Raw genomic sequence first — 288,358 nt, 5'->3', positions numbered from 1 at the left:
ATGAAGTTTCTAATATGGCGACCAGATGATGGTACAAGCAGAAACTCAAGGAAAAAATGATGAGTGTCACTTTGGACACATTAGACCTGAAGTCAGTTGAAATTCCAAGTGGTAAGATCTAGCAGACTTCTGGAAATACAGGCCCAGAATCCAGGAAACATGGCAGGGCCAGAAGTAGATGGTTGGTATTTGGAGACATTGAAGTTCATGAAATTATCTGAAGAGCTAGTAGACACTCAAAAATTAGAGATTTTTAAAATAAACTTTTTGTTTATTTATTTATTTTGAGAGAGAAGGGGGGGGGCACAAGCAAGGGAGGGGCAGAGAGAAAAGGAGAAAGAGAAAATCCCAAGCAGGTTTCATGCTGTTAGCACAGAGCCCAACACGAGGCTCAAACCCATAAACCATGAGATTGTGACCTTAGCCAAAATCAAGAGTCAGACGCTCAACTGACTGAGCCACCCAGATACCCCAGAGGTATTTTTAATTAAAGATAGAAATATACCCATAAGTATCTACTGAAGAAATTTTCTTAAGTTCGCTTACTCACTAATATAAGTTCCTTTTTTTTTTTTTTTAAGTAGCCTCTACACCCAATGTAGGGCTTAAACTCACAATCCTAAGATCAAGAGTCACATGATTTTCCAAATGAGCCAGCCAGGCATCCCATGTTTGTTCTTTTTTCTATGAGGGACACAAAATATATGGAAAAAATGTAAAAACAGAAGAAAAGCTATGTAAGGAAATTGGAAAAGAATGATGACAAAGGCATAGATGAGAAACAACAGAAGACTCAGGTATGACTTACTGGTTGGAATAGTCAGACAAGGCATTTAAAACAACTATCATTATGTTAAAGCCTCATGTAGAAAATGGACAACATGCATGCACAGTTGGAGAATTTCAATATAGAGATGGAAACTAAAAGAAAAACACAAATGGAAATGCTACAAATAAAAATCATGGAAGAAATAAAGAATGCCTCTGCTCAGCTCTTCAGATTCAACACCACTAAGCCTAGGGGAAAAAAGAGTGAATTTAAAGATGAGTCAATCAAAATTACCCAGTCTGAAACATTAAAGGAAAATAAAATGAAAAACATAGAGCAAAGAACCTAAGACCTGCAGAACAATATCAAGAAGTCTAATATACGTGTAATTGGAATCCCTACATAAGCAAGAAAGAATGAAGCATGAGAAACATTTTCATAGATAATGGCCAAGAGTTTTCCAAAAATAATGAACAACATCAAACCACAGATCCAACACGTTCAGAGAACCCTACCCATGATATACACCACCAGTAGCACTCACCAAAAAAACACCACACACCTTGAACACAGTGTATTCCAACAGCTGAAAAACAGAAATAAAGAGAAAATCTTGAAGGCAGTCAGAAAAAAAAGTGACATTACATGCAGAAGAATAAAGATAATAATTAAAACACATTTCTTGTTAGAAACTATGCAAGCCTCAAAAAATAAGTTGGAAAGTATTCCTACCTCTTGTATTTATGGAAAAGTTTGTGTAGGAGTGGTACTACCTCTTCTTTAAATGTTTGGCAGAATTCACCAGTGAAGCCATCTGGGCCAAGAGTATTCTTTGTTGAAAGGTTTTTAACTATGAACTCAACTTTTGAAATAGATTATAGGACTATTCACGTTACTCATTTATTCTTGAGTGAGTTTGGGAATTTGCGTCTGTCAAGAAATTTGTCCATTGCATTTAATTTGTCCAGTTTATGGTCATAAACTTCCTCGTAATTTCCTTTGTTATCCTTTTAATGTCTTCAAGGTCCATAGTGATGTTCTCTCTCTCATTTCTGGTACCGGTAATCTGGGTCTTTTCTCTTTTTCAATGGTCAGTCTAGTTAGAGACTTATCAATTTTATTCATCTTCTCAAAAACAAGCGTTTGGATTAATTGAACCAGGTTGTTTAGAAGGAAGGATTGGAAAAGGAAAGCTACCCTGAAGAAGTAACAATGAAATTAAAACTTGAATGAGATAGTACCAGTGTCCAAAGAGAAATAGTAGATGGGTGAGTCCTAGCAATAGTATTTTTTTTAAAAAAAGGGCCATTGTGGTTGCAGTGTGGAAAATAGAGAGGGGACTGTTGCAGTATGAGAGCTAAGAGAAAATTAGAGCCTATATAATACAAACAATACAGTCATGGTAAGGAATTAAGTGTAAATTTATACCAAAAGCAAATGGAAGGCCAGGAGGGTATTACAGAGCAGAATGACATGATCACTGTGTTTTGAAAAGCTCAGTCTGGCTATATTGTGGGGATTGAATTGGGGAGGAGGAATAGAAATGGAAAGAAAGATTAGGTGGTGACTACAGCAGTGGGTAGAGCTTAGACTGGGAGATGGTAGAGAAATGGAAGGGTTGAAATGATGATGTGTAAAGATTGGGACAGAATTGGTCAGTTGCTTGATTAAATTTTGTATTGGTGGTAACAAAATATTGATTTAGCAGTTACCATGTGCTAGCAACCAGTCTAAGCATTTAGGTGACTTAATACAAGATGGTGTGGCTAGGAAGACAAAGAGCAAGGCTTGAAGGCAGGCAGAGCCTATGCCCTAGGTCCTTGCTGTTCCTGCCTCTTGGATGATAGGATTAAAGAAAAGAGAGGATACAGGAGGAATCCTTGGGCTTTGGGTCTAACAACTGGGAGCCATTTATTAAAATAAGAAATATTAGAGGAAAGCTATGTTTTGCAGAAGAATCATGAGTTTGGCTTGAGACAAAACAAAGTAGACATATTTATTGTATAACCTTAGAAAGAAATCCAAATCTAAGGAAGTCCTTTTTATGGTGTAATGGTAAAGGGCTTACGTATATAGCTTGAAAATTATTAAAGCACATTTAGTGTGTGTGTGTGTGTGTGTGTGTGTGTGTATGTAACATAAAACTATAGGACACAAACAAAATGGTTTCTTTGGAGCTCCAGTTCTGATACCTTGTATGGGAATGACCTATACTCCTGCGAATAGCAATTATGACCTCTGGACAAGATATTAAAAATTTTTTAAGGTAATGGGGAGTGGCCAAAAGAAGGCATACACTGGAGAGGGTTTGACCCTTGAAAAAAATGGAACCACACTGAGTGAAATACATACTTATTAGGTTTATCGCCTGAAGGTACTCAGCTTATACTACATTGTCTGGAAATAAAGCGGAAAGTTACAGTCCTTTAGATAAGAAGAGTCAGAAAAAGGTGAATGATACTTTCAGAGCAGCTGTAAAAGAAGAAGGAAACGTTATAAAGAAGGAAAAACAGACGGGGAAGCTAAAAATCTGCATATCAATTCTCCTGAACTCTTGGCTGATCCCTAAGCTACACATGCACAGTTGGTAAGTCAAGGAATTCAAGGGGAAACAATTTCTGGAAGACTGAAAGGCAGGAGCAGAATTTTCAGGTGCCACCCAGGACAGGAGTGACAGAGTTTGAAATCACATCCTTCTAAGTTAGAGGGACTCGGTAAACATCTCAGCCTTTTGGTGCAGACCCCGGAGGACTGTGCTTCAAAGTACAAGTTACTTCCCAGAATTTAAGGGATTCACTCTAGGACTAGGAAAGTACTGAAAATAGACCTACCTTAAAAAAGAGAAACCAAGCCTCCAAGGTAACCTGCCAATAATTTAGCTGTTTTGTCCACCATCACTTAACACGCTTTGGAGAAAGATAGCAGAACCCCAATCTCAACTACCCATCACCCTGAATATCCAAAACAGAAATCATTACACAGGGTAATGTGATGTATAGACAGGGGGAAAGTCAGTCAAAAGAAAAGTGCCAATAAATGAACAAGGAAGTTAAAATAACTATGATTCATATGTTAAGGAATGTTAATGAATATAAGTTATTCCTCACAAAAATAGTAAAACACATCTCCTAAAGTGACTACTAAATTGAACCATTTTATCCATATGTATAGTAAGTTCTGGTAACTTTTGCTAAATTTATCAAATTTACAAAAAAAAATCTACAATTTACTGCACTGACACAGGCTTTTCCCTACAGTTTCAACAAACAGAGAAAGTTAATAGATGGTAGAATATAAACTGCAATCAAATACAAGCAGCAAGACTCAGAAACGCAATCATAAAAGAGTATCTCCAAAAAATAATTGTAGTAGAAATGACACAGTTACATTCAGGAAAAAAAGAATGAAATGGGGGCACCTGTTAAAACAATGGCATTTCTAAACAATTCATCAATTTTGTTATTGTTTGTTTATATTTCATGCTTTCGGTATTAATACTGTAGGAAAATTAAAATGAAGGGTATGACTAGATCATTTACTGTAGGAAGGTTACAACAAAAGAATATGGCTAGATCATTACATTTCTAGAATAGTTGCTGATGAACCCTAGAGGATTTGGCCAAGAGACTACTCTTCCTGTAGTTAGATCTGGCCAAACCAAAGAACCAATTACACCATATATTCTTGGGTTTGCATAAAGCTGGGTTTATTTGCAACCCTCCCCATTCCCATTCCCACTCCCTCCCCCCCCACTTCTGGGAGGTAAAGGCCAGGAAATGAAAGGTTATTTTCTGCTTGGAAGGTCTTCTAAGAGGAACTTGATAGTTTCACACAGAGGTGCCCCGTACATAATCACAACACCTAACAATGAACTAGCTGTTCTGAGCTGCTTTAAATGCAAATGGGAAGACTAAGGAACATCTCCAAAGCATTCCTAGCCCCCAATCTCTTTTAAAAATCAATTGTTTTCAAAACCCCTCCTTATGTTTCTATAGCAAACAGCTGCACAAAATAAACAGTGAAAAATCACACAGTATACAGACTCTGCAGAGCTTAGATAAAGAAAGCTACAAAAGTGAAGAATTCTTTCACAATTTCTAACATACAATACAGGACAAGAGGAGATTATACCAGGCGTTACACCACCAGGTCTCAGAGCTGCACAAATCATTGAGTCTGATTCCAAGGTCTTCCAGATCTTGTGATTTAGGCATTCTGCCATATTACTCAAACTATCCTTGTAATATATACATTTATACCATGTCCTTTTTGACTACTCGTTCAAGGTATAGCATAATAAATCAGAGAAATTTAATTGCAATTGAGCATAATTGATACACAATTTTTTAATAAACTCAAATGAAGAGATAATCCCCTGGTATATTCTTTCTTTTTAAATAAGCAGTAAGAGAAGTATATGCCTAACACATTCTAAATGAGGCATTTTATTACAGCTGAATTATTATGAAAGGCTTCTTTTCATGTCCTCATACCGGCTTCAAACAGCAAGGAATCTGTGGCTCACTAATAAATGCATGATAATCACATGTTTTCTTATTTTCTAGATGACTTCATGGATTACTTAATTTTAAATGTCCTCTACACTTAAAGGTGACTGAAAGCCAAATACTGCAATAACATGGAACAATGCATTCTATGGTTCATGTACTATGCTTACTTATAGTGAGATGCTTTGAAATATCTAAGAAACCTAGAAAATGGGAAACCTTATTGAAACTACAACTTTAGTCTTGAAACAATCAGGCCACAAGACCCAGTGCTGGTTGAGGTGGTGCTCATAAGCTTAAACTCCCCTTCCCATCTCCAGTCATATGACTCCTGTTCCTTCTCTTGTTGTTCTTATTGTTTTATCTTCTACTTATTGTATTTATTTTTTTTCTCTTTTTATGTCTATGCCTTAAGATTGCCTGCCAGGGGATTCTTAAGCATGATATTCTCCCTTGTGGCCACTTCAGCTAGAAAAGATGGTGAAGTTGAAATACTTTGATCCTCTGCCTCTTGATTCATTAATTTATCCTTTCATTCAACCTCTACAGCAAAACTGTACCCTGCCATGACACGTATGTGTAACTATTATCAAGTAAGTAAGCAGCCTCAGTGATCCTACACAACTGAATGGCCAGAAGGTCCAAAGGTCTGATGGCTTGTGGATGGCCATTGCGTCCTGTGTCTTCACACGGTCTTTTCTCTGGGCCTCTTTTAGACAGTTATGTGCATGATTCAACTTTGTGTCCCCATATACCTCACCCCATGCCTGGCACACAGTAGTGGCAAATAAATATACATTAAATAAATGAATTTACATTTGCCTAGGTGCTTTTAAGCTCACTGAAGCCTACTGATTATTCTGTCTTCCTCTTTAAACTGTTTCTTCCTTTAATGGTAAAATATTTAATTTGGCCACATTGTAATGGTTAGTTTGAGCTCCTTCTTTCATATCCTATATTGATAAATTAGTATCCATGTATTGTGAAGTCTGATGGTTTTTTAAAACTTTTCTTCTTTCTTATATATAAGTCAAGTCTTTAGGCTTTTTATTGGTGTTTTTCTATTATTCTAGTTTAGGGGAGGAGACTGTATTGTCTTGATTTTTACCAAATATACATATATTTTTGAAGACCAGACTCACGTATTTGTGTAAGTCCTTTTCAGCATATATTGTAAATATTTGGCAGACAACATCCCAATAGAAATTCTTACATGAATTCAATGGCTATTGACCATTATAAACCCAGGAAAATCATATTGTTCTATGTGGCACGTTGTTAGAAAGGACCTAAGAGAGCTTTAACTAAGGGGCCAGGGACATTACTATGCATTTGTCTATTTAACCTTGATTCAAGCAATAAGAGCATTATAAGCATTTCTATGGAAGCTCAACCACCCAACATAAAGCCTAGTAAGATAATAATAAAAATCCTCATCTATCTCTACAGGCCTCTTAACACCTGCCACCCAGCGAAGATTCCTGTGGTACCCAACTCCCAATTCCCTCCTCACATGCTTATTGTCGCTTACAACAAGGTCCATGAACCATTCTAAAGATGCTGTCCACCCTTTAATATCCTAGACAACCCTAAATTGTGCACAGCTGAGCCATCAGCAGCTAAGGAGAAGGTTCAAAGAATAGCTATTCATGGTAAAGCCACAAGATGCAACATGAGGACCAAAGGGCATCCAAAGAATGAAGCCGCAAAGAGCAGACTGTTGGAGTGAGGCAGAGAGGCTCTTGAGAGAAAAGGAAACTTTGAGAGGGCACTTTTACAAACGATTGAGACAAGTGACCCTGTTTATCCACACAGAGGATTGCTTCCTTTAATTAGATTTCTCAACAGGAAGAATTTGTGATTCTGAGGACATCACAAAGGGCAGGTAATATTCAGATACATCTCTTAAGCCTCCTGAAAACCTTGGAGTATCCGACTATAAAAGCAAATTTAAAAAAAAAAAAAAAAGAAGAGGAAGACAAAGAAGAAAGAAAACCCTGAGAATTTGTCAGAGGCGGAATTTCTGCCTGTTTGCATTCACCCAGATAGTTTCAGTGTATGTAGTTGGTATTTTACTACATCTAACTGTATATTGAATTCCATGTGATGTGTTTTTGAGGAATACAAAGTAGTTGTTCAATGATAATAGTATTCAAATTGCACCCTTCCTTCAAAAAATGTATGTGCCACAACAAAACCTGAGTATAAGTCAAGCACAGACCTAAATGCTTATGATTTTACATGCATTCCATTGAACATTAATCATTCCAGTGACAATAATAGTAATCCTTTATTTTTATTACACTTTACAGTTTAAAAAGTATTTGGAGCAGGTGAGTTTCATTTAAGAAACAATATTTAAAGGAATTTCACAAAATTTTACAATTATTATATCTGATGGTAAAAACATGTTTTTTAATAAAAAATGTTTTTTATTAAAAAAACATGGAAGAATTTAAAGAAGATAATTAAAAGCACTTTAATACCACACACACACACAGAAACCAACAATAAAATGTTGGTAAATTTCTTTTTCAAGCGTATCTCATATAATAAATTATATAAGTATATATTATAAAACACACACAATATATAATTTAATTACTTGATAATCTATTATATGAGGTATTTAAACTCCAATTATTTGCTATTATTAACTATAATCCCCATGCTGTACATCACACCCCAGGGATTATTTATTTTCTACCTCCAAGTTTGTACCTTTTGACCATCTTTACTCACTTTATCCGCCCCCACCTCCCACCTCAGGCGACCACCAATCTATTCTCTATATCCATGAGCCCAGGAGCTGAGCTCTTTTTTGGGAGGGATTCCACATATAAGTGAGAAAGTGAGATCATAGCTATTTGTCTTTCTCTGTCTGATTTATTTCACTTAGCACAATACCCTTAAGGTCTGTCCATGTTGTCACAAATGGTAAGATTCACTTTTTTTATGGCTGAAATATATTATTCATATAATATTATTATTTATATATGTTATATGAAATAAAATATATATATATTTCTATCTCACATCTTCTTTCTATCACAGATATCTATATCTCACATCTTCTTTATTCCTTCATCCATCAGCGGGCACTTAGATTACTTCCATATCTTGGCTATTGTAAATAAAGCCGCAATGAACATGAGGGTACATGTACACTTTTGGGTTAGTGTTTGTGTTTTCTTTAGATGTATACCCTGAAATGGAATTGCTGAGTCATATGATAGTTCTACTTTTAATTTTTTGAGGAAACTCCATGCTGTTTTCCATAGGGGCTGCATCAATTTATATTCCCAACAACAGTGCCTAGGGTTTCCTCTTCTCCACCCTTGTTATTTCTTGTCTCTTTTATAGTAGCCATTCTAACAGGTATGAGATGACATTAGACTACAAGTTCTATAAGGGCAAGTCTCATGCCATTTACTATTCGAGCCAACACTTGATGATAAACCCTGGACCATTTTTCTGAGAGCATATACTAACAGGGGCTTCCAATTGTAAATCCTCCCTCTGTCTCTTTGAGATGTATGGGTGGTATTTCCTGAAACTTAGGAGTGTCTTTCTCAAACACCTTCTCAAATCCATCCTTTAAAATGTAATCATCAGCACAGCAAAGGAAACAATCAGAAAAACTAAAAGGCAACCCTTGGAATGGGAGAAGATATTTGCAAACGACATATCAGATAAAGGGTTAGTGTCCAAAATCTATAGAGAACTTATCAAACTCAATACTCAAAAAACAAATAACCCAGTGAAGAAATGGGCAAAAGACATGAATAGAGACTTCTCCAAACAAGACATCCAGATGGCCAACTGACACATGAAAAAATGCTCAACATCACTGATCATCAGGGAAATACAAATCAAAACTACAATGAGATACCACCTCGCACCAGTCAGAATGGCTAACATTAACAACTCAGGCAACAACAGATGTTGGTGAGGATGTGGAGAAAGGGGAACCCTCCTGCACTGCTAGTGGGAATGCAAGCTGGTGCAGTCACTCTGGAAAACAGTATGGAGGTTCCTCAAAAAATTAAAAATAGAACTACCCTACAACCCAGCAATTGCACTACTAGGTATTTATCTAAGGGATACAGGTGTGCTGTTTTGAAGGGGCACATGTACCCCAATATTTATAGCAGCACTATCAACAATAGCCAAAGTATGGCAAGAGCCCAAATGTCCATCAATGGATGAATAGATAAAGATGATGTGGTATATATATATACAAGGGAGTATTACTTGGCAATCAAAAAGAATGAAATCTTGCCATTTGCAACTACATGCATGGAACTAGAGGGTATCATGCTAAGTATCATGCTTAATAAGAAAGACAAAAATCATATGACTTCACTCATATGAGGACTTTAAGATACAAAACAGATGAACATAAGGGAAGGGAAGCAAAAATAATATAAAAACAGTGAGGGGGACAAAAACATAAGAGACTCTTAAATATGGAGAACAAACAGAGGGTTGCTTAAGGGGTTGTGGGAGGGGGGATGGGCTAAATGGGTAAAGGGCTTAAGGAATCTACTCCTGAAAGCATTGTTGCACCATATGCTAACTAACTTGGATGTAAATTATAAAAAATAAATAAACTATTAGATTATAACAATAATAATAATAAAATACACATTATAATTTTTAAAAAATAAAATAAAAAATAAAATGTAATCATTGGGACATATAGGGCCTGTGTATCTCACCTCTGTAGGAGGATAGAATCCCAACTTTGATAATTGCCAGCTAACAGACACAACTGGCCAAATCAGCATTTACACTAACCAATTCTTTGTAATTTTTTACTTCCCCTACTCTACTGAGCCCCCACTCATCCCCTTCCTACTCCCTCATTCTCTTTAAAATGCCAGGTCAACCCTGTACAAGTGAAGTTGAGTTCAGTTCACACTGGGCCCTCTCCCCTCTTGCAATAATATATTTCTATTTAAAATCTGTCCTTATCAGGAAAACCTCCAAAAGCATGAAGGTTAAAGAACACCCTACTAAAGAATGAATGGGTCAACCAGGCAATTAGAGGAGAAATTTAAAAATATATGGAAACAAACGAAAATGAAAATACAACAATCCAAACGTTTTGGGATGCAGTGAAGGCAGTCCTGAGAGGAAAATACATTGCAATCCAGGCCTATCTCAAGAAACAAGAAAAATCCCAAATACAAAATCTAACAGCACACCTAAAGGAAATAGAAGCAGAACAGCAAAGGCAGCCTAAACCCAGCAGAAGAAGAGAAATAATAAAGATCAGAGCAGAAATAAACAATATAGAATCTAAAAAAACTGTAGAGCAGATCAACGAAACCAAGAGTTGGTTTTTTGAAAAAATAGGGGCGCCTGGGTGGCTCAGCCGGTTAAGCGTCCGACTTCGGCTCAGGTCATGATCTCGCGGTCCGTGAGTTCGAGCCCCACGTCAGGCTCTGGGCAGATGGCTCAGAGCCTGGAGCCTGTTTCCGATTCTGTGTCTCCCTCTCTCTCTGCCCCTCCCCCGTTCATGCTCTGTCTCTCTCTGTCTCAAAAATAAATAAACGTAAAAAAAAAAAAAAAAAAAAAGAAAAAATAAACAAAGTTGACAAACCTCTAGCCAGGCTTCTCAAAAAGAAAAGGGAGATGACCCAAATAGATAAAATCATGAATGAAAATGGAATTATTACAACCAATCCCTCAGAGATACAAACAATTATCAGGGAATACTATGAAAAATTATATGCCAACAAATTGGACAACCTGGAAGAAATGGACAAATTCCTAAACACCCACACTCTTCCAAAACTCAATCAGGAGGAAATAGAAAGCTTGAACAGAACCATAACCAGCGAAGAAATTGAATCGGTTATCAAAAATTTCCCAACAAATAAGAGTCCAGGACCAGATGGCTTCCCAGGGGAGTTCTACCAGACGTTTAAAGCAAAGATAATACCTATCCTTCTCAAGCTATTCCAAGAAATAGAAAGGGAAGGAAAACTTCCAGACTCATTCTATGAAGCCAGTATTACTTTGATTCCTAAACCAGACAGAGACCCAGTAAAAAAAGAGAACTACAGGCCAATATCCCTGATGAATATGGATGCAAAAATTCTCAATAAGATACTAGCAAATCGAATTCAACAGCATATAAAAAGAATTATTCACCATGATCAAGTGGGATTCATTCCTGGGATGCAGGGCTGGTTCAACATTCGCAAATCAATCAACGTGATATGTCACATTAATAAAAGAAAAGATAAGAACCTTATGATCCTGTCAATCGATGCAGAAAAGGCCTTTGACAAAATTCAGCACCTTTCTTAATAAAAACCCTTGAGAAAGTCTGGATAGAAGGAACATACTTAAAGATCATAAAAGCCATTTATTAAAAGCCCACAGCTAACATCATCCTCAACGGGGAAAAACTGAGAGCTTTTTCCCTGAGATCAGGAACACGACAGGGATGCCCACTCTCACCGATGTTGTTTAACATAGTGTTGGAAGTTCTAGCATCAGCAATCAGACAACAAAAGGAAATCAAAGGCATCAATATTGGCAAAGATGAAGTCAAGCTTTCGCTTTTTGCAGATGACATGATCCTATACATGGAAAATCCGATAGACTCCACCAGTAGTCTGCTAGAACTGATACATGAATTCAGCAAAGTTGCAGGATACAAAATCAATGTACAGAAGTCAGTTGCATTCTTATACACTAACAATGAAGCAACAGAAAGACAAATAAAGAAACTGATCCCATTCACAATTGTACCAAGAAGCATAAAATACCTAGGAATAAATCTAACCAAAGATGTAAAAGATCTGTATGCTGAAAACTATAGAAAGCTTATGAAGGTAATTGAAGAAAATATAAAGAAATGGAAAGACATTCCCTGCTCATGGATTGGAAGAATAAATATTGTCAAAATGTCAATACTACCCAAAGCTATCTACACATTCAATGCAATCCCAATCATAATCGCACCAGCATTCTTCTTGAAACTAGAACAAGCAATCCTAAAATTCATATGGAACCACAAAAGGCCCCGAATAGCCAAAGCAATTTTGAAGAAGAAGACCAAAGCAGGAGGCATCACAATCCCAGACTTTAGCCTCTACTACAAAGCTGTAATCATCAAGACAGAATGGTATTGGCACAAAAACAGACACATAGACCAATGGAATAGAATAGAAACCCCAGAACTAGACCCACAAACGTATGGCCAACTCATCTTTGACAAAGCAGGAAAGAACATCCACTGGAAAAAAGACAGTCTCTTTAACAAATGGTGCTGGGAGAACTGGACAGCAACATGCAGAAGGTTGAAACTAGACTACTTTCTCACACCATTCACAAAAATAAACTCAAAATGGATAAAGGACTTGAATGTGAGACAGGAAACCATCAAAACCCTAGAGGAGAAAGCAGGAAAAGACCTCTCTGACCTCAGCTGTAGCAATCTCTTACTCGACACATCCCCAAAGGCAAGGGAACTAAAAGCAAAAATGAATTACTGGGACCTTATGAAGATAAAAAACTTCTGCACAGCAAAGGAAACAACCAACAAAACTAAAAGGCAACCAACAGAATGGGAAAAGATATTTGCAAATGACATATCGGACAAAGGGCTAGTATCCAAAATCTATAAAGAGCTCACCAAACTCCACACCCGAAAAACAAATAACCCAGTGAAAAAATGGGCAGAAAACATGAATAGACACTTCTCTAAAGAAGACATCCGGATGGCCAACAGGCACATGAAAAGATGTTCAACATCGCTCCTTATCAGGGAAATACAAATCAAAACCACACTCAGATATCACCTCACGCCAGTCAGAGTGGCCAAAATGAACAAATCAGGAGACTATAGATGCTGGAGAGGATGTGGAGAAACAGGGACCCTCTTGCACTGTTGGTGGGAATGCAAATTGGTGCAGCCACTCTGGAAAGCAGCGTGGAGGTTCCTCAGAAAATTAAAAATAGACCTACTTATGACCCAGCAATAGCACTGCTAGGAATTTACCCAAGAGATACAGGAGTACTGATGCATAGGGGCACTTGTACCCCAATGTTTATAGCAGCACTCTCAACAATAGCCAAATTATGGAAAGAGCCTAAATGTCCATCAACTGATGAATGGATAAAGAAATTGTGGTTTATATACACAATGGAGTACTACGTGGCAATGAGAAAGAATGAAATATGGCCCTTTGTAGCAACGTGGATGGAACTGGACAGTGTGATGTTAAGTGAAATAAGCCATACAGAGAAAAACAGATACCATATGTTTTCACTCTTATGTGGATCCTGAAAAACTTAACAGAAACCCATGGGGGAGGGGAAGGAAAAAAAAAAAGAGGTTAGAGTGGGAGAGAGCCAAAGCATAAGAGACTCTTAAAAACTGAGAACAAACTGAGGGTTGATGGGGGGGTGGGAGGGAGGGAGGGGAGGGTGGGTGATGGGTATTGAGGAGGGCACCTTTTGGGATGAGCACTGGGTGTTGTATGGAAACCAATTTGACAATAAATTTCATATATTAAAAAAATAAAAATAAAAATAAATAAAATAAAATCTGTCCTTATCACTTTAGTGTCTGGCTTCATTCATCTCTGACAAAGCTTATCCTTGTCTTCTCTATCATTTCAGCTACTATTAGTGAGCCAAATATCCTAACAAAGGTAGTTATAACATGATTCTGCAGAGTTTTATAACAAGGGTATCAGTCAACTGGCATTTTGTGTGTGGTTAGATATTTTCTTGCTTATGTCCCCCCAGAAGCATTGGGCTTATATGTGGTTATAAATTGAGTAACGCGTTAGACAACTATTTCCATGCATGAAACCCCAGTGGCCATTAAAAGTTATGAAGATTTTCTAGCATGTGCCTCAAACTTTACTATCAGTCTCTTCATCTGTGCCAAAAAAGTATATTATCTGTTCCAATCGAAAAGATACCAAATCTCAAGACCATCTTTTTGAAGTTTTTCCATATTACATATTCCTTGTTTTCTACATCTGCCTTTATGTTTTAGCTGTCCACTGAAACATAGCAATAAATGGCTACCCTCAGCGGATGCCAACAGAGTATCACGATCTGTTCGATCTGTTCGAGGTGCTCCATGTGCTTCCTCTCAAAACCTACGACAACACAGTAAGACTGCTGTTCTCAAAGACAAGGAAACTGAGGCTCAAAGAGGCTCAACCAATTGCCAAAGATCACAGAGCCTGTAGATAACGGAGCTGTGATTTGAACATGGATTGTTTGACTTCAGAGTCTGTGCTTCACAACCTAAGTGGATATAGTCATACATAGATTTTTGGCTCTTTCATATTTCTCATCTTTAATAACTAGCATGCAGTCAAAACAAAAGTGAATATGAAGGAAAATTATATACAGAAGAAATATTGTAATTATAAAGAAAGAAAAGAGAAAAAGAAGAAAACAGTCAAGCTGTGGCAGAGCAAACTCCAAAGCAATCAAGAGGCTTCTACACCCCTAGTTTTCTTTAAAGGAGATGTATTACATTCCTTTGAAACTCTTGCTTTGGAATGAAGGTGGCATACTGTGGGGAGACCAAGGAAATTAAACTTTTTTAATCTTATTGATTCCTATTCCTTTCATTCCATCTGTTTCCTTGGCATGGCAAAGGGGGTGACGATCAATGCAGAGTAAGTCGGCTCTGTCAGTCAGAAGATGGGAGCTGACAAACCAGACACAGGCTTGGGAAGGCCTTCCATGAAGGAAAGAATCTGTGCCAGATGACAGGACTCACGGAGAGTCTGACAAAATGTTGCAGACAATCAGGAAGCGTCTGATCCAGATTTCATAGATAATAAGCAGACTCTTTCCCGCGTGCATGCGCATAGATTTGAATATTTCTGGTCAAGTGCCTCATTTTTGCATAGAACAGGAAGTAAATAGAACAGTAAAAAATAAAATGAAAGGGGACCTGAAGGAGGGTCAAAAATAAAGGAACGACAAACAATTAAATTGGTATCATACAGAAACCTTGAGTATTTGGGTTCATGGTTTATAATATAATGGTGTGAGGGGAAAATGCCTCATAAGTTAATATTTCTGCTATCATTACGAGAGCACAAACACACTGGATTTCAGGAGTTTTCTAATAGATTAGAATCTTCTTTAAAATCATATAGCACTCAGTTGCTGTTCTACCGTACAGAGCATATTTTGCCGTTTCCATAAAGTTGTCTCCAACATAAACTCTAAAATAGCCATTAAAAATGATGACTTTTGCACATGAAAGAATCTGTAGCAAATCCCCAGACAGCCTTGTGATTAAATTCTATTAAGAGATATAAATTCTATATGTCCTTAAGAGCTTCATGCAGAAGGGGCTTCTACTCTGGCAGAGAAAACACTAAAATGGAAAATCAGTTCATCACGGGAAGTTCATTTTGTTAGGAGCCAGAAGACCCATATATGGCAAAGCTGGAAAATGAATCAGTTTTACCATTTTGTTGCTCTCCTCTCCTCACCCTCCCTGTGAAGCTACTATCATCAACAAAAGGCATAATGTTATCTCTTTGCCTGCTTTCTCCTAGAGTTGGAGACTCTCATCAAAACAGATAAGAAATGTCAAAAACCGTAATCCTCTGAAAGCACAAGACTAATTTAGAAAATCCGCAAGTGCATAATTTGGTTATAAACCCCTTGATCAACCCTCACAATTTAACTGTTATGGGTTGAATTGTGTCCCTCAAAAGAAGATGATGGAGTCCTAACCCCCAGTACCTCAGAATAAGACCTTATTTGGAGATAGGGTTTTAACAGAATGAATGAAGTTAAGATGATGTCATTAGAGTGGGTCCTAATCCAATTTGATGGGTGCCCATATAAAAAGGAGAAATTTGGATGCAAGGAGAGGTGTCACATAGAGAAGATACCACGGGAAGAGAGAGAATATGGTTCTTCACAGAGAGAACATGATGACCTATGGCCACAGAGAAAGGCTTGGAGCAACCCCTTTCCTTACAGCCCTGAAGGAGCCAACCCTGCATTTCTCAACCTCAGAACTGTGACACAATAAATTTGTGTTGTTTAAGCCATGCTGTTTGTGGGACTTTGTTATGGCAGTCCCAACAAATGAAGATAGATTGTAGTATTGGGCAGTGGGGTGCTGCTGTAACAAACAGCTAGAAGCATGGAAGTACTTTGGAACAGGATAATAAGTAGAAGCTGAAAAAGTTTTTAGGTGCAGAAGACAAAAATGCCTTAATGGCCTTGAAAAGAATGTTGCTAGAAACATGAATGCTTGGGGCACCTGGGTGGTTCAACCGGTTAAGAGTCCAACTTCAGCTCAGGACATGATCTCACAGTTCGTGAGTTTGAGCCCTGCATCGGGCTCTGTGCTGACAACCCAGAGCCTGGAGACTGCTTTGGATTCTCTGTCTCTCTCTCTCTCTCTCTCTGCCCTTCCCTGGCTTGTGCGTTCTCGCTCTCTCTCTCTCTTTCAAACATAAATAAACATTAAAAAAAAAAGAAGAAAGAAAGAAAGATGAATGCTCACTGTGGAAACGTGGAGCATGGTATTAGAAACTAGAGGAAAGTCGGTCCTTGCTAGAAAGTGGCAGAGCACTTGGCTGGATTGTGATCCCTGGAATGGAAAGTACAACTTAAAAGTGATGAACTTGGATATTTAGTTGAAGAGATTTCTAAGCAAAGTGTTGAAGGCACAGCTTGGTGTCTCCTTGCTGCTTATAGGAAGATGCAAGAGGAGAGAGATAAATTGAAGAAGCAAAAAGGAACCAGAACTCGAAGATTTGGAAAATACTCAGCCGATCCATGTTGTAAAAACATGACAGCATGCTCTGGAGACAGCTCCAAGAGTGCCACTGGATAACCATTTGCCACAGAGATTAGGCATGTGACTTGTGGATCTAAACACCCATCTCAGTAGAAATAGTGCCAATCTGGTCTGAAGGGGACAAAGTCAGGACAAAATGAAAGAAGGCTGTCAGACTTCTGGGATTCTACTGGCAGGAAATGGGGTGACAGACCTATCCCACAATGAACATGTGTTCATGTTCAAGACAGGGAAGAATGTCCCAAAGGCAGTTCAGAGGCCCAGAGGGCAGGCTCAGGAGGTGGGGCTGTCTCCTCCTTGGTGCCAGAGGGCAGGGCCACCTCCTCCATTCCACATGGCAAAAACCAGCCTCCTGGTCATTTTCAGCTTCCCCTCTCGACTTCCCGGCTTCTGTGGTCTCACTTGCAGTAACCCAAGTTCAAAACCTGTCATCAGTGACCCCTTTCCTTTTACTCATACTCAATTAGGCATCTGGTCCCGTTGATTCTTCCACTCTTCACAATCACTGCTGTTGCTAAGGACTGTACTTTTAGTAATAACATGCATTCTTTGCTCTCTCTGCCATCTTTCCATGCCACAATAGTGGTGCACATGAATGTCCTAGCAGATGTTCTCAAGAGCATTAACAATGCTGAAAAGAGAGGTAATGTCACTTTCTTATTAGGCCATTGTCCGGTTTCTAACTATGATGATGAAGTATGGTGATTGATGATCACAAAGCTGGGAATATTGTTGTGAGCCTCACAGCCAGGTTAAACAAATGTGGAGTGATCAGTCCTAGATTGGATGAACAAGTCGAAGATCTAGAAAAATGGCAGAATAATCTGCTCCTGTCCTGCCAGTTTGGTTTCATTGTACTGACACCCTCAGCTGGCATCACAGACTGTGGAAAAGTAAGACAAAAACACACAGGAGGAAAAACATTGGGATTCTTTTTCTAGAGATATAATACATATGTGCAAATACAATGCGTTAATGGGCAAAAAAGAAAATGCATTCTTAACTAGTTTTATAACATTGTGCTAAGAACTTTATGTGACTTTTTTTCTTTAATCCTTATAACCATTTAATGTGATGGTGCACTATTCATATTCATTGTATAGGTAAGGAAACTGAGGCTTATAGAGGCACTGAATAACATATATTTGCCCAAGGTCACGCAGTGAAGAAGAAGCATCTGAGAAGCAAAACTTGAACCAGATCTTCTGGAGCCCTGAACCACACTCTTAACTGACATATTCCCTCCTTTAAACATCTCTATTTGTTTCTTCCTTTCCACTCCACAGTTGCCAACATAGTTTCATAACCCCTTTTATTCATAAACCATTACCTCACCCTTTTATTACTGCAAAAATCTCCTTGCATTTCTCCCTTACTCCAATCTATCCTCCTTCCAAATGGTCTTTTTTATCTCATATGAAAAAAAAATTGTCTTCAAGTTACTTCTTAGTTCAAACACTTACAGTGACTTCTCATTGCCTGTAGGATAAAGCTGAAATATCACAGACAGCTATTTCATAGTATCTTTACTCATAACAACACATGTTAAAATCTTGCCCACCTACGGGCGCCTACGTGGCCCAGTTTGTTAAGCATCAGACCCCTGATTTTGGCTCAGGTTGTGATCACATGATCATGAAATCGAGCCCCATGACAGGCTCCATGACGGGCTCCATGCTGGGCATGGAGCCTGCTTGAGATTCTCTCTCTCCCTCTGCCTCTGCCCCTCCCCTGTTTGCTCATGCTCTCTCTCTCTCAAAAAATAAATAAAATAAAAATCATGCCCACCCAAATGCCCAGACTCTTTGTGAAAATTTACCTATTAAACTTCTATCTGAGCATTTACTAGACAAATGCTTACAATCCTTGAAATTCTATCATTTTTAATATTCTTCTAAACCAATCTCAGGTTTAATATGCCAACCACAGAGCCTATGATCGTCATCTTCCCTCAAAAGTTCCTCTCCCAGAGTTCTCTGTCCATCTGCAACTACTCAACATTCACCTGAAACCTTATGCTGCTTTTGACTGCTTCTCTTCACCTTATCTGCTGCCAAATCCTATTTTTTGTTCTGCCATTAAAGGTCTCTTCGATCTGTCCCTTTCTCTCCATTGTCACTATCTCAGGGTCTCATTCATGCCCTTTGGACTTGAGAACATAAAAGACCTACCACTAGATTAAATTTCCACCCTAAAATGAGCAAAGATTGACAAGCCAGAGGGGCCAGAGGAAAGAGACTTGGGAGAGAGATAACAGCCTGCTTGGAAAGAGCTAGGCCTACAGAGAATGAAGGAAAGATAATAAAATCCAAACAGTTGGCATAGGGGTGAATCATAGGAAGTGCTAAAAGCTTAAAGATGAGGACTTTGAGGAGAAGGAAACCCAAGGTGGGAGAGAGGTGGCTGTGATTAAGAATCAGTTCCTTTTTATTTACTTTGGAGGACAAGCAGAGTTTGGTATTCAGTTTAAGTCACATTTTGGCTATTAATATTGTGCCTCTTTGACATAGCTGTATTCTCTGAGCCAAGGTAGAGAGTCATTCTAGCTCTATCTTCTCTATAGCTAGCTCTTGAATGTCTACTACAACTACTTCTGCAAGGCATTTCAGGCTGTGAACCAACAGCTCCAACCCACCAACTGGCTCTAGCTCCCTCGCCCTGCCTGCCCCATCACTGTGCCCCCCAACTCCTTCTGGCCCAGTCACTGTGCCCCACCCCTGTTTCCTCCTCACCATCCCATCACTGGTCCCTTCCCCCTCCCCACAACCCTCTCCAGCCCCATCACTGCATCCTGCTTCCCCTCCCTGCCAGACCATCACTGTGCTCCCCCTCCCCACGGCTGGCCCCATCACGGTGCACTACCAACAGCTTCCTTCTCCATGGGAGTCATTACCCATGCTCTTCTCCTCTGAGACTGCCTGCCTCTCAAAATCTTCTCCCTTTCCTAGAGTCTAAGGAAAATGCCACCCTCCCCAACTGCCTCATCTGGAATGCTGTTGCTTCCTGCTTTGAACACAAACAATACTTAGGTTTAAAAAAAAAATTAGCTCTGTTTCTTTTCTAGCCCTTCTTGTCTCACACTGGGATATTCACCTGTCTTAGCTTCCCACTAGTATGTACACAGCCACGAAGGTAAGGGATAGGTTTGCTTATCTTGCCACATCTAACCAAATATTGTATGTAAGTAGATCTCCCATACATATTTATCAAACTCAATGGCTTTTAGTCCCACCGGCCTTCTTTATGTTTGCCCCTATTAGGCAATGAGAGTTAGGTGAGTTTCCACTACATTTCTGCGTGAGAAAACTTCTCATGGAAAATGTTAGCCTCTTTGTTATAGATGAAGCATCAATTAAAAAGCACAAGGTGACACAGTCTGACCTTAGAATATATCCTGGGGCCCAGACCAAAGAAAGAGACAAATTTAAAGTTGTACAAACCAAGAGTGGGAGGACCGTCTATACTTAGTGACTAGTCTGTCAGAGTGAAAAACCTCAAGTGGGTTGTAAATATAGGGTTGATTCTTTGGGAGATTTTTCTTCTATTTGCTGATTCAGCTCCTACAATCAAGAGATTCTGTTGTTGTTCAATTTTACTTAAGGCAGACTAAATCAACTGATTTCATGTTTACTCCTGAGTTTTGTTTTTCTTACCTTGGCTAAACTCTGTGTTTTACAAGGCCCTCTTCAGTTTCCGTGATCAGAAATATGCTTTCATCCTTTAATTTTTTTTTAAGTCATCTACTTCTTTGCTTGTGTCTTCTATGGAACACCAACTAATTTGTTACAAAATGTATTGTTTTGTTTTGTTTTAATTTGCAGGAATCCACAGTACTCTTGCCTTCTAACATTCTGGTTGGTGATATTGATGGATTTTCTTCCCAGCATTCATTAGGGCCCACTATGAATTCATGTCTGCACAACATTTAGATGTCTCACTGGTTGGTATGAAACAGTTGTTTAACATTTTGTATTCCCAAATATATCAGTGTAACTCCTTTCATGATTCTCATTCCTTAGAAATAGAAGGTAATATTGAAGGCGTATCTTTCAAGGGACTGCTCATTTCAGAAAATCCAGTCTACCCAGTGTTTACTTACGTATGATGACCTTAAATGGGGAAATTAGCAAAACAACAATGATTAAAGTTTCCCAAGCATTGATTGGGCAGAGATTTTAAAAGGCTTTCTCCTAGAGCTACATGATATGGTCATTAGGCTTTTAGGGGAATAACTAGAAGATTAGACAAAACAGACCAGCACTCCCCTCCACCAAAGTTCCAGGCTAAAGAAAGAAAAAGAAAATAAAAGAAAAGGAAGAGCTCTTTTGGGTCCACGATGTGTTAATTACCAACAACCTATATTCTTCTTGAACAGTTTCTGGCTTCCCCACCTTTCAACCATCTCTCCAAACTACAATCTCCCATACCTATGGCTTTGTTTTTTGATGCTCTATCCCTACTGCAGGCACCCACATATGCGGACACACATACGCACACGCATGCACACATTCACATACACACAGAGTTTTTCTTTCATATTTAGCTTTGCAGAGGGGTCAGAGGAAAAGGGAGGAAAGACTTAAAAAAAAAATCCTCCAGTAAGTTTGATCTAAACAAAATGGTTATTCAAATGGGTCTCCTACTAATTTCACAAAGATGCGTGATAATACCCAACATATGGCTTTAACTATGTTTTTTAATATTAGAAATTGAATGCACATTTTAAGACACAAGTTTTGCTGATATGCTGTTGATAATATAGGAGAACTATTTTCCATTTGTTTCTAATTATCTTAAAGACAGCCTGGGGATCATTTACCCATGGTTTAAGAGCACTCAGATAAGTCCACAGATGCGACAGGCAGGCCTATGTGTCAGCTACTGCAGTGGGGCTGTGCAAGGGTGGTTTAGCAAAGACTATCTTCTTATGTCTGAAACCACTAGATACGGTTCCTAAGGTCAACCAGTACTGAAAAATAAAATCCTTCCTTTGTCAACATTCTTAGGGTGTGGGCTCTCGAGCCAGACTGCCTGGCTCCGCCATTTAACTGGCTGGGTAAACTTGATCAAGTTAGTTAACCTCTCCTTGCTTCAATTTCCTCATCTGAGAAATGGGGATGCACCTACATCATATGACCATCATGAGGATTAAATACCCAGAATGGTGCCCAAAACATAGAAAGCGCTTGATACTTGATCTGGCACCAGTTTAACTCTCTCCTTCTTCTGTCTCTGCCTCCCCGGCCCCCAACTCCTTTCCCTGAATCTTGCCACCGAGATCTCTTCCAATTCTTGCAACACACTCTCCCTCACCTCTCCTGGAACACTTTCTCCTCTTCTGGCTAACTTGTGTTCCTCCTCAGGTCTCAGGGCAGACAGCACTCCAATCTGAGTTAGGTGGTCCTCACCTGTGTGCTCACAGCTCCCCAGGTTTCTACTATCATGGGTATATAACATACCATTTTAATACTTATTGGTATAGCCCACTGGACTGTAAGCTCTGAGGCAGGAATTGAATCTGTTCTGGTCATTGTCATTATTCCCACCTTGCGAAAAAGTGCTTTACACTGGAACTAACTGGATTTTTTCTTTGCGAACAAACAAACAAAAAACCCTCCTCTATCGGTGTACTCATCTAAAGTAGATCATAATACAGAGGAAGTAGGGGGAAATTACATGCTTCCTTGAGAGCATTTTTAATATTAATTCTTCTTGAGACTTGATGACCCATTTCAATCTGAAAACTCAAGTGTTTGTTCAGCGCAAGGACTCACACACATACACGTGGGCATGCACACACGCACGGGTGTGTCCGTGCACTCACTCCCGTAACTGCTTCTTTTCCATTTCGTACTTTTTCTCCTTCAGGAAGGGTTATTAGAGCTCCTGGATTTGTCTTTCTTATTTTTTATCCCACCTTCTCACTCATGAGTTTTATTTCTTCCACTTTGTTTCTTTGCTATTTGCTCGAAATTGTTCTTCCATGTGAGCTTACAGATCACTCATTTTGTTTCAGTGGGATGGGTTCTTTCTCCCTTTCACTGGCGAACTGTTCCGATTTGAAAATTCTGGTTCTGCTGTCTGGTTCTAGAGCATTTCCCAAAGCATTGCTAAAGCAATCCTCCTTCTTTTTTGTTTGTTGTTGTTGTTTCAGCTCTCTTCTTTCTTAAAATCTTCACCCATGCATGGCAGCTCAGTATCTCATCTTCCAGTGAGACCCCTTTGCCTGCTCTGCCAGCTCATGTCATGGAGTAGGTCCGCAAGTAGCAAGCGGCTCAGGCTTCTGGAGCCAGGGTAGGGCGAGACTGGCGGACTGTGGGAAATAAGGGTGGAGTTTCTCCTCCAGGAGGCCTCTCCGTGGAAGTGCCAGCAGGCGGCAAGGGCCTCTGTGCTGACAGCAGGGGCCTCCTGCAGCAGCCACTGGGTCTGCCTTCTCCTCCCAGGGCCCGGCAGCAAGGTTCCCCGCCACCCATGGCACTGGAAACATTAGTGCCCTGCACCTGCAACCCCCTCGGCCCCAGGTCCTGACCTTCTTAAGGATCCCAAATCTAGAGCGGCTGAGTTTCTTTTCAAGCTGAGTATATCGTGTGGGGGTCCCAGGGGTAAGACTGTGGTCATGGGTAGTGTAAGGCTGCCATTTCCTCTTTTTTCTTTCAAAATTATCTCAAGGGATGAGGGTCCGTGAGGACTATGACAAAGCTTTCACTATTAAAGAAAGCTTTTTTTACACTCAAAAAAGTTGAAATGCTCAAAGCTAAAACAATCAGTGAGGAGCAATGCCCAATTTTTAAGAGAAAACTACAAAATTAAAACTCCTCTGAAGTTTAGTAAGATATCCTGCAAGACACCCAAATTCATATGGGAAAAATTAGCCTCAAAGCTTGATGTACTCTTTGAAATACAGTGTGGCTGTCCTGAAACACTGACTACAGACGCGGTGCGGTGATTAAGAACACAGACTTAGGGTGTGTTTCTTTCTCTCTTCGCCTCAGTTTTATCATCTGTAAGAGGGAGTTAATAATAGTACTCACCTCGCAAAGGTTTGTGAAGATTAAATGAGCATTGACTCACTTGGAAAGTGTTTAGCATAGTACCTGCTATAGAGTAAATGCGACAAAAGTGTTAAATAATATAAAGTAGAATAAGATAAAATAAGTATAAGATCGGTAGTTAAAGCTGTGAACACCATAGCAAATTTTGATATCCGGGATGTCATGGAATTTTTTTTAATCCTTTAAAATGATCTTTGCCATCAAAACAGGTTCACCATTGCCTATTTGAAAATGATGCTCTGATAGACGTGACACAGGCTGTGACACCGACAGTTCTGGAACGCCAAGAGTTTCCGACGAGAGGAAGGGTGAGGAAAGAAGTGGAAAGTATCAGTTTAAAATGTTTATTCGGGCATATGTTTTCATTGGAGTCCGTTTTCAACTTTATGGCAGAATCACACAGTCTTTCTATCAATTATCTAATATCAGAAATAGCCTGAAGTCTCACGTGTTTTAAAGGTTGGTATACTCTCGAGACACAGCGGAGGTATATTTTCCAGGGCACCTGTCTGTAAGCATGCCCCACACATTCACACGGTTGCTAACACTCTAACAGACATGCGGATACAAGGCGACCAGCCCGCTGCCCCTTTCCTACCTCTATAGGCACAAAGATGAGAGGAAGAGGGATTAATTATCAGCATCTGAACAATGACAGAAATGCCCCAAATCCTAGCACAATTAAAATTTTTTATTATAATGAATAACGAGCACTAACATTCACAGAGGCACCTCGATGCCCACTTTACGTGCATTATGTCATTTGATTTTCCAATAAGTAGGGTCTATTTTACTTCTCTGATTACCACTCAGCTCTCCGAGGTCTCTCAGGTTAGCTGTATCTTTCCCACTCCTACAGGCTAGGAAAGAAAACAATGAAGTCCATTACTTTAGTTTTAATAAATTCGATGAGCCAACTGACAGCAGAGTTTTGAGATAAAAATGTGTTTTTAATCTGTGCAGAAGAAGGGTGTTAAGTTGCAAGGCATAAATGGCTGACTACGAACCGCTGAATAAGCTTCAATCAGCTGTATAATTCACGCAAAACATTCAGCTTAATCCAGACAATCGAGGACAATGCGGGATTTGATCCTCCTTGATCCAGAGTGGAAGCATTGACTCCTTACATTTACTGTCAGCCTTCTATGTTACTTAATGTCATGAGGAATCCAGTTCAAGGATAATCTTTTGGTAACATTTTTTCGAGAACAGCTGAGGCTCATGCATTCGAGAGAAAACAAATGCATGTGACACGCAGAGCCAGGGAGGAGGTTGAGTCAACCGCAAATTTGGATTTTCAAAGCTACACCATTGCCCAGGTCTTGACCCTAACCTTCTGTCTCCCACTGGCAAAGAGAACCAGAGTGTTCTGCCTCACATAACACGAGAAGCCACTCTTCTGTGTGAAATTCCCCATCAATTTTGCAGAGGTTTTCTGCCATTATCATAGTCCAGGTAGGCAGTTGTCACGAAGCATTAGAGCTGAAAGAGGCTGACAGCATAACTGCGGGCGAGCTCAGGGCTTAGCCGGGTCCAGCACCTGCCGCCTGCTCAGGCAGGAGTGTCCTCTGTCAAGACACAGCCTGGCACGAGGCTTCAGGAATCACTTTGTATCAGTGCCCTTCATTGACAGCATGCTGGAGGGCAGCCTGTCTAGCAAAAGCAGGACAGAAACCTTTGCCAGCCACCTGCCTGCCCCCATATGGTGGCCATTTAAAAACCCGTCACTTTTATAAAGAAGCTCTCGAATTATTCATTCATCAAGTGCAGTTTTGACTGGCCCAACTGCCTCAATGTATGATCACCTGATTCTGTAATTTGAAGAACTTTGTTTTCACAGGACTACATGTGGGTGTCACTAAGGAAGAGATTGCTTAAATATAGCTGGGGGAACAAGGCAAGTCCATTCCACATTCAGAGCTCCCACTGCTCCAAGAAGGGCATTCCTGGGGAGCAACAGCACAGTCACACCCAAGTGGATTACAGTCACATGCCCAGGAGCCTCATTCGGGCCCATGGAGGGAGAGTCTGAGCACTCTTACAATGTCATACCTTGTTTCCTCCTTCACCTGAACCAGAGGCAGACAGCTATTAGGAGAGGAGGTGGAGGGAGTCTGTTCAGAAACCATAACAACAGCAACAACAACAACAACAACAACAGCAACAACAAATCAAAGGCACCTAAGTGTTCACCTGGAAGGTCACCAGATTCCAGAAATTTTACCAACTGAAACATACTTTAAAAGGGCCCAGAGGGGCGCCTGGGTGGCGCAGTCGGTTAAGCGTCCGGCTTCAGCCAGGTCACGATCTCGCGGTCCGTGAGTTCGAGCCCCGCGTCAGGCTCTGGGCTGATGGCTCGGAGCCTGGAGCCTGGAGCCTGTTTCCGATTCTGTGTCTCCCTCTCTCTCTCTGCCCCTCCCCCGTTCATGCTCTGTCTCTCTCTGTCCCAAAAATAAATAAAAAACGTTGGAAAAAAAAAATTTAAAAGGGCCCAGAAATCCATTACTACTTGCACACATGTCAAAATTCTACCAAGTCTTTTCCTTTTAATTAAATTCATGAGATAATGTAGGTATATGGCAATATCTCAGTGGACATGCTGAAATTTTCTTGCTTCCATATTTTTTTATTATCTCTCTCCACCACCATGCAAACTCCACAAGATTAGGGGCCTTGTCCATCATGTACCACTATACCTTGAGGGCCTGAGCAGTACTCGACGTATAAGAGGTGCTCAATGAACATTTAGGAGGAAAAGTTGACAATCAAAATGCAAAAGAGAATGCATGAATGAATGAATGACATCTGGAGTAAAGCACATGGCTTTTCAAATATTTTGCTGGGGTTGTGATAGAAGAAGTTGAGTACAGTTGAGTGATGAGAGTAATAAAGATTTTTTAAATTTTAAATTAGGTTTGATACATTTTGGTTGAACATTTAAAATTAAAAAAAAAACTGGAATAATAAAGAATGAATGAATCAGTCACCTGAGAGTTGGACATAATTCTCTGCTGTTTGAAAATAAGGTTCATTATACATATCCCACCTCACAATGGAGTGCCTTTGAGAAGAAAAGCAGGTGAGTCTTTACATCCTTTCTTCTAAAACCAGCTGCTAATGCCCTGGTTCTTTTTCCTCACTCTCTTCCTTCCAGTCTCATTCTTCTTTCTTCCACTGACACCTGTGCTCAGAGGATTTCTGCCCTGAGGTTTCCTTGTGAGATTGAGCCCCTTCCATGTATCTGCCTCCTAGGCCTCAAGCTCCACTCGGGGGTGGGGGGTGGGGGTCCCACAGACCCTCAAATGCAACAGCCCCAGACTGAGTTCCTGACTATCCTCCCACATCAAGTCCTCCTTCCCTGTCCCACATCTCAGGGAAGCTCAATATCACCCAATCTAGAACTCTGGAGACACCTAGGATCCCTCTTAGATTCCACTTCCCACACCACATCCAATCAGTCACCAAGGCCAATGGATTCTATGGCCTTAACATCTCTCTTTTCCATCCTCCCCTCCCCTTTACTTCAAATACTACCTTAGTTCAGGCTTTCACTATCCTTTCTGAGATTACTGCAATAGTCTCTCACTGGTCGCCCTGCCTCCAGTTTTGTCTGAGTGATTTTTACAAAATGAAAATGCACACATTACTCCACCTTTTCACCCAGGTTGGCTTAAAACCTCTTTATGGCTCTGCATTGCCTGATGGTGTATGGTTGAGCCTCTGTTACATATGGCCTAGAAGAGCTTTTGTGATCTAGACACTGTCTTACCTCTCACCAAGACTCTTCCTTTGCTTCCTCTGCTCCAGCCACACAAACTACCCAGTTTCTCAGTGGGTAGGGTTGTTTCATCCATCCATCCATCCATCCATCCATCTACCAGGTAAGGCTCTTGCTGAAGCATTTCCCTGTAATCCAACATGCCACTTCTGCCTTCAGCACCAAATGAGTTAGGCCTTGTAAAGGAAAGGCAGCACTCCAGAATGGAACTGTCCCCTCCCCCAAGGTTCTGGAATATGAGAGGTAGCTGAAGAGAGAAACATGGCCAATATTGGGACTGCTTGCTAAGAAACCCCACCAGGTACAACGACCCACAGAAGGCCTCCATTGTTCTTTAATTTTGGTGTGAGAAAGTATTGGTCAGACTCTCACGATTTCATGCCTGGGTCAGAAAAATGCCCTCTGAAGTGTCTCATCTTCAGTCCTCCTAATCCATCTTCATACTGCTGCCGACCATCTTCCCAACCCTTAAGTAGGTTCCCATGATGCTCCAGCTAAAACATCTTCAGTAGCTCCTCATCTTTGACTTGGTTCCTGAGAATGTCTCCCACATTCCCAGTGCACTACCAGGCATGCTCAACAACTTCCTGTTGAATGTCAGTGTTTTAGAAACTTGAAAACTGACCCAACTAAGTGTTTCACTTTTGAGTGAGAATAGACAGATTTAAAACAACAACAACAATAAATAGTGGCCAGTCAGAGTCTGTGACTCTGTGACATGTGCTTAGGGTCCATGGTTGAGTTGCAGACCTTGTCTCCTTGCTTCTCCCAAACTTAAGCAGCAGGAAGTGGGTGAAAAACTATAGGCTTTGGATGGCATGGACATGGTTCAAATCCTGGCCCCACTGCCTATGTGTGATCATGTACACATGTCTTACTGTGAGCCTTCGTTCCTCATCTGTAGGTGGAGATCATAATCCCTACATCATACGTCAAGTGGTAATCATGTCATTTTCAAAAGAAACCTAATTCCTCTTCTCTACTAACACAATATGGCCACCCATTCTGATTACTTACCTCAAATTTAGAAGGCACTATGGTTGTTTTCTAGTTAAATACTATTGTTAAAATGAAATAAGCAAAAAATATAACAACAAGAATGTTTACACTACAGCTGGAAGTAAGATGCTGAGGCTTTGAAGGATAGGCTGGTTTTTGAATTCTTTCTCTTGCACAGAGGTTGGGTTATGAGTGGCTGGCTGAAATGGGTGCTACAGAGAGATCATGTGACAGAAGGAGTGGACTCCAAGGGAGGGAAAACCTTGTTTTTAATTCTTTTAAATTCTTAAGGTCAGCTTCAAATAGGGATTTGGAATAACCTACCCAAATTCGCTGTGACTAGGAAGTGACCCAAGCCAGGGAGCAAATTACTAGCTAGAAGAACCAAGTCACCTTTCTTGCAACCTCCAGCTGAGCTCCAGCTTTGCCTGTACTGACGCAGTGGAAAGTGTGTCCTCAGAGGGACCAACTCCCACAGAGGCCAGCTCCAGTTTAGGGTTCAGATGGAAGGTATTTAGATAAACTAATAATTGCACAGGGATGTGGTTTGCTCTGGAGAAGTCAAAACTGTGTTTAAATGTCTGAAATTCCTGGTGTCGCTAATAATTGTAACCTCTGCTTCAATAAAACACACAAATGATGTTACTGAAACATTTCCAATCACAAGGTATTATTTTTGGTCTAAAACAGATGCAGCCCTTGGTGCTTAAAAGGAGGATGTCTGGATGGATTTACCTCTGCTTGAAGGGAAACAAAACTCCTGGAACTTTGGCCAAGGCCCCAAATTGAGAAGTGTCTATTGGAGTGATGGTAGCTTAGCAGTGTGACTGTGGTGCCATTTCCAGCACGGTAAGTAAGGATCACATTGGGAGATCTATTTAAGGTGCCAGAAGGAATATAAGTCAGTAGTTTGAAGGCAAATGAACTGGCATTTTTGAACATTTAGTTGGCAGACTGGGCATTAATTAATATGGATTATCTCATTTAATCCTCCCAGCAACTCCATTTTACAGAGGATGAAATTGAATCCCAGAGAGGCTAGATCATGGATTCCAAGACATCTACATATTAAGCACAAAATTGGGATTTGACCTAAGGACTCTCTATTCATAAAGCCTATGCCCTTTCCATTCTATCATGTAGCCTGCGTCGGGAATTATAAAGAGCAGACACCAAACAAATGGGTACCTAGAGTCAAACTGTCAGGGTCCACATCTTTCCCCCATCATTTGCTATCGCTGTGACCAAGGCATTTAACTTCTCTGCCCTTCATCTTCCTCATAATAAAATGGAAGAGAATACTAGGATCTACCTAATAGTACCATTAGGCAAATGGAAAGAGATAGTAAAGATACAATGCTCAGTGCTATGCTTCTAGCACTCTTGTACCAATCCGGACACTCAGACATCAAGCCATCAAGCAAGCAAACTTCAGCCCAACCTGCTAGGGATGACCCCTGTGTTAGCCCAGAGACCAAGGCCTAGTCCAACAGAGGACCTAACCTGCCACTAATTATCCTGCAGACAGCCATGGTTAAAAGCCAAATGCTTCATCTGCCACAAGGCAGTAGGTGTCTCCCAAGTTTTACATTGAGTTGCCCACCTAGGCCTATCCTGAAGAACACTCCCCAGACACTGCAAACTCTTAGCCTAGTTGCAGTCACACATATTTCTTTAGGATTTCACATCGTGCTGGAGTACACCAATAAAGATCTGCTGGGCACATGTGGAAAACATTAGTTGCTATGTGGATTCAGGCAAAAGGTAGTTAGTATCCAAATAAATCAGATTGATGCTTTATCTTACAACCATTAAAGCAAAGCCTGAATTCAACATGTTCTGGCTGTGGACAAGGCTTAATATAAAAAAACAATCACCCCAACTGGAAAGAACTAAAGTCTTTAGGTACGGTAGTGCTTTCTCTCTAGCCAAAAATGCATGTACACCAATGTTATACAAGTTAATATCTTGCATGGGATATATTAAACAAAGATAAGGTACACAGCAATTGTACGGAATTATGAAAAATTAGGCAGTGGGGTAAAAGAAATTCTTCCTTTTTCAAGTTAATCATTAACATTTCTCCAGGAAATAAACAACTGAGACTATTGTCTTATTTCCAAAGGTTGCCCAGGGGTGAGCAAAAAAGCTAATTTCATTAGATGCAATACATAATCCAAGGGTGGTCATACAATCATTGCATGCATATGTGCCTGACCATAAAAATACCTCAAGGACTAGGAAGTTTCAAAGTAAATGTAAAAGTAGGATACATAAGGACACTTTCACACAGTGCTTAAACATGTATCTGCTTCAATAAAATGCACGAATAATGTATTCATTGTTTAAATACAGCCAACTGGCCATTATTCAACATATGTCAGGTGTTAGGAAGGCAGAAACTGACTTCCTCTTCAGTCCTGTTTCTGCACTCTGAGAAGGAGAAGTACAGACTCAGTGAAAACAGTACATCATACAAGGCAATCAAGTAAAGCAGCAGAGGGGGAAAAAATCAGAATGTTAAGTTTTTAAGTAACCAAGAATTTTTAAAAAAGCAATCTTTCCATATTTATTCTCAAAGTCACACAGTCAACAAAGTTATAAGTTATAAGTTTTTCACCACTACACATAATTATTCCACTAACTTTACAACGAGTGCAGGGTTCCATAATGTAAGGAAAGCACTTAGCACAGTGCCTGACACGCATAAGAACTTGGGACCCTTATTAACTATTATGCATTCCCTTTTCCTGAAATTGATCTTAACAACGATGTGTGTGCCATATTTTTGTGTGTTTCTTTGGATGTTTCTTTATTGAAAAGCAAACATTAAAGGAAGTTAGCTGCCTCCTCCTCAGGATAAATCCTGGAAAAAGAGATTCAAATCACGTTAAGTTGTAAGGATACACTTGACTTGCGCTCACAGGCTGTGGCCACACTCATTTGTTGAGGCTCCCGATGTAATAGAAACGCTGCAACAGGATCACAAAATTGATAGTGAATTCTAGATGTTGGCCCTTTGCAAATTTACATTTTTGACATAAAAATTGCAATGGCAGTGTGCCATTCACAATATCATGACATGGTTTACTTTTAAGAAATTGAAATGTATGGCCCTGTGGTTGGAGAGACATTTAAATTTTTCCAATGCCTGTTGTCCTCTCTCAATTCCCAAAATGGTATGTAGACCCTTAGAGATCCATCCAGTCTAAATATGAGGACATATTTAGGACATATTGAGGACATTCCTGGTGTTATGGTATTAAATGTGTTCTTCTATAAAAAACATTAAAAAGATACATTGAAGCCCTGATTCCCCCCCCCCCAATAAGTCAGAAGGTGACCTTATTCAGAAATAGATTCTTTACAGAATTAATTAGGTTAAAATGAAGTATGATGGGTGGGCCCTAATCCAGTATGCCTGGTATCCTTATAAAAGGGGGGAAATTTGGACACAGAGAGAGACACACACAGAGGGAAGACAATATGAAGAGATACAAGTAGGACACCATGGGAAGGCAGAGGACAGGAGTGATGTATTTAATAAGCCGTGAAGGCCAAAGATTGCTGGCAAGTTATCAGAAGCTAAGAAGAGGCAAGGGAGGATTCCTCGGTTTCAGAGGGAGCATGGCCCCTGCCAACACCTTGATTTCATATTTCCAGCTCCAGAACAGTAAAACAACAAACTTCTGTTGTTTTCAGCCACCGTGCGTGTGGTACTTTTTTAGGCAGCCCTCAGGAACCATACACCTGGGAATTTGAGGCCTTCATGGTAGCTCTCGTGGCCTCTTGCCCTGCTTTGCTACCGACCACGGGATCCCTCCCTCAGACACATGAGGCAGCACGTGAATTCAGTCAATGCAACCTGACTCCAGCAATGACACTGGACTTTGTCTGCAGTGTTATGAGATGTGCTGTGCACGTGAACAGAACTAGTAGCTCGTAAGTTTATTTTTGTATATTACAAAACGAAATTCCAAAAATAATGGAGGTAACAATCCTCTGTTGTATGTTCACTTTAGTTATGAGGTTATAAATTGTCACGAGGCAGGTCTTTGATCTTTCTGTGATGATAAAAGTTAACATAATTTTATAAGGTTAAAACAGTTTCACATGGAGAGTGTGGTCAGAATATAGAGAGATACACATCCACATCACAACCTATGTCAAATTCATATGCTAAGCCAATCAGTTAGAGTATATTTGAGTATACACTCAGTTATTCATTTTTCTTCTTTTTGAGTAATTTTTACATTTCCTTTTCCCTTCAACTTCCTCTGCCCTGGAAAGAGTCCCTGGATCTGATAGAATAATGATTATAAGAACAGTGATAATAGCTCATACGTATCACGTGCCACCCACCGTGCCGGATCTTTTATGCACTTCCCTGCGTTTAAGCCTCATGATGGTCTTTTGAGGTAGATACTATTATTTTTGCAGATGAAGAAACAAAATCAGAAGATAGAAGTCACTTGCTCAAGGTAAGAAGGTGAAGGAACAGTAGGGGCCTAATCTGAGCCCTGGTTTGTTGACCTAAAAGTCCCATACTCTTCAACACTGTACAGCCCCTCCTCTGCTAGACATTTCCACCTCTGATGTCATTTAGATGAGGCTAAATGCTGTGACAAAGATGCTTGGATGCTTCCTGTTTAGACTAAAAGCTCTCCTGCTCAACCAGTCCACCTGGAGTTCTGAGCTCTGCGTAAATCCCAACAAAAATCGAGTCGTCACTGGGTGGTGTTCATCCTTTCTCCACTCATTTGAAGTACTTCATTTCTAAACTCTCACTGAGTCCATTGAGGTTATTTACAGCATCATCTGATAATTTATGTATACTTAAAAGCACCCAGAGAGTTGGTTTTGACTTCAGGCCAGCTATAGGTATTAATTAATAAAGTTACCACTCTCCTCTATGATAAAGAGCTCAAAATAAAATTTACAACAAATGCCCAACAAATACCTTACATGTCCAGGTCTCTGTTGATTCATGACATCAGGCCAACTCTGGATCTATTTAACTCTGTTGTACAGAAATATTACATCTATTGGCAGTATACTTTGATGGGAGATTCTTTAAATAGGAATAAACAATCCAACAAAACAACAGGGACACCATCGGTCGAGTGTCTACTCTGACATTGGTTAAGTACCTACTCAACCAGCGTGCCAGACTTAATACTGGGCATTCTGTGTACAAAACTGATCATAAGGGGGCGCCTGGGTAGCTCAGTCAGTTGAGGGTCCAACTCTTGATTTTGGCTCAGGTAATGATCCCTGGGTCATGGGACTGAGTCCCACATTGGGGCTGCTGCTGAACATGGAGTCTGCTTAAGATTCTCTCTCTCTCTCTCTCTCTCTCTCTCTCTCTGTCTCTCTCTCTCTCTCTCTCTCTCTGTCTCTGTCTCTGTCTCTCTCTCTCTCAAGCCCTTCTTCCCTCTCCCTGCTGCTCTCCCCCACCTGTCTTTCTCAAATTAAAGACAAAAACAAAAACAAAAACTGATTGTAAGTTTCTCACTTTACAGATAGAGAACCTGACGCCCAGAGGATGTCAGAACTTGCTGGTAGGTAGCCTCACAGCCAGCAAAAGTCAGCACTAGAATTTTAGCAGAGGACAGTCTAACTCTTAACCATCTTGGTTCTCTCGCCACACTGTCAGGTGTTCACCTGGGGGACAGATAAAAAAGTAGTTTAGTCACCCAGGCAGCATCTGGAGTCCTGCCTCAAACTCCATTTAAATCATTTTTTCTATCTGGAAATATTTTGGTCTAGAGACAAAATGAAGAGAAAAGTTACCATCAATCATGCCTGTAATTTTCTCATTAAATAATCCCACATCTGGAAAATCTGTGAGTTTTAAATCGAGATTATCCAAAATGACCAGAAAAATCACTCAGTTCTCCTCACTTCATCATCTTCCCCAACGACAAATTAGGAATATCACTTTGAGGGAATCAACAGTAAATACGTTTTGATGGCAATATCAAAAGTAATACTTTCATTAGTCAAAAACACATTTACTCCAAAGTGATCCTTGGGGCTGTCACCACATCAGTGCTTAGCAAGTTATTTTGTGGATGCCACTAAACTCAGATTCGGTTACCTACTACTGGCCACGTCACCCCAGAAAAGGCCCTAATTGTCTCTATGCCCAGTTTACCAATTGGTAAACGATACCTGCCTGTTTCAAGTGTTAATATCAACAACTGTACACATTTGAAGTGCTAATACCACCACCATTTCCTTTTCCTTTTATTCTCGTTAATAATAACATAGCCCCTGTAGTCCACCACTAAATACTAGGAAAGTACTATTTATTCAAATATTCTCTCATTTACTTCTAGTCGCACCTCAATTAGAAAAACTCAGCAATTTCTTTTCCTGGACCTTCACTCTGCCGTTCTTACCAGCCAGCACAGAGCCATCCATTAGTAATGTGCCTTCCCCACTCCCCACTTTGCCTCATCTACCTGGTAATAAACATACCTGAATGGAAGCCCTGTCATTCTTGCCTTGCTAAATACTGTCATAGGGTTACATGTTAATTCCTCATCTCCATTACCTGTGAATTTCTTCCATTTAGTATGACTGACATCCCTTCTTACTGAGAAGAAAAACCAGTTAGCTCACTTTCTGCTTTACATTTATTAAGTGCATTCAAGTTTGTTTATTTTTAATTGATAGAGCCAAATCTCTCTAGAACCTCCTTTAACTTTTTTTTCCTTTTTTTTTTTTAATGCTTTATTTATTTTTGAGAGAGAGAATACAAGCAGGGGAGGGGGCAGAGAGAGAGGAGAACAGAGAATCTGAAGCAGGCTCTGCGCTGACAGCAGAGAGCCTGATGTGGGGCTTGAACTCATGAACACTGAGATCATGACCTGAACCAAAGTTGGATGCTCAACCAACTGAGCCACCCAGGTGCCCCTTCATTTTCTCCTTTCGATGAAAAGGTAGGAAACTAGATCAATTACATCTATTCATTCATCCTTTTCTGACAAATAGCAATTATTTCAGTTTTGGCAAATCACTCCAAGTGTGAGGCTTACTAGCTAGTTACTCAGAGCACTAGTTCTCAAACTTGGTGGCCCACTGATATCACTTGGGGAGCTTTAAAAATGCCGATGTCCAGATGCCATCCTCAGAAATTCTGATGTAATTGGTCTGGTGTGTGGCCTGGGCATTGGGATTTTTAAAAGTTCTCCACGGGATTCTAAATGCAGTCACGTTTTGAAAGCTACTGATTTAGAGCTTTAGAAAAGCTAGTTTGAGTAGATTTAGCAAGTCAGGGGAGAAAATTCTGATAATAATAGGGATGAAGATATCTTGCTTTCTCTCCAGTAGGGCACAGACTTGGACTGGCAATTCCCGATATATTCCAGTACACAGTCGTGCAAAGTCAGAGGTTTATACTCCCTCTACAATTTCCCTAATAGCCTCCTTTCTTTCGGAGTTTACTCCTTGGCTTTCTTTGATTTTTATTTAGAGTGGAGATATTTTTTAAACATTATTGAAATCAATTCTGATCTTTCTTTTGCAATGCCACAACTTCTAATAAGGAAGATCAACTTTCAAACAACGTTGAAGCAAACAAACCCTTCTGTTTGAAGTTGCTTAATAAAAATTCTTCTAAATACCAACCCGAGCAAAGAAAACAGAGAGGACAACCTGAGGGAATGGGGATCATTTCTCTCCGAGTTGTGACTAAGTTGCTGAGTGTCAAAATGACAAGCCAAGAAAACACCAGGTGAAGAAAGAATCCTGGTCGGTAACGCTCACATCAATGTGGCTAAAAAGGCAGTGTGGTCCTGAATGTTTGGACTTAATTTGGAATTTCCTTGTTTTGGTGAATTTAAATCCTTAGCATTAATGTCATGCAGTTATTTTTGTATGGTTTATTTTCTTTTCCTTCTTTTGGTCATTCAATATTCAAAACAACATGAAATGTACATTCTTCTTCACACGGAGAATGAATTCAGCAACAACTCAAGCACATAATTCTTCTCTGCATGGAAGGAAATGCTGGACATCTGCTCACCCTAGATCTATAAAACACGGAGCATGGAGGAACTGAGGGAGGGGTCTCCTGTGAGGTTCCTCGCACCACACATTTCAGGAGAGAGGCAAAATACCAGCTATATTAGAGGTAAAAAGCCTATAATTACCTGAGTTTTTTCAAAATCTGTTTATTATTTGTCTGTCTGTCCCCTTGAGAATGAAGGTTGCAAGAGACCTGTATAGTCTGTTCAAGCTGTATCCCTGGGCTGAAATAATGCCTGGCATATAGTAGATACTCAATAAATGTTTGTTAACAGCATAAAGTGTTTCCACTTCAATATCAAATTACGAAGATGAAGAAAACTATGTATTTCCTTCTTACTCTCACTGCAAAGAAATGGGATTGAAACGAGTGTTTTCCTCCCAAATTCCATGGACAAGTTTTTGCGCATGGAAGGGCACATATTCTATTTTCTGTATACATTCTGCGGGCATCCTCCCTGGCCCGGGCAGTCTCAACCACTCTCACATCCCATCCAAGAGTGATCTCTTGGGGTGGACAAGCTTTCATTCAGAGCCCCAGTCACTCCTCCATGCTCTCAAAGAGAGCCTGCCTCCACTCTATTCCTGATTCGCCCGGACAGTGGTCCTCTAACATTACTACATGTCACAATCACCTAGAGGGCTTGTTAAGAAACAGTTCTGGAACCCCACATTCATACCACAACAGAATACACCTATTCAAGTCCTGCATTTGCACCAGATTAGGAAACCGGTTCCTGTTTTGTGCCTTGGCTCCTGAGTTCCCACCTGGGTAATATACTTTCACAGCAATTGCTCCCAGCGTGGCTTTCATTAAGCTCCTTAACTTCTCTGAGCCCTGAGTCTCAGATCTCTCAGATTTCTTTGATATGGATGCATTTCTTAAACAACAACAAAAAAAATTAATACAGAGAGGGAGACAAACCATAGGAGACTCTTAAATACAGAGAACAAACTGAGGGTTGCTGGCGGCGTGTTGCGGGGGGGGGGGGGGGGGGGATGGGCCAAATGGGCGATGGGCATCAAGGAGGACCCTTGTTGGGATATGACATTTGTGGTATATGTACGTGATGAATCACTAAATTCTATTCTTGAAATCATCATTACACTATATGTTAACTAACTTGGATTAAAATTTTTAAAAAATATAACTAAATAAAAAATAAAATAAAAAATAAATAGACTGCTTTTTAGAGCAGTTTTAGATTTACAGAAAAATTGAACAGATAGTACAGAGTGTTGCTATATACACCTCCCCATACACACCCTCCCTTATTATTAACCTCTTGCTTTAGCATGGTATATTTGTTATAATTAAGGAATTGTTTCCATGTTCATTAGGGATACTGGCCTGTGATTTTCTTTTCTTTTCTTTTCTTTTTCTTTTTCTTTTTTTTTTTTTTTTTTTTGTGGTGTCCTTGTCTGGTTTTGCCTTGTAAAATGAGTTTGAACGTGTTCCCTCCTCTTCTACTTTTTGAAAAAAATTTGAGAAAAAAACGGTATTAACTCTTTTTAAATGTTTGATAGAATTCACCAGTGAAGATATGTGGTCCTGAACTTTTGGTTGTTGGTAGTTTTTGACTTACTGTTTCAAATCCTTACTAGTAATTGATCTGTTCAGATTTTCTATTTCTTCATAATTCACTCTTGGTAAATTGTATGTTTCTAGGAATTTGTCCAGCTTAGAAGCTGTCCAATTTTCTGTCATTTAGTTGTTCATAGTCTCTTATGATTCTTTGTATTTCTGTGGCACTGGTTGTAACATCTCCTCTTTCATTTCTGATTTTATTTATTTGAGTCCTCTCGTTTTACTTGGTGAGTGGAGCTAAAGGTGTGTCTACTTTGCTTACTTTTTCAAAAAAAACAGCTTGTAGTTTCATTGATGTTCCCTATGGTCTGTCTTTTAATTCCTATATTTAGACCATTCACATTTAATGGGATTACTGATACAGTTGGATTAATATCTGCTACATTTCTAATTGTTTTCTATTTACTGTTTTTATTTCTTTTTTATCTTTTCCTCTCCTCTTTGTCTTCTGTTTTTATTTGAGCATTTTATGTGATTCCCGTTCTCTCCTCTCTTAGCAGATCAATTATATTTCTCTAAAAACAATGTTAGTGGCCACTCTAAAATTTGCGGTATACATTTACAACTCATCTAAATCCACATTAAAGTAACATTTGGCTTAATAGTTAGTACAAGCACCATATACCATGAGTGTTCCCCATCTCCCCTCCCATCTTTTGTAACATTGCTGTCATTCGTTTCCTTTCTCCAGGAGCCATAATCACCCAATGCATTGCTGTAGTTTTTATTTTGAACAATCATCTGTGCAAGTAATTTAGAATACTAATGGATTTTATTGTACCTTCATCTATTCCTTTCTTTTTGTAGATCTGAGTTGCTGATCTATACCATTTTCCTTCTCCCTAAAGAACTTCTTTTATCATTTCTTGCAAAGTGGCCGTACTAGTAACAAAATTTCTTCACTTTTGTCCCAGAAAACCTCTATTTCTTCTTTACTTCTTTTTACTAAAGTATAATTGACATACAATATTATATTAGTTTTGTGTGTCTCTCCTTCACTTTTGAAGGATAATTCCATTAAATACAGAATTCTAATTTTTTTTTCCTTTCAACACTTTAAATATTTGTCTCTATTCCTTTTCTGTTTGCATAGCAAGTCGGATATAATTATTATCCCTATTCCTCTATAGATAAGGTGTTTTTTATTCTTTGCCTTCTTTCATGATTTTCTTTCTTTCTTTCTTTCTTTCTTTCTTTCTTTCTTTTTTTTCCTTCCAATTTGAATATGATATGCCTACAGGTAGAAATTTTGGTATTTATTTTGCTTGGTGTTCTCTGATTCCTGGGTCTGTGGTTTCAAGCTCCTCAATAATTTTTGAAAATTCTCAGCCTTCAAATATTTTTTCCCCACCTTTATCTCTTTCTTGTCTTGCTGGTATTCCCATTATCAGTATGTTACACCTCTTAGAATTGTCTTCCAGTTCTTGATATTCTCTTTCATTCTTTTCCTTCTTGTTGCTCTTTGTATTTTACTTTGCAAAGTTTCTGTTGACCTGTCTTCCAGCTCAACTGATTTTCCACCCCCCTTAGGGCCTGTATTATCTAGTAAGGAACCCATGAAAGGCATTCTTCATTTCTATTACAGTTTTTTGATGTCTAGCATTTCTTTTGGTTCTCTCTCAGAGTTTCCATTTCTCTGTAACATTACCTATCTGCTTTTGAATGCTGTCTACTTTTTCCATTAAACACTAATATGCTAATCATAGGTGTTTTAAATTGCCTATCAGATAATCCCAAAACCTGTGTTATATCTGAGTCTGGTTTTGATGGATGTTCTCTTTTTTCAGACTATGTTTTTTCTTTTCTTTTCCTTTTGGCATGCCTTGTAATTTTTGTTGTTGTTGTTGTTCATGATGATGTTGTTGTTGGAGGCAGGACACAATGTATCTGATAATAAGGACCGAGGCAATCAGGCTTTTAGCGTAGGGTTTTATGTTCATCTGGCTAGTGGCTGGCTGCGAACACTTGGCTGTGGTGATAGGTGCCAGAGACCGCAGTTTCCTCTGGCTTCTTCATTGTTGTCTTCCTCTCCTTGGTTGTCCCTTAAGCTTCCCTAAGAAGCTCTTTTTCCAATAGAGTGTGTGTTTCTCAGCTCTCTCAGCTGGAATCACTGTTATTATACCACAGCCCCCTTGGTAGGGTGTCAGAGACGGGGGGCATCCTACTATTCTATAATTCAATCTCAAGTTTCTCAGGGGGTCTGAGGCCCTGAGCTGTGACATTCAGAAGAATTTCTTAGCCTTATTTTTTTTCTTCCACAACGTAAAACAAGAAAGCTATAGGAGGCTGGAGTTGTCTAATGGTCCTTTCCCTGATCAGATAAGGTCAGAGAAGGCTCCAGTCAGGTAGTTTCCCTAAAGGGGCAGGCCTTTGTTATGGAGAGTGCTCTGGGCGTATTTCAAAATGGCTATTTTCCCCTCCCTCAGCTGGAAGCAGGAGGGAATTTTTCTCCCATCTTCACCTCAAGAACCTGGTAGAGGTTTTTTGGGGGGATGTAAATCCCACAAAAGCTTTTCCTTTCTCCGCCAGGTCTGGGCCTCTGGGGGTTTTAAATCTCAGTCCACGTTCGGTCTCCAGCAACTATTCCACTGCCATTAACGTGTTCCTGTCAGTTGCTGGCCCAACTGCTTCTGTTCCCAGCAAGGTCGTCTGAGCTGTCATTTTCTGCATTCTCTTCTCTTTCTAGTTTTGTGGGGGGCAGTTTACCCTGTGACCCCAATTCTTTGAGGAATCTAATAAAAGTCATGGGTTTTTAGTTTTTCTTTTCGTGATGACTCCAAGGCCTTTACATACTGGAGACAAACACATTTCTTAATTCATAATACTGTTGAGAAAACTGATGACATAATGTGTATAAAAGGCCCAACCTGATGGCCGTCAAATAGCAAAGAATAATAATAGTAGACAACCACTTTCAAAAATACTTTACATGTCTTAACTCAATTAATTCTCAGAGCCATGTAATAGAGACAGAATTATTACCATTTTCTACCCGTGGAAACTGAGGTACAGAGAGCTTTTATACCTACTCAAGGATTCGAACCTGAAAAGTCAGGCTCCAGGACACAGGCTGGCATAATCAATCCCTCCTCTCCAGCCACACCTTCACCAGACCCTGCCTTGTCCTGACCAGTCACCCCAGGCACTGGACTCCTGCCTCTGTGTCTGTCTCATGGCTGAAGTCCTACTATTGCGGCTAGATCTCCTCAACTCTGTTCAGATCCTAAGTGGACGACTCTAGAGCCTTACTAGCCTTTCTAGATCCACCCACCAGGCACAACGGTCCCCTGATCTGTCTCACACCCCTGATTAATGGTCTGGAATTCCCATCCTGACCTCATTCAAGTTACAGACAGAAGACTTGACAAAAGGCATTTATATACATACATATATATATATATATATATATATATATATATATATATATATATTTTTTTTTTTTTTTAAGTGGGGCTTGAACTTGTAACCCCAAGATCAAGAGCCACTGGCTCTTTCAACCGAGCCAGCCAGGCACCCCTGACAAAAGACATTTAAAAGATGAGTTGTCAATTCACAAAAAATACTGAAGAGTATTGAAGAGACTGTTCAGTCACAGCTTTCCTGGGACCAGGGATGATAGAATGTGAATAAAGACAAACAAGGTAATTAATTTGACATAGCATTAAATTAAGGGTCTTAATGTTCCTGCCTAATTAGAGCCTGATCTCCTCTCCAAGGTGAAAGGGAAGACACTCTTGTTCAGGGAGAGGCTCCCGGTGATGGTGAGAAGACAAGGCCTCCCTGGGACTTGCTTTTCCAGGCCAGCCGACCTAATGGCTTCAGCAAAAATGGCGTTTACCTGCTTCTCTCATTGTGGATAGCACATACTTTCTGGGAATTGTTCTTTCCTGGGAACTATAGGGGAGAGGACCGTGTTCAGGAACTCCGCTGTGTTCACTCTTCCTTGCCGCCTCCCTGGCACATGCTCTCACCAAGGAGGGTTCTGGAAGAAACCACCTCATCTCTCCTCAGTGCCTCACCCATTGATCTAAACTGCCCTTTGTGAGCGATCAATTTACATCAGGAGATCAGTATTCTAGCATTGCTGTTCATTAGAATTCATTAACAGCTTAAATCAATTTCCCATTCTGTGACTTTTATGGCCCTGAAATCATCTGTCCAGCATAGCTTTCTAATAAATTTGATTCACTTTAATACCTACTATCCCACTTTTGCACTAACAAAAACCAGCAATGTCCAACCAGGGGTGTAGTGGTAAATGTTTAAAAACCAACTCTCAAAAAAAAAAAAGGGGGGGGGGAGCGCTGATTTGTAGTATTTGCCAATTTGTATGATATAAATACTGCCACTGTGACCAATTTCAAACTACCAACATGACATCACCAATTGTAGACTTGGGGAAGGAAACAAACAGTGCAGCATTATATAGTATTTCCACCATATATAATTCCACCAGTATATTATTTCCACCATACACACTGTGTTCCACATACACAGATGGAAATGACTCAAGAGCCTAGGTAACACTGGACAATAATTACGTGGTGATAAGTTTTGAGTATAAATTTATTTTAATTCATTTAATTGTAAGTTTATATAATTTAATTTTTAATAATGGCTATGTTTAGCCACTAGCTCACAGCATTCCAAAAAATGTAACAGCCATTAAGTTGGTTTGAGTTAGGCTCCCGCATGCCATTGAAAGGCAGCGTGGAGGAGGAAAGGAACAACCATGGTGGAAAGAAGGGCCCTAGAATTTAGCCAAGAGATCATAAGTGAACTGCTTAACTTTTTGGGCTTTAGTGGCTAGAGAAGGTAATCTCTTAAAATATATCCTATTCAAAGGGTGCCTGGGTGGCTTAGTGGGTTGAGCACCTGACTTTGGCTCAGGTCATGATCTCATGGTTCGAGCCTCACATGAAACTCTTGTACTGACAGCTCAGAGCCTGGAGCCTGCTTCGGATTCTGTGTCTCCCTCTCTCTTTGCCCCTCCCCAGCTTGTGCTCTGCCTCTGTCAAAAATAAATAAGTAAATAAACATTTATATATATATATATATATATATATATATATATATATATATATATATATATAAATGTCCTACTCAAGCTATAGAACCCTGATTAACAGTTTGCCATCACCACCTCCAAGAACTCTATTCTTTTGCCCTTTGTACTTTATACTTGTAAGTTCCTTTCTACCCAAAAACAAATGAAATTAATGAATAATAGTTTTCAATAATAGTTCTGTGTGCCAGAAATATTAACTTATTAAATCCCTACAACTCATTGAGATTGATACTATGACTACAACTATTTCAAAGATGATGAGTAAATGAATATACTGAGAGGTTCAACAAATTTCTGAACCTGACCTCTTTGGTTTTAATATTTGCACTCTAAATAAATACAGATGACATTTCCATTATGGAGAGGTCTTTTTTTAGGAATATCTGGAGTTAGGATTTCTAAAGGAAAACCTGATAAACAAGAAGGGTGTCTCTGGGAGCAGGTACACAAAAGGGTAAATTTTTTTAATGGCTCAAATTTTGAAAAATTTATTAGCATGGTGCATGGCCCCTTTGTTTTTTAATCTAATATCTATAATAGTTCCTGACAAAGAAAAGAACTCTTTATTAATTTTTAAAAATACTCCCTTACTATACAAGGAGAAAGATGGCAGCATTGAGTAACACAAATTTCCATAAACAAATTAGATATTCCTTTACCCCCCAATAAAATCTTATGAGAAACCACCAATTACTGTGAGGATTATCTTCAGTTTAACCATGTGGTTCTTCTGAAGAGAGAGACTATATGCACATGAGCCTGAGAACAAGACAGAGAACTGTTGTTATCTTGATATATTGCAACATGTGAAAATAATTGCTTTTAGTGTGGTTGATATTCCTATCACACAGAATACAACTTTAGGGCAAAATTCTTGTGTGTGTTCCATATAAATAATTTGACTCCAACATTCAAGTCTCCTTATATGTACAAAACTGACTATACATCCTAAGACTGACTTAATTCTGCATAAAATCTTCCAAACTAACTTAGTAATGAAAACTCATACACAAGACGAATAGGGAGTTAGTCTATTTCCATAATATTCACGAACATGTGATTTGAGTTTCAAAAAAAAATTGATAAAAAATGTGTACTATCTGTGCTGCTTCTTCTCTCTCTTCCCTACAGTTCTATCCCTCACACTCCACTGCCCTGCCCTGTGCCGGAAGGGTGGCCTCTACTGTTTTCATCATCCAGAGCCCTCTGGCCACTGGCTTCAAGTTGGAATGGAAACACAGAACAAGTTGGAACTGAAACACAGAACAAGCACCCCATGCTTTGGTGTGGTCTAAGGGACTTCAGCGTCTGAGGCCAAAGATCCAGCCACACAGTGCCTCTTACCCCTCCACGCCTGGCCTCTTAAGTACCTACACATGGTAACAGCTTCCCCTGATGCTCCTTGCCTGCGTGCCCAGCATCGCTTCCTGGTTCCTTTAACCGTAACCACCCCTCGATAAACAGACCCTTCATTAACTTCATTTTAGTTAAACACTTTGCATGTGGCATTGGTTCCCTGCCCAGATATTCATGGGAACACCATACTTCAAAGAAATTAGATAGGCATATCAAAAATGTTTTAAATGGTGGGCTTGATTATTTGTTATATATGATAACTTGTCATTTATACGTGGGTGTATACATATAGATATACAGATTTTCCCTTCTCAGTGTTCCTTTAAACAGAGCACAACACCTGAGTTACTCGATTCAGGTGAAACTGACTTAAAGCAACTTTTCAGGAGACACACTTGTTGCATCAATTGAAGTAGCCTGGAAATTCAGATTGTAGTTAGATGTTAAACAAAAAAATTAAAAATTAAAAAAGAATTGTTTTTTCTTTAACTACAGCTGGTCTCCAGCCATAGTTTTTGGCTACTAAATGGCTACTAAAACCTAGAGTCCAGAAGAAAATGGGATCCTTTGTATTCCACTGTATACGACTTTGATTTCACCGTTTTCCATTATCACCTCAAAGCACTTTCTTTTCCTGACTTTTGCACTTTATATCTATGGATTCCTTTCTAGTCAAACACAAATAAAATGAATTAATAATCACTTTCAAAAATGGGAATACCTAGGGGCGCCTGGGTGGCGCAGTCGGTTAAGCGTCCGACTTCAGCCAGGTCACGATCTCGCGGTCTGTGAGTTCGAGCCCCGCGTCAGGCTCTGGGCTGATGGCTCGGAGCCTGGAGCCTGTTTCCGATTCTGTGTCTCCCTCTCTCTCTGCCCCTCCCCCGTTCGTGCTCTGTCTCTCTCTGTCCCAAAAAAAAAATAAATAAAAAACGTTGAAAAAAAAAATTAAAAAAAAAAAAAATGGGAATACCTAACATTTATTGAGTCAAATATTGCATATGCATATTAAAATTTGTTTATCTGAAATTAAAATTTAGCTATGTATCCTGTTTTTTTTTTTTAATGTTTATTTTTGAGAGAGAGAGAGAGAGACTGTGAGCAGGGAAGGGACAGAGAGAGAGGGAGACACAGAATCTGAAGCAGGCTCTAGGCTCTGAGCTGTCAGCACAGAATTCACGGCTCTAACTCACAGACCGCGAGATCATGACCTGGGGTTGTTGGGGGTGGGAAAGAGGGGAAAGTGGATGATGGGCATTGAGGAGAGCACTTGTTGGGATGAGCACTGGGTGTTGTATGGAAACCAATTTGACAATAAATTAGATTTAAAAAAAAAAAGACTGAGCCACCCAGGTGCCCGACTATGTATCCTGTTTTTAAAATTTTTCTTTTTTTTTTGTTAATTCTGGCAACTCTACACATGTGTAAGGAGCTACCACTTAGACAATGCAGACATAGAACATTTCTATCACTGGGGAGTTTTGTTCTAGATTATTATGAGCTCGGTTTACATTATGTACTTGTTAATAGAAATCAACAATAACGGTATGTATCATCCTCTTGCCATCTGAAGAGCAACACATTTTGGTAAAAACAGACCTTCATGTGGTTGAAATCTTGAATAATTACATTTTCTTTATTTGCTTTGGGGTGAAATAGCAACTGTACCTTGACTACCAGCTCTCAAGTTAACATTTTAAGGAGTAGGGCAGTCATTTTTCCCTCAAATTAACCCTTTGAGATAGTTTTCCTTCCAATATCACACAAGGCATTCTTCCAAAAAAAAATGTATTGCAAAATACTATCTCCATACATTAATGTATTTAGTACATTATTTGTATAATTTCAAAAATAATAGTAAGTCTTGGCATTCCTTTATGGCATGTTAGAGGCTGGTTGCTCTTATGGGATCATTCCAGTTTCTTTCTTATAGTTTTCTAAATCTGGCCAGAAATATTTTTCTTATGCTTTAAACACCCCTTCAATCAGTACCTGGTAAATATGTTGTTAGAATCCTCAATAAACTATTCAGAAACTAAAGAAATAGGTTGTATTAGAGGAAGGTATTAAGAAAATTGACCTCTGTTTCTCTAATGAAAGTGGGAGAGACAGGATCTTTCTCACCCAATCAATGCCATTAATTGGTTATTGGAGCAAATAAATGATTCTCTTTACCTGTTCTCCCCCAAGTTTAAGAGGAACTAATCTGCTCAATTAACCTTTGCCATCATGGATTTGAAGCAATTTGGAAAAAAGGTTATTTTTCATTCCCCTGGGCTATTCTTGTGTCCCATGCACTTTAAGAGAAAACTCTACCCAAGACATTCCAACAAATCCAGAAGGAAAAATTCTGATTCCCCTGATGCTTGAGAAGTGAGAATCACAAGCAGGCCTTGGGCCTTTATTTCTGGAGGGAGACAGCTGGAGCTAGCTCTCTCTGAGGGGCTAAGAGCATCTTGCTCTTTATTCGGCTTCTCTGATCAGGCCTTCAGTTGGGCATCAGTTTACCCATTGGTAAATGGAGTTGAATAATATATACTTACCACTCCATAGTAAATGAATATTGAAGATCTTTGGCTAAAGAGGGCTATGAATATGTAAAAGCACTGTGAATACAAATCAAGAATTCATGACTTAGTAAAAGCTCAATATGTTGATAAATCTTGAATTTTTGCAAATGCTGAGATGTTTCACTTTTATTCAGAATATATAATAGTTAGGGATTGAGGTTTAGCCAGAGAGGCTTTATGCAAAGGACACATATGTAACTACATACAGTAAAAAGCTGTACATCTGGCATGTTGGGGGAAATTGGAGGCACCAATCAGTCAAAAGTTCTGACTAACAATTTTTTGTTGCTTTTGGTAGCTCTCTTGTTTCTTGGCCTCTCTACTAAAGCTTAGAGGCAGAAAAAAAAGGTGGAGGTTCTACTGAGGCAAAGCTCTGTCGTAGCACAGAGTCCACTGACGCAGAGATGTAGCTTGGCCTCACGCCCACGCAAAGCCCAAGGCAGCCTGAGAAAGCTCCCTGCTCACAAATCACAAGATCTCTAGGTGTGGGATTCCAACATCAGAGGATAAAAGTGGACCCCCACGTGTGAATGGATTTGTGCGTGAGTGTGGGCAGAAGCCTTCACGGCCCATTCTACACCTTGGTGCTAATTAGAAAGAAGGGCCTCTGTCTCTGGATGGAAGCAGACCACATAACAGAGCACACGGTTTGTGGAGCCTCCACCTGCCTCCTTACCTGGATATACAGCACGCCTGTGCTGTGAACAACCCGCATAATCATTATGAGGCAGTCCCGAATATGAACTCAGGGATTTCTTTGGTCACTCCAGAAGGATGGATCTACCTGTGTGAAGACATTTCATTGGTTTTTAAATAACTTGCTACTAAAAGCTCTGTCCTCTCTAAGTTCAGGCTGCCGGGTAATTTCAGGTGTCACCTGCTTCCTATTTAGAGGTAGAGGGTTAATTCAGTAGCTACGAGTAACGTTAGAGTTCACTCCGAGCTTCCTAGTAGCTAGGGCAAAAAAGGCAACTCAAAAAGTTCAGTTGTGCTCATTATCAGCAAAAGAATATAACGTACCCATTCCACTGGAGGGACAACAACTTTTTTCACTTGCAACTCTAAAGGAAATTTCTCAAGTGGAATTTCACTTGGTTGCCAGGGACAGACATTACAGGCAACAGCTGCATCATTAGTTTCACAGCAAAAGAAATGGCACGGTCCACGTGGCAGTGGTTTCTTGTAACAAATCTTGATACCAGCAAAGCACAGTTGAGTTCATTCTTAGTAGGCTGAGCTCAGTTTGGTTTAAGTATGGATCTTCTAGTGCCTGTCTTAATCAAAAGGGTATCTGGGGAAGTAAATACCCAGTGTATTCCTCAGACCAGCAGTTCTCAAAGGTCACCTGCAGTCAAATTCTGGGCTGTGATAGAGTTTTCGCTGTTCCCCCAGAGAAAGAAGAAAAAGAAGACCGAGACATATACATTTCAGTGCAAATTGGTTAACTTTCCTTATACTTTATTCTCAGATTATGCCTCTCCAAATTTGATAGGGGTTAAAATTCTTTCCTCTGATATAATGTTGGTACAGCAGCATTGACCAGAATGTTGGTCATTTTATATTTAATATTGTTTGTTGAATATTTCATTTGCCAATATGAACTTGACAGCTCTCTATTGGTCCCTACATCTTGGGGCATTGGGTCATTACTGGTCCACAAAGTCCTAATGTCTGGTGATGCCACCATGGACTGTCTTCCCAAAATAGCATTTTCCAAAGTAGCAGATAGTTGAGAGGCATACTTGATGAAGGCTTGACATAAGTCTTCCTGTTCTATGCTGATGTTGAAAATCGCAGAGTTTTCCCACTTCCCAATGCAATAGGCCTCCTCACTGGCACCAGAACTGGGCCTCAAGACCACCTGCAGCAACTTTGATTACATGCAAGTATTTTGACCCATAATTGGTTGAAACCCCATTGTTCCATTGTTTGAGTCTGGAGGCTTTCAAAGCAGTGTCTTTGATCTAGAGAAAGTTCTCTTATTTTTTGATGATCCTTCTGATGTTCAAGTACCCAAACTCGATGTTTGCCCACTATGGAATTATTTATAAAATGTGTTCCCAGATACTCTAATGAGCTGGCCTGCAATTGGGAAATATTTAGTAATATCCAACTGAATACAGAAAAAGGAAGAAGACTGATCGATGGATGTGATTTTACCCTTGACCAAGTTCACACTCAGTCATATTTTACAGTAATAAAATATCAGGACTGAATATAATTTGAAGCCACTCCTGGTTTCCACTAATAAAAGCAAACATCAGCACCTTGGGGGACACTGACCTTCCCATCCACAGTAGAATAAGTAAGTTGTTCCTCCTTGGGTTTTAGTATTTTGAGGTTTACATGTTACCTACCCACTGACATTTTTCTTGAAGGCAAAAACCATGACTTCCATAAACATTCCCACATTTTACAAAATTGACCACTATACCAGGCACCATCCTTGGTAATATTAATACAAAGATATTGAGAGAAACTCATCATTTACAGGAAGACACTATGCTTTAGATGCTTAACTTTGATTCTCATACACAAAAATACCGCAAAGTAAGTATTATTTTCCTCTTTTTATTGATGTGAAAACTGAGATTCAGATTAAATAATAGCCCAAAGTCATAGAAAGCTAAGAAGTGGAGTAGTCGGGATTCACAACAGATCTTTCTGATTTCAAACCAAACACCATGTTGTTTGAATAAGACACAGTATTCTTTCCTCAAAGAGCTCATAGTCTAGCAGTCCCATTTGGCATGCTTTTCAGCCTGGAGTACTTCTGACTATGTCTCCTACATTTGGCGAAGTTCCCACCTATGAATCTATAGTTCCCCAAGATAGAAGACAGACATTCACATTCCCAATCCTCCCTGCACGTGACTTAGACGCCTTCAATCAGTTACACCTGCATGACACTTTGATTTGGAAGGGAGCACAATAACAAAAAGCGTGCCATGTGGATTCCATTCTGTCAAGGGAAATGGTAGAGTCATCCAGCCTTCAGAGGCAGGAGGCACAGAGCCTCCACAGGTAGCATCCATGCTCAGGATCAGGGGACCAAGTCTTAACATCTGTGTCCCATGGGGAAGCAGTGTGGTCTCCACTAGAGAAGTCTGGAACATTGACTCTAACTTCTAACCCTGATTTTCTGACTCTCCCTGGAATTCTCTGAGCACTGTTAAGGTCTTCTAGTAAATTCCTTTTTCTGCTTAAGTAGCTTGAATTATTTCTGTTGTTGTCAACTAAAGATCCTAACTTTGTTCCCCTGACAGTGACTTCAATATAATAGACATTTCATAAATTTGGTTTGTTGGTTGATGAATAGGAAGAATAAATTAATGGAAAATAAGCTTTCAAGGCCCTTTACCATCATGGTTACCTTCTGTCTTCTGAATATACATCTATTTACCAATATTTTTTTTTCCAAAACACATTATCTAGAACTGAGATAATGTTGTAATGTGGCCTGATTAGTTTGAAGAGGGTAGGATGATCACTTCCCTTGATCTAAGCTGTATTCATATGGTTTGAATGACATCAGCTTCCTGGATAGTCACATCACATGATTAATACAAGAAACCTAAGAACTTACGGGATTTTGCTCCACCATGACCTCAAATATGTGAGGTGATTACTAGGAGAGCAAATGCAGTCTTGGATGGCACCAATGAGAGCTCAGGGACAGAAGGGCTGAGCAAAGGTGGAATGGGCTGATTCCCAAAGGCCTTAGCTCCTAACCAGGGAGGGACAATGCTGCGTGGCCTCGGGCCAACGAGGCCTCCAACGTGAGAAAGGATTTCTGTTTGAATAAGAGGATGTGCTAGACAGCAAAATCTGTGCTACAGTGATTCTATCTTCCAAGAAAGCAGAGAATCACAGACCCAAATGAAGTACCCGGATGTAGGCTTACAAATGTCAGCCTTAGAGCTTCCTGAGGTGTCAAGTACCCTGGTAATGCATTAAAGAAATATTCAGAAAGGGGCGCCTGGGTGGCTCAGTCGGTTAAGCATCCAACTTCAGCTCAGGTCACGATCTCACAGTCCGTGAGTTCGAGCCCCGCGACGGGCTCTGGGCTGATGGCTGGGAGCCTGGAGCCTGCTTCCGATTCTGTGTCTCCCTCTCTCTCTGCCCCTCCCCCGTTCATGCTCTGTCTCTGTCTCAAAAATAAATAAAACGTTAAAAAAAAATTAAAAAAAAAAAAGAAATATTCAGACGAAGTTTATCTCTATAGAGTAATTTAAATCCTTAATCCCCGCTTAAGTTCAAAATTGAAAAATCCAACTAGATAAAAACTATGAAATGTACCCCACTTAAACATTTATTGGTTAAAAAAAAAAAAAAACAGGCTCTGTGTCCTCCTGGTATTTTCATTGGAGTGAAACAACTGACAAAAACATGGAAAATAAGTAAATTATAGATTACGTTACAAGCTATGAAAAAAGTAAAGTATGATAAGATAAAAGGGACCCAGAAGCAGAGGTGGGGGCGGTTTGCAATTTTATTATTCTTTTTTTATTTCTTTAAAAAATTTTTTTAATGTTTATTTATTTTTGAGAGCACAAGAGAGAGACAGAGTGCAAATGGGGAAAGAACAGAGAGAAAGAGGGATTCACAGAATCGGAAGCAGACTCCAGGTTCTGAGCTGTCAGCACGGAGCCCGATGCGGGGCTTGAACACATGAACCGTGAGATCATGACCTGAGCCGAAGTCGGACACTTAGCCTAACTGACTGAGCCACCCAGGCACCCCATTATTTTTAAATTTTATTAAAAATTTATTTATTTATTTATTTTGAAAGAAAGTGTGTGCACAAATGGGGGAGGAGCGGAGAGAGAAACTTTAGCAGGCTCCACCCTTAGCGTGGACCCAACACAGGGCTCAGACCCACGACCCTGGGATCATGGCCTGAGCCGAAATCAAGAGTCAGACACTTAACCACCCAGGCACCCCAGAATTTGAAATAAGGGAGTCGGAGTACTCCTCACTGAACAGGTGACTCGTGAGCAGACAGCCGGGAATGGAGGAGCGAGACATGGCTATCCAGGGGAGGAGCTCTCAGCTTTAGCAGAGAAGTGGAAAAGCGAGGGAGAGAGTCAGCCTGCGTATTTCAGGCAGCGAGGAGGTTCATGTGACTGGAGCCCGAAGCAGGGGGAGAGTGGAAGGGAAGGAGGTCAGGGAGGGTCAGATCAGGTAAGAGGATGATGGCTCCAACCAAGCTTGGAGCAGTACCGAAGCTGAAAGGTTGTAAGATTGTGAATATACTTTGAAGGCAGACCCTCCCAGGAACTTTGCTGCCAGATTGAATGTCGGGTGTTAAAGAAACAGGATAAAGAAGAATTCCAAAGTTTTGATCTGAGCAACAGGCAGCTTGCAGCTGCCATCAGCTGGGTGGGGCACATTTGGGAAGAGAAGGAGGTCATTTTGAGCTGTGTGAAGTGTGCCATCCAAGTGGCAGTGATGAGTGGGCAATAGAACCTAACAATTTGGAGATCTGGAAAAGGTCTAGGCTGCAGAGACACACTGGGTATTGTCGGCATACGGGTACCCTAAGTATCAAGACGGTGAACGAGGAAAGAGTGTAGATCCAGGAAAAGGAGGACCAGAAAGGAACCCCGCAGTACCCTGGCCATTGAGGCACTGGACAGAAAAGAGAGAATCAGCCAAACACACTGAAACAAGCAGGAAAGTAGCAGGAGGAAAACCAGAGCTGGGTGCCGTCCGTACTTCGACATCTATCTAATTCTGAAGGTTTCAGAAGGCTACTGACGCATCACATTCAGTTTCTCCTTAAGAAAGAAAACCATATTCTAGCTCTTGACAGAAAGGAGAGGGGAAGGGAGGCGGAAAGGGAAGAGGCTCCAATAAATGAGAATGGAGGGAGAAATGAGAGACAAAGCTGTCGCACAGTAGCCTTTAGGCACAAAAGCTTGAGATGGGGTAACAAGGACTTTTGAAAATATCAGAGTGGATCCCACTTTCGAACTCATCTGAATTGGTTTTAACAAGCCCTTTATAGCATTTTATAGTATCCTGCTTCTCTCTTTCTCTCTTAGAAGAGTGGAGGAAAGAAAGGAAGACGTTGTTGTAGATGCTTCTACCTATTTAATAATAACAATTCTGAGATACACGAATGATCAGCTCCATTCCCCACAGAGGAAACTGTGGGTCTGAAAAATAAGCTGCAAAACCGGTGACAATAGGTACTAGGATAGTTCACTGCCCCCTCACAATCAACTGGAGACAGGATAAATTATAAAGAATTTTCCCCTTACGTCTTTCTTAAGCTGAGGGAGGGTCCCTGGGACTGCTCATTCCAAAGCTGTCACTGAGCCTCCCAGAATTCCTTTAGTCTCTGCTGTTTTATGTTAAAATAGGATTATGCCTGTTAATGGATAGTGAATAAATTATAGTTCCCTCTTTAATTAATCATTGCTCTGAACTATTTATTACAGTGTTAATGGGATATTTTTGTAATTATTTCTCGATATGTGAAGGTAACACTTTAAGCCTTTCAAAGTGTTACCGAAGAAGCTGCTTCTAGATTCTTCTGGGGCAGTTTTAGTAGCAGAGCATGGTGGGTTTTTTTTGTTGTTGTTTTGTTTTTTTAATAGAGCTTTCTTTCAGAACAAAATTCCATCAGAAATGTCATTCTCAGATAAGATTATGAAAAAGTGTGTAAAGAGAAGTGAAAAGGCCATGTCATATAAAGTATGTTGGCCAACAAATTGGTGTTCAGTTCATCCAGCCTTTCTAGGACATTCTAAGACATGCAGTGAGAGGTGGTGTGAGATGAGGGAGAAAATGCAAGCTGTGGAAGCAGGCAAACCTGGCCTTCGATCCCGGCACTGCTGTTTCCTGACAGCGCCGAATCGGCAGCATTCGAAGTCAACATCCCTTTACTGCACATTTCAGTCTTCATTTCTGTCTCTGACTCAAGAGGTCAGTCCTGGGGACATGCTCCTCCAGAGAAGACACCGTCACACCTATCGCCACAGGGCCTGTGTCACCTCCAGCTGCCCACCCCTGTCCTCTGCGTGGGCAAATGCAAAGAAAGACTTCCTACGTTCCTGCTGAGCAAGCACGGGACCGCAACCACAGTGAACCGCAAGTTCTGGGACAGTCCTGTGACGGTGAGATACCCTGGGAATTCTGTGAACACACAGAAATTATTTGTAACCACACTGGCAGAGCAGATGCGGCAGATCAAGAAGGGTTTCCTGGAAGAAATGATGCTTGCTTGGGTTCATCCTTCAACTTGGCCAGGGAAAGAGCTCAGGGTGGTGAGGAGGAAGACCTGCAAGGTACAGCGAGTAACAGCAGAGCAAATGGGCCGTTTCACTTACCTTCCTGCTATCTATCATGTCCCAACAACTTCCCTCACACCCTCTGCAGCAAGAGGCTGTTAGCTGCCTACCCCGATATCCATCTCTCCTTCCTTTTCTGTGGCATTAATAGAACAGCTAGAAAGTTTTACTAGTCTCCCTTGCATTCAGGTGTAGGGCTTGAAGAAGTCTCCACAACAGAAAGGCGGTATGCCATTCTTTACTCCTCCTTCCATCTTGGTGTCTGGAAGGTGGGTGTGATGGTGAGAGCTCTAGCAATCATTTTGGACCACGAGAAAGAAGAAACATGGCAACACCAGGAAAAGTGAAGTTGGCAGTGTGTGAGTCCCTGACAACTTCATGAAGCCAGCTTACTTCAGCAATTTCTTTCTTGTAAGAAACAGGTAAACTTTTACCTTGTCTGTATCAATATTTGTCATTTTTTTTCTGTTACATGCAGCCGTTCCTAAGTGATCCACCTTTCAGGACCATTCCAGCTCACACACAGTTATCATTTTCTTTTCCAAATTCACAGCACGGGTTTGTACTGCTCACTCAACAAATACATCTCTGAATAGTCAACCACCGTATGACTATTTTACTTATATTAAACCTTTCCAACAAGTTATAAGCTTCATGAGGGGAGAACATCAAGTCACATATGTTCTCTTGTCACCTCAGTTCCTAGAAAATTATCTGGCATAGAATACATCTTCAATAAATATTTACTCTCTGATTATGCCGTCATGGCCCTGTAGAAAAAAAAAAAACGCAGGGACTTTGAAGTCTTGGTTCAAACCTTTACAGAAAGGGGAGTAACAGTGTAAAGGAAAATACCTCCTCTAAGGAAAATTTTAAAAAGACAAAACTCAACCCATGAAGTGATGGCTCTGAGGTGCTATAATACGACGACGCATTAAGTCAAGAAACCTCTTACTCTTTCTTGGGAACAGAAGTTGCTCTCACAGAGCCCGCCTTCTAGCAGAAACCAATCCATGTGTGGGCAGAGCCTCTTTCTCTGGAGTTTGTCACCTATGATGAAGCTTGACCCCTAAAAACACAACCTCATGCACACAGAAGCTACTTGTGCCTCAAGTCACATCCTCTCACACGTGCTTTCAAGTCTGTATCCCAAATGCAGAAATCACTCCCATTTGCATAAGTAATGTGTTTTGCTTTGTATTGAGCCTCCAATTTTTCTTTACGAACCTTCAGAACTCTGTGCTTTGGGTCTGTCTGCTTTTTTGCAAATATCCAGCATCTGTCCGTAAAACCTATCTACATGACCTGTGAGCTGTTAAGTATCATGGAATAAAAAAGTATTATGGCAAATGAAACTAAGGAAGAAAGGAAAGAAAAATTACATCTGTATGTTAACCAAATGCAAAACACGCAGACACACACACACACACACACAGAAAAGACAATTTACAATATCAAAAGAAAACAAAATCACTTTTTAATTGACTTTCTCTTTGCCAGTTCTGAAGTTAAGCACTTGCTCCTTCCTTATTAACTTTAGTCTTTTGAGCAATATTTTCCATTGTAAGCACTTTCTAAAAAATCATTTTCACACATTTCTCAGATATATCAATCCTTCCGGCATTCCTCTCTGCGCACATTATGGTACCCCAGCTCTAAATATAAAAGACTTTTATTATGTCCATTAACCATGGACATATGTGCTCCAAAAGTTTCCTGACACGCAGTCATTTGTGGGTTTTTAATTATAAACAGAAAATATTCACTAGAAAAATAAAGAAGCAAGCCCATAAATATATCTCTATACACTGGAGTTTTGTTTGTATACGGCAAAACGTTTGGATACACGGCTTTCCCCCTTGGCCAGCTTCAGAATGCGAGCACACATACGTTTATAAACACACAGACATGTACGTAAATTCACATGTACAGCTAAATCCATGCATCGTACAGGACTCAAACATCTGCAGTTATGGGTACTGCTGCCTTATTTCTAAACTAAGGGAGCAGATTTTTCTTACACTCACCAGGTCTCACTCCACACGAAAGTTTAAGTGGGAAAGAAGGCAATGCCCAGTAAAATACTTGACAAACGAAGTCATATTTATTGAATGCGTTTTATTTTAACAACCAAAAAATTCTAACAGCCTAACAATGCACATAAGTTAAAAATTAATTATCACTTAGTGATAACAAAGATAGTTGATTTACATGGAAAAAAGAACATTTACAATATGTTAATCCTTATTCACATTGTTGATACCGCAATAAAACACAATTTGTTTTTTCATTTCACAAAAAAAAAAAAAAAAAAAAAAGGCGGGAAATTGTGCTTTGTCAAGAGGCACTACAAGAGAAAGTTTCTTCTTCCAAATAGATATTATATGACAGATATTGAATAAATAGACATATATGCATTGTAATTCGCAAAGATCTGGCAAGACCACAGGCTAAAATGCCCACAGATTCACTTAGAATCACTGCAAACTTGGCAGTGAAATTAAAAAATAAAAGGCAAGACTTAGCATTGAAAAATACCTAACAAATTTTTGGTTGAAGTGTAAAAGATACCAAATGCGGATGCCATCGATAGATGAACCACCTTGTAAGAGCTTGGCAACATCAGTTTCCATTACATGTACAGAGTGACCTTCAGCAACAGTGTAAGAAGACAATTTGGAAAGAGTAACTCGGAGATCAGGAAGCAGCAAGCGTGGACTTTCGGATTAAAGCTGCAGCATACTACGGCAGCAGAAGGATGGGCCCGGGGCTTAACTGCAAACAACCATCCTTTTGCAAAGGTATGTGACGCTCGTGTCAAGATAATTTTTTCAACATCGTTATTTGAAAAAGTACAGGAAAATGTCCCTTTAAAAACTCCAGAGGTTACTGAGCAGCTAGAATTAGCTTGTATTGCAACATGTCTTCTCCCTGTATATTGTAAGTTCTGAGTTAATATCTACACATAGAGGTTTTGTTTTTTTTTTAACTCCTACCTTTTATACCTTTCAAATATATAAATAGTATTAACAGTTATATTACAATGTCTGTGTAGTAAACAGAAAATAACTTTCAAAGTGATATTGCATGAGGTCTTTGACAAGGTTGCATGAGAGCAGAACTCCAAAAAAATCCAACCGTGTGGGACTGTCTGGCGGCCAAGGTGAAGCATGGGTTAGGTTTGCAAGGCCAGTCCTGCAGGTGAGGTCACCTCTTGCAATTACTCTAAGTACAAGTGGGAAGAAATGCTACTGGTGCTTCTGACAGGAAGCTACAGGAGGTTTGGAGAGCTATAGTAGGTTGCAGCTTTAATGCTCATTCCACTAAACAGCCAGTCGGCATTAGTTCTGCTTTACGTAAGGTAATTGCTATGTCGGTAACTGAGAAAATGTTTCCGTTTACGATGAGTAGGTGATTCCACCGAAATCGCTTCGCTTACTCTATTGCCTGGAGCTGCACAATGATTCAAAGAAAGGTTCTTATTAGGGCTGCCATACCAGGGAAGGGATGAGGCATGTGAGAGCAGGGACTCTAGAAGTTTGGTCAGGTGGATGGAATGTGGACGAAGAAGAGGAAGCCCAAAGTGAAACAGAAATAGGAAACATCTTTTGGGAGATGGAAGGATGGAGGTTTATTTGAGAGGGAACCCCTTTAACTGGGCGGCAACTTCTTTTCTAACTTAACATTACATTGAACTATTTTCTATTAAAAAAAAAAAAAGGAGAAAAAAGAAAAAGAGAAAACAGCAACAACAAACAACTTTTAAATGAGCAGGCTTATTCATTTTAAGATCTGAAGCCACGAACAGGTAAATAAGTTTCACAATAAAATGTGGCTCATACTATGAATTCCATACGTCCAACGTCAAAACGTCATTTTATCAAGACAAGTTTTCTCTGTACTGAATTTCAGTTTTATTCATTTGGAATTCCACAGAAATGCATCTGTTCACTACAGTAATGACAAGTTGAATAACGGAACACGTCGAGTCATTTTAAGTGTGCATTGTGTCTTAAGAGCAATTTGACTTGTATCATTTTAAGGTGCCCTGATTTTTTTTTCCACTTTCCTTTCTTCTTTCTTTTTGGCAGTGTTGATTTATTTTGTTTAAATACATACCTCAAAAATTACCCATCAAGCTGCCAGATAGGAAGCCATAGAATTAAAAAAAAAAAAAAAAAATCAGGGACAAACACAGAAAATAAATAGGAATTCAAAAATAGTCACCCCACCCTGAGAGCAGGCCGCAGTTTATCAAAAAGCCAAAGCGACTCACTGTGAAGTGGTTTTTTTTTTAATACATAAACAAGTCTCTTCTTTAAGAACTCATTTCACAGTCTATTCTTTCAGATTGTAAAGTTCTCTGTCCCATGCAATTTAATATATATATGTAAATATATAGATATATACATATACATATACACACACACTTGTAGCTTCCTTCATTTGTTTCGTAGGTCTTTTCGTCCTGGAACTTGCCTGATGTCTCTTCCGTAAGTGCAAGGATAATGAAGGCAGAGTTTCCTGTGATTATAATTACTATGATCCAGTCAATTGTAAAAGTGTAACACTTTAGTGTCTTTGCCAAGGCGATGTCTGATTCGGGAATACTGAACTTATTCAGTCTATAGGTGTATCCTGTGCAACAAAAAATGTCAAAAAAGGTAAGAAAAACAAAACAGACAAAAATAAAATAAAATAAAGCAAAAAAAAAAAAAGTTTTTAAAGAAATTAAAACAGAAAATCCTTGGACCGATGTATTGCTTTGCCTGGTAGGAGTTCACATTATCTCTGGTCGATTTCAGCAGGCGCGGCCTTGCTCTTTTCAGCATTTTCCTCCTCGGCCTCTACTTTGTACATCTCCTCAGAGCCTTCCTCACTGTCGTTCTCCTCGGACTCTGTCAGCAGCTCCTCGTCCTTATACTCAGCCACGTCCACCGCGGAGCCCAGGTGTTCCTTGAGCTTCCCATGATGCTTCACATGATACCGCTGGTTCTGGAAGAACTTGATGATGGTGTGTTTGGGGAGATCCAGCTGAGCAGAAAGCGTGTGGATAGCTTCCTGATCAGGGTACAGGCCCACATCATGAATAAAGCTTTGGAGGATCCCCAGGGCTTCCAGGGAGATCTTTGTGCGAGACCGGGGCTTTTTGGCACAACTGTCTTCAGTCGGAGGAGGTGGGGGTGGAGCTTCTTCTCTGGGAGGGGAACTCTCCTTGGCTGGCTGAGACTGCTGTCTATGAAGGACCTGATAATGAAAATTAAAAAATATATATATATTAACATTTGACGCAGGATTTTACCTTTCAAAAGCCATCATTCCTCTGAAATTGTGTTGTCTATCTACCTTTGGAGTCACATAGTCATTTGGAAATTCAGGTCTTTTGGAAACGTAAAAGAATTTCTGGTGATTTAGAGTCTCATTTACAAAACAAGAGGTTAAAAATAGTTTGCTAACGTGTATATTCTGAGGCGCAAAGGAAGTTAAGTCATTTATTGCCCAAGGTCATTTGCTTTCAAACAATCTGGCTCCAGAGCCTTCCCTGCTGTTAACCAGCATGATAGGCCACCTCTCTAAAGCCTAATGGCAAAGCAGTTGGACTCCGTGAGAAGTACTGGCTCTCCAATCAGACCTCATGGGTTCAAGTCCAGACTCTTTCGCTTAGTTGGATATCCCTGTATAAGAGAATAACCTCTTTAAGCCTCAATTTCATTACCTATAAAAGAAGGGTAGGACACTGACTTCCTAGGGATGTTGTAAGAATTAAATAACAAAACGGATGTAAAGAATAGTGCTTACCTTAAATCAGAGGTTGACAAACTTTTTCAGTAAAGGGCCAGATAGTAAATACTGTAGACTTTATAGGGCCTTACAGTCTCTGTTGCAATGACTCAACTCTATCTTTGTAGTGTGAAAGCAGCCATAAGTAATATACAAGCAAATTAGCATGGCTGTGTTCCAATAAAACTTTATTTACAAAAACAGGTGGCAGATCAGATTTGGCCATGGGCTACAGTCTGTCCACATCAAGCTCAGGGCAAACATTCAATAAATGATAGCAATTATTACCATCAGCCTCATGATTACTCAAGAGTATAACAGAGGAAGAGTTGACATTTTGGCCAGAAAAATCAATACTTCTTAAAATTAGAAAGAACTTGTGTTTATTGTCTTTGAGCCCTGATATTGACCCTTAAACATTAATTTTTTTAAAAACATTTTTTTAAAATATAAAAACGTCCAAATTAATTTAAAGATACAACATTTTTCTTAAATTAAGAATTTTAAATGACTTTTATACTCTCATAGATGGGCCTTCTTAATATCACTTTATAAACTATTAAAATTCTGTTTGCACACACTCCCTATTTTGTTTTTTTAATCCTTAACGTTAAGGTTTTCTAGTTGTAATTAATTTAAATTTCTCCTTTATCTCTACATATCTCCCACTCATTTAAAAACAAAAAACAAAGGGATGGCTGGGTGGCTCAGTCAGGTTAGCCTCTGACTTAGGCTCAGGTCATGATCTCAGGGCTCTTGAGTTAAAGGCTCCCATCAGGCTCTGTGCTGACAGCCGGCAGCCAGGAGCCTGCTTTGGATTCTGTGTCTCCCTCTCTCTTTGCCCCTCCCCCCCACTCACACTCTGTCTCTTTCTCAAAAATAAACACACACACACACACACACAAATAAAATAAAATAAAAACAAAAAACTCTAATGTTTAAATAAATTTCTAGCCCCCAGATAGAGATGCTCTTGCCTGTGATGCTGTATCAGCCGACTGAACTTCCCAGTTCCCGTAAATGCTCCACTTGACCAGAAGCACAGTACATGGTACAGTGGGCCAATCCCCAAACCCAATACTCTATATTTATTTTCTTGTTCTTTGACCTTTCTAAATAAAGTCAGATATGCAACCCCAGACAATCACGCTCTGTTTGTATTGCCACTTCTAATGATCTATATAAGCTGATCTTGCCCGAATGCCTCAGGAAGAGTGTTCCGCTGTTTGTGAGGCACCGTACTCCCCCAACCTGTGGATTGTTTTCCTTGAATAAAGGACACCAAACTCGTTATTAAATCACTTTAGTTTTGCCATTTGACACTAGTTAGGCAAGCTTATTCTTGATCTTCAACATCATCTTTCTGCATGACATAATTTCCCATTTTAATATTAACTTAATGAACTTCAATCTGACCGAAGAAAGAAAGCTATGCAGAGGAGACTGTCCCAACGACTTGCTCCTGCTGCCATCATAGGCCCATGTGAGATGGGCTCCTTGGACAGGGGAGAGGATCACTGGATCCTGGACAGGAGCCTAGCCACTGCTCGGACATTATAACATCAGCAACAACTTTCTGGGTCCTCCCAAAGCCTTTACGGATAGTGAGTTCCCATTTTAAAACACACACATTTCTCTTTTACTATTCTCTCATATTTTATGCAGTCTCTTTCATGTTAAAGCAACAAATTAAACATTTTCCAGAATTCAGGGGGAAATCAATCCAATCAGCACACAAGGACACATGTCTGGTGACATTAAAGAATCAGTGGTACCACCATCCCCAGCACCCCTCTTACGACCACCACACACTCCTCATATGACCCATTCTCTTCTTCTCGGGCTAAGAAATATCAATAGCAAAGCAAGAGTTTAAGGGAAAAAATGTCTGCCATCTATTTCAGTCTCAGAGACCACCTGATGAAAAAAATAACTTCTTACCAATGTGACAATGTCAGCCTTTTATGTGGAATTTAATAAATATCAGGACCCATGAAGTTGTTACCTAAGTAAGGTAACAACAAGCAGAAGAGGATGAAACTTTTCAAATAATAATTAGTAATCACGTAACAATCAAGATAATAATCAAAAGGATAATCAAAAGGAAATAAGAATATCCATCATAATAAGCTGACGGCTGGTGGCAGAAAGAAATCTAAAATACAGGACCATAAAACAGTGGCACTAAAGGTCCATATAATGTTGGCCAATTAAAATGAATGTTCTTGGCATTTTCTTTACTACTTTCAACTAAGAGTAAACTCATGTGGTCTGCTGTGGTAAGCTGGCATCAGCAAAAACATGAGAGCTCTGTTACTTCAACATCCTAATTATAGCCGGAAGGGAACATAGAGCCGTGCTGTGGGCCTGTTCATGGCACTTTGATGGCAGAAGATATTCGCTCTGAGGTCATAATCTGGGCCGCCCGGCCATTGTCATAAATGAACCACTATGTCAACAGGTGAGGATTTTGGGGGTTTTGGTGAGAAAGAGAAAGATAGACACTGAAATTATATATGAAATATGTACTCAAAGAACATACATATACTCAAGCACGAGTACCCTCTATTAGAGCAATTGTGTTAATTGGAAAACAAAAGAGAATTAAAATGCCCCATTTTCTAAATTATGCTTGCCTTCTGTAGTAAAAGTCAGCATAATGGTTCCATTTAGTTAAATAATTAGATTGGTTCTTTAGGGGTTTTCCATTTTGCACTGGTTAGATTTAAAGAGATTTTCCAAAACTATACTTTGAAGTTACTATAATCTTTCTGCATGATAGGGTTTGTTCTTCTCCTGGGTCCAACCCACAGGCCTGCTTCACCTCCCCTTTCCCGGACTCTAGCAGTCCTAACACACACATGTAGGGAAGCCACACATGAAATAGCGGAACAAGAATAGCTACCACTTACTGAATGTTACTATGTGCCAGGCGGTTCTAAGAACTTTACACAGATCAGTTTATTCAATGCACACAGTTCCTCCTGAGGGTGCTATTTGGATCAAGAATAACCTGGAAACATGCAGCATCTCAGGAAAACCCTTTATATTGGAAATTATACACATAGGGAGCTGTCAGCGTGATAAAGCACGTGTCCAAGGGACAGTGGCAATGCCACTTTGGATCCTGTCTCTCTTTCTCTCTACCCCTCCACTGCTCACTCTCTCTCTCTCAAAAATAAAATAAAAATACAAAATTAAATTCTTTTTTTAAAAAGAAATGATATATAAAGAGAAATGTTTTATTTCAGGTCAGACAATATTCTATAATGAATTGGGTGGCATGACAATATTTACATGAAGATTAAGTGACATTTCTAGCATCTTGAAGCACAAAAGGAGAGAGCAGTCAAAATAGAGAATGACAAAGTGAGAAGCTTTCAAGTGAAACTGTCTCACAAGTTACCAAAAGGGCCTGAGTGAAGTTTTTCAGTCACACTGCCCCTTTTCTTTGGCTGTAATTCTCTGTCAACCACAGTATGTGTAAGACCTGAGACAAAGATACTCCAGGTTGTGTCCTAACTATCTTCATTTCCCCCAAATGTTCTAATTACTCCAAGCAGAAAGTTGTTTGTCTCTAGACAATTTTTAGAAAGAAAAAAAAAAAAAAACCTGCATAGATTTCTGCACTAACCAATTGCAAGGGCTTATTATTATGACAATTAAGGAATTTTTTTTTAACACTCATTCATTTTTGAGAGAGACAGAAAGAGAGAGCATGAATGGGGGAAGGGCAGAGAGAGGGAGACAGAATCTGAAGCGGGGTCCAGGCTCTGAGCTGTCAGCACAGAGCCCGACGCAGCGCTTGAACTCACAGACTGCGAGATCATGACCTGAGCCAAAGTTGGACGATCAACCCACTGAGCCACCCATGTGCCCCAACAGTCAAGGAATTAATGTCATGCAGTGCTTCCTTCCAGTGGTGTTAAGTACTCTAGACAAAAATAGAGTAGAGCCTAATGCTTATAAGACAGTCTTTCTGAGACAAGGAGATCAATACAATCCTCTCTTAAAAACCTCCCATCTAAACAGCAGGGGTAGGAACTTTTCTTCATTTTCTTATATTTTTTCACCATTTTATTTATTTTAGAGAGAGAGAGCATGAGTGGGGGTGAGGGGCAGAGAGTGAGAATTTTAAGCAGACTTCATGCCCAGGGCAGAGCCTGGCATGGGGCTTGATCCCACAACCCTGAGATTATGACCTGAGCTAAAATCAAGAGTCAGCTGCTCAACCGACTGAGCTACCCAGGCATCCCATTCATTTTCTTACATCTAAAGTAAGTAATGTCAACACTTCTAGCTTCTTTTTCGTAGGATAGGTTTCTGAATTTCCGCTTAACTGAATTTTAGTTTTTCTGTTTGAAGCTCTCAGCGATGCTCAAAATTCCTTGTTGGTTAACTAGATGAATCAACTCTGGTTCCTGTTTCAAGCAAGTACCCTTAGTAACTTGAGTGTGAGGCCAGGCCACTGATTCCTGCTTGATGGACCTAGAAGTTCTCCTGATCCTCAGCTCATTTGACAATTCAGGCATCTATTTCTGGCTGATGATTTTTTTTTTTAAACCACAAAATTTATAATTACTTTAACCAAGATGGAGAATGCCCTGCCAATTGAATAGAGATCTATGTTCTTTTCTAACGAGTTCTTCACACAACCACATTATTGTTTCCTGGGATTTTTCTTTAAGTTAAGGTTAATGGAGTATCTTCCCAGTATTTATATATATATTAAAAAAAAACAAAAACAAAAACAAAAAACAAAAAACTGCCCAAGTCCACAAACTTTCCAGTCTTATCCTTTTTCCTCTTTTACAAAATGGGTCCAGTAGTTGATTGTTTCTATTTGTAACATCCACCATCTCTCTTCATGTGATCTTCCTAAATAACAGAATACATCCTTCTGTAGAGACAGCCGTCCACCCCTTTACTCTTGACCTTTGCAAACTGAAGCCTTACCATTCATTCTAGCTCTATTTCGGTTTAGATTTTTCTCCGTCACAACTGAACTGAAATCATTCTAGTCAAGAATTCATTTCTGATAATTTCTCCAAAGGGTTTTAGTTCACAGTTTCTCTTGTGGATTTTTCAATATGACAATTAGTGTTCATAGCACTGAAGTGTCTAAGTGGTTGCAATAATAATGGTGGTGGTAGTGGCAGGAGTAGCAGTAGTAGAACTCATATAAAGTGCACGAACCAAACACTGGCCTAAATGCTATCGATGTTAAGTTTATTTATTTTACAATAATCCTGCAGGTAGGTATTTCACCCCATTTTATAAGAAAACTGGAGTTCAGCAAGTATACCTAATTTGCGTGAGGCCACATAGCTTGTGAGTGGCAGAACTGATATTCTAAAACAGATCTGTCTGATTTTAAATCCCATGCCCTTAAACATTGTGCTCTCCTGCCTTCTACTGAACAAAGTCTCTAGACTTTGAGACGACAGAACAGAAGTAAAATATCAGGAAGTAATAAATTCTATGGGCAAAAAATTAAGTAATGCATAAAGAGGAGAACTGGGGAGAGGAAAAGCCATTTTTGATATGGTGACTCAAGGAAGCCTCCTTAAAGACGCAGCATGTGAGCAGAGGTCTGAAGGAAGTGAGGAACAAGCCATGCAGAAGAACGTTCCAGGCAAAGGCAACAGCAAGCAAAAGGCCAGTAGGGAGGAATACACTCGGTGTGTCTGAAGAATGTCAAGGAAGGCAGCATGTTAGAGCTGTACCACCTCGTACAGCAGCCAGTAGCCACATGTGCCTATTTACATTTCATTAATTAATTAAAACTAAAACCAGAACAAAATAAGACTCAGTTCCTCAGTCACATTAGCCACATTTCACGTGCTTGATTACCGCATTGTGTAATACCATATTGGACATTTCCATCATCACAGAAAGTAGTATTGAAAAGCCCTATGCTAGAGAGAAATGACAACTGTCAGGTGGCCAGGGCCAAAGCACGTAAGGCTCTGCATTCTACCCTCAAGATGATGGGATGCCCTCACAATGAAATGCAATCATAATCTGATTTAGCCAGAAATATAGTAGAACTTGAAACTGCCACTATTACTAGAGAAAAGAGAAATGTTCATATAGTCACATACTAAGTAAGGAAACCTCAGCTTGTAATATATTTCTGGACTTTCAACAGACTATCACAAATAGCAACACTATCATAAAACAACTAGAAGGATGCATTGGTACTTCTGTCTTCAAGAGAATAGTTAATTGACATTTGCCTGATGGCTGCCTTCCTCAGGCACCTTCTTCAGAGGTGCTTATCATGTCTAAAAGGAACTATGTTGAAGACAATCCACCCTGGGTTAAAAGAGTAAAAAAAAAAAAAAGAATGTTGATTTATCAAGTATTTATGGAATGTCTATCATATTATCATGTTTGCATGTATTAATTTACAAAGCTTTCTAAATACATACTCCTATCTCCAACAATTATGTGTTGATGAATAAGTTGTGGATAGGATATGAACAAACAGGAAGTTAAAAGTCTAATAAACTCTTTATTTATTTGCTGAAATCTCTTTAGGCTGAAATATGACATACATGTACATAAATGGACATAAAGATAGTGATGAAGAAATAAAAGTTGTAAATATATTCAAAGGAGACATCAATTTCAAAATAAAACCCCAAATTTCCTAGCCCCGTGACAAAGCACAACCATAATATGGGCACATGTCGTTTCTCTGCCTTCAAAACTGAAAAGTTTGAAAACACAAGGACAAAATGGTACCATGACAAAAGTCTACCAAGAAAAGATAAAGCAGCTCTTCTTAAACCTCTCAGTGTTCAAATAGGTTTTGAAGGCCTCAATGAAAACCAGCTGGGAGCCATGTGTAAAATATAATGGTTTTTGCCTGCAGGGAAGGAAGTGAGATCTTGAATGATTAAGTTCAGGAAAGTATATAATTCACTGTATCATTATGGGGTGAACTGGATTACTTATAATAAGCCAAGACTTTGTGGTCTTTTTTATATAGAGAAAATGAGAAATTATTAGGAAGGTGACTGTAGAGGGTGGCTGATCCAGGGTGGTAACAGGTTAAAACAGAAGCTTCTCAGATGCACACATCCACCTCTCTATGACAAGACTTACCCAGAGGACTGAGCCTTACCCAGAACTTCAGGTCCTAAGTGGTGATGCTCAACAACAGGAGATGAGAACACGAACAAGATGACTTTTGTCACCATTTATTTTGAGTTAATATCAGAATTATTTTTACTTGTCTAATTTGCCTCATCTATGACAACAGAATATAAAATATTTGATCCCAAAAAGGAAAACACGCTTCCACTAAAAGTCCTGAGAAAATATATTTCACAGGCAACGAGAACAATTGGTTGGAACAACTGAAAAGTCCCTGTGCCTAATTCAATTAGAATTTGTTAAGTAAATAAATGAATGAGTGGTGCTATTTAAAGAATAGATTATATATAAAGTATCATGTAATGGAGATATTTGTCTCAAGTTTCAACAACCTAGCTCTACCCCCTAATATTCCCTTTTCCCCCAAATCAGCATTTAAGACAATTAATTTTCTCAAAAATTCAGTGGGAAGAACTTAGCATTAATGACTGCTAACTAATATAAATATTAATGTAACCACTATACATCTATCTCACTTATTAGGTTGTGAGCTACATATCAGCACACCATACGTCTGGCAGACAGTAAGTGGTCAGTATGTCTTTGTTCTGCTCTTCTGGATTAACTCCATATTCTTTCTTATTTTCAGACCAGTTATTATTCTTATTTTGCATAACTTGTTATTATTTTTCTTGTTATTGTTCCATTTTAGCAAAACTACATTAAAAAGTAAATAAACTGTTATTCATTATAGACACATATCTAGTGGGTATCTGAGAGAAAATATGTATATTTTTTTTACCATTCCTTCATTAAAAAAAAAAAAATTTAAGCACCGTATAACCCAAATGATGGCATGATATGTAAATTGTGAGCAGGAGCTTGGGGGGTGGGGGGGGGGGGCGGTCACAAAGTTTTGGTTGTGAATCCAGTTCTTACCCTGAAAAAGCACATCTTCTTACTAGCCTTACAATTCTGAGCAAGTTAGTTTCTCTGAGCCTCCCAATCTGTAAAATCTTCCTTCTAGTGTCATGAGGATTCAGTGAGATGATGCATGCTAAGTACTTAGCAGAGTGCTTGTCATAAGCAGGATCCCTGTAAATAATAACTACCCTTAAACAATGAGAGGGGGATGTAAGAATCAGTAGTATAATGCCTTGTGTATTTTTCTATCAGTTATGTTTATTATAAAAATTAGCAACAAATTCAGAGATCTGTCTGTACTTTTCACTCCAAAGATTGAGAGTTACAAATGGGCATGTCTACCGGTAAGTTTTCTTACTTCTTTCACTTATATCCTACATACCTCTTCATTCTTTAACATGACACCTAACACATGAAGTTGCCTTTTAAGCATCTGTCACGTGGAATTATCTCTCATAGTCATAGATCCGTTCAAGGTGACACCTTCTATATGCACAGCCTAGGATCCTTTTAGGAAGACATGCTTTAACAGTGGCTCTCAAAATGTGATCCACGGACCGCTGGGGAAATCCTGATTCCCCACCAAGAGGTCTAGGACATCAAAAAGAAGACCGTATTTGCTTGTTTTGGTCATGCTGAAATTTGTACTCATGGTACAAAAGCAAGGGTGGGAAAACCGCTGGCCTGTTGAAATAAATGAAGTCAATGGCACCAAACTGTGCTGGTGGTTGTAGGTCTTCACTGCCATATGCACACAGTAAAAATGCCACTTTCGTTTAAGAATGCCCTTGATGATGCAGTCATATATTATTGATTATATTAAATCTCAACCCAAGTATACCCCTTTTTAAGAGTTTGTGTGAGGAAAAGGGAAGTACACATAGAGAACTATAGACAACTGCAGTGAGATGGCTGTCGCGAGAAAGAGTGCTTGTGTGAGTATGTGATACACGAGCTAATCAAGACACCTTTGTCATGGAATATCATTTTTACTTGAAAGAACAACAGACAAACTATGGTTATTCAGACTCGAGTATCTGGCACACGTTTTCTTAAAAATGAAGTGATCCTGCCACTTCAAAGAAAATAACCTGGTAGCACTTTTGCCAATGATAATATTTGACCTTTCAAGTGAAAATTAGAATTTTGGAAAACATGTAGCTGCTACTATAAGCTTAACAGCTCCCAACACTAAAGACGCTCCTGATGATATTGGTGGCAATTTAACAAAATTTTTAAAATATGTCATACTAACGTGTCAGCATTTGGAAGGTCTGCATCATCTGGCAGATCATTATCTTCCAAATGACCAACGCATGACATTACAAAATCACGAATAGGTAAAAGATCCATTCAAAGTGCAAGGCAGACCAATGAATTATAAAGTCTGAAAGTTTATCAATATGAATTTACATTCCGCTTTGCAACTAACTTTTTTTAACGTTTATTTATTTTGAGGAGAGAGAGAGCACACTCGCATGCGAGAGCAGGAGAGGGGCGGAGAGAGCAGGAGAGAGGGAATCCCAAGCAGGCTCTGTGCTGACAGTGCTGACTCTGAGCCTCGATGCGAGACTTGATCTCACAAACTGTGAGATCACGACCTGAGCTGCAATCAAGAGTCCAACGCTTAAGTGATTGAGCCACCCAGGCACCCCTGATTTTAAAAAACTTTTAAGAAACTACCACTGGCAAAGTTTTCCTGTAGTACCAAAGAAAAATATCACATTTACCTAGAGAGGCTATTAAAATATTCCTCCCTTGGGGCGCCTGGGTGGCTCAGTCGGTGAAGCGTCCGACTTTGGCTCAGGTCATGATCTCACGGTCTGTGAGTTCGAGCCCCACGTCGGGCTCTGTGCTGACAGCTCAGAGCCTGGAGCCCGTTTCGGATTCTGTGTCTCCCTCTCTCTCTGCCCCTCCCCTGTTCATGCTGTCTCAAAAATAAATAAACATTAAAAAAAAAAGATTAAAATATTCCTCCCTTTTCTAATCACTTGTCTGTGTGAGGCTTGACTTTCTTTTACTCCAACCAAAGCCACATATTGCATCAGGTTAAATGCAGAAGCAATTATGAGAATCCAGTTGTTTTCCATTAAGCCAAACATTTAAAATATTTGCAAAAAATATATATAAACAATGGTACTCTTCTCATTTTTTGTTTTGCATACACAGTTATTTTTCATTAAAATGTCTTGTTTACGCATATGTACATATATTTACAATCATTTTTAAATTAACATTTTAGACTTTCTCAGAATTAATTTCTAACATGGCAAATATTGATAGATATATATTATACTGGAGTCCTCAATAGTGACAGTGAGAGGGGATATTGAGACCAAAAAAGTTTAAAAACTCTGAACTATATGAATCACACTCAGTATAGCCCTGTCTTTTTCCTAATGAAAAGAAAGTGTTTAATATAAAATGCAAAATGTACCCTACAGTTAAAAAACATCCTTATTTGAGCCAAGACACCAAGGAAGGTCTTAGAGAATGAGTGTAAGAGAAATTACATGTGCATTATGATTTGTCTCTTGATTTTATCAAAGACATTTTCACAGGCAAAACATTCTTTTAGATACACAACTCAGCACTATTTCTAACTTCAAATGATGTGACTTGAGTTGACTCTTACGGTTGTAATTTCACATCCTAACACTATTATAAGACTTATTAAAAACCATGGTTTAGTTTTGTTGCTTTTTTTGGATTATACAGTATCCTAAGGTCAAAACTCAGGAAATCTGTTATTAAAAAAAAAAAAAAAAAAAAAAAAAAAAAAAGTATCCATGAAGTGATGACAAATTGCAGACTACAGGTGTTAGATTACATTTTGACTCCAGGCAGGTTTAATATAAGTTGGTTTCCTTTTACAATTGCTCTTAGCACATACAGCTATAGGAAAGGGATTTAAAAGAAAAAAAGAGAGGGAATAAGAAAAAAATTAAAAAAAAAAAAAAGAGTGGTGCTCAATAAAAGAAGACCACGTCAAGAGAAATCAATACAAACAAGCAAAATGGTAAGAAGTTTGACATGGAAATATGTGTTCAATTTCATCCAGCCTTAGTCTGCGTTTTCTTTAATATTGTAACCAAGATGGTATTGGAACATCGTGTATGTTTTTAATGCAGTTTAATAATTGTTTCTCAAAATAAACACTTTGGTCAAAGATAAAAGCATAAAAACGCTGTGACACAATAATCTGTTAAAATAAACTTAGGGGATGGAGGAAGCATAGTTCTTAAAACAGCCTTTGGCTTATATCATTTCCTCTTTGGTAACAAATTGAGAACAACTATACCAACAACTCTGGTATGGTTTGCGGGGAGTGGTGGGGAAGAGTGTTGCAATAATTAATATGACTATTGGGAGTGGCCAGAATCTGCAAACACTGAAGAGGTGGCTGGGTGAGCTGCTTCTTCAATATAAGGAGATGAGCTGACAGAGAGTAAATGAAGCAGGCTCCAGATGACTCTCTCATTCAAACAGACACCACACCAATATAAAACAATCATCTCTCCTGTCAGAATCCAACAAAGGTAAGATGTGGCCATATATTGAACCTAATGGTAATGATATCTTTCTCTTCATCATTATTACCTGTTGAATAAGTTTATTTGTTCATTTAGGGCCGAACGTGACCCAAAGCATTCTGGAAACGTGACAGATATAATCCATGAGAGGTTCCAGGAAGAACGAACTCTTTAGGATGGTCCAGTCCACAACTATGTGTCCTTCTGGCTGGGAGAAACCAGCTCCCAACCCATCCACCCCAATCTCATTTGACACTCATGAGCATTCATTTCCTCTCCGTTCCCATACACCTCCACTACTTTTCACAATGTATTCTCGAAACACAAAACTTAGCTTAAGAATTCACAGAGATGGTCTCTTACAGACCAGATTCAAGGTACAGGTACTAAAGTATCTTTAGAGACCTTATATTTGAGTTACAATGAGATAAGAGTAGCATTACTGGATGTGACCAGAGCTGGCAGTTACCTCTGGAGTTCTGATTTTTAAATGAATGCATGATTTGTCTCATTGGTATAATCGAGAGAGTGGCTTTTGCACCAGTACAAATGAAAGAGGAGCTTAAGTCAGGTTAAAGACACGAGGGTAACTAATTGAAATGGGTAAAAGTTAGGATGACCTGAGTACCAAGAATTCATAATGATATTAAAAGAACCAACCTGGAAATTCATAATACCTCATCAATGGCAAAAGACCAAGAGAAAAAGATGTGCAAAGGGTCCAAAATAAAAACAATCCATTAAAATTCTTTAACTAAGTCTCAGGTAAAGTAAAATGCAGCCCAAATGAAAACAACTTCATCAGATGCCAGGAATACATGACCCAGGGAGATCTGAAATTTGATTTTTTAAAAGAAATTCAAGGTAAGCTTAAAAGAAAAGGTTACAGACTCTTTCAGATAAATAAATATCAACCAATAAGTTTAACCAGAGCAGAGTTCTGATTCCTTTTAAGTGAAAACAGGTTAAGTTAAATGAAGGTAGAGAATAGACGTACTTTGCAAGAACAGACACCATGTAGCCAGCCAAGGACTATGTCAATGAAGACTTATAGAATGATTCCTAAGGTAAAGCACTAGAGTAAATTCAAGCCACTTCCAACAAACTGAAATAAAGCCTCACTCTTCCTTGACTTACATACAGATTACATAATGCAGCTTGGTAGTCATATGTCAAATTTCTATAATTCTTTAAATCCTGTAATTTTGATATTATCAAAGTGCTTACTATCTTTTGGACTTCTTATTTGTTAAAAACAACAAATTAATCTCACAATGTTGATGGCTACCATTGCAATTATTTTTCAGAGGAGGAAATGAATATATGAAATTGAGATCTGACCCCCAAATCACAACCCCTGAGACTAACATATAACAAACATGCTTCCTGCTATTTAGCTGGTAAATGGAGAAACATGCAAAACTATGTTCTGTTTAAATGAAAGTTTTAACACAAATTCGTGTTAGTGTGAATAAATGTCTAATTGAAGTATAAAAACGACACTAAAAATGGCGGAAGATACTACTGAAGTTTTCAAGTGTAGAGTTAAAAGTAAAGACAAAGAAGCTGGGAAAAATTAGAATACATTATGGAGAAGTTCCTCTCCTAAATGTTAATTTTGCATGGGTTATAAAGGGATTGTTACCTTTTTTGTGTGTACCATTTTGAAAAAGCACATACCCAATTTTGTCAAAATTTGCTGGTATAAAAAAGAGATACTCTTTCTGACAAAGTTCAGCCAGGACTTGGTTTAAAATTAAAAAAAAAAAAATCTCCTTAATTGTGATGGCATTTATGTGTTAACACAACTCGTGACACTGCAGTTATGTTGTTCTCCAGTTTCTGAAAGAAGAGGGTTTAAATTACTTATGGAGAGAGGGTGTATGGATTAGATTGTTAACAAGTAGGGGGAAGGGGGGAAGAAGAGAGAAGGTAATCCATGTGCTTGAGGCCTCACATGGGCTATTTAGAATCCTATGATAGGCCACATTTTGTGTGTAATTTTTACAGTTGGGGCACTCAGAAGTCAGAACAATCTGACAGTTATGGTTAGTGAAAATATTAGATGTTCGCCAATAAAATACTACCTCAGCATATTTTTTGCTTTCTGAATGTAACCACTTAATAACAGGACTTGAGAAAACTGTACTGTGTGAATCAAACACATAAAAGTACAAATATTCCTTTTATAGAAAGCAAATCTTAAGTAGTGCATTATAATCAACCATTCTGGTAAAAGACAAAATATCTAGCATTACCACACCACTGACATGTTATGGTTTATTATACCCTAAAGTCCAAACTGGGTAAACAAAGTCAAATGATCAAAGAGGGATTTTTTCTCCTCAGACTGTGACGTGGAGGCCATTGATCTCTACGGAAAATGCCTTGTGGTTTACCCATGAAAAGGTGTCAAATGAGAGCTTATCGGACACCTTAAGTTTTCAACTTCATTTACTTAATTTCATTGGAGATTGGCTTTCCCTGGTGTTATTTTCTTTCAAGAGAAAAAGAATATGGAAAAATTAAATGATGTGAGGTAAAACTTCCCAAAGGTCAATTCTAGAGTATTCTTTTAAGTTCTAAACCACTTATAATCCATTACGAGGACACTGGGTTTACATCCTCCACATTAATGATCTTACTAACTGAAACCAGGTATGGGGAAACTTTTGCTTCTAAACTTTGTGGTAAGTACATGGGGTGAGAGGTGGCAAACAGACAGGACCAGGCACTCTTATTTAGACAGTGGTTTCCTCAAGAAAATAAATCTGTTCCCAGAATACCAAGGATGGTCACTGGGAAGAGAAATCACAGTTCCTAATTCCCTGGGGCGAAGTAACTAGATTGGCAATTCCTTTTCCCACAAGAAAATTCCAGTCTCCAAGCTGGGGAGGAACCATTATATTTCCAGAAGCCAGTCATGCAGCATCCTTATCTACCCAGATTCACAAAGCAACTCCAGTCTTGTCTCTGTGTCACATGGCCTTAGCTTTCCTAAACACACTTGCTTACCTCGGTGTAGGTCGTCCTCAGACACAAGAACTGTCAAATCATTATACTTTCAAATGTGAATTTGCTTAGAGGAGGACTTACTTTAATAGCTGAAAACTCAGTACAAAACAAACATACTTACAAATGACATTCACAGGGAATTAATCATTAATGCTCTCAGCTGGTGCCCTAAGACCTCCTCAACCCAAGTTGCCTCAGCCAGGATCTGAGAGTTCTTGCTGACTCTTCCCCCTCATCTGAAATTCCACATCTAGTCAATCCCATGTGCTGTTGATTATTGCTTTTAAACAGTTCTTGGATTATTTTTTCTTTCTATGTACCCCATTGCTGTTATTCTGTCCTTTATAATCTCTCTTATCTGAATTACTACGACTTCCTCCCAGTAGGTCACCTGCCATGGCTAACAGAGCATCTTGCCAAAGGCCTTCAGTGACTGTAAGATGGGTCAAGGCCTCTTGCACATCCAAGAGGGCTCTGTGACCTGACTAGCTTTTGTTCCTGTTCCTGTCCTTGTTCAACCCTCGCCTTTTGGGCAGTGCTCTAAAGCTGGAGCCCCACCCTCTGGTCCCTCTGATCTCTGTGCCCTCACTTCCTCATGTCCCCTTTATCCAGAAAGCTCCTCTCATGAGGAATTCTCTAAGGGACCCTGAGTAGCACTACTCCCCGGGAGCCTTCTGGCTCCTCCTGCTCTCCAACTAAGGGCAAACATGGCCCCCTGTGCTTTTTTTCTCTGTATTCACACACTGTATTACAGTCATCTGTCCTTGTACCTGTCTCTCCATGAAGCTATGTGTTCCTTAGAGGTAGAGTCTGTGTTACGTTCATCTGCACACACTCAGCACAGGGTCAGGCACTGTGTTTTGAGTGAGCAGTTGAAACCTAAACTTTATCCTAAAATGTCCAGAATTTGTCTGTATTGGTAATAGCCAATTTGGTTATACAAACCAAAAGTCTTCTTAAAATTTGGAACACATCTAATAGCTCTAAGGGTTTGGAAAAAAAGGGGCAAGTTCACACAGGCACTCATTAAAAAATGGTTATTACTGACAAGAGTTGAATTCCAATAGTTTGTAGTAACGCATTAAATTCACAATACAGGGGCGCCTGGGTGGCGCAGTCGGTTAAGCGTCCGACTTCAGCCAGGTCACGATCTCGCAGTCCGTGAGTTCGAGCCCCGCGTCAGGCTCTGGGCTGATGGCTCGGAGCCTGGAGCCTGTTTCCGATTCTGTGTCTCCCTCTCTCTCTGCCCCTCCCCCGTTCATGCTCTGTCTCTCTCTGTCCCAAAAATAAATAAAAAAAAAAAAAAAAAAAAAAAAACGTTAAATTCACAATACACTTTATATGGCTAACAATAGCATAAAGTGGCTCATGTTAGTTCTTTAATTTCCCCCAAATCATCTGAAAATTACTAACAGTCAGAGATATACCTTTAGTGGGTTACTATTCTCAAAACTGATATATTCATCAGTTTGCTTCACTCTCCTCCTCCCCAATCTGTAGAATATTTCTACTATCAATAGAATTCAAAAGGTCCACAGCAGTTTCTATGGCAAAAAAAAAAAAAAGTTGCTAGAGGGGAAAACAGCAAATAGCAATGAGAGAATCCATACAAAAGTCAAAAGAAGGGGAACCTTTAAAAAAAAGAATAGACAAAAACTAGGTATATTTGCTTTAAAACGGATCATATGTATCACAAGAAAAGCCTGAGACAAAAATGGCTATTAACTGAGTGAAATGTGAAAGAATGTTGCCTATCTACAAAATACTACTGAAAGCACTATAGGTCTTTTTTTTTTTTTAAATCAAATACAAAAATGATGATCTTTGGAGTATAACGAATGACATTAACCCACGTGTGAAGAACCAACAAAAAAAGTAACAAAATCAATTCAAAGTCTATAATTTTGTCCCCACTTTGATTCAATCTTTGTAGCTCCAACACCACACAATCCAAAGTAAGGCAAATGGTTTAAAGTTCAAGCCAGATACTGCCTTTGCTGTTTCCTACCCGCTTTGGTAGGCTTATTTTAGATTTTGTTAAAATTTGTTTTTAAAATATTCAACTAAAACTGGGGCACCTGGGTGGCTCAGTTGGTTAAGCATCTGACTTTGGTTCAGGTCATGATCCCATGGTTCATTAGTTTGAGCCCCACATTGGGCTCTGTGTGGACAGCTCAGAGCCTGGAGCGTATTTCAGATTCTGTGTCTCCCTCTCTCTCTGCCCCCCCATGGCTCTCACTCTCTCTCTCTCTCTCAAAAATAAATAAACATTAAAATAAATAAATAAAAATAAATAAATAAATAATAAATAAAAATATTGAACTAAAATTAAATCAGGGAAGTATAGAAAATCTGAAGCTAAATATAAGGCTGATATCACACTGATACTTATGGAGACCAAAAAGCATTTGGCTCTAAAGAATGTTTTTTGTTTTAAGGGGTAGTGTTTAAGGTATTACATAATCACCCTTACTAAAAGTATAGTTTTTAGCTTTGTCAGGGTCTCTGTTGGAATTATAATTCCAGACTGAACAAAAAATTGTATCAAAATTCTCTTATCATATTAAAATACTTGATCATGTGTTCCCTCAAGATTCTCAACTTTCTATTTCTGAGAAGAGAACAGATTTAATGAGATATTTTCAAAGTAGAGCTGGTAAAGGGAATATTTGCGAAAAGCACTGCCAAAAGACAATTCATTTGGTAGACACAGAAAAGACAAAATTTACCACAGATACTGGAGGAATTAATACTGGGTATTAAATAATCATCTCTGAATAAACTCTACAAATCAATATGGGCCTTTTGGTCTAAACTAAAGACGGCATTACCTAAAGGAAATCTCTAAGGTCAACCGGCAATTAACTGAAAGGTTTTGATTGAAAATGCTATTGACTGCTTTCATATCAGACAGCTTCCTGGCTATTATACTTCATGGGCTAAGTAGGTGCCAAGACATTAAACTGTCAATAATCTATTAATACTGGATGGTTACGCTCACTCTCCCTGAATCTGCAGGCTAAGATACTCCAGCCAAGTACCTGCTTAGAACTGATGCAAATTCCCCAACCCTGAGAGGAAAATCATATCTTTATTACCTCCCAGCTTAAATGCCTACAAGTGTTGACAGAGTGTTAAAAAAAAAAAAATCCAGATAATAGATGCTTATTCAGAGGAGTTAAACTAACATTTGTTTTTCAAAAAATTGCTAAAGGGATGGTGAACATGTCCTGGAATCTGACTTTCTTTCTAAGCCATATTTAACAGTTTCTAAATTGAATGTAATAAACACTTTACAAAGAGGAATGAGAAGTTATTTAAAGTGAGGCTCATAGGTCCCTGCCACTCAGCATCTGGAAAGCAGTTATACTTGGGGGTGGGGGTGGGGGGGGGGGAGGGTGACTTTTAATGAATTTAATAGAGAAAAGCACTTTAATTAAATGCTGTCAGAGTGGATTGTATTAATGACTGCACACAGAGGAATTTAAAGCAAGCCAAGTTTATTTAGCAAATAGAAACTGGGCGCTCGAGGCCTGCAAGTATTTATGTTTCTGCAGTTGCTGTACATCTAGAAGATGATGGTGGTGTCAGATGAAACCACTGAGTTATTAGATATGATTTTATTTATTGTGTATTATTAAAGTTTTGAAGGCCTCGGGGGAATGGATTTCATTTTCAAAATGAAATACCACATTTGATCCCAAAGGGTTAAGAAAGGAGAATATTGTCCCCCAATGTTTTCTGTGCCCTGGACTTCTGATACAGCTGAGTGGTTAATGGGGATGACCTTTTCTAGGTTTATCCAGTCAGAATTCACTCCACTGCACAGTAGTGGGAAAGAAATCGATGACAGTATTTCTTCTATGACTTTTTCTAATTTTTTTTCTTTTCAGTGATTTGCCACTAAACATAATTCATTCTTTTACACATAGCAATAAGCTGAAAAATGACCAAAGCTCCTAAAAATCTCCATGAAAATTTGGCTGCCATAACTTTCTTAATGAAAAACATGAAGAGCACAAACTTCTACAAAGGAAAAGGTATCGAATGTTTGACTTGGGGCAACAGGGAAGAAGGGGTTTTCCTCAGTGTCTTCTATTCAGAGGCTGACCACAGAACAAGCCTATTATTAATGATAATATTTTAAAAATAAACAAAGAAAATACGAGCCTTAATGCATGAAAGCTGTAAAAGATTGAAAAGCTGGTCTGGCTGGAAAATACTATGTGTGTGTCAAAATGATTTTCTCTACCGTTTGTAAAAATGTAATTATCCATGATATGCTATTATCCATGATATGCTACAAGGGTAAGGGATTTCTAGTAAATCCATTGGAAGCTGAGGATTCGCCTTTGGTCTTTAGTTCCTGACACCACCATGTCTGTGAGATCACAAACCACTGCCATGATTTACCACATCCTTCTTGCAGTTATATATACACTCTTTCAGTCTGTCTTTAGATTTTAATTCAAAACATGAGGAAGGGGGAGAAGGGAAACGTGAGGATGGGAGAAAAAAAACAAAACACAAAACCCAGCACCTATTTCCTTTCAAGAACAGAGTAATGATCACAAATGAAGACTTTCAACTTTCTAAATAAATAATCTAATTTTTAATCCCCCCCCATCCAAGCTATTTATTAATATCACATGTTAGATCTGTGTCTTTGTAGTTCTGGAACTTATAAAGCAACTCTGCATTTCCCATCTGTGCCAAGATGTTTCAGACTAGTCTTTGAAATGCTGCAAATGCAGATGAATACGACATAAAATAGGAACTGATTACATACACATTCTATATGTGAATAATGGCAACACAGAACACAGATGACAGGACATGTTCACATAGTGTATTGTACAATTCTGCTTCATATACGCAAGTATGTAGGGACCATCAAAGTACAGCCTGCTGTCTCTAATACGTCTGTTCTAGGAGCTCCAAATAAATTGGTTGATTTCTTCTAAATAAAATGACAAGAAAACTTCTTCTTCCCTGGTACATCAGTAGTTCTAATATGAAGATATATTAAAGAATCATCAACTGATAGAACATACCGATGCATTTGATCCAGATGTGTTTTACAAGCCAAAGAATTCGTCAATTTGCTTCTCTCCTTTCATTACTAAGTACATGACTGTATTAACTACACACACTGCTTAACTAGTTTAGCTTTACCTCTCTGGGAGGCTTTTGTTTCACATGATGCATAAACTCAAATAAGGATTTCTCTCAAGAGTATATCCCTTGGGGCGCCTGGGTGGCGCCGTCGGTTAAGCGTCCGACTTCAGCCAGGTCACGATCTCGCGGTCCGTGAGTTCGAGCCCCGCGTCAGGCTCTGGGCTGATGGCTCGGAGCCTGGAGCCTGTTTCCGATTCTGTGTCTCCCTCTCTCTCTGCCCCTCCCCCGTTCATGCTCTGTCTCTCTCTGTCCCAAAAATAAATAAAAAACGTTGAAAAAATTAAAAAAAAAAAAAAGAGTATATCCCTTAAATCATGCCTTACAGGGAACTATTTGACATTTGTCCACCATAACTCCTTTCTACTCTTCTTTTCCCACACTTTGAGTATACTGTTGACACAAACTGTCCAAACACTGAAATGAGAAAAACTATATTTAAAAAATTATTTGCATGTAGATATTGTACTTATATACTATATGCTCACTTTAGCACATTCTGTTCATTTAGATCACAATAGAAGTAAGAAGATCTTTCCATATCCATATGTATTTCTTTAGGAACTCACATCATGGATTTCAGCTCCATAATTTTAGAGTACCTTTTAAAACATAACTAACTTCCCATTTTGAAGTAAAGCGTTCAGTTTATCACATCTAAGAAATTAACTCTGTTGAAGGGGAAAGAGTAGAAACAACGACTGTCTAAACAAACTATTTTTTATATCTGGGTGATCAAGTGAGCTGTATACTATCAATCAGCCATTCAGTTCTGGAAATACCTTTCTTTCATACAATGCTTTTTTGGTATGTCTTTATGAAAAATAAATACATGGATATCCACAGGGCTTTAAAAAAAAAAAAAAAAAAAGTTAATTGGAGTCTCTTCAGTGTTGTGCTAGCAAATGTGTAACAATGGGCTCTCCAGAGAAAAAAGCCCCGGTTGGATCATTGGCCTGTTCTCATAGTGTGAATAATCCCACCATGGCCAGCTCCATTCTACTAAAGGTGAGACAAAATTTGAAAATTCCTGAAAATTCAACAATCAGCACTGCTAGCCAATGCAAGCCTACTCCAGCACACTCTGAGTCTGCTATAGAAAGTGATACCTGTCCCTTTTCTGCCTCCCAGACTTGCTCACTGGAGCTCCTTTGCCTGGCCTTACTTACCTGTCAGTTTCCTAGCCCCAAAGTGATTAGGATGATCCTGATGTGACACACAATTCAATAAGAGACTCCATATCAAAAGGTGAAGGGTTATATGGTTTGCAGTGAATTAGATCTAGAAACAACTTGTGAGGAAATTGAACTTATGACCTCAGAACTGTCAAATCTATCCAGTTTGCTTGATCTCCCATTTCTAGGGTTAAACTGAGTAATAATAAAATAAATGAATTTCAGAACTTTGGCAGTTTTCCTTTAATTGAAAGTGTGCTTTTCTATCATTACAAGGGGAAGTTCCAGACTTCAACTTAATAAAAATCAGCAGTAGTTTTCAGCCACATTAGATTTCCACACTAAATAGAAACAGCTGAGAAGCCACGGTAGGTAGGTTTGGTTACAATAGTTTAAAACTCAGTGGCTGGCTTTCTCTTGCAATTGCTATAACTATGAATCATAAGAAAACCAACTGGATCTCTCTGAGCAGATATAAGGTGTCCATCATCTGTTATTTTGTTGCTACTTTGTTTTTCCAAAACACATTTGATCCTCCCAGGAGTGATATGGTTTTATTTTTTGTTTTCTACATTTTCATTAAAATACTGAAATGGGAATCAGAAATAAATAAACCAACTCATAGAATGAGTGTTTCAGATAGAGTCTTTGGGATCCCCTAATCCATGTTATAACAGTTTACAAAAAAGTAGAAGAAAACTAAGGGATAAAACCAATCATCCAAGGTCACATGCCCAGTCCCAGTGACTAGAGTCTATGCCACTTGCAGGGCCCTTTGCTTTACAGTATCTTTTTACCCATTTTATCAAAACAGTTCATTGAAAACAGAGATAGAAAGTAGTTTTTATTCTTTACAAGATGCTCTAGTTCCTGAGACAGTGAATAGGAAGTCTTGGCAGGTAACAAACACAAACAGAAATATTTTAAGTTTTTGAGAACTTTTTACTTTAATGCCATACTACACTCAGATTTAAGCAAATCCCAATCATCTATTTTAAATGTGTTTTAAAAAATTATAACCAGAAGGCCCTGCTTTCAAATAAAGAATTTGTTTGTTTCTACCATTATGTAATAAGCAAGACATCATGATTTTTCAAAATTAAAATCAAATGGTTGTATTTATCATCAAATTCTTAACCCTATGATTTTCGATCATGGGGCCATCACTTATGCATTTGTTGTGACCTGCACTTCAAATAATTTGGTACCATCAAGAGCAAAATTTATAAGCATTTTACTTTTTGTCTTTTGTTTTTGGTAAATTAGAGTTGATTCTATATTCCTTCTACAATGACACTAATCATATATACTTTCACCCTTGTTTACTTGCATATGTGGGAGGGAAAGAGGTAGAATTCCAGTTAGTGATGGTAGGAATTGAGTCACTTACATGAAAACCACCCATTAGTATTTTCAGTATGAAGGACCCACTAAAAAGTATGCTAAGATCTTAGAGAATTTTGCATCTCTGCTCAACATATCATTACCTAGCCTGCTCTGCAAAAGTCTATATTCATTTCCCTGCTGGTCTTTAAGCAACTCAAGATCAGATAAAATTTATTTCCCCTTGTTTGAGTCCATTGGAGGCCAGTACAGAGCTGCTGATGTGGCAGATGCTTACTTAATACTAGACCAAAGAAACTCAAACATCATCACTGCATGGCATCTTCACAACTCTGTGGATCCTAATATGTTGCAAGATAAGAAGGACAGCAGAACTCCCAGAGATTATGCAGAAGCAGAGTGGTCTTTTTGCTTTTTTAAGCTTAAAAAAAAAAAGTACCAATCTACATTTGTAATATCCAATTGCATTTAAAAAAAATTTTTTTTAACGTTTATTTATTTTTGAGACAGAGAGAGACAGAGCGTGAACAGGGGAGGGGCAGAGAGAGAGGGAGACACAGAATCTGAAACAGGCTCCAGGCTCTGAGCTGTCGGCACAGAGCCCGACGCGGGGCTCGAACCCACGAACCGTGAGATCATGACCTGAGCCGAAGTCAGATGCTTAACCGACCCAGGCGCCCCTCCAATTGCATTTTTTTTTTTCAACGTTTTTTATTTATTTTTTGGGACAGAGAGAGACAGAGCATGAACGGGGGAGGGGCAGAGAGAGAGGGAGACACAGAATCGGAAACATGCTCCAGGCTCCGAGCCATCAGCCCAGAGCCTGACGCGGGGCTCGAACTCACGGATCACGAGATCGTGACCTGGCTGAAGTCGGACGCTTAACCGACTGCGCCACCCAGGCGCCCCTCCAATTGCATTTTTTAATCCCTAAAGGGATTTTATTTAGACCTGAGGAGAAAAGGTCTCACTTACTTTCAAGTAACTTATAATGACTTTTTTAAAAGAGTTTGGAAATGTAGAAAGATCAGGTGAAACCAGACAGCTCGGAGTTTCTCAGTCTGCCCCAAAACAAGTGTACAATGTGTACACAACGGAGGCAACGCACGCTCTCGTGTCTTGCTAGTTACAGAATCATATGCTGACATCATCCTTGGTTCAACTCTGAAATCTTCTGAGCAGAATTATACCCTTATTCACTACTCTTCTGAGTAGAATTCTCTCTCTGAGTAGTATTATTCATACTAATAATGCTAAGATACCATTATTATTTCTCAGGTGCCTTCCATGCAATCCCCTTCTCATGTAAATCTCAATCCTAAAGATTTGGGATCGTTGCTGTTTGCAGAAAACTTAAGTGGTCTCTGCAAGACCAGAGTGCTCCAATTCCAGTGGTGGCCCTGGAATCCACATCCAGCTCTTCTGTCGGTCCAGGGCCCCCTCTCCTCAAGCTTCTGGCAGAGCCATGGTTTCGATCAACTCGGATAAGCTCCTTGACAATTTATATCGCTTATGTTTCAAAAGAAAGAAAAGGAGGTTAAAAGAAATCTAACTTTCATTTGGATATTTTACTTTCTACTGAAATTTTTTTGAATCAGGCAGCCCAAAATCTTACAAAAATGGCTGTATTAGTGTATCTGTGGGTCAAGTTTGTCAGTTCCATCAGCTTCCCAGCATGAAGCCTCTTAGTCTCAAAAAGGCCACTGGGACCGGGCTTTCCTGGCCACCCTCATACCCTGCTTCAGCTGCAACTGCCTTCCAGATTTATGAACTTGTTTGAGTGATTAGGCCCAAATCAGAGTATGTGAAATGAGCACGTCTGCTCTGACCAAATAAGGAGAATTTCATCCACACGGGGAAGCCCTTCTCTGCACATGTGCATACCTGTTTCCTCTGTAAAGATGATGAATACCTCTCAAACCAACAATTACGTATGAATGAGAAACACTCTGGTAGAAAATTTAAGGAGAAAATGTGAAGCAGGCTCCTAAAACTGTATGTGTTTTATGCCACATTAGCTCGTTATTAAGAGACACTTGACACTCCGCAGACCACAGCTTTATCAACACATGCCCAGTGAGCGGTTCAGTTGAAGGACTCGGTTCAAGTACTAACAATGAATTAGCCCACACCCCACTGCCAATAGGGTAGTTACTTGGAGAAGTCGCCCTAGGCAGAGACAATGAACATGACCAGGGCAAAAAAAGAAGTGTGTGTCTGTGTGGTCGAGGAGAAATTAAGGAGGAGTTGTCATCGTATTATCCATTCGTTTTCCACCAAAACCACATTGTAAAATGCCACTCAATCACTAATCTACATATATAATTCTTTCTAGAACTATGTAAATCACTTCAGACTCTAGAGAATAGATTCAGAAAATCTGCTTTGATACTTTCAAAAAGCCATTTTTTTTAAGGTAATATCATCTCTGAGAAGCTAAACATGTTTTAAAGATGTTATCCAGTACATTCTGGAAACAACTGGAAAAGTTGAAGAGATGGTACCCAAAGTCAACACCAGAGAAAGAAACAGAACCTATGGATCCCATTAAATCATAGTCTTAATTCTAAATTAAGTTAAGGTAGCCAGAGGGAAAATGAAATCTGTTTAAAAAAATGCAACTCTGAGTGAAGGAGAAAACTGCTCAATGTTGTGTGAAATTTTATATGTTTTATTCACTGTTGTACACGTGGTGCCTAGAATTAATACCTAGCATGCCGAAGGAGCTATACAAATACTTGTTAAATAAATAAGTAAAAATGTGAGAATAAAAATAGCCAGACTTTTCAATCATATCTATAACTTGAGGCCTGAAAACAGTTTTATCAAACAATTTTAATCATCTTTACCAAAAGCCAGACTTAGCTAGATATCTACAGAAGTATAAAGGAATGTATTTTCCTTCTCACAGATCAAGTGTAATGAGGCCCTTGATTAGAACAATGACATATCGATATCCACAAGTGCCTTAATGTTAGCTTAAGTTTATTGTTTTTTGCGGGTGGAGGAGAAGGGAGGATGTGTTCCAATACACTACCTTAGGCTATTTATTTTGTCTCCTTCTTTCTCAGTCTGCTCCACATTGCTCATATTTAACCAGTCTGTCCCTTCACAAAATTAGCCACTGCCCCATGTTCTTTCAGATTAAAAAAAAAAAAAAGAAAGAAAGAAAAAAAGCGTTTCAGATTATTGAAAAGAAAAGAAGGAGGGTAGGAGGGAAGAAAGGAGGGAGGAAAAAATAGTCACAATGAGTTGGCTAGTAGAATAGCAAGAATATCTCCTAACAAATGCCACAGCAATATTTTTAAAAAGACAACTAAGCTTTATGTTCAAAAGTATTATCTTTAGTCTTATTTTCCTATAAGAACATCAAGTATTGGCCAAGGTGCTAAAGGTTTTATATTATAACTCATTTCATTTAATATCAGCAGAAGAAAAAGACTATGACAATGTGTACAAAGAGAATCCTGCTGTCCCAAAACTTGAAAAAAACAGACACAGAGATCATTTACATTAGTGCTTTTAGTGGTTTCTGAGTGTGAGCACTGCAGACACTTGTATCAACAAGGAGCTATTGTACCAATGGAAATGACACGGTCGATCCTTTTTCTTCCCTTTACCTATCGAGCAGTGTTAGGCAAAGTGCCTTCTCTTCAGTTTCAGCATCTAAAAAATAAGGGCTGTATCAATAACCAAAAGCATGAGCTGAAGGGACTGTGCTGCCTCTGAAAAATGCAAAATATCAAAATTAGGCTAGTATTTAAAGAAACATAGCAATCATAGAAGAGCAAGCTACTACAGAGACCAAAGTTCTCTATGTTCCCACAGGGCAGGAAAAGACTGGAAGAAGGGGAACCCAGCTGTTTGACAATTCACTTCAAACCAGTAGCTAACCCTGGACATTTAATTTGGAAGGCGGTGTGTTATTAAGGTTCAGCCACTCATAGGGAGAGCTCTGCTTGGCAAAAACACTAGAACAACCCCACAAAGAATGAGAAGCAGTAAGCTAACTCCAATTATTAAAATCATAAGCCTAGTAAATTGTTGAACCCACTTTAAAGACATAAACAGGAAGACCCAGATTACTATAAAATTCTACGTTTAATTTCTATGAGTATCTATAGCACAGTGCCTGAACGCATGGAAGGAACCACATGATAAATGTAAGACAAACTGCAATAAAATAAAAAGGCATAATACTTTGGTATACACAGAACTTAAAATAAATCTTAGGCATTTGTTTCCTACTGCTTATATGTCTATAGCATTTCACATTTAAAAAGTCATATAAATCTCCCTTGATATCAGAATTTCATATGAGACTTGTTAATCATTACTACAACCATCTACTCTGATAAATGCAGGGTCATAGGAGCCGTGATCTACTAAAAGGCTCTAACTTCCTGGCCCAAGGGCAACCCATTCACAGGTCATGTACAGATGGTCTATAGCCAGTTAGCTTTCTACTTCCCATTCTTTTGACTTTATTCTAATATTTTCCCAAGCAGAGTTCCTCCTTGAAAACGCAGTGCCTTCTAAATTAAGCACTGGTATTACTATTTGGAAATAAAATGTCAAGACAGTTTGCTTTCATGAGGGTAAGGTGGACCCGTCAATTTCTCTTGTTATGAAATTTTAAAGTGGTAGTGAATATAGAGTGGGCAAAAAAAAAAGCTGGATTTCTAAATAGAAAAAACTCAGGAGGTAGAGCAGAGGTCATGGATGGGCAGGTCAAGTTCTGAGGAGGCAGAATGATAATTCAGAGAAACTGTGAGTAGCAAATAGAAGTTATAAAATAGATAAAAATATAAGTGATAAATCAGATAACGATGGGAAAGAAAAGCTTGACAACAGAAGGAATGTGACATGGGGAAGAGGTGTGTTATTTAAAGGATAGCAAAGGAGAGGATGAGCCCATGAATTTCCTTGAGTGCTGAATTCCCAGTTCCAGGTGTAGAGAAACCTAACTACATTCATAGCCCATACATCTGAATTTTCAGGTTCTATCACTGTCAATTTCCCTTAATATATCTCCAAAAATTAAGCCGGAATTTCTGTCTTGACACACACACACACACACACACACACACACACACACACACACACACCACACAAAACCAAAACTTTAAGAAACTTTTAAAAAGCAGGCAACGAACTTACTTAAATCTCTAGAAAAGAACAAAGCCATAGGTAATGTCTAATCTACTCGCTTAGCTACCAACTCTAATGAGCTTCTTCAACTTTCTGACATCATTGCTGAAAGAAACCTTTCCACTATATTTTGAAAGAAATGGTCTCAAGATGGAAATGTCCTTTTATCTAGAATAAAAAAATTGGTTGTAAATGACCTCCAAATCTCTTTATATTCCTGAATGGCAAATTGAAAACTTTGAACATGGTAAAAAGCTAGAATGCTCTTCAAGTTGAGGGACGCCTGGGTGGCTCAGCTGATTAAGCATCTGACTCTTGATTTCAGCTCAGGTCATGATCTCATGGTTCATGGGTTCAAGTCCCACATCAGGCTCTGTGCTGACAGTGTGGGACCTGCTTGGGATTTTCTTTCTCCCTTTCTCTCTGCTCCTCTCCTGCTTGTGCCTTCTCTCTCTCTTTGTCTCTCAAAATAAATGAATAAAAACTTTTTAAAAATGCTCTTCAAGTTGAATAAATACATGCAGGATGACATAATGTTAATATGAAAAAAGTTAGCGTGGCTCCTCATGGATGTTAAGAAACTCCAAAAGTTCTCCCAAGGGAGGACCTACTTAGAACCAACTGCTGCAATATGTCATTAAAAATGGTGGAGCGTTCATGTTCATCTGTCCTCAGACTTACAGTAGGGCTTCAGAACTCTGGGCCGCCCTTAGCACCCCTTGAATAGCAGCTTGTAAGGAACCCAAGAGGGGAGAAATTCTAGTAACCTGGCTAGAGAACTTGCAAACATCCTTAACTGGTTAATTAATTAGCCTACTTATTTTGTAGAAGTTGTTCTTTTGGAAGCAAAGATATGGCCCATACAGACGGAGTAGAAAGGCATGATTGAATTCACACAGCTTAAAGATAGATTTCAAGTACACTTACACATTAGCATTGAGAGTCATGTTCTAAATAAAGCTATCTCAAAAAAGCTGATGAAAACTGCAAATTTCAGTCACGTCAGTTCTGTGACATCACACTAGTGAGTTATAGGTTTCACTGTGTTAAATTTCCCGTAAAGAAGAAAGCTCACAAAACTAAATCTATTCAGTAGAATGCTTAGAAATTAAATGGTATACATAAACGGCTTTGCCTAATACCAGACACCTAACAATATGTGTTCAGGGGATGCTGGTTGCTGTGTGTTGGCAGTTCCTTCCAGCACACAGATACAAGTCAGACAAGTGTGGAATTAAGGTCTCACTTTGAGCACGTTACTTAACTTCTCTATGCTCCAGTTTTTTACATGTGAGAGTAGGCAAAAACCACCCTCCTCTTTGGTTTTCCATAAGGTTAAAAGAAGACATATACAAATCTCACATTTTGAGAGCCTCACACCCAAAAAGGCTAACTGCTGCCAAGGAAGAATCAGAACTATCACCGACACCATCGTCATCCTCGTTGTTATTATTCCTGGATTTAATACAGGAAACACAGAATCATCCTCATAGGTACTTATAGTTTTGCCTGTTTGTCTGTTTTATCTTATGGTGTTAGGCAATGAGTGGTCTGTCTAGTCCAGAGTGTCCCCACCCCAGCACTACTGACACTGTTCACAGATAGGTCTTTGTTTTAGGGGGCTGTTCTGTGCATCGCAGGGTAGACGGCAGCATTCCTGGCCCCCACCCAGTAGATACCAGCAGCATCTCCAAGTTATAATAACCGAAAATGTCTCCAGATGCTGCCGAATATCCCATGAAGGGCAAATTCACCGCTGGTTGAGAACCACTGGTTAATACCAATGACAAGGGATTGTTGGCTTCGAAAATGCTGAGAATTCTCTTGAGTGGGCGGCAATCCAGACAAGCAGAGGTACAATACTGGTGTCAGCTGTCACCCACCAGGTCTCACATTCTTACTCAGTGTATTGCATGGAATTTTAAAACAATTCCTTGTCAGGAAACCACACAGCAGCAAGCTCAGAATTCCTGAACTTACAAAATAAGCCATGGAAACACTGTGGTGGAAATATAATAAAGCAATAAAGCACAAACTACACAGACATGAACAATTTGGCAAATGTTCCCCAATCAAACCCACTCAGTGACCTAGTCATAGCATGAGCAATGTCCTTTCTTCTTTCTGCATTAAAGGGGGAGTGTGGTCAGAGGAAACACTGGATGCCAAAAATGCCTGTGTTTTCATTCAGCTGGCGAGCAAGGTTCAATGTCTCCGCTCTAGTCTTTCCAACTGTAAAATGGAGTTGGTAATAAAGAATACCCTGACCTAACTAGTTTTTGATTCTAAGTTGAGGATATCCATTCACTATAGGGCCTCAGGTCATAATAACCACTAGGGGGAAAATCACTATAACCATAAGAAATAATTTTGTCTCTGACCTTTTAGAATGAAAAAGTGGAATTTATTTCATCTTTTTCATGGAATGTTTTACTTTCCCATGTCATCTCAGCTATATTGGTCTTCTCACCATATCTATACAAGGACTGAAAACATTATGTATATCAGTATTTCACAACCTTTTTTTTTTTTTCATTATTAACCACTGAAGGAAACTTCTTAGGCATTCCCCCAACCCCCCAATCATCTCCCCTGCTTCATGGAATATTCAGGGATATGCTGAATATCTCTTTATTTACTGTGTCCCTTGGGAGGGCCACAAACTATTGTAAAGTGAAGATGTCTATGCTCCCCAAGAATCCATTTTCACTCCCTAAGGCAATATTACCCCTCCTGAGGGTCATGATAAAGATGGACAGATCTAGTTTACAACATGTGTTCAGGGCTTGAAAAGTCACCTTTTACACAGCAGGGACTTTTTTTTTTTTTTTTAAGTAATCTCTAGTAGTCCCAGTGTGGGACTCGAACTCACGACCCTGAGATCAAGAGTCACATACTCCACAGACTGAGCCAGCCAGGTGCCCCTACACAGCAAAGATTTAAATGAGTTTCTGAAGAGGCTTAGAATACTGGAAAGAATATGAAGAAAACAGGTAATCCCATATGACATCAAAGCTGAACCTCACCTGGAGAGGTATAGATTCCTAACCTCACTCCTCTAGGACCACAGTGCCTTAGGGCTGACAGCACCCCTAAATGGCCCCAAGCCTAACTTGATCTCAGCTATAACCTAGCTTCATCTCTGAAGGAAAATTCCATCAAACACACATCTCTTGGTAAACATGCAAAGGATTCTGTTAGGTATTAGAATTATAAAAATAAATAGCATATAATGGCTACCATGGAAGAAATCAGAACCATGGGCAAAGGCATGTGCAGCTTTGGTTTGGCACCTTTGGGTGTAGAGCTGGAGTCACAGAGGCAAGGTGGCCTTACCGGGGCAGACATGACAGGAGCAAGGTCTAAATGAATCAAGTGGACAGGATGTGTGTGCACATACACAGTGTGAGCAAGGGGGATCTTGCAGCAGGAGAGTGACTGTGTGTCTTGCGTAGAGAGTATCAGCTCCAGCCAAGTGGCCTAGTGGGTCAGATCTGAATTTTCTGCATTGTTACACAAAAGCTGGATTTTATGTCAAATCTCCTGATGTGGAAGTGTAGGCTTAAAATTTTAAAACCTTTTGTGGCTTAAAACAAAGAAACACAACTGCAGGCAATATAGGACTATCAATACGTAAACTATTTGCAAACAAATGACAAGAAAAATGTCCTCACTTCCTTGAGCAAAGAGGCTCAGATTCTAAGGTACTTCTCACATCACAGAAAGCACTGAATGCTGACATGAAGCTCCTTCCTTTATCTAGTACATCAATGAGGCCCTAAGTCAACAGACTAATCTGGTGCGTAATTATGCACAATTGGTCATATCTTTACCATTTAAGAAAAATCAAGGAATGGTATACCCTAACTACTCATAAAGAAATTTAAATGGCACCCTTCTATAACCACAAGTGGAGTAGACTTCTGCATGATTTTAGTATATCAGGAGCTCTTCATAATCACTGATTTCACCTATACTTAACGGTTTAGTGATGGTGCATTTTCTGCCTAGACAAAGTGTAACATCACCAAACTAGTATTACCCTATGTATGCATTTAAAAATTCCCCAAACATGTGAATAATTATATTTCCCTAAAATTTTAGTTGATATAAAGGCACAAATGAATCATAGCCCTGGGCCCAATGGCTTAGCTTTTTCATAAATATAAACATTTTTTAGTAGTTTGAAATCTTTTAAAATACAGTCCCTCCTAAGTCACAGCAGCTGTGCCAACTGTATTCTCCAATCTCGGGAGTTCTGCCAGTTAGTTCCATTTATTTTTCTTCATTTTTTATACCATGACTGTAATATAAAATTAATCCAAAGTTTTGTATTTTGCTGACAAACAAATGCAGGATTTCAAAGCAGTGTCACTGAGAGACTAGAACGATGTCAAAAAAAAAAAAAAAACCACACAAACAAAAAAACAAAACCAAAACAGTAATGTATTGAAGAGTTTTATAGTAGTTATGGGATCAAGATCAATGGCCAAGACAAAGTCAATGCAGAGAAAATTACCTTATTTGTAAACTCTTTAGCTAAGATCTGAATGATAGGAATAGCCTTTTATATAATAAGTGAATTCTCTTAGTGATATCAGAACTTAATGTTAATAGCTGCGAAGTGCTATTACAGGAAAATTACAAGCTGACTCTTTCCTAGTCATTAAATATTGTTAGCACACTCTAGTTTTGACATACTAACATAAAAGATAATAAAACTCATAAATCAATTGATGGTCTGCTTCTAAGATTTACTTTACTCAAATTGGTCAGTTAGAATATTATACTGAATATCCTTTTAGCTACCTAAGCATAGGGACCTCATAGAGATGAGAACTTCTGAACAAAGAATGGAGAAAAGTGTATAGGAATCATCATCCAAATGAAGGGAGATCCTTAATTATAATGGTTTTAGAATTTTTATCTAAAATTTCTCTAAATTTCCAACTGTTATGATAAAAACTGAATGCAATAAGTGTCTACGATCAATCAGTTTTTCACTTCTGCTCTGTTTCTACTTCACCTAGACTGAACTAAGACGGACCCTGAATGAAAAGTCCAAAGTTGGTAGTTCCCTGAAGCTAGTCCTTGGCCTGTGTTGCTTCAACACAGAAGTTTTGACTAGTTCACATCAAAACAAGAAAAACAAGGGTGACAGGAAGTTTTTCATATGGCTGAATTTATATAGTTTGTAAGATTTTTTTTTGTTCTGAGGCTACCCTTTTCATTAATTTGTTGACATTAAAAAGTTTACTTTATAAAATGATATGGATAATAAATTGGAGCTTCCCTTGAATTTTTCAAGTGAATGTATTTTTCAAAAGACAAGGTTGGTGAACTTTTATTGGCTTTCTCTTTAATTTTAATTTCTACTAAATCTCAAAATCTAAAAACCACTGCTTTGTGTGACTTAGGATATTTGTCTAATTATCTATAGGAAGGTACCCTGGTGCTTGGACAAGGCCTCTGCCAGGAAAGGACAGGACAGGGAAAGGGGAAGGTGGGTCCTGAAGGGTAAGCCCTGGGGCTCACCTCCAGGGAATGAGTTGCCCCCAGCCCAAGTCTAAGACCAGGACAGCGGGCTTCACCACTTAGCTGTGTATTCTTATCACCCACCTGCTCTGAGTTCACTGTGACCATGTTAAGAGGCTGCTTCCAGGTGCTTCTAGTACGAATTCATGAGTCTAATCATTTGGGCAATTCACTCTGTGACTTTGGAAAATGACCAATGACAGCATGAAAGCACTGACTGAGATGTCAGTATTGGGATGAGAAGTGATATAATGGACCCGTTGACTTCTGGCTTCTCCTCCAGGCATGTGAGACTGAATTGAGGTGAAAGGAGTCAAGGAGACCTCAGGGTAGAGCATTTTGCCAAGTCCTTGACCACCTCTCCTTTGATATCTTGATCAAGAAACACACTCCATGCTTCCTTCATTCTCCTCATTTTCTCTTCCATCCCACACACACATGCATGCATTCCTGCTTTCTTCTTGCTACACAAAAGGAGGTTCAGACAGAAACCCTGCAGGGTCCTCTTTGGTGGTGTTTGAGACTGTGATAGTGGACAATAGGACAAACCTCAAAACCTACAAAAATTTGTGGCCAAACTCAAAGGTGTCAGACCTTGGGATATTAACCTAGTTAATATTTCTTCCTAAAAGTCACTGATTCTAGACTGCAGCAAGACTCATTGGCTAAACTCAACTGCTTTCAGAAAGAAATATTATTTCTCTCAAAGAGAGTAAATACTAACCAAACAAAACATGCAACCCAAATGAACACAGATTGCTAACAGAGAGGAAACCAAAAACAGCAAAGACTCAGCATAAAATACTAAGAACCTATTATAATTTCTCAAAGGTTCAGTTGAGTTCACTGGTATTTTCTAGCTCAGGTGGATATATTTCTTTTCCTCAGCCTAATCAACCATCCCTTGAGGGATTTCAGATTAATTTATTAGCTACTTCAGATTTTTTTTCTTTAAAAAAATAAACAAGCTGATAGAAACTATGAACTCTGTTTCCTGATTGGGAGACTGAATTTGCCACATGTGCTCTGGCTTCACAATCCCACAAATAAAACACACCCAGGAAAGCAGCTGCCTCTGGATTCGACTCCTCACCCATTTTTCCCCACATGAGCATGTGCACGTGTGTATGTGCACACACATGCACGCTGTGTCCACTGCGAGAACAGGGTGCCCCATCTTCAGGGACATGGCAGGAGACACCTTCCAATGGGAGGTGGCATGGTGTGTCCCTTGACCCTTGACATTTGCTGGCATCAACAGCCTCGCTCAGGTTGGGGGAAGAAAGGGGTGCTGACCTGTACTGGCTCAGGGGGAAGCTGGACCACGTGCTGCATGCGCTCGCTGTGGTGATGCCTTGACTCTTCCTCATAGATCACATCCCTCTCATGCTGGGGAAGGTTCAGGAAGCGACGGATGGTACACAGGTTCTCCCAGAGTGTGCGGTTCTCTGGGCTGGGGTTCTCCTTCCAGCGGAGCAGTTCACACAGCCAGCCCTAGAGGGAGAGAAGGTCACTTGAGTTAATGTGTAGGGTGCAGAGCAGCAGAGGATAGCCTGACTGAGGTCACAGTCTGACAACTCTGAAGAACCAACCAATGACCACACAGGTGGTTACACCAATGTCCCAAAATCTTCATTCTTGTTAATGATCTTATCACCCTTCCTACTGAATATATTTTCAACTAATTTACAGTTCCTTTTTGTAAAAGATACTCAAGCAAGATTACAGTTATCTGATTCTCAAAAAAAAAAAAAATTCATTTCATGTTGATCAGCTACAATTTTTAAAGACTGCCCAATTGGATACTTTCCATTCTAAGAAAAATGTGAAAATGAACAAATATGTATTGACAACATAGTGAATTCTAAAGAAGGAGAAACATTTAAGTGTAAATAGCACCGAATTCTCTAGGAAGGAAATAGTCTTAGAATTATCAATAACTCCACAAAATAAAAACAACAACCTTAGCGAGAATGAAAAAGTTATATGTGTTTTCAGTCTCTGAATGCCTTGGGCCCTAGGCCCACTTAACCATCACCGTCCCGCCACAGCCACACCTGCAGGAAGGTAGGCAGTTGGTCGGGTCACACCTGCAAATGTGCTCCCAATTCTGGCATCCGGATGTTCTCTTGCTTGAAACTGCACGAGAAAGAAAATGTAATGCAAATAATGATGGATTATATGAAAATAATACAGAGGATGCTGTCAACATCGCTCACTGACTCATGTCAAAATATTTTACCCAGTAGCTTTCTAACCCATCATTTCCAAGCTACATCGCTAATTTTAAAAACAAGAATTGTCCCACATCATGCCTCTTGCAAAAGAGTAAGAATTTTTCTGAAAAGGTGCATAAAGAAACACAAATGACTTTGTAAAAATTAAATCCCGAATCCCAACAAATTCTATATCATAACTTGTAAGCCAATGAAAGTTCCTGACATGCATTATAAAAACCCCATATAATATCGTAAGCTGTTGTTTGTCTAACTCTCCACTGTGTCTTCTGCCTTTACCCAAAAAAAGGCAAGATTTGATTATCTCCGCTGCATCAGCCAAGACAGCAACACCAGCTGTTCTCATTGTGCAGCCTCTTCCTCGCGGCCTCCATGTTAATAACCTGATCATTCCATTTTCTCCTTCAACTGCCGGCTGCAGCACCGCGAAGAGACAAAAACCCAGGCCCATCTGCAGCAGCTGTAGGCACTGAACTGTGAAGCCACTGGGGATTTATAAACTAATCTGTAACACAACACTGCCTTGTTTTTACAAGTGAGAGGCCACATTTGCGCAGACCTGATCTTTTCTTGCAATAAACTGGGAGCTGGGGAGAGTTAGAGGGTTAGGAAGAATGAAAACAAGATATCGAATCATTTGCTTGGAAATGTTTTTCCAAGTATTTCCATAGATTTCTTTCAAGTCAATTGAGAGACAGGTAAATGCTGATTTTCAAGGTGCAACGTGTATGAAAACTGAAGACAATTAAATTTTTTATCCCTATCAGGAAATAAACTATATTTTTAAAAAGTCTCCTAGTCCCAAAGTGTTTCCTCAAGGGTTTCTTTGTACAAAGGAAAGAATTCTTGAAATGGAAAATAAACCATCTGTGGAAAACTGAGCTCCTATTTCTCTATCTCTAAACAGATATGAGTCTCCAACCGAACTCTTTCAAATGTTTCAAACAGGTATGTTTAACATCTCCCAGGGGAGGCTATAGCATAGAGACCAATCATTTAACAGAAAATAAAAACAAAAACCTACATCTGTTAAAAGATGAAGTTCTGAGAGACCCAGACCTTAAGGAGGACACAGCACCTGCTGTTCCGCCTGAGGAGTGAATTGCATTGTGGGAAGCTGCAGCTTGAAAGGAGACAGGTGACAGCTGAGTGGTATCTCCACTTATGATACTCGGAATGTCTCGCACAACATTCATTGCTGCATTTGATTTATATGCGCTGTTATAATCTGCACTCATTACAATCACTTAGAACAAACTACAGGCCTCGTTATGGACTGTGCGCTGTCTGCCATCAGTCTTTAAGAAGTGTGGTGCTCAATTTGCCCACTGACATGCAAGGTCCTGACCTTGAAGCTATTAGGGAGCAGATTAGACACAAGTGTGATCATGTGTGCAGGCATAAGCAAACCAAATTAATTTCTGGCACAGGGAGGTAGCCAACAAGACCCTGTTCTTAGGGAACCAGAGAACTTCCTCAAATCCCTGATGGAGCTGAGCTAATAGCATGTTTAAGGGAACCCGGTTTTGAAGATGAAGCACATTCATGGTATTTAGAGGGTTATTAATCTAGTTTCCCCACAAAGTGTTTGCTTGGCTGATCAGATTAAGGGATGGAGCCTTCCACAGTGCACCCCCACCACAGCAGGCCCCAAGAAATCTGTGATACTTCACAGCCTTGGACATATTGCACCATGTGTACCCAGCTGCTTCAATAATTAGCTTATGAATGTATCAGCTGGTTCTGTGATTTTTATAAATAATAACTAACCTACAGAGCAGAAAGACTGTCGAGAGCCTTACAGTAGCACAAAACTGCAAGGTGCTCCTAACTCTGACTTGCTGTTCCAATGAACGCCGATATCCCCTACTAGTGGGGCTCCTGTAATGCCATTTATAAATATTTATTTTGCATTTGAAATGGCCATCTATGTGTGTCAGTTTTCTTCACAGCAGCCATAATTTACTTTCCTATTGCTCTGGCTCACCACTCATTCCACATATTTGTAGCCTTACCTTCCGAAAATCTATTCTCCCTCCCCACTTCCCATCTCACCCTCCATCTTTTTATTTACTTGATCCTTCCACCGACCCATTCAGGATGCCTATCTCTGTTTTCTCAATGGGGGTCTCTTATTAGCTTGTTTAGTGGCTAATGAATGTGTGAGAAAGTGCCATGTTGCTGCATGAACACACATGTATGAAACTGTGAGTGAACCCACCACAGAAGAGATAAAGAGTCCCCACATTGGGATTTTTTTTTCATTTATATAATTTTTGTATGCCGTCCAAGAAAGTTTTGCAGTATCAGGAAAAAAAAAAGTGTAAATGTCAAATAAAACAGTGACAGATGACAGTATTCTCTATTGAATAGCACTGTTTCTGTCGTGCATGTTCAATGGGAACTCATGAATTATTAATAAACAAATCTCCTTTTTCTGTTAAAAATCTCAAGTAGGTTTTTTGTTGTTATTCCCTGCCGTGTTGTGTGGAGAATTCCAGGAGATTTATTTTCATTTCAGAAATGCTGATACAGAAGTTTATCTGATTTCCAGTCCTGGTCAGCACTGGGAGCAGGCACCATGAACTGCAGGTATATACCTATCTGTAATTTCTCTTTTAGTCTGGCTGTAAATTCTGACCAAAGGTTAGTTACATATTCATATAGTCAGGTTAGGCTTTCTAGTATGGTAAAACTGAGGCTAAAAAGTGAGTTACGGCCAGGAAGCTCAGAGAATTTTCAACTTTGAGCCCTGAGACTAACTGCTAAGTTCCTGGTCTGACATTAAATGATTGGGTTACCGTTGGGCAAGTGGTTACCCTCTTACAGCTTCTGGAATATAACCGCAAAAGGAGGGGTTTACAAAAGATGGTCTCTAAGTTCCCTTTCCAGCTCCACATTCCATGGTCTGTTACCTTGTTATTTGTCAGAAATAGCAGATAATAATTAGCCATCAGGGTTAAAGTACAAAGAAACCACCTTAAGCGGGTGATTAAGGGCAACATCACCAGTGATAACATATGGACATCATGAATCCTGTGGTATGACGCACTCCCAAGGACACAACACAGTATCTGCAGAAGTCTTGCCAAAAATGCATAACCCCAGTTGAATCATGACAAACCCAAATTGAGAGATGTTCAACAAAATAACATATCAGTATTCTTCAAAAGTGGCACTGTCATTAAAAAAAAGAAAGAAAGAAAGAAAAGAGGAGTGCCTGGGTGGCTCAGTCGGTTAAGCATCCACCTCTTGGTTTTGGCTCAGGTCATGATCTCACAGGTTTGTGAGTTTGAGCCCTGCATCAGGTTCTGAGCTAACATCGAGGAGACTGTTTGGGATTCTGTCTCCCTCTCTCTCTGCCCCCCACCTTGCTCATGCTATATCTCTCTCCTTCAAAATAAATAAAAATAAACTAAAAAAAAAAGAAAAGAAAAAGGAAAGACTGAGGAATGGCCACAGACTACAGAAAACTCAGGAGAAATAAAAACCAAATGCAGTGTGATTCCTGGATGGGATCCTGGCACAGAAAATGGATATTAGTGGGAAAACTACTGAAATTAGAATAAACTTTTTAGGTTAGTTAATGGTATTAAAACAATGTTAATTTCCTGGTTTTGATAACTGCACTGTGGTGATGTAAGATGCTAACAACAGAGGAAGTGAGGGTTATATGGAAACTGCACTATTTTACAACATTTCTGTGACTCTAAAAAATTTGTTAAAAACAAAAAATGTCAAAAAAAACTTACGTAGAAAAATATCCATGGAGTCTAAGTGTAATGATGACAAGGAATGTATGATTAAAACTCTTTTACCTTCAAACTCTGAATCCAGAGAAGAAAGAGAAGTTTAAAGTCTGCATCCTTGTAATCAATGGTTAAAGAGTTCCCAAGCATTCAATGCATAAGTATCTATAACATCTCATTTTAGCCATCTAATCAGCCTTTTAAACAAATGTTTCCTTCAGTCAAAAACACAGCTCTGACCACCCTTTCCAACTATGCAGGTGAGGAGACACTCATACCATTCAAGATATAGTTTGTTTACAATCCATATGTTCCGGAAAAGTTGCCTGCCAATCTAAATTTACAAAGCAAATCATGTTGTAAATGTATTAGGAATCTTTACTACTTGAAGGAATGTGCCATTGTTTCTTTTTAAAAGATGAATAATCCCATAGTTTATCTTTCAGTGAATGGACAGTTTTAATTAAAGATCTACTTAAATGAGACATCCCTATTTCCCAATTCAAAAAGCATTTAAAAAGGCAACAATAAGAACCGTCATTTGCTCCCGTTTTTCCTTCATGGTCTCGTCTCCTATCAATTTCTCTATTGACTTTGTGCTCCAGCCATGGTGAATTACTCCCAGACTCTGAAGATACTTGGTATTCCCACCTCCAGGCATGGGCTGTGGGGTATATACCTACCCATCTGTGATTTCTCTTTGGTTTCAACCAATGGCTGGCTGTAGTTGCTTGAGGATTTTTAGTATGGCAGAAGGGAGGCTAAGTGAATCATAAGCGTTTTGAGCACAGCTAATATTGCTCATGTTACTCCCTTGGCTGGAATGTCTCATATTCAACCTTCTGTCCCCCATGAGAAGGTACATGCCAAGGCTCAGCTGACAAGGCCTCACCTGATCTGTGAGAACTGTTTGGTCACTCCTGTATGACCCCAAACCATGTTGCTTATACTCTTCTACAATTGATGATGATGATGATGATGATGATGATGATGATGATGATGATGATAACGGTCAGCCTCTTGGGGTGCCTGGGTGCTCAGTTGGTTAAGTGTCTGACTTCAGCTCAGGTCATGATCTCACGGTTCATGAGTACAAGCCATGTGTCGGGCCCTGTGCTGCCAGCTCAGAACCTGGAGCCTGCTTCAGATTTTGTCTCCCTCTCTCTCTGCCCTGCCCCCTTCTCATGCTCTGTCTTTCTCTGTCTCTCAAAAATAAATAAATGTTGGGGGCGCCTGGGTGGCTCAGTTGGTTGAGCGTCCGACTTCAGCTCGGGTCATGATCTCACAGTCTGTGAGTTCGAGCCCCGCGTTGGGCTCTGTGCTGACAGCTCAGAGCCCAGGGCCTGCTTCAGATTCTGTGTCTCCCTCTCTCTCACCCTCCCCCATTCATGCTCTGTCTCTCTCTGTCTCAAAAATAAATAAACGTTAAAAAAAATTTTTTTTTAATAAATAAATGTTAAAAAATTAGAAAAAGAAAAAAAAAGAATTGTCAGCTTCTTGATGGGGGCGGAGGGAAAAAGTTGGTTTCTGGCTCATTTTAGCATTTTCAGAGCAGTGTGATCCTTACACAAAAAAGACACTTTATAAATGCTTATTAGATGTACTGAAATTAGCTGAGTGCATAGAAATTAGCCTACTGGCATGTTTTACAGCCTCAAATTCAAAGAGGTATCGTTGAAGAGGGGCACTATTTCTCTGAAGTTACCCTGTCAATGTTCTGAAGATTGTTCTCCCATCTCTAATGCATGAATACAATAAAAATGGGATGATCCAATTTACATTATATATTAATGTGTTATATATAATATATAAATGCAAATAATGACAGGTCTCTCAGAATATTAATTCAGTTTGTAATCTTATACTGAGCACCTATCTACTATGTGCCATACAATGTGCTGGTATGTTACATACATCATTTGTCTTGATTACTTTTATTAAAAAGGTGAATTGAGATCACCAGCAAGGAAGTGAGTATTTGGACTATGAAGCTCAGGAAAAATATCATCATAGAGAAGATGACATGAAAGGTGGATCTTGAAAGATAAAGATGGATTTCACTAGGTGGGGAGAGGAAGTAATCAGAAGAGATAACATTACCAGCAAATGCATGGATTTAGAAAATTATCACACCCCAGGAATCAGAAGCAACTTTGCAGTCTAGAAACAGAGGTGGGGTCAGATTATAAAGAATAACATGCAAAGAAATTTCATCTTAATCGTATGGGCCATGGGAGCTATAGAAAGCTTCTAAATGATATGACAAATAATTAATCTTTCTTTCTTTTTTCTTTAAAGTTTATTTATTTTCAGAGAGAGAGAGAGTGAGTGTGAGTGGGAAAGGGACAGAGAAAGACATAGGGGGAGAAAGAGAATCCCAAGCAGGCTCCACACTATCAGGGCAGAGCCCTCCACGGGACTCAAACCCACAAACCCTGAGATCATGACCTGAGCTGAAACCAAGGGTCAGACTCTCAAACAACTGAGCCATCCAGATACCCCTTTTCTTTCCCTTCCTTCCTCCCTCATTCGTATCTAACAGGAAGTCCTTAGAGAAAAAACTATGATAAATAAAGTCAACATCACTTATCCTAGCCTAGATATTTTTTTTCCCCGACAGTAAAATCAGGACTCACAATGACCTGGTAATGGTAAAGTACATAATTCATATGTTTCACCCAATAGGAGTTTTCATTCTCACACAAAAAATGACATATATCATAAATACTACACTATATCAATAATTCTAAAAAATCTGTTCTCATTATTCTAACCATTTTCCTTTCTCTCTGTGTGTGTTCTTATTGTTGTTATTCACATGAGAATTTTTTTACATCTTTCTTGGATTAAAAAACGAACCAAGAAGGGCAGTATCTATTTTACTTATAGAACATTTTAAAGTTTTAAAATTTTCAGGTAGACAGCAACAGAGTGACATTCTGCAAACTGCATACCAAAGGCTGAGAATGTCCAAATAACCAGGGAGGTCTTTCCCAAAACAATAATATGACCAGTGTTTGAGTGTGGACCCCAGTAGATATGGGTTTGAATCCCATAAGCTCCAAACCTTCCCTTGAAGTGATGGGGGAGGGGAAACAAAAGGGAAGAGCAGTGTTTCTGTCCGTGGTACTGAAATGTCACTGTGTACTGAGTGATTTTCCTACCCCAGGACACTGGTAATGACTCCAACTTCTCCCAGGCCCCATGTTTTTTCCTTTAAAAAGTCTAAGTTTTAAAAAGTTTAAGTGTTGATGACAACTTTCCTAGTTTTTAAAATATTTAAGAATAAATACAAACCAGCATTTGCTTAGCAACAAACACAAGTTTACAGCCTAGTCTGATCTACAAAGAGAGAAAGTGAGTGAGTAAGTAAGTAAGTAAGGTTGTATTTGCCTTGAAGGCAGGGCCTTGTCACAGTCATTCTGTTGTAATGTGCCCTAGGGGCCTAACACAGAGCTGATAAGTGAATTCAGCCTAGAAATAGTAAGAACCCCCCCCCCCCACTGCCACCACACCCCCCACACCCCGCCTTTGCCCCTCTAGGAACTCCAATGAATGAATAAGTCAGCAAATGAACAGTTCTTTAGGAGAATGACTCAAAGCTTCTTGCACAGAAATGTAAAAGGCCATTTACTCACCCACATCCTCAATACAGAAAATGTCAGCATATGTAACCAAAAGGAAATGTTTTCTGAGTGTCTCAAAAGAAAATTCATATTATTAACCACAGACAGTCGCTTTCTAAATGGAAGCACATAAAGTCCCCAAACAAACTTTTGTAACTGTGAAAGGATTTCTCTTCAGCTGGTTGAGACTCTTCTGAAGTGTGAAATGAGCCAGATAATATTCAGCTCTTGTTTCTTAGTCACCAAATTCTCTTTTCATGAATCCAATAAGTGTCTATTAAAATAAATAAACCCCCTAATGATTCAAGATAACCTAATCAAGAAAACTGAAATGGATAAAAGGCTAACTGCAAGGGAGACTTGTCAAGGGCTTCAGTGACTCCCTGACGAGGAGGTCATCTAAACCCGAGAAAGGTTTGTGCTTAGCATTTGGTTACAGTTCAAGGTTAATTATTTTATACCTTGAATGTGGTAAGTAAAAATGATCTGCTTCTTTTTGTATTTTTCAAAATTGTACACTAAGTTCTAAACTATTTTCATGGGGACCAATTTTCAGCTGTCTCTGGGCAAGTCTCTCACATTTCTATGGATGTGTTTGTAAAGATTGAATCTGTAATTGAGAGTAATGAAAATTTTATTTCAAAACAACTCCTTAACTTCTGTTACAGAGGACTCAAGACAAAGGGGGATTTCATAAAATCTCCCTCCTTGCGAAAGATGCATGGGAGAAACAAAGCTATATAATAATGTGGAGACATGGTATGATTTTATATAAATATGTACACACATACATACATGCCTACATGACAATATGCACCTGAAAAAGCCATCCATATCTGTCAAAAAGATGAATGAATCTGGAATTTTCTACTTCTCCACTTAAATACCAGAAAGGTATTAATAGCAAAATGTTCTAGGCTAAAACATCAAGCAGAAAAGAACCAAAATATTTCAAGTCCCTGACTTCAGGTCCAAATTCCACATACCTGTGACATAATACTATATATTTTGCAAACTGCCTCAAAAATTTGTAAGTGCAGGGGCGGGTGGAGGAGGGGAACCCAGACACAGAGGAAACTGGGAATAAGAATTTTTTTTTTTTTTTGAAAGATCAGAGCTGGGGCCAGAGTGAGGCAAGCAAACAACTAATGCACAAAATTTAAGGAGTGCGGCCCTGAAAGTGTGTGCCTCCTTCACATTAATACCTAGGACCCAGCTTGCTTCACCCTGGTCTTGGCCCTGTGAAAGGAAGATGATTACACAGTTTCTACAGCAAAGTGGTAGAGGCTCTTCATAGGCACAAACATTCTCCAGCTATAAGAACCCTGATTTAACTCAATGTGCTCTTTGTAAGAGGGCTGGAAGAGTTTGGAGAAGTAGTTTTAATAGGTCAACCTGATTTGCCTCACAAGCAAGTTTACAAAGGTGCCATGCCATGAACTGGAAAAATAACGTAACTCAAGGATTTCTGCAGTAGATAAAGATGTGCTTAAAACTTGTACAAAAACTTGAGCCATGGGTAAAGGTATCTGACTTTTAAAAACTGCCTATGAACTCTGTGATTAATCTTCATTGATATCTAAATAAAGGCTTCCTTAAAAGCTACTTTTAGAGCATGAAACATTAACATAATTAATTGTGGGTTGGTAAAAAGAACCCCATACTATAAGATTGGTACAAAAACTGAGACCTTGAGGGAATTTCTGCTGATAATCTCAACAGAATGTAATCTTTTGAGATTATGCTGAAAAAAAAAAAAAAGGCAGAGAATGAAGGGCTCAATTTGACGCTTAAACATCATTGTGTTGACTGCCTGCTTTAATCTGGCATTTGAGAATGTTGAGAAATCTAATTTCTTCACTACTTGGCATAGTAACTTTTTTCAAATGGTAATTGTAGTGTAAATACATTAATTTTTTTCTATTTGAATTTGGTGGATACGCCTGAAATTGTAGTAAGTGACAATTGACAAAAGTAGAAAGTTCTCCTTGATAGGCTGTCGATATGACTGCATTACTGAGAAAGCAGCCTGGCAGGAAGGGGCGGCTACTGAGGATGGCTACATGCCACGTTTTAGCCTGCCTTACATGCTAAATAGGAGATAGCAAAATCATTAAGAGTGAGACTGAGACCACCCACTCACATGGCTACCACTTCCTGTCACTTTTTATGCCAGAGAGATGGCGCAGCCAAACATGTACTCCTGATAGCCTGAGATATCCCAGCTCCAGTAAAGCCATTCCCATAAAGGGAATGTAGTAAGTTAAGATAAATGTCAAACATCTTTTTGAGCAAAGTGGCAAAACCTTGATCTCTGTGTGATATTTCTGAAAGACTAAGAAACTAATGATGAGATAAAAGGTAGTATTTTATACTTTGTAAATTTACTTTCCTACATGAAAAGCTGGGCTTAAAAAAAAAATTATAGTTTTAACTTGTCTTACAATTACGTGTTGTACAGCATGATCTCAATTAGGATATAACATGCATGTGCACATCCACACACACACTACACATTAGAAAGAAAGACTCTAAAATGTTAATAGTGGGGTGCCTGGGTGGCTGTCACTTAAACATCTGACTCTTGGTTTTGGCTCAGATCATGATCTCACAGTTCATAAGTTTGAGTCCTGCATCGGGCTCTGTGCTGACAGTATGGAGCCTGCTTGGGATTCTCTCTCCCTCTCTCTCTGTCCCTCCCCTGCTTGCGCTCTCTCTCAAAAAATAAATTAAAAAAAAATTACGATGTTAATAGTAACTACCCCTGCACTGTAGAATTACAGGTGATTCATGTTTTTACCTTTATACTTTTCTTCATTTTCTAAATTTTTAAAAATAAGAATGCTATTACTTAAGCAATCATAAAATAGAAGTTTTTGCTTTAAAAAAAAGAACTATGTACAACTAAATTGTGCCTGGGCATTTTTAAGAGACACAAAAGCAAAGGTTAATGTGATAGCCCATGACTAAACGAAGAAAACATCTTAGTACATATACTGAATGTGATGTTTTTCTTTATGTAGAGTTGTCTATCTTTCCTTTGCTTTTGCTTTATTTTAAAAGGATCTGTCGTAAAGAGCTGCATATTTTAATCATTCAGAGTGTTAAGCAAATTAGACCATGTATATGGGGAGATTTTATGATAGGAAAGGAAGTTCATAAAATCTGAGTTTGTAATCTACATCTAAAGCTAAGTAGCCTTCTACTCAGGAATACAATTTATTAAGTCAGTAGGAACATGGAATATAATTTTGTTGGATAGAAACATAAGTAGTAAGGAAGGAATAAAGGTCAGTACACAAAATCTACTTAATCCTAATGTACATAAAGCGTAGAACATACTGAAACCCAATCACCATGGAGCACACAGCTTCTATGCGGAACAGGATTTCAGAATTGTGTACTGGAGGCCAGAAACTCATCTTCCCCAGCTATAGTAAGATCATGATTATGGCTCCCTCTCTGACTTCTCCATGCAGTAAGAATAAGGACTTTCCTATCCCTGATCCTAGTGTTAGCTTCTGTGGCTTGTGGGAGTGGAGAAGTGTGTGTGGCAGGGAGGGGAACTCCAGGGTCTTTTAACTCTTGGTGGAGATGAGGACATCCTACGTCATCTCACCAGACAGCCCCGTGGGTCCCTGTTTGTTCCCAGATGACTCTCTTTCTGTTACCGCAGCAGCCTCTGGGGTTGGCCCTTCCATTGCCACCATCTGAGATTTCACAACCAGGTTATCTATCTCTCCTTTTTGCAGTGCCTCAGCAGCTCTCTACTTTCCTAATATAGAAAGCAAGCCCTCACCACCACCAAAAAAAGGGAAGGAAACCCAGTGCCTTGTTAAAGGTTTTGTTCATTTGTTGTCTTCTATATTTTTAAATGGGGACATGGGAGAAGAGAAATTAAAATAAGCCCCTTCCCATCTTTCTACCTACTCCATTCTTACCCAAACATAGTAGGAAAAGGCAGTCACGTACATAGAGTTGGGTCTCTGGGTATACAAATAATAAAGAAAGACTCACTCTCTTTGCCAAAAAACAACAACTTTAGATCATCCTCAGCATTCAATGAGCTGAACTACTGTAGACTATAAAAAGGAAAAGAGGTCAGTATATGAGAGAAACAGTGAATTCATTCCTGGGGAAAGGAACAGTTGACGTCAAGGGAAAGAAATGTGGCTGATGATGCTGTCACAGAGCACATGGCCAGCCCTGGAGGACTGTAGTGGGCTACTGTGCTTCATCTCTCTGGATTCCCACTTCCCAGATCATGTGTGATAGGTGCAGTTGGGGACAAAGGGAGAAAGCAACCCCACGGAGTGTAAGAGGAAAAAGGAGAGTACAAGAAGCAATGGAAGAACAAGGAATCCTGTGGCCACTCAAGTTGCACACCGGGGCATTCATTCCCTGGTGGCTCTTTGTATGTAAGGGTCATACTGAGGTGACACAGAAAATGTTCTGTATGATTTTAAATTATAGTTCCTACTGAGGACCCCTCCTACTAAGGACTCATAATTCACAGAGAACTTCAATCACTGACCAATAATAAAGACCATCAACAATCTGAATATTCTGAAGAAAGAAAAAAAACAAAAGGATAACCCTCAGGATTCTCTCTCTCACACACACACTGATCCTAAATTGAAAATGAGGTGAAATAAACATATGCATAACCATACCTTTCCCCCTGATTTTTTTCTTCTGCTTTTCCTTCTTTGACTCCTCTCCAATGAAGAGGGAAACAAGGTCAGATAGGAGACACTCAATGGAATTCGATGACAGACTGGTCATGCATGACAAAGGAGCTAGAGCTGAACTGGAGAAAGAGGCCTACAAATGTATCCTGACGTACCACACAAACATACTTCCAGTAATATATTTTTGCCAACAGGACCATAGACAAACTGTACGAGGTAGTCACCCTTTCAACTCCTTTTCTGAACCCCTCTTCCCATTGTGTCCCTAAACACTTACAGCCCTCAAGGACCACCCTAATCTCTCCAAAATTCTCCTTTCTTTGTCCCACTTCTCATTCAAAGTTTGCCTAACACAAAGCTTTAGGTATTATTCTTAATAGCTGATGACAGCAATTCAGAATAGAGAGTGGATGAGGTTTAATGGAGGGTTCACTTCTACTTTAAAAGAAATTTAAAATGGAAGGGAAGGGGTTGCTCTGCATATTTGAACTGAGCCTTCACAAGGTTCCAATCTGACTCCGGTTCATAAGAGTTCCTAATTAAAGGTCTTCTAATTTTATCTCCAAGACAATAGAGAGCCCTTGTTATTTTTCTGCTGCTTTAGTCACTCCAAGAACTTCTGATCCCTCCAAAGAAACATGGAGGGAAGAAAGGGAATGCAGAAGAGGAAATGAAAATCTCTGTATTCTCAATCTTCACAATCCAATAAAGAGGGCGTGGCCACTTCCCACTGCAGCTTGGAGTGGTTAAGTATTTTGGCCACACACACACACCCCTTATGGATGACATGCCAAATATATATATACAAGGTACCAAATACTGCAATTAGTTTCACTAAATATGCTCTTTACGAAGTAAATGATGGTACTTACAAAAGGGAGTGAGTATCTTATATCTTATGTTAAATTGCCTTAGAAACTATCAGGTAAGTTCACTTTGTTTGGGGGTACCGTTTTTATAAAATCTTAGAACCTGATTTGCCAGTCTAGTCAGCTATCTACAATAAGGTTCTCCATTCATAATTGACAATGAGGTCACTGTCCCAACGAAAACCAGAAAATCCTCAAAGCAACTTATCCCCACTGAGGCTCAATCCTCAATCTTACCCTTTAGCATATTAATTCCCAGAAGTACATTTTCCTCCAGATTCTACAAAATCAGGGCTACTGAGTTCTTCAGGAGGCATCAAAAATTTGGAGAGCCAAGCCGTGCCAACTGGCAAATACAGCTTCCAATCAGCCACCTGAATTATTTTGGGAGGCTGGAGGCATCACCATTTCCAAGAGCCATTGGTGCCAAGTGAGCAGAAAGGTTACAGGCAGTTTGAATCAAGCTCTTAGACTATGGGTTTCAGTTTTTCTTCAAAGCTGCTTATGAAAGAAGGACTGAGTGAAACGTTGATATTTACGTCAAGTCACAACTAAGGGGAAGGTTTGCAAAATCAATTGTGCAGCTTTTATACTCACTGCACACTTACCACATATGTCCTTTATTACACAGTGGAAAACCATTAAATGCACAGTAGTTTTGCCAAGTGGCATTATGCATTTAACAGCTTTATTCGTTTAACAGCCCCAACTCTCATTATATTTTGCCATGTGGTACATGGGATTTTATGCATTTAACAGTTTAAGAAGGCTCTATGGTGTTTTCCTTTCATGTATTTCATACTATGGTGGACATCGTATCTTAGCAAACTGTATTTCAATGCTTTCATTGGTGAGCGAAGAGAAAGAATAATCAGCAAAAATGACTATCCTTAAAATAAACAGGGAAATGAATATTTCAATCCTCTTCTAAATTCCTTGATATTCTACTCCGTTCCCTTTATCAAAATCTGAAAAATAAGTAAGGTTACTGCGAAACTACAGAAAAAAAAAACAACTATACAGTATTTAACTATCATTTTAAAAATGGTAACTGAATTTTCATTGAAAATCTTCCTGCTTAATAGAAATACAATATTCAGTAACTCCTTTTCTTTACAGCACACAACAGAAGATCTGTTAAGGAGATGCTGGACCATTATACCATTTACATATGTGGGATGAAAACATTTGTCATGCGAGGCCACAGAGGAAATCAAGCTCAGAATCAAAGGATCCTCAAAATTATGCTTCAGCTAACTTTTGTTTCCTCCACCCTGCACTGGATAATTATTCATCCTAGGGATAAATAAGTAACCACCTCAACCTAACCCATTCGAGGATAGGGTGGTAGTTGTCCCTTTAAACGAATTGAGACAGATAGTGAGTCCCATCAACTGTTGCTGCTTACAGAAATAAAAAACCTAAGCATCTGTCTCCCCTTCTCCCTGGAGTATTCCATTCCCCACAATCCCGACACTGAGAAACTGTACTGGATAAGCTCCTATGTTTTTCTGTTATGAATTTTAGCACTCATTCTGGACTCCCCCACCACCCCACACATGTGTTTTTTCCTGGAAAAACAACTGTATTCTACACATAAAAGAAACACCTGACATGGCAAGGTGTCTCTGGGGCTGGAGAAAAGAGGTTATTATAACAAAGTCAGCAGTTCCCCTGGTGGGAATAAGAGAAGGGATGAGACAAGATTCCAACTAACTGAGTCTCAGGAAGATGCTATTTTGTACATGCTAAGTTTTGCTCAACATAGAAAGAAAGAAAGAAAGAAAGAAAGAAAGAAAGAAAGAAAGAAAGAAAGAAAGAAAGAAAGAAAGAAAGAAAAGAAAGAAAGAAAAAAGAAAGGAAAGTGGATACACAGCAGTGCTTAGAATTATGAGAGAAATCATTCAAGGTTGATTCTATTTGAAAAAAAAAATCTTTAAAAGAAAAAAATCTGGATTTTAACTTAGTCTCTATTTTAAACTCCAGTGGGAATAAAAGCAAACCATAGAGCAAAAGGCAGACCATGACAGGTTCCCTTGGGATTATTATTGTTATTATTATTATAGGAACAGATGTATTTTTATTAGTGGGAGGAGAATGGTCTAATTCCAGCCCTCGCTTTTGCTCTTTTAAAAAACCACTCACCTGACTTTTATTTGCAGCCACTTTGGCAAACAGGGCTTGAGACACCTTGGCCCTTTTCATCTCCTGTTGGATCTCGTCATAAATGGCAGCTGTGATGTTGACGTTGGCGCCGTCCACCTTAATGGGGAGGTCTGTTGTCGGTGTCGAGGTTTTGGCCTACCAAGAGACCATGAAAATAATAATTTAAAAAGTGCTGCATTCAGCCCAGCCATCTGTGCAGAAATTATCAAAGGATTTCAGTCAGCTGATGCCAAACTGCATTAGCTACAAAGGGACACTTCCTGTCCATTATTCTAATCAGGTTAATTGTGATTGGAAATAATTGCAGTGCATTCCTATAGGACATGCAGAGTCCTGTCAACCCTGTTCTTTTCCTCACGGTATCCTAGACGGTTCACAGGTACGATGGCTACCCCAGGTACCAAACTATAAGAGATCGCCTAACTGGAAAACAAGCATGCAGAACATACACAGAGTTACCTCTTTCTTTCTAAAAATGGCACACCTAGGAGGAAGAGTCAATTCTTCCAGAAAAAAAAAAAAAAAATGAGTAAATGGGTAGAGGTCCCTAAATAATAAATTATTACTCAATTTAATGCACTCCCCCGAGTCTCGCTCATTCTTTATTAAAGCTTTACATATGTCATTTGAGTATGTATGGTTTCCCATCACTATCATCATTATGCTACCCAGACAGTCACCTAATTTCACCTAGGAAATCAGTGGAAATGAAACAAAATTTCATTTCATAAAACTAGGCTTCAGAATGCCTTTGATGTGCCGTTTTCATTTTCTTAAACTCATATTGTGGTTTTATGTATTCTGCCGTGTTCGTTTTAATTGAATGATTTCCCATCAGCTTCAGAGACAAATGAAGGACAATATAGAAGGTGTTTGTACTTCTTGGGGTTGAGATAACCCTAAAACATTTGCATCTCCACGATCCAAAAGACTGCCAGAGCATTTCCTCTGGTGTGTAATGAGGGGTGGGGAGGGGGCAGGGGGCTGGGAAGCCTTCTCAGAACCCCAGGGAGCAGGACTGTGGGCAGAGTGGGCACCAATTTTTGGCACCTGAGCACAGCTGGCTGATTTGAACTAAACTGAAATTTTTCTGTCTGCACTCACCCTAGAATCCCCAACCAAGGCAGTTGTCACCAGATCATTACTTTCCTTCTATGGAGGCCCTGAGCTACTCCCCCACTGATTTAAGCAGCACGCAGGTTTGGAGAGGGACACAGCATGCAGTCTGGATACTGTGGGATCATTCTCCGTAGCATCTTGAAGCCCGAGTTAATGTCCTAAGTTTCTATGAAGGCTTTAATTCATAAGATTGCTCACTGATTTTTGCATTCTCCTCTCTCCCTGTCTCCCTAAAACTCTAGTTACTGCAAGGTAATAATAACTATAAGGTATGTGATACTTTTTATTTGCCAGGCACTCCAGAAAGTGTTTTTGCTTTTGTTATTTCATTTAATTATTTGAAGAACCCAGTACATCAGACTTTATTATGTTCATTTGACTAAGGAAGACAAGTGAAAATAAAAGAAGACACTTAACTTCCTGGAAAGACAGCAGCAATTGAAGGAACCATGATCGGAACTCAGGAGTTTCCAGCTCCAAAGCATTGGCTGGGGACCACTGTGCTATCCCACCTCCAAAATCTCCAGTGTAGACTGGATGCTGTTTTTACAAGCATCTTCTTGCTTTCTAGTTTGGGGTCTTCCCACAATACTCCAATTTTCTGTCATTTTTTTTTTCCAAGAAACTCCTTTTTCTTCTCAAAATTTCTAGTTTAACTTGCAGTGCTTTTCCTGCTAAGTGCATATTTTAGCATATCATTTCTGCCTTTCCCAACTGAAATTTCTTCATTAGCCTCACTGACTATCTCATCTTATTAGACTGGTCAAATCTCCTCTAGAACCCTAGAGGCTAAAGAAAAACCTCTCAGGGCACTATAATATATGGTTAGGAGCCCAGGCCTTGGAATCAAAATAATCAGTGATCAAATCCTAGCTCTACCACTCAATCATGTGACCTTGCACAAATTACTTAACCCATTAAAACCTTAGTTTCCTCATCTGTAAAATGGGAATAACAACACAAAATGGTGAGGATTGAATTCATGCAAAATGCTCACAATACCTGACACACAGTTAGTGCTCAGTGTGATCGTTTTTATCCTTATGCTGTTGTTTTGTCGTCATTAAGTACATCAAGAAATACTGGCCAACTGAAAGATTATGAGATGGGGCTCTGAAGATTTGATTTTACATTTTAAATTTCCTCCATTTGTTTTAAACTGGTAATAAAATGTTGATGGGGTCTAGGAAATATTCTCCATCAACCTACATGGGGCTGCCTGGGTATTTTAGATTGCTGGCTCCAACTAAAAGCTTAATCAGTGGGTATTCCTATAATATTTGTTCTCACAAATGAAAGCTTTACTAAGGATCTTTACTATTGAGATATGTATGTAAAGAAGTTTAAGTAATCATGAAATGTTTTAAAAGACTTTAATAACTTCCCTTTCTCAATGTTTAACAGAAAAAGAAAGTTCCAGAGAATGTACAAATGCCAGTGGCATGACTATATTCTCAAAACTATTTTGAGAAGAAGATTTTATATTTATATTCAGAAATCTCAAAACTGTGAAATTAAATGATCAATTTCCCTGTTATTCTTGTCCCCAAAGGGCACTTCTACCTGGGAATTTTCTAGATGAGATTTTTCTGCTGTTCAATACAGCAAAATACTGACCCTGGTTGTTTTGCCTGATAAATTGGTCTGGCTCTGAAAGCTTTCAGGTCTTTGAAAAGGTGCCTAAGATATAATTGCATTAGAAAAATATTACAAGGAAATGGAAAAACAACCTGGACTTGACTTATTTTCTAACAAGTAGAAATGACTTTTTGAGAAGAGCTGGTTAAATGGCCATGAAGCATGGCTGGACTCTCTATAATGATTTAATGGGCTTCAAAAGTGGCAACAATATTGGTGAATTTAATAGAAGTAAATATTAGTGCAAATTAACAACTCGTCCAACTCCATAGCTCAATATATATGCCTCAAGATTTTAAAAAAATAAATAAAAAGAAAAATGCTTCATTACACTCATCCAAAGTAAGCAGTCAAGAGACTTATTTTTGGTTTAACAGTACCTAAAACTCATAATTCACCAAAGACTAAAGTGAAAGTATCACAATTTGGCACTACATGACAGAAAACGATCTTCAATTAAAAATCTATTGCAGAGTTAAAAAAAAAAAAGTTATGACGTGTGAAAAAAAATGGATGTACTTGAGAAAGCTCAAGTATTTCTACTAGAATAAAATCTCCTATGTTTAATCAGTTCCTTGGAACTTACCAGAAAACACTCATAACACCAAAACTAAGCAAAACAAAACAAAAACAAAACAAAAAAACAAAAAAAACTTTGGTTACAAAGTGCCCATTTTTCTGATTTGTACAAATGCATACTTGTTAAATATTTGTTTTGAGACATAACTTGCAGTCATCCTGGCAACAGCGAGTCAGATGGTTTTATCGTAAATCTATTGACCAGTAACAGTTTGGGAGAAGTAAAAAGTAGGCTAGAAATGAATGGGCTCAGACGTGAAGTGGAAAGGACACTTGGCTGACTTGAGATGTTGACCATTTAGTTAGGATCGCTGACGCTCACAGCATTACCAGACATGTGAATTTGCAGAAGGACCTGAGAACAGAATGCTTTTAAAGTGTGGGGAAAAAAGGAGAGAAGGAAAGCTGAGTCACTGAGTCCTGTAGGGAGATCACCCAAGGAAGGAAAATCATTAAGGCCTGCATACCTTCCCACTACCATTTTCTAAGGGATCCCTGAATGATCGCCCAAACATTCTGATCCAGCCGCTCCATACGCGTGCTTCAACCATACACAGATTTCTCCTCCATTTTGTCTTTTTCGAAGTGCATAAACAAGAGCTTGGATTACTCTCCTTGTCCCTGTCCCCAGCCCTAACCCACCCCCCTCCGCCGATCCCCGCTTCCAAGCTAATATACAGTTTAAGGAAAGCAGTGTTCTTACTACGTAAACTCAGCTTCAATTCAAATCCCCTGACTCCATCTTAGATAACTAAGTAGCTGTGTGTAAACAGTCTGGAGCCTACCTATCCACCCACTCCTGCCCTTTTCTGTGTGGAAGAATGGTACTTTCCTCAAGGGACAGAAATACCATATGACACAGTAAAGGATAACCATTCTTACATGGTCAGAGGTTCACATTCTCAGATCAACAAATCTTTGAATTATGTCTCTTAGTTTTTGAGAGAAACGCAGTATCAGTGAAGGCAAGATGTTTCCAAGGCCAAGACTGAAAAGTCAGCGGAGCAAAAATATCTCACCTGAGGGGTTCGGGAGGAGCTCGGACTGCTAGAGGCTGACGAGACCATGCTCACATTGGGATTCATGCTCCGTTCCCTCTCGTCCTGGTAAATGCGATCCCGCTCCACTTCCGGCAGATTGAGGAAATTCTGCATGGCCCTCAGGTTTACTAAAAGAGACTGAGAGGCTGTCCGAGGGTCTTCTTCCTTACGCAAAATCTCAGACAACAATCCCTGATTAAAAGGAAAAAAAAAGAAAAACAGGCCAAGTCATATCTGCAGGTACGTGTGTGGTTTCCATCATCTGCCCCCTCCCCCTTTGTTGGTATTACCAGCTGGCTGTGATGTCAAGAACCTCAGTCTAATTGCTGAGGGTTCTTCAGCAGTAAGATTTTGTGGGACTGTGCTTGCCTTCCAGGGCTGTGCCTTAATCTGGACCATTCTATTCTGACACTTTATCATCACTGTAATAATCGTCAGTGTACAGAGATGCCAGCTAGCAAGGTAGGCGCTCGGAAGGCTTGTGAAACTGCAATTACCACCAGGTGCCTCCTACAAGTATTTCAGGAACTGTTAGAACTCTCTCTGCTTGAAACTGGGAACACTTGGCAGTCCTGCTCAGCTTTACAAATCTGCCAAGTTTGGTAAATTTAGTTCCGACATTTAAACAGCATGGGAGATTTACATCGACTTAAAAAAAAAAAAAAAAAAGTTTGGCTGAATTTCTGTGTGACCGGCCACTGTTTTCAATATAGATGTTTCTCATGGCAAAAAGAAAAAAAAAAAAGAAAAAAAAAGACACAAAGCAAATGGCCATAACTTGTGTTAACCCTCTGATAGCTTCTCAATCCACATACATAACTGGTATCCTCGTATATGTACCAGAGGGCACCCAAACTTTTTTTCATGAGATGCCCTCCTTGGGGAAGCTCTAATCCCACCGTCGTTAAAACAATGGAAATACAGGCACAGCTGGTGAGGGGTCAGAGCACACATCAGAGAATGCCATGTATAGACTCAGATAATTTCTGAATATGTGACTCATCCAAAAAGCTTTAAATAGAAAATTGGTGTTTTCATGTGCTCGGATGGCAGAGAACTCACAAAGGAAAGGAAAATGTTGACAAGTCTAGAGAAAAGTAGTATACACGCAAGAAAAGGGCTAGAACCAGAGTTCTAATCACTGAAGTAATCTGGGCAAAAGCTAAACAATTTCCATTCTGAACTCTTGTTAAATTTTCACAAAGAGACATCACTTTCCACCTTCCAATTCAGGGTGTCTCTTCTCAGGGCAATATGAGACCAGAGTCTAGGATCATCCTCCAGGAAGAGCTGAAATGCTAACTTCTGTATCTTAGAACACACGGGGCAACCCAAAATTGCGAAAAGTAGGTGCCAAAGACATTTCCACTGAGGGAAATATGAATGCAAAGAAAACACTATCAGATTTGTAAAGTATGGCTTAAATATAAAAAGGTGTTAGATCCAAGAAGAATATGCCACCTCTGGTTGGAAAGAAATCTTCAGGGTAAGGTAGGCAAGTTTTAAAAATAAGTAATGCATTTGTAATGTAGTGAAGCAAATATCACAAGAGTGTGCATCACACAGCTATTAGCACTTTAAAGAGGTAATCACCACTCAAAGTATCATGCAAGACAATTTATAAGGATGTACACGTAGTACGACATATGATAGTTCTGCAATACGAGTGTCATGTTGCTTTGATTAGAGAAGTCTTTGCAAACAAGAATGAAATAAGCCACACAATGAAGCCAGAAGAAATGTTAAGTGCATGTCTGTGTGCATGCATGCCCAAGGAAAGGAAAAGGTAGGACATGAATGTGAAAATACTGTATTGGTAAAATGAGCATAAGAAAATCTAGATGTATCATGCTTTTAGAAGCAAGAGACATTTGTCTTCCAGAAAATGTTACACAATCTAGGTATGGATTCTTTTTTGAAATTCAAAGTCAGTTCTGCCTTAAGTTATCCTACTTTCCACTTGCATGAAGCAACTTGAAATATTAATAGTGAATTTGTTCTAAGATAAAAATCTCTAAATTAATATGTAGAGAGACAAGAGGGAAGTGGATTTAAAATCAATACCAATAAGACACTAAGATTGATGTTTTCTGAGCTTTCTTTAATAATGAACTCAGTGCATACGGGATGAGTCGGTCCCCTCCTCCTCCTCCTCTCCTTTCTCTCTCTAGCATAAGCAACTTTAGCACTTTAATAAATCTCAGACTGCCAAACTGGGAGGAATTTTAGGGGTTGCATGGATATAGTCTTTACACTAGTTATTACAACGATACTTATGGTACTTCAAAAGGCAGTTTGTAAACGTATTCTTCTTCTGTGAAATTATTTTTGAAAGTGGAGTACATTATAGTAAAGATCTTACATACAAAATAGTGAAATAACAAAAACTATTGTTCTAATGGACCACGTTCAAAATAGCAAGTGTGTTCATTCATAATCAATAAAAAATTATTGCAAAGCATAGAGGTCTTTTACTTGTTTCTCTTTTTGGCTTGGTTGACTGTTTTTTTTCTTCCCCCCCCCACCCCCTCCCCCACCCCTACACTGAAATCCTTCCCCTACATTTTTTACATGTTGGACAACCTTATGGGGAAATGAATCCATCTCTAAGAAAAATCAAGACAAAGCATCCTTGTAAATGATTGCTCATCAGCATCATTTCTGAAGTGAGTGGGACACGATGTTTGTGTTTTAAGGGGCTGGTGGAATATACTATTGCCTCTGTTTTATTTGCCTAATTGAAGATAAAGTCTCAAACCAACAAGGTGGCCAGTGCTGCCTCCACTATTGCCCCAGAGAATGAGAACACTGTTCTAAATTATTTACTTAAAGTCTCATCTGTGTAGCCATGGTTCCAAAGCAGATTCTTTTTACCTCAGACATTTTCAATAACAAGTGGCTAACTGGTGAGCACAAAAAGAGTTTTAGTTGTTTTGTTGAGTCTTTTTCATTTGGTTATTTATGTGCTCCTCACTGTTTAAACTTGAATTAAAAAAATATATTGTCCAAATTCTGCAAGCTCATAAATGTAGAGTGAGTTTATTTAGTTAGCTGAAAATCATCATCATGGCGAAAAAAAAAAAAATCCAAAGAAAATCTATGGCATAATTTACACTACAAACCACCTTATCTAATTATCAAGATAAGTAAATGTTTATCATATTGAAGCTGTCTTGAATAGAACATAAATTAATAATTTATCTCACATAAATATTTCTAAAGCCCTTGCCACTATGCTGTCTCGCATTTTAATTATCAACCGGCCAGGCGGGAGGTGTCACTTAAACATTCCCAATATGCAGCCTGAGATACAGAGAATGTGGCATGGCACCTGGGCACTGAGGGGGAAAAAAAAAAGTGTACTTTTATGAATAGAAAGATCATGAATATTGAGAATGTGAAAATTGAGGGAAATTAATAAATTAACCGGGATATTGCTTATTAAACTTTCATATCAGTAATCACATTAAAACATATTGCAAGTATTGAGTAAAGTGGTCATTAAGAATTTCTCTCATTGTAGGCAACAGAGCCTTCTCAAGGGAGAGATTATCACAATTCCCAGCATGGTGTTAGCTGAGGTTATGTAAGACCAGGAAACATGTTGACTGAAAAGGAGTAGCGTGAACATCTGCACAGGAAAGAAAGCCACCTTGCACAACAGCTCTTGGGTTACAAGTCACTGAAAAAAGAATCGAGGTGGGAAAAAGAACCTCAAACTGGCCTTCTTCCTGGACTTTTAATGGGGGATTTTGTATATGATGTTGGCAGAAAATTCAATAAAAACAAAATAATTGAAAGCACAAGAGATAATATGATGCCATCTAGCTCGGTTGCTACTAGAGGCTATCTCCACAAACAAAACAAAGAATTTGGGCTCATTTTTAAAATGAAAAATTGATATACTTATTATTTTGAGCACTTTAAACAATATTTCTATGTGGCAAATGAAATGACCTTATAGTTTCTGAATCTGCAATTTCTGTTGATGAGCTTTCTTGTTTACATTATTATGATTTCCATATTTCTTCAACAATTTATATAGTTTGCCCCAAATTGTTCCTGTGTAAAATACATGCTGATAACTCAGAAATGCTTGGGAAACATTACCAGGACTGGCTCCCTAAAATTTAGTTCTAAGTTCCTGCACTAGCCCTTGCGGCCTTGTCTGGGACAGGTGAGAAACTGCTTATGCTGAGCGTTAATTCTAAGAGAGCAAGAAGAGAACCAAAACCTGGGCCAGGTTTTACGAACGCTAAGTCTGAGCCCCTCAGACCTTCCCAGGCAACTCCAGAACTTACAGCAACACTGGAGGTCATTGCTGCCTAGATTTTAACAGACACTTTTTCTGGATATCTCCCAGACCTTTAGTAATTCTGTTGGATCAGGCTCTACTATCCATTGCTCTCTAGGAAACCCCCAAACTCAATGTACCCATTACCAAAAAATGACAGATCAGTCTATTAATTCATTTCTTATTTATGACTTGGTATGAAGCTCAGAAAGGAAAGAAAAGATTAAGAAGACACAGATTCTGCTGCCAAGGAGTTCACTGTATGATGGTTTATAAAAACACAATGTAAAAGATGACAAGTGTCATAAATTCCAGATAGAATGAATGCCGCCTCAGTTCAGAAGAGGGTAAAAGTATTGCCAACTCAGGGAAAACATTTTGGAAGAAGTGGGACTTAACTTGGCTGGGATTTGAAATATACATAGTACATAGATATAGAGACAACGATGAGACTAGCCAAGGGAGGGATTGGCCAGTATTAAAACCCTGGCCAGTATTAAAACCCTGGAAGGAAAAAAAAAAAAAAAACCAGCATGGCTGATCTAGAACACCGAGAGAAGTGTCCTTTTCCTTAAAAGCTTTAAAAATAGGTACAAAAACTGATAAAGTTTTGAAGTGAAACTACTATAGTCTACATTAATATAATTCTGAACTACTGGAGTATACACAAAATAACCAGCAAACATTACCCCCAAAATGAAGTGATATTAGATAATCTGTTCAGCCTTTTTGTCACCTGCAACAAATTAGGCTTTCAATATGCAAAACATCTTCCTTCCAGAAAAACAAATGATCATGATTCCATTTAATTGTAATTTAATGAGGCATAATTTATTTTTTAAAGTGATATATACCAGGTGTGTACTGAGGAAACTGGCCCAGCAAACCCCGGTGCTCCCCCTTGGAAAAAGCTTCAAGCTAGCTGGAGACTGTTTTCATTTCTGTAAATTACATTTCTGTTTGTGGCAGTTGAAGTGGGAGGTATAAAGGGTAACTTGCACTGTTCACATATTTATTGTAACATATACCTTTGAAGTAACTCAACCAAAAAATGCTCATTTATCATCTAAGCAAATAGTTTCAAAGTGTTGAGTTCCAATCTGAACAAAGATAGATTTTAGAGAAAATAAAGCCCATCCCCTAATAACGTATTTTAATTATGTATTGTTGGATGTATGAACAAAGTATATAAGCTATTTAATGATGATCTTCAGAAATCAAGCTACAACTCTAAGGATACATGAATTGAGACATATGTATTATGCAATGGTGAGTCTGAAAATATATTTAGTTCATATTTATATATTGCTTTAAACAAATGATGTCCTAACCAGTCAGCAAGGTCCAAAGACATGTATACCCCCATTTTACAGATTAAAATCATAGAGGGTCAAAGGTAGAAAGGATCTTGTCAGTCATATCGGCCAACCCTTCATCCTACTGCTGAGTATGATCTATCACATACTTCCCTTTAAAAACAAAACAAACAAAAATCCTCCAAAGGTACTCTTCACATCTCAATCTTCACGACTTCCCTCTTCATGCTTGCATGCTCATTTGTCAGCCTTACTTTTCACACAATTCTGAAATGTCTGGTTCCAGCTGACATGAGAGCCAAAAACTGGTATTCTTTTGTGAAGACCAGGTAATACAAAATTCCCAGCCTAATCATACAAAGTGAGCTTTTCTATCCCAGGGACTAACACACAGTTACAGAAGCTGGGGAGCCAGCTACATGGCTGTAGAAAGTGCTGACATCCTATAGTCAGAAAGCGGACCTAACAGAAGTGATTCTCCCCTCATCTCCAATCTCCTTTCCTTCTAGACACTCCTGAGAGGCATTTCCCCCTCTGCTCACGAATATAAACAGGTTTCCCTGGGTTCCATATTCATAATCCACAGCCCCACTATGAACCTGTATGCTGAAATTCATTTGTGTAATGCTAAAAATACTCACCCTCCTTTCACCCCCTAGAGTACTGCTCAGTCATGGAGCCAGAGTACTTAGGCTGATTTGAATAAAAGGTATACAGGGCACAACAATGACAATTTGATTTTTATTATTAAAAATGATGTGTTAAATCCTCAAAGAAAATGTCGTTATTGCATTAGTTTAATAAAACCTCCCTTTATTACAATATTTCTTTATTAGGAGAGGCAGCCTATGCATGTAGCATGGTTGTAGGATGGGGGTGGATAGAATTGAGCATCTAAAGGGAATTAATGTACTCTGCAAATATAAATGCATATACAAAAGTAACATTTGCAGACAAATGTTGTTGCTGTAGAAATGTATTCTGTAATTCACTAAAATACTATGTACATATGTGTGTATGCATATACGCTGCAGTTGGCAATAGTCTCTCCCTCCTTTGAACTGAGATGGCACTCGTTCTATCTGGCATTTATGACACTCATCATCTTTTACATTGTGCTACTAGAAAACCTCTTCTCTTCATCATACAGTAAACTCCTTGGGAGAAGAATCTGTATAATTTGTGCTTAGTGGTTAGTTGGGAATACAGAGGGATATAAAGTTCTAAGAACGCACCAAATGCATTTTTAAAAACTGGTCTGAGATGGAGGAGTCCTGTGTTTGCTGAAACGCCAGGAACAGGCCCTGTTGGACCACATATTACACTCAAGATCTTTTCATTCAACCTATTGTAAACACCGAGATAGTGGAAACTGAAATTCTTGGCCATGCAGACTCCACTTTAGACCAAATATTTCATCTACTCCCAATCTGCAATTCATTAAATAAAACACTTCCCTCAAAGACAGCTTTCTTTCTAGGGGACATAATAAAACTATACTGTGCTACCTGACACATCAGAATATAGTACATGCAACACAGAGTGGGTCCAACAAAACATTCTTGAAACCAAAATCACCTGTGCTCTCCTAACAGCAATCCCCTCGTCGGAGCCACTCCTGAGCACATACAGTGAAGGAATTTAGCCAGAAACAGATCTCTGGGAACTTTACTATTTTTACCTACCTATTCAGTGCAAAGATAGATGCAATTAGATGAACAGTTTTTTGGTTTTTTTTTTTTTTCTTTTTATCCCATCCATTTTTGTCTTTAGAAACTCTTAGGTATTGGAATGGGGGGGGGGGGGGTGCAGGGGGCGGGTTATGCACAATCCAAGCCAAAATTTTCTAAACACATGAGTACCAAAAAGCAAAATCAAATAGAGAACTGAACAGGTTCCCTTTAGAAACATTTACCAGTGGTGTTCTCAGCTCTGGGCACATACATGGTTTCTACTAACACCTCAAGTACCTGGCACATGACTATTGCATTCACAAAGTTCTGGGCCCTGGTTATTTCTAGTTTCTATGTGTATTGTGTGAAACAACTGTTGGCAAACTGCCCCCAAAATTTACTAGCTTTGGCTACTTTGTCAAAACATTGGCAAAAATAGTACTTTCCCAAAACAAAACAAAACAAACCAAAAACATACATTTATTGAATATTTATATCTCAAATGTATCAAATGCATTCAGATATAAAAAGTAAAGCAGTCTGTTAACATATGAGTTGACTTTGTCCTGAAACAGTTATAAAATATCATTTTTTTTCCTGCTGAAATATTTCTGCATTAACTTCAATCACCTCCAAGGTCAAAAACATGTGTTCTCACACAGTACATGTAACATATCACAGTACTTAATATACCACAACAGGATTACTGGTTTGAAAGCCTGTTTAACCCCTTCAACCTCCTTGAAGGAGAAACTGTATCTTTCATGTTCTGTTCTATGAGATCAGAAATAATTGAGAATAAAGTGGTCGTGAATGTGAGTTCTAATGTCAAAATTTCTGCGTTCAAAATAGGGCTTCAATTAGCCAAGGATTAATTCATCTTCCTATGGCACAGTTTCCTCACCTGTAAAACTGATAAAATAATTTTACTTCCCTCATGGGATTCCCTAGAACTTATAACTGATACATGTTAAGTGTTCAATAAATGTTAGCCTCCATTAAAAGGTCTACCATAGTTTCTGAATGCTTAATAAACATTTGTTAATTGAATATAGAATATACAGAACTATATCAAATAAATACAGAACTAATACACAATACAATTCTTATTTTAAATTTGCAACTTCAAATTTTCATGGCCCTCCACTTACATTTTGCTGTCTTCCCGCATAGAAGGCAGAAAATGTAAAGGATACATTTCAGGAAGAAGAAGAATTAAAATTATTTGGAATAGAGGAAATGTAAAGAAAAATTTAACTAATTATATAAACTGGAACGATCATATGGTAATCCAGCATGTCACTAAACCAAGATACTCTTTTTATACCTCAGAAAAGTAAAACAACTTTTCTTCCCTAAGTAACTCTGTAGTCATTTAAAATAAGCATTAATTTGCATCACTGTTTAAACATGGGTCATAACTATTAGTAGATGATAGATTTCAGTAGATCATAACTAGTTCTTTTATAATGACATGCAATTCAGTAGATTGGAAATTACCAGGGTGTTTCATACATGGTACAAGTATTATTTCCCGAAGCTTTTTTTTTTTTTCTTTCATGAAGGTTTTGCTTTAGAATATACAGATAGACAAAAACACAGGTTGAAATGAGATGGAACTCCAGACGGACATACACACGTATGTGCACATGTGTGAGTGTATGTACCAGCTCATGATGTGAAAGGCATTTCTCACTGGGTGCTGCAGTCAAAGATGTTTGAAAGTAAATGCTGTGATGTACACTGATAATTTTAGGTACAAAACTTGTAGACAGAATGTAAGCAACGTTGTAATCTCCAACTGACTTCAAATTGATTCAGTTATATTTTTCTCACAGCATTTCTGGCCTTTAAACATAATTCGTTTTATTTGAACAAACATGCACTTAACCCCAGGCCAAATGGTCATCATTTCAATCAATGGCCATGAAAGGAACACTCCTTGTGTATTTTTTTTATTACTTTAAATAAGCAATGGTGAAAAGTATATAAATAATGGGATCTAAAGCTAGTGTTCCTTGTATTTCTTCTATAAAAATTCTACTTTAATTGTAAACATCACCCAGGATTGGAGGAGACTAAATACTAAAATAAACCTTCACACTAAAAATATAGGTCTATACTGAGACACACTCACAGGAGGTAAAAGAAAGTCCTTATTGAAGGAAGAGACTCCTTATCTGTGTGAAAGGAGCTGATCACCCCTTGTCAGAAAAAAAAAAAAAGTGACAAAAGCTTGTAAAACCATCCCCCAAAGGAAGACTTTTTTAGTTAAAATGGAGAAAACTGAATTTTTTATAATTAGTTCAGTAACTAATTTCTAAGCACTTGGACACTGGTCAGGGATAGGAAAAGACAGAATAGGGCTCTGTCATCTTTGGTTCCTCTGATTCTTTGGTACCAGTTTTGTAAAGGGGGGGTGGGGTCTTTATATATTCTTTTACACAAAATTTTCTATTTCAAGTAGATATAGGAATGAGGAGACAGTTATTGGGGCACCTGGGTGACTCTGTTGCTTAAATGTCTGACTCTTGATTTTGGCTCAGGTCATGATCTCCTGGTTTGTGAGTTTGAGTCCTGCATCAACCTCCCCTGCACTGACAGTGTGTGGCCTGCTTGGGATTCTCTTCTCTTCTCTTCTCTTCTCTTCTCTTCTCTTCTCTTCTCTTCTCTTTCTCTCTCTCTCTCTCTCTCTCTCTCTCTCTCTCTCCTCTCTCTCTCTCTCTCTCCCCCCCTCCCCCCCCCACATGCATTCTTTCTCTCTCTCTCTCTCTCAAAATAAATAAACATTTAAAAGGAAATATTTACCAAAAAAAAAAGTAATGAGGAGGGGGTTATATATGTTTGACAGTTACCGAGTCAACCTTCTCTTTACCCAGAACACAAAGCCAGTATCTCCTCCCTCCTTTTCAGCTGGAATTGCCTGAAAGGTGCTAATTAATGATAGTTTGTATATGCGCAAGAGGAACTAAAGTGAGACCACTAGCAAGAGGCCATCCTTAAGACATCTAAGAACTTGGAGACACTGCTATACTGAGAGATATTAATATTATTATAATCTTTAAATCTATGAATTCAAGCCAGTGGTTCTGAAATGAAAGACTGCCTATTTTATGAAGCAAGCAGGGCCATCTTTTCCCACTTTATTAATTTAATGTTGAAATCAAAAGAGGGTGTATTATTTGCTTCAAAACCCAATAACATGTTCATGCCTGATCTGCAGCATTTCATATATACAGGCCACCTTTCAGTGGATGGACTTCCTTTTTCTCACAGGCTTCCTTGTCATTTTATAAGCAGCTCACTGGACCATGGAGTCAAGACCCCTGGGTTTGCATTGTGTTCCACCCCTGTATGACTTGTGGAGTGCCGTATCTCTATTGCATAGTAAGAAATAATGATGACTGAGACCAGAGGTTGGCCGAGAAATAATGCTGAATATCTTGGAAGTCAAGTTTTCTACAAATATAAACTGTATGTATAATTAAATCATGCCTATCTTTGGCTAACAATATGTATAAATCAAATGTAAGACTTTCTCCTTCCCCAAATGGACTGGTAACCCACTTAAGTTCAGATTTCCAAATATTTTGGATACTAAAATGTTCATGTTGTTGCTACATACCCCTTCCTAACTGTGCCACTTCGAAGTATACCGTTTAGCAAGTCCTTAGACACTTTTAACCCAAATAACACGGGTGTGTATATACTATAAACATGGTATCGATAAAGCATAAAAGCAAAACCCATGTCATTTCACACACACGTGTACATTTCTAGCCGTTGACCTTACTGCCAACTTTCCTGATGCGTTGTTCTATCTAATTTTCCAATCTGTTGAAAACATTCTCCAGTTGCTGAGTCACTTTATAAAACTGTATTTATGACCCTGGCCTTAAGTTTCTTCAAATGATGTGGCTTTGATGAGTAAACAGCAGATTCTTTGCAAAATCTCATAAAAAAAAAAAAAGTAGTCAAATAAGGACAGGTCCACCAAATGACTTCCTGAAGGATTTTTTAAATCCTCTTCTCTATCAGATAAGACCCACGATGAACAACTTTCTCAAGCAAAGCCTTTGACAAAAGGTTGCAAATTGTGTAACTCAGTGACTTTTGCATCAAACAGAAGAAGGAGCATGATACCAAATTAGAGTCCTACTGGTACAGAATAGCACATTTTGTGAAACACATCTGTGCATCTACTGAAAACATGTTTCTAAGAATTGGCTCAGGAGAGCTACCTGAAACAGAAAATGGACCTGAACTTTCTGCGTTATGATGTAATGTGCTAGAGGAAAAAGAACTCTATTATATAAATAATGAAGGTGGAAAAAGCCTCATTTCCAAACTGTAGAAACTTCTTACTGTTGATTCCTTATGTAAGGGTATTTCCTGAACTCTACCACCAAGGAAAGGGGATAGTGATGCAAAGAAGGAACATGGACCACAACTAACTTTCCCTTTCTAGCATTCTAATGCTCCCATTCACATGTGGCAGGGCAGCCATTCCAATGGATTTAGCCTAGTTTGGATCAAAGCTTCCTCTACTTCATTTAACAGATTTGCTCAGATGGAAGGTCTCAGAGGAGAAACAATGTTAGTAAATGAAGGATTTCTGAACATATGAATATGTAGGTCATTGGATTTTTAAATAAATTAGAGAATAGTTTATCTATTCAGGAACATTGTACATATTTTATGAAGCCATCCTTATTATAGGTCAGTGGGCATCCCACAACCATTCCTTCGTAATATTGTCTTTTAAAATACTGTCATAAACCTTTTCACACTGTCACAAGCCTCTGATTAATATTTTCAAGTCCATAAAGTGACAAGGGGCAAAAGAACACTTAAGGTTAGGATTCATAATCAAACTGTCAAAAAAGCACAGATGTGAGTAAACACAGTAAATAAGCGACTTATTTAATGTCCATAAGCCTAGGAAGTGAAAGTATGCCAACACTAACATAAATTTAGGATATTAGCAAGGGAAAATGAACTGCAGAAGAAAAGAAAAGAGAAAAGGGAGGGAGCAAGGGACAAAAGAAGGAAGGAAGGAAGGAAGGAAGGAAGGAAGGAAGGAAGGAAGGAAGGAAGGAAGGAAGGAAAGAAGGAAGGAAGGAAGGAAAAAAGGACAGAAAGAAAAAAAAAGGAGAAGAAAAGAAAAGAAAGGGACAGAAAGGGAGGGAGGAAGGGAGGAAGAAAGAAAAGGAAAAGAAAAAAAAGAAAAAGAAACTAGATAGAGCTCGGGTCCTCTTATTTCTTGAAATTATAAGTCCTAAAAACACCACTTGCATCACTGACAGAGCACTGGGCAGAGCGAAGGAACAAAACTACTCTGAAACTCACGTGAATTACATAATTCACCATTTAGACTTGGTAAGGGTGGTTTTCATTTAAGTCAAGTTTAGAAGATCTCATAGGGCTTCAAATCCAGTGTCCATTTCTGTTTCATTCCCTCTCTTTCTCTTTCCTGTATTTGATAACCATAAGTAAATCTTCCCAATATCAATATCAGTCCATTGAATTCAGAGGGCTTTAAACAATAATAGTGCTGATACTTTTCAAGAGAAAGTAGTACAGTAAAAACATCTATACTATTCCCATAGTGATATCTTACTTTATATTTGGAACGTAGTAAGGCATAAAATTGAAGATAAGTTTTATTCAAACTACTACCCCATAATATAACCAAAAGCCTATTTAGACGAGCAGGGGCACTGATCTATAATCTGGGATAAAAATCACATCTTGAGATAAAGATTCCTGTGCAAGTGATTTATTAAGGAAGTACAAAGGGAAACTGGTGAGGCAGTGGGAAAAGTGGGACAGGGAAGGGAAGAAACCCAAGCAGTCCCTGTCTCAGCCTCATCTGCGGAGAGCTCTGGAGTAAAAGTCACACTTCAGTGCTGTCCCTACTACTGGAGGCAGGGGAGCTGGCCTTTTACCCCCCTGCACCTATCAGACATTGGTTAAGTATTACCAGCTCTCTGACTGTGTGAGTAAAGCAAAATCCAATAGTCTGAGGAAAGTCCTTTGAATGAAAAACTGACCAGCAGTCACTAGCTTCTAGAAGTAAAAGTATAGGGGAGTACACGTGGGGGAGAAATAGAACACCAAACACAGAGCAGGCATGTTATCTGCCTCGGCTTACTCTGGTGTAATACCCACAGCACCTCACTTTGTGACCATAGGTAATAGAAACACTTAGAAATATATCACAGGAATTTCCTGAAAATTAATGACCAGGCCAGAAAACATCTGATCTCTCATTTGTCATAAAAGTCTTCAGAGAACCAAAAAGTGGGGTTAACCTTTTCTTCCAAAAGACTAGTAAAGAAGAAAGTGACAATGCTCAGAATATATTTTCTGCAAGGTCATAATGACAAAAACAGGCTTCTATCATCCTGATGGCACAGACAGGATGTGATGCTCTGCTATACCCTGCATCTAGAACTACATTAGTCTCATGCCCATGCTGATGAAATGATACCCTGGCATTGCATGATCTCACGACACACTGATTAAAATAAAAATGTATTAAATGCAAGCTCTTGAGGGGTGCCTGGGTGCCTCAGTCAGTTAAGCGTCTGACTTCAGCTCAGATCATGATCTTGCGTTTCATGAGTTTGAGCCCCGTGTCAGGCTCTGTGCTGACAGCTCAGAGCCTGGAGCCTACTTCAGATTCTGTGTCTCCTTCTTTCTCTGCTCCTCCCCCACTTGTGCTCTGTCTTTCTCTCTCTCTCAAAGATAAATAAAAACATTAAAATTTTTTTTAAAAAAGCAAGTTCTTGGAAATATAGCTCTATTCCCTCGATTGTGTTATTTTATATCACCAAATGATATAGTGGCAATAGATCAGATATACAGAGTAATTAATAGTTTCTCCTTGGAGAACTGGCATTTTCAAATGCTATTTATTATGAATTTCAGTTGTTCCTCTGGAAGTTTTAAACATGAAAAACTAGGCCGATGTGGTTGTTTTTTTTTTTCCAGCTTTAGCTTCATTTATGAATGTTATACATGTGATTTGTTCTATACACACACATACACACTGTCTCTAATTACTAGTTGTTCAGGGTCCAATCACTGAGCACAAATCCAGAAATACAAACTATAGGATGACAAACCAAAGTACTTTTTATTGAATTTGATAATAAATGAATAATAGAGATCATGAACTATTTCTAGGAAATACTCAGTGTACTGAAGGTATATTACATCTCACTAAAGCAAATGGACACAAGATTGATATTGGCCTTAGGTATTCATCTAAAATAAATGGTTCTGATCCTGTTTGCTTTGAGGAAAAAAATGGTGAGATTCCTTTCTATCCAAAAATTAATACTTCATTTATGTTGTTATCTATAAAGTTAATTTTTGTTTATTATAGCCGGCAAATCATGATATCACCCATAAATGTCTGATTCCACTCAAAAAAGCCTAACATTTGGAAAATCCATGGTTGGTTTCACGGGGCACAGTACGCCATGTTTTCCATTTAATGATGCTGCTGGTGAAACCCAGCTGTCCAACCTTGCTGTTAGCAACTACAGTATATACAGCAAAAACAATCTGCCTGCTGACCTCCAGCTTAAGTTCAAACTATGTCATTCTGTCAATACCATCTACCTTGATTAGGTTGGGCTTTATACACAACAGGTTATGATCCCAGAGGGATGAAAAGCTTTCCCAAATTAAAAGCAGAATTTTAAAAGGAAATACTCATACATTCCTATGCATTTTCCATTTGATATCCTCAAGGCTGGCCCATGAACTCAAGCTCATGTTGATTGAAAGTGAATGTTCCTTTCTGGGTGTAGCCATCTTACAAATTTAATGGCAGGAGGAAAATAATAAAATGTGTTCCATGCTTCAATTAGACCTTTTATAACTTGGCACTTGAACGATGGCAATGCCAAAGAAAAATCATTAATCCATAAAAATAGACAAAAAGGATTGTGGAGGAGAAGACAGACCTCCAGGAGTCTAGGGCCTTGGCAGAGCATTCTCTCACACCAACAAGGTCTGTCTTTTGTCTAGCCTCTCTGTGAGTCTTCTCTCAGGCTTCATGCTATTTGGATAAAATATATACTGTATTTGATTCTAAAATCCAGAGTAATACAACCATGCTTTCAATTTTATCCTTAGCCAAAGGAACTGTATATATAACCAATAAAATGTTGGCTAGCTATGAAATGCCTATTCATACACATGAATGATACATGAAAGAACACACACACATACACATGCACACACACACACACACACACACACAACTACACATATAAACACAAAATAAAGACTAAAAGATGCATCCTTCCACTTTGTATTTAGCAATAACATGTAACACACTGGCTCAAAAGCACCAGAATTTTTCATAGCCCTAGTTCAGATAACTGTGGACACACAAACGCTGCTTTAGTACTTTGAGTCAAAAAAGAAATCATAGAGTGCTATCTGGAACATGTGCAGACCTCCGTGGACCTCCAAACTCATTTTCAAATGCTGTAAATGGAGTCTGTCAATAATAGAAAGTGTAAATCAGCGAAGTCAAGGGGGCAGGAGATCTCACCCTCTTGGTCTCCTGCCACACCTAATCTTTCAGCACCAAACCTCAAACCATCCCACTGTGCTTCTTCCCTGCTCCCACTCCTCTGGTTCCAGCATTCCTGAAGACTGTTACCAAACCACAGTGCTTGGTTCCATCACTAGTTCATGCCTGTTAACTTCAGCTGAGATCCCAAACTACTTCACAATTCCTTCTATCTCAGATCGACTCCCTATCACATTCAAGCTGTCAACACACTTCTGACCTCCTTTTCAACACCAAATTTCGGAAAGAGTAATTTGCAGCCCCTGCTTCTGTATCCTCAACAGTTAGTCACTCCTCAACTCCTAAATTCTGGCTCCTGCCTTCTCAACTCTAATGAAATTACACTTAAGGTTTGCCAAAGGTCTCTCCCAACCAATTGCCAAATTTCATGGCATGGTTTCGAGCTTCTCATGCCCAGACGTCTTAGTTTTGCTCACAAGGACAAGTCTCCTTCTGCAAACTCTTTATTCATGTTCTGTATACTCTCACTACTACCTCCCTATTCTTCCATCTCCACCTGCTCCCATCTCTACTGGCATTTCTTTTACCTCTTTTCCTGGTGGGAGTAGTGGTGATGGTTTCTCCTCTTCCTTCCCTCGACTCTCTAAATCTCAGGCTCTGTCAGTAAATTTCTAATCTTTCTCTAACCCTGAAAACTCTTTTTAGCACCAAACTCATATTTTGAATGACTTCTGAATACCTTCATTTGAACAAATCTGCCAGTACAGGGTGCCTGGGTGGCTCAATCAGTTCAGCATCCAACTCTTGATTTCGATTCAGGTCATGATCTCATAGTTCGTGAGTTTGAGCCCTGCATCAGGCTCCATACTGACAGGGCAGCGCCTGCTTAGGATTTTCTCTCTCCTTCTCTCTCTGCCCCTCCCCCACTCTCTCAAAATAGATAAATCAACATTAAGGAAGGAAGGAAGGAAGGAAGGAAGGAAGGAAGGAAGGAAGGAAGGAAGGAAGGAAGGAAGGAAGAAAGAAAGAAAGAAAGAAAGAAAGAAAGAAAGAAAGAAAGAAAGAAAGAAAGAAAGAAAGAAAGAAAGAAAGAAAGAAAAATCTGCCAGCACTTCGGAGTCAAAATAGCCTGATCCAAAATAATCACTAAACTTATTCCAACTATCTCTTTCAATGTTCTTTTTGACTCTCTAAATAATTACAGATTTATTCTCAGCCACAAGGCTCTAACCTTGGCATTATCTTTATTGTCCATCCCTCTTTATCCATTCAGGTGGTTGTACTTTCTGTCAATTTTACTTCCACAATTCTTCTTGATTTTGTACTCTCTATCCCACCACCACCAGCCTAGTTCAGAACTTCTACACATCTCAGCTGGATATTTATGGCTGCCTTCTAAATGATATTCCTACCTTCTTGCTATCATGAGAGAGAAAAAGATCTTCCTAAGGTCCAATTCTGATTATTGGATTATAGCATATTCCTACATAAGACCTTCAATGGCTTCTAGTGCCTATTAAATAAGGTTCAAAGTTCCTAGCATGGCCCTAAGACCTTTTTTGATCTATTTCCCCATTTAAGTTTTATTATCTAGCTTTGCTATCAACTACCAACTATTCCCACACATGCCTGACTCAGCACTTTTCTTGTTAATTCCTTTAGCCTAAAGTACCCTTCTTCTCCATCTTTGCCTGTTAAATTCTATTTATCCTTCAAGGTCTAACTCCCCAGAAACTTAATATTCAAGTCAGGTATTTACATATGGTGCTTGCCTATGATCTTTTTCATCTTTGCATCTGCACTGAGCTTAGCTTCCTGCCTTGCATTTAGTAGGGTGATCAAATTTAAACCTACTGTCCTCTTCAAGACTCACTATATTCATCCTACTATAAGTATTCCTTACCCCCAGCTCCCCAAAGATACCCACTACAACCATCATTATTCTCCTACACCACTCACCTTACTTCACATTTTACTTTTGTTATCTGAATATATTTTGGTTTTTTTACTACTAGGTCATTAGCTCCTTGAGATTGGCACTTTTACTTTCTAGTTACTCATGTAAGGACCAAATTAAGGGTTCTCAAAATATGGCTACCAGACCAGCAGCATCAGAATCACCTGGGACCTTGCTACAAATGCAAATTTCTAGGTCCTACCCCAGACTATGGAATCAGAAACTCTGAGGTGAGGTCCTCAATAGAATAAGATCTACATAGATAAACTGTTTATCTTTTTATTGCTTGGTATTATACTGGCATGTGATTACCTCAAAATATTGAAAAATATGAGTAAATTATCCATTACCACCTTAACAATATCTTTTTTTTTTTAATGTTTATTTATTTTGTTAGAGAGAGAGAACATGAGCAAGCAGGGGAGGGGCAGAGAGAGAGAGGGAGAGAGAGAATCCCAAGCAGGCTCCACACTGTCAGCACAGAGCCTGACATGGGCTCAACCTCATGAACAATTAGATTACAAAGTGAGTTGAAATCAAGAGTCAGATGCTTAACTGAGTCACCCAGGTACCTCCCCCACCCCCACTTTATCAATCTCAACTCTAACTTGTATATTTTGAAAAACTTAAAAAATTATAGAAATTATGACATACAATGATATTCTTTTTATACAGTTCAAAAACAAAGTAAATAGACTGTGCGTACGTAAGTAGTTTTAGAACTAGTTTTTAAAAAACAAGTGAATGTTAACCACAAAATTCAAATCAGGGTTATACCTGGGGAAAAGCAGATGAGAAGATGAGGAAAGAAAGGAGCACGTAGGCCCAAAGCATTGGTAACGTTTTGGGTCCTGAGTTGGGTGATGGGTTCACAGATATTCATTATTTACTGAAATTAATTAATTATGGCTATGCACATATCAAGTATTTCCTGAGCTAAGGATTACTAGTTAATTCTGTGTGCTCTGGGATCTATAAAGTTTTTTTGAAGAGATAAAGAAGATGTCACAATTCTGTCCTTAGTATCATTTCAACCACCAACTATCATGTGCAATGCTAAGCATACCTGTGTGCGGTTGAATGCCACTCTTGCAAAGACAGCTTGGGACACACTGGCCCTCTTCAGCTCATCTCTGACTTGCTGGTAGATATCTGGAGAGACTTCTACAGAAGAGTTGGTTGGCTCTGGCTTAACTGCTCTGGGAATGGGTGGATGGTTCAGGAACTGCTGGTTGATGGCTTGAGGATGCTGGTGAGCCAGGAGCCGGCTAACGGCAATCTGTTGGTTTATCAGATGGGCCATGGCTATTTGTTGCCTAACAAGTTGTGGACTGAGCTGGGGAGAAAGAAGACCAGGGCTCATGATGGGCTGTAACGCGGGCACTTGGTTTCGGATTGGAGTACTGTGGTGGATTTGGCTATGAGGAGACTGTTCGTTGGTTTTCCCCAAGGATGCCAGCTGGTTCATATTTGGTAAATGCATTGGACGCTGGCCCAGAACACAATAGTCTGAAAGGTTTTCTCGTTCCACTCTTTCCACTGTTAAGAGATAAAAAATGAAAATCCATCATTATTTTCATTGGTGCAATTTATTGCTAATATATGCAGTACAAAATTATCATATTTTTGGTATATTAATGACATAAACTTTTTTCATACGAAGCTGGAAGCCCAAGAGTAAAAGTGAGTTTTCCTTCCTTGAAAAATGTTATAATAATTTTTTCATAGGTGATATGAAAGCAATAATATTTACTACTTCATTTTTCTTCAGTTCCTAAAAGTAGGCATTTTATTGAATAACTAAGACAGAAACCACTAAGCATGATCAATTCTAAATCCTCTCGTATTCCCAAGCTCTCTCATCTCCCTCATCACCCTCTGTTATAAAAACACCAGCTGTTCTCATCTTCTGTAGTTTGTGGTTAATGGTGTAGTTCATGGTTATCAGGAAATGACAAGGACAACATCTCCTGCCAAATTAACTGCTACCTCCTAATAAAAATCTCACACAATAAGTATTATACAACTATGGGAACATTCATAGAAAATATGTGCCATGAAGTATATCCTTGTATCTACTCACTTGCTATCTTTGGTATAGGAATATTTCTGTAAAAATTGGATATGTTAATGATTGTTCTATGCACAAGGATAAGGAAGAAACAATATTTATAACATCTTCTTGACTTTTCATTAAATAAGATGCTTCCTCCCCCCTACCCCCCAGATAGCTACCTTATTACATTTTATTGCACTTTACTAGTGAAGATTTAAGGAATAACCTGGAAAGGCAGAAGTAAAAGAAAGTGAGTATCATATATGTTCAAGCATGAGGCAGAATTTTTTCCTCTCCCAAGAATATTTCCCAGGAAGGAGTGAATTAATCACCTCATAGTTAAATCCTTATCTAAATCTCTGTATTATGTTATTATGTAAAACAAAGGTTTGTTTGGAGAAAACACATTTAAGCTGAAACAACCTCCATCATTCCTAGTTTTAAATCCTTGCAGATGTAACTTAACAGTATCTGTTTTTTAAAGTAAAAATTCCAAACAGATTTAGTAATTATTTGTTAGAGTTGCAAATGTTAAATATGATCATGCAAAAGACTATTAAGACTTTAAAGAACACTACTTTATTGTTTTTAAATTTTTTTTTTTAACGTTTATTTATTTTTGAGACAGAGACAAAGCATGAACGGGGGAGGGTCAGAGAGAGGGAGACACAGAATCTGAAACAGGCTCCAGGCTCTGAGCTGTCAGCACAGAGCCTGATGCAGGGCTCGAACTCATGGACCGTGAGATCATGACCTGAGCCGAAGTCGGCCGCTTAACCAACTGAGCCACCCAGGTGCCCCTAAAGAACACTACTTTAGATGGTTACATGCTGGAAATCAGAAGTAGTCACCCACAGGACAAGTTTTTAAAAATAATTGTCCCATTATTATGTAAATGATGCTGTAGTTTGGTATATGGTTTGGAGTGTCAGAATCATATTTTTATCAAAAAACTACTAAGTCTCGGGGCGCCTGGGTGGCGCAGTCGGTTGAGCGTCCGACTTCAGCCAGGTCACGATCTCGCGGTCCGTGAGTTCGAGCCCCGCGTCAGGCTCTGGGCTGATGGCTCGGAGCCTGGAGCCTGTTTCCGATTCTTTGTCTCCCTCTCTCTCTGCCCCTCCCCCGTTCATGCTCTGTCTCTCTCTGTCCCAAAAATAAAAAAAAAAAAAAAAAAAAAAACGTTGAAAAAACTACTAAGTCTCAAAAAGAACTTTCACAGAAATGGTGTGTGCTAGAAAATCAGGTGACTCCAAACACGGGTTCTGTAATGGCAGAGACATGAGTGCCAAATCACAAGAACTTTAAGGGTGGAGAAAAGTAGTATTTTTAATTAATATTCTATGTAATATGTGATTTTAATATACATAGGTGGAAGTTAATACATTAAAATATAAGTAAATATTTGACCATTATCCATATGCCTAATGGTTATTTTATATATTCAAAACTTCTCATTTGGGGAAATAAACATTAGTGTCTTGGGATCACCTTATATTGAGACATATACAGTATTTATTACTGCTTTGCTTAAAAAAGCAAAGTGATTGCTTAACTTTCCTATGAACCCCCAAGTAAGTAAAGTTTACCTCAGACTTCTTTAAAGTCTCAATTGCTAACTTAATCTTTTCAATGTAATTCGTATCATTGTATTCACCTTTCCTTCACATCGTTCAAGGTGAACAAATTATGTTAATCTTATCCTTTAAATGTAAGCATTTTTCAGTCATTGTATTAATTAAACTTTAAGGTATACAATCTTAAAACCAAACCAAGCACATGGTTGAGAGCCTTCAAAAGGTAATCTAACACAGTTTGCCCAGGACAGGAATCACTCTTATGATTCCTTTACTAAAAGAAGTGCAGAAACCATGGACTGCTTCTGAGTAAAATTGTACTTTATAGACAGAAATACTTGGCCCTAGTAGACACTTGGTTCGTTTTTGTTTAATTCCTTTTTGAATTCAGCCAAAATAAAGGCAAATTAAAATACTAAATTATGTGCTCAGGTACTTAAAACTCTTGTCCATTTCTTTTTCTACTTATATATAGAACCATCCTCTTATAGCATGCATTCTTTGACCAAAAGCTAATTTTCCAAAATTTCAGTATTTTCATTTCTCAATGGCTTAATTGATTGATTTGAGTAACTCAACTTTGATTGAGTTACTTTCTTGAAATATATCTAAATCACATCATTAATAAAAAGCTCTATTGACACACAATTATAGTGTTATAATTATGCACACAATTAAGCATTAACATCAGAGCTCCAAGAAACCTGTATGAATTGGTGCAATATGAATCTGAATAATGTCATTCCATATTCCTTCAAGATTATGCATAGTATGTTCCTTTTCTTATGAGTTCTCAGATCCTTAGAAATTCATATAATTAAAAACCGGACTGTGGAAGTGTCCTTACAGACACGTAGTAACACCATGAAGTACTAAGTACTTAGAAAACCATAATGAAGGAATTGCAAAGGCAAAGGCCTACACCTCCAGGTGGAGGAAAATAGCCAGAGAAGCCAACCGCAGAGGCACAAGGGGAAGTAAGGGAAAGCCTGCCCCGTCCAGAGGAAGCAGACACTACCTTGCCTCAGCCAGTTTTTGTCTTTCTCATATTGTCATTTCTTCAGATTTTTTTTCAAGAAAATGGAAAATCTGGATTATTACATGATAGTGCCTATTATTCAAGCATTGGTAACTAAATCCATTTGCAATAAACACCAAACAAAACATTTCTGAAAACCAGACACTGCCCACAGACTACGAGTCTTAAAACGTTGCCTATAAGACAAAAGATACCCCTTAAGTTGTTAAAGAAAAAAATACTCAATGGCGCTCATTAAAGGTGGTAAGGCAGACCTCATCCAGGACCATCGCAGTAGGTAAAGGGATGCCTGCAATGGGATTTTATAGTGGGGGAGAGAGAAGGGGTTTAATCCTAAAACAGCATAAACACATGGGAATTTATAGACAAAGAGCAAGGTAGGGATGGGTGGATGGAAAATTACTAAGAGGCAACATCAGGAGTAAGGGGAGTTCTGGCTAAACTGACCTAACCTGCTTCTTTGCCAAAAACAGGCCAGGGTGTTCAAACATCACCTGAGGGGGATGACAGGAGATGAGGAACCCAATTAGATATCGAGGGGTGATCAGATATCAAGGGTGGGGGTTCAGGTTAAACTGACTTAACAGGGTTCTTGCTCAAACTGGATTTTACAAGGAAATGCACAGATGGGCCATGGAGAAGATTTAAAAGACTGAGTAAAATTTGGTCAAATGAAGAACCTTTGTCAATGTTTTTCAGTCCCTGATAGCTCTACAAATAAAAGCCAGGAGAGAAAGAACAAAGGGGAGCCTGGGTGGCTTAAGTTGGTTAAGCCTCTGACTTAAGCTCAGGTCATGATCTCACAGTTTCTGAGTTCAAGCCACGTGTTGGGTTCTGTGTGGACAGCTCAGAGCCTAGAGCCTGCTTCGGATTCTGTTTCTCCCTCCCTCTCTCTGATCCTCCCCTGGTCTCTCTGTCTCTCTCTGTCTCTCTCTGTCTCTCAAAAATAAATAAATAAATAAACATTAAAAAAAGAAACAAAGAAACAAAGAAAAAAAATCATCATCCTCACTTTTAAGAAGGCCTCACTTTTAAGAATGCCTAAAAATCAAATACTCATCAACAAGCTACATCTCCACTGACCAGAGCAGTAAATGGTTTCAGTAAAAATTTGTAGACTTTGCTAAATTTGAAAAGCTTTTTCATTTTTTTTCTACCACTCTCATAAAAATATCATAATAATATTTTAGCCTCTAAAGCCACAGCAGGTGAAAGACAAATGCTTTAAAAAAAAAAAAAAAAAAAAGGTCAGAGGAGCATCACAATGCACAAGACTCCATCTAAAAATTGAGTTTGGACATTCATTATTTCTTTTCTATTTTCCTTCCTTCCTTCCTTCCTTCCTTCCTTCCTCCTTCTCTCCTACCTTCCTTCCTTTTCTTCCCTCCCTCCTTCCCCTTCTACCTTTCTCTTCCTTCCTTTCCTTTTTTAACATTTATTTATTTATTTTGGAGAGACAGAGGGAGACAAAGCCCAAGCCAGGGAGGGACAGAGAGAGAGGGAGACACAGAATCTGAAGCAGGCTCCAGGCTCTAAGTGGTCATTACAGATCCTGACGTGGGGCTCAAACCCACGAACCGTGAGATCATGACCTGAGCTGAAGTTGGACGCTCAACTGACTGAGCCACCCAGGTGCCCCTCTCTTCCTTTCTTTTTAAATTTATTTGAAAGTAATCACAATGGCTGAGGTGTAGACCTAACAGCAGTATGTGATTTTATGTTTTTTTTCTTTACTCTAAGGAAACATAATATTAAGTCTGTCTTAAACTAAACCAAATTCAGAGACAACACCTTGGCTCTGAGGGTCCATCTCAATGTCTGCAATATTTAGCTATGGGGAAAAAAAAAAAACAAAAAAACAAAAACCTGAAAAAAAGTGAAGGACAAATGGTAGTCCTGCCTCTGATGATGAAAGCAATGTTCACATTCACAACCAAAAATCTTCTCAATAGAGCCAAACTGCTTACTTATTAAAGAGACATAAAACACACCACTTCTAGGGCTTTGAATCAGAGTTGTAACTTAATTCACAATGAATTTGATTCTACTGTTGCCAAAGTCCTGAAGGTGATCTGTGTGCCTGGGAAGGAATGATACCTCCAGCTTCAAGTTCAAGTTTCTAAGTAGGATGTGGCTTGAAGAAAGAACTGTCAAGGCAAGTGGAGCTGAAATATTTCTATACCTGGTAGCTTTAGAGGCTTTCTGTAGCTCTTCTAACCTGTGGGAAAGGGTCTCCGTCTAGGGACCTTGCAGGTGAACAGTTCAGATCTGGAGTCAGCTCAAGTTTCTGAGGAACTCAGAGTTCCAGGATATCTTACAGATTCCTCTGAGCTTTCTGTGACTGAGTTTAGGGAATGCGAAACCGTTATCTAACCACTCCCTGAGCTTCTGGGATTCCATTTAACTCTGAAGTAGGAAAGCCCTTTGTAGCCCTGCTTTAGAACTGGAGGGGTTCCTAAAGCCTCCCCAAGTCCACAGAGTTGATGTTCTAACCAAGTGCACCATATGAACAGTAGCTATTTAGTGGCCATGATTGCTGGCTGCGACTGGTTGTTCACAGACTAGAAAGTCACACTCCTCCCATGGAGTAATCTGCATTACAATTAAAAGAGATTTGGTGCAAAAATCTCATTTTTTCAATGTTTATTTATTTTTGAGAGAGAGAGAGAGAGAGAGAGAGAGTAAGGGGAAGAGAGAGAGGGAGACACAGAATCTGAAGCAGGCTGCAGGCTCTGAGCTGTCAGCACAGAGCCCAACAAGGGGGTTGAACTCACGAACCGCGAGACCATGACCTGAGCCGAAGTCTGACGCTTAACCGACTGAGCCACCCAGGCACCCCGCAAAAATCTCATTTTATTTCAAGCGATTTTACATTATATCCAGGAAGTCAAGTATTTAATTATAACAAATCCCTGATATATACTTATGTTTTATATACATTGTGTATTTCAGGTCTCTGCTGTATAGTCCTTGAACCATCAAAATCCGTATCACCTGGAAGACTGTTAGAAACACAAATTCATGGGCTCCAAATCAGAATCTCTCCAATGATTCTTACATACACGAAAGTTTAAGCACCAACATCTATATCATCTTTGTTTTTACTGATTGTCTTTTTTTTTATGTTTATTTATTTTTGAGAGGCAGCAAGACAGAGTGTGAGCAGGGGAGGGGCAGAGAGAGAGAGAGGGAGACACAGAATCCGAAGCAGGCTCCAAGCTCTGAGCTGTCAGCACAGCCCAACACAGGGCTCGAACTCACAAACTGAGATCATGACCTGAGCCGACGTCAGACGCTCAACCAACTGAGCCACCCAGGTGCCCTTGATTGTCTTTTGAGATGGGTAATTTTTATGTATGCTAAAGTTTGAGACTCACTGTTCTATGTTGTCTTTGCTTTTATACTGTTGTCTTTGAGGCTACACCAGACACTTATTAACTGTCAGTCTGTTGTCCTGTATTTTTTTCCTCTAATCTTACTTAACATTCACTATATTATAAATGTATAAGCATTTAAAAAACTTTATCTGGGGTGCCTGGGTGGCTCAGTCGGTTAAACATCTGACTTTGGCTCAGGTCATGATCTCACAGTCCGTGAGTTTGAGCCCCGCGTCGGGCTCTGTGCTGACAGCTCAGAGCCTGGAGCCTGCTTCAGATTCTGTCTCCCTCTCTCTCTCTCTGCCTCTCCCCCACTCATGCTCGCTCATGCTCTCTCTCTCTCTCTCTCAAAAATAAATAACCATTTAAAAAATTTTATTATCTGTGAAAAATCTTTAGTTTTGGTTGATGATAAATGTTATACTGATTGGACCTGGTATTAAAAAGCTGTACTCAAATCCATACCTCTTATTAGCTGTGGGGCCTCCTTGTGGGGCAAGGTGGAGATTCTCTGGACATCAGTCTTACCACAGGAAAAATATTACTATCTCAGAATTGTATCAGTAAAGTTTAGATGATCAGTATCTATGTGAAAGATCTTTGTCAAAGCACTACTGTAAGTTTCAGAAAATCTCTGTATAATTATGATTAACAGATTAGGCTTCCCATTTCAAAACTTCCTGATTAAGACACGCTGACAAACATCTGCTGTTTCTCAAAGGTCACCTAAAGAACTGCAATCTTCTCTTGTTTTCAAGTCACTATGCCATGTTACATCATATCACTTTTAAAAATAATTCCTATACTTCAAAAGAATTCATTATCAATACAGAATCACATGGCCTCACACAGTATACACAGGGATATGTTGCTGTTCAGTTTCTCCAAATGAGGCTTAATGGTTCATATTCTGGCCTTCAAATTGGGATGCAGAAGAATAGATGGGAAATAAAATGATATAATCTCACAATTCTTGAAATTAAACTTATAGAAATGCTACGCAAATACAGCTTTAAGTTTCAAAAGTTAATATAATAAAAATGAAAAAAAAAACTTAAGGAATAAAATATGCTCTAAATGTGTACATGTTACACTTACATCAACCAAAAGAAGGAAATTATATGTTCTACAGTATTTTTAAAAAGCAAATGTTTAATATCTTATTTGTATTTCCCGGGGAATAAATAGGTATCGAAAATGTCCAAACTTAAACACACACACACACACACACACACACACACACACAAGTTTTCCTCTTTAGTTTACTGCTTCTCTCAGTTGTATTTCATTGTTTTTATTATGTCTATTTGTTATAGATGTTATGTAAAGTAAACCTAGTAAAATTTCAATATTCAAAATATACTCCATGACTAACTGCCCCAAAATATACTCAGAATTTAAAAGTCAAAGGAGAAGTGTCTGATCAGCATACATCAGACACCTGTCAATCACAGCAAGATGGCATAGGATAGGTGTCAGAGTAAACTGGGGTTTTTAAGGCCTGGGTTCTAACTTTCTGAGCGATATTGAGATTATCTATAAAATAGGGAGGATTATCTGCAAATTGGTTTTAAAGCAACCTTCCAGGTTACTTACCTAACAGTGTCTTAAAGAGAATTGCTGCTAGGATTTTCAAAACAATTCCCTTTCTCAGAATACCTGCTTCTGCTTCTTGACTCTTTATGGCAAGAATCTAAGACTTTCCTAAGACATCTCTCTTTGCCAAACTCCCTATTGCAACAAGAATAATAGCAGTTTATGTAGTGACACTCACAGTAGATGTAGTATTGCTCTTGCAGGTTTATCTACCAATACTGCTTAAAAGACTGATACAATTTCCAGAACTATGAACCTCGTATTTTAATGCAAACCTTAACACAGTTGCTTTTGTGAAATAACTCTTGGGGTCTGTCCATACTTAGAAAGCATACAATGAATTGGGTAAACGGTTTTGCACTGAGAAATTTCTGGCCTATGGATTTTTTTCCTTAAACTATTAAGATGCTTATGCAAATGTAAACGGATTAGCATGAATGAGTGCTAATAGATTCCCTAATAAGATAACACTCCAGTATTCCCTAGAACCTCTCTTAAAAGCCCTGGGTAGAAGAATATAAGCCAAAGAAAGCGGGGTGGAGGGAATGGCAAAATTTCTGTGACTCCTTCAACTCAGAAAGTACTCTGGAGTTGATTCTATAAAGGTATGACACAGGTTTGCCCCTGACACTCTTGGTAGAAAAGTTGCCAATCAAGTTGATAATTTCGAATTGGTACCCAAACCTTGGAGTGTAGACAAAAGATATTCCTGAATATATCACTGCTTTGGATTTCCAAACCTCCACCCCAAGTTCCTTGCTCCCCAACCCCTTAGCCCCCCAAAACTTGGAGCCCAATTTTGAGACAATGATCCCAACTAATATCAGAGAGGTCAGGTGATCTGTTCAAGGTTGAATAGCTGTCCAAATGTAGATAAGTATTTAGAAATATTCAAAATGATTACAGCTGCTGGCTCTGAGCCTCATAAACATAACAAACAAACCACATGACCAATAAAACCTAGTTTTTTCTCTTTCTCTGCATAACTCAAAGTCAACTTCTCAGGGCCTAAATATGTCACAAATACTTTTTAATAAATTCCCTTTATAGGAAAATGTTTATGATGAGTGCAGAAATTCTCATATCTATCTTGCTCATGTACCTCTTTTACAACATACTGGCATTTCAGGCAACATGAAGCCCTACCTTTTATACAGTAGCTGAGGCACTGACCTAAGCCCTGGACATATCATTGTCATTGAACTCTCACAATAGTATGACACAGATATTATTATGACCACTTTATTGAAGAAGCTGAAGCTCAGAAAAAATCATATCACATACGTATTAAAGAAAGAATCACATTCAAACCTATGTCTTTGGGACCTTAAAGCCTTTGTTCCACGGCTTCTGCTAAAATGCCCAACTGGGGGCATGTGGTTATTATTAATTGTAGGATTTGAGTCAGGACAGATCTACTTTCCTACAGAGAAGTCCTGCTGCTCTATTTGTATGTGTACACACCCTTGCACGAGGCATGTACACCCATTGGCAACATGAGGATGGATGGGCTGTCTGAATGGTAAGGGTGCAACCTGATGCCTCTAGTATATGCCTTGTATACCCTTCTGATGTGACAGACTGAAAAAGTGGGTCAGTTCTAAAAAGTGATGAAATCACTGATTCCTCAACAATTGAAGTAGCTAATCACTAAAACAGGATTATTCACACTTGTTTATTGTTTTAATTCATAAGTACCTATTAATCAACTGTTATGTGCCAGAAATGATGCCAGCGCCTACAGATACAGTACTGAGTAATATTGGTGTTACATAGTCAACCTATAGATTTGCTTCAGAAAATTTAACTGTTTGGTACACAGATGGGCCTGTAACACCTGCCTATAATTTAAAATGCATTTCTATGTGATGATAAAACATAATTCCATTCAATCCCAATTTTATTATTAGCAATTTATTCTAGTCATATATATATGTATACACACACACAATACATACTTGTATCATAATACAAATTCACACTCATTATACTTATTTTCATGAATCTGCAATTCTTTTATTTTTCTTGAAGCCAAAAAAGTTTTGTCCCAAAATGAGTGTCATCAGTATGGACTCCCACTTGACTGATGAAAGACATGAATCACACAATTGAGAGCTTTGGCAAGTACTCTTTATAAACTCTGTAAATATGAAGTATTTCTTCGAAACATGTAAACAACAAGAAGTAAAAGGGGGTATACATAGTCACATAATACAGGTAAGAACCTGAAAACCCTGAGCAATCACAATAAATTCCTATATGATTGAACTATATGAAGTTGGCAATATCTAATTTTAATCTATAAAAATAGCAATTTCATGTGGTTCAACCTGCTATTTACTTTGACTCTTCTCTCTGAGGTGGGTTACATATTATCACTAATTAACCATACTATCCACCCAAGTCTTTCACTGACTTAAACTGTTTTTAAAAGGTGTCATGACACTAATTTCCCTGACAAACCATAACAGCACCCCTATGCCAATACTGAATATATGCCCAATCACTGAAAATATTTCTGATTTATTCTGTTCTAGGCAATAACTGAGGTACAAAGTCCATTTGTTATATAAAATCCATTTTCTGTTAACACATACAGACATGATTTCCAGAGCTAAAGCTAATATTCCATATATATCAAATGTAAATCCCACACCATTGAAACAAACAAACAAACAAACAAATCTATTACGAGAAGAGTTTACTGAATATAATTAAAGAAAAACAGTAGGAGCTTGAAAAGACTGAAGGGTAAAAGGGGGAAAAAATAAGCTAAGTCTTTTAGGACTATGAAAGTTAAAGATTTGTTTTTCTCTAAATTTGTTAAAGAGAATCTGTCTCTGGGTTGAGAACTTGCTTGCAAAGTCTCTGCCTAGAGCAAGATATTCAGAGCCAACTTGTTAACTCCTAATAAAACAAGGCTTGGAAGGAAAATGCTTCCAGCCCCATAAGCGAAGTATACCAGCCGGCATTGTGATAATACCATATGACTGGTTTTCTTAGGTGTATTTTCCCCTTATTATCAACTTCCTTTTTCCATCATATTAAGATCCACAAAAACATATATATCTACCATAAAGCACTTGAAGCCGGACACCTTGGTGTTTTGGCAAAAAAAAAGCTCATAGGACCTATTATGTTCCATGGAAAAAGTGAGTATTATCCCACCTCTACCCCTACTGTAATCTTAGCTGCCCCCTCCCCATCTGAACACTAGTGTCCCTTTTGGTTTCAAACAATGCTTTATCATAGTTTGATAACATTGGTCATTTTGAGTATTCCTGTAACTCTCTGTACAGGTTAAAGTAAGTTTTATCTATTTATTTTTGTTCTTTATTTTAATCTGAAACTATAATTTCAGAGGTGAATATACCATGATAGAAAAAAATTGCATTTCAATAACTTTATTGTTTAGGAGCATTCTCCCTTTGCCAATTGGCATTCTATGTGTATTAATTCTTAAATTCAGACTATTAAAGAAAAGTTAATCAAAGAAACAATAAACCCATAATTCATTCTTTTCCATTGGCCATTGTGTTTGCTTTTACAGGACTTAAATGTCTTAGGCCATTATTTTAAGGAAAATATTCAATAAACTAGCTGGAAAAACCTTAAAGGGATGCTTTTCGTAAGTCTCTAATTTTTACTTAACAAAGGTGTTACTGTCTCTTTCAGTGGAATTGACTATTGCTAAATCTTTACTTCAATAACTAATTAATACAGAAAAAAAAGAATGATTTTAACCCATTACTAATTTGCTAAGGACACTTGTAATACGAATTAAAGGCAAAGATTGTATTTTTTCTCAATTAAGACATCAGATAGCAAATAAAATTAGTCACAATATCATATGTGTAAAAACAAAACTGTTTTAAATGCATACGTTCAAATAAGTTCATATATTAAATTCAATTCTATTATTATTTAACAAAATAAGTATCTACAATGTTCAAAGTCCTATGTTCACAGGGCTTTTGAGGAGGGCACAAAATGGATGTGTTCCTGAGATGTTTTTTCAAAAAACTTTTGGTCTAATAGGGGCATTATTCAAAAGTAAGTCAAAATTACTATAAAACATGAAACTTAGAAAGATGACAGCTTGGAAAGTCCAATGTTAGAACTCATAGCCTGACTTATATTCTATGAGTCCAGATTTGTCTGTTCCCTTGGGAGTTCAGGATTCCTATGTTAGATAATCTCAAATTCTTGAAAAAGGTGAAATGAATGCCTATCATCAATCAGGTGAATAGCTTGTAAAACAATGTCTAGCATAGGCAATTATCACGTTAGACCTAACATCTTACATAGTACTTGTACTTAGCTTTGAGCACCTTGTGAACTTGATAAGTGCTTTTCAGCTTTTAACTTTGTATATCCTCCAAGGAAAAACAAACAGTTTTTATTTAATTGATCTAGAAACCAAGAGAATTCTGATTCTAACCCATTGATTTCCCCCCAAATAAGATGATGTCACCACAGTCATACGAGATTTTTAATCAGCTAGACACTTCCCGGTCTACATACAAAAACTCATTTCACAACTGTAGATTCTTCATTCGGCACCACCAGATCTATCTTTGTTTTTGAGTTTCTCATTTTGCTTCTGGGCAGGACAAATGGAAATCGGAAGCTTTGAGAAATCTAAAGCATACCGTAAGGAAAAGGTAAGAATTAACTGAAGAGACCTGAACCACTGTAAACCCTTAACTATGTCACCTTGTTCGGGTCCCAACGCTCCCATTGTTGCCCAAATATGGTTGGTCCAGAACCTACTTCAGGCATTCTCCTCACCAATCCCCATCCCAGCCATTCTCTCTTTTACTGATGGTTAATCACAACAGCCACCTATGGTATGATTTGCTTCATTCTTTGCCTGTCACTCCATCTCCAAAACCTGTCTTCTTGTTCATCTCCTTTCCTTTCCTGCAGATTCTAAAGAAGATATGGCTATTTCTCTTTCTTTCAAAGGCAAAGCATCATCTGTGCCTCAGATCCCATCCCTTCCTAGTTTGTGAACTCTTGCTTAGCACTCTTCTTCCTCTCCAGAGTCTTTGGCCTCCATTGGCTCCATCCTCTTTCTCCTGAATACTGGAGAGGAGGTGGGGAGTGTAGTTTACACTTATTCCTAATGCTGTCGTTAGCTGCTTTTATATCCTTTCCTAAGTCAATATCTGCTCTCATTTCCATGCCATATTCCCTTCTGAGATGCATATATGTTCCCTTTGTTATCACACTACAAAGAAATAGCTTCCTCCAATGTCATTATGGTCCCCTTTCTGCCAAAGCTAAGAACCTCCAAATATCTCTTCTCTTCCTCCTGGTACCCTTGATAACATTTCTCCACTAGTAACCCATCTTGCCTTGGCTTCCATGAAACCTCACTTTCTTCCCATCTTCTTAACCCAAGGCCATTTTCCTTTCAAAGCTTCCAATCCCCTCGTGTTCTCATTCTCTTTTTTTAGAGAATGTTTTTGGGGTTTTTTTGTGGTTTTTTTTTTTGGTGGTATTTTAACTATCATGTCGAAAACATTGGCTCCAAAATTTATCCTCTAGTCCTGTCCTTTGGTCAGCTGGTTCCACATCTTGAATGGCCCAATGGATATTTCTACCTAGTTCATCAACTCTCACTGAAGTACCCGCAACCTCAATTTATATTGGCCTATTTCTGTCAAAACCATCAAAAGTCACTTACGCTCAAAACCTTGGATTCTACTTTGATTTCTTTTTCTCTTTCCCACACACATATTGCATTGGTCACTTCTCTCTTTTTCACTGCTGCCACCAAAAGCCAAGGCCACACTTCCCTATCTTCACTTCCATATATGAATGCAATAGACTTTATTTTGCCAACTTCCTCCCAGTTGCACATACTGCCCTTAACCTTCCCACCTACCTCCTCTCCTGCTATATACACTCACCCCCACACATAGTTTTAGATTAATTCTAAAAGAATTTATTTTTTTTTAAGTTTATTTATTTATTTTGAGAGAGAGAGAGAGAAAGTATGAGCTGGGGAGGGGCAGAGAGAGAGAGGGAGAGAGAATCCCAAGCAGGATCCATGCTCGGCATGGAGCCCAATGCAGGGCTCAATTCCACAACCCTGAGATCATGACCTGAGCTGATATCAAGAGTCAGACACTTAACCAACTGAGCCATCCAGGCTCCCCTAAAGAAATTTCTTTTTTAAACCACCATTTCCATCATATCACTCCCGATGATGGAGTGTTTTCACCAATTCTCAATATACCTCAACTGAACTTTCGGAGTTCCCCAAGGTAAGGTCGCAACCTTATTTTTCATCATTATAACACAAATGTTCCCTATAACCAGATCCTAAAAAAAGCTTTGCTCGTTTCCTACTGTTTGATGCTATCATTAACCCCACACCTAGCCATGCCCTACCGTTTCTTTTTCACCAAATGTTAGCCATTCTGGACATCTCTTACATGACAGTATCATGACAAATGTACTGTCATTCTAGAGACACTGGACAACCACCCATAATTTTCTAAATATCCCTGCTCTTTTGCACCTCTGCATCTATGCCCAAAAACTTGCAGTTGCCTAAAATACTCTTCCTTCTCTTTTTCTCCTTGCAAAATCCCACTGTCCTTAAGGTATAACTCATGGACTGCTTTTCAAATTACCCTCACCCACAACCTAACACTTATCAGGTAAAACTTATGGACCATTCTCTGCACTACCACTATATTCACTAGATAGAGGGCTACCTCCCCTGCTAGGTTGACAGCAATACAACCAGAGGTAGGAAACATATCTCATGTGTTTCTAGACGTCTCTTGCTGTTTCTGGAACTGAAAATGGCCTGTCACAGAAGCACTCACTAAACATTTGTTTAATTAAAATTAGTCATTTAACAGTGACTGTAATTTTCTTACAGGGAGGGACTATGTAATGTTCCCCACTTAGAATCCTGCCAGGTACATAAAATGGATGCTCAAACTAATTTTATAGATGTAGGCCTTTGGAAACCAAGAACTGTATCTTCTACTTCTTTCAAGCAATAATTATATATGATAGATGGATGGATGGATAGATGAGGAAGGAAAGGAGGGAGCTAGAAAAAATATCATTTCACCTTTCCATCCTTTTTTAAGCATATGTTTAAAATGGCATTATAAATAATATAAGCAGAGGAATGCCTGGGTAGCTCAGTCGGTTAAGCATCCGACTTCAGCTCAGACCATGATCTCATGGTTCGTGAGTTGGAGCCCAGCCCCGAGTCAGGCTCTGTGCTGACAGCTCAGAGCCTGGAGCCTGCTTCAGATCCTGTGTCTCCCTCTCTCTCTGCCCCCCCACCCCATTCCCACGCGTGCGCGAGCTCTCTGTCTCTCTCTCTCTCAAAAGTAAATAAACATTAAAAAAAAATTTAAATAAATAATATAAGCAGATAGCAAATTTGTTTCTCTTAATCTACAAACCACATTGTTGACAAATGACTGTTTTACATTTTAACATTTATGAACATTTAAGAACAAAGCTAAAGCCAAAGAAGCAGCTACCAATACAGCTAGAATGAGCTTCTTAAGATCCAAGTAAGGAATTGGCCCACACCTGAGCTTGGGTAGGGTCCATGGCATTTCCCACCCGCCATTTTTTCACTTGTTGACACGACCAATAAACTTTTTTTTTTTTAATGTTCATTTATTTTTGGGGGAGACAGAGAGCAAGTGGAGGAGGGGCAGAGAGAGGGAGACACAGAATCTGAAACAAGGCTCCAGGCTCTGTGCTGACAACTTGACGTGGGGCTCGGACTCACGAACTGTGAGACCATGACCTGAGCCGAAGTCAGACGCTTAACCTGACTGAGCCACGCAGGAGCCCCACAGCCAATAAACTTCTAATGGGGGAGCCAAACAGGCTAAAAGTGATTGATGAATGCACATCAATGATTATCAGAGTAAAAAAGCACAAGGTTCTTCCAAATGTTGGGAAACCAGTAAGTGGTTGGTTGTGGAAGTGATGTTTCTATTTCCATGAATATTCGTATAAAATTTATATAAGTTCCAGGATTTATATAAAAGTCAAGGATTTGATGTTGGCATTACTTTACGCAAGATGCAGTACAGGCAGAGGAACAAACTTCCTTGCCGAACACCTTCATTTAGATCCAAAGCTGAAAGAAAATTTCTTTCATGACTCAGAAAAATTAGGTAGACAAAAGTAAGCTGCTTTTACCTCATCAGAGCTAAACAACAGCAGAGGCAGAAGTACCGGCAGTTGATTAAAGGCATTGTCCTGACCACCGATACCACCATGGCTAAGCTAGGGCTGCCTTACGGAACCAGGTCAGGGGACATTGATTTCTCTATTCAACTCTGAGGCACCACTTTGTAAATGACACAATCATTTCTGGGTACAAGAGGTGCTTTAAATGTGGTAACATTATATCATTTCAGCTATAATGATCATAATTACTTATTTCTTTTAATCACAACCCACTTAACCACTTTAGTACAGAGGACTAGTTCAAGGAGTTTAATTTTCATTCAACATCTAATCTTTGTGTTTACTGAAACCCTTCACGGGCTTTGTTTACTGTCTGCTTGCTGGCCTGGACGTTTGATCTTGCAAGACTAGATCAGACAGGGTCAGATAAAATACTGATTACTAGAATAAACCAGGCTTGGAAAAGTAACACTGGTTTTTAAAATCCTCATTTCTCCCAGCGTTTTAATATTTTGCAAAATAAGTTCAAATAAATAAAATTAAGACAACTAACAATCAGGGGGTTCTTGAGCAATGATTAAGAAAAGAAAAGTGATGAGGATAATTTTGCTTTCTGGCCAAAATATGGGGTTTGGTTAGATCCATTCATTCTAGTGGTATTATTTTATGACACAAATAATTTTACAATATCCACTAGTATTTGTGTGAACTTTCAACGACCCTTAATTCTTATGACACATTAAATAGTTGAGATTGACCTCAGCAAAGATGACACTTCATTTTGCTTTTGGTGTCAGACGAAAAACACTTTAGACATAACATTATTTTCTTCTAATTCATTAATTTTTAACTAGAACACATTTAAAATACATGAGTCCTTCTTTGTTAAGGCACTTTCTTATTCTTATAAGATCCCCTGAAGAGTGGATTGCTATAGGAGTGTGATTTCTTATGATACTGCATGTATAACTGCCACTTAGTTTCACAGAAATGATGAGGCAAGTTTACATCTAAATAGTTAACATAAAAGAATTAGGCTAAAAAAATGAGTGTTTCATTAAAATGTGTAAACTTGTGAAAGAAAAATCGAAGGGTTAAATTCCACATAATCCAAAGAATTCTTGAAAATAACTTTGTAAGCATGACATTTCCAGGTGCCTGTGGATTATCCTTGTGTCCAACATTAAAACTCCTACACACTAAACAACTGCTAATATTGGTCTTTTCTTTCCCCCTGCTTTTATACAATAGGTACGTTTTCTTTTCTTATACTTGCTTGTGAGCTCTTCACTGTAAAATCTAGGCCAGAAGCAATTACAGTATGAGATGAACAGCAATAAAAAATGCCATCTAAACCAACCTACTACCCTATCTACCCACTTAATTTTATTCAATTATCAAAATTCCCTGGGAAGCAGGTTCATAGTTCTAGACCTTAAAACCAGAGTATACAAACTCTCTCTCCCCATCCATCCTGAATTAACACTAATGTTAACTCAAATATGTCTGTGTCAACCATGATTGTCTTTGAAATTAAAGAAAAAAAGTAAACAGAATGTACTTTGTTGTGATCACTGGGGAAAATAAAGTTAACATGCTAAGCCAAACTAACTTAGGACTTTTTAAAGAAGAAGTGTAAATAGTTTAGCTATAATAACAACAAATTCAAAAAATGGACATTAAAATGTTTACTTCAAAATTCAGACAATTCCATTTGTATATAGTTTTTACATCTGTTTTTAATGATATCAAATTATTGATTGTTCATTTTTCTCATATTTATTTAAGCATTAACTATAGAATTTGCAATCTGATCCTTTTTTTTTAATCCTTCCAGTGGACTTTTATTTTTGCCAGGTTTTAGTCATATTTACTTTGATCTTCCAGAGTATATAATTATTTTACTGTTTATTTATTTCTATGAGGAGGGAAAAAAAATTTGACTTAGGAGATCTATATGTGGCAATTTGTAACAGAATCACATAGCTTATGTCAGGAAATCATGGTTTTGATTAAGAAGCAACCATTTAGTTCCCACTGTTTTATTAAAACAGACATTAGCAGATAATAGGAAACATATTTAACAATGTAGCTGCATTTAGTTTGGGACATTAGTAAGTTAGCATGAGATTCTCTTCTACACATTGTATCAGCCGGGATACATGTAAATTGGTAAGGTGGGGGTGGAAATGGGATGGGTAGGGGGGCAAGGAAGGCCATGGAACTCTTGACTTCCTGGGTTCTCAGGCAGAACCCTAAGGTAGAGTTCTGATGTTGCTACCACTAATTTCCAGATTTGAAACTCATTACTTCTTTTTCTCATTTTGAAAATGGATGGACACAAACAGAAATTTTACAAACAAAATCACTCCTTTCCCATGAGAAGTGGATTCTACTAGATAGGAACTCCCACAGCAACATCTATTCATAGCACAAAGCTTCTATCAGATGAAATGTGCCTGTATAGGTCCAACACTTCCTTTTCACTGAGGGTCGAAAGTTAATAAAATGTACTTCTCTGGGTGTTTATTTTCTGTACACCATTATACCTGCCATGAATTCTTTGTTTTTCCTCCCACTCCCTTGGTTGATGAATCAACACCACTTGAACTGTTTTACGGCAGCTTGTGTTTACTTCACACATACCTTAACCTTCCCTTTTCTCCTCCTACTGACACACACACATGCACACACACACTTTTCAACAGCAATGACTGGCTCCATCTCCGAATAGCATGTGTGCACAGTGTCTGGCAGCCTCTTCAGGTGTGGATCCTTGACCTCCTGATTGAAATCAAGGTCTCAGGCTGCTTTTACGGCACTTAAGATTTAACTGTGCATTTACTATCTTGAAAAAAAAACAGAGCTTAAAGAATTGAATCTCTAAGAAAGGAAGAAAAAAAAGTAGAAGATATAAGTGTTAATGTGTATGTGTGTGAACAGAAACACATGCGTGCACGCGAGCACACACACACACACACACACACACACACACATGGATTCTGTAGTGGCAATTCTGAAAACACTAGAGTGAAGAGTTTCCAGTCTTTCTGAATCTGGAATTATACTCAAGCTTATTAAAAGAGGACGCTCTCTTCCTTTTCTCTTCTAACAGCAAGTAAATGGGATCTAACAAATGACCTTGAAGCTGCATGATTCTTTTGATGTTTAGCCAAAGAGGATATGTTCAAACACTTCAACAATCTTATTTTAAAAGAAAAACTTAGAGACAACGCTTAGAGAAAAGAAACCCTTCTGAACTACACAACCATGTCTTACAATGAGAAGGAGTTATTCATCTTATCCTGCATAAGAGTTAATATTAATAATATTCTAAAGCAAGTGCCCAAACTGGAATCTAAATGCTGCTAAGAATTTTAGAATTTGCGGAAGAGAAACGGATCTTAATTCAATTTTCAGTGTACTTAATTCCTCCTGGGTAGTTCAACATCTTGACTTTCCTGATAAAATGGATATTTAGCATAAAATGCGCTCAGTCTTTTGTAATCATAAATGTTCTGTCAATGCTTGTAAAGTTCATTTCGTCAAAAGGTAACCTTGTAAACAAGCTCCCAAATACTCAAACACCAATAAGCATTACTTCGATACTGTCTCCCAAGAGGAAACCTGCAGGTAGTAAAACAAATAAACTCATCTTTTACTTTTACCTACCCACCATAAATTGTCATTTGAACCTCATATGGGGGCAGAGAACTGTCAGCAAGGCTATGAATACCTATAATAAAGTATGATGGATGATGTCATAATCATGCAAAATATAGACTGGAAGGACCCTTGAACATCAAGCAATTATGTTACCCAAAAATTCCCCAAATCCCCTCAGGGGCTCATAGCATTTCAATTTGAATAGCATTTGAATTGGGTGAGAACACCAGAATGTTTCCAACATTGACATATTTGCAAAGGCAAAATATCACTGATACATTTCAAGGGCTGGATGGTCTAAAGAGCATGCCATTTATTATATAAGAGGCTGTATTTTCAGGACCAGACACAATTCCACATTTAATATATGACTGCTAGTACTACTACTAGTAATTATCAGTATAGCATTATAGTATTACAGCTATTATTTAAGAGGCTTCCTTATGCCAGTATTAACTTATTTAGTCCTCACAGCTAGTGAGCGATTTAAAGACTTTTATTGTTTCCAATTTTCAGATGAGGAGATGGAACCTTGGTGAAGTTAAATACGTAATTTGTGTAAACACACAAAAACATGCTAGCAAATGGAGGCTAGAGATTTGAACACAAGTCTGCTTTACTGCAGAGTCCCTTTGATTTAACCACGCTCTGGAATTGTCACCAAATAAGCATGTCAAAACTCCATTTCTAAGCAAAGATTTCCTGCTACCACAGCATCATTTCAATTTTTTAATTGGTACTGCAACTGTAAGTGCTGATTTAACCTACAATGACTGCTTTTAAATTTCCATTAATATATTAATGGAAATGATTTATTGATTGAGTTGTTTAAATAGACATGCCTATCTGAAATAAACCACTGCAAAATATTTCTAAAAATCTTGGTCTTCACAGATGTGTCTTGTAAAAACGATAAACTTCATATATTATGCTAAGAATTTTACTTTAGTTCTAATACCGTCTTTTGTTTTGTTTTGTTTTGGAGACAGAGAGACAGAGTGCAAGCAGGGGAGGGGCAGAGAGAGAGGGAGACATAGAATCTGAAGCAGGCTCCAGGCTCTGAGCGGTCAGGATAGAGCCGGATGTGAAGCTCAAACTCGCAAACCGTGAGATCACGACCCAACCAACTGAGCCACCCAGGTGTCCCATAATATCATCTTAGTTTTAAGGAAGCTAATTAGGATCTCCGGATGGGAATATTAAGAATCTTACCTTTATAAAAATCATATATAATTTTATAAACATTTATAGCTAAAATTAGCATAAACGCCAAAGAACCAACAACTCATTGACCTAAGAAATTAAAAACAGGCTCTCAAAACAAAAAAGTCAGTTTACCTTTAATCTTCTTGTACTTCTTATACCATCTCCCAAACTCCTGGCACTTGGTTGCTGACACGTTGGCATAATATGTGCTATTTACAATGGATGAAATCATACTCTGAAAAGGAAAAATATATATAAAAGTTAATTTTTTTCATAAATGAGTACTCCTTTTGGGGGATAAGAAAGGGCAGATTATAGCCCACACCAAACTCTGTTGTCTTTAAAATCTGAAGTAGTCACCCTCATGCAAACTAAACTATTAAACATCAAATACGACGACCCAAATTTACTCTTTCTTTAACTTGTACGATGACAGTGCCTTCTCCAAAAAAAACCAAACTGGTGGCAATGTCAAAGATGGAGGAGGCAGGACATACAGATAAAACACAAGGGGAAAAAACAGTTGTGTTTTAGGAACCAGAGTGAAAGGTGAGATCAGATGCTCCAGCATCGGTAATTCAGATAATGTCTTTCAGATGTTTCTGTTCTGCTTCCAACGGCAACAAGCTCACACAGCCAAGAATCTGAGAACATCCGTGCTACACACTGCAGAACAACATTTAGGGAAATAAGTTAAATTAATATAATTTATAGAAATGTGTGATTAGCACTTGTGTGAAAATTCACCAAATGAAAAAATTAACAGTGCTTATTTTAGAGCAGGAGAAACTAAACATAACACTTGCACTGTATTTCAACCAAAAATGAATCAAAGCTAAAACTTTCAGAGTGTTTAAGTACATGATTCCTTCTTGCTCTTCATCCCCTGTCCCTCCTCAGGTCTACCCTTTAGCTGATTTGTAATCGGGATGAAAAGGAAAAGGAAGAGCACATAACCTGACCTACTGCTAAAAAATTAAATTATAATTGCACACCTTGAGTGAAATTTCCTACAGATATGTTTTCAGTCAATATGGCACGTTTGGACCAACATTTATGACAGATGTTAACTTACACCTGAATTGACTGTGATAATACAGACACAGATTTATACATAGATTTTTACATCAGCAAATTCTGTCTAAAAGCAAATGGACATAAACTCAAGAGATCCAAATGACCTCTGTAAAGTTTTATATCTCGCCTTGAAATCCCATCTTTTTTCAAAAGATATGGGTGGAGCAGCTGAGCAAAATCTCAAAACTTCTAATGATATTTTTACAAAGTAATCGAGATAAAAAAGATAACGATAAATTGAGGCAATAGTAAGTTATTTACCAAGAGGTTCAAACATCAGCAGACAGTACTGCATAGACTCCCATTTAAAAGTTGTGTCGGTGAGCCCACAGAGTCCTTCTTTTTCAATCACTGTCCAGTACTGGTGGGGGAGGGGAGTCCTAATTCAATTTACAGAAACCTCTTTGGCCTTTTCTACATAGCAGATGGCTAACCTCTCCCAGTTGCTGATCTCTAAATAACAATTCTGTTCTCTAAGTGGAGATAGTTAGGAAAACCATTTTTATCTGAGGATCTGAACACAGCCCTGGAAACACAAAGAGCCAGTATCACCTGAGTGTATCACAGAACTACCAGAGCCTTACCTACCGCCTTAGAGGATCAGTGGAATCCTAATCTTCCTGAGGCAGGGTTCTGCTCTGTGTGTTATTAACAAAGAAGTAAAGACGTCTCTTGGCTAGCTGGGCTAGTTTCCTCTCTGGGCTGAGTTTTTCTCTTTGTCTGTGAAACCCTTGAGGACAGTGACTGTGTCTGTTTCATTCCCCGCCTCCCCCCCGCCATGTCTAACACAGTTCTGATGTGGGACATCTGAGTCCCTGAAATAGAACAGATGAAAAGGGACAGAGATGAAAATTTAAAATGCCAAACTGAAATGTCATAATAATGAAAATTTTAACATGAAAGCAGCCTAATAATAGATGCACTAGCCACACTGGTGTATAGGAATAATTGCAAATGTACTTGTCATCTTTGTATGTTGTTTATATGAATGTTATCTTCTAGAAAGGCATAGGATATATGGCCGTGATAGGAAACTGAGCTAAATCTTCTATTGCAAAGTGGTCTGGAAAGCAGACTAAAATGCAAAGTGTCTCAGTTACTACCTGGAGCTGTACCTCAACTTCCTAGCCCATAAGACTAGGCCACAAACCCACATCAGTGTGGCCCCAGAGAATCCACATTTCCCTCAGTCTTTAGCCTATTTTGTCCTTGCTCCAGATGCATTTCATTGACACTGCACAAGGCCAGAGTCAATCTATGTCGCAAGGAAGTTAATATCTGGGCTTTCATGGTCTCCATCACCAGATTCTATGCTAGAGTCAGGTTCACACAATTCATTTAAAAAAGGAGAAGTTGGCTACCCAGAGCCTCAATCAGATTTATTCTTTTCCCCAGATTACCATAAATGAGTTTCCATCTCTACAGACCACATGGGGGAAAAATAGATTTAAAATATGAGTTGAGCAAAGGAATCAAGTAGCAAATAAAGAAAGTTTCCTAGATAATGAGAATCTTTAGTCACTCAAAGGTCTCTCTGAGTTTGTGGCACATTTTATTCATATTAATTCCCTGCAGGTCTTTACATTTAGTTGACACTCAAGCTAGTTCCACTGATAAGAATTTTTGTAATTCATCTTCAGTGAGACTTCAAAACAGAAGAGGTACATCTGGGGGATATTTTAGACAAAAGGTCATGTTACTTCTTATTATTCCATTTTCAAACATGGATATTCTCTAACCCTAAATTAGACTACTACATTCTCACAGTCAGTTTGAACCATTGGGCCTCACTAGAATATTCTGGATACATATTAAGGTCATCTTAGTGTCAATTTGTTTGTAAAAGATCAAAATTTATTTCATTATACACAAACTGAAAGGAGCTAACACAGACCCAGCACATACTTTTACTCTACTCGGAATATGTTTTCCAGAGGTCCTAGGGCAGAGAATCTGCATTTACCACATTTCATCCATTCTACAGTCACATTTTTAAAATACTTCAGTGTCACTGAAATTGGGATGCATCTTACAATCAACAGCATCTTAGACCTGATGAGATACAGTTGCTGCAAAAATGGGATGAGTAATGATTAAAATCTCCCCTACTTTCCATTCTGCCAAAAAAATCTAATTTCCATTTACTGCTTTTTAAAAATATGTATATAGGTTTGTATTTTATATTGCTCTTTTATGTTTTCCAATAATTCTAGAGCAACCACACAATTGGACTTTTAGGATCCCCACTTTTTTTTTTTTTTTAACATACGAACAAAGATTTTTTTTTTTTATTTTTAAATTTTTTTTTCAACGTTTTTTTTTTTATTTATTTTTGGGACAGAGAGAGAGACAGAGCATGAACGGGGGAGGGGCAGAGAGAGAGGGAGACACAGAATCGGAAACAGGCTCCAGGCTCCGAGCCATCAGCCCAGAGCCTGACGCGGGGCTCGAACTCATGGACCGCGAGATCGTGACCTGGCTGAAGTCGGACGCTCAACCGACTGCGCCACCCAGGCGCCCCTACGAACAAAGATTTGAGTGGGCTTTTTCAACCAGGAATGTAACCATCTCCTGAGCACACAGGTTTTATAAAGTGATGCTGATACAAATGACCAGAAAGAGATGCGTATTATTCTTTTTAATACTTAAAGTGATTATGTTTTACTGAGGCTTACATTAAAATGACCTTGCATTTACTGAGCAAGCTTCACTTGGCAAGGTGGTGGGCTGTGGGAAGGAGACGGGAGAGCACACATACACTGGGCAATCAGGCAGCCCCTTCAGGTCCTCGGTCACAGCCATAAACACTCCATGAATGGTAATTGTAGACCAAGCCATGCTATGAAAAATATTATGTGTTAAAATAAATAGAAGGTTTAAAATGCCTTCCCAACTACAGAAACTTTTGGAAAATTTCAGGCTCCTTTGTAATTAATCATGAAATCTTAAATATGAAGATTTTAAGTGAAGAATAAAATGTAAGTTTCCTCATTTGCAGTCACTCCTACACATAGTTTGCCAGTTATATTTGAAAGTTATTTAAAAAAAAAATAAAATAAGGTATTTGAGGAATTAAAATATACCAGAATCAGTCACTTTAAAGTTTACTAGCCAACTTGAATTTCCAACACACCAAACTGCAAGAGAATGTTATACTGTTTTAAACAGATATTGTTTAAACAATAAAATATATTGCTTTAATACTTATTATAGTTAGATTGCCTTGTCTAAAAAGAAATTTTCTTTTAGCCTCCTGAGACAAACTTTAAACTCACTTCTTGGTTTTTGACTAGCTCGGAGAATAGATGTCACCTCTGATATAGTTCCATTTTCTAAACTGAGGGCCAAGAAGCTCAGAATGAAGAAGCATCTTGCTCAAAGTAAAACGGCAATGGAAAACACCATAAAAAGACACTACCACCAGGCCACATTATTCTAGGAGTCTCCGAAAAGAGAAGTTAATTAACGAAAGAAAGGAAATATTCACCACCACCTCCATCAGCTAGTACAAACTCAGTAGCAGATACTACAAACAGACTAAGAAACAAGGTGACAAAAACAAAACATAAAGCTGTGACCACAGATTCCTTAGAGGAGCTAATTACGGAGTTTAGAATCAGATAAAACTAAAGAACCTAAAACCAATTTAGGGGCACTTGGGTGGCTCAGTTAGTTAAAGGTCTGACTCCAGCTCGAGTCATGATCTCATGGTTCATGAGTTTGAGCCCCGTATCAGGCTCTGTGCTGACAGCTCAGAGGCTGGAGCCTGTTTCAGATTCTGTCTCTTGCTCTCTCTCTCTCTCCCTCTCTCTCTCAAAAATAAGTAAACATTAAAAAGAATTTTTTTAATAAAAAATAAAATAAATCTTAATAGGAGGGGAGCCTGGGTGGCTCAGTTGGTTAAGTATCTGATTCTTGGTCATGATCTCACAGTTTGTGAGTCCGTGCCCCGCATCAGTCTCTGTGCTGATAGCATGGAGGCTGCTTGGGATGCTCTCTTTCTTTCCCTCTCTCTCTGCCCCTCCCATGCACATGCGCGCGCACTCTCTCTCTAAGATGAAATTTTAAAACTTAGAAAAAAAACTTAATAGGAAAAGCAAAACATTAAACACAGGTTAAAATGATTTGTACAACACACTTGGAAAGACAGAGACCTGACCACCCCCTTTTCCTCCCCAAGAAAAGAAAGGTAAAATAATTGGATATCCTTTACCACATTCTCCTTGGCTTAGTGAGATTTATTTGTTTGAATAGCAGTGTTATACTAAGAGCAGCTAAGCTGCAGACACATAATACACTTGCTATAAAAAAGAACATCTTAAAACCAAAGTGAATGGTTACACGTCTGTCAGTAGGAGTGCCCTGTCTTAGCAAGAGGAGCGCCCGAGTCGGGGGAGCGAGGCTGCATCTCATAGCTTCCCTTTCCATGTCTACACAGCAGAGAGCATGATGCAGGCAATGAATAATATATGCGTTCTTTGCTCATTTTCAGCTTTTTTATTCTGCTTTGCGGTATGCTAAATTACATATTAAACATGAGATTATAATGATACTTCAATCAAGTACACAAAGCGAAAAAACTGATTTGGAGGAATTACTTTGTCATGAAAAATTCAGTTAATGTTATCTGGCAGCCTTTTGCTCTCCCTTTCTATCGCCGCTTCTGAGCTATACTATCAGAACTGAAAACTTTGCCATTCTAGTTGAAGGAAACACTTCCCCTGGGCTTTGGAGTAGGACAGGACTACCTCTGAGAGCTCCTCCCCTGAGGCGCGGCTGAGTGGCTTGCTTATCTGCTAGTGGCCCCCTCGACGGTGAAAGAGGGATGTTGCTACCTGCCTCAGAGGGCTGGAAGGATTCAGAGAGATGATCCGAGTAAAAGGCCTAGCACAAGAGACAGACTCAATGAGTGTCTGCTCTCTCCTCTCCATGCAATCATTTCATACATTGAAGGCAATCACCCAGTGAGGGATTCTTTTCAAGCTGTCACTTGTAAGCCTCCATCAACAAGAGTCATGAGGTTGGGCCTAGAACTAAAACAAACTCACATGAAAACAACTTAAAGGGACAGTTGGCAACTGGTTAACACAAGGCAGGATGCATCCCCACTGCATATGTGAATTGAAGATTAAATGAAAGGGACAGTTGGCAACTAGTTAAGACAATACAGGTTCACACAGGTGACCAGCCACTTGACTGTAGATGAGCACATAGTCAGTTTGTGTTTTCTACCAACCCAACCAGCTGCTTGAGTTCATTGCCCGATTATTTTAGCATATTGCAGATTTGTGTTAGTCCTTTAATGATCCCCAAAAGAGCAAGGCTTGCTCAGGATGACAGAAATAATTATCCTACAGTCTATGTCTTAAAAAGACTATAAACACCGTATCACCATCATAGTAGAAATCTAGTAACATTTTCACAGTTCAATAACTTGTGCCAGTCATTTTGTTCCTCAAATATTTAGCCATAAAACCTCAGTTAAGGGCATGGAACAGAGCTGCTTTATTTATTTTTATTTTTTAAAGGGAAGCATTTAATTATTTATTTTAATGTTTGTTTATTTTTGAGCCAGGGGAGAGAGAGACAGAAAGACACAGCATGAGCATGGGAGGGGCAGAGAGACAGGGAGACACAGAATCCTAAGCAGGCTCTAGGCTCTGAGCTGTCAGTACAGAGCCCAAGGTGGGGCTTAAACTCACGGACCGTGAGATCATGACCTGAGTCAAAGTCGGGCAACTGACTGAGCCACCCAGGTGCCCCCAAGAGCTACTTTAAAAAGATATCTATATGTTAAACAAAATAAGCCAGATAAAAAGACAAATATTCTAGGATTCCACTTTTATGAGGCATCTAGATTAATTCATACAGCCAGAAAACAGAATAGAAGTTACCTGGGGATCTGGGTGTGTAGAGGGGAATGGGGAGTTATTACATAATGGTTACAGACTTTGTGTTTGGCATGATGTAAAGTTTTGGAAAAATATAGACGTGAGGGTTGCACAACACTGTGAATGTAATTAATGCCACTGATTTATAAACTTAAACATGGTTAGAATGATAAACTTCATGTTATGTATTTTTACCACAAAAATAAGTTTAAAAAAATATATCTAGAGTCACAGAGAACATGTGGATGTTAAAGGGGTTGCAGGAAAGCACTGGAAGGTATATGCATTTGCAAATTACTTGTTCTTTCGTTGCGATTTTAAGTTAACAAGAGTCTCCTCAGTCTTTCCATTTGATCAACATAATAACCTATGAGGTGGACAAGGAAGGTCCTGTTAGCTCTACTTATTTTAATGGATCAACACCCAAAGGACCTGGGATTTTTTTCTTTTAACTCTTCCTTGAGTAAAAACAAGTAAGCTACAGAAAGATGTGTTCATGTTTCCAAACTGGAACAGCTAAAGAAGACTGTCTAATAAGAGACCTATGCCTAAGGTATGGTAAGTTAGGATGCTTGGGACAGACTATATGGCTGAAGGGAGAGGCTGCAAGTGGTAACTCAGGGGGACATCAGAGGAGAAGGATGAGGGTGTCAGCACCTAAGCACATTTGGAAAGCTGAAAGCAAAGATAAATACACAGATACACAAACACAACCTATCTGGCCAGACAGAGAACAGCTAAATCATGACTGCCCTCCCTTTAAATATATATGCCTCAGCCTGTAATTGTTGCCCTTTTATGGACTTTTCCATTTTTCTTTTCTCCTGCCTTCAAAGGCTGCTCTTTTGAACTGCAGGACACTGGATGTTCAAGAAAATGGATACTGGCCATTGAACCATCATTCCTTTATACAATCACCACATCTGAGAGAGGAAATACCTAATACAGTTTGGCCTGGGGATAATGAAAAATTATTTCAAAAAAAGTCGGTTTTTTTTTACTCATGAGCTAAGTCTGTTTCACACAGTCCACTAACCTACTTTCTGCTTTGAAGTAGGTAGTATTGGATACTCCACTCTCGTCTTCCTAGGTTGAAAGCTGTATTCCTCTCTCATCTTTCCCACTGCATCCCCAACCCATTGCAAAGTGCCCGACTCCTAACTAGGACCCCAGTAATGTTGATGGAATACATTGTTGAATTATGTTTTACCTTCTCAGAACAAAAATGCATTCTTTTTCACATTACATAGATTGAACCTTAAAAATGTAGGGGCGCCTGGGTGGCGCAGTCGGTTGGGCGTCCGACTTCAGCCAGGTCACGATCTCGCGGTCCGTGAGTTCGAGCCCCGCGTCAGGCTCTGGGCTGATGGCTCGGAGCCTGGAGCCTGCTTCCGACTCTGTGTCTCCCTCTCTCTCTGCCCCTCCCCCGTTCATGCTATGTCTCTCTCTGTCCCAAAAATAAATAAAAAACGTTGAAAAAAAAAAAAAAAATTAAAAATGTATGCACCTGTTCTATGACAACTTCAAACAAACTAGGTGAGCTTATTTCCACCCTGAAAGGCAACTGAGCTATGCAATTTAAGTGAATAATCTGGACTGTTTAAGGGTAATAACTGTAGGACTGATGCTGGGGCCCATATTATATGTCCATGCTCACTGAGGACTACTCCAATAAGATGTTCCATAACCACACAGCATACCAGAACCCTAAATCAAATCTCCCCCCAAATTTAAGTAATAGAATTGAGACCTGTTTGACTGAAAATGTACTGGCCATCAACCACCAAATTACTATATTCAGTGTTTCTAGTTCAAAACATTTTAGAGCTGCCAAGAACACCATAAAAATAATAAAACTTTGCCGTTTATAGCACTTTCTAAAACATTTTTATATTTAATTCATTAAACACATTACATCAGTGGTTCTCAACCAAGAGTGATTTACTCCCCTCATAGGACATTCAGCGATGTCTGGGGACATTCTGGTTGTCACAACTGGTGGGGGAGGGATGGTGGCATGCTACTGGCACCTAGTGGGTGGAGGCCAGGGATGATGCTAGCCATCCTACAACACACAGGACAGCCCCCCACCACAAAGAATTATTCACTCCAAGATAAACAGGGCCAAGTTGAGAACTTGTGCATCAGAATAACAACTACTTGCAAGGCATATGTTGTGCTGAATGCTGAGGAAGTGCTGGTGGACGAGAGATGGCTTCTGCTTGCGGGGCAGTCCAGCAAGTGATGAGAACCAGCAGGTAGCACTGATAACAGTCTGTGATAAGCGCTGTGACAGGGGTGTATACAAAAGTCCACCAAGAGCAGAAGCAACTGCTTCAACCAGGAGGTCAGGGTACTTCACCAGCAGTGACTTTCCAGCTTGAATTTGAGAGGTGACTTCATCAAGTACAAGAGAGCACTGCATACTAGCCAGAAGAAATCATATATGTAAAAGCAAGCAAGGATCAAACTGAAGGACCCTAACAACACCAGCATTGTGTACAGGGCTACCAAAGCCAGACATTAGCATGGCGTATCTCCCTGGAAGGCCAGTCTCACATGAACAGGAGGAGAAGTACAGGTAAAGTGATTTTTATGGCATCAAAAACAAATATCAAAAACACAGGTATATGGAGCAGAATATAAATTTTGCATGATTTTTTTAAAATATCACCAGAAGTTGCTTTGTTAGACTTGTAATGCTAAGGGTTGTTCCCACCCTCAGGAATATTTTGGGGACATTAGAGCAATGGCAAATGTTCTAAAGTAATTCATTCCATGTGTCTGGAGCACAAAGAGGATGCAGGTAAAAAGGGGAAGGTGGTGGCTCCGGTGAGAAGTCAGGCTGGATGGTGTCATGTGAACAATTCTTCTAGGCTATGTTAATGCAGTCTGTACCTCTTTTGGGCAGGGCAGAGGCAGTCACTGGAGGCTTGCAGAGGAGGAAATGGCAAGTTCTCAGTGTTGGAAAAGCAGATGATGGGACAAAGGTTAAAAGGTGGTTAAGTCTAAACGAGGAAATGGCACAAAGGAGGAAGATTTCAGATATGAAGGCAGTAGAATCCACAGGATCAAACATTAGAGTGATAGAGAAGAAACTTTTCAGGCTGGGCAACCAGCAGGGGTGGAGGAGGGGGTGTGGCGGCAAGTAATGAGAATAGAAAATGGGGGGGAAAAGAGGTTTTCATGGTGGGGATAAAGGTGGTCTCAATCAAACCTCAAGACAACCCTGCAAATTATGTGAAATATGCATAGATAACAATCATGCCCAGTTTACAAATGAATTCAGCGAGGTCCTCAAGGTAGGTGGGCTTGCCTGGGATCACACACCCAGCAAAAATAAATGAATGGGGGAGATGGCAGCTAGGGCTCTCAGCTCCCAGTCTAGGTTCTTTCCACTCATGCTGTCTCTCTAGCCACATATTACAGTGATAACTAAACTTGATAATCATGATAGATCAGTGATGGCCAAATTTCCATTGGCTCTAACAGCCCTGGATAAAATTCTGAATTGGTGATATTAAGTTAGGAGCTTGTCTACTTCCAAGTAAAGCCCATTTTGACTTCCATATAAATCCAAGAAACAATTAACTGTGACTGTAAAAGTCAGGACAAATGAATTATTTTTCCTAACTCTTCTTTATCCAATACCTGTATATGATCAGAATAACTTCAAATTTTTATTTTTATAACTACATAAGCAATCACACTGGAATAAATGAAAATCCTAGCAATAAGTGTTAGCACCTGGATACATACCTACAGGTAGGTACTGAAGTGGCCTGTGTGAAAGCTGTAAGCACAAGATTAAGTACATAACTGATGGTCAAGAAATACCAGTGTTCCTTTCTACCTAGCTACCTACTACTCAGATACATACCTTCTTGAATATTTGGGGGAAAAAAAGATTAATAGCATCTCAGAGGATTTAAATTCTAAAACATGCTCCACAACACACATGAAAAATATTCAGTTCACACCAACAATATCATGTCTCAATAATAATGGCTGATACTGGGGGTGCCTGGGTGGCTCAGTCGGCTAAGCATCTAACTCTTGATTTCAGCTCAGGTCATGATCTCACAGTTCATGGGATCGAGCCCCATGTCAGACTCCCCACTGACAGCACAGAGCCTGCTTGGGATCTTTTCTCTCCTTCTCTCCTTGCTCTTCCCCCACTCACTCTCTCTCACTCAAAATAAATAAACTTAAAAAAAATTTTTTTAAATAATAGCTGATACTGTTTATGCAAAATCATTGTATGCCAGACACCAGGCCAGGAATTTATGTGATTTATCTCATTTACTCCTCATTATATGACTTAGAGCTATTACTATCCTGGTTTTACTTACAAAGAAACAGGCTTGTAAAAGTGAGGTCATAGAGGCCTGTAAACCAGGACATGAATCCAGATCTAACTGATTCCAGAATGCATGCTCTTAACCAGCAGGCTTCCTGCTTCCCCCCAAAGACTCTATTATCCTAGAACACAGATCAGGGCACATCAAGTTTCTACATTCTTGTCACCTTCCCTTGAACTTGACAGACATGCAATTAGTCCATTGTCTTAAATCAAGTGTAGCAACTCACACAGGAAATGGATTTCCATTCATAGCTTTAAACAATGTCAACCCGAGTTCATTTCACAGCAGTCCTAAGCCGCTGACCATAGCCACCAAAATATTACCGCATCATTAGAAAAAGTGGGTCCCTTGCCCATATACACAAATGGAAAAGGCAGCCCTTTCCCACTCTGTTCCTTCCTTTGATCTTGTCTACCTCTTATTTTTGTGGCTTTAGCTTCTCATCGCTTCACTAAAAATGGAGTACCTCTTTTTCTCATGATATATTTTCATGTGGCAGAATCACAGCAGAAACTATACAAGTGTATGTGATGTAAAGATCATCTTTCTTTGCTAGCCAGGGGAAATGCTCAAAAACTAAACAAAAAAAATTAAGATGGGTCTGACATAGTAGACTCACTCCATTGACTAAGTAAAAAAATGAATGGTCTGGAGCCTGAACCTTGGGAGGGGAGGTCTGGATTAGGATCTCAACTTGCCACTTAGCCTACTGAGGAAGCCTGGGAAGGCAAAGTGCTTCTCTGAGTCTTGGTTTCCTGATCGATAAAGTGGAGACACTGATACCTACCCTCCTGTGATACACGTGAGAAGTTAAAGACTGTGAATGTGAAATGTTTTCATGTATGCCCATTACATCAAAGCTCTCGGGAAGTGAAAACTTCTACGCTAAAACAAAACAACAAAAACAAAAACAAACACCACAACCTCCATGTTTTTTCCACCTAGAGTGCAGAGTAACTATAATAAAAGATAGAGGACAGCTGTCTGAGCAGGCGTGCCCCTCTTGCGAGAAAGTCCACCAGTGGCTTTCTTCGTTTCCCAGAACCCCACCTGGATATACTGACCTGGGAGAGAGGGCATTCTTTGGCTAATGTGCTCTGGTTCATCTCTTTGAGCAGTTCCTTTAAGGCATTGCGGACTGTGGCATGATTCCACTGCTCCGCAGGCAAGTCTTCCAACTTCGAACAACTGGGAAACAGAGCAAGAATGAACACCATGCAGACCTCAACAAAGGGCCCTGGCTGCAGGGGGTTCTGAGTGTGGCAGTTGCTCCTGGGTCCTGTGCCAGCAGTAGGAAAAGTGCTAAAGATCAGGGTCCCGTGTGGGCCCTACATGAGGGAAGGAGAGCAAAACTGCTTCTCTAGGACTAGGACAAAGCCCCACTCGGTCTCTCTAAGAAAAATAGTCACTTCAGATATGAAGAACTGTTAACGATTTAAAATATGGCTTTTCCAATCTGTTGATGGGAATGGCATGGCAATGTGATTACAAACTTCCACAATACAAGTTCAGTTATTGGACATCCCTAACGTTAAATGTAAACAAATGTTCCTTTCAATTCAAAGCGTGAAGGCTCACTCTTCACTCTCATTGAACGATTCAGAGATGTTGCTTTCCTAACCAAAAAATAACTTTTAAGATAGGACACTAAAGCATTCCTAGGCAAGGATGGGGATGTTGGGTCCCCATTAAAGTACAGATTCTCCAAAATGAGCAAATTCAAAACCCTTACACTAAAGGACAACATCTCTTAAACCATATGACTTATACGCACTTTACAATACAAGACTCTGCAGAGAACCTCTAGATTCTTTAGAGGCATAACTTGCTCTGGATGCTGTACCTGAAAAAATAAAATCACTTCCAGAACCTCTGCAGGCCGCAGAGTGTGCTTCTTCGAGGCAGCCACCAGAAAGGGAAGAAAAAGATGCCCAGTGCCAGCACCTTCCTGGGAAGCCTGCTACACTTGCACAGAAGTCAGCCCTCAAAACACAAACCCAAAAACAGCAGAAGTGTTTATTCTTCAAATTGTATGTGCTAAGTGTTTAAACAGAGAACCCATTAAATTAGGGGCTGTGGAAAGTTCCCCTTTAAGGGCCACAGATTTTTAATGATTTATCAAGCTTCCCCTAGGTTACCACTTCACTGCTTCTGAAAACAAAACATAAAACAGTTGGAATGTGGACTATAAAGATGCCTGGTGAAGGGTCCCTCCTCTCTCTCCTTTTTTTCTCATTTCATCCAGTGTCTAGAAATCAACAAAGACAGGACGTGCTAATCTCTGCAGTGACTCTCTGAGTGACAGAGCAGCTCCACGAGTGCAGAAGGGCAGATGTTCAGAGACACCCACCTTTGTAATTGGATTTTCAACGTCACAACATGATAGACATCTTGCAGCATGTCGGCCACTGTTGCGTCGGGGGCATCTGTCACATAGCTGAGGGGGAGAGGGTTCCACCTCCCCAGCTTGATTATTCCTGCAAAGAGAAGAAAAACATAATAAACACATTTCTGCTATTTATTAAACCTTCTCATTGTTTGTTCAATGTTAAGAAGGTCATTCGATAGTCAACATTCAAGGCCCATTCAGAGATATTTTACAACCCAGTGCAATAACCTATTTCTTTCTGGCCGACAACTGAGTTAACTATACAGGAAGATGAGAATGAAAGGATTGAGGTTTAATCATGGACAATCAGTTCTTTTATGTTTTCCTGTTTCTTAAATTACTTAGAAAACCATACGGATACTTGCTTCCCCCAAAGTCTTGTTTCACATTCTAACTTAAGACTGATGCTAAATATACCGGACTGCTGATTTCATAGACAAAAAAAAAAAAAAAAAAAAAAAGCAAGCCTTAAGTAAATATAAGATTTGGTTTTGAATTGTACAAGAAAATTCCTGTGTGTGGGCTCAGCACACACACAGTCACATCCTGACTGTGGTGTGATCCCCAGTGCAAACAGCATTTGGAGCTGATGAACCAGTTAGAGTTCACTTCCAGATTCGTGTTTCACCAGGCAGAGGGGTTATTTTCCAATAGCACAATGACTGACCACAGATCAGAAATAGCAGAGATGCCTTCAGCTTCCTTTTTTTTTTTTTTTTTTTTTTCAATTTTATTCCTCTGCTCTTTTTAGAGTGACAATGGTTACCATTTCCCTGTGGGTTTCCTGCTGCATATGGTAAACATGCATGACAATGGAGAGAGAATAAAAATCCTGGTCAAACTTACACTATACAGAGCAGTGATTTTAGGAATACCCTTGTGACAAGAAGATTCTTCCGATAGCTTCAGCAACACGTGGTGAAAATGCTAACTTAGTCATAAGATGGACGCATCTTATCTGGTCCATATATCTGTGTCCATAGGGCACATATAACATTGATGAAGAAAAATAAAGAAAAGATCAAGAAAAACCCATTTCACAAACACAGAGGGACAAAAATTTTATTTGTATGCTGTGAAAAGCCCAATGGTCCCCAAGGTGTCAGAAATTGTCATACATACATTCCACTAAAACAGTTGTTTTGGTGAAAGAAAAGAAATAGAAATTTTTGACAATACAGGTGGGTCCAACTACAGTGTTCTTTCAAAATATTTTTTATCATCAAAGACAGAGAACACCTGTATACCCAAGTGAACTTTTAAAAGCTTCGCGAAATGATGCTTTATAGCTCTGGGGTAAAATTCCAATAATAGGAAATGAACTTTCTGGTCAGGGCGTGTCCTGTCCAAGATGAAATCAATGAATGCGCAATGCTTGACATAATGCTTGAAAACAGGGAATAAACAGAACAAAAATATTAAAATGATGCACTGTTTCAGTATTAAGATTTAACAATCTGGTGCTGAATATGCTGCAGTATAAATAGTGCCTGGACTCAGATCCAATAAAGTAACACAGCTCTCATTCATAGTACCGTATGTCTCCAGTTCTGGCTCCTTAAGTCACATTTCACTTGCCAAGAAAAGCTGTTTTCTTGTAGGGATAGTTTTCCTAACATTCTCTCTCATGACAATGAAAAGTGCACAGCAACGCAGCATAAAGCAGTCTCGTGAAATGAACATCCAGGGCTCACTGGACAAGCACCCATCAGAGCCTGGGTCTGCTTCCTGGCTTCCTTTACTCTTTCTGACATTTGAAAATACTAAAAAAGATAACATGCAACATGGCTAACATATTTCCTTTTTAAAAAATCACTACATTATTTTAAATCCCTTTCAAAAAATCATTATCAAGATAGCCCATGAGTTGAGTATAAATTGACCATGGTCTAAAGACACAGTATTTTGTCATAAGCAACTGGAGGGGAGAAAAATGAAGTCAGCAATTGTGCCCTATGATAGACATGACAAGTGGAGGAAGCTGATTTCGTGGGTATTTTGGTGACTAAGAAGACAAAGGTAACATGAAGCAAATGACTCTGGAAGTTGTCATTGTGCAGTGCACAACTCTAGGGGAGGTTCACCCATTCTGCAGTGTGTATGTCACTGCTCACTCCTTTTTCTTGTTGAGTAGTATTCCACAGGAAAAATATGCCATAATCAAGTCAGACACAACAGAATATCTCTGTAAGATTTAATTTATATAAAAATACAAGAACAGGCAAGACTACAGGACTAACCTATGGGATTGAAGTCAGAAAGCGGTTACCTCTGGACGGCAGGGGCAACTGACTGGAAAGAAACATAAGGGGATTTTCTTGGTTTGGCTGGTGGTTGCATGGGTATAAAAATTGTCAAATTCATCAAATGCAACGCTTAATATGCATACATTTTACTGTATGTAAATTGTACTTCAATACAAAAAAGGGTATTGGGGGAGGGATCTCTGCAGGATATGATAAACAAATCACTCTCATGGAAATTAGGTAATCTAATCTCCATTTAGGTAAATTCTACCTCCCCCCCCCCCCCGCCCCCCCCGCCCCCCACCTTGATGAGCCAGAAGAAGACTTGTCTGGGCTGGAATGAGGCACACACAGGTGTCTTTGCAACACTTAATACCTCCACAGAGAGCAGCTGCTACAGGTTGGTTTCTGCATCTTGAAAGAGAGCTGTTGAGGCATGCTACATTCAGGCAATGGGAAGTGGCACGTGCTCCTTTCTCAACCATATTAACTCACCTGCATGGTCCCAGAAGTCACGTTCTTTGCTCTACTATCTACCAGGGTCGGTGCATGCAAGGTCTGCTGGGACAGCCATGTCCAGAAGGCTGGTCTCCTTGGAGTACCTCTTTTTCATAAGCCTTCCCCCCAAACAGGCACTTTGTCTGATGCATTAACCCTCTTTGGAAATACATTCCTTAGATACAGTCTTCCTTCCCCAATATAAAATAGATAAAAATATTACTTGGGCTAGAAGTCAAATGTTAATTGAGGAAATCAAACTGGGAAGCAGTATAACAGTGACTAAGAATGCAGGCTTCCAAGTGAAATTGCCTCGGTTCACACCCTGGCTCTTCCACGTGCGATGTAACCTCAGAAAGTTACTTAAATTTCTCCATACCTCAAGCCTCTCTATATAAAACGGAACAACAGAAGTAGTGGCCACTTTGGAATACTGTGAAGATTGAATGAAAAGCCCTGACTTAGTACAGAGCCTGGATATAATTAATCTCAACAATTGGATGTTTACAGTAATTATTTAGACATTTTTAACGCTTCTTTGAAAAAAAGACATTGTCAAGTTATTTTTACAAATGTTGACTCAAAGTTCTTTTTTTTAATGATTTCATTATTATCTTTTAATCTTTAATTGGGTCATAGGCCTGTAAAAGATGCTCATTATTTTTTAATGTTATTTATTTATTTTTAGAGAGACAGAGTGTGAGCAGGGGAAGGGCAGAGAAAGGGAGAGAGAGAGAGAATCCCAAGCAGGCTCTGCACTGCCAGCACTGAGCCTGACTCAGGGCTCCAACTCACAAACCATGAGATCATGACCTGAGCCAAAATCAAGAGCCAGACGCTTAATCAGCTGAGCCACCCAGGCACTCCAAAGGCCCTCATTATTTTAAATCAAAAAGGGAGACTGCATATGAATTATATCTCTCCCCTCCTGTCCTATCTTATTCCACCCCTCCTCCCCTCCCTACTCATTTCTTCCATCCTTGCTCTTCAGTGCCTCCTTTCCTTCCACCCATAAGTAGGTTCAGATCTCCCCTACTTTAAAAGTAACAAAAACATTACAACAATCTCTTTCCCTTCAGTCTCTCATTTTTTGCACCACCAGATACATCGGAAGTGCATCTCCAATTCTCCATCGGACCTTCACCCCTAGATATCTATTTTCAAAACTCCAAGGGAAATGAAGTTCAGAAGGGTTGCATTACCATGGATGGTATCACCAGGCAATAACTAAAACCAGATTCACTTCAAATACCATGCTCTCACTCTTCTTAGAATCCTGTAAATCACAATGGTTCAGGTATGAGGCACAGAAAAGACTGGAAAACAGCCTGGTTCCAACTTTGGAAGGCCTCGAATGCCTGACTCAGTAACACATCGTGTAGGTCAGAGGTCAGGAGCAAGTCCTAGAGTTGGTGCAGGCTCCTTTGCCTGGTAGCTATGAGACTTTGAGGAAGTTGTGTAGTCTCTCCAAGTCTCTGTTTGCATTATCTGTAAAATGGGGATAAAACACTGTCTGCCCTTGAGGGGTGCCACAAGGCTTTAAATGAGAATGAGAATTTAGCACTGGGGATTGACCCACAGTGAATGATTAGTAAATATTCGGGGAAAATAGATCCTCGGGAGTTTTTTAGTGTAGATGTAACATGACCAAAGCAAAGTGATAGGAAGATTAACCTATAGTGAGTGCAGGTGGATTAAAAGAAGGCACCATTCTAAGAAGGGAAAAGAGCTGAAAAGTCCAGACAAGTGTGTCTAAATATAACCACTAGCAGCCTCTTCCTAGCTCCCCCCCACTGGGATACAGACCCCACTGACTGTTACAGTGCAGCAAAGGAGCATGAGGAAGAAACAACAAGCCATGTACCTGCTGGGGAGATCTGACTTGCAGTGTTGGAGAAAAACTGCATAACTGTAAGTATACGAATAGAATTGTCAAACCTCATGCTTTATGATTAGGTTTTACAATCCCTATCTGAAAAGTGAGAAAAACTTATGATTCAATTAGATAGTGGTATATGCATGCGGGGCACATGTGTGCGTACACACACACCCCTCAAGCCCAGCCAGGCATATAGTAAATGCTCAACAAATGACAGTTCCCATTTTTTCCCCCGAATACATTTCACACTCAGTCTGAGTACGGATCCCCAACATTCACTTCAGGAAATCATACACATTCTTCAAATTCTCCTTGAAAATAATTCCAACCCTGATCAACCAAGCCTTTTCTCTACATAGCATTGCAGGAAATATTCTTGGTCAATCTGTGTATCTTATAAAGAATTTACTTTATCATAATACCCTTTTATGTTACTTTACAGTTTGTGAAGTATTTTTTTTTTTCAAAGCATTAGTTCATTTTCATGAGGACAACAAGGGGTTAGTGTTATACCTGGATGTGAGCTGAAGAGTGACTTTTCAAGCACATCAGTGGATGACAGCCAGGACTAGGTCTGGGCTTCATCTGACAAGTTTTCTAGCTACTGGACCAAAAACCTTTCTTCTCAGCTCTGCTTATGTGCCAATGTTCACACATATGATGGGCCTCTGAAGAGTCTGGTCAATGGTTCATCCACAGTCACACATCAGGCAGGGACTTGATATTTAATGTTAAACAACAGAATATGTAAGACCAACGAGCGAACAGGTGACAAGCACAGAAGACTGAAAAGCCAGCTACACTTGAGACTTCTCTAGAAGAAAACGATCTCCCACGACAGTGCCATTTCAGAGACACCATTTCCCAAGTCTGTCTTTCCTATTTCCAAGGAATTTATCATCTGCAAACATTTGCAAAATACCTGGTGCTGAGGACTATTACAGATGCAGTTTCAAGGTCTTTGAGTAACAAATTATGGGACTTTATTTGGGGTTTTCAATTCATAAAAATGTTAATGTGACTGAATCAAGCACAATATAATAGATAAAATTGTTTCTATCCAGACAAGTCTGCTCGCTAAAATACAAAGGATCTACACACTCTTTGTACAATGCCTTTAGACCAAATGACAAAATTCAATTGTAGGTAAATTCCCATTACTGACATAAAATTAGGTTGGAAATGGAGGCAATTTTTGTCTAAAATTAAAAAGATGCAGTAATGGAAACCAGTTTTTTTTTACTCTCCCGATGGAGTATTCTGCCAGAGTCAAAGAGTTGACCTATCTCAAAAAGAAATCTCAAGAATGCTCTTTGTGTTCACATTTGTTATTTTTATCAGTTTGTAACCTATCTCACAGAATCCACATATTCTTCTCAGTGGAAGCATGCTCCATATCATTGGTATTATTTACCTCTAACTCTATGAAAAGAAGAATGGTGATTAATACACGGTATAGTTCATCAATATTTGATTCAAGTTTTCAGAAAGTCAGTCACTTCTGGGGATAAAATAAAATGTAGTGATAATACAATATAACCAATCAAATAGAAAATTTGTACTAACAACAAATCATCCATTCATTCAACAAATTTTTCTTTTGTTTCCCCAGCACAATTCACTATGATGCAAAGACAGCCCTTATACACACTATCCCTGTAATTACGGAGCTCACAATTGAGTAGAAAAGCTTATTACCACTATATATATAGCTAAGTGAAACCACTCTTAAATTAAACCAAAGAGATAGCTTTTACTCCCCGTGCCTCAAAAATGAGAAATATTTACTTCATGAGGGCCTGCGACAGATTGCCCGGAAAGAACATGAGGATAATTCTCGTGGTTTGCCATGGCACATAGATGGTGCTGATAGAACAGTTATACATTGGGGGTACTCTAGAATAAAGCCCACAAGTCAATCTATGAGACAGATACACGAAGCCAGCACGATATCAGCAGTATTCTTATAAAACAGCCCAATAAATAATTTTCTTGTATTCTAGGTGCATTTTAACATTAAAGCAAAGTGAAAATTCAGCATGGGAAAAAACAAGACATTAGCTTTAATATCTAAAAGCTGGGGCTTACATACCTCATAACTCCCTGCAAGAGATCTCAGCAAAGGAGCATCAATAAAAACCCCAACCTCAGAGCTAAGCCTTGGGGCTTCTGATTCACAGTATTATTTCCACAATACACTAACTGCTGATGGAGCCCCTTGTAAAAACGGGAGAACTCATGACGTTGATTGCATCAGTTTATCCTCCTCGGTGGCCGTGTCCCTGTGGTACAGCATATAATTTTCTGTTGTTCAGCTATGCTTTGTTAAAGAAATTAAAAACTGTCTGTGCCATATAAGAACATAGAATTATTTATCCATAAATCAGTTCACACGAAATCACTACCCAGCAGTATGTAATAACTCAGCCTGGGTTTCTAACCTGGGCCTGACGGTGGTATATCATCAAATTGTAACAGCATAAAGGCATAAATTGTAGCTATTATTGTTAAACCTGTGGTGGGAATGACTTCTCAATGAGGAAAGAAAAAAAAAGGCAAAACAAAGATGGTTTCTGAAGTGTCCATGTCTTCTTTTGTAATGCATGGCTTAGCTACACCCCAATAAAATTTACTGGAACTTTTCTACACCTTCTGCTTAGCTTTTAAAGACTATCTGTATTCCCAATGTTTTGCGTTGGGGTAAAAGTAAATGGAAAATGAAATAGCATTCCTCTGGCATTCGACATTATTTCAGGTACCATTATAACTTACACGAATCAATGAAACCTCAAAACATACTTGTCTGGGAACCTACAATACACTTAATCCCGTGTTTGTAATAATACAAAAGGAATCAACAGACAAAAATAAATAATTCAACAATTCAGAATAAATGTTGAAGCCATATTGTTATATAAATTTATCTAAAAATCAATAGATACACACATGCACATGCACATACACATGCTGAAAGCTCTACCTGGAGCAATTCAGGCATTATTGACAAACACAAACAAGGTGGGGTTTTTATTCTTTAAGAACATTAATTTTTATTCTTTTATTCTTTTTTTTTTTTAAGTTTTTTTATCTATTCTGAGATAGAGAGAGAGCATGTGATCAGGGGAGGGGTTGAGAGAGGGGAAGAGAGAGAGAATCCTAAGCAGGCTCAGCACTGTCAGTGGAGCCCTTTATGGGGCCCAAACCCATGAACCTGTGAGATCATGACCTGAGACAAAAATCAAGAGTCGGACCCTTAACCAACTGAGCCACCCAGATGCCCCTAACTTTTATTCTTAAATCATACCTGTATCTTTCAGGAGACATTATTATCAGGAACATTATTAGCACTAAACTCTGAAATATGGGGTGCCTGGCTGGCTCAGTGGGTAGAGCATGAGACTTCTGATCTCAGGGTCATGAGTTCAAGCACCATGTTGGGGGTAAAATTTACTTTAAAAAACAAACAAACAAACAAACAAACCCTGAAATATGAATTCAGAGCATTTTCTCAATAGACTATAGTGATATATAGCTGTCTACCAATCTTTTCCGGAGCTGATCACCTCCTTCTGCTACAGAAACATTCTACTTAAAAAATATATACAGTACCATTTGGTGCCTTGTAATTCTATACATGGTTTTTACATTTTGCAGCATAAAGATTTTGTCTCCTGTAATAGATGCTGCTTCACATTTGGGAAATGTTATGTTATAACCCTGACTTTTATTAGATTATTTAATATAAGCACTAAGTAACTAGACTAAATTAATAAAGACCCTATTTAAAAAAAAAAAAAACAGAAAGAGAGAGAACAAGATTATTCCACAAATTAAATAAAACTTTCTGAAGTTGGTATTTTAAAAACCTTTATTTAATTTTCAAAATTCCAATTCTTCTGAAAAACAGCCAAAATATTGGTCAGGATATGAAAAAAATATGGTTGGCATTTAGTTATTTGTTTCATAAGAGTGCCATTCAAAACTATTACATGGGGAAAGAGGACAAATAAGAAAGAAAAGTGTTAGGAGAAATTATTTGGGATCAGTTCTAAGCTTCTGACACTGGTTAAAAATTACTTCATCTGGCATATATTTTCTTATTATTGTTCTCAGTTTAATCACTATCTAAAAGAGTTTCAAATTAAAGGATTAATTTTGGCAGGTAACACAACCTTCTCTTTTTTTTCTCCCTTCTATTCAGGAATACATTTGCATAAAGAAATTTCCCTCTAGCACTTGTCCCCCTAAAATATCTTCAATAATCGAAGGCACAAGGGAAAACATATACTCTGTTAAACATACTTTGCTACATTCTAGCAGATGCTATTCATAACATGTTTAGCCAGTGTTTCTGCATCCTCTGGGGTAAGAAGTATCCACTGAAGATCTAAAAATACAGTTGCTGCACATATTTCCCGTCCTAATTAATTACATGTACTCTTTTCAGATGGGAGCTCCAATGTTGCAGTAAGTTTTCCCGATGACCTAGCTTCCCATCACTGGACTCAAGACCTTTGGAAACCCTATCAACTGCATGCTCCCAATTATATATTCCAGAATTGCTCCTCAGGCATATTCTGTTTCCTATAATTTAAGGTTACATAATATCTGATCTTAAGGGCAATATTATGATGGCATGTTGATTATCAAAGAAAATGCTGCCATATAATATGCAGAAAAACATATACTCATTTATGTTGTACATTTTTATTCATGTGCCAACTAACCTGATTTCACAGTAATTTGTTAAGGAACTTTAAGACATGGAAGCAAATATGACTGTAACTATTACGAAATGGCAACTGCTTTTGGTTTGAAGGCTTTTTGTTTTGTTTTGGATCCTTTAAGAACATTTTAATAATTTTTACTTTCAATACATCTTCATATAGACTCTACCATTACATCTTTTTTCTTTTTTAATTTGTTAATGTTTTATTTATTTTTAAGAGAGACAGACAGTGCAAGTGGCAGAGGGGCAGAGAGAGAGGGAGACACAGAATCCAAAGCAGGCTCCAGGCTCTGAGCTGTCAGCCCAGAGACCGATGCGGGGCTCAAACCCACAACCGGCGAGATCATGACCTGAGCCAAAGTTAGATGCTTAACCAACTGAGCCATCCAGGTGCCGCTACCATTACATCTTATAATGTACATGGTTTACAGGTTTCAGAGAGCTCACCTTCAAAGAAGTTCTGAAAATTCCCTGATTTCCACACTTGTGGGAAATAAACTATTTAAAGACAGCAAACCACACTTTTAAATATGGCACTACCATTTTAATGGCTCCGATACAGAAGCCAAGGATCCAATACAAAGGTGCTTGCTCATTAGGCAAATTTTTGTAATGTTTATTTATTATTTATTTTGAGAGAGAGAGAGCATTAGCAGGGAAAGGGCACAGAATGGGGGGAGGGAGAGAATCTCAAGCAGGCTCTCCATTGTTGGCACAGAGCCCAACACAGAGCTTGATCTCACAAACTGTGAGATGAGCTGAGCTGAAATCAAGAGTCAGATGCTTAACCAACCGAGCCACCCAGGTGCCCCTAGGCAAATGTTTTTTGAATCAAATCCAAAGTAGATCAGCAGTCACAACATACATGGTGATGAATAATGACAATGGTCTATCTGAGCCCCCTAAAATATTTAGCCATGTTAGAAAAATGCCATATGAATCAATGGGCAACTGAACCGTGGTAGAGACCTAGCAATCATTCCTGACAAGATGCCTAGTTATCCCATGATAGCTAGGCCGACAGCTGGAGATGACGACCTGGAGGATAGGTGAAGGTCAGAAATTGATTATTTTTTCCCCCAGGACTTTGCAGTTTAGGGAGCACTGTGCTATTGAGAGTAGTCAGATTAAGTGAATGGGTTCTAAATTCATCCCTAGAGCAGTTGTGGGCCCCACCCTGACTTCTAGAACATAAAGCTCCAGGGGTAGATCCCGGGAGATGCTGAGGATGAACCAAGTTTGAGAAGCACTGCCCAAGATGTCCAGTAAAAAGCATGAAACAAATCAATCCACTGATTTTCAAGAGAAGGGCAAACAGATCACAAGATTCCCAGGTTCCTTTTTTCCAATTTATCAGCAAATATTCTCATACTTGTCAAGTATAGTAAGTGAAGAGAAAGGAGAAAGCTATGGCATATGAGAAGAAAAAAATGGGGTCAGGACTACATTGTAACTGTTTCTTTTTAAAATTTGCAGGATTTGGCATAGGCCGAAAGGTAAAAGCAGAAGAAAATGGTTCCCCATCTATGCATAAACTCCGGAACGTCTTTATCTTATTTGAACTATATACCACCAGAAAGCAAGGGCCATGTCATTAACTGTTTTATACAACTCTAGCTACAGCCCCATACGGTACAGCAGTCAAGTATCAAGAAAGCCACTTTGTTGGAAGAGCAGCAGACTGAGATCAGGAAATGTAGGGCTGGTCTTAGATCTGCCCCTGTCAGTGCAGTGCTGCAGCTCTGCACCTGTGGGCAGCCCATCTAACTTCTCTGGGCCCCTATTTTCTCTTCCATAAAATGGGAATTTAAAAGCAAAAACAAACAAACAAACAAACAAACAAAAACCCACCACCACCAGTAATAAAAAATTCCTCTTGCCTGAATCACAAAATGGTAATTATAATAAAACATAAGCTAAACGCTGAAAATTATAAAGCATTGTATAAACATATGCTGGCATTCATGAACTGCAAGTTGACATAAGAGAAGAAACAACTGCATTTTTTTTTAGAATGCTTTTAAGGGAAAACTTCCTTTACTTAAGCAAAAACGTGAACCCTCTAAAATGTCACTGGCTAAGGTGGCAAGTCATCTGATACAATCAAAAGAATCTGGAGCAAGTCACTTAATCTCTCTGAAGCCTCCATTTACTGTCTTCAGGAGATGCTGCCGTCTGGGAAGTGTCAGCAGTTCCATGTTACCACCCACATTCTACTGCACAGCATCCCAGAGATGGATGGATGGAAGGGTGGGTAGGTAGGTAGAAAGGAAGGAAGCAAGGAGGCAAGGAAGAAAGACAGAGGGGGTTGGGAGGGAAGGAGGGAAGGAGGCTGGGCCACTCTGCCATGATCCATGGGCAGCACTAGCTTACTCTGCAGGTTCACCCAATGTTCCCTACCAGGACTTTGTCCCCACCATCCTGCTAACCCTCACCAAGCAGAAAATTGAGCTCGTACACTCCTAGCACCTTGGATATCCAGGAAAACCAGCACAAGAGACATTCTAGACAGCGGCTGAAGACACAAAGAAAGGTCTGAGGGGCTAAAAAATCCTCAAATCAAACTTTCTCATGGAATCCATGCCACCCCCAGAATCTTACTGATGATGTCCCCCTTGTAGCTCTGACATTCTAAATCAAAACACCGCTTGAATACTTTGGGGCCCAGTAATGGTGGCTTTGATTACTGTCATTTTAAACACGCATTAAGCCTTCAAAACTGTGAAAATAAACTCAACATTGAATTGGTGGGTTGATTTTTCTTTGATTAAAATTCTACTTTTCTATTAAAAAAAATGGCAAGCACCCAGCTTTTTGTTTCTCAGGGAGGGCTCGTTTTTAAACTTTCAAAGTATAGTAAACAACTTCTAAATTCAGGATAATTGAAGGTCTGCCAGTTGGTGAACAAAACAACAATGGCTTTCATATCAACCAAAAAAGGGAACATGGCTCAATCAGGATTTTTTTCTAACTGAATATCATTTTGCCAACTGTACTTCTTACTAAAATAACAAAAGCTGCTGCCTACAGACTACTAATGGACTACTACTTGAATAAATACAATTATGTTCATTAGTTCTTTACATTCAAATTATTAGCTAAGAGTGACTTTCCCAGAGATTCTTTTTTAATGAAAGACAATAACATAATTGTTAGCACAAGATGCTTTCGGATCAATTTTGTCCTTCCATAGCGCCAAAGAGAAGAAACAAATTGGTCACATGCTTCCACAAATAAGTAATTTCCTCATTAAAGATATATTTGTACAGATTTTTCTCGATTTGCAGTGGAGTTATGTCCCAACAAACGTATCATAAGTTGGAAATATCCTAAGTTGAAAATGCATTTACTACCAAACATTAGAGCTTAGCCTAGCCTACAGTAAATGTGCTCAGAACGCTTACACTGGCCTACAGTTGGGCAAAATCCCCTAACATAAAGCTTATTTTATAGTAATGTTAAATATCTCATGTAATCTATTGAATAGTGTACCGAGAGTGAAAAACAGAATGGCTGTACAGGTATACAATAGTGGTAAATGTGTCAGTTACTTGCCCTCGGGACCTCGGGGCTGACTGGGAGCTGCAGCTTGCTGTCATTTTTAGTTGCTCAATAGTGTATTATTATATTGATGTTATAATGATCCATTAAAAAAACTGGCTATTTATTTTATGCTTATCATGGTATTGCTATGTTACTACACTAGAAGAAAATAATTACCCAAATTATCCAATTAAATTATCAACCAAGTTATCACATTAAATTTAATTTATACCAGAATCAAATAATAAGTTATTAGCTTTTAAGTTCTGATACAACACTTTTCAGTATGATTCACAGTAAGTTAAACTTAAGTTAAATGCTCACAGACATTTATTTACCAATTTGTGGTTCTTATACGCTTGGAAACATCTCAAAACCAGCCATAATCAATCAGGGACTATCTCATTCATCTGAATGCCCTAGCCTTGTGACTGACACTTAGTAGAGAAAGAACAGAACAGAAAAAGGAAAGGAAAGGAAAGGAAAGGAAAGGAAAGGAAAGGAAAGGAAAGGAAAGGAAAGGAAAGGAAAGGAAAGGAAAGGAAAGGAAAAAAGAAAGAAAGAAAGAAAGAAAGAAAGAAAGAAAGAAAGAAAGAAAGAAAGAAAGAAAGAAAGAAAGAAAGAAAGAAAGAAATTCTTGCATAATATTATTGAAACCTGATTATGTTCAAAGAACTATGAATCCAATAATGATTGCAAACTTCTTCCCAGCCACATCTATGTGACATATAGTTTAAGCATTTGATCTGTATTTGTCAAGTAAAATAAAGAAATTAGAAGGAAGAGCTTTGTAATTCTCATCCCTGCTACTGAATTACTTGATGACACAAAATATTGGACTAGGGTGGTGCATGTAATAATGCTTATAATAAACCAGAATAAGACTCCTAAAAACAAATCTTTTCCTCATCCATAAAGCACTCCATGTGAAGCAGACTCATGTAAACAACTTATTCTGGTACTGTATTTGGGGCACAGCTACTTTCTCTGTCCTATGCATGATGATGTAGGCTATGAAAACTGTTTAATAGGTTTCTTGCCCCTCTATTGGCAAACAATAATTTGAGTTACAAAATGACATCACGTGAGATATCAGCCATGTTAAATACCCAGCAATTTTCAACATGGGCTTGATTTAGACAAGCATGACCCTGTTTTCTATAACGGTTTTTTATGCACCCAAACCTGGAGATAAAGCCCTAATTCTTTCTCCTTGAATTTCCAGTTCCTGCTTTGTTCATACAAACCTCTTATTCTTTTCCCACAAAATGCAGTCATTAGTATCAAAATATTTTTTCAAGATCTGCTCTAATAGAGTCATAAGAGATGCTTGAGATTTGCATATTTGCTGTCTCTATTATCTTTTTGGAAGACAATTACGGTTTCACCCCAGGGCATTCAAAATAACTGTTGCAATAATACAAAAATTCAATTGCCCAGAGTGGGTATCCTTATACAAATACTCATTCTGGACAATTTAAGGTACTTGCTTTTGCAAATGTAAGGCCTACAGATGTGTTTTACAAAAAGCAACAATAACATTTTGCATCTGGAAGGCAGAGGAAAATGACCTTTCAAAGTCACCACAGCACAAAGGAAAAGTCACAGTCCCACCCATCTCAGGAAAGCCCAAAGTACTCCAGGAGAAGAAGCCAAGTGACAGTGCAGAAATCAAATGCGCAGGCTAGTCTTCCTCATCGACACTGAGACACTTGCCCACGTGTAACCTGACCCTTAGTTGTTAGTAAAAATATCAGCTCTATTGTTAACTTACTCCCAGCAAATACATTTCTGCTTTAATGGAAAAGAAGATCTGGGTTCACACTAATCAGACCCAACGGAAGGCCATATTAGCAATTTGGCAGGTGCCTGAGGGCCATACCTAATCTGCATAAAATGAAGCAGATTGCAACCGCCCTCATCTTTTTTATTTTTAAACTGGTTTTTGAAGCCGAGCATACATAAAATCTCAGAGGGAGAGACAAGGAGATGGTAGTCATACATTTTCCCTCATGCCTTGATTTTCATTCTTTTTGTACAAACCATCTTCCTGAATGGCTGTTTACTGAAATCAAGATAACAGAATAAAAGGTGCTAGGAAAAGGAGTAGGCAGAGATCACAAATGCTTTAAAAAAAAAAAAAAAAAAAAAAAAGGTCTTATATCTTGTAATAGATCTTCACAATTCTCCCTAGTATAATTTAAATCAGTTCGAAGCTGAATTCAATGTTCTTATATTGTATAAAGACATGCTAAATGGAACTATGCTCTGAATTTTGGAAACAGGCTGCAGCTAACAGAAATTATAAGACTAATAATTATTTGTAAACCTATGATCTGTCTAATGGAGAAAAACATTATATTAAGTATTACCATTATCATCTCAACACTGGTTTCTGCTGCTCATAGAATAATTTAAAGTGACAGTGCTCTTTACATCCTAGGAATTTATAACCAAAGTCATTACGTTCAAGACTGGGTGAATCTGAAAAACAACTCAGCAATAATGAATGGTAACGCAAGCCACCAAAATCTGGAAAAAGAAGAATAAATTCACAAAGGTAAGTGTATCAGACAATTTTTAAAAATGAAGTTAATGCAGACATGGAAGTCCCCAAAGAAAGCCATGATGGAAGAATTTGGTTTCTATTGCTTTAGAAAGACATGTATAAGGTGTTTAGCAGGATGCTAGGGAGCACAAGGATGTTACAAGAAAATGGTTCTACCTCGGAGAAGCCACATCATAAGTATTAAGGTCAGTAAGGTCAAAAATAGGAATGCCAGGTGGTTCTGAGGAAGAAGATAAGAGGATTTTGAAGTTGCTTCATAGGGAAATAAGAAGCCATTGTAGAACATTAAGAAATGATTGAGTAATACCAATCTATCCGTATCAACCAAAGGCAGGCACAAGCTTCTCTCAAGCTACAGAATCTAGGTCAGAGGAGACTGCTGCATAACCTGGACCATACAGGAACTAAACAAACACTGTTGCACTAGAGCGAAGAGAGGGTGTCCGCTGACCACCGTGGAAGGAACAACGCCATTTGAAGACAGGCAAAACAGAAAGGCAGGTATGCCCTAAAGTGAAAATGACTGGATTAGAATCCGAAGAGTGAGTCACATACCTCTCAGTCCCTCTCAGGCTCCGCCCAGTAAATAAGCTCACAAAGGTCTCCATCCTAAGGACTGTTGAAGGCATTAAGTGAGGTAATAGGAATTTGGGTTCTCTGTAAATCCTAAACTGCTGGCCAAAAGTATGTTGCATTGTTGTTGACATTATAAAGAGTAAATACAATGACAAAGAGTTTCAAAAGACTGATTTTTTTGTTTAGAATCTTAGAGTCAGGAGGACTTTATTTTCTCTCTGACAGTGAGTAAGAGTGAAATTTCCTAAAGAGCCAAGGAAATGTTCTAACACAGCTTGAGTGGTGATGAACAGCCAATCTTTGAACCTTTAAAGACAAAGATATAGATAAGATTTAACCAAGTAAAAAAATTTCACGTTTGACCAGGAAAAGACATACAATTACGTACTCTTAGGAATGGAGGTTATTTTGTAATTCCCTATATAGAAAAAAGGAAGACAAAATTCCAGTGGCTGTAAAGAACTCACATTGTTAAGTTCTTACTATGAGCTGAACACTTTATATTAATTTTCACAAAAATCCCATGACATAAATATGAGTGCTTCTGTTTTAGATTAGGCTAGATAACTTGCCTAAGGTCACAAAAATGTTAAATGGCAGATACCAGAAGGCAGGGTTGCCTGACTCCAAAGACCAGATTTCCCCACACACATATCATGGCACCTCTTATCTTCTGGAGAACTCCTTTTTAGCCTCTGAGATCCACATCAAATAATACCTCCAGCAGGAATAGAACTTTTCCTACCCAATCTCACTGCAAATATATTTATTTGGAAAGTAAGTAACTGCACAGTTCATGTGAAATCTCCTTTCTCCTTAAACTGAAGGTTTCCTTTCAGTCATCCTTATAGCTCTAGCACTAAACTGAGCACCTGGCATAAAACAGGCATCCAATAAATATGCAGTGAATGAATCAACAGAATTTAAAGGGTCCAAGTTGCTACTGAGTAACTTGATACCAACTCTTTCACACTATGATTTTTATTAATCACCCCTACTCATTTATTGAGGGTCAACTATGAGTCAGGTAGAGCTGCCCTAGCTGTCTTACATCAAAACACTTATTTAATCCTCAAATTATTTCTATAAAGTAAGAATTATCCCCATTTCAAAGATTAAGAAATAGCAGCAAAAAAAGATTAACCAACTTGCTATAGATGCACAGCTTATAATAATACCAGGAATTAAGTGCCAATTTTGTTTCAAGCACAGCACTAGGATTTAACATATATTATCTCCTTTGATCTTCACAACAAACTAATGAGGTAGATGCTATCAACACATTTTGCAGATGAGAATACCAGGGGACAAAAAGGTTAAGTAGTTTCCCAAGATTACACAGCTAACAAACGGCATAACTACTATTTGAACTCGGGTTTTTATGACTCCAAAGCCCACATTCTTTCCACTATATCAAGATCCTTTCTACCATGTTGTGTTGCCTAAATCTATTTTAAATACCTGAGATAAGCACTTGAGATAAACTAAATCTCTAATGGACTATTTAAATCTAAGTTGGTCACATTTATTACATGAGTCGGTCAGAATTAAAAATAACATATCCCGGCCAAAAGAGGTCCAGGGATGTAGGCCTGATTTAATGAACTAATCAGTTGTATTTTGTTGGACCCCAAATACCATATATCGCTTTTGAACATAAAGAGCTGTGTAATACTAATATCCTTCAAAGGTATCATTACGTTTCACTCATTCATTTGTTTTAACATTTATGGGATGTTTCCCCAGATACTACCAGTACAGGGTGGTGAACCAGATTGGCTCAGTGCCTATGCTCAAGAAACTTAGAGTCTACCAGGTCTAAGCAACAAGCAAAGATACAATTAAAAATTTAACAAGTGCCAGACATGAAAATAATAGGATGTTATGAGAAAGAATAATCAGGTTGTCAGGGAAAATGGCCCAAGGGATGAAAAGGAACATGCTTTGCCATGAGTGATGAAAAGAGGGTGTTGAGCCAAAGTGGGAAAAAGGATTCAGGATGCTTGTGGGAAGGGGAAGTGTGGCCAGTCTTAAAGAAGGCCAGCATGGCTGCGCACAAGAATGGGGGGCGGGGGCGTGGTGAAGGATGGAGGACAGATTAGAAATAACCTGTGCAGGTCACAGCAAGAGTGTTTAGATTTTACTCTGAATTACACAGAAAACCGGGGAAGGGTTTTAAAAAGGTGACTGGCATCTTTTGGTTTGTACTGAAACCACTACTCAGGCTACCGAGGGGCCACATGGGTGAGTTTGAAAGGACTTGGATCAGGAGTAAAAGGCAGAGAAGCCAGTTTAGAGGCTGTTGTGGTGGGGTAGGTGTGAAAGGATGCTAGACTGGACCCAGGGGAAGCAGTGGAAATGGAACAACTTAGACATTTCCAAATCTTCCCAATCCAGTATCACAGAGCTCCTCTCATTTAAAAAAAAAAATTATACTGAGAAAACTATGATGAGGTTTCAAAGGTCCCGGGGGTGTTCTTCTATTTCCTAAGCAAGGTAGTGAGTACAGGGTGTTTATTTTATGGTTTATTCTTCAATGTTAAACATATACATTATTCATGTAAACATGGCATATTTAATAATGAAATAATTAGAGATTATGAATGCTATGAGTTTTAAATGACTACTGTATCTTAGAATACTCAGATGCAGCAGTCTTATAATTTCAGGCATCCTTTATAAATTCTTTGGTTGACCCGTAAATCGGACAATAAAGCTCTCTACCAGCCCAAATTCTCATGAAACAGGTATTTTCTAACCCCAGGTTAGCTGTAATAACAAGAAAACCGTAAGTTAAATTTAAAATCTAAAGTTCGGAAAATTTAACACCTTAAATATCAGTGAAAATCATGGATTTATCAACTGGGAATATAATCTAGAATTTTAAAAAATATATTGTCCACTATCAATGAGCCATAGAAGGACATCCAGATGCAAAGATATTTATGAAAGACTTATCAGTGGGGTGCCTGGCTGGCTCAGTTGGTAGACCAGGTGACTCTTGATCTCAGGGTTGTGGGTTCAAGCTCCACATTGGATGTACAGATCATTTAAAAATAAAACCTTCAAAAAAAAAAAAAAAAACACCCTGATATTGTCAATTTCTTTAAAAACAAAAGTCATCAGTAAAAATAAAAAAAAAAAACTTAAAAAAACCTAAATGTCTAAAACAAATAGGATGGTTAAACAAATTATGGCATACCCACACCATCAAACATTAGGAAGTCATTAAAAATTAATGCCATGGGAAATATTTGTTATATTAAGTTAAAAAATGTTATATATAGATATAGTTCTGTGGCTATGAGGAGGAAGAAAAAAGAGACTACAGGGATGGCAAAAAGACTATTAGCTAAGAGAAGAAATATCTTGGACCATACATGACATCAAACAGGAATCTTACTTCATCATTCATACTGTTTTGTATTGTTCAAATTTTCTACAATAGGGGCATTTATTACTGTTAAATCACTGTGCTTTCCTTGCAAATTATTAAGCAAAGCAACCTACACACAAAAAAGAAGCTATTTGCATTCAGAAATCTCTGTTCTTTTATAAATTCCTGACTATTTTCAGATAAGAAACCCTCCAATTTAGAAACCTTTAGATAGAAATATGAACCGTTCTGATGTTGTTAAAAGGACACTAAACAAGAAAGCCCTGATTTTCAAAGTGGCTAGATAGGAACACCAACAAATTAAATCAACCTGGTCAGTGAGCAGAAATTAGGTCCTCTCCTACTCTTTCTCATTTATTCAGCTAACGTGTACGCAGTGCCTTCTTAGAAGGCAGGATACCACACCACAGGGGTATACAGAGAACCAGAAGGCAATCCCTACCAACAAGGGGTTTCTTACCACCTGGCTGGAAAAAGAGCAGGCAATTCAAGACACTAGTGACAAATCAGCAAGTAAATGATCCCCATGCAGGCTCCCAGGGAAGGCACAAAGCAAGGATTCTGAATGCCACAGAGAGTTGTGCTGGATGAGTAACACTTCCTCTTCCGAAACACTAAAGAAGATCGCCAAAAGGGACAAGCAATGAAAGCAATGTCAATACCAAGACAGGGAAGGAGATTAAAGCACCCATGTGAGAGTCTAGCACTCCAGACTCCGGATATGGACCCGCTTGCTCTGATTTTGCTCACCTTCCCCTTTGTGGGCTGTCTAAGGAATAATTATTATGTTAACAGATAGAAGACAAAATATAACTGGCAGCTCTAATTGACATAACCAATAACTCTCAGTTAATGGTTCCTTACCTTACTTAAAATAGTGCACATTATTTAGAAGAAAGTTTTAACATACCATGATAAAAAGCAATTCAGGATATAAAATAGCTCAGTATAATTTGGGGTGCAACCACAAAAGAAAAATATATGTCATTTAGGCCAGAGATTATTTTAAATTTTTTTTTTTTTAACGTTTTTTATTTTTTATTTTTGGGACAGAGAGAGACAGAGCATGAACGGGGGAGGGGCAGAGAGAGGGAGACACAGAATCGGAAACAGGCTCCAGGCTCTGAGCCATCAGCCCAGAGCCCGACGCGGGGCTCGAACTCACGGACCGCGAGATCGTGACCTGGCTGAAGTCGGACGCTTAACCGACTGCGCCACCCAGGCGCCCCTAGGCCAGAGATTATTAATTTACCATGTATACTGAGCATAAGGAAAGCATATGCATTTAAAAAATAAGAACACTGTATTTCTTCAATGCCATGTGAGTCTTTTCAGGCCCCCCAAATAAATAACATTTATAAAAACACTGCCTTAAATTAAATGACATTTTAAATAAAATCACACAAATCTCAAACAAGTAATTTTTTTTTAGTATTTTGGCATTCTTTATTTTTGCTTCCAGTGTATTCTATTACATCAATTAGAATGCTGGACTACCCATTCTTTTTCCTTTTTGGTTATGCCTTTAAAATAACTGTGATGCTACCATAGCTAAGAGCTTTACACTTGTAAATAGCCCCTCCCAGAAACCCAAATCTCCATATCTTAATATCATGAAAGCTGGAACTGTAAAATAAAATCTGTTAGCAGCTGAAATCTTAATGAGGTTCTACAAAGAAGCGGCTTTTCTGCAATGACTCAATGCATGGAAACAGTTGAGTAATTATAAATGCATGGGCTGAATGTGAATTGGCAAATATAATACCACAGAATGTACCCAGAACCAGGGTTGTCCCAGTTCAAATGAGACTGTATTCCTTTACCAGTGCAAGCACACAACTAACCTGAAATGTCTTTGGCTGAGAGATAGGTGTGAGCCTATAAAATTATGTCCCTTGACTCCCCATTTACATGGTGACAATCTGTTCTGGCCCACCAGCAGCCTGTTCTTAAACAACAAAGCACTTCAGAAGGAACACTGTATAACGTTGGTTTCATCTTAATAGAAGAATAGACTTAATAGGAGCCAGTTAACAATTGGACTAGAGAGGTGGTTGTCTCAACTTGGGGACATGAGACCCTCCCCCCATAAAGAACTTACGAAAATGAAGATTCTGGGATCTGCCACCAAGGGACCAGATGCACGAGGCCAGAATGGGCCCAGGCAAATTGCACTTACATAAGCACCCCACAGCCAAGTAGGCCTCTCAGGGAAATACTAGAATAGGGTGCATCCCCCTAAAGTGGCCAGGGGGATAATACAAGTGATGGGTGCAGAGAGAGAGCCACTTTATTATTTTTTTTTGAGGAGGGTGGAGTACTCCACCACTATCAATTTTTCAGGAAAAAGGAAAAAAGTTTCCTTAAAAGTATTCTCTGAACCTTCACACATGTAACTGCAAACTTAGAAAACGTCCTAGAAATATTTTAGTTCACTTTGTCATGGTAAAGAAATCAAACTCCACATGCTTATTTCTAGTTTTATACACATATATATGTATATGTATACACACACACATACACACACACACACATATATGTATATAGAGAGATATATAGATATATATATATAGAGAGAGAGAGAGAGATACTTAAAAAGGAAAAAAAAGAAAAAAAAAATCTCAGGACCAAACTCTTTCAAATCCATTCTCACTTAAGAATTCCAAAAATTTAGGAATGTTTAATTATATAACTATTGCATAGTCCACGGCAACTACTATTATTTATTTATGGCATACTGCAGATAAAAAACACACAAAATCTTTACAATGAACACACCTAATAAGGTAGGAGGTTAAAATGTAAACACAGTGAAACCCTGTTATTTTCATGATTATGTCTCCACAATTCTCACTTTTTCCCTAAGCCCACTAAATTCCAAGCCCTATATGCTAATGATATATTTGGTAATCACAACATTCAGTCCTTTGTGAAAAAAACCTAGGAAAATAGCAAAATCTTCAACTGACAATCTACCCCCCTGAAGAAGAGACCTTTCCACAGAACTTGTAATATCTGGAGTGCTGTAGGCTGCTCACACAAGTCATCTGGATGATGGTATGTGCCACGACAAACACAAGAACATCTCTATGAAGGTGAATTCTGCTGGGCTTAAATCACAGTAGACTTGAGAAATATGAAGCAGTCATAGCAGTCTCAGGGATACAAAAGCCGACTTCTGATGTTGACAATATAGTTTAAAGACTTTATTTTTAACTAATCTCTACTCTCAACGTGGGGCCTGAACTCACAACCCCAAGATCAAGCTCCACTGACAGAGCCAGGCAGGCACCCCAACAATATAGTTTAAGAAATGGTGTTCTTAGAAAGACATATGTATTCTATACATTAGAAAAGCAGACATCCAAAAGATGAAAAGAAGGGGTAAATGGGTTGGTTAAGCGTCTGACTCTTGGTTTCGGCTCAGGTCGTGATCTCACAGTTTGTGGACTCAAGCCCCACATCGGGCTCTGCGCTGGCAATGGCACACAGCCTGCTCTCTCTTCTTCTCTCTGCCCCTCCCCACAACCTCTCAAAATAAATAAATAAACACTAAAAAAAGGATGAAAAGAAAAGAATGGGTGTGTTTCTACGGATAGAGTTGTTTTAGAGGAGATGGTTTAAAAGAGTTGTGAGGTTGAGGTGCCTGGCTGGCTCAGCCGGTAGAGCATGTGATACTTGATATTGGGGTCATGAGTTCAAGCCCTACATTGGATGTAGAGATTACTTAAAATGCAATTTAGAAAAGACTTGTGAGGCTGTGAAAACACTTGTATAGTCACAAAAGTGTGAAAGAATATGAGTAAGCATCTTCATGAGAAATAAAAGAAATAATAGTAACACACTATCACTTTTTGGTCTAATGACCAAAAATGGGCCCATTTTACAGATGAAGCATAGAGAAATTAAGTAACTCCCAAGGTCAGATGCCCTGGTAAGGAATGAGGCCAGAATCTCAACATTATCCTAAAAATCCTTCTGTGTGACTGCTTAGGAAGGTTTCCCATGAGCTTAATTTTTTTTTTTTTTTTTATGTTTATTTATTTTTGAGACAGAGACAGAGCATGAATGGGGGCGGGTCAGAGAGAGAGGGAGACACAGAATCTGAAGCAGGCTCCAGGCTCCGAGCTGTCAGCACAGAGCCCGACGCGGGGCTTGAACTCACAGACCGTGAGATCATGACCTGAGCTGAAGTTGAACGCTTAACCGACTGAGCCACCCAGGCGCCCCCATGAGCTTAAATTTTTAAGGCTCCAAAAAACTGTGGAAAGTGAAGCAAGAGAAATAAACAGGAATCTCTAAAAATTTTATCAGAGGTCATAGCTCAAAAGACCTAGAGGACAGGAAACCTAACTTTAACAAGGCTTTTAAGTTAATTCAGGGACCAAATGATGATCTAAGAAAAGACAGGATAACTGTTTAAGGGACATAATAGCATGTTAAAAAGATGAAAAGACTGGAGGCAAAACTAACCAATTACCACCCTATCTCCATTTTATTTGCTAAAGCAAAAGACACTTCAAACCAGAAATGCTAGAACAATGGCTAAGAAAGCCCTGAAAGCTAATATAGGAAATAAAGCCATAAAAGAACATCAGGCTGCTATAAATAAGTGTGAAGTCTACTGGCCCAAAGAATTCGTGTCCCAGGGTATTAGAATTTGTAGAAGTGATATCTGATGGTAAAAATAAATAAGTAAATAAGTAAAATCAGGAAGAAATAGAAGAATTCCAAAACAAGTCAATTTTTAACCCGAAGTTCAAAATTTTAAAAGTAAGTAAGTTCAGTCCACAAAGAAAGTGTAACATCAAAACTAAAATCGTATCTTTTTTTTTTTTTTAATGTTTATTTACTATTGAGAGACAGAGAGACAGAACTTGAGCATGGGAGGGGCAGAGAGGGGGGAGACACAGAATCTGAAGCAGGCTCCAGGCTCCGAGCTGTCAGCACAGAGCCCAACGCAGGGCTTGAACTCACAAGCTGTGAGATCATGACCTGAGCTGAAAACGGTTGTTCAACCAACTGAGCCACCCAGGTGCCCCAAAACTAAAATCATGTCTTAAAATAAACACAGAAAGAAAAGAAAAGAAAATCATGTCTTTTGGCCAAATGTACAAGAATGGCATAAATGAGAAAAATCTTTCATGATACCGTAAAGACATGACAGATGGTGCAGTTATGTAGTTTGGGTCTCGTTGAATAACTAGTATCAAGGTAAACAGTCATCCTCAATGGTGCCCCTCAAGGTTATGACCCAGTTCTGTCTGGCCCTGCACATTCAATATTGTGCCAATGATTTGGATGAAGACGCTCATAAAATGTGTAGAGTACATGAAGCCAACAGAGTTAGACTCAAAATTATCTCAATGGGCTACTAACACATGACTAGATAAAACAAAATGAAATTTAACAGGAATGAATAGAATACATATATAATTGTTTATATTACCTAAATTCAGGTGAAAAACAAAAACCAACTTGCTTATATCAAGGTGACTAATATGAGCCACTGTTGTGAATATCTGCTAAACATAATGCATTTATAGAATCAAGATCGCATGTGAGATAATGAGATGAGTTAGCTTCAGAGGGTCATGGATAACTAGAGAGCAATCAGATACAAGGGGAATACAGAGAATGAATGGATGGAAACAGGACCAAATGGACACACAGATGTTTGTGGTTGTGTAGCCTACAAAAATGGAAGTCTTCGAGAGGGCATTTTATTGTTAATTTCCAAATATCTGAGTTGTCCTATAAGCAAAGAGAGTAGTGTTAGTACACTTTGTCTGGAGACTATTTCCTTCACAATGTTCAGGAATGATGAAACTAAGGCACATCTATAGCCTCACAAAGAAGTGAAGTCCCTGTCCCTGGAAGTAACCAAGTACAGGCTAAATAATACTCTACTCGAGAAGTCATGGAGGAGATTCCTCAACATGGTGGGGACAGGAAGGGATGATGTTGTATGACTCAACTATCATCCCAACAGTCCATTCCCATTTTTCTCTTTCCACAGCCCGTCCTATACACTACTCAGCTGTGTTATTTTAATGGTGATCTACAGTCTACTGGAGGGTAGGGAATTTATAGACTTATTGATGTACAAAAGGCAATGAAAAAATAATAGAAAGCTGAATTTATTTTTTTTGAAAGTTGGATTTAGATAATGTGTAAACCTCCAACATTTTACAAAGAGATACATACATTGCAAAAGAAAAGCTTTTTCCACAGATAGGATGGTGAATTAACACATTTATCATGGCTAACTTAATCTGTGCCCTACAACTGTGCCGCTTTTATATTTTCAATACCTTACTTTAAAAATCAAGATGAGGGTTTTCTGTGTCATGGTGTCATAACACCACCTGCAACAAATGTCAAGTTTTCACGAAGGAGGAATCTTTGCCTGGAATATGCATGCTGTTTAGCATTGTTTTGTTTTTAAAGATTCGTCACAGTGCAGATGCCCTTTCTACTGCAGGGGGTAATGTTAAGAAATTCAACTTCAAAGAATCACTAGCTCATCCTTACAATGCAATGATACTGCTTGGTTAGTCTGGATTCAATTACAAGTGTGCTAAGGATGAGGGAGAAACGAAGTTTGTCAGCACGGCTCCATCCCTCCATCCCTCCATCCCCACCAACCCCCTCTCTTTACTGACTTTTTTTTTGGTTTGTACACACTCTGTAGCCCAGAATCATTCATAAGACTATTACAGAGATTATGAACTGCCCTTTCTTTGTGTGTGTGTTAGTTTAGCATTTAAGGCTATTTGAGGGATTTTAAAAGCACTATAAGAACAAAAACCTTTGTTAAAAAAAAAAAAAAAATCCAGAGTAGGTTGACTTGCTTGCTCCCTGAAACTTAACTAGCACTCCTTGAACTCTGCCCTGAGAGGACACTTGGTCAGCCAAACCTAATCGCAGGATCTGAGATTAGTTTAATGATATTTGAGGCAGCTGGGATAGACCCTGCTGAATTTTGTGGTCCTGTTGTAAACTGAGTCATTGTTCCTTGGGCAGAGTATGCTCACCTCAATCAGTATTTGAGTTAACCGGCTATTACTCATTCTTAGTGCAGACAACTGGACAATCAGAATAAAACTGTATTAGTGTCTCATTTATCAGAACTTCGGTATTTACCAGTATCACTTGTAAACTTTGCTTCTTTCCAAAGAATTGGACAAAGAATGCTGGGAATTATCGTCTTTACCAATCTCCAATCTTGAAGTGAGATTACAACTGAAAAATTGACCTCCCTGCGCATGTTGCTGTAACTTTAACTGTGGAATATTTTAGGCTGCAGTTCAAGAAAAATGAATGCTCCATTATTTTAACCAACTGCTCAGGGTGGTCACTCTACTTTTTAATGCAATGTGCTACACAGGAATGACATCATAAGGCTATCATAAAAGCAAGTGTTAAAACCTATGATGAATTTTCCTACTATAACTAAGCAGTTAATTAGTGTAAAAGTAGATCAAAACATACACTTATGGCCTGGTAAAACATTTACATTCACCTTTGTAAATACAAAAATAAAAAGTTTTTTGAAAAGCCATAAAAGCCCCTTTTGCCTCTTACTTCTAAAGCTCCATTAGTGATCTTAGACGCCTGGAGACTGTTGTTCTAATTAAAGAAGCCCAAATAGTAATTTCTAATAAGTGGCATTTCTTAATCTTGGGTAGTTTCTTTCTTCTCATGATAGAGATCTCATTTGGGCCACATTACTATGTATCAAATTCAAATCACATTGAATTACCTACTGTACGCTGCTACATACATTCCCTTTTCATTCTCTAACAAAGCTTCCTTTGCCATGTCTGACAAGGCTTCCTTCCAAGTAGCTCTTTATGTCTAGAGAACAATTTTTTTTTCTTCTCATCTATGTCATTACACTCTTCCTTAAAACTTAACTGCATCCTTACTGAGTGCAACTTGTCACCCAGAAGCTTCCCAAGTCTATAATTGCATGACGACCCCCTTTATTTTTCCTTGCTTATATTTACATCAAACAATATGTGAAAGAAGAGGGAGACGGTGTTACCACCAAATGAATATTGTTCTACTTATTAATATATTTTAAAAATATTCTTTTAACATGAATATTACCACATTTTAGACCATTTTATCTTCACAACACTATGAGGATAGGTACTATTTTTATTTATAGACATATAAACTGAAACTTACACACTTACCCAATGGCACAAAGCAAGCAAGTGGTCCAGTCAATATATGAACTCCTGCAGTGTGACTCCAAAACCAGTACTTTAGCCTTGAGAGTGGTTAAAGTGTAGCATGGACAATATGGCAAGCAGTAGTTATGAACAGAACATGGTCCCTAGACTAGAGTAACTCACAGATGAGAGGACAAAAGACAAGTATAATCAATCGTGCTAATTCCTGTTGCAAAGATAAATGCTATAGGAACACAGAGAAGGAAGCAACAACCGTGATTCCGTGAACAGGTGTGGGATGACAGGAGCATGCTTCCCCTAGCATACTTGTAATCGGATCTTCCGTGTTTCAGGTGGGCCGGAGAGGGAGCAAGCATTTCAGAAAGTGCACAAGGACAGAGATTCGTGAAAGAATACACTGCATCTGAAGAACAATGGGAAGCTCAGCTCTGAATGAGGTGGGAGGTGCAAGCAGCAACATGGTTGGAAGAGGATGAAAAGGAAGACAAGACGGATTGTGCGGCCTCTGAATTTGGTGAATAAGAAAGCACTGTTGATCTGAGGTTGAAAAAGCAATTTGAGATGGATGAGAGCTACACTGTAAGGATGGTGTGTGGTGCAAACTTTGAAAATACTTAACAAGGAAAAAATAAAATAAGGTGGTGGCCTGAGTCAGGGAGTAAATACTGAGAATTTGTTTCAGTTTGGGGCAGTCTTTAGACCAAACAGAAAGAGCCAATGGAAAGGCAGAAATCAAAGACACGAGAACTCTGGAAACAAATGATAAAGTGAGGGCCTGAAGAGGCGAGGGGCCATGGTTGAGTGAGCAAGGAGAGAACACAGCACAAGGTATAGAGAGGACACCTCATTGAGCTGTACTCTCCCACTAACCTGTGCAGCATGCAAAGAGAGCGCCTGCTTCAGACTTCATTATTTCGGCTTTGGTGCCCTTCTCTATTTGGCTCTATGGGTCTTTGTATTCTCTTACCAGAGCTAGAGTAAGTTCCTCCAGAGTAGGGGCCAAATTTTATATTTTTTGTATCTCCCTCCATACTTAAAACAATGTGGACACATCTGAGCTAGTCATATGTGCCTTATCATGGTGGGTTGAGGAAGAAATCAGGGACAGAGCAAGAGACAACACTTCTAACGGGGACAAGTCACAGATGAAAAATAGAAACCATATCTTTGCTTTATATGGTAAGAGCTGCCCCAGATGGAACGTAAAATACATGGAGAATGTAATTGAGCTATTTATCAGGAAAAGACTGTGTAATAAATTGTCACATTATAAATAATCCTGTTAGAGCTGGGGCTTGAGAGAAAATCTGCTATCTCGTACTTTCCTTATAGTAACTAAATACAAGTATCGTTGATAACAGAAAATGCCAAAGCCATGGAGTGTTGTTGTAAAAAATGTTTTGAAAATTCGATACATAGAATACTTTTGCTAGTTCTTTGGTTGGTTCCTCAAATTAAGAGAAAACATTTTTTAAAAAATGTTTATCTTTTTATAATCTGTGTGTTTATCTTTATAACTTACTCAGTGTTTAATGTGAAAACACTAGTCTAAAGCACATATGCAATCATTTCTTAGCTTCATAGATCTGGCCTCACAGGTTTTGAAGTCAATTTTACAGATAAGAAAACTCAGGTTCAGAGAAATGACTTCTTCAAACACATGCATGCTTAACAATGATGCCAGATTTAAGGCCTAGTTTCCCTAACTCATTGTGCCATAGTCTTTCATTAAACAAGCCCAAAATTGAAACCAAACTCTGAAGTTATTCTCTCTGAATCTAATCAAAAGTCCTTGCTGGCACGGTTAGCTTTCTGTCCCTCTGCACGCAGTCTTCCCTGATTTCCCATGATAGATTCACAAATAAGCTGTGGCCAACATTGCTACTTATCTACCCAATACCCACTCAATACCCACTCTCCCCTTCTTAGTTCCTAAAGAATCCTTCCCCACCCCCCCCACCCCCGCCCCCGACCTGCACTGTGTCAAATAAAAAACTTGATTTCCCAAGCTCCTCTACACCTGAAACTGAGCTAAATGACATAGTGCCTGGGGGGAAGATGTTTCTTCTGGAATTATAAAGACAGAGCTTCCTGAGGAGAGGCATTTCATCTTTTGCTCTTCTTCCCCACCCTCTTCCTGCCTGGAATCTCAACTGGATGCCTGGAGATACAGCAACCATTTTGCAACTACAGGAAAAGAGCCAGAGTCCATGTCCCTAGCAGCACTGGGAAATACTGTATTAGCCTGGATTGGGTCACCCATGTGAGACCAACAAAACACCTATTTGGTTAAGCTACTGCGGTAGAGTTTCTGCTACACGTAGTTACTTGCAATATTAACAGATTAATACCTAAACGAACATCTTCCTGTGCACTGACATATCTCTAACCTGACATAAAGGAAGTCTGAAGCAGGAGACCACTAACTAAAATATGAACTCTTCAACCTGGCATGCAAGGCTCTTTTCGATAGACCCTTGAGTACTGATACCTCCTAAACATATCCTGCATACACCATCCAAACAGAACGCCTTGCCAGCTGTCTGTCTCACCTCATCTCTGCCCATCAAAATCCTACAGCCTTGTCAAGGCCCCTCTCACACATCGTTTCCCTCATCAGCCTAAATAGATCCCTCCAACCTGGTGGCAATTTCTCCCTCTTTTGAACTCTCAAAGCAATTGTGTTTGCCCCTCTCCTATGTCACTCTCCCCGATGGCCACGCCACGGTGCTTGCATTCTCTCCTAGGCAAGAGGTAACCTAGTGGGCAGGACCTTGTCGTTCTAGGATGGAAAGCCTCACCCCACGCCCGGCACAGTGCCTGACACATAGCAGATGATTAATAATCCCTTCTTAAACTGAATTAATAAACACTTCCCCCTCTCCTAATACATCTCTGACTGATCCCGGAAAGAGTCCACGCCAACACTCTAATGACTTAGGAGGGAGCATTTGTGACAGCAGGAGTAGGCTGAGCCGCAGTGGAAACTGCTGTATTGTTTTGACACCAGCGCAAGTGATAATGGGCTGTTACTCGGTGTGTCAAAGCGTTCACTCAAGACTCCCGCGCCAGTTTCTCCTGCCTGTCACAAGCCCCCTTCTGCAAAAGCCTCTCCTTGCGAAACACCATGTGGCTTCTGCTTAAGAAAAGCCTCTAGCTGGTCACTCCTCTCCCCAGGGGTCACAAATAAAATAGAATAATTCCAGCAGGTGCAGGGCCCCAATGGCATCCGTCAACACACACCTGTCCCTCCAGAAATGATCCCTGCCAAGTGTGTGAGAGAGGGGTAAAGGAGCCGGATGCTGGCAAGGCAACCGGACACAAGGACAGAAGAGCAATCTTCTTGCTAAGCAAAGGCTATCCCATAGCAAGACTGAGGAAGCATTCAGTTGGGATTGCAGAAAGCTGGAAATAAGAAAAGGAGTAAAATCTAAAGGGTGAGAGGCTGTGCAATTTGAATACAATCTAAAAAACAAAATAACTCAAATAAGAATGAGAGCCATAAAATTTACATATTCAAATACAGGACCTGATGTGAGAAACAAGCTGTTCTTCACAGCAGAGTGATAAGTGAAGGGGCTCCAGACCTGAAACTCCCAAAAGAAAATGTTACCTTCAGGAACAGAATAGTTCTAAGTTTGTCGTCTGCCCCCTGGCCGAGGTCTCAAATAAACAGTTGTTCAAAAGAAGCTAAAACAAAGTAACGGCTACATACACAATTAATTGGAATGGAGGCTGAGTCATTAATATTATAAGTCTCCGAGAGAAGTTGCTAATAACTGCCCATATGAATCACTGAAAGTGCTACAACTTATTACGTGTACTATGTGTACTATGATTTAAAATGATACTGCTTTAACAAGCATTTAATACTGATGACACACTCTGGTTAGAAAGTAACTGAGTGAGCATTAATAAGAGCATGCGAACGGAAACCGAAGTTGCATTAAAATGCTATAAATAAATTATTTAATTTGAAGTGAAGGTGAATACTTCATTCATGAGAAATTAGATTAAATGAGTTAATCCCTCGCTCTCCCGCCGAGATTGTGCTTGCTGGGTGCCCAGAGGCCCACTGCCTCTCTCACACCTTCCCACAAGGGTCGGCTGTGGTTACATAAACCTTTATAATTAGCAGCTAGCCCTGTGGTGCCTGCACTGTGCCCTTCCTGGTCCGGTCCTTCTCCTTCCTGACATGATGCTCCACCCTAGCCTCTAAGGCCTCTGAGGGCGGCCTCCTGGCCCAGCACCGCTCTCTGCAAACTGTCTGCGGGGCTGCCCCAGCCCCAACAAGCCCCTCTGCCAACCTAGAGCACTCCCACCGCCCCCACCACCACTGCAAAAGGCCACAGGGTGAAGAAGTAACTGTCATATGCACAGGCTCGGCAGGGTTGAGTACTGGGGAAAGTTAAAAATAGAACAACTGGATCCAGAAAGGAGTGGGCACCAGGACTTGGCAACAGTTACATTGTAATATTTGGCAGAAGGAACGTTATATTTCTATTTTAGAGTGTTTCAGTTATTTCCATATAGGTGTGGTTCTATTATACCAAAGTGGGTTATTTTGCCTAAGATCTAGTGGATTATACTGTGTGGGAAATAGAATGAATTTTAAAAATGCACAATTTTAAAAACACTACTTTATATACAAACCCTATGAATGGCTAATTATCAAATAGGAGACTATCCACTAATAATTATATTTGACTTTGAGGTACACCATGCAATTTTTGATACAGATTTACCTTCGTAATTATACTTTTCTTAGAGTATTATTAGCTTTCACTTGGTAATTCTAATATTAAAATAAACACACACCAAAACACAGTGGGACCACACATCTACTGGCTGGCAGCACAGAGGTCTTTAAATGCTGTTTTCCCGCAGGTAATTCATACTATTTTTTTTTCTTTTTAAGAATAGAATATTGCTCAAAAAAAAAAAAAAAAAAGGCAGGGAAGTGGGGGGAGGCAGGAATATTTTAAAAACTAAGAAAAAGGAGAGAAACAGTGAGAATGGACTGCAGAGGTTAGAGGAAGGAAGTCAACACATGGGAATAAGTGAAATCCACTAGCCTGGAGCTCGCCCTTTCAGTTCTCATTGCCCCCTTTACTAGCTAGTAGCATTATGCTGGCACATAACTGAATGGACACAACAGGACCTAATGGCTTGATATCTAGTTGGGCTTTTCAGTCACAAAAATATTACTTTTTTTTTTTTTTTTTTGCCATGGTTATTTAGTCCAGGTGAAAGAGCACTAGGGTAACGGGATTCAGCCGCCTCGAAGCTATCTCTGGGAGAGGCTCTGGGAAGGGGAATGAAAAGAAGGAGCCCTGATGCAAAGGTGACATTACATTCAAATTTCCCAGAAAACAAATACCTAATGACAACGAGTCCTCAGGGGAAAACATTTACATTCCTTCCGCTCCACACAGTCCCAGATTTGCTTCGAGGCAGCTCCACTAGTGGAACCACGTCAGAAGAGCACAGATATGAGCAACTGTTTCGGAGGAGGAATGGAAGGGAAAATAGTCTGGTTTTCAACACAACTGTGGAAAAAGTGGTGCTAAACAAAATGGCCTCACTGTAGTTAAGTTACATCTGTACTTAGGTTTACTCAATATTTAGAACTCCATAGAAGGAGAAGAAATTGAAGAAATGCAAAATATTTGTCACCTGACTAAAAAAACTAGCTCATTAGGGACACCTGGGTGGCTCAGTCGGTTAAGCATCTGATTTCAGCTCGTGATCTTGCAGTTCGTTGAGTTCAAGCCCTGCATCGGGCTCTGTGCTGACAGCTCAGACCTGGAGCCTGCTTTGGATTATGTCTTCCTCTCTCTCTGCCCCTACTCTGCTCACATTCTCTCTCAAAAAAATATAAAAGTAATAAAAGCATTGAAAACATTATTAAATAAATAAATAGCTCACTGGATTACAAAGCCAACAGTGAAAATTTAAATTTCCATTTGTCATTAATCATAGCTATTTCATTTTTAAAAATACACAATTTCAACCAGATGACCTGGGGGAAGTTCTGTTCATTGTCAGCATATATAAAATATATATTAAATGCTTTGAAAAAAACTGGAAAGAGGCAACGTAATACAGAAGGCTCTGTCCATAATAAAGAAATCAATTCTTTCCCAAGTTAGTGAAGAGCCATGCAATAGGATTTTGTTGATCCAAACACATGAATATCAAAGTATCTATTCTTTCTATACTCTACAAAAATCAAAAGGATAAAGAAAAAAAATCAGTAATTCACATCCAGTAGCTTTGAATGAAAGGCTTTATGAATGGAAGCTACAGAAAACAAAAGAAATTAACATATCATATCTAGCTTCTGCATTGTAAAGTAATATTGACAATAATAATTATAATAGCAACTAATGTGCAACCAGCCCTCACCCTGTGTTAAGCACTTTGTATGCATTAATTTAATCTTCCTAACAACCCTCCATGGGAAGTATCATTACCCCTATTTTACAGATGAGGAAACTGAGGCAGACAGTCATAGAAATGGAAGTGGTATTAAAAGCCCAGCAGTCAGATTCCATAACACCCAACTGCCACTGTTACAACATGTTACACAGCTCTCAGCTGATCTGACAGAGGAGTTAAGCCACCAGGATCGACTGCCCACCATGACCAATTCCTAACTAACTTGAAGAAAAGAAACTAGCAAGTCAAAATGCTTTTAAACATTTATGTTCATTAGGTTGGAAATTAAATATATTTTTTTTAAAAACTAACGTACAATTGTGAAATTTTATCAGTGACTTTTACTTTCAAATCTTAGTCTGCTTTTACTTCTCTATTCTCACCATGTTGTACAACGCTATTGGTTGTTTTATATGCTTTGTTTAATAAATTCTAACACTTAACCTGAATAACCGTTTTCAGCCAACTTTTCGTTACACATGATAGAAAATACATCTAGGGGAAAAAAACATGACATAAAGATTCTAACACAAGCCCCACCAACACAGAGTAACATCTCCTATGGTCTGAACTCATTGGGCTGTAATCTCATACAAAATTGACTAAGATGTGCCTTATGGGGTTCTGTTTTTATCTTTGACCCAGTGATCCGCTCCCCACTACTGCTCCTGCCCACCCATCATCGCAAATTAGCTCTCATGGATCACAAAGGGGACCAGGTGAGTGATTCTGGCAGACTCAGTGAAAAATCCATCACTGCCCAACAAAATCCGGTACCACCAGCAATCAACACGTATCAATCTCTCCCACACAGAAGATGACACTCTTATTTTTCCAGAATCCCTGGTACTACAAACAGAACTATTTTGGTTCCACATATTTCAAAGCCTTTTTTTAAATTTAGGACAAACAAATGACTGTGGCAGCTTGGGGACACAGGTTCTTTGAGAAAAGCTTGAACTCACAACATTCAAATTTTGAGTTTTAGCCTTAATACCACCACAGAGACCTCCGACAACATACTCTGTTTTTAGTCCAGTGGAAGAAAAAAAAAATTCTTACTCAATCTTGCTATGAATAAATTACCCTCCAGAAGAAGTCAACACATACCTTCCAGGAAACTATTACATGCACTTAAGAAAGAATTTTCTAAATGCCACCCCCAGTGACCTAAAAATGGCCCATTCTCTCTACAGGATGAAACAACTTGTTTCTGGAGAGTAAGTTCATGGCAAAGAAGGCCAATTAAAAAGATATACCTGCATTCCACGACTTTAGAAGTTCAACCTGGGCTGTGCTTGACATCACGTTTTAAAAAAAAATTTAGTGTGTGTTGTAAATCAGCTCGGGATGCCCACGTGAAGGCAGTGCTGCCTGGGAACAGTTTGTGTCATATTGTGGCACACTCAGCTGCTCCGTCCCCACAAATGGCACTTGTAATGAAAACACTGCCATATATCTTGATTTGTCAGAGAACAAATCAGTTTTATCTGTTCATTTTGTGGTTTAGTGTCATAGGTATTTTAGAAAACATAATTTATAATTCTTCATGCAATTATATATGAAATTAAATCATCTCACTTTTCCAGAAGCATCAAAATATTTCAGATTAAGTAGAATGCACTTGTAATGTCTTTAAAGTCTTCATCTCCCAACCTACTATGAGAAGAAAACAAAATAAGTAAAGGCAAAAAGGGGGGGAAATATGTAGCATTTTAATGAGTTAGTCTAGTCATATAAGTCAGGCCTACAGAAGCTTTTACTTCTATTCACTATCACAAGGATGCCTAATCATGCCACAGAAAGGCAGGGGTGTGGTGGCTAAGCCACTGCTTCAAGCAGCAGAGTGCCTGGGTTTGAACATTTGAATGCTGGCTCCCTCACTTAACTTGCTGTGTGCCCCAGGGAAACTCAGCTAACCTCTCTGTGCATCAGTCTCCTTAGCTGTGAAATGTAGGTAACTGTACCTATGTCACACATGGTTTGTGAGCATTAAATGAGTTTACATGTGTAACATACTTAGAACAATGCCTGGCACACAGTAAACTCTGTGTTTGCTAGCATTATAATTAGCCGAAATGGACACTTCGTTTTTTTTTTTTTTTTTTAAGAACTAAACATCCATGAAAACACAAGACTATGTCTTATTGACTAATACTGAGGCATTTCCATAAGAGACAAAAGAAATAAGTCCTACTGGTAGGTCCTCGTATGGGTGATAAATTAGTTATTTTAGTAAACTTCAAGACAACGTGGCCAAGATCCCCTCTTCAGCACTGACACCTCAGTCTCCCAGAACAGCACACCAGCCCCACAAGTGTCTTAATTCCACTGATTTACAACAGAGTTGGGCCCATTCTTTTTTAAGTAATCTCTACACCCAACATAGGGCTCAAACTCATGACCCCAAGATCAGGAGTCGCATGCCCTACCAACTGAGCCAGTTAGGTGCCCTCCCCACCATTCTTTTCAATTTACCGGCTGACAGACCCAGACAAATTCATAATCTTATCATGAGTCACAACAGGACTCTCCTCTTAATACTAAGACAGAAAAGCAATTGTTGATCTCCATTGCATTAGTTTAAACTGCAAATGGGTACACTGTAATATCCATCAGGGTTTACAAGTACAAAAGAAATACAGCAGCAAATTATAACTTAATCTGTTACATAAGCCATCTTAGATTTATGCATTTATTTTTATCATAATGAGACACTGGTTTCATAATTAAAACTCTTTCATATAACTTGGTATTTTGGTCACATGAGTACATTTCAATAGCTAATCTGAGTTACAGAAATCCTCACCAATCTTTGCTATGTCTATTATAAAGCCCACCTGAATATTTATTGAAAGCAAATAACTTCTCACTATCCAAAGGCCACCAACAAAAATCACATGGGAAGGGAATGATCCCTACCTCTGAGGACAGGAATCAGTGTGGGCTGAATGAGTCCAGAAAAGCAGAGAGGAAGATGCCGATCCGCATGGTGCCAATGATACTATTGGGAAGGCGTGCAGGGTAGGTGGCCAAATACATGTGAATTCTAACTAGACTATCTCACACCTGCTAAGCTACAGGGAAGACTATGGAAAGAAGTTGGGTCAATCTTACAACCTTAAAATACAGAAGGGAGAGAGACAGCTGCTCATCTCTTTTCCACACCCAGCGGGATCTGAGGCCCACTAGAAACAAACAACCAAGAGGGATCACAACCCACTGCTCCTGAAGGTATGGGAGCATTCATGATTTGTTTGACAAATCCCCTACCTCCAATAGAGGGCTATACTAAATCAATTCAAGCACAGGAAAAATCTTCCCTAAGAGTTTCCCCCAATGACTCTTTCATAAAATCTCCATCCTACTGCACATAGCAAAATCCAGAAGCTAAAAAATAGACAAACTGTCATCAGTTATTAATTCCTGGACCAAGGGACATCTTTAACACAGGACTGTCATTGTAAAACTAGTAAGCACTCAGTAACCAGCCCACACAATGCTGTGTATGTGTTTTTTTAAAGAGGAGAAAAGACCAAAACGTGGGTAAGAACAAGACTATTATAAAAACAAAACATGAAATTAATTAACTGAAGTTTTCTGAATGACACAATGTCTTTTTACTCTTGTACCACATTAAAAAACTTTACCACAAGGCAAAGGTAAAAAGAAAGCAGGTCAATGTCAATTTCTTTTTTAATAACTGGCCTTTCACCTCCAATGAGCCAAGTAAGACAAAAATGATATTCTCACATAAATGTGGGAATAAATTATTCTGATTGTCCAGCCACTGAACCAGGCATTGTCTATACCTAACACCTCCTAATTTACTGATGGCTTCTAAATCCTTCTAGATAATCAAAAGAAAGCTAATGTTTTACATTTGATTTGAAAACCAAAAGCTTTACTATTTTGCAGTACTAAAAGCAATAAGAAATATGTAAATCATACATTATAATATTCAGGGAAAATATTGCACATATACAACCCAACTATGCAAAAGAATGCCTTAAGCCATAACTAAAGGGGGATGCCTGCAAATGTTACCTACATTTATCTCCAGGTTGGTCTGCCAGCATTTTTTTCTTTTTTCTACTTTTCTGCATTTTTTAGTTTTCTATAACCAACAAGCATTGGTTTACTATTAGAAAAAAGTTTTTATTTTAATTTGTAAGTTTACAAGGCGCTTAGATATACACAAATGGGGTCTCATAAAATAAGTTCTCATAAAATGCCATCCCAAGACAGCAAGTTCAATTCTGTTATTTAAACTCAAAACAAGCTCCCCACTCAATTTAAAAACATGTATGTTCAGTTACCAGTTCCAAAATGTCAATCTTTGGTTCATGCCTGTAAACTATAGTTAGTATCAGTTTGAACTGTAGACTAAATTCACAGACTAGAAATATAATGCTGCTGAACAGGATGCTGGTTAAGTACACATTCCCTGGAGCCAGTTTTTGGTGTCAGCCAAGCTTTTTACCTCTCTGAGGTAAATGGACCTCGGAGTGTCTCCGTTTCCTCATTGGTAAAATGCGGACAATGATATTATGTACTTCATGGGGTTATTATAAGGATTGAATGAGTGAATACATATGGAGCACCTAGAACAGCGGCTAGTACAGAAAAAGTACATAATATTGGTGCTTAGTACCTATTAATAATATCAATTTTATTAAATACATTTGTAACATTCTATCACGTCAAAATGTCAGTTGCTCTCAAAAAAAAAAAATTTACACCATGGCTTAATAATAAGCTAATTCTGATGATATTACATTTATCCTATACCAAAAATGGAACAGTCCACACAGGTAAATTTTTCAGAAAACCGAGATTTCACCTTTTAAGTGCCCACATCATTTTATTTTTAATCCTCAAACCCCATCAAGATCTTCAAGTTTGTTCTGGCTCAGGAGAAGCCTAAATTTGCCAAACTCCCTTACAGACAAGATGGGGAGAATAAGGTCAACATAGCATAATATAATGTCAGGTCCTACCTAACATGTTATTATATATTTATGGTTTATTTTTTATGTCCCCTACTGGAATGTACCTTGAAGACAGGGGCATTATGTTTGGCTCTTTGCTGTATCCCCAACACTTAGAACAATGTCTGACACAAAACATTTGTTAAATGAATGAATGACAAAAAGCGGAGAATTAAGATGTGATTTTTAAAACTTTCTTTGTAGCTTTCCTCTCCATAAAACGGAACAGTTAACTCAATCACATTTCTTCCAATGGCACCCAAGAAACTAAAGATCTTAATAAAGAGCTTTTTTTATTTTTCCAAATAATTCTGATATATATTCTACTGCAGAGTATCTAAAGCAGGCCCCCTTTCAAAGAAGTCTTTTCTCCACCCCACAAGGAATCACTGTATTCTTAACAATAAAACAAGACATTTCAAATTGTTATTTATTGCTGTGGCTGTGCAGCATATTCTCAAGAAGAACCACCATCTGAAGTTGGTAAAACTGCTCAGAGCTTTTGATCAAGAACAGACTGCCCTCTTAATCTGCTCCCACGATGGTAGGCCCAGCTTTTATCTGGGAGGTTATTAGACTTTGTAGAGCCAAATTATTGAGGACAGAGGTTTGCCTGGGCTATGAACTTTCCAGAGTCTCATTCTCTGATTTACAAAACTGACAGAAGGAATATGTCGGATTTATCTCTCTGCCCAAAGCGAGGGAGAAACTGAGAGGAACCTCGGGCACGATTTGCATATAGCCTGCAGCAATCTTTTCAAACCCCAGTAACGAGCTTGTAAAACAGTAGCACAGATTTGCTGTTCTGTCCTGGGTGATATTTCCTCAAACCAAAACTAGAAAGGCAGAGGTGTCTGTGTCTTCTCTCATTGATACACAAAAAAATTTGCCAATTACTGCTTTTGAGCAACCAAATGGCACTCGCTCTGGAGCTCACAAAGCTACCATAAAAAAAAAAAAAAAAAAAATGAGTTGCAAAGTGATGGGTTTTAAATGCTTATCACAATCATGTGAAATCTATCTAGCACCTTGGAAACAAAACCAGGGTGGCCAGAGTGACCAAAAGACCAGCAGGATGCTTTTCATCCCTGCCTCCCACCACCACCGCTGAACCTGTCCTCTATCACACTGCAGATAAAAGAGGTCCCTGACATCTCAGGGTACCACTTCGTGTGCCAAGTACCTCAATAAATAATGAATAAACTGCCTGCTAACGGATGCTACGCAGATGAATGAATATTGAGTTGAACTCTCACCATAATCTTAAAATACAATAATAGTGTATCTGAGAAAATTTGGCTATCCAAAGTACAAATGTAAAATGTACACTAATATAAGTAAAAGATCTACCATTCTGAAATTTCACAATTTTGCAAAGAATTAACTAAAATTATAAGATGTAGATGACAGAGCTCTTATCCGTTCAAAAAAGAAAAAAGGGAAGTAGGGAATTTTAAAAAAGCATTTTAATATTACAAAATGCTGTATGGACAAGAATTTTTTATTGTCTATCATGAATGTCAAAATAGGCTTTACTTAGAGTTGAAATGTGATGTTATAGCACCAAGACTGAGATTCGTATCAATAGAGAACTTTTCATATAAAAGATCTACTCAAAAAGTAATAGCACTATCTATTGAAGCATTTGTAAGTGAATTCATTTAATGAATATGCTCTTTATTAAATGAGGTTCTTGAATAGAATCTGTACTATATCTGTGCTTCTTAACGCACAGAAGGACCCGAGTCTTCAGGAAATGACTACCTTACATTTAAAATCTATATATTGGTAAAAGACAGTTATACTTTAGAAGGAACAGAATAAAAAATTAATCACAATATAAATTGTATCACACTATCACCAATTTTAGGTTGTAGCTTTCCTACTCATAACTCCTCAAAGCTATATATTTTTAATGACATATACTTTAATTATTAAATAAAAGCTGTATATCACTGTAGGTCAATCTGTTTAACCTAGATCATTTTACAGGAATGCCAGAACATGGAACTCAGATGATTAGCCCCCTTCAGCTCATGGACATTAACACCTAAAGTCTAAAAAGAGGGATTTAAAGCAATTTTAAAAATACACCAAAGCTAACGGCCACCATGGCAAACTGCCCAACAAATAGCTGACTAAAAATACTGCTAAAAACTTCTCTCATCATGGAAGAAATAATGAGCTAGTTTTCTAAATGAATTATCTTCACTGATAATGATTTTTTTTAATGGATGTTCAAGTAAAAATTGTAAGGTCAAAGGTAAAGTGAGATCAGATAATTTTTTTTTTTTTTTTTTTTTTAAATTCACTGCCCTTAACAGTTCTAATCAAGTACTTCCTACTCAACTGCTAGACGTCCTGCATATCAAGTCCAAGTCCGATAGGGTCTTCATCCTCTACAAATTTACATATAGACAGTAATTCCATCAGTTGACCTATATATTTTAAATAACACATATTTGTGCCAATATAAATACGAGGAATACAGAACTATAAACATCTATATTAGATATTCATTCTTAAATATATATTGGACAAGGAAGTAAAATGAGCATTACTCTTCCTTTGGCATTTAAAAGTAGTGTTTCAGGTTTTGCTCTTTTTGCAGGTAAATAAGCATATATGAATATTTAATTTTATGTAGTAGAGGAGGGAAGAGCGTAGGGGCGTTGTTAGAGATTTGTATCGGCACAGGCAGTGTTTTATATTTTGGCCCAGTCAGCTCTAATGAGGGTTGAGACATGGTTAACAGCAATTTTGGGTAGCTTTTTTAGCTCTCTTTTGAGAGCCACAGAATTTTTTAAAAAGCAGTTTGTTTGTTAAAAGATTGCTCCAAGGCCTAAAATTTCTAAATATGCACCTTTTTTCAACATTGCCCTTATAAAGAAAAAAACTGCTAAGAGACTCCCAAACATGAGAGTTTAATTAAAGAAGGAAAAGTGGGGAAAAAAAGAGAAAGAGCCAAAGAAAGAAACCAAGAAAGCAATACAAGGCAAGAGATCATTTTAAACATTTTCAATGGGGAGAATGTCAAACTTTCAGAGCATAAAAAAATCTTTCAGCTCCAGACAACATATGCCTTTTAAGCATCTTCCCTTACAAAAAAAAAAAAAAAAGAAAAAAAGTGTGATTTTTCTGAATTCCATTACAAGGTTATAATTGAGTTTACTAATTGTTTATTTAAAATCATAGTATTTGCAGTCATTTATAAGGTTAAGGTTTTCATTAAGTTCAGCAAAATAAAAATAATTCTGAATTAACATGACAAACATTAGTTTTAGAAAAGAATTTTTAAAAATTCAAGAGGATGAGAGAAAACACGTCAGCCAAGTGCAATATATAGATCTCTATGGCTTCTGATTTGAATAAAGAAACACTAAAAAGAAAATAATAAGATAATTGGGAAATTTTTGAACCTTGATTGGATATTTCATAACATTAAGGAGTTTTTTAAGAATCATGCTAATATTTGTGGTTATATTTTTAAGATAGTCCTTATCATTAAGAGATACTTAGTAAATATTTATGGATAAAATATGAGGTTTAGGATGTGCTTTAAAATAATCTAGTGGGAGGGGGGAAGATGTGGGTAGGGACAGAGATGAAACAAGACTGACCATGAATTCCTAAATGTTGAGGCCAGATGATAAATTCACGAGTATTTATTTACCACTTTAATCTCTCTATTTTGTATATGTTGCATGTTCCCAGAATAAACATTTTAGAGAATTAAAGAAGAAAGCATTGCAAGCACCGAACAATCTAAAATGAAAGTATATTTATTTCTAATGTTAAAATTTACCCAAAAAGTAGCTTCTTTGTAAAGTTCTTCCCAATAGTATATTGTATAAAGCTAATTCCCTGAAAAGTATATAATAATAAATGAATGAGTAATATACAAAACAATAATAAATAAGTAAAAATAAATTAAGGCATTCCTTTAAAACATATCCTTATTATTTTGGTTTTAAATCTTATTCTCTTTATTCTTATTATTGTTTCTAGTTCACAGATGTAAATTGTTCTCCCTATACAGAACGCCTTCAAAGATGAGGTCTGGATAAATACTGACAAAATACCTCTAAGTTTTGATCGAAGAATTTGGATCCCAGCAATCCCATAAGTGTCTTTTGAATAAGTAGCTCTTTGAGTCTAAACATTATTACTAGAAGTGCTTTGGCACCATGAGTATAGATAAAACATCACTGCCTTTGGAATGATGACATGGAAAAATCTAGAAATGACGATGCTGATCACTAAGGAATCAAATTATATTTTACTTCTGATAAAAATAGCTAATTCATGAATGGGAGCCAACTTCACAATGACACACAAGGAAAAAAAAATCTTCATGGATAGTTTAGTAAAAATGAACCTTAAAAATACCTGTTTTCATTGTCAACAAACATTTACTGAATTCATGTAGACTTCACACTGTGCTATGTAACGCTCGGTTTTAAGGGAACAAAACAGTTTGTAGTTCAGAGCCCAAATCTAATTATTGATGACATTAAACTGGCACTTTTTAGAACTGCATGTATTTCTCCAGGGTAATAAATAATACCTTCAATCCATTTGTTCATTCTTCCAACATTGACTAAATGCTTACCACAGGTGCCACTGTTGTGTTCTGAAAAAACGGGCCTCTAAGAACCTAAGAGTTTCATCAATAAAAAAGCCAACAACAGGGCTATCTTTTATTTTTTTTTTAATGTTTATTTATTTTTGAGAGAGAGAGAGAGTGCAAGCAGGGGAGGGGCAGAGAGAGAGGGAGAGACAGAATCTGAAGCAGACCCAGGTTGTCAGCACAGAACAACAGGCCCTATCTTAAAAAACGGAGAAAACAGGGGCGTCTGAGTGGCTCAGTCGGTTGGGCATCCAACTCTTGATTCTGGCTCATGTTATAATCTCACGTTTTGTGAGATAGAGCCCGAGTTGGGCAATGTGGTACCTACTTGGGATTCTATCTCTCCCTCTCTCTCTGCCTCTCCCCTGTGCACACTCTCTCAAAATAAATATTTAAAAGTAAAAAAATAAAAATAAAAAATGGAGACAATGGTGTACAGAAGTGGCAAAAAAAAAAAAAAAAAGTTTTCCTTTAAGGAGATAAAGCAAGGATTTTTTGGAAGTTTTAACCCATATTTTCCATTTGGCCATGTACTTCCAAAAACTGACAAGAAGAGTAATTCTTGAGTATTTTTCAAGAATAAAACTAACATTTATTTATAAATTAGCACTAAACTATAAATAAATTTTATATGCATTTCGATTCTCTGAACCTCAGTATTCAACATTTCTGAGCTCAGAGGATCAAAAATCAACTAATAATCCACATACTAAACTTCTCTTATGTTATTAAACTACCAAATGTAAGCTCCATGAAAGCAAGATTTTTTTTTCAGTTCTTTATCCCCAGAGCCTGGAATAATGACAGGAACATGGTGGGAATTTAATAGTGCTGATCAATTTGAAAATCAGAATTGCTGTGGAATATGCTTTATTTTCCTATCAGGAATCATTTAGGCTTCCTAATAAGCAGGGACAGTATATTTGAATTACTTAACCTACTATAGGCCTTGTATCTAGTTTTAGGAATTGGCTTCAATAGACAACAATTCTGTGAGATTTGGTTTTTTTGTTTGTTTTTAATGAAGGCTGTCTCATTTGCCTAAAAAAGTATCTCTATGTATAATTTATCATTATGGAATAAGTATAATCATTATGAAATAAATATAATCCTTATGTGTTCAGTAAGCACCCAATCTAAAAAGTCCCGCCTTTCAGGGCTCATATCAAAGAGTAAGGAGCAAGCATTAAATAAGAATTGATGCCTACCCCAACTCTAAACTCCACTGATCAGGTCTATCACAGGACAGCTCTGTGGTTAAGAACCCTGACTCTGGAGTTGGATCACTGGGCTTCAGGTCTCAGCTCTTCCTTCCATAGCCCTGTGTGCCCAGGAAAGTTACTTCTCTTCTTTGTTTGCCTGTTCCCTTATCTGTGAAATGGGGAACATATAATTTATTTCAAAAAGCTATTGTGATATTTAAATAAGTCAGTACATGTAAATCTCTTAGAATAGTGCCTGACATATTATAACTGCTCAGTTAATATTACTTAGCACTGTTAAAACTATAAGAAATTCCTTGGTTTGTTTATACATCATAGACACTCATTCATGACTTATTCTTTTTTTTCATTTTAAACTGAAAAACAACAGAAATACATCTGTATCATGCACAAGTTTTCACACTTACAGACACATTAGGGACAAAGGGAACTGCTTATCAAAAGTGGGTAATAAGGTAGAACTAACACATTCGCACTTATTAAGAGCATTCATGGGGCACTTGGGTGGCTTAGTCAGTTAGGTGTTCGACTTTGGCCCAGGTCATGATCCCGCACTTCGTGGGTTCAAGCCCCACATTGGGCTCTGTACTGACAGCTTGGAGCCTGGAGCCTGTTTCAGATTCTGTGTGTCCCTCTCTCTCTCTGCCCTTCCCCTGCTTGCACTCTGTCTCTCTGTCTCCCAAAAATAAATAAATATTTTTTTAAAACTTAAAAAAAAAAAAAAAAAAGCATTCATGGAGGGGAGCCTAGGTGGCCCGGTGAGTTAAGCCTCCCACTCTGCTCAGGTCTTGATCTCACAGTAGTGAGATTGATCCCTGCATCAGGCTCCATGCTAAACATAGAGCCTGCTTGGGATTCTCTCTCTCCCTCTCACTTTGCCCCTCTCTCTCTTTCAAAATAAATGCATAAACATTTTAAAAAGAGAGAGACAGAATTCATGGAGAAAGTAGAATTTCATACTTTATTTTTAAAAATTTTTTTAATGTTTATTCTTGAGAGAGACAGAGTAGAGCAAGGGGGGTGGGGTGCAGAGAGAGAGGGAGACACAGAATCCGAAGCAGGCTCCAAGCTCTGAGCTGTCAGCACAAAGCCTGATGCATGGCCTGAACCCACAAGCCGTGAGATCATGACCTGAGCCAAAGTTGGACACTTAACTGACTGAGCCACCCAGGCACCCCAGAATTTCATACTTTAATCCTACTATTCACACTATGATATTTTAATAGATTTCCTTTGTATTTTTTCTATGCATATATGAATAATTTTATATAATTGAGACTGTATTTGGCACTCTGCTTGATTCACATAACATGGTATTAAATCCATTTTTGTGTCGTTTTTTAAAAATATTTTAAATGACTGCATAAATTTAATTATTCCAACATAAGCAAGAAAAAAATGGTAATACACCTTCTCTTGAAGCCATAATTTTTATATACTAATGACCCCAAAAATAGCCAGTCAGAAAAAATTTTTGCTTATTTATTGCTCAGCCTGTTTGTTTTCATTATTAAAAAAAATTTTTTTTAATGTTTATTTACTTTTGAGAGAGAGACAGTGAGAGCCAGGGAGGAGCAGAGAGAAAGAGAGGGTGACAAAGAATCTGAAAGCAGGATCCAGGCTCTGAGCTATCAGCAAAGAGCCCAATGCGGGGATCAAACTCATGAACCATAAGATCATGACCTGAGCCAAAGTCAGACACTTAACCAACTGAGCCCCCCAGGAGCCCCATTGCCTGTTTATTTTTGAATAAAATTTTCTGGTCAAAAACAAATTTTACAATCTTAAAAAAAAACAAAAACAAAGCTGGAAATAACACACTCCTTATCTCAAACTACAGTACAAAGCTATAGCAAACAATATGGTATCAGCATTAAAACAAACATGTAGGGGTGCCTGGGCGGCTCAGCTGGCTAAGCATCCACCTCTTGATTTCAGCTCAGGTTACAATTTCACGGGTTTGTGGTTTCAAGTCCCGCATCGGGCTCTGCGCACTGACCGTGAGGAGTCTGCTTGGGATTCTCTCTCTCTGCCCCTCCCTCTCTCTTTCTCTCTCTCTCTCAAAATAAATACACTTTAAAAAAAAATTTTAAAAACAGACATATAGATCAATGGAACAGAAGAGAGAGACTAGAAATAAACCCACGCATAGATGGTTAATATACAATAGAAGAGCCAAGAATACACATTGGAAAAAGCACAGTCTCTTCAATATATATGTTGGGAAAACTGGACAGCCACATGCTAAAGTATGAAACTGGACCACTAATTTACACCATCCACAAAAATTAACTCAAAACGGATTAAAGACTTGAATGTAAAACTTAAAAGCATAAAACTCTTAGAAGAAAACACAAGCAGTAAGCTCCCTGACATAGGTCTTAGAAATGATTTTTTGGATTTGACACCAAAAGCAAAGGCAACAAAAGCAAAAATAAACAAGCGGGACTACATCAAACTAAAGAGTTTCTACACAGCAACGGAAACCATTAACAAAATGAAAAGGCAACCCAGTGAATGAGAAAACATATTTGCAAGTTATATATCTGATAAGGGGCTAATATCCAAAATATATAAAGACCTCATAAGATTTAATAGCAAAAAAACAAACAATATGATTAAAAAATGGGCAGTGGATCTGAACATTTTTCCAAGGGAGACATATAGTTGGCAAGGGGTACATGAAAAGACACTCAACACCACTACTCAGGGAAATGCAAAACCACAATGAGATATCACCTGACACCTGTTAGGATGGATATTATCTAAAAAACAAGAAATAACAAGTGTTGGCAAGGATATGGAGAAAAGGTAATACTCGTGCACTGTTGGTGAGAATGTAAATTGGTGCAGCCACTATGGAAAATACAGAGGTTTCTCAAAAAATTAAAAATAGAACTACCATGTGATCCAGCAATTGCACTCACTTCTGGGTATTCATCCAAAGAAAAGAAAACACTAACTTGTAAAGATACATGAACGGCCATGTTCACTGCAGCATTATTTATAATAGCCAAGACTTGGAAATAATCTATATGTCCATCAATGGATGAATGGCTAAAGGAAATGTGGTGTATACACACACACACACACACACACACACACACACACACACACACACAAAATCACTGAGCCATAAAAAAGAAAGAAATCTTGTCATTTGTGACAGCACGGATGGAACTTGAGGGCATCATGCTAAGAGAAAGAAGTCAAACAGAGAAAGAAAAATACCATATGATCTCATTTATAAGTACAATCTTAAAAAATTTTTTTTAGTTTCAAAAACCAAGCTTATAGATACAGAGAACAGATTGATGGTTGCCAGAGGTAGGGGTGGGCAAAATGGGTGAAGGAAGTCAAAAGGTACAAGCTTCTAGTTATAAAACAAATAAGTCACAGGGATATAATGTACAGTACGGTGACTATAGTTAATAATACTGTATTGCATATTTCAAAGTTGCCAAAAGAATAAATCTTAAAAAGTTCTCATGATAAGGAAAAAAAATTCTGTAACTACATGTGGCAATGGATGCTAACTAGACTTCCTGGGGCATTTCACAATATACACAAATATCAAATCATTACGTTATATACCCGAAACTAATATATTTATGTCAATTATGCCTCAATAAAAATATATATAAATAAAATTCTAAAAGTTACTTTAAAATTTACAGGACGCAGAAAAGAGAGAAGATGATCACTTACAAATTTAGTCAAATGTGCACAGAGAGGAATCAAGTCACCATCACTGCCACTTCCCCAAATCCGCCATTCACATTATCAACTGTGAATAGCTACTTGATCAGTATGATAAAGAACACTCAATGACATGGAGAGATCCCTAGCTATTACCAAAAGCGTTATGGGGCAGAACTGAAAGAATGAAAAGGAAAGAAGAAAGAAGAAAGGGAATGAGTATAATTTGAGGGAACAGTTTCTAAGTTAACACTCTTCTTCCAAAACTAGAAGACTTTAGATTCAGAGATATGGACTCATGATCCACCATAAACTGTGCCTGCTGTTTATTAGATCTTAGGCTACCTACTCTAGGAAAAGCAAAACACCTGCCATCTTTTGGCTTTTTGCATATGCAAAATAGCAGGTCAGATGTGTCCTGCATCTCTCATCCTTGAGAATCACAGAGAGCTAATGGTATGTGTCCTGGGAAATAAACGGTTGGGCTCAGTTAGAAACACTGTGCCCGTCATTTATAATAGTATTTTTTGCCCTTAAGTTCTCAAGTCCCAATATGTGGCTTCAAATAATGTCTGGAGGATGTGGTGGTGGTGTTGGAAATCCTTGAATTGCATTTTAGTGGAATTTCTGTCATCCTTTAGAAGCAAATATCTTTCTTAATAAAGCCTCTTCAGCTCACTTGGAGGTAATGCCTTCTCAAAAAAAAAAAAAAATTAACTATCCCATGCTCACAAGACCATGGGTTCATTACCTTGTCATTAGGATAAGGTATCACTCCAAAATAATGACATTGCTAATATATTTTCTCTTTTCAAGGCAATCTGAGTACTATCTAATTCAATTATTGAAACTCTTTTCTGGTCACGTCACAATAAAAAATCAGGTTTCAAGAACCTCAATTTTTAAAATAGACTCAAGCAACCCACTCTCCTTACAGTTTAGTTCTGCCCAACTTTTCTAACACAGGAAGAAGAGGTTCAGAAACGTTCGGTTTCTCCACTGCAGATGGATTTGCTAGGTCATCCAATGACATCCCTATCTTGGAGAAATTATCTAAACAATGAACAAACACACAAACAAGACCAAAACAAAACAGAAAACTCGATGCATAGAAAGTCAGATTTCAAATATATGGTTATATTTTGTTCTACCTCCTTTTCTAGCTTTCTGTCGCTCTGCTGTTTGCCCAGCACACAAATGACCAGTCTCATGCTGCATTCTGTTTGGTCTATAATAAACATGCAACAAACTACATACGTTTGATGATCTAAAAATGACAACAGAGATCTAATACAGTCATTTCAAAATAAACAATTGCCAAGTTCTTCCATTTACCCAAAACAGAGATCAGCAGCCTAATTTAAAACTAAACAAACAGCATTTTTTCCCCCTCTGAAATTATAGTACAAGACCTGGTGCTAAAACCTTTGTTTACCTACAAAATAAAGTATTATCTATGATCTAGAGCACCTTCAGAATGTTGAGTCAACTTTTTAAATGTATAATATTCAGTATTTTTTAGTCCTGGTTTTCAAAAACTTTGGGGAAACAAATATTTGCTTTTGACTTCTCTCCTGTTTAATCCTCCATTGTAGGCCATATCCCTTGCTAGTGATCTATCTCACCTTGGTGGGCAGAACTCTCAGTCCACATCACTGAATGGAACAGTGTGGCTCCCTAGTGCAAATTTCCTTAGAGTCCCTTCCCTGAGCATGTGCCAAGAATCAAATCTTGGCCACTTAGTGCTCTGTGCTCCACATGTGAGCTCACGGCGCGTTGAGCAGCCGTGCTAACGGAGATGGATAGCCCTGTCAAACAGGAAGCTGGCACACCAGGATGCAAGCAGTGGGATACAGTGACCTTTACATTCAGAAAAAAATATCCTTAAAATGGCATGAAAAGTTTCGGAGGGGGGTGGGGGGCGATGGGGGGATTCCTTTATTTCATTCAGGCAAACAGCATAAAATAAAAGCAGGGGTGCCCGGTATGGAATTTGCTCGGGATTAAATCTTGAATCCCTTACACAAGAAAAAAAGGAAATGAATCATCCTTTATCACACTGCTCTGAAAGCAGTGCGCTGGACAATTCAGCTGTTATCACTGCACCCGACAGGCCAATCACACAGATTCAGACCACACTTAGACTTCCAATAATCCATGGGGTACCACCTGCCCTGGGAAAACATTCTTGACCCCTGGTTTCAGATGGGCTGCTTTCCTGGTAGAATTACAATCTAATTTAAAGACTGAAACATTTTTCAAACAGTGATGATCTGCTTACAGAATCAGTCAAGAGCTTGGATACTAAATCCCATGTCCTCGGTTGCCTTACCTGTAAACTTTGTATGTACTGTTTAATCTCTCATAGTTTCCTTATCTGAATAAATGGAGGCTTTGACAAGGGGCTCATAAAAAAAAAAGTTGCAAAAATCTGTGGCACATATACACAAATGTTAAGTAAGAATAGTAATATAGAAAACGAATATGCAAAGCAAGACCTGGAGGTAACCTATTGCTTTCCTTGGGTTATAAGGATTATCATAAACTATAGGATTCAGTCATTTCAGCTGAAATACAATAATAATCATTCCACTGGGTCAAAAAGTTTTCTTCCATTTTCCCAGGTTTGGGGGATGTTTTTGTTATTTTTTTTTTTTTTTGTCAGTTCTCTGCCATGAAAGAACAATGGGCTATGCTGCAGAGTGAAGCAACAGAAACTCACAATGTGCTCCCCAGTGCTCTACGATACGTGCAGAAATGATGATGCAATTTTAATACTTAATTACATAGATATAGTGAATTGATCACAAAGACACTGAGGGGAGTTTTTTTGTTTTGTTTTTTTGTTTTTTACTGAATGGACTACACTAAAACTACAGAGCAGTTTTCAAAGATAACAAAAGTATGATAAAATGTACCCATTTTTTTCTACTTAATTAAAAGCTAATTGTAAAGTGCAGAAGCTATAGGCGCAAAGCAATAAATAAATTTAGAAAACTGAAAGCTTATAAATCACTTATTAAAGTTTGGAGAAGTTAGGACCAAACATCTCAACGCTCTGAGAACACCAGTTTCGGGACTTAGAGAAAGTAACAGAGCTTTCAATAACAAAAAAACCCCTATGATGATCACTTTAAAATGCAAGTTTATTTTGGTGGCTCTAAAGGTGCCGGTCAAATATTTCCCAAAGCAACCAGAAAACAAAACTCGGCAAGAAACATTCTGCTATTCACTGTTTGGAAAAGATGTTAAATCTGACCATTCTCCTCCAGCCCATGTTTGGAGAATTATTTCAGGAAACACATTCTTCCTCAAATCCTGACACAATGAGGCGTGGGGAAGAGAAAGGGGATGTGCGTTAATACCTTGTGCCTGAGCTGCGGAGCTGTGGGAGTACCCCAGGGCCAGGAGCGCGGTCTCCACCAGCTGGCTAAAAAGCACATCTTTTCGAACCAGGACAAACTCTGCATGTTCTTCTCTGTTGTCATATTCAAGAGAGCCATCCAACTGCTCCACCACACAAAAGACAGGAATCATCAAACCTGGAGAGACAAAATTCAAGAGCAAAACACAAATATTACAAAGCAAATCTCAGTCACCATGATGAGAAGGGAAGAGGCAGTTATAAAAGTTACTCATCTGTGATCGACAATGGTTTAGATTAAACAAGCCTCTTAGTTGGATGGGTCTAATGGGAAAGCTGGGGATGTTTTTCCCCTTCCTTATTACTCTCAGACTGCAGAATTGCCTCGGGCGATGGCAGAAGCCCTCAGATTCCAGTCATTAAAAAGTGGAGTGCACCAATGAGGTGTCCTGACTGAGACCCTAACTCCACAGCCGGCATATAGCTGAGGTCAAGGTGACCTTCTAGACCCTTACATCCTTCATGTCTATGGTTTCACCATTAACTGTCAATCAGGACTAGTATTTCCAGATCAGATTTGCTTCTGTCGGTAAATATAAAAGACCTAGTAGAGAGGCATATTTGATTTCACGGTCTAAGCTATCATGTGAATATGTACAAGAAAGTCAATGGGAACTTTTTTTTTTAAGTTTATTTATTTATTTATTTTTGAGAGATAGAGAGAGCACCAAGTGAGGGAGGGGCAGAGGCAGAGAGAATCCCAAGCAGGCTCTGCACTGTCAGCACAGACCCCACGTGGGGCTCAAACCCATTAACTGTGAGATCATAACCTGAGCCGAAATCAGGAGTCAGATGCTCAACCACTGAGCCACCCAGGTGCCCGTCAATAGGAACTTTTTAAAAGTCCCTTTTATAGCTTTTATTTTTCTACATCTTGGTAAATAGGGCATCAATTAGCCTGAAAATACCCTGCTCCTGAAAATCTTAACTGACATTTAACTTGTATCAAAATATGCATCCACATGTAAAACTCTGTCTTTCTTTAAGTTATTATTTTATATATTAACACCAGTTACCACTATAAAGGGAACTATCTCTTCCTGTGTTTTCAGGGAAAAGAAGTAAACTACCCTAAAGAATAAAGCAAATTAGTCTAGTTGAAAATCTGTTGAAATCTGTTGTCACTGAAATATTTCTCTGCTTTGTATCAAAGTGTGAAAAGCTAAAAAATGTTTAATTCGCCAAAGATTTTTTTATAAACTGTTTTTTATTTTTAAAAAAGTCATACAGGCATTTAAATCTAAACATAGCCAAGGCATAAGAAGATCAAAGTTTTACCAACATACAAGTAATAAACATGGACTCTGCCCCATGTAATTCACACAAGTTAGTACTTTATAGAAGAAGATCTGTTCTGGGTCTTCTCTCTTTGTGCAAAAAAACACAAAAGTTATGAAGAATAGGTGGGCAGGCTGAGAGATGGGGTGGTGGACAACGAGCTGGTCATTGCTGAAGGCACTTTACAATAAAAATAAGACTTCTGGGTAAATGAGGTATGGGAGTCCCGCCTGTGACACCAGGACTGCACAGTTCTTCTAGAAGCCCCTCCCGTTGCCTAGACCCTAGAAGCCTCCCGACTCACTCTGATCTGGAAAGCAGAGGGTGGGAGCAGACACTGCAAACTACCAGCTCACAGATGTAGATTTTTGTTCTAAAGATAATACAATGGTGCCACTGGTTCCCATGTGCTAATTATTATTATTAAAGATAATAAGTATAGGGTGTAATTATTAAATATAATCATTATTAACAATAATAACACTCATTAAGAACTGTTATCACTAAGGATCATGGTAATTATTATTAAGCCAGCACAACAGGCTAACAAGTCACACCAAACTATCCCCTGGACAACTACAGCCTCTGTGTTTGCTCTTAAGAACAGTAAGGTAGCATTACTGTTTGTAGCAAATACAGTATCCATGGTATAGATTTATGGAAAATAGGAAACAAGGATGGAGCGAACTGATTGTTTTAGACGAACAAGGGAATTTAGCCTGGCCACATGGTGCCTTATAAAATATTTTTTAAAGCTGTGACCAGTAATGGCATATCAAATGTTCATTTATGCCCAATTTATTCCTAAATATATGTAACACATGAAATGAATAACATAAATTAAATTTCCTTCAAATTATCTTTGTGCTCATTCATTTATCCAATTTTTATTCCCTGGACACCTATTGTGTGCCAGGCATCCCCTGTGGCTTTAGGGATACAAGTAAGAACAAGTCTGACGTGGCTCCTGCCCTAAATGCTGTTGAAGGTATTGTAAAATCTTCCTAAGCAAGCATAATGGCATTTTATAGGACCTATTCATCAGAGTCCTCACCAGCAGGGAATAGCCCCCATTTAGACCTTGTAACTCTTACAGACTGGTATATGATCTTTGTCCAAGGAAGCAGGTTGATTTCTATTTTTAATGATTTAAGCATATGCACACATAGGGCCATGTAGTCAGTGGTGCCACAAGCTATACTTCACCACTAATACCTATGTGTACAGAAGTTTCAGTGCTGAAAATCCATGTGCAGTTCCTAATGTCAACATCTGAGTGTCACACATCTGGGAGTCACAGATAAGGCCTTTAAGTGAATCCAGTTGCTCCATAACCTATCATGTATCCATTACTTAGGAACCATAAATCTTCCTCAAGTCTATGGTCAACTGCAAAAGACTCAAGACCCTATCAATTTTTCGAAATAATATTAACAGTTCAACGAGTGAGATACAAAATATGACATTAGAGCACAGGGGTCTCTACCATTTAGGAACTTATGTTTTGAAAGTGTCAGTTACCAAAATATTTCCTACACATTTTAGTTCTGTGATTAAAGAAAGCGATTGTTATCTGACATGATAGCAATAACTCCTTACAGTCAAAAGGCAAGCACCCATCCATCACAGGCATCACCTACTTTGAAAGAAAGAAAGAAAGAAAGAAAGAAAGAAAGAAAGAAAGAAAGGAAGGAAGGAAGAAAGGGGGGAAAAGTAACAATGGATAAAAAGATAGGGAGACTATTTGATAAGCAATTCAAAAAATAAATTAAGAATAGGAGGGAAGAATTAAAAGGTAAGTTTCAATAAAAGAATTAACAACATGAAACGAAAATGCATTCACAACAAAATTTAGAAATGATCAAGAAGAAAAAAGAAACTCTTACTCTGGCCCTGTATCTGGAACTTATGGCATTATTTTTCTTTTATTGTAGCACAGACCCATTTCCAGATGATCAAGTAGGGAACTTTGAACCTTTTGATTATAAGCCTCTCTAAGCCTTTTACAATTGTGGCAGGTGAAGCAGGTAGTTTCATCTAAAGGACAGGCACAGGGTCCCAGCCTTTTGCTAAAAATTAAGAGTTGTTCTGACAATTGGGATGAATGGTGAATTCTGTTGTCACGGAGGCAAAATAAGCATGGGACTCCTTCCACTAGAAAAACGCATTTCCCAATTGTCATTAGTTCCAATGCCCAATTTGTCACTTCCATCGTGACATTATTTCTGAAGAAGCGTGTGTGATTATAAAGGTAATCTAATCTTCACCACGACAGCCATGGGAATAGAGACGCACGGGAGATGGTCACATGTGCTGGTGACTAACACCGTGTCCGGAGGCAGGCAGCTCTTGGATCAAATCCTGGCACCGTTATTCTTTACCTATTGTAGTGACCTCAGGTAATTTATTTGACCTTCCTGAAGCTCAAATTCCTCCCAGTTAAGATGCAAATAATATCTCCATCACAGAGTTGTTGTCAGGATTAAACAATGTGAAATAGTTAAGTTGTCTGGCTACCCCCAAACAACGAAACCTATTTGTTTCTCTTTTTTCAAAATCAGTATTAATACCATTCACTAATATTAATACAGAGGAAAACAAGAAACCAGTAATTTTTTTCAGGGTCCATAATCAGTGCTCATGATACTTACTAAAAAGCATTTCTTCAGAATAAAAATGATACTCATAATCATTGAATTACTAAAGATGTTCAACGTGCCCCATGGTAAAAGGGTGAATGTGTTAAAAACACATACTTTATACTCCAAAACTGCTTGTCCAGTATGGAAGCTACTAGTTATATGTGGCAGCTAAACACCTGAAATTGACATATGCTTGTAAGTACAAGATACACACTCAATTTCAATGATTTAATACAAAAAACAGATAAAATACAAAGACATCATGAATCATTTTTAACAATCAATTGCACAGAGAAATTTTTTGGATGCACTAAGTTAAATAAATTATCAAAATTTATTTTGCCTATGTCTAACTTCTTTTACACAAAGCTCCTAGAAAATTTTAAATTATACATGTGGCTCATACTATATCTCTAGGAGAGCTGCTCGAAGCAATCTGTTGACACCAACATATACAATGGTTTTTCTGACACAGGATAAAGTCATCACAAACTGATAACTAAGACAATTGTGCAATTGTCTTGAGCATTTCTTGGATGCCCCTCAGTTATCTTCCCTCTGTGTTCCAGATCTTAGGAGACTTGAGGACAGATGTATTATTGGTTAAACTCCCAAATCTAATGTGGTATCTTCTCTGCATCATCGAGCAAAGTGTAAGCCATTGTTTTATTCCTAACCACATTAATCCAAATGTTTTATTAAGGGAAGGGCTTCCCCGCTTCCCTTCATTTTATTTATTTATTTTTTAATTTTTTTAATTTTTTTTTAAAAATTTATTTATTTTGGAGACAGAGCATGAGCAGGGGAGGGGCAGAGACAGAGGGAGACACCGAATCGGAAGCAGGCTCCAGGTTCTGAGCTGTCAGCACAGGGCCTGACGCGGGGCTTGAACTCAGGTACTGTGAGATCTTGACCTAAGCCGGATGCTCAACTGACTGAGCCACCCAGATGCCCCACCCTTCCCTTCATTTTAAAGAGCAATTGCAGTTTTCAGGAAATGCCACAACACTGGTGTTAAAGTGACCGGAGGCACAAGTATTCTTTGATGCCCTGGATGTCTAACCTCAACAAGGAAAGATGAAAGAAGATCCAGTGGTCGGGGTCTAGAGGATAGGATTCCATTGCTTTCCACCGAAGTCACACCAAACAAACCTCTCCCTTGCACAGCACCTCCTAACTCATCACATACACACTCTAACATACACAGATACCTTTATCTTTCTCCGGGCCTTTACCCTGAGAGGAGGTATTATTATTCTCATCCAATAAATGAAGACACAACCTATGGGAAAATAAGTAACATGCTCAAAGAAACAGCGAGGCACAAGTAGAACAGTTCAGATTAGCCAACTCTACATCTCAAGCACACTGCTTTCTTGGGGGTGGAAAAGTACATTGGAAACCCACACCCTCAGAGATCTAAACGCTTGGCCTGGCCCCTGCACCACTTGTGATGTCCCATGGGTGACATGCATTGCTTAAAAGTAAATTCACCTTTTGACATGAGGTACTGTGCTAGGCAGACAGGAGGAATCAAACGCAGTTCCTACCCTTTAGTCACTCATAGACAAAGAAAGGCTCAAATAATGAGCCATACTCTAGTGTAGGTGAGAGTGGGCTCCAGCCTCTACCCCAAGCCCTTTGTCTCTTGGGTCCACCCTCATTCTTGGACCTGCCTCCTGAATAGCAGCAGCCAGTCTGAGATGATAGGAGGCCAACTTTTCTTCTCTCCTTCCAGGGGCTCCTGAAACTGTTTCCAGAAGGAAGGCGGCCATGGGGCCCACTCCCTTCCCTGAAGCTGGCAGTGTATCTGGTTCTATCACCTGAGAAGGTCCTAGGGCTAATTGAAAATTACAAAGGCTTTAGGGCAGAGCCTCGCGTATCTGTTCTTTGTATAAAACTGAACCTGGAGTAAAGCACCACACTTAACAACCACGGCAATCAATAAATCATAGAACCCTGAAACACTGAAACAAATTCTACCAAGTAAGCCAAGCAAGGACAGGCTCTACCGGAGGATTGGGAGAGAAAGGAGTGAGGGGTGGCAACTATCCTAGGGCAAATGTATTAGAAAAACAAAACAATTTACTTTCTCTACAACCTCATTCTCCCTTCCCTTTCCTTTTGTCTCTCCCTTTCTATTTCTGTCACACACATGTACACACACACACATACACCGAGTCACACACACAAGAAGAAACCTCAATGTTAACCCCCTGTATTAACTTCTAGACACTTCCTCCCACTCTAACACAATAGAGACAACTCTGAGCACCAAGACTGTGGCAGGAAACAGAAAGGAAGAATAGGGTGCCCCTCACCTCCTTCTTGGGGTCCCAGGCAAAATTTCAAGATGGATCAAGTGTGTCTTTCTTACCGTCCTCTTCTCTGTCCCTGCTGTCCCCTCCCAGGCACCCGACCTCCTGAGCCGTGGTAACCAGAGGCTCCACATTCCACCACTCCACTCCAGCCTCCCAATCCCCCAGGGGCTGAGCTCGAAAATTCCAAAGAGATTAATAGATAAAAAGATGCTACACTTTGCTATTTGAATGGTTTAGCAGTCCTTTAATCTCCTTAGATATATTTTCATTGTAAAATGAAACACATTGTATCCCACATTAACTTCTAATGGAAAGAATTTCAGGTGATGCAATTAAAAAAACAAAACAAAACAAAACATGTTTTCACCAGTCTTGGCATTGTGGGGGTGGGAGGGGAAGAAAAAATATTTGGGGGCAAGGGAGCCATCCACAGATGGACTGGAGATCCTCTGAGCTCCCCTAAACTGCTTTACTTTCCAAAGTTCCTCTCTGACCCTTGCTTGTGAGCAAAGATTCTCGGAAGGATTAATTCATTTGCCATTGCTGTTGGTTTTCTTTCTTCAGTCTCACTAAAGAGGAAGCAAGAGCTGACAGAGGTGGGTGACCTGTGTGGTTCAAAGGTGGAGGAACACAGTTAATCCTACAATGCTGGAGAAGGCAACATTTGCCTAATAATTACTCTATGGGCAAATGAAGCCATATATGCAGAAATTTGATTTCATGTTCATCCATGACCCAGGTGTTTGTAACTCAAGGTTAAGCCTCCAAATAAAAGTTTCAACCATAGAGCTCCTTGATGCCTCTCTCCCTTTGGGGAAGTAGGGTGAGGAGGTAAGACTATCAAGAAATACTGTATTCTCAGAATCCCGTCTAGTAACACCAGACACTACCTTGCAGCCCCTGAGGCAGATCTTAACTCTGGAAGATAAGAACAAAAATAGGCCAGGGGTGGGGAAGCCTCGTGAACTCTAGTCCTCTCTTCCTTACCACCCCAAATGCTCAAGCTAAGCTTTAAGCAGTAGGGGAAAGAGCCGGGTTCTGGTCTCCCAGGCCTGTCCCCAGACTGAGAGATGGAAACTCAACCTGAAGTCAGACCTGAAGTCTGCAGGAGAAACCCCACATCTCTCAATACTCTTCATTTATAGAAATGTGGTAGCAGGATCAGGTTGGCCAGGCAGTTTGCAAAACAGGATTTCACAGGCACACAGAGGCACAGTGTGGCTACTTATCTAAACAAAAAAGCCTGAGCTACACCTGGGAACTGGGCCATAGCAAGCCTGACCCAAGGAACTAAATTCCCTGATGTCGGGAATGTCCAGTTAGAGTGAATGAGAGGCCTGCCTTTACGTTCTCCAACATGGGCTGCATTTAGATAAGTCTTCTTCACTCCCTCACTCCCCACTCCACCCCTGAGCCTGTCTTACAGCAAGTCCAAAATAAATGTTAGTTCAGTTCAACAAAAACGCTAATTCTAGCTAGAGGTTAATAACCACCATTAACAGGCAATGTCAGTTCTGGCTTTTTCCTGTGACTTCCCAGCTGAGTCTATCACATCACTGTAGCTCACTGCACCGCAGTGAGCATCGGCGTGCAAGAAAAGCTTTCTAAGAAACAATCCACACAAGTAGCCTTAGGAGCTTGCTCCATGTTCTCAAGGGGGAAGTGCACCAGACCTCAGGGCTGTGTGCAACCACTGTGGACAGACACTGTTAGTTTATCACTAGGAAGGCATCACAGTCCATTGGTGTAAGACTCAAGTGGCTAGCAGCACTGTGCTCTGTGACTGTACGTATCCTGGGACCCTGGGGGTCTTAACCTGCCATCCTACATGTTCTGCATGGAAGGACTGCAATATCTTTTCTAAATTAGAGCCACAAAATGTTCGGTGATCGTGAATCAAGAAAAAAAAATTTCTTTTTTCTTTTAAGAAAAAAGTAGAATCTGTAAGCTTGATTATCACGGAAGAGTTCAAACACTGTTTGAATGTTAAACATTGTTTAAGTATCCTGTAGTTCAAAGCTAAATTTTTAAAGTTCTTTTCACAGTGGGTTATAAATGCATGTATTAAGTCTCGGGACTCGATGCCATGTTAAAACGACTATACTATAACTCATTAAGATTTCTGTCCTTCGTTGTATAAAATTTTATTCTAGAAGTTTCTGAGAAGATAATATTTCAGATAGTATTTAAGAGGAGATGTATTTGCTATTCCCCTCTCATTATCCTTTCTGGAAAAGATATTTGCAACTCAGAGTCCCAAAGGCAGAAAAAGAATCAATAAAAATTGCCTTCATAGTAACCATTGCTTCCTCATCTCAGGTTTTGAGCTTTGCCTAAATGTTGTTCTATCTAATTTAACAATTAAAATAAAAAATCTTTGATTGATTTCTCCAGTGTAGTGTTAAGGAAAGGTTAACTGTACTGAGGTTCACTAGCAAGAAATTAATAAAGGAATCAAGCACTCAGCTCTCAATAAGACAAGACTACCCAGATTTCTAGTGGGAATATTTCATAGCACAAGCATGTTTTCTTTGGGGAGTTTAACTCACCAAAATTATTAAAAATTGAGATCAAACACTGGTGCAAAACCCCAAAGGAAATCATACTAGAGTGGAGAGATTTTTATCAAATAAAAACCTGAAAAGGTGAAGTTTTTATAGTAAAAAATAAAAGGCCTTCTCCTTACAAAAGGAAATCCTACTATGTTTAGGGATCAAACAGCAAAACATGTATGGATGTCTAATGTGTAAAAATCATCACTGTGAAGTGAATGCAGATTTCACAAAGCCAAGCTTCAAAAGACAAGCAGCCATCACCTAGACTAAAAGCCACTCTCATTCTTGTACCCAATAAATGCATCCACCGAGAGGTAACAGCAACCAAGCCCTGGAAAGGACTAACACTGGGGAAAGAAAAAGAAAAGAACACAAGGAGAGAGCAAGAAAGTCAAAAGCATAGTGTGTATTCTGCAGTTCCCTAAGGGTACACTGAGATGTCTGGATTGCAATACATAGGATATTATTATTGTGACTGAGATGAAGTTAATAAAACCCAGCATACAGACTGGGGAAACTCAGGTCCCCACTGATGGAATACTTCCCAGACAAGATATTTTAGGTATATATGTACCTCCGCAATTTACAGCAATCACTTAAACGAGAAAAAGAGAACAGAGAAAACTCACATATTATTTTTTCACTTTATGAGTCTAAGACATCCCCTTTGTAATTTATATAATTTCCAAGAGAAAATATTAAATTTAATATTTAAAAACCTAAAGAGATCACTTAAGCCACAACATAGAAATCCACGAAGATCTTATTTTCATCCTTAATGTTATCCAAATGGTATCATCCAGCCATAGGAGGAATGTTATTCTGCTTTTAACAATCTTTGAGAAGTGTCATCCAAGCCCAAAGTGATTTTCCTCCCAGGGGAAGAAAAAAAAAAAAAAAAGATAAATGATAAATCACAAAGGACAATACAACTTTCTACCTTCATTAAAGCAAAAGACCCTGGTAGAGTAGTGCACCTTTTTAAATCTGGGGTAATCCCAGGTATGAAACATCTCAGTCTCAACGATTCCACTTCTAGATCCCCTGGATTCGTAATTTCTTTAACTCTCAAATGACTTGAGCCGCAAAATCAAGCATATTTATGTAGCCTCTGCCCCACCCCGAAAAGGCCACAGTTTCAAAGCAGACCCAATCTCACAAACTCAACACGAAATAACAGAAGGACGAGTCTCAAGATTTTTTTTTCAAAACCCACATTAAAGGAGAAAGGGGCTCCTTCTGGGGTGAACTCCAGTGTGGCCATGGTGCCCTGCCTGTCATGGTAAGAGCGGCCACTTTATCTTGGTACCACCACTGCCCGCATCTACATGAAGATGAAAGAAACCATCTTGGTACCTAACAGTTCCCGTGAATATACATGCATCTCTTTATTTTGTTAACAGAAGTAAGATGGACAAATGATATGTTTTCAACGAGCAAGCCTGTGTTTATTATATATCTGAGAGGCTGGCGACAACAAAGACGACTTCGTGAGTTCTATCAAAGGGAAAAGAGAGCTGGACCCCAGAGGCTTTCCTTGGGTAAAGAGAACTGTCTCCCTCAAACTTGTTTCCCAGCTATACATCAATCTTCAATATAATTATGTTTGACAGAATATAAGCTCTTGGCAGTTAACTTGTTTACAATAAACGCTTAGTTTGGGTACATGGACTGTATTTCGGTTTTATAAATATCAAACACAAACCTACAACAGTTCCATTATGGGGCTGAGAATTATTTTGCTATAAATCTTTTTATTGGGGGGCCAAGGGAATTACTTTGCAGCTTGTTTTCCACTAACCACTTGGAATAGTGTGAAAAGAGGTACATTTATACTCTGACCCTGTGCTAATTGGAATTCTATACATTTCCATGGGAGAGCATACAGTATCAGTCCTGAACATGCAGGTTGCCCCCCAACCCCGACATTGTTGTCATGATGGTAAAAAAAAAAAAAAAATACACATGCAAGCAAAATGGTTCTTGCTATAGTTTTCGTACAGTTCTGATTCTCCTCAAAGTCTCTTGGGAATTAATGGCCATTTGTGACAGCACTGGCAGGCCTTCAGTGGTGAGCTCCAGTTTGGGGGGGGGTTTATAAGTTAGCTGTAAAAATGTGCTTAAGGCCCAAACTGACTATGTGAATGGGCCTGTAAAAAGAGTTAGTTTTGCTGAATGTTACCTGGAGATTCATTTGAGAAGGGGAAAAAAAAAAAAAATCAGGATCACCTTATTTACTCTTGTAAAGTGCCTTTACTTGGGTCTTAAATGTGTGTATAACTTACTTTCAGAGAACAATTTGCTCCTCTTATACCCCCTCGAAAATAAAGGGTGTTCAGTCTTCTAATACCACACCTGCCACATCTATAGCACAAAACCTTGTCTGAATGGAGCCTGGGAAGCTGAACACCAGACAAAGCTTCAGGGGTACCCTGGCTTAGCCCCACTCGGTGAACACTCTTCTCCAGCATGCACCTTCACTAGCATGCAGCACGCCTTCTGGGGTTCAGATGAGGACGATTCGTCCTTGCAGAGTTTCCTCACTTGTTTTTAATTTCACAATGACCTTGTAATCAGATCCCTATAATAGTTCAACTCTAATACGGTACTAATATTCAGAAAATACTCATTTTTAATTTTCCAAAATACCTACTACTGGGGAATTCAGGTACTTTATTGTTTAACAGTGAGATTCCAACTTCTTTCCTTCTAGTCAATGCTACAACTTCAGGTGACATAAAATAAAGAATTTTTTTTGTCTCTCCCCTTCTGATAAAGACCTGAAACTGATTTACAAGTTTCAAGAGTCATCAAATAGGATTTTATTAAAAATTTTACCACATAACTTTCATACATGAGAAAGAGAAAGAGGAAAAATATTTTCATTGCATTATCAGCCCCACAGGTCTTTCTTGTTAATATCAAAAGCACTAGTTTACAGTGTGAACTAATGGAAAATTGTTAAATTCACCTAAAATAATCAATCTTTTTTTTTTTATTATTTAAATAAGCCCTTTTAAGACTTTGACTATTTAACTGCTATTTACTCGGGGAAGGGGAGACATGGAGAAGGAGACTGTACAAAAAAAGAAAAAAACTTTTTTAATTGTACAACAAAAATTCCCTCCAAGGCAAAAAGACATTATGCCAAGTTCCACCCAGAATTAATGTTTAGGTTTAAATTATAAAGTCCAGAAAAAAACAGAACCACTAATAGACCCTTAAAGCTCGTGGCATTCATCGCCGCTGTTAGGTTATGTAGATGCTAAAATTGAAAAACCCTTTGCTGACAAAAGTATTTTAATGAAGGTGCTATTAAGTAGACTCTCTGAACTGAATTTAAACAAAACAAAACAACAACAAAAAAGCCTTTTGAGCTGTTTGATATAAATTCCACTCTAAAGGGGATTATGCTTGGGACAGTTCTGGGATTATGAGACCTCCACCAGTAAGGGTTTACTGCCTATCTTATTCCTTTCATTTTAACATTCTCAGAAAGATTTTTAAATATTGAACCCAAGAAAATTCTTAGCTACAGATCAAAGAAATGTTCTCCTCTAACCCTGTTAAGGTTGTCCAAACTTTGGGCTCCAAATACTCTGATGGCCAACATTGTTTGTGGTTTTAGTATCCCCCCAATGAGCAGGGGTTAACTCCACTGTCTGGCTAAGTCCACTGTCATCACCAAAGTTGCCAGGAGCTCACAGTTTCTATGAATAGAGTTAGAAATACAGCCCAGAGTGAAAGAAAACTAGCCACTGATTTTGGCTACTGCCGGCCAGCTCACTCTGAGTTGCCAGAAGCTCCACTCTGGGGAAAGAGGCAGGGAGGTTGAGCAGTGTGAAGGATCATGGACTTAATAATGGTTCCGATGATGGCCAATGGAGGCCAGAGCCTATATATCTCAAGTGACAGTCTATGCTGCCTGAGTGAATGTCAGTGATGTGTACACATGGAAACTCAGGGTCCCCCCACCGACCCCATGTGTGCTGAGAAGAAATAAGGGTGCTCATTATTCACCTTCAACTCTCTCTCCCCCTTCAGCCTGGTTATGCCTTCCAGAGGAGGAACAGCAGGTCCAGGATCACACCTAACCTTTACCAGGGAGAGCTCCGTCATCGGAGAAACAGTCATCATGTTTGTCTTTCATTTACAGAGGTTTAAAAGCAAGGTGGGGGAAGGGAGTTATACCTCAGGTAGAATATAAGAAAATGTGATTGCCCTTCTCAAACTGCATATAAAGACAAAATCAATGAGCACTTTTAATTGTCTCCTGAGCAACCACCTCCCAGGGGCTCCTTTAGGAACTTCCCAGGGAGGAGAAAGAACAAAATGGTCTCTCCCAAAACAGATTTTAGCTAATAAACACAGCAAAGTAAGTGAAAAGCGTTTCAGTTCTTCTGCATCCTCTCCAAGACTAAAAATGTGTACATTGTGTGACAGGTCCACCTCATTTTTCTTAATGATGTTTGTATTATTCTTTCACTCAATTAAAGCAGAAATGGATATTGCATCTTCTGACTGTATAATTGTTATTGTAATCTGTTTTCGATCACTGCTTGGGAAATGGGTCCAAAACAACATAAACTCTCCACTGCCTCAGAAGGCAAGTCATTTTCTTTTACTACGACACTTAAAGAGACATTTATCATGCTGCTCTGTTCACATCTTTGGATTATGATAAAAGAAAGTTCTTGTTCTGTTAACCAAAAAAATATAATGTTTTGAAAACACTGCTATGTAAACAGTTTTGACATGAATGCGTTTTCCTAATAAACTATCAATTTTGCCTTTCCTTATACATATAAAGAATTGGAACAAATGCAATAAAAATATGCAATTTTAACACAGGGACCAATCAGGAAATTTGAAAATCAATCATATTGAGTTATAAAAGAACTGATACACTCGTTTTCCAGCCAAATAGAAAAACAAGTAAAAAACAAATTTTTTTAAAGAAAGAAAAAGATATCTCTGCTTAATGTGATGAAATTAAAATTGTTTCTATGAAAAATGCAAATCACCTCTGTTAAATCTTAGTGCTTTGGAAACACTTGCTCTAAGCAGAGTCTTATTAATTTTTTTTTTTTTTCATATCTGTGCAAGTCTTCAACACATAAAGTCTCTGAGCTGCTGGGCACATTTCAGTAACTGTGTAACCATAAGTGGGCACCAAACAGTCTGGTGAGAAATGCATACTTTTTGATAAGCTTGCAGTGTTTCCTCTGAACTTTCTAATCTTTGTTGTTATGTTAAATGCTATCATTTAATAACCCACTGTGCTAAGACAGAACTCCATTCCAATGATAAGACAACTAGTGAAGGGCAGATCCAAATTTGCCTAATACCGTGAGCAACTAAAATTGAAATCTACTTCCCTTAGAGTTTTACTATCCTAATGTGTCATAACCACAAATAAAGAACATTCTTCGTACAATATGACTGCCCTAATTTGCTGATAACTTCATTGCAAGGTTCAAATTCTTGAAATTTCTATTAATGCTTTTTTTCTTCATCTTAAGCATTTGCCAAACTAGTAACTAAAATATTCACTAGTTTATTTTTTAAGTTTTAAAGGTACACACATCAGTGAAAATGGAAAAAATACATCCCATAAACCCCACTGCCATAATTATATGTCTAAGGCAATTTACTCCATATTAGGTCATTTTTACCTAGTTTTTTAAAAAAAAAAATCTGGAAGAAGTAAAACTTTGTAGGTGAGAAGAGAAAGAAGTGGTGGAAGACAATTTCTGATGCAGGCTTTCACTTAATTATACTGATTTTGCCACAATTCTTAAAATCACTTGCTATTAAACAGCAAAACAATTCTGCTAATTGAAAACAACAACAACAACAAAATTAAAGAGATACAGTTCCATGCTTTTGAAAACTCCACCATGGAACATTTTTACATAAACACTGTGTAGCATGAAGTGCTTGTGAGGCTTGTTTCATGCAAAAGAAGAAAATAAATGTTTGGCTGATCACTGACAATACGGGAACCAATGTGACTTCAGAAAATGGAAAATAACATGCTATAGGGGCTCCGTCTGTGCTTTTTTGGAAGTCTGTAAGTACTCAACTGGCTTTTGTTTTAACTCATACCTCAATTCCTCTCAGGGCCGTCTACTTGGACTTTGAAATATCTATTGCGTTACCCGTAAGTAGTAGGATGATGAATCCTTTGTATATGAAAACCCATTTTTAACACATAGACATTCTCAAACCTCTATTGCACTTTAAAATAAAAGGAATTCACAACTCTCTTTACTGGCACCCTAAATTAATGCTAGAGAGCAGTGGTGATTGGAAGTGAGAAAGCCCCACATAATCAAAGTCAGCAGAGGGAAATCACTCATTTTAAAATCACTATAAAGAAAAGAATGGAAGCAAAAAAGGCTAACTCTCTTCATTTGCTGAGCTACGCATAAAGGTCTTCTACTTAAAACCATTTTCACTTGTTTCTTTCTCTTTTTCCTTTCTCTTTCTTTCTTTCTTTCTTTCTTCCTTTCTTTCTTTCTTTCTTAAAAAATAATGAGTTAAAATGTATGGGTTAGATCCAATATTTCACTGCTGTTCTTACTCTTGGGGAGTAGGGGGTGGGGTGGGGAACGTGCTGCCAAAGCTTCTGAAAAGAGAGTTTGGGCTGCTAATTTTCCGTTCACAAAATCTAAATTCCCCTTATGCATCTCACACAACTCATGAAATAATATGAAACAGTATTATATCACTGCAAATTGAGACATTTTTATCAAAATAAAGAGTGATGATGCCAACATTTCATTTGTCATTCCCCACTTGTCACTTTTCACTGACAAACTGTTACACATACAACTTTTGTCAAATGCTCCATCTTTAAATATGTTCCAAAATGCCATTGTATCTCAGCACTCTTATAAGGAAGACAGCAAAAACCACTATGTTACCACACATTAGTTACATAGGTAAAAAAAAAAAAAACCCTACTTATTAAATAAAAGAAGATAGAGGATTTTTTATTAATTTACATGCTATGTGGGATAGATTCCTGAAAAAAAAACAAAAAAAAATTATGAACGTATTTTATTTACCTAATGTGAGATTATTAGTTACAAGAAACTTTGTTAATGGTGAAGAATAGGTTCCTTTTTAGCAACAGAAACCTAAACTCTCTAAAATGACCTAAAAAATAATAGAGTTTAGAACTCATCTAGCCCTGTTAATGTCTTTTTTACAAATGCATGTAAAGTCTCTACACTGAAGTCTCTTTTCAAAAAAAGAAAACTAAAGGTTTTAAATGATCAAAGTAGAACCACTACACTTGACTGCTTATGAGATATATTTTGCCAGATATACCAAATAATTACCCTGCCTTTCCTGGACTAAAACTGATTTCCATATTCTTAAAATAATGCAAATTCATATTCCTAGACCTCTAATAAATGATAATAAGTCTTTTTATATATACATAAATATAATATATATACAAGATATCTAAGACGTACAGACTGATTCTAGTCACAACCCCCTGGGAAAAGATTATATTGCTTATTTTCTACAGGGGTTAAAAAACAAATGTCTTAAGGGACATCTATGTAGTTCCAACACACACACACACATACACACATTTCATTGCAGATGATCTTGAATATATAATGGTCAGTGGGTTTCTGCTGATGGAACACAAGGCTTCCAAAATTACTTGAAACATCAAATTATGCTCAGGACTTTGAGGGGCGGATACCCTATGTTCTGTTTAATGTGTATGTTCCATTGCATATATTTTTTTAACCAAGTATATCTTTATTTTAATAACAGGCCAAGGACTAAAAACACTTTAGAAAAGGGCTATTTTTCTACCTCAGCAAAACTACAGAGGACATGCTAGATTGTTGGATGACCCCAAAGCCTAAGTTCATTCTATTTAAAAGATCTCAAACCCTTAAAAAAAAAAAAAAAATGTAGAATGTAAAAGGGAAATACAATCTTTTCTCTTTGGAAGTAATAACATGAGGCCTCCCTACAAGCAAAATGGTGTTCATCCTTGGCTAAAATGAATTTAATGGGTTTTCGTCATTTTAACCAGGTTGACAATATGTGTCTAAATTTCCAAGTATTTTATACATTTCAATACATCAATATCTATACTCTTTCATAGCTGTACTCCCTTCAAAGAGTAAAATGTCTGCCTACACTGCTAATATGGTGACTGCACCTGACCTGAACTGCATTTCTTTTAATCTAAAAGGAAATGTTCCACATGTAGACAATTAAACTAACTGTTGTTGTAGACAATGTTCAGCTCTAAATGAGGCCCTGCCCAACAATCGTGATCACATTTGCTTCCCTATTTGAATACATCAGTGTGTATTGCATAATGATTTTTTTCCCCTTGTAACAAGACAGTTATGTTCTTCAAAGGGCTGCCTATTAGCAAGAAGAATAGGCCTACTTTGGGTCAACTAGTTATAAGACAACTTTAACAGGCAATTCCTCAACAAGATTAAATCATGATTTTAAAAACAAATTATTTTTCAGGAAAAAAAAAAAAGGAAATTTTTTTCAAAAAACAGCAACCATCTCTAAAAGATATTCATGGTGTTCAAACATTTTCCCCCCAAAAGCCTAGAACATTTAACACCAAAAAAAAAAAATGATCAAAATTCATAGGAAAATGAAAAATATCAAAAAGATTTCTGATGTTTAATGCCTCCTATCAGCAAATACACCATCTGGTATACTCAAGCGCTGTTCATTCAGTTTAAATAAAGCTGTCTGAAAGTTTTTCTTTAAGCCAAACATTTAAAAATGAAAATGCTTGTGTTAACAATGAATGAAGCACAATAATTTATTGCTATTAAAGCACAACTGGCCAGCGCCTTTCAGCAGTCCAAGAGGAAAGCAGAGAGCTTTGCTTCCTCTGCAAACTTGATTGGCATCACTTTCATTTTATGCTGTAGGTTTCGTGGCTGAAGCATTACACACAGCAGAACCTTTTAGGTACTTATGTTAATGGTGGCAAAAAGGATCATCTGATTCTTATTTTCGTCACCCTTAATAATTTTCTCTTTTTCTAAATCTTCAAATAGATCTGTAAGTTTTAATCAACAATTTCACAAATATAAATTTCCCCACCATTAATCATCCTTTTTCAAAATCCTTATGGAGTGAATTACTAGCTGAGAGGGGACGCCAATTCTAGTAAGTGAATGTTACCCAGCAGGGATATAAAGCTGTCAACACCACGGTGCTCTTGCTTGCTCTAAACTCTCTCCCAGCCTTCCTATGTTTTTTAAAGAGATATTAGCCTTTTTTTTTTTTTTTTTTTTGCCTAGGGACTTTCTATAAAAGCTGACTGTCATACACATCTGAGCACTTATTTTATTACATACATGCTTTAAAACATAACTTAGATAAGAACAAACACATCCTAGAAGGTGTTGGAAAGACAAAGCAAAACTGATCTATGTTCTAATAGTCTTCTAAAGCTAACCACATTGTAAACAGCACACTAACTTTTAAGTCCCCTATTAAAACGCAACCTTGAGGACTGTGATAGTGTATCTACCACCTCAACTAGTCAAATCCAGACACTAAAATAATTTTTTTTAACAAACACATTCTCACCAAAAAACCTACCAAACTCTCTGTCTAAAACCGTAGAATAAGGGCAACAGAATTTACTATTACAACTAAGGCATTCAGAAACATTTATTCACCTCACTGTTTATCAAAAGCAGGAAGATAAACTGCCATATTATTGGGCAACCAATTAACTTAATGATCTCCCCATTTTTAGAGGGAAAGCTTTTAAGAAAGAGAATCACTAAAGATTAACAAATGCATCCTATCAAATTTTGAGCCCTATTTTTAAACCATCTCCATAACATTGACAAGACTGCAATATATCTGAAAATGGTAATAAATGATATAGAGCTATAAATATTTTGTAGTTGTCTATGTTTATTATATTGCTTCATAAAGAAAATTTAAACAAAAGAAGGTAGGGTGATAGAAATATAATCTATTTTATACTTAACCTGTTCAAAAAAAAAAAAAAGTCTTTCAATGACAAAGAACTTCTAACTAGAAATGTATTTTAAACATTTTTAAAAATTTTAAATTTTTTTTAAAGGCTTTGCTTTTCTCCATCTATATACATGATTAAAAGTTACAAAGAAATGAAATTGTTACCAGCTCAACATACATTAGGAAACCATATAAACTTAAACCCCTCCAAAAATATTAACATTCAATAAAAAACTTTACACTGTCAAAATTTTATGTTCTTATATTTTAAAGTTTTCTAAATTAAAATCTTTCTAAATAATCTACTATGCTATACAGAATACAATCTTTCTATAAATTTTTTTAAAACTCACCATATGTAAACTCTTTTAACCACTTCACTAGTAAGTATTAAACACAGTACTTACTGAGACAAGCTAATAGCATCTCTATTTTCACTTTGGAAAGCAACTAATAAGGCCTTTGACATGACTACATTAAAGCTCAGTAAAAGTGACGAAAGCAGCTTGTTGAAACAAACCTATTATTCCTCTTGAAGACTTAATTTCACTTTATACCAGATTTATAATAAGTGGTCAAATGTGAATTATAGTCTCAGAAAATAAGAAACGCTACCACTGTTTCACACTGAATTTAGGTATTCCTGGTCAACAAAATTAGGGAGTTTCTTTCACAGTTCAATATGATGTAGGAATAAAGAAAACACTTTTTTTTCTAAGGAATCACAATTGTTAACAATTACGTTCTAAAATGTTTAGAGACTTCTTTCAATTCAGTGAATTTTAGCAGGTCTTCAGAAAGAAACCAAAATTCTATGTCCAAGTTTTTTCTTTATGCATAAGGCCACTTTGAGAACACATCTCCTCCTCCAATGATTTCCAAGTTTTTCAATCAAATAGTATCAGCACTCGCATCATCTTACACTTGGTTTTACCATATTTGCTATATATTTTTCTTTCTCATATGCATATAATAAAATGTTACAAAAAGTCTGAAGTTATTGTTCCAGTCTCAAGATAGCACAATAAACACAAATTTTAAAAAGTGGGTCACAGAACTATCAAGTTATCTTTTGCTTCATCGAAGTGTATCTTTAAGCCCCTAAAAATAAAAGGTGCATAAGCCACAATGTATAGCCAAATCATTTTTTAAAGCTTTAAAAATTGTGAGAATGGGTGCTTCTCAAGGGAGATGATTAATATAAGGAACTAAGGCAAACCATTCTGAATGTCTACGGTGAAGAAATAATAATAGCAAACTAAGTAAAAATAGAAACGTGTTATTTTATAAAATGTCTTTTAACTCTTTAAAAGGGTATGGACGTTTAGACTTAAGTCTTTACTTTGAAATACAAACTATGGCTATTTAGAACATGGGGTTGGAGTTTATCACTAAGTTTTGCCATGGTTTTGTATCATTTCAGGTGGGCTCATATGAAGAATTATGTTAAGTAAGCTACTGCTGAAAATATTAGGGGGGAAACCTCTAGAAGCAAAAAAGATTTAAACTAGTGATTTATCTCAAACACAAAAAAACTGAATGCCATGTTGAATTGTGCATTTTGTATGCCAAAACAACTAAGCAAACAGCACATAAGCCTCAACATATTTTAATAATATTTAACTTTCGTACATACCGCTTTATAAAATTATTTTTCCTGACCACATTAAAGGAAAGTGGTTGTTTAAGTAGTAAAATCTCCAAAAAGTTTTCTTTAAATAATATTAAATTCTTGGAAAGGTAAACAGCATGTAGCCATTAGGACTACTTTGCTATTTTTTACCTGTTCTGCTGTAATTCATAACAAACCTACAAACGCGTAGGACTTTAAACTGTTTAGAAAATGGTGACCTTAAAGCTTCTAAGGGCCTGGCAGATTTCATGATGCTTCTTTATTTCCCACTTGAACTGTGGCAGGAAATATTCCCAGTTGTTACTAATTTATCTCGAAGGACTGTCCTGACTACAAGGTAACACCAACACTCCTGCTCCTGGGCATTAAAGACTAGTCCACAAAAGCGATCGCACCTCAACTTCATCTCTACAACAGATACTCTGAGGCAAAGCAAAAGAGTTAAATCACTAAAAAGCTCTCTAGGAAAATCTAGAAACAGTTAGCTGGCTGTGACATAAACCTGCCAACACCTCAGCACACAGTGGCAAAGTGCCCAAAAAATGCCACCCTCTGGGTAAACCACTTTCTTGTTTTAACTCTACATGAAGCTACCAGTTGCAGATGAGAGGCGACGGGGGCATTATTTGGCAACCTGGAATTCACTTCCTGTAATCCTACACCGCGACAGCGCCTAATCAACCTGAACCCTGACACCCGGGCCATTATCGCCGGGCCGCGGGGCTGCGCGCGCCTCCCCGCTCCGGGCTGTTACCTCCCACGGCCTTGGCCACGGCGCCGTTGGGCCTCCCGCGGGCTCCCATGGGGCTGCCGTTCTGCTCCAGCCGGGCCACCTTCACCGGGGGAGGCCCCTTGACGTCGGGGCTGCCGCTCCGCCGGTCGGGGCTGTCCCGCAGACACGGGCTCTCGCTCCGCCGCTCCATGCTGCTCCGACTCGGAGACAAAGTTCCCACCGGCAGGTCGCAATAAAACGCGCAGGGACCTAGGGAGGGGGCGGGGGGGAGGGAAGGGGGAGGGAAAAAAAAAGAGGGAAAACCGCTCACACACGTGATAGACGTTCAGGCCAGTGGCAGAGCGCTGCACCAAGCCACACAAACTTCCTCCCACGCTGCCCGAGGGGCCCGAGCCGGGAAGCGGGTCCCCACCTTACACTGGGCGGCCAAAGGAAGCTCGAGGTGCTGCGACACTGCCCAGTTGCTCTCCAGAAGTTAGCCCTCGGTGACGGTTAACCAGGCCAGCGCCCAGGGGCGCCCAGAAGTGGCCCATTCATTGGGACAGGGTTGGCATACGCCGTTCTCAGATGAGACAGCCTCGCCGTGTGGGGGTCAGTGTTGCAGAAGAAGTGAACTTCATAAAAAGGCATCTCACCCACTCGAGGAAGGGATAGGGGATGTACACAAGTCCGTAAGAAACCGAATTAACCACATGATGAATGTGCCGTGAATGGCGGGGCAGGAGCCAAAGGCCTGCCTTAAGGACTCCTTGAATCCCTGCTTTTTATCTTTACCGAGCAAGTCTTGAGACACAAACACACTTTGCACAAAACCAACCCTCATTCCACATTAATAAGCATCCCAAAACATTTGGAGGTATTCACCAGAATACTCTCCAGAATAACCTTCATCACAGTAGAGGGGGCTACAATCATTATTTTGGAATGTTCTTATCTTCTTCCGATCCTAAGTGATTTTTTAAAAAGCTCTTCAGCATAAAACACAAAAGCAAAAAGCATCTAAATTATTAGGTTAAGAAGCAACCTTCATCAACCCCAATTTAAAATTTTTTCCAAAAAGTTTTCCTCTGGGTCTCTTGGCTGGCAGCGCGCTCCTCAAGGAACCCGCAGATCTCGGCACCCCTGGATTTTTTTTTGGGGGGGGGGCGGCAGAAGAGGAGGAAACACCTGATGAAACTGCACTCACATTGTCACTGACATCCCCGAGAAGCAGGAACCCTGCACAACAAAGTGCGCTAGGAATCCTCGCGGGCGGTCTCGCCGTGGGAGAAGCCGCATGTCAAGGAGACATGGTGGGGGTGGCAGAGGGGAGGTGAGAGAAGAGACGCGAAAGATGCAGAGACAGAGCGGAAGGGCTGCCCTACTCCCTCTGCTACGCTGTCCGAGAGGGCGAGCGCTGCCGGGAGGGAACTTAGCCGGACCCGGGGCTTTCCCCGAACTCCCGAGCTTGGAGTGGGAGTCCTCGCCCGGCGTACTTACTGCTCACAGTCTGTCTGTAACTTGGCTGGCTGAGGCTCTGTCCATGGAGCAAAAGTAGAGAATCCAGGGTGGAAAGTTTCTGGTGCGTCGCCTTGCAGTGTTCTCCTAGTCTTCTTTCCTCTTTACTCCTTCCCCTTTTCCTCTTTCCCAGGTCCTAACGTTTAAGGTCCTGGGTCAGGGTGTCTTCTAGTGCAGAGATGGTTGTTATGATGATGATGATTGGGGGGGGAGGGGGGAGGGGGGTAGGGGGAGGAGGAGGAGAGGGAAAGGAGGGTTCCTCCAAAGGGGCACCCGAGCGAGCGAGGGAGGAGACGGCGGAGGAGGGGAAAAGAGGAAAGGAGGCTGAAAAAGCCTTTTCACACCTTCGGGAAGGAGACCCGTTCTGGAGAGAAAGGGCTGAGGACTGGGAGGAGGCGGAGGCGGGCCGGTGCTGCCGCTTCGCAGGTCTGCTAGTTCGCGAGGAGGCGCGGCCGGAGCCTTAGGGCCGGTGTCACCCAGAGCCAAGAAGGCGCAGGGACCCGGGACCGCACGCGGGAGGAAACGCGGCGGCTGCCCAAGCTGTCACCTCCAGCCTCTCCCCTCTCGGCCGCCGCCGCCAGCAGCCGGAGCCGGACTCACTGACAAGCCGCAGAGAGAGATACACTGAGAGGGAGATGATTATTAGTTGCGTTGAGTCATCAGGCAAAGTGAGTCCTTTTGGGTTGTCCTCGGTTTCCGATTTCTCCCCCTCCCCCTTTCCGTCCCCAAATCTAGCGCCTTCAAAATAATAATTTGGGGTGGGGGTAGGGGAAGTCTCTGGGTTATTTCGGGATGGAGGTGGGGGGGGAAAGATCTAAACCCAAGCCAGACTGGTCCACCGCAATGAAGGAGGAGAGTGGGGGGCGGGGAGGAGGGCTGGGGAGGTTGCGGGGGGAGGGGGGCCCCGCCTGGCAGGAAATTAAACATCAATCAATCAATCGCTGTGAGCCCGGCGACCCAAACAGCGGCGGGGCTGCGGAGGAGGCAGAAGGGACTGGCGAGGGGCGGGTGGGAGGCAGGGAGGAGGGTAGAGAAGGAAGGGGAGAGTCGGCGGTGGCAGAGAGGTGGGGCGAGGACCGCGCGCGTCGGGTGGCAGAGGACCGATGGCAGAGAACCGAGTGCCGCGCGAGGCGGAGGCGGTGGCCGAGGCCGGTGGGTGCGCCCGGGTGCAGGCGGGCGCTGGGGCTCGGGTCTGGTCCTCCTCCTTGTGGCGGGTCCAGGGCGCGGCCGCCTCGCCCAGCCCCGAGGCGCACTCGTCCCGGCGCGGAGGCGGCGGCGACAAGGCAGGCGCTGGTTGCCTCGTTTCCCGGCGGAGGCGCAGACCGACGCGCAGTAGGCAACCACGGCTGCCTCGGCTCCCGGTTCGGCTAACTGCGCGGAGTACTTTCGACTTTGGAGATAGGAGGGCTATCGCCTCCCCCACCCACCGCCTCCGCCCACCACCCACCGCCTCCGCCCCTCCGAGCAACTTTTCCCGATGCCTGTGAGCTCCCCCTTCGCGCAGAGCCGGCCGTCCGGGCCCGCCGCGCCGCCGCACGCGCGGGGAAGGCCGCTTCTCTCTCAGAGCCGACGCGGCTGTGGGTCCAGAACAATAGCCCGGGTGTCCTGAGTGGCAGGAGTACCAGCACTGCCCGCCGGGCTGCGGGTGGGACAGGAGAGGGGGCTGCGTGGGGGGCGCAGGGCGGGGGGCATCCCTGGATGACGTCCCTGGAGCGCTCGCAGCGCCGGCGACATCTCGAGCAGCTCAGCCCGGGCCGCCTGGAGGCCGTGACGCGGAGGCAGTGAGGGCGGTGGGGCTGCCTGTCCTCCGGCTGCGGGTCTGGGACTCCTGGGACCCCAGGCGGCTCAGGCACTAGGCTTCGCGCGCGGGCAGAGTGTGCGGTGAGGACCCGGTCTCCTCGTCCCGGGGGAGGCCGCGCGGGGGCGTCCACAGCAGGTCCCGCGAAGGTGTAACTGAGCCACAAACTTTTGCCGACTCCCGCGGCCGCAGCCGCCCGCAGCCCGACTCCAGCCGCGGTGTTCATTTAAGGTGGCGCGAGCACTAGCCGAGCAGGCCGAGCTCCGTCCGCGCTTTTGTCCCTGAGGTCCCGCTTGGGCGCGGGACCTCCTTAAAGAAAAGCACGTGGGCAGGGGCCGCGGCCCCCGCAAGCCGCCTCGGGCGCCGGCTTACACTCGCAGTCCGGACCTGTGGCGGGAAAATGAGGACGCGTCCCCGCCCGCCTTGAGGCCAGTGAAGCCCCTCTGCTGGCGGCACCGCCAATCCCTACCGCACACCTTGTGTCTCCTACCTAAACCCCCGGACCCGGAGGACTCCCAACCATCTCGCTGCCTGAGCCGCCAGTCCCCCTTAAGAAGTGTTGGCTGTACGGCGGCGCCAGAGGGCCAAACTAAATTCGTTTTTGGGAAACGCGCTCGGGTGGTAATTCTGGAAATCTTGGGCTGGTGCACAGACAGGGGGAAGCCGCGTCAGCCTAGTGTGCCCGGAGGTAGGCCGCCGTCCACTCGCCGCACCTACCCGGTGGGCGGCGTGCGCGCAGCCATTCCCTCAAAAGCAGAGGCCTGGGAGGCGGGGGAGCCTCTGGAAGAGAAAGGGTCCCAGAAACTAAACCTGCCCCGGCCTCTGTCTCAACGCCCAGATCCCGGAGAATCCCGCACCCAGGCGCCGCCCACCAAGTTCCAAAGGAGTCCTAGGCGACCCGGGAGGCTGTCGGAGCCCAGCCGAGAAAGGAAGTGAGGCTTGATAGTAAATCTTCGGGGAGCCACCCTGGGAGTTTTAGGCAGCATTTTCTTTTCCCTGCTTTTTATTCCCCAAATCCCATCTCCCCCACTTCCCTGAGCGAACGGGTTAGAGAAAATGCACAATTCGAAGTCTGTGAGAACAAAGTGGCTCGAGTAAACCAACTCGTGGTAGCTAAGGTTTTTGGCTGCAAAGAAACAAACTGTAAGTTTGATCAACAAACTTTTTTTTTTTTTAATCTGTAGTTTTACGTCGGAATGGGAAGGGGGTTTTGCAAAAAACAACTACCACTGTCAGAGTTTGAGCCCATTTTCAAAATGGGGAAAGACGCAATTCTTACAAATATCTTAACAACGATAATAATGCTGTTTCTTTCCTTACCTTGGTGTTGAACTGCAGAATCCTCCTCCGGATCAGTGTCCAGGAACTTAGAAGAAATGGTGATATTAGGACTTCAGTACTTCTGGAAAAAAAAAAATGCAAATGGTTTAGCCAGGATCTTTCCTGTCTGATTCGTCACTATTATTATATCTGATGATGCGAATGGTTGGAGCGATTCAATCTTAAGTCATTAATGAGCTATTTTATAAACACCACTGTCTGAAGATCTTCATTTACATTTTGCGAAGGATCACTTCGCTAACCTCACATGCTTATGTCAACAGCATGAGTAGGAGACTTCAGTCACACTCATAAACAACACAGCGGTATTGTTAATGGGTTAATATTTTATAAAGCGTAAATATTTTATTATGTTTTGAAAGGAACTATTGATTCTAAATTATTAAACCCCTGAGAAGGGTGATTTAAATAAAGTATACAATTAAGTACAATTAAATGTACATTGTGGCTAGTTTGTTTTCAGATTCTGCACCCTTTTTAAATTAATTGATTTTCTCATTAGTGGAGTTTCTTCTTGTCCGTTTTTGATAATGAACAAAGCTATCATTTTGGGCAAAAGAACTCAACACATAAAGGTGCATTTAACATAAAGGAAAATACCAAAAACTATGGGTTATTACTAGAAACGTATTTTGAATATTTGTAGATTTATATTTAGTAACACATTTTACAAATTTCTTTCAATTAAAAAAAAGAGAATTCTAGGAAGTTTTGTGATATATGCCCCGTGTGCGGGGGTTTTTTTCCCCTTGAGTTTTGTGCCTAATAAAGGCCTTTTCTGTTTCAAATTACATAAGCTTTTTACTGCACGACTTTTGTATTGACCTAATTTCGACTGAAGTAAGCAATTATTTTCAGCATGTTTAATTTTTACAATAAGAAATTTTAAATAACGTTTTTATCTTTTGCTAAAATTTTCCACTTTTTAAAACTAAATAAATTATGATTCAAAAGTTTTGTTTGGTTTCGTTTTATATTCCTCAAGTAGTTTACTTCCAAACATTTTTTAAACAAAATCACACTCAATAAAAGAATTGGTTTTCATTACTTTTTTTAAAAATAATTTTATCCAAAACGCATTTGTGCACAGATAGTTTGCTCCAGTGCTCAAACCATAAAGTTCATGTTGGGGGACATTTTTATCCCTCAACTTGCTTCTCACTGACGTTTTTTGTCAGGAATCTACTACGACGTCTTCCCCTCTCCTCCCCCACCCCCAATTTTTTCATATGTCATTTAGTCAAAGGTCGCCTGTCTTTCATAATCACACGGAGATTTGTTATTTTAAAAATCAACGGATCTTTATGCGCTGGGCTTAAATATGCATGTTTTTTCTAATTTCCATGTTCTCCCCTTTTCTCTCTATCTCTTGTCAGGCCTTTCTTCTCCTTTTATGGCCTGCACTTTTACTGACATTTCTTGATTTCACTCTCTCTCCACACCGAGGTTTCTCCTGCGCTAGCTCTTGACTCTGGCCAACCTTCCTTCCCCAATGACCGTTCAGGACGGCCTAGGCCCGACTGCCCGGGCAGAGGGTGCCGGCTGCCCGGCATGGGACACCGGCTCTCGGCTGGACTACCCAGACCTCTGAGGGCCCAGCATCCATCACCAGGCTTCCTGGATTTCAGGTCTGGTCACCCTGGCAAAGAGGCCCTCCCGGCGTTGCGCTGCTTCTTAGAGAACACGGGGAAGTTGTGCCGCGTTTCTCCTCCATTCTCGCACACACAGGCAAAGCTCTACGGGAATTGCCAGCGTCGAAAGCCTTCTATGGCTCCTAGGAACCCACGCAGGCCTGCCTCTCCCGCCCCCCTGCGGCCCCCCCCCCCCCCAACCCGGGCTTGCTCTGCTGGGGGCGAAAGGAGGGCGGGAGGGAATCGTTTCTCTCAAATGAAGCCCACACCAGTTCTGAAGCCAATTTCCGCCGCGGACTGTCCGGGGAGAGTTGGGCGACCAACATTTTCACGAACCGCATAACTGCCCCAGGCTTGGATTGGAAACTGGATGTGCCAAGGGGACTAGGGCCCGAGGCCAGAACGCCCCAGGGGAATGCGCCTAGAAGAGCAGATCAACTAGGGTGGGCTCGAGCCCTTTCCCAGACTGCTCCGGGGCGTCTGGGGACTGACCAGAGCGCAGGGGGCGGGGGACACTTACTTCGTTATCCGCACGCCTTCCTCTTTGGCATCAGAGCCGGGCAATCCCAACCCGCGCCAGGCAAAGATAAATTACTCCTGGCTCCCGCAGCAGCTCTGGGGCCTGGGCGGGGGCGGAGCGGTGCAGAAGCCGTCGGGCCGCCTAAGGTAGGGGTGGTGAAGGTCCTGCTCCCATCCTCAAAGGAACGAGTCCCTGCGGCCTGGCGGAGAGAAGCGTCCCAGGGAGAAGACTGGTTGGGGATGGGTGTTGGGCAACTAGTTTGTGTTAGATGGTGAGCTGAGCACCCAGGAGGTCGGAGGATCCGGAATCGGGAACCGACAATGCAGAGGCCCAGAGGGCGGGAGGGGACACGCGAAGGTCTGCCCTGGAGCTGCCTCAGGCGAGGACTGGAGCTCTGTGCACTGAGGCCCCAAATGTCGGGGGTGGGCACCGCCTGCCCCGGGTGAGGAAAGCGAAGGGACTTGTCTTGAAGGTGAGGGACACTTTGGTTTGGAGGTGTGGAAGTGCTTCCTCCGCGGCCGCGGGTTGAGAGGCCCGGGAAGGCGAAGGGCCTGCGGGCTCAGAGCACAACTCCAGCGACACAAGACAGCGCCCCCGAGCTCTTGAATCCTTTCACTCTTTTTCAGAGTCAAGAGCTTAATAGCTGGATCTCCTGCAGCATCTCAAGGAGATGAGAATGACTGCCCCGCTAATCTAGTTTTTTAAAAATAGAAATCGACTTTAAACGACCGGGAACAAGGCAAGGGGGGACAACACGAAACGCTAAAGGAGCTGCGGCTGCCGCCCCGCCCCCACCCCCGGGCGGCCTGGGTTTGAGCCCGGAATCCCGCTCCAGACTCGCTGCGTTTTCTCTCTGGAAACACCGAGCGAGGAGAAAGGGGTCTGCCCCATCTCTAATCCCGGGGCCCAAGGTAGCGGCGAAGAACCCTGCGACCTCGACTCGTCCTTACGGCCCCGTCGCCCCGGACCCCGGGTCAACGCCAGGGTCCCAGACCGGAGATAAGGCATCCTCTCCCGACAGCGCCACCGCGTGGGCTGCGGCCGAAACCTGCGGCGCCCGTTCATCCCGCTGCTTTCCCGAGCCGGCCTTTCCGCGTAGCCTCAAGTCCACAGGTTAAGGATGCGGCGGAGGGGGGGGGGGGGGGGGGGGATGGGCAGCCGGCCCAGGCAAATCCGGACCACCCTACACAAGCACCCGCCCGCCAGGCAGAACCTCGGCACCCCAACCCCTTGTAATGAAAAAGCATACCTGGAAAGTCCAGGCCACGGCGCCCCACCCGTACCCCAGCCTGCAGGCTGGGCAGCCTGTGTGCTGAAATTCTCGCCCACCCCTAGCCGGGGCCAGCCAGCCCAGGAAGCCGGGTCCGAGGCGGCCCAAGCTAGCTCGAGCAGCTCCGGCGACGTCTAGCGACATTAGGTCCGCGCTGCTCTCGAACAGCTCGGGAGAGAGCGAGAAAGCCTGCTGCGGGACCCGAGGTGCCAAGCACTTACTGGGACAGAGGACGAAGCGGACAGTCGGTCTATTTGGCGGCCCAAAGCTGTCTGGAGTGGCGGGGACCCTAGAGGGTTTCCTTGGCTGGTGACTCGCCTGTTCTCTCCATCTCACGAAGCCCCACGGAAACCCTCTTAGTCCGTCAAGCCTTGACCCCCGAATTAACGCCCGGGTGTCCGTGACATTGTTGTTCTGGAGCTCGGTTCTTCCCCGCCCCGCGGTGCCTTGCCTGGGGGCCCCGCGGCCAAGCCCAGCAGAGCCAGGCATCACCTCGAGCTGCCCCGGCGCTACGTCAGGATTTGAGAGTCCCCACGTCGGGCTCAGAGGACTTGAGTGGGTAGGCTGGGGCTTATTTTTAATAAATTCAACTGTTCACTCGCGCGCGCGCACACACGCACACACAATTTGGGGACTGCCAGCTACTGAAAGGGACAACGATCCGGAAAGGTGCAAATTCACCTGGTGCCTGTCCAATTACAAAACTCCGAGCCCCGCACAAAATAGGGGTGAGTCCTGGAGGCCCGAGCAGTCACGCCTGGCGGCCATCAGCCGCACTCTTGCAGGACTCCAGCCTCGCGGCGAAAACACCGCGCTGTCGCGGGGGCCGCAGGGGCCGGTGCCCAGCCGCATCCGCCGCGGAGCCGCGCCGCCAGCTCGCTGAGTTCCGGAGCTCCGTGTCCGCCTGGCCTGTTCACCCGCACCCTCATCACTGGCTACCTGTTCGCTTCCAAACCCTAATACCCGTAGGCCATGCGGAGCTATCTCCAAGTGTGCCAGGCCCGGCACTCGTGCCAAGTGGCTCACCTCAGCGGGCTGCGCCTGCCTTTGCCCCCGGTGCCAAGTGCCGAGCGAGAGGCGGCGGGTCAGGACTCGGACGCCGTCTGCTCACCTCCAGGAGCCGACAGTGGGTGCCTGCGGCGTCGCTCGTCCAGCCCTGGGGCTGATTTAAATAACTAATAAGCTCAGAGAAATTTTACGAGGGGAACTTTTCCTTTTAGTATCAATAAAGCCTAGTAATTGGGTTCGTTGGTTACCTAAGCTCGAGTTTCCCAGTCTGTCTCTCTCTCCTCTCCTCTTCTCTTCTCTCTCTCTCTCTCTCTCATTCAAAAGCAACGTTTAAGAAAACCCGGCAACTACGTGTGTGCGTTTGTGTGGGGTGTGCAAGTGTGAGTATGTGAAAGAAGTTGTTTGTTTCAAAAGTCCTTCTCCTGGAGAACAATCGTCATTGTCGCTCTGTGGTGAAGAGTTTTGAAAGGTGAACTGTTGTTATTTCAGAAGAGAAAAATGTTAACAACAATTCGTCTCAACACAAGTACAGCACAAGGAGGGAGGGTTCTAAAGATTTTTCCCTATGGATGTGACAAAGACATTTGCAATGCGTCCCTAATAGTTTGCATTTTAATCAACTTTTACTATATTTTGACTTCCACTCCTAGAATTCTGGTGGATTGTAGTGATATCTGTTGTTCTCTGTAAAGACTTCTATACTATCATGCATTCCAAATTTTTGGTTCAATTTTCTAACCTTTTTGAAAGCATGTTTTTAGTCGTAAAGAATTTTTCCACCTGGGAACCATGCCTCAACTTAAACATATAAAAGAACTTTCATGAATAATAACTGCAAATAGCCCATTTGTCTGTGTCCACGGAGTTGTTGGCGCCTATACAACATCTCAGAAATCTAAAAGCAATCTAAGCATGTTTCTCTCCAATCGTATAGAGATATGTGTGTTTTCATTAGCTGTATGGAAGTTTAAAAAAATCGCTTAAAAGACTTTTTCGAAAAGCATTAAGCTCAAATCTAACTGAACTTAAATTCCCTACCAGATACAACATAGCTAGTGCCTGCCAACGTCAATCTAACGAAATGAAGAGTATTTCTGAATCAGATTACTGTGGGGGTCAGAGGCTAGTCAATGAAAAGCGATGAGAATTCAAGTTTGCAAACCGTGGAGGGCAGAGGGGGCGGCTCCCCAAGTTCCCAGGAACACACCCAAACCTGTGCGCTCACATCCTCAGTGTTTACATATTATGGAGAACTCCTTTTCACTTTTATTTAGAAAATCGATGAGCTCCCCTTAGTTCGTCTTGTTTTAGGCTGCGAGACTCAAAGTCAGCTCGAGGGTTGCTTTCTGCCAGGTAACTTCCGGAGGCCCAGTTATTCGGAGATAGACCCAGCCCTTTGCACATTCCAGGCAGAGAATGGCGTCCCGCCGGCCCTTCCCAGCGCCAACGCCGCCACTGCCCCAAGCTCTCCTCCGCACCCGCGGGCTGACGGGACCGGAGCGCCTGACCCTCGTCTAGCTTCCTGAGCTCGCGCTACGGTGTCGGCACTTGGCTGAAGAGGGAGTGAACCTTGAGCTATGGGTGTTTACGCCCCGTTTCCCGCTTTTCCCAGAGGGTTACAGACAACTTCCCTTCCCATTTGCTCAGGCTGAGTTCTAGTTCCCATCCGTACTTTCTAGTCTTGCCATCACCAGGCTCCTAGTGCCCCACCGTAGTGGCTACGAGCTAAGGGCACTCACCGCGGCGACCCCGTGTCCCCCACGCTGACCAAGTTAAGGGAGGACGTGTCCTCTTGGCGCTGTCTTCCGAGTGCCGGAAGTCGAGAACAACGGCAGAGGCAGATGGAAGGATTGGGAAGGAAGGCGCAGGGCTGAGTGGGGTAGATAAGAGCCTCAGCAAGGAGCACCTCAGCCTCCCCAAACAACCTGAGGCCTCCCCTTCCCTCACTGCACTTCCATTGCAGGTCCCACCCTGGTCCGGTGGGTCCCCACTGAGCTGCTCCATCAACCAGGCTGTCCCCTGGCTTTTAAGGATCTCTCACCCCATCCCATACCTTCTGGCTGTTTGGAGTTTTGTTTTCAGTTAAGCTGTTTTCTGAGGTCGAAGAAGCTCCACTTTTTCTTTTTCCTTTGCCTCATTTACACTCCTTTCTTTAAAGAGCATCCCCCAAGCCTAGCTTCTGCCAGACCCTGTGCAATCTCCCAGAGCTCTATGTGGAAGAGGAGAAGTGATTTGTCTGTTTACAGCAGGTTTAATTAAGACAGTTATGTGCCGTGAACTCCTTGGGCCCCAATCAATGCACTTTGATTTAGAAAGTCAAATAGAATCACATCTTACACTTGTGGGTCCCCTGTTGCCCGCCCAGGCTGGAGATGGATGCTGTTGTCCGTCCACACCGGCCTCACAGGACCTGGACGAGACTCCCCCAGAGTTTGCCACCCTGCTTGTCCCCATGGCTCCCAGTAAGGTCTTCTTGCAAGACCGAGGCCTTCCCAGTAAGGGCAAGAAAGGCTGAACTCTCAGAGCTCTCCTGGTGCCCCTTAGCTGAGGAGCCAGGCGCTGGATTTCTGTGGACCCGGCTTCCGGGCTACCAAAGCATTCCCTAGCCCCAGGACCTAGTCCTCCGCTCTCCCGGGCCCCAACCCTGCAGAGAAAGCCTGGGAGGCAAGTCTCTTCTTTTACCCTAGCCCTGCATCCAGTACCCTCCCCTCCCCCCAACTCTCTGACTTAGGTGCTGGAGCATAAGCGTTTTCCTAATTTGGGGCTGCAGCATAAGCGTTTTCCTAATTTGTCATCATCGGAAACCTCAGACAATTGGACTGTAAAACTTTAAGGGCTTCAGGGAGATGCTGACTTCAGGCGCCCGATGGCAAAGGGGCGGGGAGGCTAAGGGTCGGGGACAGGGATGCGGGACAGACGCCCCAACTTGCTCTCTTGAACTTCCCTCCCTAGCAGCCTGGCTGCCCTAGCATAAGCAGTGGCCCACCCTTCCCTCCTCTCTCCTGCCTTCTACCCCCTCTATCTCCCCTCCTCGCCCCCACTTTCCAGAATATCACGCCACTTCTTCAGTCCTCGGCAAGGAAAGGGGCCAGCGTGTCAAAGGTCGCTCAGCCTCCTCACCTCCCCTTACTTTGTCCAGCTACCCGGGACTCGTGAGCCAGAGCCTTATGCTGCCTGTGGTACCCGTCAAGACTCCGTATGGGTGTGTGCGCCTCTTCTCTCAGTTCCCCACGTTCAGCCCCCAGAGATAGCACCCACGTTTCCCGCTGCCCCCCCCCCCCCCCTCCCCTCAGTCTCTGACCCCCCCCCTCCCCTCCCCACCCCCCCCCACCCCCCCCCACCCCCCCCCCGGAAAGCTGCCGACCTGCCATTAACCCTCATCATACCATCTATAGTCGATCCCCTTGGTTTTCAGTAGATTTGAAATCCAACATATATTAGATCCATATATTTAGATAGGATGGGGGGGGGGGGCTAAAACATTCTGAGCATGCCTGCGGGGTGGGGCGGGGGGGGGGGTGAGTCTCAGAGGAGTTGTCCTGAAAGCTGCCAGGAGCAGCCACCTTTGCTGTAGCCAAGGCCTTAATGGTGTCGACTTTGGTGGGCTGTATGCGCTGGGGTTCCCAGGGCAAACCCCCTCCTCGGACTCCTCCAAGCAGGGCAGGAGACTTAGGTTAGAGGGTCGAGTTTTAGGGGACTTTTAAAAATTTTGTTTTTATATCTGTAAACGACTAGTCCCCGGCACTAGACGGGTGCAGCAGTTGGCCCCAAAGTGGAATATGATTCGCCCCCCTCCCCCCCCCCCCCCCCCCCCCGTGTCAGGCAGCAGCGGGTGACAGCTGCCAGTAGCTCTGGTAACGCTGTTTGGCAGGGCTTTGGGCCTTGGCGTCCAACTGAGGCCCAGTAACCCCCATCGTGCGTGCATTTTGCCTAGGGTGCCTGTGCGTGTGTGGGGGGCGGGGGGGGGGGGGAGCTGGGCCAGGGCTGTATCCACGGTCGCAGCGCCTTCCCGCGCCGGGCTCAAGTGTGGACGCAGTGGATGAATCCGTGAATCAGCACCACAGCAGAGGGGTCGAAGGAACAGCCAATTCCGTTAAATGGGCTAGGCGGCTGCGGCTGACTGCCCCCTCCCCTCCTCTGAGCAGGCGTGAGGTGGCCCGGGAGCCTCGCCAGCAGCCCCCGCCCCTCAGGCGGAGCTCGGGTCCTGGCAATCTCTGCACTTTGTCATCACGCCCGAGTATTTGACATTCGCAATTATCTGCAAATACCCTGATCGGTTTGTATATGAAACACTTTTTTTTTTGCCTTAAGGTTGGAATCTGGTAAGTTTCAGACAAGTGGTTGCGGGGGGAGGTGACCCGAGGGACCGCGGGGGACCGGCCCGGTGAACCCGACTTGGCTAGGTGGGCGACGAGCAGGGATGGATCTGCGTGCCGCCCCCACCTTCCCCAGCTCCGCTTAGATGCAAGGCCGCGTGGAGCTATGGAAAGGCCAAGGCCGCGACCCTCGGGCCCTCTCTTAAAAGGAGCGCCCCCTAATCCCCGTGAGAGAAAAGCTGACTGGGGAGCGGAGATCCCACCAGAGGCAAGGCCCGGAGGTTAATCATCTTGATAATCGGAAAGGGCGCTGCCCGGCCTGGTTGCCGTCACCGAGAGTGTCAGTCACCAGCTTTCGACCCCGCCGCAGAATTACCTGCTCAAAGAGACATCCCACGGAGCCCTCCGCTCTGAGCTCTCCCCGCCCGCCGCCTGCGGGAAGTAAACCGCACCCTTGTTCAAAAGAAGCGGATGCCCCTTTGACCCTCCTCCTCCCCCAGATGGTTCCTAAATCCAGAAGGGCAGTGCCAGCCCCAGGATCTCTCACAACTCCTACATCGCAGCTTCCAGGCTACCTGCCTATTACACAGTCTGCGAAAAGAAAAGAAGAAGAAGAAGAAGAAGAAGAAGAAGAAGAAGAAGAAGAAGAAGAAGAAGAAGAAGAAGAAGAAAAGAAAGAAAGAAAGAAAGAAAGAAAGAAAGAAAGAAAGAAAGAAAGAAAGAAAGAAAGAAAGAAAGAAAGAAAGAAAGAAAAAGAAAAAGAAAAGTGATGGTAGGGGAGAGAGAGGGTAAAGAAGTGAGATTATGTGTCTGACTTTTGCTGCTCCCTTAGGAGCTTGATCCTGGCCCCTGGCTGATCTGAGGGCCCTCGAGCTCAGAGACTGGGAGGCCGACCTTCCTCCTGCGAGGTGCACACTGCCCGGGTGCTCCCGGCCCGGCGTCTTAATGGCCAACAAGCCCACCTACCTTGCTAAGGGTATAATATCAGCAACTTTGGAAACACCAAAACGTTCAGTGAAGCCTCCTCCTCTCGCACTCAGCTTGAAGCTCTGCTACAGACAGTGGGCTAAATTGCCTTTCACATATACTACTCACATTTTCCGGGAAAGGAGGTTAGAGAAAGCAGGTTAGAGAAAGGTGGGTGGGTGGGTGGGGGATATTGCAAAACCTTCAAGAAAAATCGGGGGTGGGGGTTAAAAAGTCCGTCTTTGTAAGAGCCCAACCGTCAAAGCATTGGTATATTCTGAAAAGGAAGACAGAAGACAGAAGCAGGTCGTAAACGAATCCCTCCACCCCCCAACTCCCTCCCTCCCAGCGTCCCCAGCCCGGGAACCCAGAGTGCCCTGAAAAGACATCAGCTCTCTCGGCTCCTGCTCAGTCCAGGTGGGCAAGGAAGCGCGGGAGGCTCGGGAAGGTCTTTAGCCTCCCGGGGTGCTCTTGACCCAGAAGAGACCCATACAGGAAAGGCAGCTGCGCTTGCAGCTGAGTTCACCTTCTCCACTCACGGGTCGCAACCCTTGCGCCCAAGGCCTCCCGGGAAGCAGGCTGAGACGCCGGAAGCGTCCACCTTTCTTTCCCCGGATTCCTAGGAACTTGGTCTGCGGTGAGGCCGGCTGCGGACACCCACCGGGGCCCTTAGGTTAGGCCCCGCCTCAGCCATGGATGCCAAGATTGGGCACAGGAGCCTCGGGCTGCACCAAGCTGGTGGGTTTCCGCCTGGGTCAGGGGGGGTGGGTCACGACCTCAGAGGGGAGAGGCGGTGGGGTGATACCCACTGCACCTTATGCTGCCTCCAAGACAGCCTAGGCCTGCGGAGAAGGCAAGAAGGGCAAGATGCTCCGCGACGGGCCAAACGTTCACCCTTTTATATTTTTTCTTTTTTTTTTTTTTCATGTCTTTATCTTTGTTAGATAAGTGTAGGGCTGCTATAGTCCAATAGCTTACTCTACATAAAATGCCCCGAGGATTGGACGAGACTTTGCAGATTTGGCTTCCCAGGTGACCGCTCTTCAGTATTCTGTTCCCTATCCACTCGCCGCTCCTGTAAGTACCCAGGGCAGCGCCCACTTTGGCAGAACTGATGACTCTTTGGACCCGGCCAAGTGCTCATCGCCCAAACCTGCGCGCCAGAACTGCAACCTCGCCGGAGCTCCTGCAGCGCGCACCCTGAACAAGCTGGCATCCCCGAGCACGTGCAAGCATCCTCCCACTTTGAAACAAATTCGGCCCGCGTCCGTCACCCCGAACGACTTTGCCTTCGGGCAAGTGCTACCGGGACCTAAGCCCCGGGCGAGAAGCCCCGAAGACGAGGGCGGGAGGCTGGAGGACTCCTCTGCTCACCTTGACTTGAGACACTCGAAGGCCCCAATTAACTATCGGTTGTATCGGGGCCGACGGGTGCAAAGTGGCTGCGACCCGCAGAGGCACTCGCTCCCGGAATCCGGGTCTCGAAGAGCATCTGGTGTCGGGGTAGACTGTACTGACCACCTGCAGCGCGCGCAGATCCCAGGCGGGAAAAAGAGCGCAGTGTAACCGGACGGTCGGTTACCTCTCCGGGGATCGGCCCTGACTTTGTTGGTAACTTAAGAAGCGCCTCTGAACTCGGGGAGCGCGTGATGGGGCACCTCCCTGCACAATCCCCCACCCCCTTCCTTCCCCGGCCTAGAATCTTACCATCCTGCCCCACCCCCCACGCAGCCCCGCCCGTTAGAAGCTCTCGGCGGGCACTCGGTTTACAGAGCCGCCGTTTCAGATGTTTATTCACAGCTAATTGCTTATGCAGGAAAATGCTCGTTACCCGGGCCGAGCGCTTCCGCCCCGCGCGGGTCGACCCCGCCGGCGGCAGCTCGCTGATCCCACCAGCGAAGCCACGAAGGAAACGGCGGCAGGGAGGCGGCTGTGCCACCCTGGGCCCGGCCACCAGCACTGCTCCGGACTCCCGGTAGGGGGAGCCTCCTCGGGAGCCAGGCCTCTTAGGTTGGCCTTGCAGCCCGCGGCAACCCGAAACGCGAAGCGCGGCGGCCTCTTCACCTGCCCTTCAGGGGCGCACTGCCAGCAGAGAGGGGAACTTAAGGGCTGAGCCTGTTCCTCATGCCCGGCTGTTGCACAGTGAAGAAGATAGACATGACTGAAGTGTATTCTTTAGATCCAAATATAGTTATGGAAATTTGTAGGTGAGATCATCTCCTTTGCCCATATCCAATGGCAAGAAAAAAAAATCTATTTTTCAGTGGTTAAGAACTGCTCTTGGTTCCACACATTTTGAGCTTTATTTTTAAAAGTTTAGGTGATCTAATTCCTTCTCATTGTGTTGCCCAGGCGTTTATTTCCAGGAGCATAAGATGGCCCTAGCACAAAACAGCAGCTCAGATGAGACCTGCTGGTTCTGCTGTAGTAATGTCACCAACGGATTCTCTCCCCTTCTGATTCCATATACTTAAGAGTTCAGAAGCTTTCATTTTAAGATACGACCAGTGTTTAGAGAACAACCCGAATCTAGGGTCAAGGGGAAAGAAGTTAGCTAGACTATGAACCCACAGACCACTCTACTGTGCTGACTGTGGCTGAACACCTGAGCTTGAGGGGCCAGAAACTTCCTGAATAATGCTCCCAACAGATAAAGCCTGCAAGCTCTCCTTATCCAAAAAGCCATTCTTCTCACAGAAATCCACAACTCAGAAGAGCTCTCCTAAGGCCAAGTCATCAAAAGCACTTCAAAGAGAATCGCATAAGCAAAGAATTTCACACTTGGAAGGAGACTTAAAGACCACCTAATCTAACGATTGTAGTTTACTGTTGAGCAACTTGAGCTGAGTAGAGGCAGATATTCCCACTGCATTGAGATTGTGATTCTCCTCTTCCGACCCTCAGTCCAATACAGTTTTGACTATAGGACACCAGAAATGCATTTCACTGTTGTCATTAGCCTTGTAAGTATTAATATGTTTCCACATATTTTAGGGTTCTTAGTAAGACATATTCCTTTAATAATATTATAATAATAGCAAAATCTGCAAGGTCTGTGTGAAAAGAATGTTACAGTTGGTTCAAAGGGAGGCTGAATTTTAGAAGTGAGTTACATATAGCATTGAAACATTTCGGGGAGAGACTAAACAAAAATAGTTGCATTGTTCTGTCCCAATTTAAGAACATGGGATATATGCAAATATACGAATGAATAGACAAAATGGTACAAAAACAAGGATCATTGATAATTCAAGGCATTCTTTTTTTTAAAAAGGCATTCTTCTAGGGGCGCCTGGGTGGCGCAGTCGGTTAAGCGTCCGACTTCAGCCAGGTCACGATCTCGCGGTCCGTGAGTTCGAGCCCCGCGTCAGGCTCTGGGCCGATGGCTCGGAGCCTGGAGCCTGTTTCCGATTCTGTGTCTCCCTCTCTCTCTGCCCCTCCCCCGTTCATGCTCTGTCTCTCTCTGTCCCAAAAATAAATAAAAAACATTTAAAAAAAAATAAATAAAATAAAAAGGCATTCTTCTAAATTGTGCAATTTTTCTCCAAAAATCAGAACTAATTTTGTGCAACTTTTTGTGTATGGGTTTTTTAACTGTTGAATTCTGATGTTGTTTTTAAGGACCAAAGGAAAATAATACGCACATTTCTAAAATCAGATTTGAAAAAATAAAAATCTAATTTCTTAAAAAGTCAAGTTAGTCACAGTAGGGGAAATTTTTTAAATAAAATATTATAGGATAAGCCTAGAAAGCACTCCCCACTGGGTTTGTGATAAACTCTCAGATATAAATGATATTTTATCATTCTCTCCACAATTACTTTCTTATTTTTTGATAAGGCCAATACAAAAATTGTTATTTACAAGGACACTCCACTATTCCTTTTTTATATCTAGTTCAAAAAGGCAAAGAGATACATTATCAAGTGGAAATGTCTCAGTCTCTTTCCGTAACTAATGTCTGATCTTTAGCAAATGGTGCTGTGATGTCATTGAAATGGGTATTGGACAAGGTACCAATTGATTTATTGATTTCCCTTCTTCAAAGTCCATTGAGAATTGGGGAGAAGAAGGCAAAACACAGGTTGGCTGAGATGTGCAATACTTATTCTATCACACACACGCAAAAATTTATTTGGCTGATAAAATCGACAATTCAGAAGCATTGCTTACAGAAATTCATAATGGAATTACATTCAGGCCACTCAACTGATCCACCTGCCCCTCCCCCATCCTGTGTTTTTATTTGCCCTTCCAATTTCAACCTTTTAGAGGTCCAAAAAGACCAAGTTTTCAGTTAGCCTATATACAACAATGAGAGCAGGTGGAAAGAAAAGGAGGTTCGAGGGGCAGGAGATAGAAGAGGCACATCTGCTTTCAAACACGACCCCATAAATCTTGCTCCAGGGCCCGGACAGCTTGGCAGTATCCCTGAAGCCTGGCACTCTCTGTGGATCTCATAAGGGATCTACGTGGGGCTGGAGTGACCTCCCATCTGGGAGAGGCCAGTACTGAGACTTTCCTATGTCCTAAACCTATGACGGTTTATAGCAGACTAATGGCAATAAAGAGAACAAAGCTGCTCTGATGGTCTTTGATTTTGTAGGAGAGGATTTCAAAGCCAGGCTCTTTTTAGCCTCAATCACTTGATCGGTTTTTGAGGAGAAAGACTTTTTTTTTTCATGTTTATTTTTTGAGAGAGAGAGAGAGAGAGAGAGAGAGAGAGAGAGAGAGACAAAATGCAAACAGGGGAGGGACAGAGAGGGAGGAAGACACAGAATCTGGAGCAGGTTCCAGCCTCTGAGCTGTCTGCATGGAACCTGACGTGGGACTTGAGCTATTGGACCCACAAGATCATGATCTGAGGTAAAGTTGGATGCTTAAACCACTGAGCCACCCAGGCATCCCTTGAGGAGAAAGATTTTTAATCCGAGTCCTGTTAAAAATGCCAGCTTAATCACCTGGAGAAACTCTACATTGTAACAGCTGCCTAGGAATTACCACACACAACAGTATCTACAGCAAAGCTGAAAATAAATGAATAAAAACAAACCTCAGACTTCCTCTCCCCTGGCACTCCCTATGGGTGAGCAGCATTGAATAACAGGGAAGATTTACTATGATGCATTCTAAACACAACTGCATATTAACTATTAACTACTTTGTTTTTCCTGTTCCCTCCCCCTACTCCAAGAAAAATGAACATCTTTGCCTTCCAGAGCTTTCTATTCATAAAGCTCAATCCTCTGCGTTTAGCATCATGATCAAGGAAATCCCTGCTGGCTAAGGTGAGTTGACTTTGCTCTGCCTTGTGTCTACAGGAGAGGATGGTAGGATATGGTGAAGAGAGTCTCTCTTTCTCACCACTTCAGGAGAGGGGTATGCTTCCAGAACTTGTGGTTCATTTTACCCAAGTCATGCCCTTTCCTCCTGAGGCTGGATTCCAGGTATTCTCCAAGAAAAACTGGATGGGGATGGCCCTGAAGAAGGATCTGGAACACTGCCTGCATCCTTCTCCTGGTGTGAAGATGCTGGGGGAGAGAGTATGATGGAGAGAAAAGTAGAACTATGCTCACTTTTAAGGAGGTTACGCCAGTGTGAGCTGGCGCAGAGAACTCTTTTTTAAAAAATTAAATTTATTTAAACAATAGCATCCATCTTCCTGCAATGGTAAGTTTAATTGATAACTGTTAAAAATTCTTAAAGTATTACAGGAAGTGTAGCCGAATGCTTCAGGACTTTACGCCTACAAGGTAAGTCAGTTCTGTCTTCGCCACCTAACAATGAAACCCGGGGGAGGTTAACTTACCTTTCTGAGCTTCATTTTCCATTTCTGTCAAATGGGCATCATACCAACAGCTATCTCATAAAACTGTGAGGATTCAATGAAATACTACGTGTAAGTGGCTTAAAATAGTTCCTGCAACAGCAACAACTAAACATGTTCACTATATTATGATGTGGGAGTTGCCGATACAGTTGGCTCAGAGACTGTGTCCCCGGGTGTTTGTTGGCTGCTACAGGGACACATGGTGTCATACCACAGGGTGAGAACACCTTAGGCTTACTCTGAGAACCATCTCTCTCACCCTTCTGCATTACATTTGCCCAGGGATCAATATTGTTTTATTTGGTGATGACAAAATATTGTCATTTCCCTCTCTGTTACAATCATGAAAGAAAATGGTTACACTTTGCTAGGTTGGGCGGTTTTCTCCGCCCAGTGTATACATTCCTATGCTGTACTCATTGTGGTCAGATTTTTCTCTGGGCTGTGTTCTTTTAGCTACACTGAGAACAAGAGCAGCCCCAGAAGGGGGCAGTGAAAAAGCAGAGCATTCAGGAACAGCAATGCCGAGCCATTCCCTTCACTTACCTGGAAGACCAAGTGCAAAACAGGGGAATTATGCTCGAAGCCTCAGAGGAAATGCCTCTCCAGCTTTAGCAAAAGCAGAACAGATGGTAGGAGTTATCACCAAAGACCCACTTGCTCCTTCTTGTGGCTTTGTGTGTCTTTTTTTGAGGGTCTCTCAAAGTCCACACACTAAGCCAAATAGCTTTATTTAGGCAGGCTCATTATACACCTGGCCTACCACTGCCTTTGACTTAAGATGTAGGTATTAAAACGCAGAGTCTTGAGGCCCAGGAAGACAACGTCAGAAGGAAAACACCCAAGATACTGTCCTGTCTGGTTCTCTCTTTGGTTCCATGTTTTGTTCTTTGTGAGCTCAGCCTAGATAGATCAGTTTGAAACAGACAATAAAATTTCAATGACCTTCCAGATCGTGTTCACTCCCACAAACCAAACATAAATTGATTGCTTTTTTACCAATCAGTTCTCTATTGCAGCTTAAGGGAAGATGCTACCAACACTCTGGTAACCCTTGTCCCAAGATGAAAACCCTTAGGCTCTTTGGAGTGGGTTGGGTTATTATAAACTAATGCTGACCTATGGAGCCTGAGGTATTAACTCTCTCTTCCCTTCCCCTTCTGCAAACCAGCCATTTGTTTTTATGTTTTTTGTAGATATATTCAGTCCTGGGGAAGGGAGAAGGAAAAAAAGGGGGAGGGATATGGATAGTAGCCACCAGACTGGATTGGCTGAAAGGCTCAGACTTCTTTTGGCAACAGGAATCTCGAAACACAGGTCTCTGAACCATTCCAACTCAACAAATACACTGAGAAGCTACTGGTTCATACATTGTATTGCTCAGCTAGCTTTTATTTCAAGAAATAATGAAAACAATCACAAAAATAATAGCAAAGAATGCTACTAGGCACTGTACATGCATTCTCTGATTTAATACAACCATTCTGTGAGATAAGGACTATTATCATCCACGTTTCACTTTCATAAGTGAGTCCAGAGGTTAAATAATTGGCACAAGGTCACATTGCTAATTAAGAGTGGTCTTTAACTAGCAGACCTGAGCTGCTCAGACTTCCTATTTGGTTCTCTCATCAGCTTAACAGACAGAAGTCAGAGATAAGTTTTTACGCATGTGGCCTTATTTAAAGATACCACTTAGCAAATATTTTGAAGTGTGTTTTCAGGCCAAGAACAGCCCCTGGCACATCAAAAATACATCATGTACACCTAAGAACTTATAACCTAAGATCAACTATTAAGAGGACCATACACTACCTGACCACACAGATGATGGACAAGGCTAAGCAAACCCATTTTATAGCCAAATACACACCGACACAAGTTCATATTTTGGAATGACAACCGCAGAGGCCTAGCCTATTTGGAAATCAAGGCTTAGAGAAGTGATCACTCTCTGACAGTATTTAGGGCCTGCTTCTTGGAGAAAGGGGTACCTGTGATGCTGATGTAATTGACACAAATGAACAGAGCTGTCCACAGTGACGGGGGGAGCAACTCAAAGTAGACAAAGAAGCTCACAATGTGCTGAGGATAGGAGATGGTCTCACCAGAGTAGTGGCCAGAACAGCCAGCAAGAGTCACACAGAGAGTAACTGGCTAGCAAGTCAGGACAAAGGCAGTGTTTTCCAAGTCTGCACAGTCAGCTTGTTACTGATACCCCATATCTGCCGCATTAGCTTTCTAGTCCTTTGTATTCATGATGACCATCCCTATGAAATCCTTCTTCAAATATTTTGTTGGAAGGGTGGCATGGTGGTCTGACACATGTTAAATCATTCAGCTAAGATGTGAATAAAGTTCTCAGAAATATATCAATGGGTTTCCAATTGTGTGTTTAGAACTATGCCAGATGGTATGAGGAAAGCAAAGAATTTATAAGATTACCCTTGTCCTCCAAGAACTTGGAATTCATTTAGGAGACAAAATTCACTCAGTTGGCAACAACCAAAAGGCATCAATTTTCCAGGGAGTGTGGTACCAACAAAATAAGACATCATAGAGGTGATAGATAAGTTTAAGAATAAAAATAGTCCAGGCAGGTGACATGTTAACTGGATCTGGAAAGATGGTAAGACTTAAATGGGCTGGGGGGACAGGGTGTGATGGGAGCAGAAGCTGGGTGCCATGAGGAAACTACAACAGCCTAGACAGAAAGATCAAAGGAAATTATGTTTGGTAGCCAACATAAGTCAGTTTATGGAGGCCTCAAATATTACCCAAAAGGAAAGAGACTTGATGAGGAAGACATGAAAGCCATGGTAGCTCCCAACTTCACCCCCTCCAACTTCTGAGCCATTTAAAACTGCCTTCATCTCTTAGTATAAAAATCATACACGTCTATTGCAAAGGCATTTAAAAGGACCTGCGAGGAAAATTGCAGCTCAACAACAACAGGAAAGAATAAAAGAAATAGAAAACCACCCTAATAACTCCACCTGGAAAATTCTGAGGTAAAAGAAGGCTCATAGTGAGAAGCATTTTGGAGAATTATCACAACGACAATATGCAGGACAGCTTTGAGGAACAAAAGACGAGTGGCCAGGAGAAAAATTAGAAGGGCAGCAGGCTAGGAAGCTGGTCACGGAAACATGAGGGCCAAGTCCAGAGCAGTGGTAGTGGGAATGGAGAAAGAAGGCTGAATCTGAGAAACTTTCTAGGGAAGGCCACCATCAGGCATTCTTCTGATGACCGAAATGGTGCGCAGAATCTCCCTAGCCTATTAGGGCTCATGCCACACCCCCCACGGACTCACTGGAATCCTTGCCTGGATTTCTCCCATCCCAATCATTTTCTTCCAGACCCTGGATTGCCTAGCATCTCCCAAAGTGGTCTGAGCCAAGTTAGGTGGCCCCACAGGCCAAGAGAGTGCCAAAGTTCTAGAAATGACTATTTTCTTGAGAAGATACTAGAAGCTGTCCTCCAGCTTTTCAAAAAACCTTTTTTATAGATTTAGACTCTTGGACTGACTTCCTGAGGCCTCCAGATTGCGCAGGTGGAGAGGGGCTCCAGGTCAGTCATGTGCTGGATGGGCATCTCCTTTGGAGAAGGAAACGTCCCCCAGATGGTCAAAGCAACATATATATTTCATAATGCAGCACACTACTTCCTTGTTTGTTTTCTCTCTCTCCACCAGCAAATCACTTTCTCAGTTGCTTCATGGTTCTCCACTCATTTTCCAGCTCTGTTTTACATTAGTAATCCCTTATCACTCTATCACCACCAGCAACCACCTTTAAATTTCTTTTTTAATCACAAACCAAAAACCAAACTGTTTTGAGAGTGGAGATAATCCTCTGTGAAAAGTGAGTGGATAAATCTTCAGAAATACTAGCCCTCATGTTAATAGCAGCTCCCTTGGATTTAACAGTAAAGAGCTTGTGACAAACCTCAGGTTTTCATCGAATATTGTCCGTTTTATTCTGTCACATGACTGCCCAGCTGAAGCCTAGGTTTCCCAGCTCCCCTTGCCGCTAGGTGTGACTATGCGACTAATTTTTGACCAACTAAAGGAGAGAAGGGATGGGTGCTACTCTTGGTCTTAATTTTGAAAGGATCAGGCATGTACCTTCTGTTCCCATTTGTCTACCTGAGAAGATACAAGAAGTGGAGAAGTCACTTTGAACCCAGATATGAGATTTGAATGTTGAGGATAGCAGACTGTCCTGTTGGCCCTGTATTGCCTACCTCTGGACTGTTGCACGAAAGAGAATCAAGCTTCTACCTTGCTTAAGCCCTCTACTTAAGAGTTATTTTGTTGTTTTAGCCAGCCTGGAGCCCAACTAGTGTTATCCTACTTTATCAGTAAGGAAACTGTGAAGTCAAAAAACTCCCTTAATATCAATCATACAATCTCCATGAAGATATCACAACAGGAGGAATAAATAGGGAATGGCATAGGCATGCAAAAGGCTTGAGAAGGATTGGGGGAGGCTACATAGTATAAAGAATGAACTCTGGCCTGAAGGTCAGAAAAGTTGAATTCTAATTATAGCATCAGTTATGATTTATTGAATATTTACAATGAGCAGGTACTATGTAATGCTCACATTTATTATCTGACTTGATACCCTTGAGGTAGATACTTTTTTTTATCTTTATTGTACAGGCGAGGAAACTAAGATCAGAAAAGTTAAATGACTTGCCTAAAGTCACAGAACAAATTGTTAGGGCCAAGATTTGTAGCCAAATCTGATGCCATTCCCTGTACTTTCAACCGTGATACTGATACGTCACTGTCTTTAGTTTTTATGCTAGGTCACTACTAGCTAGGTGACATTTGGCAAGGAATTTTCCATTTCTGGCTCTCATTTTCCTTAATTATAAAATGAAGGCATTGATCATCAGTTGTACCTACTTTAATTCCTTCACTGTGTTGAAAGATTGTGGTTCTAAGTTTGGCTGTGCAATGATTTGCTGGGATCTAGGGGATCCGAATAAGTAGCTGAAACTATTTTTCCAACATGCACCATGTCAGTGATCACAGTGATCTTTTAACACATCACAAAAGTGTGGTCAAGTCCAACAAAATAATCTGCGGCCCTGACCCAGAGGTCATTCTTATTACTCCCCCAGCCCTCTCATTCCCTAACTCTTCTCTGCCTCATACCTCCTGCTTGTCGTTGGCCACCATCTCACAACTAACAGCCTGAACACAAACATTGGTACACACTGAAGACTTGTTCCAGGTCTTCTAATATTTCCAAATGACACTATACCCACCACACTTATCTTGGCTTTTATTCATATCCTCATCATCGTATCATCATCACTCTACCAATAGGAAAGCTCTTGTTTTGTTAGGCTTCCTCCTCTTCCACTGGTCCACCTCTGCAAGGGGGAGGCTTCTTGCCTTCTTCCACCCTGAAGTAGTGGGCTTTCAGCACCCTCTGCTGGGTTCTGCCTGCAGCTCAGAACCTCTCTCTGTGGAGGAACCAGCTGGACCTTTGTTTGAGACTTGGACCAGGGAGGTCTCCAGAGGGAATTAAGCAGAGATGCGTGGACAAGTGCATTCCTGATAAGTGAAGGCGGTGCTCCAATTTTACTCCTTCCCTGGATCTTCAACTGGCAGCTTTCCAAATCTCGACATCTGGGCCAATATATTACTTTCCTGATCTTTAAGGGGGCATAACCGTTTGAATTCAGGAAGCTGTGGGCCACCTCGGTGACCTCTCTGTATACTAGTAGAAGCCACCAAAGACCTGAAGCCAAAGTTTCCATTATATTGTTCATGATCCATCCCTAATTCTGTCATTTAACAGCTTTAAAATGCGGTCAAGGCAATTTTTTTTTTTGGTTTCTTAGCTATAACATATGGATAAAAATCTATACATGCTTCGCCTGCCTCACAAGATGTTGTGACAATAAAAAGTGATAATTTGCTGAAAAGGACATTGAAAACTGTAAACTACTATGCAAAATCCAGTTATTCCTGCTTTGATATCAATGTCTATGCACTGATCTGCAAAGTCCATTTAGAAAAACAACAAAACAAATTCCCACAAATAAAATGTATTATCTGAAATTTTAAAATCAACCAAATCAATAGACTTATTAGCCTTCCCAAGCCTTAGTGGGACATTGAGCTCATATGGTAACATGTACACTCATATGTACCATGTACAGTCTGCATGTAGAACCTGGGATCGGAAGGTGCAAGGATCGCCCCAGAAGCAAATCCCAAGCCAAATCTAGTTAGAGCCAAAGAGATCTGCACCTGGTCCCTACTCCATTCCTCTGCCATGGGAGTCAACAGGAGGGGACTTCACCAACTGACTCAGAATGCCAGGGATGGGAGGAGAGTGGGAGTCCCTGTGCATCAGGCTGCCAACCAGATACACAGGGCAGTCTTTGTTACTCCTCCCTGCACTGAGGCTATACTCTTTTTTTTTTTTTTAATTTTTTTTAACGTTTATTTTTGAGACAGAGAGAGACAGAGCATGAACGGGGGAGGGTCAGAGAGAGAGGGAGACACAGAATCTGAAACAGGCTCCAGGCTCTGAGCTGTCAGCACAGAGCCCGGCTCGAACTCACGGACCGCGAGATCATGACCTGAGCCGAAGTCGGCCGCTTAACAGACCCAGGCGCCCTAAGGCTATACTCTTCTGGTGACATTGCTGCCTTTGCGGTCTCATTCCTTTGGCCCCTTTTCCCACGCACTGGACTACAGCGCCCTCTAGGGTGAGGTGTGTCCTCCTAGCTACGGAGCTGAGCTGTTTAATAGCAATATAATGACATATACATAATTGAATTTTTTCTAGTAGCCATCTTTCTAAAAAACATAAGGACACAGGTATAATTTTAATAATAGATTTTAGTTATCCCAATATATCCAAAATATTTTCATTTCTACATGTGATCAATATAAAAATTTACCTGTAAGATCTTATGTCCTTTTTTCCCCCCCATGATAAGTCTTTGAATACCAGTGTGTATTTTGTATTTACAGTCCCTCTTCAATTCAGGCTAGCCAAATTCCAAGGGCTCAAGAGCCACATGTGGCTGGTGTTATCAGATTAGACAGTATAGCACTAAAGTGTATCACCCAGTGCCATTTCATTTCCTATGTCCTCAAAGTCAAGTTTCCAAGGCTTCCAAAGTGCCAGTAAATAGCCCAATGGAGGCTGTGGCTCATTGGTTATAAGAGGAAATTAGAAGCATCCGGCGTCTCTGCTCTTCTTTTAATAATCACCACCACACCACACACACACACACACACACACACACCTATATACACACTTGAACCACTCAGGCTCCTCCCTCTCCTCCTAATAACTTAGGCTTTTGAATGAGAACAGTTGCTTAACCTAAAAGTATATTGCTGAGGTGAGGATTTCAGGTCAGTTGTGGAGAGAGAGTGGCAGATGTGCTGGGAGGCGGGGGTGGGGGGCTGGGGTGGGGGGGTATGGGAAGCCCTTGTAGGGTTCCTCAGAACAAAAGGTGTGGGTGGCTACCTAGCTTTTGAGTAGGGGCAGGCCTATCCAGTGCAGCGGCCAGGACAAGGACTAACCAAGGGTTCTGGTGATTTAATGACAGCAGAGCTCGTGAATGTAATCACCTCCAGTGTCTGTTGGCTCTCGATTTAGTTCAACAAGCATGTGTTGAGTACTTACCAAGGACCCTGCTAGACAGTGAAACACTCTGAAAATAGGACCATCTCTTCCTCATCTCCGTATGGCCAATGTCTCAACTGGTGAGTTTATACAATTTCAGCCAAAAGCAAAAGACATTTGATGTTTTCATTTTCCTGTGCAGCTTTATTTCAGACGAGTAAACATTTGGGAGGCTTTCTTAAACACTAAACTCCACTGGTGGAGTTTCATGTCTACCTAGAGCTCTCCTGGGTGTGTGCAGGAGGGAACTCCAGGGTGAAGACCACAATTCAGTCTCCATTGTCTGACAAAGGAGGGAACCAAGGCCACCAGACCTTGAATAAATCTATAAAGAGATTTTTACAATTGGGTACTTTTCATGCCGGTACTTTTCATGGGAGAAGAAAGGCGGGGAGTAGTTGGGCTATTGCTACAATTGTAACAGAATTTAGTCCACTTCATCTTTAAAGAGCCCAGACAGAACTCCAGGCTGGGCTGTGGGGAAGTGGGAGTTGGAGAAAGGAGAAAAGGAAGACCCAACAATCCCTATGCAGGGGAATCTGCTGCGTTTTATGACCCGAGTGGCCAGGAAGATATTTGTACTCTTAGAAATGTACTCTTAGAAATCCCTGAAAGCTGCCAAACTTTATGAATTATTTTGTAAACTACAAAATCATCAGCTTAAAGTATGAAATGGCCAGGCCAATCCGTAAAGCATCCTACACGGTACTTTGCATCTTGTTACACAGGAACCTGGAACAAAAAACTCCCTGGCCCAGGACACCTCCCAGGGAATTGCAATCGGAACTTTTTTTGGAAAACAGAAACATCTTGTCATCTGTGGTCCATGTGAACAGAGCTCAATCAGGAAAGGAATGTGCACAAAGGTTCATCTGTAAGTCCACTGTTAGCAACCCGAATGCATTTGCCCATAGACACATTGTTGTTGACTAGGGCCTCAGCCTATCCCGAAAGGACTGTTTAACCCACAGTGCTGCTGAAATGTGATACCTTTACAGTGAAAAACAGTGGGGTGTTATGTCATTGTCACATTAGGAATTAAGCACTAGAGGAAAATAAATACATTGAAAAAAGAACTTGATATTCAGACTAAAATGTGAGGTCAGAAGGAAACCTCATCTATCACCTGTCCCTCACCCTCACAATAGAGTCTGTGAGCCAGAGCCCCTGCCCCACTGCCCCACTGCCCCACTGTGGGCTTGGGGCTGTTCCTTCCAGGCCCCCACTGCCTTTTCTGACCTTCTCCAGATGACCAAAGAATTTTTCCCCAGCATTTGCCACCTGACAAGTGCAGTTCCTTCCCCAATACTGCCCCCTCCTGGAGAAAGGAGCTCTCTCCCCAAAAGGCTGTCCTAGTTAAACTTGAACCATTCCTGAACAGGAGCAGATAGGAATCCCCTTGGAAAGAAGCCCAAACCAGGGAAGGAAAAAAGGAAGCCCTAAAATTATTTTCTGAGTGAATCTCTTCCTTGAACATGAGGAGGAAAAACCAAGAGGGCTGGTGCTGGTCCCTCAACCTAGGAGTAGAGGAAATCAGGGATTCAGGAGAATTCCAGGTTGTTCAATAACAGAACATTTATGAACACTACATTTAATATCAAGGAAATCAACACATGCTACATTTTATAATTATGTAATAAATCTGTGTTAACTTCAATGTTCTAGTTTTCTTTTCATCTACTGAAACAAGCATTTTTGTCAGATCTCACACCTTTCAGTAGGCCCCAGAAAAGCTAGAGCCCTCAGAATTATGCCTGTTTGCCAACTGTCCCTAGCCTTCTGGGCTGAGTGTTGAGCTTGTCCTTGGACTGATGTTAGCTTTAGAATGGATCTTGTCAAGACTCAAATGACTTTACAGTTTCAGGTAAAGTTTTTTGTTTCAGTACCAACCTCTGGAAGCACATAGTACAATGGAACAGACAAACTGGAATGGCATTTTTCCATGCCAAAAAAAATGGAGTACATTTAGGACAGCCCACCAATTCAACTTCCAGATCCACTGTAGAGAAACATTCGTAAACATATACAGAAAAGAGTGTACAGAGGTATTCACTGTTTATAATCTTGGAAATTTGGAAGCAACCCAAGCATCCTTCAGAAGGGGAATGATTAAATGACAGACATACATATTGGCCGTGGAAGACGATTCAGCAGTTCAAGAAGAAAGAAGTAGATTTATATTTAATGATGTGAAAATCTTTGAAGACAGATTTTTATTTTTTTTTAGGGAGAGAGAGAGACCGAGTTGAGCAGTGGCGGGGGGGGGGGAGGGAGCGATGGAGGGAGGCAGGGAGGGAGAGAGAGAGAGAGAGAGAGAGAGAGAGAGAGAATCTTAAGCAGGCTCCATGCTCTACATGGAGCCCAATGCGGGGTTCAGTCCCAAGACCCTGGGATCATGACCTGAGCCGAAATCAAGAGCTGGAAGCTCAACCAACTGAGCCACCCAGGATCCCCTAAAGACAGATTTGTAAGGGAAAAAGGGCTTCAGAATAATCTGAGCCCAAAGATAATGCATAAAACCATGTATTGTTTCTCTGTGTGTGGATGTGTGTGTGTGTACATGCATGCACTAAAGGACTGAAGAGAGATACATCTTACTTGGAGGAGGGGGAGTGGACTTTTTTTGCTTTTCAAGGAAGGGGTATGAAAGGAGCTTCTCAAGTCTTTGTGTATTTCTGTATATATATATATATATATATATATATATATATATATATATATATACATATAATGGAAAAGTATTCATGTAAGAGTTGTGTAATTTAAAAATGACATGTAAATAATAACAAAAATCTGATAATATTATACACATAGTTAAGGTAGGCCCAGACTAGAGCTTAAGTCTCGTCCCCTTTCGGGATTTGGCATGCCTGAGCATGTCCATTGGGGCAGAATTGTTTGGAATCTATTTTCGAGAAAGACAAAGAGCCACCTGAGAGACATTTTGTCCCAAGGGAAGAGAGAGGCAGGCTCACATGTGTGGCCTAATAACTGGGGCTAAGTGGAGCAGGTGTGAGCCCAGCCATGTACAATTTACCATAGAGTATGGGCAGGTGGGCTCCCCCATTAACTGATGGCTGGAAAGCAGGAAACAGACATTCAGGGGCTTGGAGAGGAAGGACGCCAGACAGATGGAGGAGAGTCACCCCTCTTCCTTACTTCCCGAACTTGTGTTTCCTTCTGTACTCTTTACCAGGATAAATGTCATGAAGCCACATCCAAGTTTAAAAACATGCAGCCTGTTCCTCCCGTTCTATTGTCCCCACACCTAGGTCACCAAACCCTCTCAATCCTCTCTCAACATGCACCTCCTGACCATCACCTTCTCTCCATTCCTTCTGTGATGACTTTGTGCTGGCCAGGAGAACAGCAAAATCTTCCTGCCTCAAACTATCTGCCACACGGCTGCCAGTAAAATGTTTCTGAAACCCTGAAATGATTTCCCCTTCTTCAAATCCAGTGGCTCTTCCAAGTTCCTAAGAAAGTCACTTCTGTCTCTGAGCTGAGCCGCTCATTCGGCCAGTCTTTCCTCTCCTCTCCCGCTGCACCATGTTTGTGCCTTCTGTTCTCCGGGCACAGAAAAATGACTAGCTTCCCCAGTACCTGATGTTTTTACAGCCAAGCCTTCACACACACTTTCTTCTGCTTGAAATGTCCTCTGCAGACCTCTCCATTTGGCAAACTCTTACTCATCCTTCAAGAACCCAGGTGAAAAAACTCCACCCCTTCCTTCCCTGTGCAGAATCAGTGACTCCATCCTCTGTGCTCCCCTACATACCTTGTGCATGCCTCTATCACAGCATGGTCACACTGCATGGCCATGGCTGTTTCCAAGATTGCTTTCCGGTATAGATCAGAACTCTTCCAGGATAGGCTTCATTCATGCAACAAATATTTCTTATTTGCTATGTGACAGGCACTGTTTTAGGCAGGGATTGTAGCAGTTAACAAGGTGAACAAAGCTCTTAGAGTTTCATTTTAGTGAGGAAGAAAAACAAAAACAAAGATGAATACTGAAAAGGGTATGAAGATAACAAAAGTTAGGGTACGGGAAGGGTGAAACATTGGGAGCCTCTGCTACTTTTACAAGATATTTTGGGTCCGAGAGGACCACTGTGAGGCAGTGACATTTGAGCCGAGGCCCAAATCAAGTGACTGTCTGGAGCCAGGAGGCAGGGCAAGGGGAGGATGAGTCCATACAGAAGAAACAACTAGTGCAAAGGCCCCAGCTGGGCATGAACAAGGTGTATTCAGAGTATAGAGAGCAAGCTGGCATGGTTGGAGCAGAGTGAGCAAGGGGAGAGCACAGAAGGTAAGGAAGGAGGGAGGGGCAAGGGCCTTGAAGGTCCCGGTAAGGAGTTTGGATTTTATTCTGAATGTTGATAGTGTGATCTGATTTAATTTTTAAATTATTTTACTTTATTTTTTTAAGTTTATTTCTTTATTTTGAGAGAGACAGAGACAGAGTAAGCGGGGGAGAGGGCAGAGAGAGAGGGAGAGGGAGAGAGAGAGAGAGAGAGAGAGAGAGAGAGAGAGAGAGAGAATCCCAAGCAGGCTCTGCGCCGACATCACGGAACCTGATGCAGGGCTCGAACTCACAAACTGTGAGATCATGACCTGAGCCGAAACCAAGAGTCGGACACTTAACTGAATGAGCCACCCAAGCGCCCCTGATTTAAGTTTTAGAAAGGCCATCCTGGCTGCTGTGTGGAGAACAGAGGGGATGGGATGGGAGTAGGTAGAAAAGGAAGGACAATTTGGGGGCTGCTCCTGTCATCCATGGAAGAGAGTGGTGGCCAGACTAGAAAGGGAGCAAGGAGGAAGAAGCCAAAGGGTTCAGCGTTTAGGTTTTTGACTCAAGCAACTAAATGATAGGAAGTGAATTATCTTATTTCTTTCCATACATCCTCCTCATAGGGTATTGACCACACAGCAGGTTTTCAAGATATATTTGCTGAAATTTGCTCTGTGACTACAAGGTGCCATGACTTTCATCTCCACAGTGCTACTAATGTAGTCAGTCTTGGGATTTTTATGAATGATCTGAAGTCAGAAATCTGGTGCTTAGGACCCACCCTTCACCGGTGGCACTCACGTTCTGAGTGTTAAACCCTGTGTGTGTCCACACACGTGCGTGTGTGCACATGTGTGTTTATTCTCACGGAGAATGTGGCCAGAAGAAAAGTTAGTACCTTAGCTTTAGTTTGAAAAGAAAGGTATTTGGTTTCTTTATGGTGTTCCTCTGTTTTGAAAAGTACTTAACAATGGGGTGATGAGCGTCCAAAGATCAGCAGAGCCTCTGAATGACAGATCAGCTTTTCTTCCCCCTACACCACCTCTCTCTCTTACACACACACACCCCCAACTTCCTCTGGCTGAAATGCCTTTCATGTCCTCAGCTAACCTTACATGCAGTTCTCTGTCATGCCACATGTGTGACAGTGTGCTGAATTACTACAACAGAAACAACAATAATCTGAAAAAAAACCCCACTTTTCTAATTTCACCTAGAAATCAATCTCCATCTTCATCACAGATGATCAATTTTATCACTGCCTCTTTGTCGCAGCTTCTACTGGAAAGAACAAGTGTTGTTTGATGTAACGACGTGTTCTGCATTGGCACCAAGGAGTAAAATAAGACACGGGGCCTCCTTAAGAAATGCTAGGTTTAAGCGGAGGCCTGAACACTGAGTGAAGACCCTAAGATCATAAGCACATGAATTTACAGATGTTTCTGCTGTAATGGTGTATGTGCAATGAAATAGTCCTGAAAATATGGAGTTCTGTGAAATCTTGCACTCAAAACCACAAAGTTTGTGGAGAAAATACAGTCGGCCCAAACCACTCAAAATCTATTGATCTTAATAATTAGAGCCTCACTTAAATCAATAAGTAGCACAATTTAAAATGAATATACCAGCATGATTTAAAATGATATAAATTCCTGGGATACCTGGGTGACTCACTTAGTTTAGCATCTGGCTTAACATCGGCTCTGATTTTGGCCTAGGTCATGATCTCACAGTTCATGAGCTAGAGCCCATATCAGGCTCTGCACTGATAGTGTGGAGCCTGCTTGGGATTCTCTCTCTCCCCCTCTCTCTTTGCCCCTCCCATGCTCTCTCTCTCTCTCAGAAATAAATAAATCAACATTTAAAGTAAAATAAAATAAAATTAAATTAAATTAAAATAAAATGAAATAAATGTCTAAGTAAAAGTACTATAATAAATATGGAATTTAAGCATTAAAAAATAAAATTATTTTGATGAAAGGGTTTTTTGATAGATAAAAGATGGTTACACTTATTTCTGGCTATTCCTTGCATTGAGAAGTAGATTCTAGTTCCCTCTGCTTGAATCTGAGCCCTAGTGACTTGCTTGGCCAACAGAATGCAGCAGAAGTAACATGCTAGGACTTCTGAGTCAGGTTGTAAGAACACTCGAAGCTTCCATCACAGACTCTGAGAATGCTGGTGTCGGGAGAAGTCAGCTGCTGTGTGAGAAGTCCAACCACCTGAGATCAGCATGCTGTGGGAAGCCTGAGCTATTCACATGGGAAGGGAGAGAGGGAGAGAGAGAGAGAGAGAGAGAGAGACAGACTCAGCCAGTCCCAAGCTAGTACACTGTGCACTGTAGTCATTCAAAGTGAGGCCTCAGGGGCGCCTGGGTGGCGCAGTCGGTTAAGCGTCCGACTTCAGCCAGGTCACGATCTCGCGGTCCGTGAGTTCGAGCCCCGCGTCAGGCTCTGGGCTGATGGCTCGGAGCCTGGAGCCTGTTTCCGATTCTGTGTCTCCCTCTCTCTCTGCCCCTCCCCCGTTCATGCTCTGTCTCTCTCTGTCCCAAAAATTAAAAAAAAAAAAAAAAACAAAAACCAAACGTCAAAGTGAGGCCTCAGATGCTGTGAAACAGAGAGCTGTTCCTCCCAAGCCTTGCCAAAATTGCCAGTACATGAGCAAATTAAATATTTATGTTGTTTTAAACCACTAAGTTGTGGGGATGGCTTGTTATACAGCAACAGATAAATGAACAGACCCGAAAGGAAGAGTTAAGGTTGCTGAACTATGGCAAACGATGCAAAACACAGTGATTGGCAGAAACAGCCAATCACATAAATGGAGACAAGGAGAAGACTGTTGTGGGGGCTGTACTCACACAGCTTTGTGGCTTTGTGGTCTCCAGGCGTATTAGGTGTTTTACTTTCTGTTGCTCTTATTTGCTGGTGTGAAATGCTAGGAAAAATTACATTTGAGTGAACACAACTTCCGCATTATACATCCTTAACCTAATTACTAATAGCATATGAGCCAATTCTTACTCAAAAAAAATAAAGGCTGCAGAACAACAGATTGTACTTGCTTTGGAAGCCCATGCTGTCCACAGTGTAAGGAATGAAAACGTCTTGACTGTTTCCTTGGATTTTATATTTCCGGTTGAATTCACATGAGTCACTGAGAGTAAATGACAGCAGGCAGTAAAAAGGTGCTGAAAACAGGACAGAGAGAGAGAGAAGAGTTCCCATACACAGAGTTCTCTTAATTATAAGCAAATAGAGACTAGAAGAAAACTCCCTCAATCAGATAAAAGACATCTATGAAAAACCTTAACATTACATTTACTGATGAAAGACCAAAAGCTTTCTCCTGATATCAAGCACAAGGCAGGGATTTCCAATCTCACTGCCTCAATTCAATATTCTACTATAGGTTCTAGCCAGTGTAAGATAGAAAAAAAAGAAGTGAAAGGCATGCAAATGAAAAGAAAGAACAACAGTCATTCTCATTCACAGACAATAAGATCCTTTGTGTAGAAAATCCCACAGAATCTACAAAAACTATTACAGCTAATAAACAAGACTAGCAAGGTCATGACGTATAAATTAGTATAAAAACCAATTGCATTTCTACATGCTAGCAGCAAACAATATGAAAGTGAAAATAAGAAAACAGTTTCATTCACAATGGCATCAAAAAGAATAAAATATTTAGGAATACGTTTAACAAAGTGTAGGACCTGTATTCTAAAAACTAGAAAACTTTGCAGAGGGAAACGAAAGAATATTTGAATAACCAGAGGGATGTTCCCTGTTAAGATGTCAATTCTTCCCAAATCGATGTGTAGATTTAATACAATCCCTACAACAATCCCAAGAAGGTTTTTTTTCTCTTTTAGGAATTGATAAGCCGATCCCATAATTTACTTGAAATGTAAAACTTGAAATAACCAAAACAATTTGGAAAAAGAATAAAGTTGGGTGATGTACACTACCTAATTTTAAAACTTACTATAAAGCCACAATATTCAAGATAGTGCATAAGGATAAACGTATAGATCAATGGGATGAAATAAAAAGTCTAGAAATAAATGCTTACATTTATGATCAGTTTATTTTCTTTAAAAAATTTTTATTTTTTTATTTTTGAGGCAGCGTGAGTGGCAGAGGGACAGAGAGAGAGGGACAGAAGATCTGAAGCGGGCCCTGCACTAACGGCAGTGAGCCTGATGCAGGGCTTGAACTCACGAACCACGAGATCATGACTTGAGCTAAAGTCAGATGCTCAACCGACAGTCACCCAGGTGCCCCACGATCAGTTGATTTTCAACAAAGGTGCCCAAACAGTAGCATTGGACAGCCTTTTCAATACATTGTACAGAGACAATTGAATCTCCACAAGCAAAACAAACCCACACTGACATCCTTACTTCATACTGTATACAATAGAATGAAAAGATAACTCCCCGACTGAAATAAAGTATTTGCAAATCATATATCTGACAGATAATTTGTGCCCAGAATATATAAAGAACTCTTAATGCTCAATCATTTAAAAAACAAAAACACCCAGTAAAAAAATGGGCAATATTTTCAGAGACATTTCCTCAAACAAGACATAAAGATGGCAAATAAACACATGAAAAGATGCTCATCATCATTAGTCATTAGGGAACTGCAAACGGAAACCACACTGAGAAAGCAGTACCTTCTGGAATTACTAAATGAAAACACAGAACAACAAGCGATGGAGTTAATGTGGAACGACTGGAACTCTCTTACACCACGATACCACTCCGGGAAAACTGGTTGTCAGTCCCTTGTAAGCAATCCCTCACCACAGGACCCAGGCATCCCACCTGTAGGTATTTACTCAAGAGAAATGAAAACATATATTCTCACAAAAGCACATATCTAAATGAGTTTAGCAGCTGTATTCATACTTGCCAAAGGGTAAAGGAACCCACACGTCCTTCAACTGGTGAATGGATAAGCCACCTGTGCTGTGGTACATCAATGTAATGGAATACTACTCAGGCACCCAAAGGTATGAACTATTGATACATACAACAATGTGGCTGAAACTCAAGAGGCTAAAAATTGCATTACTTCATCTACAAGACACTCTGGGAAAGGCAAAACCGTAGGGATGGAGAGCATATCAGTGATTGTCAGAGGATACTGGTGAGGGAGAGTATGACTTCAATGAAGCAGCACAGGGAAATCTCTGAGGTGACAGAACTGGTATCTCATTTGTGGCAGTGGCTACGTGACTCTGCAATTGTCAACACCCACTGAACTATGCACCAAAAACAAAAACAAAAACAAAAACAAAACCCTGCGCAGGGTGTGAATTTAAAAATAAAGTCAAACAAATCTGGTAACATTCTTATTCCCTATCTATTGTATGTATGTAACTTTTTTTTTCTTTTTTGGAAACTTTTAGAATTTTCTCTTGGTCCCGAACATTCTAGAATGTTACATTGTTGTGCACTGGTATGAATATTATTTTCATTGTTCTAAGCCCTACAAGGATCTTTTAAATCTATAAATAAATAGATATCTTTCAATTCTAGGAAATTTTCTTGAAATACTTCTTTGAAAATATCTGCCCCAATGTTTTTCATGTTCTCTGTTTGTACTTCAGATAATACCACTCCTGGGTTGATTTTTTTTTTTCTTTTTGTTTTTCTTAAGCATCACACACCATAAAACTCACCTATTTAAAGTGTACAACTCAATGGTTTTTAGTATATTCACAGAATTGTGCAACCATCACCATAAACTAAGTTTAGAACATTTTCACCACACTAAAAAGAAATCACATAATAATTAATAGCCTCTCCCCATTCTCCACCCATTCTTATTTTGCATCTCTGCTATTTTCTGTAGATTTTCTCAGAGTGTACTTACTCTGCCTTCTACTGACTTTTAAAAATAAGGTTGGCTATTGTATTTTTAATTTAAAGGATGCAGCTATAAGAAAGAATACAGAGAAATGCTATATTTACTTCACCCAGTCTCCCCCAATGATAACATCTTGCATAACTAGAGAATAATATCACCAACAGGAAACTGACATTGGTGTCATCCACCAGGTTGCAGGCACTTATTTTCCTGTATCTTTAGTCCTATGTAATTTTACTCACCTGGGTAGATTCAGGGGACTACATCACATCAAGAAACAAGACATTCCATCACGCAGATTTCTCATGCTACCGTTTTATAGCCACAGCCACCTTTCTCCCCAACCCTCCCTAAATCGTGGTGCCCAGCTATCTATTTCCCTATAACTGTCATTTTGAGAATGTTACAGAAAGGAAATCACATAAGTTTTGGGACTGACTTTTTTCACTTAGCATAATTCCCTTGAGATCCATCCAAGCTGTTTCGTGTATAGTTTGTTCCTTTTATTGCTGAGTAGTATTCCCTGGTATGGATTTACCACTATTTGTTTAACCACTCACCTGTTGAAGAACATCTGAGTTATTTCCGGTATTTGGAATATTTGCATATGGGTTTTTGTGCGAACATGTTTCTTCTTTCTGGGATAAATGCCTAACAGAACGGTGCAATTGCTGGCTCAGAAATTGTTACCCTCCTTCCTAAACAACCAAGCACTTGCTCTCTCTCTGTGCCTTAGTTTCCTCATCTGTAACAAGGGATGATAAGTAAAACGTTATGTGAATGTAAGTTATTATTGTAAACGCTTAACTGTTAAATTGATAAATGTGTGTTGATGCATCACCAAAAATCATCTTGCATTTTATGAGTGATTGTATATTCTACACTAACTAATCCAGGTGATCAATCATTCCCTTTCCCCCACCGCTGCTCCTCTTGACTGTGGTTCTTTGAGAAGTGCATTAAATCACTGAAGCTGCTAGAATACAATTCAGTGAGAAACCGCTTCTGCCCAGGAAGCCTCAGTTACTGCCATGCCCCAGCCCACGGGGATGAGCGGGAGAATCGTGGGTTTGCAGCGAGAAAGGGGGAGTGTAAGAAGATGTAGCACTTAGATTTTCTCACTGACCCCAAATGGGCTCTCAGGCAGAGAATAAGCGTAAAATGTGCACTATTTTTGGTCTTTGTTTCTCCTTAGCACCATTTCTAAACTTTAATGGAAGTTAACCTCCAAACTGAATTGGCCTTCTAGACTTCAAGTTTGTAGCACGGGCTCATTATAGGCTTGAAAGAGATACTGGTGTGCTGCTGACAGCCCGACTCCTGGAGAGTCATTTTATACAGAGGGAGTCTGACCCAGGGTCTTCCAAAAATAACTACTATACGTTAAATGCACCTAGTTATCTATAATGTAAGAATAATCCTGTGATTTAACTGCTGATAATACTTGTTTTGTGGATGAGAGCCATGTTACAACAGTGTTTGAAAAAAATTTTAAACTAACCCTACTGTGGGCAGGGCCCTTGGTGGGCGCTTGAGTGCTAGTTTGAAGGGAAAAAATGTGTGTAAGAAGCATGTGATGTTTTTGCAGTGGTTTGAGGGCTGGGTTTGGTAATTATACTCTCGAATGCGAAAATCCAATGTGGCATAATGAAAAACACACCTCTGTTCTGCTTCCAAAACTAATTCCAAATACAGGACAGTCAGTCTTTGCCCAGGCTGATTGTGTTCCATAAAGTGTACATTTGCTCCATTTCTGTATCTGTAAGAGCACCAGCACAAAGATCAGAGACCATAAAAACGTGTGCCACCTCCTTCCTTTTGTTTCTGCGTCTTTTCCTCTAAGCGACCCTCATCATTCTTAGTGCTCAGTCTACATATTTGAAAACACACACAAAACCAGTCTTAATAGAAGGAAGAGAACAGTAGTCATGTGGGTAGTAAATCAACTGTGCAGTTCACATTATTATTACAATAAAATATTGTTCATTAAGTACCCTGCAGAGTTATAAAAAGGATGGTTTGTATTGGGTAGGAATAAAAAGCCAGCAAAGAATTCACAGAGTTCAGTGTGAAAGTCCTTTTTTGCTACAAAATTCTTACCCAGGCCCTTCCAGCTACATCAAACATTTAACGACAGGAATTCAAAGGAACCAAAATTCGCCTCATGAATTTTGAACCACATGTTATGGTCATTCATAACATCTGTCTTCCTTTATCTAACAGAGTTTGCCAATCAAAAAAGGAGACATTTTCAATCTTTTTTGTATGAGGATGAATGGGTGTAAAAACATCAAGCACTTCCCTTAGCTGCCGACACAGAGGGCTTATGTTGTTCACTGTTTATATGTTGCTGAGGGCCTTGTCAACTAGGTTATGGGGCATTACTCTCTAATGTATGGTTACTCGGTAGAGAAATTTCTCTCAGAACTGAGCATCAGGAATGATTGTCATTTTCCTGAACAACTTTCATGAAAAGATTTCACTCTTTTTGCTTCTGATGCTAAGAAGCTGAGTCAAAGTCCTGCCCCTATTTCACAATTTACACTAAACTTTTAGGTATGTATTTTGTGTGATAATGTTATCCCCAGCTTTAGCTCCTTGTCCTACTCTAATTTCCCTCTCCCCACAATTTCTTCACTTACTTTTTTCATCTTGCACTATGCTTTTGCATGTAAGCAATTTCACATCCCTTTTTGGAAAAAGGCACGGTTTGAATTTCTAAAAGTGTCTAGAAAAAGAAGTAATTGTATTTCTGCAGCAGTTATGCCAAGCAGAGAAGAGCTATGGCTTTCTTCGTGGTGTCACACATTTCAGAAGATATCAGCCTGGTGGTCTGAAATTCTCACCACTGCTAGGTGGTCAACATGGCTGACAGGCTGCCACAGCCACTTTCTTGACACTGCATGACAGAGGCCCCATGACCTAAGTCACAGTGGTTGGAACTCATCCTGGGTTCAGAGTCTGTAACAAAGACTTTATCATGTAGTACAGGTGGAGGGAGGGTAGAGACAGTCAACCCAACATCCTGGATCTATTTTGGTTCATCTTAAACATTCCTAGTAAGTTCAGGTAACGATGATGAATTACCTCAACACACTAAAATGCTGACTTTTACTCCTACTATTACCAGCTTGGTAATTTATTTGTACCATCATCAGCTGGCAGTCAACCAGCTTGTTAATATTTAGGAGATGCCCAAGTACATTGCTAAGTGCACATCACTTCCATTTAACCTTCAGAAAATCCTATGAAGTAGACACTACTATTTTGCCTTTTCAATGTTGAAGGAATTGTGAGACAAGGAAGAGTTTAAGAACTTTCCTCATTATCATGTACTAGATTAGTGGACCTGGAATTTGAACCCACCTACGTCTCAATTGTCCATGCTCTTACCCCTGTGCTGTGGGCCACACACTTCACACTGAATACCAAGTGACATACCATGTCAGAGATCCAAGAAGGTCTTTTGTTTGGCAGGAACGAGGACAACACAGATGAGATTCATGTCCACAAAGCACTTGAATCTCATTGAGACAAATGGTCAGACAATATAGTACCTGGAAATTCATGCAAGTGCAGAGCTGAAATTGTCATAGCGAGTATGTGAGTTAAAACTAGGGGCACTTATGGGGCTCCTGGGTGGTTCACTCAGTTGAGTGTCTGATTTCGGCTCAGGTCTTGATCTCAAGGCTTGTAAGTTTGAGCCCTGCCTTGGGCTCTCTGCTGTCAAGGGTGGAGCACACTTCCAATCCTCTGTCCCCCCTCTCGGCCCTTCCCCCACTTGTGCACATTCTCTCTCTCTCTCTCTCTCTGAAAAATAAATAAACATTAATAATTAATAATAATAATAATAAACCTAGGGGCACTTAGGCTACTTTGAGAAGGTATCCATAGGAAAATTCCTTTGGTGGGGCCTGAAAAGTCAATATGATCTGTGGTGTCATTTGTTCAGATTTTAATGGTTCCTATTCCAAACTGGATATTGCTGTCTATTAGAAAGCTACAAATTTTTAGCACAGTAATGTTGTAAACAATACACTGATTAAAGGTTTTATATGTTCTAATAGTTTTCCAGTTGAATCTTTTTGATTTTCAGGTGCACAAACTTACTATCTGTAAAGAATGATAACTTCATCTTCCTATTTTTATTTCCTTATTTTATTGGTTAGAATTTCTATAATAACACTGAACAGTAGAAGATACTATGGATATTTTTGTTATGTTTTTTTCTTTAAAGGAGTTTTTAGTGTTTTACATTAAGTGTGATGCTAGGTAATCTGCAATGTTTAGAAAGTATCTTCTTCCAGTTTGCTGATAAACTTACCACAATTCACAAAGACCTATAAGAAGAAAAAGACAACATTGTGCAAAGTATGTGAAAGAAGACTTTAAATAGGAATATAAACTAAGTTTCTAGATAGGAAGATAATTTTGTGGAAAAAAAGTTGTTCTTCCAAATAATCAATAAATTTAATGCAATGCTAAATAAAATCTCAATTAAAAACAATAGCAAGGAAGGTAACCTATGGAACAAGAGAAGATATTTGTAAAGCACAAATCTGATAATGGATTAATATCCAAAATATATAAGAAACTCTCACAACTCAATAGCAAAAAAACAAATAACCTGATTAAAAAATGGGCAAAGATCTGAAAAGACATGTTCCCAAAGAAGAAAAGGGCCAATAGGTACATGAAAAAGTACACAATATCACTAGTCATCAGGGAAATGCAAATCAAAACCACAGTGGAATCTCACCTCACACTTGTTAAAATGTCTTTCCTAAAAAAGCCAAGAGATAAAAAAAAAAAAAAATGCTGGCAAGGATGTGGAGAAAGGGAATGCTTGTATACTGTTGTTGGGAATGTAAGTTGGTCCAGCCACTGTGGAAAGCAGTATGGAGATTCCTCAAGAAATTACAAATAGAATTACCACATGATCCAGAAATGCACTTCTGGGTATAAATCCAAAGGAAATAAAATCACTGTCTCTAAGATGTATCTGTACTCCCATGTTCATTGCAGCATTATTCGTTATTCATTATAGGCAAGATATGAAAACAACCTAAGTGTCTATCAATGGACGAAAGGAAACAGAAAATATGACACATACACACACACACACACACACACACACACACTGAAGTATTACTCAACCATAAAAAAGATGGAAATCTTGCCACTTATAACAACATGGATGAAATTGGAGGGCATTATGCAAAGTGAAATAAGTTAGAGAAAGATAAACACTGTAAGGAATCACTTGTATGTGGAATTATTAAAAATAAATAAAAAGTTAAAATCAGAAACAGAGTAGAATGGTGGTTGCCATGGGCTAGGGGGTGGGCAGGGAAATAGGGAGAGGTTGGCCAAAGGGTACAAACTTTTAGTTATAAGATGAATAAATCCAAGGATCTAATGTATAGCATGGTGATTATAGGTAATAATACTGTATTGTATACTTGGAATTTGCTAAGAGAGTAGATCTTTTTAAAAATTTTTTAAAAACATATTTTAAAAAAAACATATTTTTTAAAAAAATTTTTTAAATTTTTAAAAATATTTTTGAGAGAGAGAAAACGTGAGTGGGGGAGGGGCAGAGAGAGACAGAGACATAAAATCCTAATTAGACTCTGAGCTGTCATCACAGAGCCAGATGCACGCGGCTCGAATCCATGAGCCCTGAGATCATGACCTGAGCCAAAGTCAGACGCTTAACCGACTGAGTCACCCAGGAGCCCCTCTAAGAGTGTAGATCTTAAACATTCTCATAAATAAATAAATAAATAAACAAATAAATAAATAAATAACCATATAAGGTTATGGGTATGTTAATTAGCTTGATTGGGGGAATCATTTCATAGTATATACATCAAATCATATGTATGTATATATCATGTTGTACACTTTAACTATAAGTTTGTCAATTATACCTCAATAAAGCTGGAAAATTGATTAATTAACCATAGGTGCTCCTCAAAACAAATTTTTAAAAACTACAAGCAAGAGAAAGGTCAGAGCAAAAATGATTCTGAAGTTTATCTGGAACGAGATCGACCAAGAAAATATTTTAAAAAGAAGAATAATGAGAAAGACTGTTTATTTATTATTTACCCTATCAGATATTAAAACCCATGACTAAGGTAATAAAAGAAGTGGTGCATAGTCATGCAAAGCACAGGAAAGAATACCAAGTCCATAGGCCTGAATTCCTGGGGAGTTGCACCGTTGAAATAAGAGATGGGCCCCTTCTTTAAGGAGTCTGTTAGTGGGAAATATCATTGGGCAGGAGTCCCTGCTTCTAGAAGAGGTGGTCGTGCTGTGGGGACTAACATGAGGCAGAGGAAAAAGTAGCTGTGGGGTGGTGAGTGGGAGAGACTCGGATAAAACTATGGTAGAGGGCAAGAGGGTTAGTGAAAAAGAATTTTCATCAAGTTTCACTGCATATAGAGATGTACAATGCCTTTGTCAGCATCCCACCAAATCCACCATGCTTTTCAATGCTTTTGGAAAAGAATATTTATTGGGTTTTTGTTTGGTGTGGATGATAATGTGATGAAATTAACTGTAAGGTAAAAGAGAAGGTCCAATATTCCTTAGATTACATGAAGATTTAGTGACTGATAAAGTTGGCATTTACTATAAGTGAGGAGGAAAATGGTTTGTTTATCAGTGGTGTTGGGACAACCAGTCTATTCTTATAGATACAAATGTGTGTGTCCTAATACTTTTTGAAATTTTTACCATTTATTCATGGTCATTTTAAAATATAATGATGCATCCTAGGGATGCCTGCGTGGCTCAGTCGGCTAAGCTCAGTCCACCTCTTAATCTCAGCTCAGGTCATGATCTCACGGTTCATGGGATCGAACCCCGCATAGGCCCCTGTGCTGACAGGGTGGTACCTGCTTGGGATTCTCTGCTCCTCTCCAACTCATTCTCTCTGTCTCACTCTCTCTCTCAAAATAAATAAATAAACTAAAAAAAAAAAATTTAATAAAATAAAATGAAATATTCTCAAAGAGGCACAACTAAATGAAGTTTTGACTTCTGTTTTGTCTTTCTCATTATATGCTATATGTTACCTCATAGTCCATTGTGTAATTTATGATTGTGTATTATTTATATTATGATGTTATTTTTAAATAGATTTTACTTTTTAGAGTAGTTTTAGATTCACACCATAGCTGAGGAGAAAGGACAAATATTTCCTATAGACCCTCTACCCCCACATATGCATAGTATACTCCGTTATCCCCACCAGATGGAAAATTTGTTACGGTTGATGAACCTACATTGACACATTGTTATCGCTTAAAGTCCATAGTTAACATCAGGGCTCTCCAGGAGCACCTGGTTGGCTCAGTCCCTTAAGTTCCTGACTCTGGCTTGGGTCATGATTGCATAGTTCATGGGTTGGAGCCCCACATTGGGCTCTGTGCTGATGGCTCAGAGCCTGGAGACTGCTTCAGATTCTGTATCTCCCTCTTTCTCTGCCCCTCCCCTGATCATGCTCTGTCTCTCTCAAAAATAAATAAACATTAAAAAAATTAAAAAAAAAAAAAACAAAAAAACATCAGGGTTCCCTGTAGTGAT

General features: G+C 39.8%; 2 protein-coding genes and 1 pseudogene across 4 annotated transcripts; 2 read left to right on the top strand and 1 right to left on the bottom strand.

Moving 5' to 3' along the window:
* The first annotated feature begins 17,689 nt into the window (after positions 1-17,689).
* Positions 17,690-18,042, top strand: LOC131492871 (small ribosomal subunit protein uS8-like; annotated as a pseudogene).
* A 38,897-nt stretch (positions 18,043-56,939) lies between these two features.
* Positions 56,940-251,125, bottom strand: SATB2 (SATB homeobox 2). 3 transcript variants are annotated; one of them, XM_058710060.1, is made up of 12 exons: positions 251,015-251,125; positions 247,352-247,433; positions 242,758-242,985; positions 221,505-221,681; positions 169,476-169,602; positions 168,190-168,313; positions 155,926-156,028; positions 134,156-134,628; positions 115,272-115,484; positions 110,896-111,051; positions 94,875-95,072; positions 56,940-60,088 (listed from the first exon to the last, which is right to left on the bottom strand). In XM_058710060.1, the coding sequence occupies exons 3-12, from the start codon at positions 242,924-242,926 to the stop codon at positions 59,627-59,629; spliced, it is 2,202 nt and encodes a 733-aa protein (XP_058566043.1). In that variant the 5' UTR covers positions 242,927-242,985; positions 247,352-247,433; positions 251,015-251,125; the 3' UTR covers positions 56,940-59,626. The 3 variants fall into 3 exon arrangements, with proteins under 3 accessions (XP_058566043.1, XP_058566033.1, XP_058566024.1); XM_058710050.1 differs by lacking the exon at positions 251,015-251,125 and adding an exon at positions 249,524-249,615; XM_058710041.1 differs by lacking the exons at positions 247,352-247,433; positions 251,015-251,125 and adding an exon at positions 244,216-245,633.
* On the top strand, positions 245,932-248,325 carry LOC131490318 (uncharacterized). The gene is made up of 4 exons (XM_058692568.1): positions 245,932-246,014; positions 246,146-246,249; positions 246,318-247,174; positions 247,370-248,325. The coding sequence occupies exons 1-3, from the start codon at positions 245,932-245,934 to the stop codon at positions 246,965-246,967; spliced, it is 837 nt and encodes a 278-aa protein (XP_058548551.1). The 3' UTR covers positions 246,968-247,174; positions 247,370-248,325.
* Positions 251,126-288,358: the final 37,233 nt, after the last annotated feature.

Source organism: Neofelis nebulosa, chromosome 2 (assembly GCF_028018385.1).
Source record: "Neofelis nebulosa isolate mNeoNeb1 chromosome 2, mNeoNeb1.pri, whole genome shotgun sequence".
In the NCBI taxonomy this organism is placed as follows: domain Eukaryota; kingdom Metazoa; phylum Chordata; class Mammalia; order Carnivora; family Felidae; genus Neofelis; species Neofelis nebulosa.
This window is presented reverse-complemented; position numbering and strand designations above follow the sequence as displayed.

What these genes read in the sequence shown, in the direction of transcription:
- SATB2 (XM_058710060.1), bottom strand. Translation starts at nt 242,926, where the DNA reads ATGGAGCGGCGGAGCGAGAGCCCGTGTCTGCGGGACAGCCCCGACCGG. An exon ending in CGTGGCCAAGGCCGTGGGAG is followed by an intron (nt 221,682 to 242,757) that starts GTAACAGCCCGG and finishes TTGTCTCTCCAG; the next exon opens with GTTTGATGATTCCTGTCTTT. An exon ending in AAGAATGCCCTCTCTCCCAG is followed by an intron (nt 156,029 to 168,189) that starts GTCAGTATATCC and finishes TTTCCTTTTCAG; the next exon opens with AGTATGATTTCATCCATTGT.
- LOC131490318 (XM_058692568.1), top strand. Translation starts at nt 245,932, where the DNA reads ATGACGTCCCTGGAGCGCTCGCAGCGCCGGCGACATCTCGAGCAGCTC. An exon ending in GAGGCCGTGACGCGGAGGCA is followed by an intron (nt 246,015 to 246,145) that starts GTGAGGGCGGTG and finishes GTCCCGGGGGAG; the next exon opens with GCCGCGCGGGGGCGTCCACA. An exon ending in GCAGCCCGACTCCAGCCGCG is followed by an intron (nt 246,250 to 246,317) that starts GTGTTCATTTAA and finishes TTTGTCCCTGAG; the next exon opens with GTCCCGCTTGGGCGCGGGAC.